The following is a 255,744-nucleotide window of genomic DNA, read 5'->3' on the forward strand; positions in this document are numbered from 1 at the left end:
CAAACACTGGAAAATAACCCCTAATGCAAACAGCTCAGAGATGTTACAGCGGTTGACCATGCCAACCAGCCTCGCCAGCAAACGTTAGCTTGCAACATGTCTGACTGTTTCTACTGCTGTTTACCAGGTGCAATACACCTGGAGAATACCTAACGTCACAAAGGAGTTCCTACAGGTAGCTGTTTTATCATTATGAGGACAACCCGTTAAAGGAGAAATCTGTGCAAATCATTTTTTCTGGATAATTCATCTCTGAAATAAAAGTAGCTCACATTCCCCAGCACGATCACGCACACACCGATCTTAAAACCAAAATCCTGGGTTTCCTAGTTCCTTGTTTCTCAATAGTAAGACTGTATTATTGCATCATTTCACACTTCCAGTTTTGTGGTAAAGAAGGCAATAGACAATAGGTGTAGGAGTAGGCCATTCGGCCCTTCGAGCCAGCCAGGGATGGTGTTCAAACGAGAAAGAGTAATTCATTTTATTTTACACCCGTTTGTGATTTTTTTTAAAGGGATAGAATACAAACAATCTTAAGAAATAGTCATTAATTTTATTTTACACACCAGCTTCAGATAAAGAATGGATGGTATTCAAACGAGAAAGAGTAATTAATTTTATTTTATACCAGTTTGTGATTAAAGAAAAGGGATAGTACACAAACAATCTTAAGAAATAGTCATTAATTTTATTTTACAACAGCTTCAGATAAAGAATGGATGGTATTCAAATAATTATAAGAAGTAATAATTAATTTTATTTTCCAAGACGGGATGGTATTCAAACAAACTTAAGAAATAGTGATTAATTTTATTTTATACCGGTTTCAAATTTGTAAAACTGCTTTAGAAATGATTTAGATAATTTCTCCAACAAACGCTGTGAGAGTAATGGGTATGTGCACATTGTTTTAATGTTCTTATGTACACTCTAAGCAAGCCTGAACTGAACGCTTCTAAATGTTTATAGTTGGAGCTTTGTATTTGCTGGTAAGAGGAACAGATTGTACACCCTGCTTGATAGGACTGTATGTGGTTTTTTTCTTGCCATTTTGTAACATTTATTGATTTATTTAAAACATAAGCCCACAAATGCAGGTGTTCGTTCAAGCACGGCCCTACATTAATGATGAGGAACCCCATTGGATTGTGTACAATAAACTGTGTCCCATGCTGCACTAACCTGGTGACTTCAGGAAAGTCTGATATTGCCTCGGAGGAGAGGGAGAGAGAGGGAGAGAGTGATATTGGGGGCATGTGTGCGTGCTACGCATGTGTATTGTTACATTTTCAACAGGAGGGCTACAGCAATAATTCATTTTGCCTGCTAAACCTCAAAACAGTGAAGACTTGTTTCTAACGTGCCTTGTGGCTGTGCACATATGTATTTAAATAAAGTCACTGTCACAGAACTGGAATCTCTGATAGTATAGCTATGCACGTTTTGCCTTCTTTATTAGACCAAGTCAAGTTTATTTGTCACCTACACATACAAGATGTACAGTGAAATGAAAGTGGCAATGCCTGCGGATTGTGCTAAACTACAAAACAGAATAGAATTTTTTTTTAAAAGACACAACACAAAAAATAAATTAATACAGTAAATTAAATTAGTCCCTGGTGATATGCGAGTTAACAGTCCTGATGGCCTGTGTGAAGAAACTCCGTCTCATCCTCTCTGTTTTCACAGCGTGACAGCGGAGGCGTTTGCCTGACCGTAGCAGCTGGAACAGTCCGTTGCTGGGGTGGTAGGGGTCCCCCATAATGTTGCTGGCTCTGGATCTGCACCTCCTGATGTGTCGGTCCTGCAGGGGGTCGAGTGTAGTTACCATGGTGCGTTCAGCCGAACGCACTACTCCCTGCAGAGCCTTCCCGTCCTGGGCAGAGCTGTTCCCAAACCAGATTGTGATGTTTCCAGACAAGATGCTTTCTACAGCCCCAGAGTAGAAGCACTGAAGGATCCTCAGAGACACTATGAATCTCCTCAGCTGTCTGAGGTGGTAAAGGCGCTGCCTTGCCTTACTCACCAGTGCGGCAATGTGTGAGTAATCTTAATTGTGTGGCTCTGACAAAAGCCGTGCGGCACGGTGGCGCAGCGGTAGAGTTGCTGCCTTACAGCGCCAGAGACCCGGGTTCCATCCCGACTACGGGTGCTGTCTGTACGGAGTTTGTATGTTCTCCCCATGTCCTGCGTGGGTTTTCTCCGGGTGCTCCGGCTTCCTCCCACACTCCAGAGACGTGCACGTTAATTGGCTTGGTATAATTGCATCAATGTAAAATTGTCCCTCGTGTGTGTAGAGTAGTGTGCGGGGATCGCTGGTCGGCATGGACCCGGTGGGCCGCAGTGCCTGTTTCCGCGCTGTATCTCTAAACTAAACTAAACTCAAAACTAAAAGCCCTTCTCACTCCGTGATATGTTTTAACTCAAGCCATTGCACCTGGGGTGACTGTAAAATGGCCAAACTCTGCAGCTTTGATGACAAGAGCATTAATTTACAGCTGCGTAGGAAGGAACTACAGATGCTGGTTTACACCGAAGATAGACATCAAATGCTGGAGTAACCGTCTGAGACAAGTCTGAAGAAGGGTCTCGACCCGAAACGTCACCCATTCCTTCTCTCCAGAGATGCTGCCTGACCCGCTGAGTTACTCCTGCATCTTGTGATTAATTTACAGCTGAATGTTTCACTGGTTACTAGTCATTGAGGTGATTACATTTCCAAACAAGTCCTCACTTCTAGCAAAGATTTCTCTCCAATCAATAAATACTTAGCAGCGGCCAATTTTACATTGATACCAAGCCAATTAACCTACAAACCTGTACGTCTTTGGAGCGTTGGAAGAAACTGAAGATCTCGGAGAAAACCCACGCAGGTCACGGGAAGAACGAACAAACTCCGTACAGACTGCACCTGTAGTCAGGCATGAACCCGGGTCCCTGGCACTGTAAGCGCTGTAAGACAGCAACTCTACCGCTGCGCCACCGTGCTGCCCTGTATTAAAATACAATTAAAGGACGTTCTTGTAGGAAGGAGATGAGGAAAAAAGAAATCTAAATCTAAAATCTAAATTTCTTTAATCAGAGGGTGGTGAATCTGTGGAATTCAGTCAATGGATATATATAAGGCAGAGATAGGTAGATTATTGACTAGTACAGGTGTCAGAGGTTATGGTGAGAAGGCAGGGGAATGGGGTTAGGAAGGAGAGATAGATCAGCCATGATTGAATGGTGGTAGACGTGATGGGCCAAATGGCCTAATTCTACTCCTATCCCCTATGACCTTATGATCTTCAGTCACTATCTATGTGTGATAAACGTCCAGTGAAATTTATTCCATTGACTTCAATTTCAATTGCTGAGTACAATTTGCAATCAAAACTATTTAAAGTTTAGGTTGATTATTGGTACAGTGAAAGGCTTTTGTTTTGCATACTATCAAAACAGATCAGATAGAAACATAGAAACATGGAAAATAGGTGCAGGAGGAGGCCATTCGGCCCTTCGAGCCAGCACCGCCATTAATTGTGATCATGGCTGATCATCCACAATCACTAACCCGTGCCTGCCTTCTCCCCATATCCGTTGAGCCCCTAGAGCTCTATCTAACTCTCTCTTAAATTCATCCGGTGAATTGGCCTCCACTGCCCTCTGTGCCAGAGAATTCCACAAATCCACAACTCTCTGGGTGCAGCACACATAAATACAATCAGTTCAAACAAGTACGATAGGTAGAACAAAGAGGAAGATACAGAGTGCAGAATATAGTTCTCACCTTTGTAGCGCATCGGATCCATAGACAGAGTCCAATGTCCTCAATAAGGTAGAGGTGAATCGAACAGTACTCCAGCTTATGGACTGCTTCCAATCAGGGACGAGTTAGTTAATATATTTCCTTCGGTGTCAGCCATGCTTATTGCTTCAGAGCTGGAAGAATTGTAGTGGTTGAACCTAGTACAACCCTCACCTCAGACACTTGAGTGCATCAACACAGAGCTGCACTGAGGAACGGTGGGCGACCTGGTGGCGCAGCGGTAGAGTTGCTGCCTTACAGCTCCAGGGGCCCGGGTTCAATCCTGACTACGGGTGCTGTCTGTACAGAGTTTGTACATTGTCCCCACGACTGCGTGGGTTTTCTCCGGGATCTCCAGTTTTCCCCCACACACCAAAGACGTCCAGGTTTGTAGGTTAATTGGCTTGGTATAATTGTAAATTGTCGGGCCGAAAGGCCTGTTTCTTTGCTGTAACTCTAAACTAAGCTAAACTAAACAGGTATGTCCCCTTCCCATTGCCACACTGACCTTTCTGTCCTCAGCCTCCTCCATTGTCAGAGTGAGGCCAAACGCAAATTGATGGAACAACACCTCATGTTTCGCTTGGGCAGCTTACACCCCAGCGGTATGAACTTAGACAATAGACAATAGGTGCAGGAGGAGGCCATTCGGCCCTTCAAGCCAGCACCACAATTCAATGTGATCATGGCTGATCATTCTCAATCAGTACCCCGTTCCTGCCTTCTCCCCATACCCCCTGACTCCGCTATCATTAAGAGCTCTATCCAGCTCTCTCTTGAATGCATTCAGAGAATTGGCCTCCACTGCCTTCTGTGGCAGAGAATTCCACAGATTTACAACTCTCTGACTGAAAAAGTTTTTCCTCATCTCCGTTCTAAATGGCCGACCCCTTATTCTTAAACTGTGGCCCCTGGTTCTGGACTCCCCCAACATTGGGAACATGTTTCCTGCCTCCAACGTGCCCAACCCCTTAATAACTTCAAGTAACCCTTGCATCCCCTCTCTCTCCGTCCCTCCCCCACCCAAAGTCATTGTACCAGGTTCAAACTCGTCTTGCTGAGTCTCATTGTCTGTAACTCGTTTTCACCTAGCCCACAGCTAACAATGGCTTGTTTCCTTTCTCATTGTAACTTTTGTGCATATCTTTCATTCATTTGTTCTATATCTCTCTGTATCATTGTCTATATCTCTCATTCCCCTTCCCCTTAAACAGGTATAACAGAGCTTTATTTGTCGTTCGGTACCGAAGTACCGAACGAAACTACATAGCAGTCATAGAAAAAAAAAAGAAAAGAACACAAGCCACATGACCCCAACACAAACGTCCATCACAGTGACTCCAAACACCCCCTCACTGTGATGGAGGCAACAAAACTTCCACTCTCTTCCCCACGCCCACGGACAGACAGCTCGTCCCCGACCGACCCGCACAGTCCCCGCACCGGGCGCTGAAACGTCCTGCGGCCGAACCGGGCGATGAAAGGCCCGCGACCAAGTCTTGCGCAGATAAGTCCCGTGGTCGAGCCGCACCGGGCGATGTCAAGTCCGCAGTTGAGCCGCACCAGCGATGAAAAGCCCCGCAGCCGAGCTGCACCGGGCGATGTTAAGCCCCGCGGCCGAGCTGCACCGGGCACTGTTAAGTCCAGCGGCCAAGCCGCACCGGGATGTAAAGTCCAGCGGCCAAGCCGCACCGGGATGTATTGTCCAGCGGCCAAGCCGCACCGGGATGTAAAGTCCAGCGGCCAAGCCGCACCGGGATGTAAAGTCCAGCGGCCAAGCCGCACCGGGTGATGTAAAGTCCAGCGGCCGAGCCGCAGCGGGATGTAAAGTCCAGCGGCCAAGCCGCACCGGGATGTAAAGTCCAGCGGCCGAGCCGCAGCGGGCGATGTTAGGCCCCGCAGTCGAGCCGCACCCCGCGCCGTGAGGAAGAGAAAAGTTCCCCCCCACACCCACCCACACCACCACCCCCTCCCACACATACACAACCAAAAAAATATATATAAAAACCATCCCAACACCGACACACAACAAAAAAAAGACGGATAGACTGCTAGTCAGCCGCTGCCGTTAGGCGCCGCCACTTGACTCTCAGTCTGAAGAAGGGTCTCGACCTGAAACGTCACCCATTCCTTCTCTCCAGAGATGCCGTCTGGCCCGCTGAGTTACTCCAGCACTTTGTGTCTATCTTCGGTTTAAACCAGCATCTGCAGTTCCTTCCTACACTAAGCGAAACCAGTTAGAGGTGTAATTTTCAGACGGGACGCGAAGCAGCAGCTCTTTCATGTGGGAATGAATAACACAATGGCGTGGGAGCAAATGGAAAGGCCATAGATAGTTCCTCTGTCCCTCCCTTCCCTTCCTCCTTCCCAAATCTTCCTGTCCCTCCATCTTATGCATAGTTGGTGTTTGAATTAACGGGCGATTTATTAAAAATGGTGCGCACCAGAAGACCAGTCAAACTCATCTCTCGAGAGCGACTTTGGTACAGTTTTTATCTTCTTATCTGACAAGATTACACAGATGCTTGATTAACAGTAAAACCAGGACTTGATTCCAGAATGGAGAGTACAGAAAAACTGCAACCATCTACTGCATCCCTTATTCGAGGTGTGGACTCTCATACATTGCCAAGACCAAACGTAGACTGGGCGATTGTTTCGCTGAACACCCTTGCTCAGTCCGCCTAGGCCTACCTGATCTCCCAGTTGCCAAACACTTTAATTCCCATTCACACACTGACCTTTCTGTCCTGGGCTTCTTCCATTGTCAGAGTGAGGCCAAACGCAAATTGGAGGGACAGCAAACTGGGCAGCTTACACCCCAGCAGTATGAACTTCAAGTAACCCTTGCATCCTCTCTCTCTCTCCGTCCCTCCCTCACCCAAGTTATTGTACAAGGTTCAGTCATCTTGTTGAATCTCATTGTCTGTAACTCGTTTTCACCTAGCCCACAACGAACAATTCCTTTATCATTGCTTTTTTACATATCTTTCATTTATTTGTTCTATATCTCTCTATATCATTGTCTATATCTCTCGATACCCTTTCCCCTGACTCTCAGTCTGAAGAAGGGTCTCGACCCAAAATGTCACCCATTCCTTTTCTCCAAAGATGCTGACTGAGTTACACCAGATTTTTGGTGTCTGTGTACAGAAAGACTTAATTAGGTAACAAACTAGGTCTTGATTACAGTATGAAATGATTATCCCCAAGTCTAACTTAGTTGACAGTAGATCCAATTTTCTGTTACAACCAGTGCCGCCTTGACATCATCAATGAAGTTCCTGAAACTTGGGTGTTGACACGGTGGCGCGGCGGTAGAGTTGCTGCCTTACAGCGCTTGCAGCGCCGGAGACCCGGGTTCGACCCTGACTACGGGTGCTGTCTGTACGGAGTTTGTACGTTCTCCCCGTGACCTGCGTGGATTTGCTCCGAGATCTTCAGTTTCCTCCCACACTCCAAAGACGTGCAGGCCCATCGACCCACCAAGTCCACGCTGATCATCGATCACCCGTTCACACCAGTTCCATGTTATCCTACTTTCTCACCCACACCTACGTATTGAGGGCATTTTATTTTGCGGAGGCCCAACTAACCTCTTTGGGATGTGGGTGGAAACCAGAGCACCCGGAGAAAACCCACGCGGCCACAGGGAGAAGGTGCAAACTCCACACAGACAGCACCCGAGGTCAAGATCGAACCTGGGCCTCTGACGCTGTGAGGCAGCTGCTCTACCAGCTGGACTACTGTGCCACCCCAGTTCTTTCAGCAATAAAATCACAGTTATTTTAGCTGTTCACCTCTCCACGTTTGTATGCTATGGAAGATATCATTCCTTTCAATCTCTTGCACCTTTTGGGGTAGATATAAATTGAACCTGAGTCTTCTAGCTTCTGTTCACTGTGGACATTAAGTATGTTCAATCCCCCTCTATCTCCCTGGTCGCGCATGGATAAAGGCTCTCCTTTGTCCTCTGTTCTCTATTGAACGTAAACACAGATCCCAGCACACCAAGTTTTCAATAAACGTATTTATTGAATACGTTTTTAATAAATATCATTGGAACAAATTAACAAGCCTGTTGCGCACAGCTTTTCTTATAGAGTAGTGTTTTATATGGGGCATACTTCAATACAAGGGACTAAACTCCAGCATTGAGTTTGTCCATCCCAAAATGTCTCCTTCACTCTCCATCCCATAATGTCCATGTTGCCAGAAGTTCATAAGTTCTAGGAGCAGAATTGAGACCATTTGGCTCATTAAGTCTACTCTGCCATTCAATCGTGGCTGATCTATCTTTCCCTCTCAACCACATTCTCCTGCCTTCTCCCCATAACCCCTGACACCCGTACTAATCAAGAATCAGTCAATCTCCGCCTTAAAAATATCCATTGACTTGGCCTCCACAGCCTTCTGTGGCAAAGAATTCCACAGATTCACCACCCTCTGACTGAAGAAATTCCTTCTCATCTCCTTGCTAAATGAACGTCCTTTTATTCTGAGGCTGTGGCCTCTGGTCCTAGACTCTCCTACAAATGGAAACATCCTCTCCACATCCACTCTATCCAGTCCTTTGACTGTTCGGTAAATTTCAATGAGGTCCCCCCTCATCCTTCTAAACTCTAGCAACTAGAGGCCCAGTGCTGACAAACGCTAACCCAATCATTCCTGGGATCATGCCGCACATCTGGTGAGGAACATCGGTTCGCTGGTCGATCCAGATGTTGAAGGGATGGTGGCGGCTGGAGGCCCTGCAGCAGCCTGGGGCTCGCCTGGATCGGATGCCGCTCATAAGACCTCGAGCGCGGCCTGTACTTTGAAAATGGCGCCAAAACCTTACGCCTCGTGTGCGGTCTCAGTGGAATATCTCTGTACACTTTGCTAGTCGGGGATTATGCTTGGGTGTAGCAATACTTCACTGAACTGTATGTAAGGAAAGACAATAAAGCACCATTGACCATTGACACCAGTAGCACGATCACCCATCAGTTACTTAAACACATCCGCAGGAACCTTTACTGTATTTCTTCCCCATCTTCTGCTATCTCCACCCAAACCTGCACAGCTCATGCCTTCAAGAATCTGCCACTATGTTGTGTAAGTGTTTACTCTACAAGCATGAATGTTGGTATCGTTAGACTACTCAAACTTGAGAGGCCAATCTTTAGAGAACCAGCATTTTCTGCCAACAGTGTTTATGGGCGGCACAGTGGTCGAGCTGCTGCGTCACAGCACCAGAGACCCAAGTTTGATCCTGATCGCGGGTGCTGAGTGCGTGGAGTTTGCACGTTCTCCCTGTGACCACGTGGGTTTACTCCAGTTCCCTCCCACATCCCAAAGACGTGTGGGTTGTTTAGGTTAATCGGCCTCTGTAAAAGGCCGCTCGTTTGTAGAGAGTGGATGAGAAAGTGAGATAACGCAGAACTAGTGTGAACAGCTGGTCGGCGTGGACTCGATGCGTTGAAGGGTCTGTTTCCACGCTGTATCTTTTAATCAGTAAAAATTGGAAACTCAAGCAATCTTTCCTCAATCTCACGCCAAAGGTGTTTGAGATCTTCAGGTGCTGCCACTCTCCATCCACATATATCAATCACCATTCTGTGTATATTTATTCACAAAATGCTGGAGTAACTCAGCAGGTCAGACAGCATCTCAGGAGAGAAGGAATGGGTGACGTTTCGGGTCGAGACCCTTCTTCAGACATGTCAGGGGGGCGGGACAAAGGAAGGATATAGGTGGAGACAGGAAGGCAGTGGGAGATCTGGGAAGGGGGAGGGGAAGAGAGGGACAGAGGAACTATCTGTCCTCCCACTTCCTCCAAACCAGAGGCGTAGCTATGGGCACTCGCATGGGCCCTAGCTACGCCTGCCTCTTTGTCGGGTACGTCGAACAATCCCTGTTCCGGACGTACACTGGCCCCATCCCCGAACTCTACCTCCGCTACATCGACGACTGCATTGGTGCTACCTCTTGCACCCATGCAGAACTCACTGACTTCATACACTTCACTTCCAATTTCCATCCTGCCCTTAAATATACCTGGACTATCTCTGACATCTCCCTCCCGTTTCTGGACCTCACCATCTCCATCACAGGAGAAAAACTAGTGACAGACATTTACTATAAACCCACTGACTCACACAGCTACCTGGACTACACTTCTTCCCACCCGGTCTCCTTCAAAAAGTCTATTCCCTACTCCCAATTCCTCCATCTACGCCGCATCTGCGCCCGGGATGAGGTGTTTCACACTAGGGCGTCAGAGATGTCCTCATTCTTCGGGAAATGGGGCTTCCCCTCTTCCATTATAGATGAGGCTCTCACTAGGGTCTCTTCTACATCCTGCAGCTCCGATCTTGCTCCCCCTCCCCCCACTCATAACAAGGACAGAATCCCCCTCATTCTCACCTTCCACCCCACCAGCCAGCGTATCCAACAAATCATCCGCCAACATTTCTGTCACCTACAACGGAACCCCACCACTGGCAATATCTTCCCATCCCCTCCCCTTTCTGCGTTCCGCAGAGACCGTTCCCTCCGTAACTCTCTGGGCCACTCGTCCCTTCCTAGCCAAACCACCCCATCCCCGGGCACTTTCCCCTGCAACCGCACGAGATGCAACACCTGTCCCTTTACCTCCCCCCTCAACTCCATCCAAGGACCCAAACAGTCTTTCCAGGTGAGACAGAGGTTCACCTGCACCTCCTCCAACCTCATCTATTGCATCCGCTGCTCCAGATGTCAACTTATTTACATCGGCGAAACCAAACGTAGGCTCGGCAATCGCTTCGCTCAACACCTGCGCTCGGTCCGCATTGACCAAACTGATCTCCCGGTGGCTGAGCACCAACTCCCCCTCCCATTCCCAGTCTGACCTTTCTGTCATGGGCCTCCTCCAGTGCCATAGTGAGTCCCACCGGAAATTGGAGGAACAGCACCTCATATTTCGCCTCGGCAGCTTGCAGCCCAGCGGTATGAACATCGACTTCTCCAACTTTAGATAGGTCCTCTGTCCCTCTCTTCCCCTCCCCCTTCCCAGATATCCCACTGTCTTCCTGTCTCCACCTATATCCTTCCTTTGTCCCGCCCCCCTGACATCAGTCTGAAGAAGGGTCTCGACCCGAAACGTCACCCATTCCTTCTCTCCAGAGATGCTGCCTGACCTGCTGAGTTACTCCAACATTTTGTGAATAAATACCTTTGATTTGTACCAACATCTGCAATTATTTTCTTATACTACCTATTGAGACAGTGAGGATGGTTTCAAGATTTACTGCAGGATCATGATCGGCTGGATAAGTGGACTAAGGAATAGCTAATGGAGTTTATTGCAGATTAGGGTGAGATGTTGCATTTTAGGGCAGGATTTTCACAGTGAATGGTAGAGGCCTGGGGGTGTGTTGTAGAGCAGAAGGACCAAGCAGAAGGATCATAGTTCCCTGAAGGTGGTATCATAAGTCAATGTTGTGGTGAAGAAGGCTTTTGGTATACTGGCCTTCATCATCCAGGATACTGAGCATAGAAGGCACAGCATCTCATATTTCCAAATTGGAGGAACAGCATCCCATATTTCCAAATTGGAGGAACAGCATCTCATATTTTGCTTGGGCAATTTACATCCCAGCGGTATGAACATTGACTTCTCCAACTTCAGATAGCTCCTCTGTCCCTCTCTTTCCCCTCCCCAATTCTCCCACTAGTCTTCCTGTCTCCTACTCCATCCTATCTCTGTCCCGCCCCCTCCCCTGACATCAGTCAGAAGAAGTATAAGAAAATAACTGCAGATGCTGGTACAAATCGAAGGTATTTATTCACAAAATGCTGGAGTAACTCAGCAGGTCAGGCAGCATCTCCGGAGAGAAGGAATGGGTGACGTTTCGGGTCGAGACCCTTCTTCAGTCTGAAGAAGGGTCTCGACCCGAAACGTCACCCATTCCTTCTCTCCGGAGATGCTGCCTGACCTGCTGAGTTACTCCAGCATTTTGTGAATATCTTCAGTCTAAAGAAGGGTCTTGACCTGAAACGTCACCCATTCCTTCTCTACTGAGATGCTGCTGAGTTACTCCAGCATTTTGTGTCTATCTTCAATTTGAACCAGCATCTGCAGTTATTTTCCTACACATAGATGTTGTGACATTATGTAACAGTTGTACAAGATGTTGGTGAGGCACTAGTTGGTCACCCTGCTGTAGGAAAGAATTCAATATGCTGGAAAGAGTGCAAAGATTCATGAGGATGTTACCAGGACTCAGTGATCAATCTGAAGGGTTCTTTCCCTCCCGAGATGCTGCCTGTCCCGCTGAGTTACTCCAGCATTTTGTGTCGTCCATCAGGACTCAAAGGCCTGAGCTGTAACGAGAGGTCACTAACACCTGTCAATTTGCAACTCTCTAATCCTTTTGTCTCACACCCTGCGAGTGTCCACGCCTGGCCTTTGTCCACCCATCTGCCTCTCAACCTCTCCCCCGCCTGTGTTCACCTTTGAGCTGCCGTGCGTTGTCCTGGCCCCTCCACTCTTACTTTCTTTCCTCCCATCCCTGCAAATAGCCCGAAGAAGAGTTCTGACGTGAAACGTCACCCATTCATGTTCTCCAGAGATGCTGCCTGACCCACTGAGTTACTCCAGCACTCTGTGAAACGTCACCTATCCATGTTCTCCACAGATGCTGCCTGACCCGCTGAGTTACTCCAGCTTTTTGTGGCATTCCCATTTAGACACGTGGAAAGCATAATCTCACGGCCACACGGCACACGATTGTGCTTTATTTCAGGCCAGTGCAGTGGTGCAGCAGGAAGATCTGCTGCCTCACAACGCCAGAGACCCGGGTTCGAACTTGACCTCGGAGCTGTCTGCGTTGAGTTTGCACGTTTCTCCCGGTGACCGCGTGGGTTTCCTCCGGGTGCTCCGGTTTCCTCTCACGCCCCAGAGACGTGCGGGTTTGCAGGTTAATCGGCCTCTGTAAATTGTCCCCAGTGTGTGGGGAGTGGATGTGAAAGTGGGATAGTATAGAACGGGAGTGAGCGGGTGGTGGATGGTCGGCGTGGACCTGGTGGGCCGAAGGGCCTGCTTCCGGGCAACTCTAAACCCATGAGAGGTGCTGGATCTCCACTCCCTGGCACAACAACTGTGCAAGGGCCAGCACGGAATAGAAAGGAATGGCCAGCTTCACGTGCGTGGTGACGCGGCAGTAGAGTTGCTGCCTTACAGCGCAAAAGACCCAGGTTCAATCCTGACTACGGGTGCTGTCTGTACGGAGTTTGTATGTTCTCCCCGTGACCGCGTGGGTTTTCTCCGAGATCTTCAGTTTCCTCCCACACTCCAACGGCGTGCAGGCTTGTAGGTTAATTGGCTTGGTATGAGTGTAAATTGTCCCTAGTGTGTGTAAGTGTGCAGGGATCGCTGGTCGGTGCGGTCGAAGGGTCTTTTCCGCGCTGTATCTCTAAACTAAACTAAACTAAACTGTGCAAGGGTCAGCACGAAATGGAAAGGAATGGCCAGCTTCACCTGCAACACAGACCTCAAACTACCGCATGATGTAGGAGTCTCAGAATGCCACCCATTGCCTCTTCATCTGCTGTGGGAAATTAAACTGGAGACAACAGGAATAAAAGTGCAGGAGGAGCTCTTTCCCTGTGGAGGAACATGTTTTTACCGGCCTCGAGCGCTGGACGTTTCATTGGTGTGGAATAGAGATACCAGACCCCTGCATCACGGTGATGCAAGGCTGAATTTAAGATTAATTCCAGCAGTGCAGCGATTCTGAATAAAAACCACATCAACAACTTGAAATATTTAGCATGAATGGATTTTCAAATCCACGTTTATACAAATATGCAGAATTTCATTTGGCAAATTATTACACAGAGACACAGTGTTTACAAAAGTGCTGTACCCCCATTCTGTGCTGGGATAGTCCCACTGCTCCCCACTCTGTGCTGGGACAGTTCCCACTGCTCCCCACTCTGCTGGGACAGTTCCCACTGCTCCCCACTCTCTGCTGGGACAGTCCCCACTGCTCCCCACTCTCTGCTGGGACAGACCCCACTGCTCCCCACTCTCTGCTGGGACAGTCCCCACTGCTCCCCACTCTCTGCTGGGACAGACCCCACTGCTCCCCACTCTCTGCTGGGACAATCCCCACTGCTCCCCACTCTCTGATGGGACAATCCCCACTGCTCCCCACTCTGTGCCGGGACAGTCTCCACTGCTCCCCACTCTCTGCTGGGACAGTCCCCACTGCTCCCCACACTGTGCTGGGACCATTTCCACTGCTCCCCATTCTCTGCTGGGACAGTCCCCACTGCTCCCCACTCTGTGCTGGGACAGTTCCCACTGCTCCCACAGGTCTCCACACTGTCAGGTTGGGATGGTGGGGATTGGTGAAATATTGTCTGGGATTCCGTCTGCCGACTGATTTGTCATCTCCGTTGGGAGCTGGTCAAGGGAAGGGGCTTCAGGTCAAGTCCAGGAGGTAATATTACAATCTTCAATGGCGTTTCTGCATTACAGCACGTTCAGCCCAAGCATCTAAATAGATTTGAGCTACAGTATAGTCTGCTGTGAACTAATAATATGTAATAAAATATCTTTAAAACATGATAAAAAAAAATGTAATGCCCCAAACCGCTCTCCTCTACATCCCACCCCGCTCCCACCCTTACCCCCCGTGTAAGAAAGGGCTATGCAGTCCCTCCGAATATCTATTCATTACAATACTTTACTTTCTGGATAACCGGCTAAACAAAGCACTTGATTTGATTCCTCAGATCGTCAGATTGCTCTCTCTTTAAAGGTGAAATCGCACAAATTGCTCGGAGAAGTCAGTGAATGCGGACCGTTCCTTGGCTCCCATGTATATATAGCACCCGGAGCACAGAGGAAACTTTGATTCCTCGAGACTCACTGAAGACGTGGAGGGTCCCAGGTTTGATGGCCGGTCAAGAAGAGGGTGTCAGAGGGAGCCATCATCGTGAAACTCTCTACTCCTGATCTCAGTGAATCGGACAGTGCTGAACAATGGCCAGCTATGGTACACGTGACAAGGAACTCAACTCAACTCAACTAAACAGTGTGTGTGGAGTGAGAAGAGGGCTTGGCTCTTTAATGGTGCGTACTCTTGTGGTTAAATAACCAAACACATTGTCTTCTTCGTACATGGGAAGCAGCCTCCTGAGAGAGATGAGAGAGGCACCAGGAATGATTAGTATGAATAGCAGGAACGTGTGCTGATCAAAGGAGCTGGTGCCTAAGAGGAGGGAGTCCTGCAAGTGAGGTTCAACTGGCTCCATCCACACTAAGGACGACTTAGTGGAGTAGCTCAGCGGCTCAGGCAGCATCTCTGGGGACCCGAAACGTCGCCAATCCACTTTCTCCTGAGATGTTGCCTGGCGCACTGAGTTACTCCCACACTCTTGCGTCTTCTCTTGTAAGCCAGCATCTGCAGTTCCTTGTTCCTTCATCTGCACTGGTGGACCCCTCCGAACCTCAAGTATCAGATGATCTAGGAGCCCGAGGCTGATCAATGAGAAAGCAACCAGGATCAAGATGGCTCCAAGTAAGTCCAACATTGACCAACTAAAAGTTGCATCAGAGATGATCGAATGAAGATGTGGCCAGAATAAACACATACACGCCGTCATGCGTGTGCACATGTGCGCACATGTGCACTGTTTATAATGTTCCTGTCTACGTGCATCTGGACAATCTCTTGATCACCTTAGGTCATATTTTGTTTAGTGTAGATAAGACACAAAGTGCTGGAATAACTCAGTGAGTCAGGCAGCATCTCTGGAGAAAAAAATGGGTGACGTTTCGAGTTGAGACACTTCTTCAGACTGTTCAGTTTAGTTTAGTTTGGTTTAGTTTAGTTATGTTTAGTTTAGTTTAGTTTAGTTTAGGAATACAGCATGGAAACAGGCCCTTCGGCTCAACGAGTCCAAGCTGATCAACAATCACTAGTTCTCTCCTACACACGAGGGGAAATTTACAGAAGCCAATTAACTACAAACCTGCACGTCTTTGGAACATGGGAGGAAACCAAAGCACCCGGATGAAGCACAGGGAGAACGTGCAAACTCCGCACAGACAGCACCCGTAGTCAGGATCGAACCCGGGTCTCCAGTACTGTGAGGCAGCAACTCTACCGCTGCGCCACTTACCAATCACTGCCCAATTACCAATGTTCCGCGATACTGAGCCCTGACGGTCCAGTTGAACATCAGGTTCATGGTGGATTGTGTGGCCATTTGTTTTGCAGTGGCTGCAATGATTTTGATTGGGAAGGTCATCTGAACCTGATCTAAGGTGGACACAAAATGCTGGAGTAACTCAGCGGGTCAGGCAGCATCTCGGGAGAGAAGGAATGGGTGACGTTTCGGGTGTCCCGAAACGTCACCCATTCCTTCTCTCCCGAGATGCTGCCTGACCTGTTGAGTTACTCCAGCATTTTGTGTCTACCTTCGATTTTAACCAGCATCTGCAGTTTTTCTTTCCTAATGTCATCTATCTGTGCTGGGATAAACGAGCATAATTTTCCGTGTATCCAATCATTCACTGGACAACCATATCATCTCTGAGATTCACCCATTAAATCCAAAGATATATTAATCATGACATCTCACCGGGCCTTCAATTTAAGGCTTCGTTCGCTCGTGTGCCACTTTAAGGCTTAAATGCACAAACAGATTACAAGCCTAACTTAGAACACAGTGCCTGGGCCTAATTATTTCTACACTAATTTTGCAATCAAAACACAAGACTACGAGATATGTGCTATTTCGCAGAACTGTGTATTAGATCAGAATTAAATGTGTAAATGTTAATTAATTTAGTTTACCAGTATAAATGGTGGCGTAGCGGTAAAGTTGCTGCCTTACAGCACTTGCAGCACCGGAGACCCAGGTTCAATCACAACCACGGGTGCTGTCAGTACGGAGTTTGTACGTTCTCCCCGTGACCGCGTGGATTTTCTCCGGTTGCTCTGGTTTCCTCCCACACTCCAAAGACGTACGGTATACAGGTTAATTGGCTTGGTGTATGTGTAAATTGCCCCTAATGCGTGTAGGATAGTGTTAATGTGCGGGGATCGCTGGTCGGTGCGGACTCGGTGGGCCAAGGGGTCTGTTTCCGCGCTGTATCTCTACATTAAATGGATCCTAAATGAGCAGAACATTTTGGTGGGAGTTGTTTGGATGGTGGGGAGGATAGAATGGGAGGAGAGGAAATATGTGTTTGGTTATTGGGGGCGGACTCGGTGGGTCGAAGGGCCCGTTTCTGTGCTCTCGAAGGAAGGGGGGGGGGTGAGATCATATTTTGATATTTTTGTTAAAATAACTTGATTTCACCTTTAAAGACGAGCTCTGACTCTGGCTCAATAAACAGCGAGGAGGGTCCACCTGCGATCAACACAGCAGACTCCCGTGCCTTTTTAATTCATCTTAAAGCAGTAGACCCCAAACTTCTTCATCTCCTTCCGGGGGAAGCCAAAGGTGCGGACGCCAGGCTCGGGCGGGCCGCACTTGGGCCGGGGGAAGACAACGGAGTAGCGCACGCTGCCGTCGGCGACCCATCCCGCCTCGCACCGGTCAAACTTGAGGAACTTCCAGGCGGCGTAGAGCTGCCCCACCTTGGCTATCTCTGCTCCCTCGTCCCGACAGGCCCGCACAGCCTCCTCAAAGGTGAACTTCAGCGGGTGGCGGCGGAAGTAGATTTTACCTGGACCGGGACACAAGAACGTCCATGAGAGAGACCATGGGGCCCAAACACTCTGTCAGAGGGTTAGAGTCACGGAGTAATGCAGCAAAGCAACAGGCCCTTCGGCCCTACTCCCTCATGCTGACCCATCAACGCTAATCCCACCTGCCTAGGTTTGGACTATATTCCCTCTAAACCATTCTTGTCCATATACCTGCCCACGTTTATTTAAAATGCTGTTATAGTACCAGCCTCAACTACCTCCTCTGGCAGCTCATTCTGTGCCCACCAAAGGTTGCCCCTCAGATTCCTTTCAAATCTTTGTCCTCTCACCTTAAACCTGCTGTATGTCGCCTGGTTCTTGATTCCCCCAATCTGGGTCAAATACTGTACAGTTATTCCTGTCTATTCCCCTCGTGATCTTGAACACCTCTGTAAGATCACCCCTCAACCTTCTGCGTTCCAAAGAATAAAGTCCTAGCCTGCCCAGATCTTCCCTGTACACTGATGAGCAAAAACATTGTGACCACCTGCCTAATATGCTGTTGGTCCTCCGTGTGCAGCCCCATACGCAGCAGGGTGCGATGCACTGTGTATTGTGACACATTCCTCCCGTGACCACCATTAACATTTTCCGTGACTTGTGCCACAGTCGACCTTCTGTCGGTGCGGACCAGACGGGATAGCCTTCATTGCCCTCGCGCATCGATGAGCCTTGGGCGCCCAACACCCTGTCTGTCGCCGGTTTGTGCTTTGTTCCTCCTCGGACCACTGTCGGTCGGTACTCACCACTGCTGACCGGGAGCACCCCACAAGCCTTGCCGTTTCAGAGATGCTCTGACCCAATCGTCTGGCCAGAACAATTTGGCCCTTGTCAAAGTCGCTCAGGTCTTTACTCCTGCCCATTTCTCCTGCATCCAACACATCAACTTCACGAACTGACTGTTCACTTGCTGCCTAATATATCCCGCCCCTTGGCAGGTGCCATTGTAACAAGATAATCAATGTTATTCACTTCGCCTGTCAGTGGTCATAATGTTTTGGCTGGTCAGTGTATATCAGGCCTTCAAGATGGATTCTCTAGTCCTCCCCTCCCCGTCAGTGACCCTGGGAGGAAGCCACGGTTTCAACACCTCCTCCCAAGCTGAGTCAAGACCAGAGGAAATGGCACAGGAACGTGTGGCCTCAGCCGCTGTTAGTGCCTTCCCATCCTGAAGAAGGTCACCCACTCCATTCTCCTTCCTTCATAAGTGATAGGAGCAAAATTAGGCCATTCGGCCCATCAAGTCTACTCTGCCATTCAATCATGGCTGATCTATCTCTCCCTCCTAACCCCATTCTCCTGCCATCTCCCCATAACCCCTGACACCTGTACTAATCAAGTATCTGTCAATCTCTGCCTTAAAAATATCCATTGACGGCCTCCACAGCCTTCTGTGGCAATGAATTCCACAGATTCACCGCCCTCTGACTGAAGAAATTCATCCTCATCTCCTTCATGAAGGAATGTCCTTTACTTCTGAGGCTGTGGCATCTGGGCCTAGAGTCTCCCACTAGTGGAAACATCCTCCCCACATCGACACTCTCCAGGCCTTCAGGTGGTCCATGTGTGGCTGGCAACAGAGCTGGAGCCAGCCCACCTTCCCCGCTGTGCCCTGGCACAAGCCAAAGGCCTGACGCCATCTCCCCATCGCTCACCCTCCCCCCCCCCCACCCACAGTTTCACCGGTCGCTGGGACACGCACCTTTCAAGGTCGAGGCGAAGCAGAAGACGTCGTATCGGTGGAGGTTCTTGTGGCGCTGCCCGTAGTTGCGGACACCGGCGGAGTTGTCCTTGCCTCCGCACGGCCCGCGTGGCGCGGTGATGGGGTACTGCACCGAGCCGTCGCCCAGCCAGCCGGCGTTGCACCAGTCCAGGCCCTCCTCCCACGCCTGGAACAGCTGCTCGAAGGAAGCGATCATGGCGTCCTGCCCCTCGCACGCTTGCTTGGCGTCATGGAAGTTGAGCTGGTACCTGCCGTGGTGTGGCTGGTAGGGGAAGACCACACCTGGCAACACAAGCAGATGCAGTGGTCACGATGGGCATGGCAGGCTTGTCTTCATCAGTCGGGGCATAATGTAGAAGACAGGCACAAAGTGCTGGAGGTGGGCAGTAGAGTTGCTGCCTTACAGCGCTTAATACAGGATAGCGATAATGTGCGGGGATCACTGGTCAGTGCGGACTCAGTGGGCTGAAGGGCCTGTTTCCATGCTGTATCTCTAAACTAAACTAAACTAAATTAAACTAAACTAAACTGAACTGAACTGAACTGAACTGAACTAAACTCAACTAAACCCAACAGGTCAGGCAGCATCTCTGGAGAAAATGAATGGGTGATGTTTCGGGTCGAGGCCCTTCTTTCAGTCTGATGAAGGATCTCGACCTGAAACGTCACCTATCCCTTCTCTCCAGAGATGCTGCCTGTCCCGCTGAGTTACTCCAGCACTTTGTGTCTGTCTTCTGTGTAAACTAGCATCTGCAGTTCTCTCCTACACAAATTAAGTATAAGAGTCAGGAAGTCATGTTGCAGCTCCATACGACTTTAGTTAGATCGTATTTAGAGCAAAGCTGGGAATTCTGGTCATCCCATTACAGGAAGGATGTGGATGCTTTGGAGAGGAGGTTTACCACAATGCCAAACAGACACCAAGTGCTGGAGTAACTCAGCAGGTTAGGCAGCATCTCTGGAGAACATGGATAGGTGACGTTACAGGTTGAGACCTTTCTTCAGACTGTATGTGGGGATGGAGGTGGGAAGGGAAAGAACCACTTTAACATTTCGGTCTTGAAGCGTACCAGATGGCACTTAAAGCTTGGAGACTCTTGTGTACGGACTCAGTGCAGCCTACTATCTTACACTCTTATACTTAGTATGATTGTGCCTAATGTGTGGCTGGATTGTCACTGAGCTGCATGCAATAAAAGAATCTGTACATAGGTAGACATGACAAGAAAGTACAATTGAAAACATTGAACCAAAGAAAAACCGACAGCACGGTGGCGCAGCGGTAGAGTTGCTGCCTTCCAGCGCCAGGGACCCGGGATAAATCCTGACTACGGGCGCTGTCTGTACAGAGTTTGTACGTTCTCCCCGTGACCGGCATGGGTTTTCTCCGGGTGCTCCGGTTCCCTCCCACACTCCAAAGACGCGCAGGTTTGTAGGTTAGTTGGCTTCGGTAAAATTGTAAATTGTCCCTTACGTGTGTAGGATAGTGTTAGTGTGCGGGGATCTGTGTAGGCACGATGGGCCAAAGGGCCTGTTTCCATGCTGTATCTCTAACCTGAACAAAACTAAACTAAACAAGACTAAACTGAACTGAACTGAACTGAACAAGACTAAACTGAACAAGACTAAACTAAACTGAACTGAACTGAACAAGACTAAACTGAACAAGACTAAACTAACGTATTGAGGACCCAGTGGGCCGAGCAGGGTCTGTGCAGGTGAAGGGGCGATGGTCCAAAGGAGGGTGTTGGTCCGAGACATTGACCATTTCTCTGCCCCCACAGATGCTGCTCGACCACTGGGCTGCTCTAGGGGTCTGTTGGGGTCTGTCCCCGCACCCCCCCACACCGTGGCCGTGAGCCCACCAGCCCCACCTACCTCGTAGCTCCAGCTCCACAATGGCGCTCTCGTCCTCCAGCCCGTCGATCACCTCGCACTTGTACTTGCCGTAGTCCTCCAGCCTGACGTCGGTGATGACCAGTGACACGTCCCTCTCCTGGGCCTGCTGCAGGTACACCCGCTCCTTGAACTCCCCGAAGCTGCGGTGCCTCAGGCCGATGGCCACGATCACGTCGCTCTCCTTGGTGAAGTCCATGTTGAGCTTGGACCACTTCACCCGCACCTTGCGGCTGCCATTGGCCGCCGGCTCGTAGTGGTAGCGGCAGCTCAGTGTGACGTTCTCCCCCCGGTACGCAAAGAGGCGCTCCTCTTGTGCCTCAATGTGAAGCTTCACCCCGTTGTAATCTGGGGAACAAGCAATGAAACACACTCATTGCTCCTGTCCACTGCCCAGGCTAAACACTCCTCCACTTCCTCCCACTCCTCCCCTTCCTGGGCCCTCCATTTTGATTCTCCGCTCTCCTCCCTCCTGTGCCCTCTCCCCAACACCCCTCCCTCATTTCCTCCCCCCATCATTCCCCACCCCTCCCCCATTCCCCACCACCCCTCCCCCATTCCCCACCACCCCTCCCCCATTCCCCACCACCCTTCCCCCATTCCCCACCACCCTTCCCCATTCCCCACCACCCCTCCCCATTCCCCACCACCCCTCCCCCATTCCCCACCACCCTTCCCCCATTCCCCACCACCCTTCCCCATTCCCCACCACCCCTCCCCCATTCCCCACCACCCCTCCCCCATTCCCCACCACCCCCCATTCCCCACCAACCCTCCCCCATCCCCCACCACCCCCCATTCCCCACCACCCCTCCCCCATTCCCCACCACCCTCCGTCTAGTTCTATGCTTCACTCTCCCCTTTCCATCCGTATCATATTCCACCATTTGCAACCTTTGTCCTCTCCACATCTCCTCGGCCCTTCATTACTCTAGAGAGTCACGGAGTGGACTCAGAGCCTTTGACCCTCCAAGCCACAGCTGAGGACGCACTTGGAGCTAGGGGTGCCAACCTTCTCACTCCCAAATAAGGGACAAAAGGTGACAGCCCACCGAGCCCACGCCGACTAGCGATCCCTGCACACTAACACCACCCGTGCCCACACCGACCAGCGATCCCTGCACACTAACACCACCCGTGCCCACACCGACCAGCGATCCCTGCACACTAACACCACCCGTGCCCACACCGACCAGCGATCCCCGCACACTAACACCACCCGTGTCCGTACCGACCAGCGATCCCCGCACACTAACACCACCCGTACCGACCAGCGATCCCCGCACACTAACACTATCCCTGCACTCAGCATGGACAATATTTCATTTATAAATTTATCCCAAGCCAATGAACCCACAAAGCCGTCCTGTGGCAGTGCCGGCCATACTTACACTCGCCGTGACCATTGCCGTTGCCGTTGCCGTTGATGTAGAAGGCACCGTTCTGTACCAGGCCCAGGGTCAAGCAAGCCAGCTGCAGTGGCAGCACCATCATCACAGCAACCTTCATCGCAGAGAGCCCCATTACACACTCCACCGCCCTACAAACACAACAACAACAGCCAGCCGTGAGGTGAGGCAAAGCTTCCGCGGCCGCCTGCCACTGTAGCGGGCTGGAAGAGTCTGTGTTCCACGTGTACATGGACTGTGTGAGGTTGCAGCCCCTGTTCCAATACCTAAAGGGGCTGCTCCTTGCCTTCTGGCTGCACTTCTCACCCACCACCCTCATCTTTGGACACCCCTGTGCATACGGGAGAGGGTGGGGCTGAAGATGTCCTGGTTGGGTTGCCCCTGGGCCTGGCCAAGCAGGCCATCCGCGAGTCACGGCGCCAGGCAGAAGAGGGCTCTGCCCGAGCCGGCTGCCTGCCCCTTTTCCAGGGTTACGCCCGTGCCCGGGTGGTGTTGGAGAGGGACTACGGGCTGCCCACGGGCACCCTGGGGGCTTTCTGGGACCGCTGGGCACCGAGGGGGGTGGAATGCATTCTTGACACGGATTGTAACATAGTTGTATAAGAATGTAGAATAATTAAGAATATTTGTTTAGATAGTTGGGTGATTATGTATTCTACGGTGGTGGGTTTGTTTGGTATTGTTTTGAATTATGTAGAGCTCTTGGGGCTGGTGGAATCAAGGGGTATGGGGAGAAGGCAGGCACGGGTTACTGATTGTGGATGATCAGCCATGATCACAATGAATGGCGGTGCTGGCTCGAAGGGCCAAATGACCTCCTCCTGCACCTATGTTTCTATGTTTCTATGTTTTGTATTGTATATATTATTGTAATAAATGATTAAATTTATTTTAGTTTTTAAAAAAGCAGCTTCTGGGACAATCTACGACCAAGCGGGTTTTTAGTTTAGAGATAGTTTAGTAAGTCGGATTTAGAATAATGAGGTGGGCAAGGCTTCACTTTGGTAGCTACAGTACCAATGTTTCATTTCTCTCCTCCCCAAATTCTGATCAAATTTTGACCTGAAATTTAGCTTAGTTTAGCTTAGAGATACAGCGCGGAAACAGGCCCTTCGGCCCACCGGGTCCACGCCGACCAGCAATCCCCGCACACTAACACTATCCTACACACACTAGGGACAATTTTACATTCGTACCAATCCAATTAACCGTGTGCCATAGTGAGGCCCACCGGAAATTGGAGGAACAGCACCTCATATTTCGCCTGGGCAGTTTGCAGCCCAGCGGTATGAACATCAACTTCTCCAACTTTAGATAGTTCCTCTGTCCCTCTCTTCCCCTCCTCCTTCCCAGATCTCCCCCTATCTTCCTGTCTCCACCTATATCCTTCCTTTGTCCCGCCCCCCTGACATCAGTCTGAAGAAGGGTCTCGACCCGAAACGTCACCCATTCCTTCTCGCCCGAGATGCTGCCTGACCTGCTGAGTTACTCCAGCATTTTGTGAATAAATCGATTTGTACCAGCATCTGCAGTTATTTTCTTATACTATATGTACATCTTTGGAGTGTGGGAGGAAACCGAAGAGCTCGGAGATAATCCACACAGGTCACGGGGAGAACGTACAAACTCCGTACAAACAGCACCTGTAGGCGATTTTAAGGCGACTGCCGGTGACTAGGCTGTCGCTGAACGTTTGCCGGGGTGTCGCGGGCATGATCGTGAGGAGTCTTCAATGAATCGTAGCGGATCTCGGCGCGTCGCAGAAATAAATTCCAGATAGAAATTTCTGGGCGACAGCTGGCTTGTCGCCAGGTATTGTAGCTTATTGCGGGCGCTGTCGGTCGCGCGCTGTCCCCAGGTTTGCTAGGTTATCGCAGATGCATTTAGAAGCACGTAATATTAAATTAAGAAAAGGTATTTGAAGATACCAGAAGATAGTTTTGTTGAACCAATTTATTTACCATCAGGACATTTGACAGGTAGATTGGAGGCGGCAGTTTGACGGTCAGGTAAGCGTGGGAATTTCGCGATGTTTCCGAAGACGGTGTAATCTCTTAGCCAGGTGCTAGTTTCACAAAAAAAGTAACTTGTATCGACCCGACTTGGCATTGTCGTGGTCATTGTCGTGGTCATTGTTGTGGTCATTGTCGTGGTCATTGTTGTGGTCATTGTCGTGGTCATTGTCATGGTCATTGTCGTGGTCATTGTCGTGGTCATTGTCGTAGGGTAAAAGAACATTTCGGCGATCTGCTACGACTTTGACAGTCGCCGGCAGTCGCCTTAAAAATCGCGTAACTGGGACAGGCCATTAACTCAGCGGGCCAGGCAGCATCACTGGAGAGAAGGAAAGGGTGACGTTTCGGCTCAAGACCCTTCTTCAGTAGAAGCATGAAACTACAGATGCTAGCTTACAAAAAAAGACACAAAGTGCTGGAGGAACTCAGCAGATCAGGCAGCATCTCTGGTTACCAGGGGGAAAGATCCCAACAGTTTATCTCACACCATTACCTGACTAATGTGGATTCCCTTCAGTTCCTCTCTCCCACTAGATCCTCAATCCCCTAGTATTTCCGGGAGATTGTTTGTATCTTCCTTAATGAAGACAGAACCAAAGTACTCGTTGAACTGGTCTGCCATTTCCTTGTTTCCCATTATAAACTCACCTGTTTCTGACTGTAAGGGACCTACATTTGTCTTCACCGATCTTTGCCTCCACATACCTACAGTATGCAGGATACAGTAGATGAGGTTGGAGGAGGTGCAAGTGAACCTCTGCCTATACTTGTTGGCTTGTCTTTGCAATATAGGAGGAAGTGCTGTACTGTCAAAGGTACTGTCTTATGAAAGTGACCTTAATTTGAACTCTGTAGCTCTCTCTCACACTAAATATTGCGTGGTTTTTTAAAAAGAGCTGGGCTCGTATCAACGAGACCAAGCGCAGGCTCGGCGATCGTTTCATTGAACACCTCTGCTCAGTCCGCCTAAACCTACCTGATCTCCCGGTTGCTAAACACTTTAACTCCCCCTCCCATTCCCACACTGACCTTTCTGTCCTGGGCCTCCTCCATTGTCAGAGTGAGGCCCAGCGCAAATTGGAGGAACTTCATATTTCTTCATATTTCGCTTGGGCAGCTTACTTACACCCCAGCGGTATGAACATTGATACCAAGTAACCCTTGCTTTCCCTCTCTCTCCATCTCTCCCCTTTCCAATTCTCCCACCAGTCCGACTGTCTCCGACTACATTTTATCCCCGTTTGCGTTGTTGTTACCTTCTCCCAGCTAACAGTGATCCATTCTACATTTTCCTTGATCTCCATTCCCTTTGTCTTATTTTCACGCCTTCCATTTCCTTATCTATGTATCTCCCTCTCCTCTGACATCAGTCTGAAGAATGGTCTCGACCCGAGACGTCACCCATTCCTTTTCTCCAGAGACGCTGCCTGACCTGCTGAGTTACTCCGGCATTTTGTGTCTATCTTCGGTTTAAACCAGCATCTGCAGTTCCTTCCTGCATATAGTTTAGTTTAGTTTAGAGAAAAAGCATGGAAACAGGCCCTTCGGCCCATCCGAGTCCACGCCAACCAACAATCCCCATACGCTAACATTATCCGACACACACTAGGTACAATCTTACACAGCTAATTAACCTACAAAGCTGTACGTCTTTGGAGTGTGGGAGGAAACTGGAGCACCCGGAGAAAACCCACGCAGGTCGCAGGGAGAATGTACAAACTCCGTACAGACAGCACCCGGAGTTGGGATTGAACCCGGATCTCTGGCGCTGAAAGGCAGCAACTCTACTGCTGCCCAGAGCAAAACAGGGCTGAACCACTCAGGTCATCATCGTTTACTTTAACTTGTAAACGTTAGGGACAAAACAAGTTTTAAAACGCAAAGGACCAAAAAAAAGGAATATTTGTGATAGGACGGTGGAGTTGTGAGCGGAAATATCCTGGATACTCCTGGCACCAGGGCTGTTCTTCCAAGACAGGCCACCAGATGGCAGACATGAGGCGGTTCCCAGCGCTCAGCAGCGCCTCTTGGTGGCCGAATCAGTTACTGCAAGGATGCATCACTGTCCATGGACACGATCAATACAAGACTCTAGACAATAGCACCACCATCTCCTGGAGAATGTTAGTTTATACAGCGATAAATCAATGTCTACCGCTTGTCAAATCTCTCGGCAGACTTTTCCAGAGCCACATTGGTTTGTGCTGTTTCCAGTTTTCGAACTTGCAGCAGGAAAATTGCATTAGTAGCACAGAAAGATGGTGGGAAAATCACACAACATAAAAAAGAACAGATAGCAACAGGTCCTTCAACCCACAATGTCTGAGCCACACATAATTCCCAATAAAGTTCCCTAAAAATGGCAATGTAGTTTGTACGTTCTCCCCGTGACCTGCGTGGGTCTTCACCCATAACCAAAGACGTTGTAGGTTTATTGGCTCCGATATAAAGTCAAAATTCTCTCCAGTGTGTGTAGGATAGTGTTAATGTGCGGGGATCGCTGGTCGGCGCGGACTCGGTGGGCCGACGGGCCTGTTTCTCGGCTGGATCTCTAATCTAAACTAGGTCCATAGCTTTCTCTACCTGTGGGTTCATGGGCTGGTCGAGACACAAGAGTCAAGAGTGTTTTATTGTCACATGTCCCAGGTAGAACAATGAAATTCTTACTTTCTGCAGCACAACTGCTTAAACGTTAAGGGTATCTGCCCCAACCACACCCTCGGGCTGTGCTCAAGAGTCGAGAGGCTTATGCACCAGGAACTGAACATCAAAATTCTTACTTGCTGCAGCATTGCAGACTCATTCTGTGATGCGGTGAATCTGTGGAACTCTTTGCCACAGAAGGCTGTGGAGGCAAAGTCAGTGGATATATTTCGGGCAGAGATAGATTCTTGATTAGTACGGGTGTAGGAGGTTATGGGGAGAAGGCAAGATAATGGGGTCAGGAGGGAGAGATAGATCAGCCATGATTGAATGGTGGAGTAGACTTGATGGGCCGATTGGCCCAATTCTACTCCTATCACTTATGATCTTGTGATTGCAGCCAACCTTTGTGTGAAGAAGTCCCCTCTCAGATTCTCCCTTAACCTCTCACCTCTCTTGTTTTTGACACTTTCACTGACTGGTTTGCACGCAACAAAAGCTCTCGCTGTACCTCGAAACACGTGACAATAAACTAAACTAAACTAATGTTGAATAGCTTAAATATTTGTCTGGACACTAGGGAAAATACACCGATTAGCCAAAACATTATGACCACTGACAAGTGAAGTGAATAACATTGATTATCTTGTTACAATGGCACCTGTCAAGGGGTGGGATATATTAGGCAGCAAGTGAACAGTCAGTTCTTGAAGTTGACGTGTTGGATGCAGGAGAAATGGGCAGGAGTAAAGACCTGAGCGACTTTGACAAGGGCCAAATTGTTATGGCCAACGACTGGGTCAGAGCATCTCTGAAACGGCAAGGCTTGTGGGGTGCTCCCTTTCAGCAGTGGTGAGTACCGACCGACAGTGGTCCGAGGAGGGACAAAACACAAACCGGCGACAGACAGGGTGTTGGGCGCCCAAGGCTCATTGATGCGCGAGGGCAACAAAGGCTATCCCGTCTGGTCCGAACCGACAGAAGGTTTACTGTGGGACAAGTCACAGAAAATGTTAATGGTGGTCACGGGAGGAATGTGTCACAATACACAGTGCATCGCACCCTGCTGCGTATGGGGCTGCACACGGAGGACCAACAGCATACATGTATATAGAGTCCATACCTGGAACAACGGATACAGATGAGATTGGAGGAGGTGCAAGCGAACCTCTGCCTCACCTGAAAAGACTGTCGGGGTCCTTGGATGGAGTTGAGAGGGTGGTATCGAGACAGGTGTTGCATCTCCTGTGGTTGCAGGGGAAAGTACCTGGGGAGGGGGATGGTTTGGGTGGGAAGGGACAAGTTGACCAGGGAGTTGCGGAGAGAACGGTCTCTGCAGAAAGCAGAAAGGGGTGGAGATGGGAAGGTGTGGCTAGTGGTGGGAAGGAAAGGGTGACATATCGGTTCGAGAACCTTCTTCAGACTAAACTATGTTCTGCCTGACCTGCTGACCTTGTTCCAGGATCCACCTCAGTCCAAGGGAATTTCAAGGTCTTTCCTAAAAATTGGACCGGTTAGCAGATTCAACCCGCCAAAAACTGGGTAACTCAATCCTAAAGTAAGTACCTCGAGCTTGAAATACCCTTCAGTCAATGTATGTGACTATCTCTTTGTTATGATCGTGTGGAGACTAACTGTTGAACTCTGGAGGTTGTCATTGACTGAGTTGGAACATTGTACGTTGATTACTCTTTGTAGATTAGTGGAACATATGGAGTATGTGTCCCGACTGAGCCATCTGACGAGTTTACTTTAGTTTAGTTTAGAGATACAGCGTGGAAACAGGCCCTTCGGCCCACCGAGTCCGCACCGACCAGCAATCCCCGCACACTAACACTCTCCTACACACACTCGGGACAATTTACAATGATACCAAGCCAGTAAGCCTACAAACCTGCACGTCTTTGGAGTGTGGGAGGAAACCAGAGCATCAGGGAGAAAACCCACGTGGTCACGGGGAGAACGTACAAACTCCGTACGGACAGCGCCCGTGGTCAGGATCGAACCTGCATCATGAGCGCTGTGGGGCAGCAACTCTACCGCCCAGTTAAGTATTTTTCAAAATACCACTCCACCATTTCAGATAATAAATATTGCAATAAATCAGTATCTGTGGAAAGAGTCACCTTTTTAGGTTGAAGAACATCACTATAACTGGGACAGTGAGAAGACAAGTTAGTTTTAAGTTACAGACAGAGTCGGGGGTCAGAGATGGATAGCAAGAGGGACCCAGTGTGGGGAAACAGCTGAGAACAAAGAGGGGCCATTGGGGACCACATTCACCACTTTGTAACTGTGTGACTCTTTGCATACCTTGTGTGTGGTACGCAAAGCAAAGAATTTCACTGCGAGGTCACATGTGATAATAAAGTAAATAAAGTATCATTCATTCATTCATTTATTCATTCGTTCATTCATTCATTCGTTCATTTGTTCATTCGTTCATTCATTCATTCATTCATAAAGTATCATTCAGCACGTGTCATCTCACATGGACAATAACTCCGAGATGGTTGGAGTGGAAGGTGAAGGGGAATGTTGGAGGCCGTGAACAATCCACAAATTCACCTCCCCCACCCCCAGAAAACACCCTCAATATCCGTGATCGGCTCGGGATCGGCTCGGCCGACCTCGCTGCGCGGAGGGGCGGCTGCTGGAGCCGACGGGCGGTGCGTTTGCGGTGGCCGCGGGCGGTGGTGTTGGCGGAGGCAGCCGCCGGAGGCCCCACGGGAACCTGAGGGGTGACTTTTACACACAAAGGGTGGGGGGTGTATGGAACGAGCTGCCGGAGGAGGTAGTTGAGGTTGGGACTATCGCAATGTTTCAGAAACAGTTAGACAGGTACATGGAGAGGACAGGTTTGGAGGGATATGGACCAAACGCAGGCAGGTGGAACTAGTGTAGCTGGGACATTGTTGGCCGGTGTGGGCAAGTTGGGCTGAAGGGCCTGTTTCCACACTGTATCACTGTACGACTCTATGACCCTACAGCAGCCGGGCGAGTGAGCGGATCGAGCGCATTGAGTGGCGGCGTAGGAGAGACGGCATCGCGCTGTGCTAAGCCCACCCCTCCTTCACCAATCCTGAACACCCGGCCTTAAACTAACAGGCTGCATATCTAGTTTAGTTTAGTTTAGTTTAGAGATACAGCGCGGAAACAAGCCCTTCGGCCCACCGAGTCCACGCCCACCAGCGATCCCCGCGCACTAACACTCTCCGACACACATGAGAGACAATTGACCATTATTACTGAATCCAATTAACCTCCAAACCTGCACGTCTTTGGAGTGTGGGAGGAGATAAGGGCACCCGGAGAAAACCCATGCGGTCACGGGGAGAACGTACAAACTCCATACAGACAGCACCGGCAGTCAGGATGGAACCCGGGTCTCTGGCACTGTGAGGCAGCAACTCTACCGCTGCACCACCTTAGGCCAAGATTAGACATTTCAGAGAGTGGGAAAGCACAAGATGCCGCTGTGACGTGGTGACTCCCTGAGAGCTGTTCCAGAAGAAGCTCAGCTGTGGGGCTGTGGGGATTTGACTGGGTCGTGGGCCGACCAAGCTTTATACTGTTTCCCTGTGCACATGACAATAAATAAATAAACTGAACTAATAGCAGATGGAATATTCTGACAGGTGAGGTCAAAGTTGCCCTGGTGACCATGGTTGGCAGAGGACAGCACTGAAACTTGTACCTGATGTGATCAGCTTCAAGGTGAGAGGGGCAAAGTTTAAAGGAGCTGAGCAGGGCAAGATTTCTTTTACAGGGAGGGTTGTGAGTGCCTGGAACGTAGGGTTGCCAACTATCTCACTCCCAAACACGGGACAAGGTGACGTCACCGCCCCGCGCCCCATGTGACCTCACCCAGCCAGCGGCCACGTGCTCCCGCTCTATCAATGGTGGCCGCCCGGGTCGGGAGGCGGGTTGCCAAGCAACCTCTGCTAGGCGGCGCCTGGGCATCCGGACCTACATTGCCCGCACCTACATTGTCTGCACCCGGGCCTACAGTGTCCGGGCCTACAGTGTCCGGGCCTACAGTGTCCGGGCCTACAGTGTCCGGGCCTACAGTGTCCAGGCCTACAGTGTCCAGGCCTACAGTGTCCAGGCCTACAGTGTCCGGGCCTACAGTGTCCAGGCCTACAGTGTCCAGGCCTACAGTGTCCAGGCCTACAGTGTCCGGGCCTACAGTGTCCGGGCCTACAGTGTCCAGGCCTACAGTGACCGGGCCTACAGTGTCCAGGCCTACAGTGACTGGGCCTACAGTGTCCAGGCCTACAGTGTCCGGGCCTACAGCGCCGTACGAGCCGAATATGGGACAAGGGCGGTCCCGTACGGGACAAACCAATTTAGCCGAAAATACGGGATGTCCTGGCTAATATGGGACAGTTGGCAACCCTAATGTGTGCTAACCGTGCTGTTGGGATGGTGACTGAAGCAGATATGTTAGTCGCGTTGAAGAGACAGGCACATGGATATGCAGAGAATGGAGGGATATGGGTTATGTGCAGGTAGGTGTGTGATGATCTTGGCACCATGTTCGGCACAGATATTGTGGGCCGAAGGGCCTGTGCTTGTGCTGTACGGTACTATGTTCTATGTTTGGCTGAAGGTGGTTCCTGTGACAGACACAAAATGCTGGAGTAACTCAGCGGGTCTGGCAGCATCTCTGGAGAGAAGGAATGGGTGACGTTTCGGGTTGAGACCCTTCTTCAGACGTTACAGTTGCTGTAATACGGGCTGGGGGCTCCTTTAACAGCAAGAGCCACAAATGGCACATGTTAGAGCAAATAGAGGTCGACATTTTACATTCTAAATCTCCAGTCCATGTCTCAGGAGCAAAGTAAAATTCAGCAGCAAGTTTCTTCCAGCTCCTGCAGTCGCGTTGCCCAACAGCAGGTGGCAGCAGATGTCAGGGCGGGGAACCTGAAGAGGGGCTTCTCTCTGCAATACCTCACCTCGCCACTGGGGCAGGCAGGGTCAGTGGAAACCTACAGCTGGGAGAGTTGATGCCTCACAGCGCCAAAAACCCCAGGTTCGATTCCCATCTCGGGTGCTGTCTGTGCGGAGTTTGCATGTTGTCCCTGTGACCGCGTGAGTTTCCTCCGGGTGCTCCGATTTCCTCCCTCATCCCAAAGATGTGCGGGTTTGTCAGCTAATTGGCCTCTATAAATTGCCCCTAGTGTGCAGGGAGTGGATGAGAGAGGAACAACATAGATCTAGTGTGAACGGGTGATCGATGGTCTGTCCCAGCAAACTGCCCTTGGTGTAGGTGGCTGCCAGAGTGAAGCGAGAGTTAGGGGGGGGGGGGGAATGTGGGTAGAATAGTGTGAAAAGGAACTGCAGATGCTGGTTTAAACCGAAGACAGACACAAAAAGCCGGAGTAACTCAGCGGGACAGGCAGCATCTCTGGAGAGAAGGAATGGGTGACGTTTCGGGTTGAGACCCTTCTTCAGACTGGTTGTTGTGAAATGGGCCTTGATGGTCAGTGTGGAGCTGACGGGACGAAGGGCCTGTGACTTGCTCGCTGGTTCGATGGCTCTGAACCAAAGTCATCGATCAACTTGGCTCAAGTGGCAGATCGACAGCAACTTAAACTTTATGGTACAACGTAGTCGTAGAGGAGAGGACAGACACAGAATGCTGGAGTAACTCAGCGGGACAGGCAGCATCTCTGGAGGAAAGGAATAGGTTTCAGTATCGGAGTAAAGAGTTCCTTCTGCAGTTGTATAGGGCCCTGGTGAGACCACATCTGGAGTAGTGTGTACAGTTTTGGTCTCCTAATTTGAAGAAGGACATCCTTGTAATTGAGGCAGTGCAGCGTAGGTTCACGAGATTGATCCCTGGGATGGCGGGACTGTCATATGAGGAACGATTGAAAAGGCTAGGCTTGTATTCACTGGAGTTTAGAAGGATGAGAGGGGATCTTATAGAAACATATAAAATTATAAAAGGACTGGACAAGCTAGATGCAGGAAAAATGTTCCCAATGTTGGGCGAGTCCAGAACCAGGGGCCACAGTCTTAGAATAAAGGGGAGGCCATTTAAAACTGAGGTGAGAAGGAACTTTTTCACCCACAGAGTTGTGAATTTGTGGAATTCTCTGCCACAGAGGGCAATGGAGGCCAAATCACTGGATTTAAGAGAGAGTTAGATAGAGCTCTAGGGGCTAGTGGAATCAGGGGATATGGGGAGAAGTTACTTGAAATTAGAGAAATCAATATTCGTACCGCTGGCTTGTCAGTTGCCCAAGCAAAACATGAGGTGCTGTTCCTCCAATTTGCGTTTGGCCTCACTCTCACAGTGGAGGCCCACTGTTGTTGATCACTGTAATAGAGTCAACATGCCCTTCGGCCCAGCTTGCCCATGTCGATCAAAATGCCCCATCTACACCAGTCCCTCCTGCCCACGATTGCCCCATATCCTTCTGAACCTTTCCTATCCACGTGCCTGTCCAAACGTCTTTTAAATGTTGTCATCGAAGGTAGACACCAACTGCTGGAGTAACTCAGCAGGTCAGGCAGCATCCCTGGAGAGAAGGAATGGGTGACGTTTCGGGTCGAGACCCTTCTTCAGACTTAAATGTTGTCATGGTACCTCCTCTGGCAGCTGGTTCCTTACATCTAATATCCCTGCATCAAACAAACTCTTTTTTAATAACAACACTGAAAGATGCCATTCGGCCCATCGGATCCTTGCCAGCCCCTGTCCACACTCAGAGCTCCAAACCATCATCAAAATGCTGGAGTATCTCAGCGGGACAGGCAGCATCTCAGACTGGAGTCTGAAGAAGGGTCTCGACCCCAAACGTCACCCATTCCTTCTCTCCAGAGATGCTGCCCGTCCCGCTGAGTTACTCCAGTTTTTTGTGTCCATCACTGCAATCAAGGTCAGGTATCTCTGGCATCAAGCCTCTACTGATAGAAAGACAGAGGGAGGCCGTTTGGCTGAATGGGTTCATGTCCATTAGACATCGGAGCAAAATCACCCCATTTGCCTCATCGAGTCTACTCCATCATTCAATCACGGCTGATCTATCTTTCTCTCTCAACCCCATTCTCCTGCCTTCTCACATTACCTTTGACACCCGCACTGATCAAGACCTATCAATCATTGCTTTAAAAATACCCAATGTCTTGGCCTCCACTGCCGTCTGTGGCAATGAATTCCACAGATTCACCACCCTCTGGCTAAAGAAATTCCTCCTCTTCCCCACTCTAAAGGTACGTTCTTTCATTCTGAGGCTGTGCCCTCTGGCCCTGGACTCTGGTCCTGGACTCCACCACTGGAGACATTCTCTGCACATCCGCCCTATCTAGGTCAGCTCCCGAGAGGCTAGGTGCCCCTTTCTCTCCCTACATCCCTGCAACTTATTCTCTCTCCCAAACCCATCACAGTCATGAAGTCACACAGCGTGTAAACAGGCCCTTCGGCCCGCCTTGCCCACACTGACCAACACGCCCCATTTACACCAGCCCCACCTTCCTGCCTTTGGCCCATATCCCTCGAAACTTATCCTATCCATGTACCTGTCCAAATGTTTCTTATAGTCCCAGCCTCAACTACCTCCTCCGGCAGCTCGTTCCATACACCCACCACCCTCTGTGTGAAAAGGTTACCCCTCAGATTCCTATTAAATCTTTCCCCCCCCCCACCCCCTTTCCTTAAACCTATAACTCTGTCAACTTTGATTCTGTTTGCCACTAAGGCCAACTAATTTCCCAGTGTATCCTTGGCAGAAACCAGACCACCCTTCAGTCAGAGGGTGGTGAATCTGTGGGATTCTTTGCCACAGAAGGCTGTGGAGGCCAAGTCAGTGGATATTTTTTAGGCAGAGATAGATAGAGTTTTGATTAGTACGGGAGTTATGGGGAGAAGGCAGGAGAATGTGGTTAGGAGGTAGAGATAGATCAGCCATGATTGAATGGCGGAGTAGACTTGATGGGCCGAATGGCCTAATTCTGCTCCTATTCTTATGACCCGGGAAAACCCACGGAGAACGGGTGGATTCCGCACAGACAGGCGACTGAGGTCAGGATTGAACCAGGGTCCCTGGAGCGTTGAGGCAGCGGCTGTGAAAAGTCGGCTCCACTGGGCCAGGCCGATCATGCCATCTACACGTCCCTCCTGCCCGCGATTGCCCCATATCCTTCTTAACCTTTTAGAAACCAACGGCGAGCCTCAGCATCTGCTGGTGTCAAGCTCTCGCGATGGACTTCTCACCCGCTCCGGCTCGATCAGACTTCTCACCCGCTCCGGCTCGATCAGACTTCGCTGGACTTTACCTTGCACTAAACATTACTCACGCTATTCCCTTTATCATGTGTCTCTGCGCAATAAATGGCTTGATTGTAATCATATATTGTCTATCTGCTGACTGGTCAGCACGCAACAAAAGCTTTTCACTGTACCTCGGTACACGTGACAATAAACTAGATTAAACTAAACTAAATTAAACTAAACTAAACTAAACAATATGGTGACAGCTTATGCTCCATCATTCTATCAGGCACTGAGTTTCAGAGATCTGTTGTCCAAAGGTACAATGTTCTCTCTTAGAAAATTAGGTCCTTCCCCTTATGTTCATAAGTTATAGGAAAAATAGGCCATTCGGCCCATCGAGTCTACTGCGCCATTCAATCATGGCTGATCTATCTCTCCCTCTCAACCCCATTCTCCTGCCTTCTCCCCATGACCCCTGACTCCTGTACTAATCAAAAACCTATCAATCTCCGGCTGCACAATGCCCATTGACTTGGCCTCCACAGCCTTCTGTCTCAACACCAATGTCTCGGGGCATCCTCAAAGCTCGAAGGTAGTGAGATCCCTGTCCCTGGATCTCTCACACTGGTGCAGAAGCACATAGGAGCAGCAGTAGGCCACTCGACCCCTCGAACCTATCCCAGCACTCAACATGATCATGGCTAATCTCTGAAGAAGGGTCCGAAGGAGGTCCCGACCCAACAGGTCACCTACTCATGTTTAGTTTGGAGATACAACATGGAAACAGGCCCTTCAGCCCACCCTGTCCGTGCCGACCAGCAATCCCCGCACACGAACACCATCCTACACACACTTTGGGGCAATTTACAATTCTACCGAAGCCAATTAACCTACAGACCAATACATCTTTGGAGTGTGGGAGGAAACTGGAGCTCCTGGAGAAAACCCACACAGGTCACGGGGAGAACGTATAAACTCCGTACAGACAACCACACCTAGTCAGGATCGAACCCGGGTCTATGGCGCTGCAAGGCAGCAACTTAACCACTGCACCACATGAGATGCTGCCTAACCTGCTGAGTTACTCCAGCACTTTGTGTCTTTTCTACTCTCCTCTTCTGTGTTAGTTTCCCTGAGCCCTCAGTGCCCTAATCTTTCTAAAATGTATCTAGGTCCTCTTTAAATACCCCCCCCCCCCCCCCCCCAATGATCCAACCAGCACCACCCGTCGGGGTAGAGGCTGCAGGGATTCTCCACATTCCATGAGAAGATGTTCCACGGTTCACATGAGCGCTCCCTAATCTTGTAACTAGGTTCCTTCACTGGAGAATCTCCCATAGAGTTTGAGCAAGGGTGCCAAACCCAAAAGGACACCCATTGCTTTTTTTCCAGAGATGCTGCCTGACCCGCTGAGTTCCTCCAGCACTTTGCGTCTATCTTTGGTGGAAACCAGCATCGGCAGTTTCTTTATAATAGACAATAGACAATAGGTGCAGGAGGAGGCCATTCGGCCCTTCGAGCCAGCACCGCCATTCAATGTGATCATGGCTGATCATTCTCAATCAGTACCCCGTTCCTGCCTTCTCCCCATACCCCCTGACTCCGCTATCCTTAAGAGCTCTATCTAGCTCTCTCTTGAATGCATTCAGAGAATTGGCCTCCACTGCCTTCTGAGGCAGAGAATTCCACAGAATCACAACTCTCTGACTGAAAAAGTTTTTCCTCATCTCAGTTCTAAATGGCCTACGCCTTATTCTTAGACTGTGGCCCCTTGTTCTGGACTCCCCCAACATTGGGAACATGTTTCCTGCCTCTAACGTGTCCAACCCCTTAATAATCTTATACGTTTTGATAAAATCTCCTCTCATCCTTCAAAATTCCAGTGTATACAAGACTGTATACAAGTTCTAAAATTAACGTTTATCTCCCTGGACAAGGTGTGGCCGGGGTCCTTTCAGTAGGGTTTGGGGGTGTGGGCCTCTCTGATTATACCAACACACAGCCCAGTTCCCAGCATCTCCCCCTAGTGTTCAGGAGTGTGACGTTCAGGTGCTGGTGTTCCATCTCAGGGCCAACTGTGAAAGACCCTCCACGCCACACAACGCACCGGCTTGGAAACCTCTCGCTTTACATTCCACAAGATAGACACAAAATACCGGAGCGACTCAGCAGAACAGGCAGCATCTTTGGAAACCAAAACGTCACCCATTCCTTCCATCCAGAGATGCTGCCTGTCCCGCTGAGTTACTCCAGCATTTTGTGTCTATCTTCGGTGTAAACCAACGTCTGAAGTTCCTTCCTACACACTTTACATTCCACTTCTCCTCTTCCATCTTTATCTGACACCTTTTAGATTTAGATTTAGAGATACAGCGCAGAAACAGGCCCTTCGGCCCACCGGGTCCATGCCGCCCAGCGATCCCCGCATATCCTACACCCACTAGGGACAATTTTTACATTTGCCCAGCCAATTAACCTACAAACCAGCACGTCTTTGGAGTGTGGGAGGAAACCGAAGATTTCGGAGAAAACCCACGCAGGTCACGGGGAGAACGTACAAACTCAGTACAGACTTTTGAATTCCGCCCTTTATCACTTACTCCACCGATCGCCCAATGACTTGCATCCTCCAAGAACATGCTGGCCTTTGGTCCTCTTCCAGGGTTCTCCCCTCTACACCATCAGTCTGAAGAAGAGTCCCGTCTGAAACATAGTCTGTCCACCTCCCTCCACCGGCGCTGCCCGACCCACTGAGCTCCTCCAACACTTTACCTCACAATGCCGGAGACCCGGGTACGATCCTGGATTTCTGTGCTTTGTGTGGAGTTTGCAAGTTCTCCCTGTGACTGCGTGGGTTTCCTCCGGATACTCGGGTTTCCTCCCACGTCCCAAAGACGTGAGGGGTTTGTAGGTTGATTGGCCCTCGGTAAATTGTCTCTAGTGTTCAGCAAATGCTGGTTTACACCGAGGATAGACACAAGATGCTGGAGTAACTCAGCAGGACAGGCAGCATCCCTGGAGAGAAGGAATGGGTGACGTTTCGGGCCGAGACCCTTCTTCCGACTTGGACCATCTCCGACATCTCCCTACCGTTTCTTGTTCTCAGCGGCTCCATCACAGGAGACAGACCATCGACTGACATCTAGTGTGTAGGGAATGGATGTGAAAGTGGGATAGCACAGAACTAGTGGTCGGTGTGGACTTTGTGGGCCGAAGGGCCCGTTTCCATGATGTATCTTTCAATCAATGAATCAATGCAAAACCATTTCTCTTCTCTTCTCTTCTGCGTTGACCCGAGATTGACTCAAGATTCCAGCATCTGCTGTTCCTTGTGTCACCATTAGTTCGGTTCCATCGTTCAATGGGATCTGTCTGATTTCCATAATCCTCAATTACCATTTAATGAAAAAGCTGAACACCTCCAGATTCAGGGACAGTTTCTTCCCAGCTGTTATCGGGCAACTGAACCATCCTGTCACAACCCGAGAGTGTTTATTCACAAAATGCTGGAGTAACTCAGCAGGTCAGGCAGCATCTCGGGAGAGAAGGAATGGGTGACGTTTCGGGTCGAGACCCTTCTTCAGTCTGAAGAAGGGTCTCGACCCGAAACGTCACCCATTCCTTCTCTCCCAAGATGCTGCCTGACCTGCTGAGTTACTCCAGCATTTTGTGAATAAATACCTTCGATTTGTACCAGCACCTGCAGTTATTTTCTTATACAACCAGAGAGTGGTCGTGAGCTATTATCTACCTCATTGTAGACCCTCGGATTATCTTTGATCCGACTTTACTGGACTTTATCTTGCACTAAATGTTATTCTCTTCATCGTGTATCTGTACACTGTGGTGACTCAATTGTAAGCATGTATAGTCTTTCCGCTGACAGGTTAGCATGCAACAACAGCTTTTCACTGTACCTCGATACACGTGGTAATAAACTACACTGAACTGTGGAATTTGCACATGCAAGTAAACTTGTCCCATCTGTGGCCTTGTTAATACTGGGATCCTACCCCCTTTGACAAACCAAGGGTAAAGAAACCTTCTCCTAACCTGAGCGAGGTTAGCAGGCTGTGAAGATGACAGGCCCTTCCTGCCCAACACATCGTGCCAACCATGCAAATTAAGTTTTGGTTCCATGCATTGATTGAAAGATACAGCACGGAAACAGGCCCTTCGGCCCATCGAGCCCACAATGACCACCGGTCACTCGCTCACACCAGTGCATCTCACTCCCCAACAGCAGCTTGCAATAACAGTGTGTGTGTGTGTGTGTAACTGCAGATGCTGGTTTAAACCGAAGATAGACACAAAATGCTGGAGTAACTCAGCAGGTCAGGCAGCATCTCGGGAGAGAAGGAATGGGTGACGTTTCGGGTCGAGACCCTTCTTCAGACTGAATTACTCCAGCTTTTTGTGTCTATCTTTGGAATCTTTGGATGTCTTCTGAATATTTGGTTCGCCAGATAGTCTTTCTTATAAACCCGCCTCTAGGCGCCGGGCAAGCAGGAGTTAAACTTTTCAGGATAAATAAATAACCTGAAAAGTGTAACTGGTGTTTATTTACACTGGGCTAACATGGTTTGTCTTTCCCACCGTTATTTAGTACCTGCAGTTTCTTACCTACCGCAACGTGGGAAATCACCTCACTCTATCTATCATTCCCTGTCGCCTCTCCCTGTCGCCTCTGCTTCAGTGGAATTGTGTTGGTTAATTGTCCAGAATGGGGCTTTTTCTTTTTTTCTTTTTGCAACGTTACAGTCGCTATTGCAAACTGCGAGTCGCTGTCTGTGCTGTCAGCCAGCGTGTGCGCGTTGTAACTAAACACAGATGTGAAGAAAGATTCTCAACTTGATGGGAAAGTAGAGAGAGAGAGAGAGAGAGAGAGATGCAGCCGGGCGCACTGGGGTGAAAACGTCCAAAGACTGTATTAAAATTAAAACCACTTAAAACAGCAACACTCGCCACACACACAAAAGCAATTGAGACCATATTCCTTCCTGGGTGCATCTGGAAGGAGTTATTTTTTTGTGGTTGGACTAATTGGATGTGGATTGTGAGGACTTTGTTTTAGCATTCTCACTGGAGTCGGTGCACATACACACACACACATACACACACACACACACACACACACACACACACACACACACACACATATACACACACACATACACACACACACACACACACACACACACACACACACACACACACACACACATACACACAACACACACGCACAAACACACACACACACGTACACACACACACACAACACACACACACACAAACACACAACACACACGCACAAACACACACACACACACACAAACACACACACACATATACACACACACACACACACACACACACACACACACCACACACAAACACACACACACAGTTTTGGGAAGTTTTGAGACTTTCAAAAACTTCGCCTCTGCACGAACCTCTGATTCTCACTGCAGACCATCAGCAGAGACGTCTTTCTCCGTGTGCTCTCTTTGGGTTTTTTTTAAATTCCTATATACTTTAACATATAATTTAATATATATCCCTGTGCATCATCCCTTTGCAGTGTTGCGCCCGCTGCACTCGCCAGCGCCGCCGCCAGAGGGAGCAGCGGACAGCGGTTTGCTTCTCCAAAAGTTTGCTATCCAAACCTCTTCAAAAGTTTTGGGAAGTTTTGGGACTTTCAAAAACTTCGCCTCTGCACGAACCTCTGATTCTCACTGCAGACCGACCATCAGCAGAGAGGTCTCTCCGTGTGCTCTCTTTGGGTTTTTTAAAAATGATATATACTTTAACATATAATTTAACATATATAACAATTAAGATACAGTTTAGTTCATGGCAATCTTAGCCCAGTAACAAGAAGCACTTAAAAAAAATTACATTCCGAAATTCACACACAATCCGATTTCACTGTGGATCTATATTCACGTTATGTTAGCTCGTTTTACCAGGAAACTTCTTTTTTAAATCCTTCATAACCAAAGTAATAATAGCGATTGATAATTTTATTCCACAAAACGAAATTTCGATTTTGTTTTCTGAATTTGTCAAGATTTTACTGCGAATTTAGTACTGCTACTAAATTCCTTCTCTCATTCTCTCATCCATTCTCTCCTGAGATGCTGCCTGACCTGCTGAGTTACTCCAGCATTTTGTGAAATAAATACCTTCGATTTGTACCAGCATCTGCAGGTATTTTCTTACTACTAAATTCTTAGAGTTGACGCATTTTAAATGCTAAGATATATTCTTATAGTATAAATTCTTATAGTTGACGCATTTTAAATGCTACGAGATATTCTTATAGTATAAATTCTTATAGTTGACGTATTTTAAAGCTACGAAATCGCAGCTTTTCTGTCCCGAAACACAGTGGACCCAAGTTTCGAATGAATATTGTATTACTTCCCACACCGACCTGCCCTCATTTTCCCAACCAACAAACTTTTCTCCACATTTTAGTTGCAGCAAACTTTAAAAGAACATTGCAAGTTTAGATTTTGTCTCCCTAGATTTCGGTGACACACGTATTCGGTGAGGATCTGTGCTAATCTGCACATCTACACGGCTGCAAAAACACATTGTGCATTGAAACAGCATGCATTTTGGAGTTGCATCTTTAAGCAATGCGTCAGGATCATCAACTTACAAAGTTGGACAACTTTTAGTTCTTTCGGGTTAAGTTTCCTGCAAAGTTGAAGTCCAATCCCTTGGCAAGTGTTGTTGCTCCTTTGCACCCCAGAGCGTGTCGTAGATCCTTGCAAGCTAATAACTGTACTTTATAAAAAAAACAGGGGGTAAAGCACCGCGACGTCAGCAGTCAGTCCAGTGACGCTGTGTCCTGAAGGCAGCTCCTACACTCGCCCTGACCACAACAACCCTCAACACTCTGCAATCACACACACAGTGAGTGGTGTTGAGCAGGAGACCACCGCGCCAGTCTGTCCTGTCCTGTCCTGTCCTGTCCTGTCCACCGCTGCCACAGCACGTCTGTACCCTCCACTGTCCACTCCCATCAAACACACAAACTGCCTTCTCCAGCACCGGGCTCGATGCTAACGTTTACTGTGACTTCGGGACTACGTGCTGCCTACGTGTGTGTGTGTGTGTGTGTGTGTGTGTGTGAGTGTGTGAGTGTGATTCTGCCTAGGTGTGTGTGAGTGTGTGTGTGTGTGAGTGTGATTCTGCCTAGGTGTGTGTGTGAGAGTGTGTGTGTGTGAGTGTGTGTGTGTGAGTGTGATTCTGCCTCGGTGTGTGAGAGGGTGTGTGTATGAGAGTATGTTATGTGAGTGTGCGCGGGAGAGTGAGTGTGTTACGTGAGTTTGCGTGTGAGTGTGTGAGTGTGCATGTGCGTGTGAGCTTATGTTTAAGTGAGTGTGCGTGAGTGAGTGTGATTGTGTGAGTGTGTGTGTGTGTGTGAGAGAGAGGGCGTGAGTGTGCCTGTGAGTGTGTTAAGTGAGTGTGATTCTGCCTACGTGCGTGTGAGAGAGTGTGAGTGTGATTCTGCCTACGTGTGTGTGAGAGAGTGTGTGGGTGTGAATGCACGTGAGTGTGTGTGTGTGAGTGGGTGTGAGAGTGGATGTGCATGTGAATGTATGTTATGTGAGTGTATGCTATGTGTGTGTGCGTGTGAGCGTATGTTAAATGAGTGTGTACGTGAGTGTGTGAGTGTGCATGTGAGTGTGTGTATGTTAGTAAGTGACTGTGTGAGTTTGTGCATGTGCGTTTGTGCGTCTCTTTGCGTGTGTGTGACGAAGGGTCACGACCCGAAAAGGTCACCCATTCCTTCTCTCCAGGGATGCTGCCTGTCCCATTGAGTTACTCCAGCATTTTGTTTCTATCTTCAGTGTAAACCAGCATCTGCAGTTCCTTCACAAATTAACTTTCTTCCCCTCTCCCCCCTCTCCCCCCTCTTCCCCCTCTCCCCCCCCATCAGTGTGAAGAATGGTCATGAGTATTTTATTGTCACATGTCCCAAAATGGAACAATACTCTTCTTGCAGCAGCACTACAGATATGTAAACATAGTACTGTACACTGGGCGTGGGTCTGTGTCTGTGTCTGTGTCTGTGTCTGTGTCTGTGTCTGTGTCTGGGTCTGTACACTGGGTGTCTGTGTCTGTGTCTGTGTCTGTGTCTGTGTCTGTGTCTGTGTCTGTGTCTGTGTCTGTGTCTGTGTCTGTGTCTGTGTCTGTGTCTGTGTCTGTGTCTGTGTCTGTGTCTGTGTCTGTGTCTGTGTCTGTGACTGTGTCTGTGACTGTGTCTGTGTCTGTGTCTGTGTCTGGGACTGTGTCTGTGTCTGTGTCTGTGTCAGGGACCGTGTCTGTGTCTGTGTCTGGGTCTGTGTCTGTGTCTGTGTCTGGGACCGTGTCTGTGTCTGTGTCTGTGTCTGTGTCTGTGTCTGGGTCTGTACACTGGGTGTCTGGGTCTGTGTCTGTGTCTGTGTCTGTGTCTGTGTCTGTGTCTGTGTCAGGGACCGTGTCTGTGTCTGTGTCTGTGTCTGTGTCTGTGTCTGGGTCTGTACACTGGGTGTCTGGGTCTGTGTCTGTGTCTGTGTCTGTGTCTGTGTCTGTGTCAGGGACCGTGTCTGTGTCTGTGTCTGTGTCTGTGTCTGTGTCAGGGACCGTGTCTGTGTCTGTGTCTGTGTCTGTGTCTGTGTCTGTGTCTGGGACTGTGTCTGGGACCGTGTCTGTGTCTGGGTCTGTACACTGGGTGTGGGACCGTGTCTGGGACTATGTCTGGGACTGTACACTGGGTGTGGGACTGTGTACTTTGTGAATGGGGAGTTATGATAATGTCCTCTGACACCATGTCCCTTGAAACGTCACCTCCCACTGGTCACCAGAAATGCTGCCTGACTAGTTCAGCATTTTGCATCTTTTTTTGAAAACCTGCATCTGCAGTTTCTTGTGTCTACAAAATAACTTTCCAATCCTATCTCTCCCTCCCTGTCCAATCTCTCCCCAGTTGGTTGTCAGATTGATACTGTTTGTTGTTTTATTGTCACATGCCCATATCAGTTGGTTTTCTGTGTTTTTCCAGCGTTCCAATCTTACATCCTGGCGGGTAAACTGAAAGGACACGTCTTGGCACAACTTCCCAGAGGATGCAAGGCCAGCTACACCTCCGTAACCGTCTCCCTGTCTCGTACGTAAACCTAGACAACGCTTCACCACCGTACATACCCCACAACGCTCCGCAAAGCACAGCGTGGCTCACCAACAGTGCAGTCCCAAAGATTGATCCCCAGAGTGCAGCACTCCACACAGCATCATAACTCCCCATTCACACAGTACACAGTCCCACACCCAGTGTACAGTCCCACACCCAGTGTACAGTCCCACACCCAGTGTACAGTCCCACACCCAGTGTACAGTCCCACACCCAGTGTACAGTCCCAGACAGACCCAGACACAGACCCAGACACAACACACAGTGCCAGACACAGTCCCACACCCAGTGTACAGTCCCAGACAGACCCAGACACAGACCCAGACACAACACACAGTGCCAGACACAGTCCCAGACACTGACCCAGACACAGCTGTCTGCATTGGCAGCCACGTCTGGGACTGAGTCACGTACACAGAACCACACACAGCCCCACCAGTTTGGCCCAGACCCACACACCCCCTCTCACAGCCTGGGGACGGGTTTGCCTCCGTGGAGATAGATGTCCATCACCCCCACACCCCACACCCCCCACCCCACACCCCCAACCCCCCCACCCCACACCCCCCACACCCCCACCCCCCCCCCACCCCCACACCCCCCACACCCCCCCCACCCCCACACACCCCCACACCCCCCCACACACCCCCACCCCCGCACACCCACACCCCCACACACCCCCACCCCCCCCCCACACCCCCACCCCCACACCCCCCACACCCCCACACCCCCCACACACCCCCACACCCCCCCCCCACACCCCCACACACCCACACACCCCACACACCCACACACCCCACACCCCACACCCCACACCCCCCACACCCCCACACACCCCACACCCCACACCCCCACACACCCCCACACCCCCCACACCCCCACACCCCCACACCCACACACCCCCACACCCACACACCCACACACCCCCACACCCACACACCCCCACACACCCCTCACCCCCACACCCCCACACCCCCCACACCCCCACACCCACACACCACACACCCCCACACCCCCACACCCACACACCCCCACACCCACACACCCCCACACACCCCCACACCCCCCACACCCACACACCCCCCACACCCACACACCCACACACCCCCCCCACCCCACACCCACACACCACGCCTGGCTCACTTTACAACGCTCCGTCCCTTGTCTCTGGTGATCAAATGTGACCGCCGACAAACCTCCAGAGTGTGAATTAGCCAAAGCTCGGCGTGTCCCTACTGGCTGAGTGGGTCTGTGAATGCCCAGTGAATGCCCAGTGAATGCCCAGTGAATGCCCAGTCCAGCCTGGTGCCATAGTTGCCGGTACCTCTGCCAAGGCAGCCACAACTGCCTTCATGCCCCAGGGGCTAAAAAGCAAAAAAGTCAACACAGCTAGAATTTGTCTTCACTACGCACATCCAAGGTTTTAGAATTCATTCCTTAACTTGAATGAAGCAAGCGGAGAAACCTTTCCTTCACCTCCGCCTTTAAACTGGAGCCACATCTGGATCCCAAATGTGGGAATGTTGCCCCGCTCAAACATTTAAAAAAAAACTCTTCGCAGTGAAGCCGGGCCTGGGCTTTCCTCCTGACCCTAAATTAAAATGGGGTGGTGGGTTAATCTTTGCTTTCATGGCCGATGTGTCCACATGCCTGTGTCCGCTATCAGTTGGGTCTCGCTCACACACACACACATACACACACACACACACACACACACACACACACACACACACACACACACACACACACACACACACACACACACACACACACACACATACACACACACACACACACACACACACACACACACACACACACACACACACACACACACACACACACACACAGACACACACACACACACACACACACACACACACATACACATGCAGATTAAATATACCTCTACTCAGACTCATGGAGTGATGCAGCATGAAGACAGGTCCTTCAGCCCAACCTGCCCACACCGACCAACGTGTCCCACCTAGTCTAGTCCCACCCACCTGCCTTTGAACAATATCCCTATAAACCTGTCCTATCCATGTACCTGTATAATTGCGATGTAAGAAAATAACTGCAGATTCTGGTACAAATCGAAGGTATTTATTTCACAAAATGCTGGAGTAACTCAGCAGGTCAGGCAGCATCTCAGGAGAGAAGGAATGGGTGACGTTTCGGGTCGAGACACTTCTTCAGACTGATGTATAATTGCGATGGTCTTTTAGACTTTAGATAGTCCTTATTTCTTTGGACTTTAAAGATACAGCACAGAAACAGGCCCTTCAGCCCACCGAGTCCACTAGCAATCTTCCCATTCACTAGTACTATCCTACACACTAGGAACAATTTTACCGAAGCCAATTAACCTAAAACCCTGCACGTCTTTGGAGTGTGTGGGGAAACCGGAGCACCCGGAGGAAACCCACCCGGTCACAGGGAGAATGCACTAAATCTGTACAGACTACCTATAGGCCTGGAGTACTGTGTGCAGTTTTGGTCTACAAATTTGAGGAAGGATATTCTTGCTATTGAGGGCGTGCAGCGTAGGTTTACTAGGTTAATTCCTGGAATGGCGGGACTGTCATATGTTGAAGGACTGGAGCGACTAGGCTTGTATATACTGGAATTTAGAATGATGAGAAGGGATCTTATCGAAACATATAAGATTATTAAGGGGTTGGACACGTTGGAGGCAGGAAACATGTTCCCAATGTTGGGGGAGTCCAGAACCTGGGGCCACAGTTTAAGAATAAGGGGTAGGCCATTTAGAACGGAGATGAGGAAAAACTTTTTCAGTCAGAGAGTTGTAAATCTGTGGAATTCTCTGCCTCAGAAGGCAGTGGAGGCCAATTCTCTGAACGCATTCGAGAGAGAGCTAGATAGAGCTCTTAAGGATAGCAGAGTCAGGGGGTATGGGGAGAAGGCAGGAACGGGGTACTGATTGAGAATGATCAGCCATGATCACATTGAATGGCGGTGTTGGCTCGAAGGGCCGAATGGCCTCCTCCTGCACCTATTGTCTATTGTCTAGTCAGGATCAAACTTGGGTCTCTGGCGCTGAAAGGCAGCAACTCTACCGCTGCGCCACCGTGCCGCCGTTAAACCTCTCCTTCCTCTAAACCTTTCCTATCTATATACCTGGCCGTGTCTTTTAAATGCTGTTTTAGCACCTGCCTCAACTACCCCCTCTGGCAGCTCGTTTCATATACCCACCACCTTCTGCGTGATAAAGTTGCCCCTCAGGTTCCTATTAAATCTTGCCCCTCTCACTTAAACCTAAGTAACTCTGGTTCTTGATTCCCCTACACTGGGTAAAAGACTTTGTGCATTCACCATATCTATTCCCCTGAAAATAGACACAAAACGTCAGAACATCACCCGTTCCTTCTCTCCAGAGATGCTGCCTGCCCCGCTGAGTTACTCCAGCATTTTGGGTCTATCTTCGGTGTCAACCAGCACCTGCATTCTCTTCCTACACTATCCATTTCCCCTCATGGTTTTATCCACCTCTATTAGATATACCTCTACTTGTCTATGCATCTTTGCAGTGTCAAAGCTGTGGTAGATGCCTGGAAAAGGTGGCTTCAGACGGCTGATTTTCGGACTTCCCGTTTGACAACGTGGAGCTCCTTGCAGCCTAGTGTAGGGAGAGGTTCTTAGTTTAGAGATACAGGGCGGAAACAGGCCATTCGGCCCACCGGGTCCGCACCGACCAGCGATCCCCGCACATTAACAATATCCTACACACACTAGGGACAATTTCTACATTTACCAAGCTAATTAACCTACAAACCTGCACGTCTTTGGAGTGTGGGAGGAAACCGAAGATCTCGGAGAAAACCCACGCAGGTCACGGGGAGAACGTACAAACTCCGTACAGACGGCGCCCGTAGTCAGGATTGAATCTGGGTCTCCAGCGCTGCAAGACAACTCTACCGCTGCGCCACCGTGTTCTGCTGAACACAACCCACCATCCTCATCTCTGGACACCCTGTGCGTAGGGGAGAGGGTAGGGCCGAAGATGTCCTGGTTGGGTTGCTCCTGGGCCTGGCCAAGCTGGCCATCCGTGAGTCACGGCGCCTTGCGGAAGAGGGCTCTGCCCTTGCCGGCTGCCTGCCCCTTTTCCGGGGTTACGTCCGTGCCCGGGTGGTGTTGGAGAGGGACTTACGCGCTGCCAACGGGCGCCCCGGGGGATTTCCGGGACCACTGGGCACCACGGGGGGTGTGGAATGCATCTTTAATAAGGATGGTGATATAGTTGTTTAAGAATGTATTTGACATTTAAGAATATTTGTTTGGATAATTGGGTGATTTTGTCCCATGTTGGTTTGTTTTGTATTGTATATATTATTCTTGTAATAATTGATTACGTTTATTTTTGTAGTATAATAAAGCCCAGTCCAGCTGGGCACTGCTGTGAACGAAGGGCTGACCCACACACCTTGTCAACACCCGTAACGCCGGTCCATGACACCGCAGAACGCAGGAGCAATGGTTCCAAACAACAAATATCTGAAAGTCCCTCTGTCCCTCTCTTCCCCTCCTCCTTCCCAGATCTCCCTCTATCTTCCTGTCTCCACCTATATCCTTCCTTTGTCTCGCCCCCCCCTGACATCAGTCTGAAGAAGGGTCTCGACCCGAAACGTCACCCATTCCTTCTCTCCTGAGATGCTGCCTGACCTGCTGAGTTACTACAGCATTTTGTGAATAAATACCTTTGATCTGCTCAGGGTCATTGATTGCAGCAATGATCTGTTTTAGTGGACTCAGGTTTGGGTTTTTTAGTGTCATGTGTACCGAGGTAAATTCAAGTGCAATAAGCAGAGTAAATGGGAAGATGCAGAGTGCAGAATATGGTTCTCAGCAGAGTAGTGCAGCATCAGCTTCATGGACAAAGTCTAGTATCCACAATGGGCTGGAGGTGCAGCAGACAGTCCCCTGGTTTATGGATGACCGTTCACATTGAATGGTGGTGCTGGCTCGAAGGGCCGAATGGCCTACTCCTGCACCTATTGTCTATTGCCTATGGTCTATTGTCTAAGCCTGATAACAGAGCTGTTCCTGAGTCTGGTGATGCATGCTTTAAGGTTTCTGTACTTATAGCCCAGCGGGAGCAGGGGTATGGGGAGAAGGCAGGAACGGGGTACTGATTGAGAATGATCAGCCATGATCACATTGAATGCCGGTGTTGGCTCAAAGGGCCAAATGGCCTCCTCCTGCACCTATTGTCTATTGTCTATTGTCTAAAACCTTTAGTTGCGTGCTAACCAGTCAAAGTTGCTTTCTGTGGTGCAACTGTAGAAGTTTGTAAGAGTCATTGGAGAAGTGCTGAATTCCCTCAGTCTCGTAAGGAAGTAGTGGGCTTGGTGTGTGTTCTTGACTGTCATTTTGGTGTGTGTTCTTGACTGCCAGGCCACTGCCTCCCCAGATACCTTCCCCTGCAGTGGCACCTTCGCCTCCCCTATCACTTCCACCACTGAAGCTCTTCCAAATGAGACAGCGATTCACATGCACCTCTTCAAACCACATTCACTACATTTGCAGGTCCCAATATGGCCTCCTTTACATCGGCCAGGCCAAGCATAGACCAGGCGACTGTTTTGCCAAGCTCTGTCCGCTAAGGCTTGCTGGCTCTCTCGGCCTCTAACCATTTTAACTCCCCTCCCAATTCCCATACCAAAGATTTGGTCCCGTGCCCCCTTCATTACCAGCGTGAAGCCAAGTGCAAAATGGATGAACAACAATTCATATTCCGCTAGGGTAGCTTACCACCCGATGGTATGAATATTGAACTCTCCACTTCCAAGTAATACTCCTCCACCTTGTGTGCACACATTTCTCCCACCCTCTCGGTCACCTTACTTTCCTCCCCTCCTCTGTACGTTCATCTCCCATCCCCAAGAATCTCCTGGCCCCTCAAATCAACATCCCTCCCTCTGACTTTACAATGCACCCTTCTTCTATCCTCCTGGGTGGCACGGTGGCGCAGCGGTAGAGTTGCTGCCTTACAGCGAATGCAGCGCCGGAGACCAGGGTTCGATCCTGACAACGGGCGCCGTCTGTACGGAGTTGGTACGTTCTCCCCGTGACCTGCGTGGGTTTTCTCCGAGACTTTCGGTTTCCTCCCACACTCCAAAGACGTACAGGTATGTAGGTTAATTAAATATAAAAAATTGTCCCTAGTGTGTGTAGGATAGTGTTAGTGTGCGGGGATCGCTGGGCGGTGCGGACTCGGTGGGCCGAAGGGCCTGTTTCCGCGCTGTATCTCTAAATCTAAAAAAAATCTAAATCCTTATCTGACACCCTTTTCTCTCTTTCTCACCTCCAGCCTTTGTAACTCGCTCCACCCGTCTGACACTCAAACCCCTCCCCCCCTCAGCTGTATCCACCTATTACTTGCCTGGCTTTGACCCACACCCACCTCTCTGATCCAGATTTCTCCCCCTTCCCCATCAGTCTGAAGCAAGGTCCCAACCCAAAGCGTCGTCTGTCCATCCCCTCCACAGATGCAGCTGGACCTGCTGAGTTCTTCCAGCACTTGCTTTTGCTGCAGTTAAGGCTAGCTGTATTTTAATCCGTGCTTCACTTGATCAGAGCAAGCTTAATGTAACATGTGCAGAGAGGACTATTCCAAACCTGTGTGTGTGTGTGCGTGGGAGTGCGCGTGTGTGAGCGTGTGTGCGTGTGTGTCTGCATTCGCGTGTATCAATAGGTGTGTTTGTTCACATGGGTAGCTTACAACCCAACATATGTCACGTGGGCTCCAACGTTCCTTGGTCATCATTGCCTTTTGCATTTCTTTCATCCATTTGTTCTCTTTCTCTCTATACCGCGGGAGAAGACGGCAGGGGAAGGGAATAAACATTCTGGCCTTCCATCACAGTGAGGAGGGGACTGGAGGAGACTCACTGTGATGGATGTTTCTTTTTTGTGTGTGTTGGTTGGGGTTGTGTGATTTGCTTATTTTATTGCTTTTATTATTGGACTGTGGGTGACTAAATTTCGTCCAAAAAAACTTGTTTTTTGGATGACAAATAAAGATATCTTGAATCTTGAATCACCGTCTATATCTCTCGTTTCCCTTTCCACTGACTCTCAGTCTGAAGAAGGGTCTCGACCCGAAAAGTTGCCTATTTCGTTTCCCGCTGAGTTACTCCAGCTTTTTGCGTCTATCTTCCTTCTAACCCAGCATCTGTAGTTCCTTCCTCCAAGGTACATCAGGCAACCCTTGTCAGGCAACTGAAGCATCCTTCCAACGACTATAGAGCAGACCTGCCTCATTGGAGATTCTCGGACCATTTTTGATCGGACGTTACTGGCTTTATCTTGCACCAAGCGTTATTCACGTTATTCCCCTTGTCATGTATCTGCACTCTGTGGATGGCTCGATTGGAATCACGTGTTGTCTTTTGGCTGACGCAACGAAAAGCTTGTTGCTATACCTCGATACACGTGACAATAAATGAGACTCATGAAAATGTAATTCTCCAAGTTCAAGTAAAACGCCCCCCCCGCCCCACCCCCCCTTCCCCCCCACCGTTCCCATGTTCCTTCCCCTCCCCCATCCCCGTGTTTGTGGGTGCATCCATTCCCCCTCGCTTCACAACCCAAGGCAATGATTAATAGCCGTCAGGCCACGCACGCATCCACGGACATGCATCGAACTTGGCAATGCCTCAGTGCGAGATTACAAGGAGCAGATTGAATTTACATGCACCGTTTCACCACCCCAAGGCACATTGGAGTACTTTATCGCTGGTTCAGTTCCTTTGAAGTGGGGTTACCATGGCGATGGAGGAATCACTGCAACCAATTTCCATGCAGCAAAGTCCCACAAGTGGCAGTGCGATAATGCACAGATGATCTGTTTTTAATCTTGTTAAATGAGACGTAAATATTGGGTTTGGCACCAAATGGAGCTGTGATTCACAGTTTCAAAATAGTCACGGACTCACCTTCACGGACTCGGAAGGTGAAAACAGGCCCTTCAGCCCATCGAGTTCGTACTGATTGTCAGTCACCCATTTGCACTCGTTCCATTTTGTTCACTTCACGTCCCTTCCAAGTTCCTTACACATACCACTAATCACCCGCACACTCGTGGGCCAATTAAAGTTCACAACTTCAGCGCTTTGTGTCTTTTGCTGAGCTCAACAGCTTGAGATGGAGTTTGGGAAGGAACTGCAGGTGCTGGTTTACACCGACGATAGACACAAAATGCTGGAGTTACTCAGCGGGTCAGGCAGCAATCACTGGAGAGAAGGAACTGGTGACGTTTTGGGTCAAGACCCTTCTTCAGACTGAGAGTCGGGGGGGGGTGGTGGGGGAGGGAAACGAGAGATATGAAAAGGTACAAAGAAGAAATGACTTCTGAAAAGATACAAATATGAAATGACTTACATACCTGCACATATCAACACACAGTGCTGGAGTAACTCAGCGGGTCAGGCAGCATCTCTGGAGAAAACATCTCTGGACGTTTCGGATATGAGAGTATTCCTCCTCCTTTCTGATTCCATACTCTCATCGATGTTTCAATTCCAGCAGAGAGAAGAAGCAGCATCTTACTTGGAGCACAGGCTACGCCTACACTCCCTCGGTCTTACACTGACAGGTCTGTCAATGTTTCTGTGCTCAGTGATCTATCAGGTTTGGTCTGGACTGAGTGAAAGTGTACCGGATGTGGAAATAGATTCACTGAAGGTGGAAACAGGCCCTTCGGCCCATCGAGTTCGTACTGATTGTCAGTCACCCATTTGCACTCGTTCCATATACACCTGTATTGCACCAGGATTTCGCTTTAGGTCTCACGTTGCTGTTTTCAGTGCAAAGTATGAATTATTTTACCACATGTGACCTTGATTGTGCTGTCAGTTGAAGTAAGGGCCTGTCCCACTTAGGTGATTTTAAGGCGACTGCCGGTGACTAGGCTGTCACTGAACGTTTGCTGGGGTGTCGCGGGCATGATCGTGAGGAGTCTTCAATGAATCGTAGCGGATCTCGACGCGTCGCAGAAAAACTTTCCAGATAGAAATTTCTTGGGGATAGCTGGCTTGTCCCCAACGGCTGCGGGACGTTTCAGTGCCCGGTGCGGCTCGGCTGCGGGCCTTAACATTGCCGGCGCAGCTCGGCCGCGGGACGTTTCAGTGCCCGGTGCGGCTCGGCCGCTGGACTTAACATCGCCCGGTGCGGCCGCGGGACGTTTCAGTGCCCGGTGCGGCTCGGCCGCGGGACGTTTCAGTGCCCGGTGCGGCTTGGCCGCTGGACTTAACATCGCCCGGTGTGGCCGCGGGACGTTTCAGTGCCCGGTGCGGCTCGGCCGCGGGACGTTTCAATGCCCGGTGCGGCTTGGCCGCTGGACTTAACATCGCCCGGTGTGGCCGCGGGACGTTTCAGTGCCCGGTGTGGCCGCGGGACGTTTCAATGCCCGGTGCGGCTTGGCCGCTGGACTTAACATCGCCCGGTGTGGCCGCGGGACGTTTCAGTGCCCGGTGTGGCCGCGGGACGTTTCAGTGCCCGGTGCGGCTTGGCCGCTGGACTTAACATCGTCAGCGCTGTTCGGCCGCGGGACGTTTCAGTGCCCGGTGCGGCTCGGCCGTTGGACTTAACATCGCCCGGTGCGGCCGCGGGACGTTTCGGTGCCCGGGGCGGCTCGGCCGGGGGGCCTTCCATCCCCTTGCGGGGGCTGTGCGTGTCGTTTGCCTCGGTAGGGGTCGAGCTGCCTGTCCGTGGGTGCGGGGGGAAGAGAGGGGAAGTTTTTGTTGCCTCCATCACAGTGAGGGGGTGTTTGGAGTCACTGTGATGGATGTTTGTGTTGGGGTCGGGTGTCCTGTGTTCTTTTCTTTTTTGCTGTATTTTGTGTGACTGCTGAAATTTCGCTCGGTGTTGTGCCGAGTGACAATAAAGTGTTGTTATGTTATGTTATGTTATGTTATATCGTAGCTTATTGCGGGCGCTGTCTGTCGCACGCTGTCCCCAGGTTTGCTAGGCTGTCGCAGATGCATTTAGAAGCACGTAATATTAAATTAAGAAAAGGCATTTGAAGATACCAGAAGATAGTTTTGTTGAACCAATTTATTTACCGTCAGGACATTTGACAGGTAGATTGGAGGCGATAGTTTGACGGTCAGGTAAGCGTGGGAATTTTGCGATGTTTCCGAAGACGGTGTAATCTCTTAGCCAGGTGCTAGTTTCATTAAAAAAGTAACTTGTATCGACCTGACTCGGCATTGTCGTGGTCATTGTCGTGGTCATTGTCGTGGTCATTGTCGTGGTCATTGTCGTGGTCATTGTCGTAGGGTAAAAGAAAATTTCGGCGATCTGCTACGACTTTGACAGTTGCCGGCAGTCGCCTTAAACATCGCGTAACTGGGACAGGCCTTTGATCACTTTCGAGCAGAGATTGGAGTGAATCCAGCAGCCAGAATAATTCTACGCTCACACCTGTCTTTATTGTGGCAGGCAATAGATTCTGTTGAGCGCCATGGACAAGATAAAGCAGCATTTGTCCATTTTCATAGAGTCGTAGAATCATACAGCGTGGAAACAGGCCCTTCGGCCCAACTTGCCCACACCGGCCAACATCTCCCATCTACACTAGTCCCACCTGCCTGCGCTTGGCCCATATCCCTCCAAACCTGTCCTATCCATGTACCTGTCTAACCATTTCTCAAAATTTGTGATAATCCCTGCCTCATGTAGCAACTTGTTCCATACACCCACCACCATTTGTGTGAAAAAACTACCCCTCAGATTCCTATTAAATCTTTTCCCCTTCACCTTAAACCTCTGGTCCTCAATTCCCCTACTCTGGGCAAGACATTCTGTGCATCTACCCGATCTGTTCATCTATTCTTAATTTACAACTAGACCAAGTGGACCCGTTGGGCCCAAACCTCTCCTGCATTGGTGCAGCACCCTCTCCTCCCCCCTCTCTCCACCCTCTCCCCTTCCCCTCTCCCCCCCCCCCCCCCACTCCATCCCCCTCAACCCCCCCTTATCCTCCCTCCTCCCCCTCCCTCCCTAGGAGATAGATTTAAACTTTAAAATGTGAATAACTTTAAAAATATTTCACCGATTTCAATGAAACCTTCCATTAGCACCAAAGGGACGATGGTGAGTAAGGTGGGCCTAAAATTGTCGCGCTATCGTGTACCATTTTTGCTGTAGTTCAGGAACAAACAAACGAGAGTTTTAGTATATAGATATATTTAAAGACTTTGAATTCTGTATGAAACCGTTTCATGGCTTTTCCATTTGGTTTATGGGTCTGATAGAAACATAGAAAATAGGTGCAGGAGTAGGCCATTCAGCACTTTGAGCCAGTACCGCCATTCAATATGATCATGGCTGATCATCCACAATCTGCACCCCGTTCCTGCTTTCTCCCCATATCCCATGATTCCGTTAGCCCTAAGAGCCACATCCAACTCTCTCCCTTGAATGTTAAACATGTTTGATGTTTCTCAGGCTTATTTTTTTAAATCCCTTGCCCTGTGGGGCTCTTGAGTCGTTCTCTGCAGTTTATACTAACAAAGAAGTCTTAGTTTTATTGTTAATGAGGGGAAGGATGTGAAGTCTTGCTCCGCCCTTAACGAGCCCACTCAATGATAGATTTACTTTACCTTCCAGCTAAAATATATGACCTGTGTGAATGAGTTGGTGTGTGAAGCTCGGCCAGACATCATACTGTATGTTGGCAAACAGATCAGAAAGGGAACCATTCCATTGACTCTGGCAAATGATTTGCCTTGAGGATGGTGGCAGCGGGAGACCTTCACTGTTACCGAGATGCAGCGTCGTATATCTTCAAGTACCTGAGGTAACCCTTGCAAGTAGCCGGGAGCGGTCAACATGAAAGGTGCCTGGCTATCCAGAGGGAGTTTAGTTTAGATACCAGCCCTTCGACCCACCGTGATTCTCCATTACACTAGCAAGCACGACACACTGGGCACAACTTACAATCTTTACCGAAGCCAATTAAGCTACAAACCTGTCCGTCTTTGGAGTGTGGGGGGGGGGGGAAACCCACGCAGGTTGCTGGGAGGATGAACAAACTCCGTACAGACAGCACCCGTGGTCAGGATCGAGTTCCAGTATCTGAAGGGGCTGCTCCTCAAGTTCTGGCTCAATTTTAGCCCTACGCTTTTAATTTTTGGGCACCCGGTACAGAGGGGGGTGGGTCAGGAGGGAGGAGGGGGTCTCCCTGTCGGTCTGCTCCTGGGCCTGGCCAAGATGGCCATCCGCAGGTCCAGGCAGCGGGCAGTCGACGGCCTCACAGAAGTCGGCTGCCTACCCCTGTTCCGGGCTTACGTCCGTGCCCGCGTGTCCCTGGAGAGGGAACACGCACACGCGGTGTCCACAGGGACTCTGGAGGCCTTCCGGGAACGCTGGTCGCCGCGGGGGGTTGAATGTATTGTTGACAGAGATGGCGGGATTTTAATGCGATAATTGTTTAATTTGTAAACTGCCGATACAGGCGGCTTTTGTTTGATCACATTTTGCTTAGTATGTTTTTCTTTGGAATAAAACTTTTATATCAAAAAAGTGGTCAGGATCGAACTGGGGTCTCCGGCGCTGTAGGGCAGTAACTCTACCGTGCCACCCCTTGTTATTACAGGATTCGGGGATTCTGGGTAATGGCAGCATTTCCTGCCCATCCCTCGTTGCCACTTCAGGAGGTGGCACTCAGTCGTTGTCTTGACGCACTGCAGTCGATGTGGTGAATAAACAGCGCCTCCCTCTGCCCTCTCCTGGTCCATGTCTGACCTCTCAGAGATGGATGAAGGAACCCCCACACACACAAGGTGTCCCTCCTTATGATCAGGCCAATGATGATCTCAACTGCACTGTTTAGATCGGAGATAAACACAAAATGCTGGAGTAACTCAGTGGGACAGGCGTCATCTCTTGAGAGAATGAATGGGTGACGTTTCGAGTTGAGGCCCTTCTTCAGTCTGAAGTGTGCAGACTTGGTCTGGGGGAATGAGTGACATTTCGGGTAGAGACCCCTTCTTCAGTCTTCAGACTGAAGAAGAGTCACAAGAGTCTCGACCCGAAACGTCACCCATTCCTTCTCTCCAGAGATGCTGCCTGTCCCGCTGAGTTACTCCGGCATTTTGTGTCTATCTTCGATTTAAACCAGCATCTGCAGTTCCTGTACTGTTTAGTTGGGCGGCACGGTGGCGCAGCGGTAGAAGTTGCTGCTTTACAGCGAATGCAGCGCCGGAGACTCAGGTTCGATCCTGACTACGGGTGCTGTACTGTAAGGAGTTTGTACGTTCTCCCCGTGACCTGCGTGGGTTTTCTCCGAGATCTTCGGTTTCCTCCCACACTCCAAAGACGTACAGGTATGTAGGTTAATTGACTGGGTAAATGTAAAAAAAAATAAAAAAATTGTCCCTAGTGTGTGTAGGATAGTGTTAATAGTGTTAGTGTGCGGGGATCGCTGGGCGGCACGGACTTGGTGGGCCGAAAAGGCCTGTTTCCGCGCTGTATCTGAAATATGAAATATATGAAAATATAAGCTGCTCACTCTCATTTTGTAACTGGTGGGATCATTCTGTATACAAACTAGCTGCTGAGTTTTCCACATTTCAACAGTGTCTGTATTTCACAAAAGTACTTCACTGCCAGAAAGATGGAGGGCATCATGCAAGATGCCTCACTTTCTTTAAATCTTCATATTCTTTGTGTTTGCAATGAAATGGAATGGAAGATATATCCAGTTTGTTTAGTTTAGAGATATAGTGTGGCAACAGGCCCTTCGACCAACCGAGTCCGCACTGCCCAGTGATCCCTGCACATTACCCAATGCACACTGGGAGACAACATTACATTTATGACCAAGCCAATTAACCTACAAACCTGCACGTCTTTGTGGTGTGGGCGGAAACCGAAGGTGTCAGAGAAAACCCACGCATGTCACGGGGAGAACGTACAAACTTTGTGCAGGCAGCACCCGTATTCAGGATCGCACCCAGGTCTCTGGCACTGCAAGGCAGCAACTCTACCGCTGCGCCACCGTGCTGCCTTCCCGATATCTTCAGAGATTCAGCTTCATGGATCTCAGTGCAGAATCCTGGATGATCAGCATGTGTAGGAAGGAACTGTAGGTGCCGGTTTACACCGAAGACAGACACAAAATGCTGGAGTAACTCAGCGGGTCAGGCAGCACCTCTGGAGAGAAGGAATGGGTGACGTTTCGGGTCGAGACCCTTCTTCAGACTCAGCGTTATCGTTGTGACAGAAATCATACCAAGACACGGAACACCCCAGAAAAATCTTTTCTTTAATCCCCTTTAATGTTTGCACCAAAAATGAAAAGGAATCCAGTGGAGATAGTTCATACCTACATCAGAGATTACAGAGCGTGGAGTAGTATATATATTCTGTGCTTTCCAAATAATGATACAAAGCAAGTTACTTGCACTGTGAAGCAGACAAATTATATGAAGTTCAACACAAGCATTGGTAATCCAATTCCTCTTGTCTTGTTTGGAACTGTCCCTGGTCTCCCAAGGCATAATGATCTATACTACCATTACAGAATGTATAATAACAGCATTTAATAAACACATTGACAGGGACATGGGTGGGAAAGGTTTCGAGGGGTATGGGCCCAACAGGACAAATGGAGCATCTTGGTTGGCATGGACGATGGGCCGAAGGGCCTGTTTCCGTGCTGAATGACTCTCTTACACCAGGCAAGCAACTCCATTGATTAATTGAAGACACTTACACTTGGATCACCTTAAAGGTGGTGAAAGGGTTTGGTTCAAATACATCTTGCCTTATCTTCAAGATATGACCAGAAAAGCCACAGTGTGTGTTACAGAAAGAAACGTGTACCTATTCCTCACAGATCAGTATTCTCAGACCTTGCCATTGCACATAAACTAGAAGCAGATAGGTTCCCGTTAAACCAAAGTACGGTCCATGGAGAAAGAGCAAAAGCGAGGACTAATGGACAGCTCTTTGGAAGGGCCAGCAGGAGTATGACGGGTGATTGGCCTCTATCTGTGCTGTACAAATCTAATTGTTTTGTTTATAATTCTAACTTCAGTTATACACGTTGCTGCCAAGTCCAGTCTAGAGTCTAGAAAAGAGCCCAAGTCTAGACAGAAGAGCTGACCATCATGCAGACCAGACGCCCCGCCACTGACTCCATCCACATATACCGCTGCTTCAGGAAAGCAGCCAACATAATCAAAGACCTTTCCCTCCCCGGTCCTTCCACCTTCTCCCCGCGGGAACAAGGTACAGGAGCTTGAAAGCGCACACCACCAGACTCAGGAACAGCTTCTTCCCCTCAGTTATCAGGCTTCTGAACGGTCCTTCCATAAGCTAGGGTACTGCCCGATTCACCTCTACCCCATTGCGGACATTGGACTTTGTCTCTGGAACTGGTGCGCTACAATGCTGAGAGCTGTATTCTGCACTCTGTATCTTCCCCTTTGCCCTGCCTATTGTACTTGAGTTTGGCTTGGTTGTATCTATGTATAGTATTATCTGATCTGATTGGATAGCACGCAAAACGAAGTGTTTCACTGTACCTCGGTACACTGAGAATGATAAACCTTAATTATCTTTGCTATTCAACTTTGGCTTGCTGAGTTTCACTGCAAAATGTTCCCCTGATTCAGCTCCAGTATGAAGACTGTCTTAGCTTAGTTTAGTTTAGTTTGGTTTAGAGATACAGCGCGGAAACAGGCCCTTCGGCCCACCGGGTTCGTACCGACCAGCGATCCCCAAATACTAACATTATCCAACACACACTATGAACAATTTTTATATTTTTATACCAAGCCAACTTGGTACCAAGCCAAGCCAAGCCGACTACAAACCTGTACGTCTTTGGAATGTGGGAGGAAACCGAAGATCGCGGAAAAAAACCCACGCAGGTCACGGGGAGACCTGCAACAAATTCCGTACAGGCAGCCCCCTTAATCAGGATGGACCCCGGGTCCCTGGTAGCCTACCGGCTGCACCACTATGCAGCCCTGTCATCCCATCCATCCCTGACTGTCCAGCAACATGATTGTATCAGGAGTGCAAAGTCCGTTTAGATTAAAGGCTTCGAACTTCCCTCTGTCAATTAATGGTACTATTTCGGTACCTGGTCCCTGGATTTCCATTGCTTTAGACACTCTGTGCATTGCTCCAAACCTTCATGAGGACTCGATATCATAATTGCTGTAAAGTAAATAAGCTCCATGGCAAGTATGATTGTCAAGCTAATTAAAGTTCCCAGTTAAAAAATTAAACTACTGACAACCAAGATTTAATCTAAAGGAAAACTAAAGTGCAGGAGCTTGTGACCCAAGTTAATAAGCAAGTCAATAAATACCAGAACATCACCAGTCGTGTTTGGCAAGGGATTATTTACATGCATCAACACAAGTCATCATGTTGGAGAAGTCAGGTGGATTATTAGTTTAGTTTAGTTTAGATATACAGCGCGGAAACAGGCCCTTCGGCCCACCGAGTCCGCACTGACCAGCGATCCCTGCTCACTAACATTATCCTACACGCAATAGGGACAAATTTTACATTTATGCCAAGCAAACTAACCTACAAACATGTATGTCTTTGGAGTGTGGGAGGAAACTGAAGATCTCGGAGAAAACCTACGCGGTCACAGGGAGAACGTACAGACAGCGCCCGTAGTCGGGATTGAACCCGACTGGCGCTGTGAGTCAGCAACTCTACCGCTGCGCCACCGTGCCGCCCTGTATGAAGACTGTTTTGGATGTGTGTTGGGTGTGCAGTGGTACGTGGAGTGGTGCAGATACACAGCATGTGTTCCGAAGTAGCCCACAAACCCACCACACTGCCACCAGACACTCCCCCACCTTCCCGTCCTATTCTTCGATTCCTTGGCAAACACACAGGGTTGAAAAAAACACTCACAGCTCAGGAAAAAAAATGCACATGTCCGAAAGGAAATCTGCTCAGGAGTTTGCAAATGCAAAGCAAAGTATTGCCTTGTCCGTTTAGCTTAGTTTAGTTTAGTGGTACAGCGTGACTCACCCAACCTGCACCGACCAACGGTCACCTGTTCGTACACTACTTCCATCCTGCACACTAGGAACAATTTCAGAGGCCAATTAACCTACAAAAATGCACGTCTTTGGAATGTGGGGGAAAACTGGAACACCCGGAGAATAGCACGCGGTCACATGGAGAACATACAAACTCCGTACAGACAGCACCCATGGTCAGGATCAGACCCGGGTCTCTGGCGCTGTGAGGCAGCAACTCTACCGCTGCGTTACTGTGCCTCCCTTCTCTACTGTAAGGAATGTCCTACGGTGTCTTTGTAAGTTGTGACAGGCAAGCAGGGGCAAGTAAACTCCAAACTGCTTCTCGAACCTTTTTGTTGGGATGTCTGCAAAATGATGAGCGTTTGTCGGCACTGGGCCTGTACTCGCTGGAGTTTAGAGGGTTGAGGGGGGACCTCATGGAAACCTATCGAATAGCGAAAGGCCTGGGTAGAGTGGAAATGGAGAGGATGCTTCCACTAGTGGGAGAGTCTTGGACCAGAGATCACAGCCTCAGAATTAAAGAACATTCTTTTAGGAAGGAGACGAGGAGGAATTTCTGTAGTCAGAGGGTGGTGAATCTGTGGAACTCATTGCCACAGAAGGCTGTAGAGGTCAAATCAATGGATAGTTTTAAGGCGGAGATAATTAGATTCTTGATCAGCATGGGTGTCAGGGGTTATGGGGAGAAGGCAGGAGAATAGAGGTAGGAGGGAGAGATAGATCAGCCATGATTGAATGGCGGAGTAGACTTGATGGGACGAATGGCCTAATTCTGCCCCTATCACTTGTGACCTTCTGACCAAAATTCCCATTGGAGTGGAGCTAATCCGCAAGACTGGCAGCGGTTGGACCGATATCACATCCACTCCATAACCTCAGTCAGGGGTACAGTACTGAGATATGTGTTCCCATCTCAATGCTCCAAGTGTTCGTTGCCTGAAGCACGCGAGAGCATGGATCCCACAGTGAACATCTGCAAGACATCAGCCCTTATCAAAGACAGACACTAAATGCTGGAGTAACTCAGCGGGACAGGCAGCATCTCTGGAGAGAAGGAATGGGTGACGTTTCGGGTCAAGACCCTTCTTCAGACCTTTATCAACTTGCTTCCATCCCACGACGTTGCAACCTGACAATAACAACGATACTCGGGAGATAGACACAAAGTGCTGGAGTAACTCAGTGGGTCAGACAGCGTCTCTGGAGAAAAGGAATAGGTGACGTTTTGGGTCGAGACCCTTCTTCGGACTCCGGTAAATGAATCACGCACTGCATCTCAGGAGCCAGCTCACAGCAAAGGCCGACATGGACAATGAAACTGGTCATTACCTTCTGCATGCTGGCGTGGCCTGTGGCCATCTGAAGGCAAGGGCATTGCAGCACGACCTAACCTCGGACTCTCACTGCGATGAGCTGGTCCCACTGTAAGCATCTCAAAGCATGCAAAATGACCAGCAATGGTGCATCCATTAAATCCTTCAAATCCATGAGCAGGATAAGTAAGCTGTAGACACACAGTGCTGCAGTAACTCAGCGGGTCAGGCAGCATCTCTGGAGAAAAAGCATGGGTGACGTTTCGGGTCGGGACCCTTCTTCAGACTTCACCCGAAATGTCACCCATCCTTTTTCTCCAGAGACCTGCCTGACCCGCTGAGGCACTTTGTGTCTATCTTTGGTATAAGCCAGCGTCTGCCGTTCTTTGCATCTACGTTATCTGTTGCCAGCATCTCCGCCCAGGGTAATGTATTGAAGCTTTCATTACACTCAATGGTCTCAGCAACAGACTCCTATGCATCTGCGGAATTTAGTCAGAGGGCGGTGAATCTGTGGAATTCATTGCCACACATGGCTGTGGAGGCCAAGTCAGTGGATACTTTTAAGGTGGAGATTGATAGATTCTTGATTAGTACAGGTTCAGATGATGGGAAGAATGGGGTTGAGAGGGAAAGATAGATCAGCCATGATTGAATGGCGGAGTAGACTTGATGGGCTGCATGGCCTAATTCCGCTCCCAAGAACTTATGAATTTATGAACCACCCTGACTACAGGACATATTTGTCCCACAGCCTCAGGCCATCATCTCCATCTGCTGCTACCAAACCGCCATCATGCCCTTCCATAGACTGAGTTCTATCCTACAAACTAGGAACAATTTTCAGAAGCCAACTAACCTACAAGACGACACATTTGTGGAGTGTGGGAGGAAACTGGAGCACCCGGAGAAATCCCATAGATCGAGGGTTGTACTTTGCTGTTACTGACGGATTTAAGTTCAAGATCTCGCTTCTTACACATCAATGCACTAACTCTTTGAAACTCGTCATAGTGCAAAAGGGACCCATTTGTTTAGCTCCAGTGTCTTGCAGGAAAAAATGTGCTCCAAAACAAGATGGACTAATAATTAGTTTTTAGAGACGCAGTGCAGAAGCAAGTCCTTACGCCCACTGAGTCCGCACTGACCAGCGATCCCCGCACACTAACGCTACCTGACACAGGCTAGAGACGGCTTATCGTTTTACCGAGCCAATTAGCCTACGAACCCATACATCTTTGGAGTGTGGGAGGAAACCAGAGATCTAGGAGAAAACCCACGTAGATCACGGGGAGAACGTACAAACTCCGTACAGACAGCACCCATAGTCAGGATTAAACCCGGGTCTCTGGCGCTGTAAAGGCAGCAACTCTACTGCTGTGCCACCGTGCCGCCCCTGATCATAATAAATGCGTATCAGAGTAGGGGGATAATGAGGTCCATTTTCACTTTGGCCAGTTGTGTGAAAAGGGAAATTTTGGCCTGGAAAATTGTGATATTTTCTGATTTTCCATATGTCATCAAAAGTGAGAATCAGCATAGATGGGATAACAGACAATTGAGTTAAATTGTCCAGTTTATGTAAAGGACAAAAATGTTACAGTATCCCAGCCCCAGTAAGTTTAAACATTTCTGAGGTTGCTTCCCCGTGATTATGCAGGTTTTAATACGTTCTTGCCTGTGCGTTTCAGTGACCCATCTCTCTGGATCCCACCACATTGGAAAGGCAGCAGACGTTGAACAAGGATCTAAGGATGTTCTAGGGGATGGGCAGTGATGGAACATAGATCTGTACCTGAGTTTCTCCCACGGGGATGAGCTCCCGATTTCAGTCCCAACTCCATGGACTTCTCAAGTGGAAGATAATCAGATGGACAATTAGATACAATCAGATGGACAACCATGGCTGATCTATCTTTCCCTCCTAACCCCATTCTTCCCATCAGATAATCAGAAACTGCAGGCGCTAGAATGCATGAGCAAAACACAAAGTGCTGGAGGAACTCAACGGGTCGCCTCACTCGTGAAGCAGCCTGAGGAAGGATCCTGAACCGAAAAATGTTGTCCAATCAGTCTGAAGAACGATCCCAACCGGAAACATCACCTGTCCATTTCCCCTCCCCAGATGCTGCCTGGCCTGTTGAGTAACTCCAGCACTTTTGTGTTTTTACCGTCTATCTGAACGATCTCTTCTGCTCACTGTGTAGATATATTGGGTAACCTAACCTGGCCTCTCAATCACTCCTCTGGCCAGCTCAGATTCTCATTACTGACCATGAACAATGTCTGAAGAGGTCACAGCACCTGGCGATAGCCACCAGCGGAAGCATGGGAACACTGCAACATGCGTTCTCTCGCTTTCGATCGTGTTCAATTGGCCTGTGGCGGTGAAAGTGTGATGATAGAGTGAAGCTGGCGTTCCAGTGTGTGTATAAAGGGTACAATACAGTGATGCAGGACAGCGTATAACACAAATCAGACACTCCGTGGCCGCATGCAAGAAGCACCGGTCTATGCATGGCATCCCAGTAGCTCCACGCGGAGGGTGATGCGCTCGTGCCAAGTCTGAGGCAAGATCCGAACAAACTGTGCGTAGAAGGGTGTGTCGAAAATGTTGCGCCTGTGACTGTGGTTGTCATAATTGCCCTGGAAAACCTACAGGGGGGGGGGGGGTCAATAAACAAAGCATGCGTTAATCGGGAATCCACTTACGAGCGATTCGTTCTTGTCCTTCTGCCCAAAGACACTAGAGGAGCAAGTTGAACCACTCAGTTGAAATAGACAATAGACAATAGGTGCAGGAGGAGGAGGCCATTCGGCCTTTCAAGCCAGCACCACCATTCAATGTGATCATGGCTGATCATTCACAATCAGTACCCCGTTCCTGCCTTCTCCCCATACCCCCTGACTCCGCTATCCTTAAGAGCTCTATCTAGCTCTCCCTTGAAAGCATCCAGAGAATTGGCCTCCACTGCCTTCTGAGGCAGAGAATTCCACAGATTTACAACTCTCTGACTGAAAAAGGTTTTCCTCATCTCAGTTCTAAATGGCCTACCCCTTATTATTAAACTGTGGCCCTTGATTCTGGACTCCCCCAACAATGTGATCATGGCTGATCATTCACAATCAGTACCCCGTTCCTGCCGTCTCCCCATACCCCCCGACACCAGACTGAATTTGTTGTCTACCTTATCTTTCCTTGTTATGGTGTCCTTGTAAATAGTCCACGACTTTCCATCATCACTGTGGGCAATTTTAAAGGACTCCACGTATTGATGCACTCCAAAGTCTTTTGCTCCTTGAGTGATGATGCCGGTGATTTTCTTTGGAACCAGGAGGTTAATCTGGAAAAAGAGACGACTGACTGATGAAATAAAAGGGGAGTCAGCGGAAGCAGTAAATAACACCCGACGATAGTCACAAAATGGCGGAGTAATTCAGGCAGCGTCTCTGGAGAGAAGGGATGGGTGACCGTTTCGGGCCGAGACCTCTGAAGAAGGGCCTTTGTGTGAGTGTGTGCGTGTGCGTGTCTGTGTGAGTCCGTGTGAAGAAGGCTCTTGACCTGAACAGGTCACCCATTCCTTCTCTCCAGAGATGCTGCCTGTCCTGCTGAGTTACTCCGCCATTTTGTGTCTGTCGTCGGTTTAAACCAGCATCTGCAGTTTCCAAGAGGACCTGGAACGTCAATGTTTATAGTTTAATTGATCCCAGGAACATAATCATATTTTCAACGCCAGTTGTGAACAATGTACTGTCTCCATAGCAACAGCAGTTTAAGTCTAAGATTCATCTCCCCTTATCACCAGTGGACGTGAAGTCGGATTATAGTTTAGTTTAGTTTAGAGATGCAGCGCAGAAACAGGCCCTTCAGCCCACCGAGCCCGTGCCGACCAGCGATCCTCGCACACCGACACCATCCCACACACACACACACCAGGGACAATTTACAATTTTACCGAGCCAATTAACCTCATAACCCATGGGTCTTTGGAGCGGGAGAGGAAACGGGAGATTCTGGAGAAAACTCATGCAGGTCACGGGGAGAATGTGCAAACTCCTTACAGACAGCACCCGTGGTCAGGATCGAACCCGGGCCTCTGGCGCTGTGAGGCCGCAACTCTACCGCTGCGCCACCGTGCCACTCATACATAAAGAACTTAGAAAAAAAGAACACTTCAACTGACTGGGGTTGTCTCATGTCCAACGGTCTTTGCAACTTCTCCTTTCCAATCCCAGTTTCCCATTATCTTTTTATGTTCCTCCATGACATGTTAACTCTGAGTTTAGTTTAGTTTAGTTTAGTTTATTGTCACATGTACCGAGGTACAGTGAAAAGCGTACTATCCAGTCGGCGTAAAGACTATAAGTAATTACAATCAAGCCGTCCACAGTGTATAGATACAAGATCAAATGGCAATAACGTTTAGTCCAAAATAGAGTCCAGTATAATCCAATTCAAGATAGTCCGAGGGTTTCCAATGAGGTAGATGGCAGCTCAGGACCGCTCTCTAGTTGGTGACAGGATGGTTCAGTTGCCTGATAACAGCTGGGAAGAAACTGTCCCTGAATCTGGAGGTGTGCGTTTTCACACTTCTACACCTTTTGCCCGATGGGAGAGGGGATAAGAGGGAGTGGCCGAGGTGAGACTGGTCCGTGATTATGCTGGTGGCCTTGCCGAGGCAGCGCGAGGTGTAAATGGAGTCAATGGAAGGGAGGTTGGTTTGTGTGATGGTCTGTCATCTTTGACATTTGCCCCCTGGGAAAAAGGTTCTGACTATCTACCTTATCTATGCCTCTCATGATTAAAAACACTTCAACCAGGTCTCCCCTCAGCTTCCAGGGAAAACAATCGTATTTTGTGCAACCTCTCCTTATAACTAATACCTGGCCATCCAGGCAGCGTTCAGGTAAACCTCTTCTGCACCCTCTCCCTCTGTTTCCCCTTGCGAACAAATTATTTTTGCATTTGTGACTTGCGGAGGCAATAGCTTACACCTTTTTTTGTTTGATAAGATTTTTCCTGTATCCACGGTGGCACGGTGGCGCAGCGATAGAGTTGCTGCCTCACAGCACCAGAGACCTGGGTTCGATCCTGACTACTGGTGCTGTCTGCACGGAGTTTGTACGTTCTCCCCGTGACATGTGTGGGTTTTCTCCGGGATCTCCGGTTTCCTCCCACGTTCCAAAGACGTAGAGGCTTGTAGGTGAATTGGCTTCGGTGAATTGTCCCTATTGTGTAGGATAGTGCTAGTGTGCGGGGAACATTGGCCGGCACGGACTCGGTGGGCCGAAGGGCCTGTTACCACACCATTTCACCAAGCTAAACTAAACAAAACAAACTTGCTTAAAATTATAGACCACAGAAAGCTGGAGTAACTCAGCGGGACAGGCAGCATCTCTGGAGAGAAATGTAGGAAAATAACTGCAGATGCTGGTACAAATCGAAGGTATCACAAAATGCTGGAGTAAAAATTAGGAAAAACATTTTTCACTCAGAGAGTTGTGAATCTGTGGAATTCTCTGCCACAGAAGGCAGTGGAGGCCAATTCACTGGATGTTTTCAAGAGAGAGTTAGATATAGCTCTTAGGGCTAAAGGAATCAAGGGATATGGGGGAAAAAGCAGAAACGGGGTACTGATTTTAGATGTGTAGGAAAAAAAACTGCAGATGCTGGTTTAAATCGAAGGTAGACACAAAATGCTGGAGTAACACAGCAGGTCAGGTAGCATCTCTGGAGAGAAGGAATGGGTGACGTTTCGGGTCGAGACCTTTAACCCAGACTTGCTTAAAATTATGCAGGAAAAAAACCTGCAGATGCTGGTTTAAATCGAAGGTATTTAGTCACAAAATGCTGGAGTAACTCAGCAGGTCAGGCAGCATCTCGGAAAGAAGGAATAGGTGACGTTTCACAGAATACATATACTACTCCACAGAAACTACTCCACGTTTCACAGAATACATATATATACTACTCCACGCTCTGTAATCTCTAATATAGGTAGGAACTAAGTCCACTGGATTCCTTTTCATCTTTGGCGCAAACATTAAAGGGGATTAAAGAAAATATTTTTCTGGGGTGTTCTGTATCGTGGTATCATTTCTGTCACAATGATAACGCTGAGTCTGAAGAAGGGTCTCGACCCGAAACGTCACCCATTTCTTCTCTCCAGAGGTGCTGCCTGACCCGCTGAGTTACTCCAGCATTTTGTGTCTACCTTTGCTTTAGAATTGCACGTATTTTCAGGTAAGTTGGCTGGAGGTCGGGCTAAGGAGTAAGAGGATTGAAGGCACTGACTTGGCGGAGAGGCTTGGTCTTGTTACCTGCAGCCACTGGGACTTGTTGCTGACGTCAGCTGTCCAGGCATTGGTTTTGCCGTGTTTGTCGAGGCGGGCCAGGCACGGCGCCCAGCTGAACGCGTCCATCCCCCACATTTTGTAGGTGCTGGAGGCAGAGATCTGCTTGTCGCCAATGAGCCTGGACTTCATCCCCAACGACTCCGAACAACCTGTCGTGTTTAAGTAAACTGTAAACACAAATTTTTTATGACAAGGGTGGGTAGTGCCTCCAAGTCAGCCAACATAACACACTAACCCAGCCCCCAACACTCGACTGAGAACTGGGCATTCTCTGCTGCTTTTAGTTAAGTTTAGTTCACTCTGCTCAGACAGTACCCGTGGTCAGGATCGAACCCAGGTCCCTGGCGCTGCGAGGCAGCAACTCTACCGCTGCGACACAGGGCCTCAACGTTCTTCATTGTTCACTAGTTCAGTTTAGAGATACAGCGTGGAAACAGGCCCGTCGCCGAGTCCGCGCCGAATAAAAATAAGGGGTGGGCCATTTAGAACGGAGATGAGGAAAAACTTTTTCAGTCAGAGAGTTGTGAATCTGTGGAATTCTCTGCCTCAGAAGGCGGTGGAGACCAATTCTCTGGATGCTTTCAAGAGAGAGCTAGATAGAGCTCTTAAGGATAGCGGAGTCAGGGGGTATGGGGAGAAGGCAGGAACGGGGTACTGATTGTGAGTGATCAGCCATGATCATATACAATACAATACAATATATCTTTATTGTCATTGTACCCAGGGGTACAACGAGATTGGGAATGCGCCTCCCATACGATGCACTAATTTAGGTAATTTAGACAGCAGCAACCCAACGAAACGAAGTTGTAACAATTTTGGACAGGGTAAAGTGCAAGTTGATCTATGCGTTGTGGCCATCCGGCTCAGCAGGACCGGTTCATAGCAGCTATGGCCCTGGGGATGAAGCTGTTCCTGAGTCTGGAGGTGCGGGCATAGAAGGCCTTGTATCGTCTGCCCGATGGAAGGAGTTCGAACAGACTGTTGCAGGGGTGTGAAGAGTCTTTGTGGATGCTGGTGGCTTTTCTGAGGCATCGTGTGTTGTAGATGCCCTCCAAGTCTGGTAGCTGTGTTCCGATGGCCCTCTGAGCTCTATGGACTACCCGCTGTAGAGCTTTCCTTTCTGCCTCCGTGCAGCTGAGGTACCACACAGGGATTCCATGCGTTAGGATGCTCTCTATGGTGCAGCGGTAGAAGGTCTTCAGCAGCTGTTGGGGTAGACCAGACTTTTTCAGTGTTCTTAAGTAGAACAGTCTTTGTTGTGCCTTCTTGACCAGCGCAGCAGTGTTATTGGACCATGTTAGGTCCTCCGAAATGTGAGTGCCCAGAAACTTGAAGCTGGACACTCTCTCCACACTGACCCCATTGATAGAGATCGGGGCATATTCCCCGTTATGTGACCTACGGAAGTTGATGATCAGCTCCTTGGTCTTGGTGGTATTTAGGGACAGGTTGTTATCCGAGCACCAGTCCACCAGGTTCTGCACCTCCGCTCTATAGTTTGTTTCATCCCCGTTGGTGATCAGCCCGATCACCGTTGTGTCATCTGCAAACTTGACAATGGTGTTGGTGTCGAATGCAGGAACACAGTCGTGTGTGAAGAGGGAGTAGAGCATGGGGCTCAGAACACAGCCCTGTGGTGTGCCGGTACTCAGGGTGATAGTGGAGGACAGGTGCGGGCCCATTCTCACTGCCTGCGGTCGTTCCAGCAGGAAGTCCAGGATCCAGTCACATAATGACGAGCTAAGGCCTAGCTGGTGGAGTTTGGTGATGAGCTTGGTGGGGATGACCGTGTTGAAGGCGGAGCTATAGTCTATGAATAGCATCCTCACGTACGTGCCCTGTCTCTCTAGGTGAGTCAGGACAGTGTGAAGAGCCAGAGAGATGGCGTCCTCTGTAGATCTATTTGCCCTGTATGCAAATTGATGTGGGTCCAGTGAGTCAGGGATGCTGGATTTGATGTGTGAGAGGACTAGCCTCTCAAAGCACTTCATGACAATCGGCGTTAGGGCAACCGGGCGGTAGTCGTTCAGGTTGGAGATCTTTGCTTTTTTCGGCACCGGAACTATGATAGCCGACTTCAGGCACTTGGGGACCGTAGCCAGAGATAATGACAGGTTAAAGATCTTGGTGAATACCTCAGCCAGCTGTTCAGCACAGTCCTTCAGTACCCTTCCTTGAACACCATCCGGTCCTGCAGCCTTGCGTGGGTTGACCCTTTGCAGAGCGCGTTGTACCTCCTGTGTGCTCAGTTGCAAGACCTGTCCCACCGCCTCGGCTGGGGTTCTTTCACTCAAGGTGGTTTTGCCAGTTTCAAAGCGGGCAAAGAAGGTGTTAAGCTCGTTGGTCAATGCCATATCGCTGTGGGGGCAGGCAGGGCTGCTCTTGTAGCCAGTGATGTCCCTGACACCCTGCCACATGCTTCTGGTGTCCGTGGTGTTGAAGTGGTCTTCCACCCGTTGCCTATGGGTGTCTTTGGCCCTTTTAATACCTTTGCTTAGGTGTGATCTGGCAACACTGTATGCTGAAGTGTCACCAGATTTAAAGGCATTGTTGCGTGCCCTCAGCAGGTTCTGTACCTCCTTGTTCATCCAGGGTTTCCGGTTTGGGAACATCTTTATCACCTTGTCCTCCGTGACATTTACCATGGCGGTGCTGGCTCGAAGGGCCGAATGGCCTAATCCTGCACCTATTGTCTATTGACCAGCGATCCCTGCACATTAACTCTATCCTACACACACTAGGAACAATTTACATTTATATCAAACCAATTAGCCTATAAACTGGAGCTGCCAGGGTAAACCCCAAGCAGGTCACGGGGAGAACGTACAAACTCTGTGCAGACAGCACCCATAGTTGGGATTGAACCCGGGTCTCTGGCGCTGTAAGGCAGCAACTCTACCGCTGTGCCACCTGGGATCTGATCTCCTCATGTTGGCGGCAGGATCGAGGGGGATCGGAGTACTGCACGCTATTGTAACGAGACAAAGATTATTTCTGATCTTGACATAGACATAAAGTGCCGGAGTAACTCGACGGGTCAGGGAGCATCTCTGGACAAAAAGGCTGGGTGACCTTTCGGGTCGGGAAGTGGACGCAAAGTGCTGGTGTAACTCAGCAGGTCCAGCAGTACCTCTGTCCCGTTATTTTGGGTCGGGGGTCTTCTTCAGACAGTTCCCTTCAGTCCGAAGAAGGATCCCAACTCGAAACGTCACGCAGCCATTTTCTCCAGAGATGCTGCCTGACCCAGTAACTGAGTTACTCCAGTACTTTGCGACTATCTTTGGTATGAACCAGCACCTGCAGTTCCTTGTTTCTACATTCTGATCTTGAGATGTTTCCTCAGCAGCCGAGTCGGTGAACAGAACACAGGTTGAAGAAGGGTCTCGACCCGAAACGTCACCCATTCCTTCTCTCCAGAGATGCTGCCTGACCCGCCTGAGTTACTCCAGCATTTTGTGATAGCTTCGATGTAGAAACATAGAAACATAGAAAATAGGTGGAGAAGTAGGCCATTCGGCCCTTCGAGCCTGCACCGCCATTCAATATGATCATGGCTGATCATCCAGCTCAGTAACCTGTACCTGCCTGGAGTGGCCGATCTGTAACTATGGCAACAAAAGATTCCAAGAAGAGGAAGAGAATACTTAATCCAAAGACAGACACAAAATGCTGGAGTAGCCAGTGGGTCAGGGAGCATCTCTGGAGGAATGAAACAGGTGATGTTTCGGGTTGGTACCCTTCTCCAGACTGAAAGTCAAGTGGGGGGGGTCTCTATTTTCAGCCCGAATCCGCGGTGGTAGAGTTGCTGCCTTACAGCGCTTGCAGCACCAGAGATCCGGGTTCGATCCTGACTACGGGCGCTGTCTGTACGGAGTTTGTACGTTCTCCCCGTGACCTGTGTGGGTTTTCTCCGAGATCTTCGGTTTCATCCCACACTCCAAAGACGTGCGGGTTTGTAGGTTAATTGACTTGCTATGAGTGAAAACTGTCCCTAGCGTGTGTAGAATAGTGCTAATGTGTGGGGATCACTAATCAGTTGGACTTGGTGGGCCGAAGGGCCTGTTTTCGTGCTGTATATCCTAAACTAACCTAAACGTCACCTGATCCTTTCCATTAAGAATAAGCTGGGAGTGGGAGAGCTGGCCAACTCCACCAAACTGTTTCTTTCTGTGCTGTAGTATTTGATGACTCAAGTGAACTAATACCTTCAAGCCAATTAGCAATGTCACACAAACCAATTTATCATCCCAGCCAACTGTTCCTTGGTAACCATACTTCCTTGTTCTAAAACCCTCATTAACCTTGAGAAACAAGGAACCAGATGCTGGTTTACAAAAAAACCCAGCGCAAATTGCTGGAGTAACTCGATGGGTCAGGCACCATCTCTGGAGAACGAATAGGTGATGTTTTGGGCCAAGAAAGGTGAAACAGGGTCCAATTCTGAAACGTCACCCATCCATGTTCTCCAAAGAAGCTGCCTGACCTGCTGAGTTACTCCAGCTTTATGCGTCTTTTTATCGCTCATTAACATGCACAGTGGTGCAGCGGTAGAGTTGCTGCCTTACAGCACCTGAGACCCGGGTTCGATTTTGACTACGGGCGCTGTCTGTACGGAGTTTGTACGTTCTCCCCGTGACCTGCATGGGTTGTCTCCGGTATCTCCGGTTTCCTCCCACACCCTAAAGACGTATAGGTTTGTAGGTTAATTGACTAGGTATGATTGTAAATTGTCCCTAGTGCGTCGGATAATGTTAGTGTGCGGGGATCGCTGGTCGGCGTGGGCTCGGTGGGCCGAAGGGCGGTACCTATAAACTAAACTAAACTAAACAATGTTCAGTAGACAGATTTAATATGGATGGATGCCCATCAATAGATGTGCACATGGTAGACAGAATACGTACTGTAAGATTCAAATATATTTAGTTTAGAGATACAGTGCGGAAGCAGGCCCTTCGGCCCACCGGGTCCGCGCCGACCAGCGATCCCCGCACATTAACACCATCCTACCTACACCCACAATTTTTACATTTACCAAACCAATTTACCTACATACCTGTACGTCTTTGGAGTGTGGGAGGAAACCGAAGATCTCGGAGAAAACCCACGGAGGTCACGGGGAGAACGTACAAACTCCGTACAGACGGCGCCCGTAGTCGGGATCGAACCCAGGTCTCTGGCGGTGCATTCGCTGTAAGGCAGCAACTCTACCGCTGTGCTACCCTGGACTAAGATGGAATGTTGACCTGACCTGTTAACCTTATTTCCCCCCCCCCCCCCCCCCCCTCCAGGCCCTTTGACATTGAATTCATCTCCTCTTGCATCCTCCATCCATGACTGGTCCCAAGGTCCAGAACTATCCATGTCCATAATATCCCAGCCATCCCAGATGCAGGATTTACCGTTCAGTTCACAGCCTATCAGCTCTATGCGCAAGGTGCAGGCTCTCTGGCACACCATGGGAATAAGGCGGATGTACTGAGCGATGATGGGAGGCGACACCAGGTTCGTCGTCTGCTCATTGTTGTTGCGATTTCCAGTAAATATCTACAGGGATCAAAGGAGAAATCGTGGTCAGTGCAAGTTTAGAAGGATGAGGCGTGACCTCATTGAAACATACCAACTAGTGAAAGGCCAGGGTAGAGTGGATGTGGACAGAATGTTTCCTCTAGTGGGAGAGTCTAGAACCAGAGGTCACAGCTCATAATAAAATATAATATGATTTGGACGAGGGAATTGAATGCAACATCTCTAAGTTTGCGGATGACACGAAGCTGGGGGGCAGTGTTAGCTGCGAGGAGGATGCTAGGAGGCTGCAGAGTGACTTGGATAGATTAGGTGAGTGGGCAAATGCATGGCAGATGCAATATAATGTGGATAAATATGAGGTTATCCACTTTGGCGGCAAGAACAGGAAAGCAGAGTATTACCTGAATGGTGACCGATTGGGAGAAGGGGAGATGCACCAGTCATTGAAAGCAAGCGTGCAGGTGCAGCAGGCAGTGAAGAAAGCGAATGGTATGTTGGCATTCATAGCAAGAGGAATTGAGTATAGGAGCAGGGAGGTTCTGCTGCAGTTGTACAGGGCCTTGGTGAGACCGCACCTGGAGTATTGTGTACAGTTTTGGTCTCCTAATCTGAGGAAAGACATTCTAGCCTTAGAGGGAGTACAGAGAAGGTTCACCAGATTGATCCCTGGGATGGCAGGACTTTCATATGAAGAAAGACTGGATAGACTAGGCTTATACTCGCTGGAATTTAGAAGACTGAGGGGGGATCTTATAGAAACATATAAAATTCTTAAGGGGTTGGAGAGGCTAGATGCGGGAAGATTGTTCCCGATGTTGGGGAAGTCCAGAACCAGGGGTCACAGCTTAAGGATAAGGGGGAAGTCTTTTAGGACCGAGATGAGAAAACATTTCTTCACACAGAGAGTGGTGAGTCTGTGAAATTCTCTGCCACAGAAGATAGTTGAGGCCAGTTCATTGGCTATATTTAAGAGAGAGTTAGATATGGCCCTTGTGGCTAAAGGGATCAGGGGGTATGGAGAGAAGGCAGGTACAGGTTACTGAGCTAGATGATCAGCCATGATCATATTGAATGGCGGTGCAGGCTCGAAGGGCCAAATGGCCTACTCCTGCACCTATTTTCTATGTTTCTATGTTTCTAGGACGTGCCTTTAGAAAGGAGATGAGGAGAAATACCTTCAGTCAGAGTCTGAAGAAGGGTCTCGACCCTTCTCTCCTGAGATGCTGCCTGGCCCGCTGAGTTACTCCAGCATTTTGTGTCTACCTTTAGTCAGAGGGTGGTGAATCTGTGGAATTCTTTGCCACAGGTAGAGGCCAAGTCAATGGGTATTTTTAAGGCAGAGATTGACAGAATCTTGATTAGTACCGGTGTCAGGGGTTATGGGGAGAAGGCAGGAGAATGTGGGTTGAGAGGGAAAGATAGATCAGCCACGATTGAATGGCGGTGTAGACTTAATGGGCCGAATGGCCAAATTCTGCTCCTAGAACGTATGAAGTGGCTTGATTGTGGATAAGGGGAGTAGCAAAGGGATGTTTCTTTGACCGTGACCAGTGATGTACCTTCCTCAAGGATCTGTGCTCACACCTCTGTTTGTAAGACCCTGCATTACAGAGAGATTGCATCCCTAGAAAACCATCCATATCGCGATTCTCCAGTATGTCAACCCCTCCCCCCACCCTTCCCATTGAATCCCATGTTATAGGTGGAGGTATATCCGGCAGCATGTTATTCTTTCGTGTTAAGCCATTTCATTGATGATGGCAGTCACCCACTGCCATTATTTAACGGCTGAGGTCAATATTAGGCTTGGCGGTGTAGACTTGATGGGCCGAATGGCCTCATTCTGCTCCTGAAACTTGTGAACTTATGAACAAGGCTATTGGGTCAGGAGAGGATTTGGGAAGTAAGGGGTAGTTGAGGCAGGTACTATGACAACACTTCAAATATATTTGGACAGGTACATGGATAGGAAAGGGATCTGGGCCAAATGCAAGGCCGGTGGGACTAGTGGTCCCATCTTGGTCAGCATGGGCAAGTTGGGCCGAAGGACCTGTTTCCGTGGTCTATGACTACATGACTCTAAGTAGGGATATGAGGGCAACGCAATGGGGATGAAGGAATGGGTTCACGAGGGGAAGGAGTTCAGGAGGCTGACGGGTTAAAGCACGGTGATTTAGTGGAGACAGACACAACGTGTTGGAGTAACTCAGCGGGACAGGCAGCGTCTCTGGGGAGAAGGAGTGGGTGACGTTCGGGTCGAGACCCTTCTTCAGACTGGTTAGGGATACGGGAATCGAGAGATGTAGATGATGTGGAGGGATAAAGAACGATGAATAAACGTGGCCATGGAGTCGGGGAACAGGAGGAATCACAGAGGGAGGACGAAATAGAGCAAAGCCAAGGGTTTGCTGTCGGGCGCTGGGCCGAGGCAACTGCCCCGGCAACAGTGCTGCTTGTCGGTGGAAGATGAGGCAGGTGACGAGCGTGTGAGTTCTGAGACGTCTGTCCACAAGTCCTCAGGCTGGTGAGAGGAAGACGGAAGCGAGACTGCCAACTTAATCATGGCGGTGATGTCCAAATGTGTTTGACCCAGAGCGCCGAGTTACTACAAATAAAACCTGACAATAGCTGACATTCTGTATTTCTTTTTTGTCCACATAAACTTCTCAGCGGCAAATTTTATTGCATTCAAAAATTTTGAATTGCGAATTTTGTAAATTGAATTTCTATTACCCAGACTGCAGTGGCACTAGGGTTGCTTGTGTATATATATATATATATATATATATATATATATATATATATATATATATATATATTTATTATATATATAAATCATTGGATTGAAAATGCAGGGGGTTTGATGAGAATGTTTGCATATATCAGCATAATTGGTGATGTTGTGGAATTTGAGGGGGGAGGTTGAACAAGGATACAATAGACAATAGACAATAGACAATAGGTGCAGGAGTAGGCCATTCAGCCCTTCGAGCCAGCACCGCCATTCAATGCGATCATGGCTGATCACTCTCAATCAGTACCTCGTTCCTGCCTTCTCCCCATACCCCCTCACTCCGCTATCCTTAAGAGCTCTATCCAGCTCTCTCTTGAAAGCATCCAACGAACTGGCCTCCACTGCCTTCTGAGGCAGAGAATTCCACGCCTTCACCACTCTCTGACTGAAAAAGTTCTTCCTCATCTCCGTTCTAAATGGCCTACCCCTTATTCTTAAACTGTGGCCCCTTGTTCTGGACTCCCCCAACATTGGGAACATGTTTCCTGCCTCTAATGTGTCCAATCCCCTAATTATCTTATATGTTTCAATAAGATCCCCCCTCATCCTTCTAAATTCCAGTGTATATAAGCCTAATTGCTCCAGCCTTTCAACATACGACAGTCCCGCCATTCCAGTAATTAACCTAGTGAACCTACGCTGCAGGATGCAGTTGGAAAGTTGGAAATTTGGGTGGAGAAACGGAAGGTAAGAGTTCAACTGGATAAATGTGAGTTTAGCTTAGTTTAGTTTAGAGATTTTCGTAGCATGGAAACTGCCCCTTCAGTCCATCGAGCCCACACCGACCGTCGATCGCCCGCTCACTCTAGTTCTATGTTATAGAAACGTAGAAACATAGAAGAAATCGGTGCAGGAATAGGCCATTCAGCCCTTCGAGCCAGCACCCCCATTCAATATGATCATGGCTGATCATCTAAAATCAGTAGACACAAAATGCTGGAGTATCTCAGCGGGTCAGGCAGCATCTCAGGAGAGAAGGAATGGGTGACATTTCGGGTCAAGACCCGTCTTCAGTCTGAACTTTTTCAGTCAGAGAGTTGTAAATCTGTGGAGTTCCCTGCCTCAGAAGGCAGTGGAGGCCAATTCTCTGGATGCATTCAAGAGAGAGCTAGGTAGAGCTCTTAAAGATAGCGGAGTCAGGGGGTATGGGGAGAAGGCAGGAACGGGGTACTGATTGTGGATGATCAGCCATGATCACGGTGAATGGCGGTGCTGGCTCGAGGGGCCGAACGGCCTCCTCCTGCACCTATTAGCTATTGTCTAAACTAAACAATACTCCAAGTGTGGCGTGACTTCGGGAAAGCTTTGCACACAAATTCGTTTCGAGAAAGTTTCTTTAACAGTTGTCTTTTCGACGTTACCTTGTCTTTGTTTCGCTCACTGTCTTTGAAAACGGTGAAGTTTACTCCATCAGAACTGTAAGCAACTTTGAAGACTTTGACGTATTCGGCAGTCCCGACTGCCAAGGCACCCTGTGTTATGATGCCGGTAATACGCATCTTTCTTAACAAATTGACCTGCAAATTAACAATGAAAAGAACCTTTTGTGAGAATGAAGCAGCAGACTCCTTCATGACCTGCAATTAAATTGTAAAAACTAAGTCATTTCAATTTATTTGGCATTATGTAGCAGTTTGACATTTTAAGTGATGACTTTTTTCCATCCCATCATTTTTTTTTCTAGTTTATGATATTGTTTACTGTGCACTATGCGTAGGAAAACAACTGCAGATGCTGGTTCAAATCGAAGGTAGACACAAAATGCTGGAGTAACCCAGCGGGTCAGGCAGCATCTCAGGAGAGAAGGAATGGGTGAGGTTTCGGGTCGAGACCCTTCTTCAGACTGATGTCAGGGGAGGGGGCGGGTCCCATTCCTTCACCCATTCCTTCTCTCCTGAGATGCTGCCTGACCCGCTGAGTGACTCCAGCATTTTGTGTGTACTATGTTTACATATTTTGTGTAGGAAGGAACTGTAGGTAAGATGACTAAAAAATCTGGAGCAACTCAATGGGACAGGCAGCATCTCTAGAGAGAATGGATGGGTGACGTTTCGGGTCGAGACCCTTCTTCAGACTATTCTGTGGTGCTGCTGCAAGTAAGAATTTCATTGTTCCATCTGGGACGTGTGACAATAAAACACTTTTGAGTCTCTTGAGATGCACGAGTGGGAGATTAGCTCACCCAGCACCTCCTGTAAGGGTGGAGACTTTGTTGACAGTTCGGATTTATAAGGTAAGGAGAGAAAAAGACACAAAGTGCTGGAGTAACTCAGCGGGTCCGGCAGCATCTCTGGAGAACGTAGATAGGTGACGTTTCAGGTAAGGGCCTTTCATCAGATGCCGAACTTCAGGAGTCTGAAGAAGGACCCCGTGGCGAAACATCCCCTATCCATGGTCTGCAAAGATACGATACGATACGATAGAACTTTATTTATCCCAGGAGGGAAATTGATCTGCCAACAGTCATAAAACACAAAATACATGAAACATGCGATTAAAGTGATGTGTGGAAAGGATTGGGAATGTGCAAAGATTGGGGGGGGGGGGGGGGGGGGGGGGAGGGAAGTCAGTCTCAGTCTACCCCATGACAGAAGGGGGAGGAGTTGTACAGTTTGATAGCCACAGGGTAGAAGGATCTCCTGTGGCGTTCTGTGCTGCATCTTGGTGGGACCAGACTGTTGCTGAAGGTGCTCCCCAGGTTGGCCAGTGTGTCATGGAGGGGGTGAGCTGTATTGGTCCAAGATGCTGCCTGACCTGCTGTTACTCCAGTTGCTTGGTGTCTTATTTTTATAAACCAGGATCTGCAGTTGCTTGTTTTTAAAGGTAAGGAGATATATGTACGAATGCTGACACTGCCTCAGGGGTTGCTGAACTTTGCTATACCGCAGAATTTTGGATACGTCTCAAAAGTATATCTTCCCCTCTCCCCTGTGACCAGCAAACTGAAAGAACTGTGGCTGGCTGCTCCTTGCAGTGAACATCCACACGGATCCACACAGACCACGAGATTCCAGACCATGAAACTGATCTGAACTGAAACGTTGCGGGATATGGTTGCACTCAAGGAACTGTAGATGCTGGTTTACAACAAAAAAAACGTAGCGTGCTGGATGAACTCAGCGGATCAGACAGCATCACTGGTGAACATGTGGAATTCATTGCCAAAGACGGCTGTGGAGGCCAAGTCATTGGGTAGTAGACAGGTTCTTGATTAATTAGGGCCATGGGGAGAAAGCAGGAGAATGGAGTTTAGAGTGAGAGATAGATTAGTCATGTTTGAATGGTGGAGTAGACTCGATGGGCCAAATGGCCTAATTCTCCTCCTATGACTGATGAACATGAGAACATGGATAGATGACAATAGACAATAGACAATAGACAATAGGTGCAGGAGTAGGCCATTCAGCCCTTCGAGCCAGCACCGCCATTCAATGCGATCATGGCTGATCACTATCAATCAGTACCCCGTTCCTGCCTTCTCCCCATACCCCCTCACTCCGCTATCCTTAAGAGCTCTATCCAGCTCTCTCTTGAAAGCATCCAACGAACTGGCCTCCACTGCCTTCTGAGGCAGAGAATTCCACACCTTCACCACCCTCTGACTGAAAAAGTTCTTCCTCATCTCCGTTCTAAATGGCCTACCCCTTATTCTCAAACTGTGGCCCCTTGTTCTGGACTCCCCCAACATTGGGAACATGTTATCTGCCTCTAATGTGTCCAATCCCCTAATTATCTTATATGTTTCAATAAGATCCCCCCTCATCCTTCTAAATTCCAGTGTATACAAGCCCAATCGCTCCAGCCTTTCAACATACGACAGTCCCGCCATTCCGGGAATTAATCTAGTGAACCTACGCTGCACGCCCTCCATAGCAAGAATATCCTTCCTCAAATTTGGAGACCAAAACTGCACACAGTACTCCAGGTGCGGTCTCACCAGGGCCCGGTACAACTGTAGAAGGACCTCTTTGCTCCTATACTCAACTCCTCTTGTTACGAAGGCCAACATTCCATTGGCTTTCTTCACTGCCTGCTGAACCTGCATGCTTCCTTTCATCGACTGATGCACTAGGACACCCAGGTCGAGACCCTTCTTCAGATATGTCATTGACCACACTGCATTTGGTCTTTAGAGCAGGTTACACCCTGTGTGGTTTCACTTCAATGGGCCAGGTTAAAGTTTGACAGTTTAATAACTACAGTGCATAACCTGCCCACAAGGAATTTCTTGATTTATAAATGAGACTTGGCAGACTGAATGGTAAAGGCAGGAACGGGGTACTGATTGTGGATGATCAGCCACGATCACAGTGAATGGCGGTGCTGGCTCAAAGGGCTGAATGGCCTCCTCCTGCACCTTTTGTTTATTGTCTATTGTAAACCTGTCCACCACTGCCCACACCAGCGGGTGGGATTCGAGGACACACAGGTTTCATACACATTCAATTCTTTGAAAAATACTGTGTGTAGGAAAATGGGAAAATGCCTAATCTTAACAGGCTGAAGAACAGCAAAGTCAGACTTTAGTTAATGCTCAAGATAAGAAGATAGACACAAAATGATGGAGTAACTCTGCGGGACAGGCAGGATCTCTGGAGAGAAGGAATGGGTGACGTTTCTGATCGAGACCCTTCTTCATTCTGCAGCTTGAACTGATCGGCTTCAAGTGGATTGAATATCACACAGGGTTTTAAATCGGTGTGAAATTCATTCCATTCGAACAATGAGCAGCCTGGAGCCCTTTGGTGAAACATTCCACGGCAGTTTACAAGCAGGGACCAACTCCGACCAGGTATTTGCATGGGGCAGTGACTGTGATAAAGGGCCAGGTACCATTAATGTAGAACATCAAAGGGATCACATAATGCTGGAGTATCTCAGCAGGTCAGGCAGCATCTTTTGGAGAGACGGAATGGGTGACGTTTCGGGTCGAGACCCTTCTTCAGATGTAGAGCAGGTGAGCACTGCGTCAGATAAAATCTCACACGCAGAGAACTCTCCAAAAGAAGTTTTAGTGAACATTGACAACAACTAATACGTGCTAAAAGGGCACAAAGTGCTGGAGTAACACAGCAGGTCAGACACCATCTCCAGAGAACATGGATAGGTGACGTTTCATGTTGCAACCCTTCTGCAGACCGATTGTTCAATTCAGTTTGGTTTAGTTCAGTTTAGTTTAAAGATATCAACAAGAGATCAATGATCAATGATAATTTGTTGTTATGTGTACCTCGGTACAGTGACTTTCTTTGTTTTTGCGTACTACTCTCTGGTAGAATCATACAGCAGACCTCACCTCGGCAGTACAAAAAGAGTCACCATGTTTCTGGCGGCAACAAAGTTTCGCAAGTTCTTTGTACACGTGGCAATAAACTAAACCAAACACTTAGTGTAGGAAAAAAACTGCAGATGCTGGTTTAAATCGAAGGTAGACACAAAATGCTGGAGTAACTCAGCGGGTCAGGCAGCATCTCGGGAGAGAAGGAATGGGCGACATTTCGGGTCGAGACCCTTCTTCAGAAACTTCGGTATAAACCAAGGCAGCTCCTTTCTACGCAGTGAGATTATTTTCTAATTTCCTGCTCAGGTAGGAGTGGAGTATAAATGTGGAACGATGCTGAATGCAGAGAGGAATTGCCAACCATCACTCTCCATGTTTCCGGCTCAGACAGCCCAAGAGAACGGATTCTGGGCTCAAATTCAAGTCAATGTAATTGAATTTCAGGAGAGGATGTGAGTGGAATTGACAGGATTGCTGCTGGGAGGCTGGAGAGTCTGGAACCAGGGAAAAGCAGTGTGAAGATCTCCACCCGAAACGTCACCCATTCCTTCTCTCCACAGATGCTTCCTGCTCTCCAGAGATGCTTCCTGCTCTCCAGAGATGCTTCCTCCTCTCCACAGATGCTTCCTTCTCTCCAGAGATGCCACCTGTCCTGCTGGGTTACTCCAGCATTTTATGTCTATCTGAGGTTAAAGCGTTTGGCTATTTAGTACTGGGGTAATCTCTTCAGTCAGACACATGTGAACTTCTGGAATTTTTCACTGTAAAGGCCGTGTCACTGGGTACGGCAAACCAGAGATATTGTTCGTGTTCGTGAGTCATAGCAGCAAAATTAGGCCATTCGGCCCATCGAGTCTATTCCACCGTTTAATCGTGGCTGATCTATCTTTTCCTCTCAACCCCATTCTCCTGCCGTAGCCCCATAACCTTTGGCACTCTTACTGATCAAGAATCTTGAATACTCTAATAACGTACTTTAATACTCTACAAATAATGTTCAGAGCAAAAGAAAGAACACTTCCTGACTGTAGCCAAGGTTTGTTTTCAGTGAGGGAGAGCAGATATCCACTCTGGGGAAATTATACGTTTGAAATAAAGAGGGTAAGGACAAACGTGAAAAATAGATGTGTGACTGTTAAAGGGGTCAATTGATGGACTAGTTGCAACAATGAATTAAAAGAGTGTAGTATTATGTGTAAATTCAAGAAAATGGTCAAAAATATTATATTTGAAAGATACAAAATATGTGATCAGCACTGAGAAATGACACATGACAGAAATGATGGTTCTTGACTATATTTGTGTTTATTTATGTTTATTTATGTTTTGGTTATCTGCTTCTGACTTATGATGTTGGGTTTTTTTTAATTATATTTTGTCAAGTATTAAGGGGTGGCACGGTAGCGCAGCGGTAGAGTTGCTGCTTTACAGCGAATGCAGCGCCGGAGACTCAGGTTCGATCCTGACTACGGGTGCTGCACTGTAAGGAGTTTGTACGTTCTCCCCGTGACCTGCGTGGGTTTTCTCCGAGATCTTCGGTTTCCTCCCACACTCCAAAGGCGTACAGGTATGTTGGTTAATTGACTGGGTAAATGTAAAAAAATGTCCCTAGTGTGTGTAGGATAGTGTTAATGTGCGGGGATCGCTGGGCGGCGCGGACTTGGTGGGCCGAAAAGGCCTGTTTCCGCGCTGTATATATATGATATGATATGATATGATAGGCACAATAAGCTTTCGCTTCTGCCTACACCTTTTTTTTCAGTCAGAAAATACCATGTGTGATTACGGAAACAGGCCCTTCAGCCCACCGGGTCCGCACCGACCACTGGCTTCACAGTAATCTTTTTGAGTCTCATTGTAAAGAACTCATTTTCACTTAGGCCACAGCTAACAATGTTTATCCTAGTCATTGTTACTTTTTTGCATGTCTTTCATTCATTTGTTCTATTATCTTTCTACATCACCGTCTATATCTCTTGTTTCCCTTCCCCCTGACCAGTCAGAAGAAGGGCCTCGACCTGAAACGTCACCCATTCCTTCTCTCCAGAGATGCTGCCTGTCCCGCTGAGTTGCTCCAGCATTTTGTGTCGATCTTCGGTGAGTGCCTTATCCATTTCCATTACAACATTAGGTGTAGACTCATCCGAAGCCCAATAGCAGTGTGCACTAGTTGAGCTGGAAGGTAGTTCCAGCCTGTCATGTTATTTATTCCAATGGAATAGATCTCAACAAAAATGTGTGTAGTTTGATTATAAACTTGTATCCCATGTAGATGTAGGGAGAGGTTGAGTAGGCTGGGTCTCTATTCCATGGAACGCAGGAGGATGAGGGGAGATCTTATGGAGGTGTACAAAATCATGAGAGGAATAGATCGGGTAGATGCACAGAGTCTCTTGCCCAGAGTAGGGGAATCGAGGACCAGAGGACATAGGTTCAAGGTGAAGGGGAAAAGATTTAATAGGATTCCGAGGGGTAACTTTCTCACACAGAGGGTGGTGGGTGTATGGAACAAGCTGGCAGAAGAGGGTAGTTGAGGCTGGGACTATCCCAACGTTTAAGAACCAGTTAGACAGGTACATGGATAGGACAGGTTTGGAGGGATTATGGACCAAGTGCAGGCAGGTGGGACTAGTGTAGCTGGGACATGTTGGCAGGTGTGGGCGAGTTGGGCCAATGGGCCTGTTTCCACACTGTATCAGAGTCACAGACTCTGTGACTCTATGTATGATGAATGTTTTATTGGCTTTGGCAATTGTCCTGTTGTGCTGCTGCAAGTAAGAATTTCACTGTTCTATCTGGGACATATGGCAACATAACACTCCTGACTCTGCAGTAGTGTGTATTATACGGTTTTGCAATAAAAAAATATTCTCAGCGACACAAGAAACTGCAGATGCTGGAACTGTGATCAAAGGAAAGTGCAGACGGAGCCACAAGGAACTGCAGATGCTGAATCGTGTGTGGGACACAAAGTGCTGGAGGAACTCAGCGGGCCAGGGAGCATCTGTGGAGGGAATGGACAGGGTCTTCAGACGGGCTCTCAGTACCTGAAACCAGGGGTTGAGGTCAAAGGTGGCCATGCTCCAAGCGTTGACGATCCCCTTGTTGTTGAGTCGTGCCAGCTCTGCGCGCCACCGCTTTAGGCCCAGGAACCCCAGGTGCACGGAGGACGCCGAGATCTGGTGGTCTTCAATCGCTCCTCCCTCCATCCCCAGAGCAGATCCACACTCTGCAACGAGAAAGGTACAGGTTAACAATCTCGACCTAGAGCCTGAGGCACGGTGGCACAGCGGTAGAGTCGCTGCCTTACAGCGCTTGCAGCACCGGAGACCCGGGTTCAATCCCGACTACGGGTGCTGTCTGTACGGAGTTTGTACGTTCTCCCCGTGACCCGCGTGGGTTTTCTCCGAGATCTTTGGTTTCCTCCTTTCAGTTTGCCAAATCCCATTAAATGTCAGCCAGTTTTCAGATTAAAGGCGACAGTTCTTTTAGAGATTAGCCTTGGAAACAGGCTCCAAAGATGTACAGGTATGAAGGTAAATTGGCTTGGTGCATGTGTGAATTGTCCCTAGTGTGGTGTAGGATTGTGTTAGTGCGCGGGGATCGCTGGTCGGTGCGGACTCGGTGGGCTGAAGGGCCTGTTTCCGCGCTGTATCTCTAAACTAAACCACTGACAAACACTGGAGAAGGTTCATAAGTTCATAAGTCACCGGAGCAGAATTAGGCCATTCGGCCCATCGATTCTACTCCGCCATTCAACCATAGCTGATGTATCTTTTCTTCTCGACCCCGTTCTCCTGCTTTCTCCCCATAACCCTCTCCTCCAAGGTTCTACAGAAGGAGGTGAATTGGGAGGCAGCGCGATGAGTTTCGTTTGGAGTTCAGAGTTTAGAGATACAGCACGGAGACAGGCCTTTCGGCCCATCGGGTCTGCGCTGCCCAGCGATTCCCACACACTTACACTATCCTACACACACTAGGGACAAGTTACAATTATACCAAGCCAACTTTACCTGCAAACCTGTACTTCTTTGGAGTATGGAAGGAAACCGGAGATCACGGAGAAAACGCACGCAGGTCACGGGGAGAACGTACAAACTCCATACAGACAGCACCCGTAATCGGGATCGAACCCGGGTCTCTGGCGCTGTAAGGCAGCAACTCTACCGCTGCGCCACCGTGCCGCCCTAAACCTTTGTCTGCATTCTAACTTTCAAGTGCAATATTCATGGGTTCTTTGCCTCTAGATCTCGGTGGGCTCGAGAGGCACCTCGTTGTCAATGAGCGGCCCAGTGGCTCAGCGGGTGGAGCTGCTGCCTCACAGCACCAGAGACCCTGGCTCAATTCCAACCCCGGGTGCTGTCTGTGTGGAGTTTGCAGGGTTCTCCCTGCGACCGCGAGGGTTTCCTCCAGGTGCTCCATACCATTTCTTACCATCTCCCAAAGACGTGCGAATTTGTGGGTTAATTGACGTCTGTACATTGTGGTGGGATTGGTTGAGAAAATGGGATAACATAGAACTAATGTTAACCGGTGATCGATGGTCAGTTTAGTTTCTTGTCACATGTACATTGTCACATTGTCACGTGCATGTCACGTGTACATTGTCACGTGTACGTCACGTGTACATCACGTGTACGTGTCACATTGGTACAATAAAAAGCTTTTGTTAAGACGTGCTAAGCAGTCAGCAGAAAGACAATACATGATTACAAACGAGCCATTCACAGTGTACGTGATACGTGATAAGGGAATAACGTTCATTGCAAGGTAAAGCCAGTAAAGTCCGATCAAAAATAGTCTGAGTCGAAGGTTTTTATTCACAAAATGCTGGAGTAACTCAGCAGGTCAGGCAGCATCTCAGGAGGGAAGGAATGGGTGACGTTTCGGGTCGAGACCCTTCTTCAGTCCGAAGAAGGGTCTCGACCCGAAACGTCACCCATTCCTTCTCACCTGAGACGCTGCCTGACCTGCTGAGTTACTCCAGCATTTTGTGAATAAATACCTTCGATTTGTACCAGCATCTGCAGTTATTGTCTTACAAAAATAGTCTGAGGGTCACCAATGAGCTAGATAGTCATTCAGGACTGCTTCCTGGTTGAAGTAGAATGATTCAGTTGCCTGATTGGAATTGAATTGAATTGGATAGTTTATCATCATGTGTGCCAAGGTATGCAAATAGTCGCCCATGAAGGGCACTTACAAAGTTACAAATCCACCCCCCCCCCCCCCCCCCCAATCAGCTGGGAAGAAACTGTCCCTGAATCTGGAGGTGTGTGTTTTCACATTTTAATACCTTTTGGCCCGATGGGAGAGGGGAGGAGACCAGCATGTACTCGATGGGCCGAAGGGCCTGTTTCCGAGGCCAATCTCTAAAAGAACTGTCGTCTTTAATCTGAAAACTGGCTGACTTTTAATGGGATTTGGCAAACTGAAAGGAAACACAAACCCACGGCTGCCTGCCACTGAGTTTGTTGCACGAGGCAAGCACAATGATTGTGAGCTCCGAGCTCCGGTTCTGCCACATTCCAATCACTTGCAAAGTCAACAACTCATTGTCTCTGTAAACCCACACCTCAATAGCAGGGTAGATTCCTCGAATCAAACTCCTCAGCCATTCAGTTCCAGGGGGTAAGGTGCAAGAAGAACTCCAGCCACTTCTGCTTAAATCCCACTTACGTTTACGATGCTCCACAAACCTTTGTCCTTTTCGTCACTCTTTGTCAACAGCCCCAGTGACACCAGATGACCTGAAATGCCGACTGCACCATTTCCCTCCACTGATACCGTCTGTACGGAGTTTGTACCTTCTCCCCGTGACCTGCGTGGGTTTTCTCTCGGATCTCCGGTTTCCTCCCACACTCCAGAGACGTACAGATTTGTAGGGTAATCGGCTTGGTTTAATTGTAAATTGTCCCTAATGTGTGTAGGATAGTGTTAATGTGTGGGGATCGCTGGTCAGCACAGACTCGGTGGGCTGAAGGGCCCGTTTCCGCGCTGTATCTCTAAGCTAAACTAAACTGAACTAGTTTCAAACTGCCGGCGTGACATCAGCCGCCTCAAATTCTCCACTCCCCTGACTAACCAACCTCTCCCCTCCTGAACGTGCAGCCCTCCACTCACTCCGCAACAACCCGGACTTAATAATTAAACCCGCTGACAAGGGAGGGGCTGTGGTAGTCTGGCGTGCTGACCTCTACCGCACCGAGGCCAGACGACAACTATCAGACACCTCTTCCTACCTATCCCTGGACCATGACCCCACCGATAAACACCAGACCTTCATCAGCAGCACCATCACCGACCTCACCAACTCCGGCGATCTACCCCTCAGTGCCTCCAATCTCATAGTTCCCCAGCCCCGCACGGCCCGATTCTACCTCCTACCCAAAATCCACAAACACAACTGTCCCGGCAGACCCATTGTCTCTGCCTGCTCATGCCCCACCGAACTTATCTCTACCTACCTCGACTCCATCCTATACCCCCTGGTTAAATCCCTCCCCACCTACGTCCAAGACACCTCACACGCTCTCCATCTCCTGGATAACTTCCGGTTCCCAGGCCCCCACTCCCTCATTTTCACCATGGATGTCCAGTCACTCTACACCTCCATCCCCCACAAGGATGGTCTCGAAGCCCTCCGTTTCTTCCTCGACCGTAGAACCAGCCAATCCCCATCGACCAACACTCTCCTCCGCCTAGCAGAGCTGGTTCTTACCCTCAACAACTTCTCCTTTGACTCCTCCCACTTCCTCCAAACCAGAGGCGTAGCTATGGGCACTCGCATGGGCCCTAGCTACGCCTGCCTCTTTGTCGGGTACGTCGAACAATCCCTGTTCCAGACGTACACTGGCCCCATCCCCGAACTCTACCTCCGCTACATCGACGACTGCATTGGTGCTACCTCTTGCACCCATGCAGAACTCACTGACTTCATACACTTCACCTCCAATTTCCATCCTGCCCTTAAATATACCTGGACTATCTCCGACATCTCCCTCCCGTTTCTGGACCTCACCATCTCCATCACAGGAGACAGACTAGTGACGGACATTTACTACAAGCCCACCGACTCGCACAGCTATCTGGACTACACTTCTTCCCACCCGGTCCCCTGCAAAAAGTCTATCCCCTACACCCAATTCCTCCGTCTACGCCGCATCTGCGCCCGGGATGAGGTGTTTCAGACTAGGGCTTCCGAGATGTCCTCGTTCTTCAGAAAACGGGGCTTCCCCTCCTCCTTTATAGATGAGGCTCTCACTAGGGTCTCTTCTACATCCCGCAGCTCCGCTCTTGCTCCCCCTCCCCCCACTCTCAACAAGGACAGGATCCCCCTCATTCTCACCTTCCACCCCACCAGCCAGCGGATCCAACATATCATCCACCAACATTTCCGTCACCTACAACGGGACCTCACCACTGGCCATATCTTCCCATCCCCTCCCCTCTCTGCGTTCCGCAGAGACCGTTCCCTCCGTAACTCCCTGGTCCACTCGACCCTTCCTACCCAAACCACCCCAAACCCGGGCACTTTCCCCTGCAACCGCACGAGATGCAACACCTGTCCCTTTACCTCCCCCCTCAACTCCATCAAAGGACCCAAACAGTCTTTCCAGGTGAGACAGAGGTTCACCTGCACCTCCTCCAACCTCATCTATTGCATCCGCTGCTCTAGATGTCAACTTATTTATATCGGCGAAACCAAGCGCAGGCTCGGCGATCGCTTCGCTGAACACCTGCGCTCGGTCCGCATTAACGCAACTGATCTCCCGGTGGCCCAGCACTTTAACTCCCCCTCCCATTCCCAGTCTGACCTTTCTGTCATGGGCCTCCTCCAGTGCCATAGTGAGGCCCGCCGGAAATTGGAGGAGCAGCACCTCATATTTCGCCTGGGCAGTTTGCAGCCCGGTGGTATGAACGTCGACTTCTCCAACTTCAGATAGCTCCTCTGTCCCTCTCTTCCCCTCCTCCTTCCCAGATCTCCCTCTATCTTCCTGTCTCCACCTATATCCTTCCTTTGTCCCACCCCCGACATCAGTCTGAAGAAGGGTCTCGACCCGAAACGTCACCCATTCCTTCTCTCCCGAGATGCTGCCTGACCTGCTGAGTTACTCCAGCTTTTTGTGAATAAATAGTTTCAAACTAAGTCTGAAGAAGGGTCTCGAACTGAAACGTCACCCATTCCTTCTCTCCAGAGATGCTGTCAGACCTGCTGAGTTATTCCAGCTTTTTGTGTCCATCTAAACTAAACTAAACTACTGCCCGACCTGATTCTCCAGCAGTTTCTTATTGACGCCTCACTGTTTGTTGGTGATTATGTGGAGGGATGTTTTGTTAAGTCTCAGCACCCCGTGACCTGGGTTCAATTCTGACCTCAGGAGCTGTCCGTGCGGAGTTTGCACGTTGTTGCTGTGGGGTTTCATCCTGATGCTCTGCGCGGGTTTCCTCCCACACTCCAAAGACGTACAGGTTTGTAGGTTAATTGGCTTGGTATCATTGTAAATTGTCCCTTGTGTGTGAAGGATAGTGTTAATCTGCGGGGATTGCTGGTCGGCCTGGACTCGACGTGCCGAAGGGCCTTGCTTCCTTGCTGTATCTCCAAACTAAACTAAACTAAATTACATCTCAAAGACATGTGGATTTGTGGGTTAATTGGCCAATGTGTGGGCATGCGAAATAATATAAAAATGAGCTTTTAATGCTTTGTTTCATTTAGTTCAGTTTAGTTTATTGTCACGTGTACCGAGGTACAGCGAAAAGCTTTTGTTGCGTGCTAACCAGTCAGTGGAAAGACATTACATGATTACCATCGAGCCGTCCACAGTGTATAGATACATGATAAAGGGAATAATGTTGATAGCATTTAGTGCAAGATGAAGTCCAGTAAAGTCCAGTTGAAGATATGAAAAAAAAACTGCAGATGCTGGTTTAAATCGAAGGTAGACACAAAATGCTGGAGTAACTCAGCGTGTCAGGCAGCATCTCGGGAGAGAAGGAATGGGTGACGTTTCGGGTTGAAGGTCTCTGAGTGTGAGAGTGTGTGTGTGAGTGTGTGTGAGTGTGTGCGTGAGTGAGTGTGATTGTGAGTGAGTGTGTGTGAGAGTGGATGTGAGTGTGTGTGTATGTCGTGTGAGTGTATGCTATGCGCGTGTGCGTGTGAGTGTATGTTAAGTGAGTATATGTGAGTAAGTGAGTTTGTGTGTGTGCGTCTGTGTGTGTGTGTGCGTCTGTGTGTGTGTGCGTCTGTGTGTGTGTGCGTCTGTGTGTGTGTGTGTGTGAAGCAGGCTCTCAACCTGAAAAGGTCACCCATTCCTTCCCTCCCGAGATGCTGCCTGACCCGCTGAGTTACTCCAGCATTTTGTGTCTACCTTCCAGATAAAGATAGTCTGAGAGTCTCCAATGAGGTAGATAGTAGCTCAGGACTGCTCTCTAGCTGTTGGTAGGATGGTTCAGTTGCCTGTTAACCCCGGTGAAGACACTGTGCCTGAATCTGGAGATGTGCGTTTTCACACTTCAGTACCACTTGTAAGATTGGGGTAAGTAAGTGGTTGGTGATCGGCACAGACTCTGTCGAGCCAAGGGCCCATATCCTTGCTGTGCCTCTGTAACTCCTTGCAGCTTGGCCTGTAATGCCATCAGATCGCCATGGTGAGGTGGGGTGAGGGCTTAGACATACATTTTACCAATTGGTAAGGAGTCTATCTTTGTGTCTACCTTTGGATGGCTGAACAGTTCTGGGTGACTTCAATAAAACCATGGACGGCACCCACTGGAATATTCAAGTGAGTGGGGTGATGAAGGCATGGAGCCCAGTCCCAAGTAATAGCTAGCAGGTGGACAACTGGTCTTTTCCACCGGGCTGTATGGGTTTGAAGAAATATGGGTCCAGAAATCTTCCAGATTTGGAAGAGGGAATTAGAAGCAACACTAGAAAGTTTGCGGATGACACAAAGCTGGGTGGCAGTGTAAACTGTGAAGTTGATGTTAGGAGGTTGCAGGGTGACCTGGACAGGTTGAGTGAGTGGGCAGATGAGTGGCAGATGCAATATAATATAGATAAGTGTGAGGTTATCGACTATTGACTATTGATTTGGTGGCAGAAACAAGGAGGCAGATTATTGTCTCAATGGAGTTAGGTTAGGTAAGGGGGAGGTTCAGCGAGATCTGGGTGTCCTTGTACACCAGTCACTGAAAGTTGGCGTGCAGGTACAGCAGGCAATGAAGAAAGCTACTGGAATGTTGGCCTTCATAACGAGAGGATTTCAGTATAGGAGTAAAGAGGTTCTTCCGCAGTTGTATAGGGCCCTGGTAAGACCACATCTGGAGTATTGTGTACAGTTTTGGTCTCCTAATTTGAGGAAGGACATCCTTGTAATTGAGGCAGTGCAGCATAGGTTCACGAGATTGATCCCTGGGATGTCGGGACTGACATATGAGGAAAGATTGAAAAGACTAGGCTTGTATTCACTGGAGTTTAGAAGGATGAGAGGGGATCTTATAGAAACATATAAAATTATAAAAGGACTGGACAAGCTTGATGTAGGAAAAATGTTCCCAATGTTGGGGGAGTCCAGATCCAGGGGCCACAGTCTTAGAATATAGGAGAGAAGGCAGGCACTTCTCATTTAAAACTGGGGTGAGAAAAAACTTTTTCACCCAGAGAGTTGTGAATTTGTGGAATTCTCTGCCACAGAGGGCAGTGGAAGCCAAATCACTGGATGGATTTAAGAGAGAGTTAGATAGAGCTCTCGGGGCTAGTGGAATCAAGAGATATAGGGAGAAGGCAGGCACGGGTTATTGATTGGGGACGATCAGCCATGATCACAATGAATGGCGGTGCTGGCTCGAAGGGCCGAATGGCCTCCTCCTGCACCTATTTTCTATTCTATTCTAGTCTAGAAGGCTCAAATTCTGGGAAGAGAGACTAGAGAAATCTCCGGAAGACACTCACATGGCAATCGATCCCTCTGAGAAACTCCCACCAGGTTCCGCCCAACCGTGGGTAACCTGGTGCAGTCTCAACAGACTGCGGGCAGGCGTGGGGAGGAGCAAACCGAACGTGCTGAAGTGGGGATACACTGAAGATGCGGCAGACTGCGAGTGGGGACGGGGCCTCCAGACTATGGAACATCTCCTGAGCTGTGACGTGCTGCACGACACACGCACTGTGAAGGATCTTGCAGAGGCCAACGACACGGCACTGAAGTTTGCTCGCTGTTGGCAAACAGCTGTGTGATGACACGAATGAATAAATAAATAGGTTTGAATGAAAATCACTGGGATCTAGAGGAAAGTTTCCAATCTACAGTTTAGTTTAGTTTAGAGGTACTGTGTGGAAACAGGCCCTCTGGCCCATGTCGACCATCAATCACCCACACACTAACGACATCCGACACAACAGAGACAATTTACAGAAACCAATTAAACCTGCAAACCTGCACGTCTTTGAAATGTGGGAGGAAAGCGGAGGAAACGGGGAGACGTACGAACTCCGTATATACACCACCAGTAGTCAGGATCGAACCCGGGCCTCTGGCGCAGTATGCAGCAAATCCACTGTGCAGCCCTCCCCTAGTGTAAAGATCACTCACGGTGTTGGCAGGTTCTTCCAATGTATGGAGATGGGCAAGTGCAGGAGTAATCCGAGTCCAGGTCAGTGCATTTCCCTCTGTGTTTGCAAGGCTGAGAGGCACAGTCATTGATATCTAAAAGAAAGCAAGCATACATTGCACGGTTAGAGCATTTACCACAAACGGTGAGCATGCAGCCAGCATCCCTGCCCCATGGCAACACCTGTAACCAAGCCTTTACACACTCAGATCAGATGAAATTACTTCATTGTCACATCCACCAGCCAGGACACAATTAGATTCCTTGTTCACATTTTTTTTAGATTTAGAGATACAGCGCAGAAACAGGCCCTTCGGCCCACCGGGTCCGTGCCGCCCCAGCGACCCCCGCACATTAACACTATCCTACACCCACCAGGGACATTTTTATTTATTTTTTAACATTTGCCCAGCCAATCAACCTACAAACCTGTACGTCTTTGGAGTGTGGGAGGAAACCGAAGATCTCGGAGAAAACCCACGCAGGTCACGGGGGAGAACGTACAAACTCCGTACAGTACAGCAACCGTAGTCAGGATCGAACCTGTGTCTCTGGCGCTGCATTCGCTGTAAGGCAGCAACTCTACCGCTGCACCACTGGTAGCGTAGACGTGATAGTCTACGTGAAGCATACAGTCGACAAAGTGTGATGTAGTGTGTGGGAAGGAACTGCAGATGCCGGTCCAAACAGAAGATCGACACAAAATGGCAGAGTAACTCAGCGGGGTCAGGCAGCATCTCTGGAGGAAAGGAATGGGTGACATTTTGGTTCGAGACCCTTCCTCAGACTGAGAGTCAGGGGAGAGGGAAACGAGAGATATAGAAGGTACATAGATCAATATGACTGTAAGACATGCAAGAAGTAACAATGATCAAGGAAAGGTGGAGCCCACAATGGTCCATTTTTGGCTGTGGGGGTGATAACGAGTTGTACCACGAGTGGTATCTCAGCTGCATGGAGGTAGAGAGGAAAGCTCTTCAGCAGGTAGTCCATAGAGCTCAGAAGACTATCGGAGCACAGCTACCAGCCTTGGAGGGCATCTACAACACACGATGCCTCAGGAAAGCCACAGGCATCCACAAAGACTCCTCACACCCCTGCAACAGTCTGTTCGAACTTCTACCATCCGGCAGACGATACAAGGCCTTCTACGCCCGCACCTCCAGACTCAGGAACAGCTTCATCCCCAGGGCCATAGCTGCTATGAACCGGTCCTGCTGTGCCGGATGGTCACATCGCACAGTGAACCGGCACAGATCTACTTGCACTTTATTCTGTTTTAAAGCTGTTTCTAATTTTGTTTCATTGGGTTGTATAAATTTATTCTGATTAGCTAATTAATTTATTGCATCGTATGGGAGGCGCATTCCCAATCTCGTTGTACCCCTGTGCAATGACAATAAAGATATAAGAAAATAACTGCAGATACTGGTACAAATCGAAGGTATTTATTCACAAAATGCTGGAGTAACTCAGCAGGTCAGGCAGCACCTCAGGAGAGAAGGAAAGGGTGACGTTTCGGGTCGAAGAAGGGTCTCGACCCGAAACGTCACCCATTCCTTCTCTCCCGAGGTGCTGCCTGACCTGCTGAGTTACTCCAGCGTTTTGACAACAAAGATATATTGTATTGTATTGTACAAACAGTGAAACTCAGCAACAAGACAGTGAAACCAGCACGACCACTAGGGTAGCGGAGAGACGGTGAGAGAGGGGATGCAAAGGTTACTTGAAGTTGGGGAAATCAATATTTATGTTCACGATAAATACAACAAAAAATACAACGATGAGTGTAGACGTGGTCAACGGCAGACTGGTGCAAGTAACAGCTGACAGTTAAGTGAGGCTTTAACCAAGAGGAAGGAGATGGCTGGTCCTAACACACATTAATGGGACTGCCATGTCACCTGATGAGACTCCAGTTGGGAACTTTAAACATAATTCCCAGGATGGGCTGCAATTAAGTAAGTAAATGTTTGTTCAATTTTCCAAAATATGTCAGCATGCTTTACAAGTGCTGAAGTATTTTATACAAGAAGCACTGGAATCTTGCAGAAACATGTCCTTTCCTGACATTCACTTAGATTCCATCTTTCTCAGATCATTATCTGCCAATCTCTTGGTCAATGGCTCAGTGTTCAAATATCCCGCAGACAAAGCACAGTGGGTGGATGTTCATTCATCAGTATCAAGGCTCCCTTTGTGGCATGGGCCTGTCTACGTTTGATTACATTGGAGCAGTGTTTTTGTTAGAGAAACAACACGGAAACAGGCCCTTCAAATATGGTCTGACAAAGGGTCTTGACCCTGCTGCAGTCCGAAGAAGGGTCTCGACCCGAAACATCACCCATTCCTTTTCTCCACAGAATGCTGACTGCCCGCTGAGTTACTCCGGCTCTTTTTGTCTATCTTCGGTTTAAACTGGCATCTGCAGTTCCTTCCTACAGGTTTGTAGGTTAATTGGCTTGGTATAAAATGTAAATTGTCCTCGAGTGTGCAAGATAGTGTTAATGTGCGACGATCACTGGTCGGTGCGGACTTGGTGGGCGAAGGGCTTGTCTTCGCGCAGTATCTCTAAATTAAACCCTAACCCCAACCCCACCTCAGCAACAATCTACAATGGACTTTGTTTAACCTGCACTGCATACTATGGCTTGCATTATGATAGTCTGGTTACATGGTATGACTGATAATTTATTGCGTTATTGAAGATTGGATATTTATTTGTTGTGCTTTTGCGTTACTGTGCCAGTAAAGCTGCAGCAAGTAAACAAAGCAGTCACACATCCCCCGGTACCACAAAATGCTGGAGTAACTCAGCGGGTCAGGCAGCATCTCTGGAGAGAAGGAATGGGTGACGTTTCGGGTCGAGAACCCATTCCTTCTCTCCAGAGATGCTGCCTGACCCGCTGAGTTACTCCAGCATTTTGTGATACTTTCACTGTACCCTCGGTACAGGTGACAATAAACCAAAACAAAACCGAATATTGTTCCATTCCCCATGTATATGACAATTAAACACTCTTTGCTCTTGATTTTCGAGCAGCTACCCAGTTTCCAACTAAACTCGACACTTTCCAAATCTCGTAGAATTTGTCAAGAATTTCCAGTGATTGATGGAAATCTCAAGTGCTGGGGGGATATGAGGGCGAACTCCAGGTGTAAAAGTCTGGTGACCTCATTTCGTCGTTGATCAGTGATTCTTCCGCCGGCTTCCTGAGGCACTTGGGTCCATAAAGATAGACTCATAAAGAGGAAAGTCAACAGAATAAATAACCACCAGAAGCCTGAAGGGAACTTGCCTGTGACTGACAAGTGGCTGTGGAATGTGCCCAGTAGTTCACAAGCGTCGTTAAGGGCCAGAGGTGGGCTCACATGTGTGGTCAGTGTGAGCTCAAAGTGGCCACCGTGGACACAGTAAGGTCTCTGCTGAGATACAACAAAGGGCTGCACGGTGGCGCAGCGGTAGAGTTGCTACCTTGCAGCGAATGCAGCGCCGGAGACTCAGGTTCGATCCTGACTACGGGCGCCGCTGTCTGTACGGAGTTTGTACGTTCTCCCCGTGACCTGCGTGGGTTTTCTCCGAGATCTTCGGTTTCCTCCCACACTCCAAAGACGTACAGGTTTGTAGGTTAATTCACTGGGTAAATGTAAAAATTGTCCCTAGTGTTTGTAGGATAGTGTTAATGTGTGGGGATCGCTGGACGACGCGGACTCGGTGGGCCGAAGGGCCTGTTTCCGCGCTGTATCTCTAAATCTAAAACAAACCACAGCAAGTACTGATTTGCCTTCCAAAGACACAAGGTGTTGGGGGGAGGGTTCCAATGTTGTTCTTAAGCAATTTTAAGTTGCAATCGTTGTGCATATCACCAGATTTTTAATTCAGTGAAACTGAAACTGAATCCATCCTCTTTAGACCTCTTCATTTCTAACTGCCCCCTTCTCCCATCTCCACCAGTCCCCCTCCTCTTGGGCCTTGGACTCTTCAGGATGGGCTTCTACCCTCTTCAGATCTCTTCATTTCTAACGGACCTGTTCCCTTTATCATCGTTACTTTTTGCATGTCTTTCATTCATTTGTTCTATATCTCTCTATATCACCGTCTATACCTCTTGTTTCCCGTTCACATAACTCTCAGTCTGAAGAAGGCTCTCAACCCGAAACGTCACCTAGCCCTCACCTTCTCCATCATGGTCTGGTTTGGCTCAGCCACCAAGCACGACATCCGGAGGCTGCAACGGATCGTTCGCACAGCTGAGAAGGTTGTTGGCTGCAACCTTCCCCGCATTGACGAACTGTACACTGCAAGCGCCAGGAAGCGAGCGGGCAAGATCATCTCTGACCCCTCTCACCCTGGCCACAAACTCTTCGAAGCACTTCCCTCTGGAAGGCGACTCCGGACTGTCAAAGCAGCCACAGCCGGACATAAAAACAGCTTTTTTTCCACGAGTGGTAGTTCTACTCAATAACCAAAGTCTGTAGTCTCTTTTTTGCTCTGGTTTATTTTCACCCACATGTTTAGACCGTAATGTTGTATCCTTATTGTTTTGATGTGGTTATGCTTTATTCATAATTGTTAACTGCATGTTTGTGTTGTCATTTGTGAGCGGAGCACTAAGGCACATTCCTTGTATCTGCACATACTTGGCCAACAAACTTATTCATTCATTCATTCATTCATTCATTCATTCATTCATTCATTCAATCATTCATTCCTTTTCTCCAGAGATGCTGGCTGACCCGCTGAGTTACTCCAGCTTTTTGTGTCTCCCAACTATGGCTGATTGAGATGAGGTGTCAGGGATTAGTTTGGTTTACTGTCACGTGTACCGAGGTACAGTGAAAAGCTTTTGTTGCGTGTTTTATCCAGTCAGCAGAAAGACAATGCATGATTACAATCGAGTCGGTGTACAGATACATGACAAAGGGAATAATACTAGGTGCAAGAAAAAGCCCAGTAAAAAGTCTGATTATAGATAGTCCGTGGGTGTCCAATGAGGAAGATGGTAACTTAGGACCGTTCTTCAGTTGATAGGATGGTTCAGTTGCCTGACTAGGCAAATGGGATGGTGGTGCATCCCTTTTATTCTCTTTCTGTTAGATTAACTCTAGGTGGTGGTTTAATTGAACTTACCCAAGAGACAGTGTATGAGACACTTTTAGTTTAGTTCAGAGATACAGCGCGGAAACAGGCCCTTCGGCCCATCGGGTACGCGCCGACCAGCGATCCCCGCGCACTAACACTACCCTACATACACTGGGGACAATTTTTACATTTACCCAACCAATTAACCTACCATCCTGTACGTCTTTGGAGTGTGGGAGGAAACCGAAGATCGAAACATATAAGATTATTAAGGGGTTGGACACGTTAGAGGCAGGAAACATGTTCCCAACGTTGGGGGAGTCCAGAATCAAGGGCTACAGTTTAAGAATAAAGGGTAGGCCATTTAGAACGGAGATGAGGAAAAACTTTTTCAGTCAGAGAGTTATAAATCTGTGGAATTCTCTGCCTCAGAAGGCAGTGGGGGCCAATTCTCTGAATGCATTCAAGAGAGAGCTAGATAGAGCTCTTAAGGATAGCGGAGTCAGGGGGTATGGGGAGAAGGCAGGAACGGGGTACTGATTGAGAATGATCAGCCATGATCACATTGAATGGCGTTGCTGGCTCGAAGGGCCGAATGGCCTCCTCCTGCACCTATTGTCTATTGTCTATTGTCTATCTCGGAGAAAACCCACGCAGGTCACGGGGAGAATGTACAAACTCCGTACAGACAGCAGCCGTAGTCGAGGATCGAACCCGGGTCTCGGGCGCTGCATTCGCTGTAAGGCAGCAACTCTACCGCTGCACCACCGTGATGCAGAAGAGAAATCCAATTTTATAAAACACTAGTTCGGCCTCAGTTGGAATGTTGAGTGCAGTTGTGGTCACCGCACTTTTACAAAGGATGGGATTGCACTGGAGAAGATGGAGAAGACATTTATCGGGATGTTGCCTGGGATGGTGTATGTATCTGATGGGGAGAGAGTCATTGGAGTGGGGAAGACTGAGGGAGGGTGGGAGGAGGAGGGGTGGTGCGGGGAGAGGGTCATTGGAGTGGAGAAGACTGAGGGAGGGTGGGAGGAGGAGGGGTGGTGCGGGGAGAGGGTGCCGGTGTGACCAGGGCTGCTGCAGGCCCCCACGTCCCTCTCCTCTGCCCACCGCCTCATATGCAGGGGCCACCTCCTGCAGCCGACCTGCGCGGGGTTTCTCCGAGATCTTCGGATTCCACCCACACTCCAAAGACGTGCAGGTGTGTAGGTTAATTAGCTTGGGTATAAATGTAAAATTGTCCCTAATGTGTGTAGGATAATGTTAGTGTGCGGGGATCGCTGGTTGGTGCGGACTCGGTGGGCCGAAGGGCCTGTTTCATAAGGTCATAAGTCATAAGTGATAGGCGCAGAATTTGGACATTCGGCCCATCAAATCAACTCCGCCATTCAATCATGGCTGATCTATCTTTCCCTCCTAACCCCAATTATTTTGTCCAGAGGCAGGTACAGAGGCAGGCTGGCCAAAGACAGGCATGTGTGGTCCTTGCAATGCCCTCTGCTCCTCCCAATTAGTTTCTGTGCTGTATCTCTAAACTATCCTAAACGAAATGAAACGAAACTAAACGAAACTAAATGAAACTAAACTAAATTAAACTTAACTAAACTAAACTAAACTTTTGGAGGTAAGCTCAAGAATTTTGATTGCTGACGGACAGAAAAAATGCCACTTATTTATTAGTGCCATCAAATGCTGAGAGGGCCAATTCTCACTTGTCTCAATTATTGCAGGTCGCCTTTGCACAGTTCATCACCACTTACAACAATAAACATCCCACAGGCACCAATTAACTCCCTGCAGATAACTCCTGATTAGCTGCAGAGATTGCAATGCCTCCTCGGGCCAGGGAGGGAGTCGCCATCGAGAGGCTGTTCCACAGAGGAAAGGAGAGCCATTGTTCCCACAACCCTTTGAAAAGAGCAAAGGGTCAACTGATGAAAGAACGTCCAGACCTGAAGGGCAATAAAGGTATTCTGCTCATGGCAGAGAGGGGAGGATTCAGTACCTTATTTTGTTTGTTTCTTTGATCTCCGGGTGATTGTCTGACAGTGGCCCATTGTTTTGTTATATTTACCGAGCTCTCTGTGCAAAGGGAGGTTCGCAGAGCACGTGGCGTCCATGGTACTGCTCCCTGCACCTCCCACTGGGGATCATTGCAATGGACCAGGTAGAGTCAAAACGCTGGAGTAACTCAGCGGGTCAGGCAACATCTCAGGTGAGAAGGAATGGGTGACGTTTCGGGTCGAGACCCTTCTTCAGACTGATGTCAGGGGAGGGGGCGGGACAAAGATAGGATGTAGACGGAGACATCCAGCTTGTCCAGTCCTTTTATGATTTTATATGCCTCTATAAGATCCCCTCTCATCCTTCTAAACTCCAGTGAATCGTTCGGACACTTCCAGAAACATGGACGTTCCACAAAGAATGGCGGCTGGATCTGACAATATTCCATAGACTTTCCCAATAAAGTCACTTTCACGGAGGAGGTGTTTTCATTCCATTGCACAACTGTAGGCTGCCCACAGTGTGGGAGCGTGGGATACCAATGCTAGACGGCACCTTGGCTACAGTTTGTCGCCATCAGACTTCCACCACATCAGGGTTTAAGCAGCAAGACTGTGCTGTCCGGTTGGAGCACTACTGGCGAGGTTCTGCATCCTTTCATTTGGTTGTGAATCTGTGGAATTCTCTGCCACAGAAGGCAGTGGAGGCTAATTCACTGGACGTTTTCAAAAGAGAGTTGGATTTAGCTCTTAGGCCTAACGGAATCAAAGGATATGGGGAGAAAGCAGGAGCGGGGTACTGATTTTGGATGATCAACCATGATCATATTGTGTAAGAAATTCAGTGTCATAGTGATGGGCCTCCTCCAGTGCCATAGTGAGTCCCACCGGAAATTGGAGGAACAGCACCTCATATTTCACCTGGGCAGTTTGCAGCCCAGTGGTATGAACCGACTTCTCCAACTTTAGATAGTTCCTCTGTCCCTCTCTTCCCCTCCTCCTTCCCAGATCTCCTACTGTCTTCCTCTCTCCACCTATATCCTTCCTTTGTCCCGCCCCCCTGACATCAGTCTGAAGAAGGGTCTCGACCCGAAACGTCGCCCATTCCTTCTCTCCTGAGATGCTGCCTGACCTGCTGAGTTACTCCAGCATTTTGTGAATAAAAGCCATGATCATATTGAATGGCGGTGCTGGCTCGAAGGGCCAAATGGCCTACTCCTGCACCTATTTTCTATGTTTCTATGTTTCTATTAACACAAGGCCCCTTCAAATTGTTCACTCAGAAAGTTTAGTTCAGCTTAGTTTAGAGATACAGTGCAGAAACAAGCTCTTCAGCCCACCGAGTCCGCGCCGACCTGTGATCCTCATACACTAGCACTACCCTACACACTAGGGACAACTTACAATTTTCTTTTACCAAAGAAATCTGTACATCTTGGGAATGTGTACATCTCTGTCTTCTGGTACATCTGGGAGATTGTTTGTGTCTTCCTTAGTGTTCAGTCCTCACCAAGGAAGACACAAACAATCTCCCAGATGTACTAGAGGACAGAGGATCAAGGGAGACAGAGGAACTGAAAGAAATTTGCATTGGGCTAGAAATAGAATTGGGTATACTGATGGGACTGAAGAATGATAAATCCCCAGGGTCTGATGGTCACCATCCCAGGGTACTCAAGGAGGTGGCTCTAGAAATCGTGGACGCATTGGTGATCATTTTCCAATGTTCAATAGATTCAGGATCAGTTCCTGTGGATTGGAGGGTAGCTAATGTTATCCCACTTTTCAAGAAAGGAGCGAGAGAGAAAAAGGGGAATTATAGACCAGTTAGCCTGACATCGGTGGTGGGAAAGATGCTGGAGTCAATTATTAAAGAGGTAATAACGGTGCATTTGGATAGCAGTAAAAAGATTGGTCCAAGTCAGCATGGATTTCTGAAGGGCAAATCCTGCTTGACTAATCCTAGAATTTTTTGAGGATGTGACAAGTAAAATGGATGAAGGGGAGCCAGTGGATGTAGTGTATCTGGACTTTCAGAAAGCCTTTGATAAGGTCCCACACAGGAGATCGGTGGGCAAAATTAGAGCACATGGTATTGAGGATAGGGTATTGACATGGATAGAGAATTGGTTGGCAGACAGGAAGCAAAGAGTGGGAATAAACGGGTCCCTGTCAGAATGGCAGGCAGTGGCGAGTGGAGTGCCGCAAGGCTCGGTGCTGGGGCCACAACTATTTACAATATATATGAATGATTTAGATGATGGAATTAAAAGTAACACTAGCAAATTTGCAGATGACACAAAGCTGGGTGGCTGTGTGAACTGCGAAGAGGATGCTAGGAGGTTGCAGGGTGACTTGGACAGGTTGAGTGAGTGGGCAGATGCATGGCAGATGCAATATAATCAGTGATGGAAATGGGGGGTACGCAGGAGGATGGCCTTCCCCTAGTTTTCAATTTCCAGCTGGGGTTTAATGAGTACTGCAGAAAGATTCGAGTCGTTCATCACTTTATTCAACTCAGACGAAAACGATTTGTTAACTGCCACTGTTAGCACAGTAGTTAACAGGCAGTAATTATACAATGTGTCATCAATACATCGATCCACATCCCTCAGTAAACGTACTTGTGTTTTGACCATGTATTAATGACACCGCGTTCCTTTGAATAAAATTCAGGGGAGAATTTCTTAAACTCACTGTCAGGGCTACCGGGCCGCGAGCACGGGCTCAGGTAAAGTCGCTGAAACTGAACAGGAGGACTCCGACTTGGGCATCGAGGGACCAGCCGACTTGGAGTTATTTATTCTTTGTAATGAAACCTTTATCTATAACTACCTTGTTGGAGTAAAACGTGACGTGAACAGGGAAACCGTTGCACGCTCCGCGCTCCGACCGTCAACAACAGCCGGCAGCGGCTGCCCGGGGCACGCACGCGTACACACATCCCGCTAGCGGCAGCTGCCCGGGGCGCGCACGCGCAAGACCCGCCTGCAATTGGCGCCAGCGTGCCCGCGCACTTCCCCGAGACGCCATCACGCAGCAGGTTCGGGCGGGCTGGGGATTGAAGAATGTCTTTGATGTTTGTTTTCGCTTCACCCAGAGTGAGCGAAGTCTCGTTGTTCACGGGGGAATAATCATCGGGAAATGCATTATATTGAATTGTGGGTGTGTGTTTTTTAAACAATACATACTGTACTTCACTAACAATCATTAACGGCTTGAATGGTCGCTGGCGGGCGGGCGGGCGGGCTGGCGGGCGGGCGGGCGGGCGGGCGGGCGGGCCTTTCACTGAAGGTGCCGGGACAGGGAGGCGCAGGTGGGTTGTGTTGTGTTGTGTTGTGTGCATCACGTCCTGCAATCAGTGGTGAACACTCGGTACATTTAGCATGTGCTGGCATCCCCTTCACTAACAGATAGCACCTGGTTAAAGAAAGCAGCGATGGGTTTGTTTTGTGGGCTGGGCGGGGAGGTGCTGCCCGGTGCTTGCCCCAGACTGAAATCACCTGTAAACCTGTGTCTACGATGGATGCCAATAACTCAACCCGTTAAATCACTGTGGAGCTGCAAGAAACAGATCATCACTTTCTCCCACTATCGCTTAAAAAGACAGTACCAAGTCACAGTGGTGTAGGAACATAACTGCAGATGCTGGTACAAATCGAAGGTATCACAAAATGCTGGAGTAACTCAGCGGGTCAGGCAGCATCTAGGAGAGAGGGAATGGGTGACGTTTCGGGTCGAGATTCTCGACCCGAAACGTCACCAAGTCACAGTGACCGGTTCCCCACAAAGTTGGATAAAGAGATTATTGTCCGGCACATCGACGGAGAAAGCGCACGCACAAAGAAGTATGAACTTGCAATCATTCTCTGTAACATGGGGTGCACTTTGTGTTTGAGGAGTTCGCTATTTGCGCCCTTTGATAGTAAACAAAACTGAAATCGTGCAGGTTAAGCGCGGGGATATTGATACAATTGTCTTTGTTTGCTGCCACACACTGTGTTACATGTCTATGTTTGCTGCCACACACTGTGTTACATGTCTATGTTTGCTGCCACACACTGTGTTACATGTCTATGTTTTTCCTCTATCTGGGGAATATTTGAAGCTGAATAACATTATTCTTAATTTAAGCATCATGTTTGATTCTTACGCAAACTCCTGGCCATACCTATTGCATCAGTTGTGTAGTATAATCTGATGGGGACAGTGCTACACAGCTGTTGAAACTATCTCCTGCTACTAGACTTGATCTTTTTGATACTCTTCGGCCTGTTTTCTTCCACCCGATTCAATATCAAGCCTATTATGCCTATGGGTATTTATAAACAGTAAGTTTCTGGTCTCGTGCCTCAATCCCCCCGCCCCCCCCCCCCCCCACCCCCACCCCCACTTCCTTCCCAACCTCAGCCTCATGGACTTAGAGTACCCCTAGTTCCTAAGAAAATAACTGCAGATGCTGGTACAAATCAAAGGTATTTATTCTCAGGAGAGAAGGATTGGATGACGTTTCGGGTCGAGACCCTTCTTCAGACTGGTTCCCAAAACCCATTTCCATCACTGAGAATAATATAGATAAATGCAGCTGCAGCTCACCGGCAGTCTCTCTGGTTTTTTTTGGTTTTTTTGTCATTGTCGTTGTTAAATGTACGTTTTATTTTATTTTTAATTCTGTGTATGTAGGGGGGTGGTGGGGGGGTTGGGGGAAACCTTTTTTCTAATCTCTTCCTCAACGGAGATGCGACCTTTACCGTGTCGTATCTCCGTTAGACTCCGGTCGCAGGGCCTGGACTTACCATCTCGGAGGCTTCGGCCGTGGGCCCTGCAGACCGCAACATCGGGAGTTCGCAGGTCCCTGGCTGGCGACCGGCTTTTGGGAGCTCCAGCCGTAGCAGCTTCGACCGCCCCGAAGCGTGAGGTATGATCAACCCGCCCGCAGGCCCTTCATCGCCCTGCGTGGCTCGGCCGCAGCACTTTCCATCGCCCGGTGGGGGCTCAGGACTTTCATCGGCCTGCTCGGCTCGGCCCTGAGACTTTCCATCGCCCAGTGGGGGCTCAGGACCTTCATCGGCCTGCTTGGCTCGGCCCTGGGACTTTCCATCGCCCGGTGGGGGCTTCAAAAAATTGGGAGCCTCGATCACCTCGTGGCACCACGGGAGAAGAACGAGGAGGAGATAAGACTTTGCCTTCCATCACAGTGAGGGTGTGCCTAGAGCAATCACTGTGATGGCTGTTTTATGTAAAAAAAAAATTATCTGTGTGTCTTGTGCTTTTTAATGTCTACTGCCGGACCCTGACGTGAGAGGACGCTGGCGTTGTGTATTCGCCGCTTTTCCGTCAGGATAGTTTGTCTGTTTGTTTCTATGTTAATTGTTTTTGTAAAGCGCTTTGAGCATGCGATAAGGCGCTATATAATATAAATGGATTATTATTATTATTATTATTAAATGTGAGGTAATCCACTTTGGCGGCAAGAACAAGGAGGCAGATTATTATCTCAATGGTGTCAGATTAGGAAAAAGGGAAGTACAACGAGACCTGGGTGTCCTTGTACACCAGTTACTGAAAGTAAACATGCAGGCACACCAGGCAGAGAAGAAAGCTAATGGCATGTTGGCCTTCATAATGGAAGGATTTGAGTATAGGAGTAAAGAGGTCCTTCTGCAGTTGTACAGGGCCCTGGTGAGACCACAACTGGAGTATTGTGTGCAGTTTGGTCTCCTAATTTGAGGAAGGACATCCTTGTAATTGAGGCAGTGCAGAGTAGGTTCACGAGGTTAATCCCTGGGATGGCGGGACTGACATATGAGGAAAGATTGGAAAGACTGGGCTTGTATTCACTGGAGTTTAGAAGAATGAGAGGGAATCTTATAGAAACATATAAAATTATAAAAGGACTGGACAAGCTAGATGCAGGAAAAATGTTCCCAATGTTGGGGGAGTCCAGAACCAGGGGCCACAGTCTAGGAAAAAAGGGGAGGACATTTAAAACTGAGGTGAGAAGAAACCTTTACACCCAGAGAGTTGTGAATTTGTGGAATTCTCTGCCACAGAAGACAGAAATTCACTGGATGAATTTAAAAGAGAGTTAGAAAGAGCTCTAGGGGCTAGCGGAATCAAGGGATATGGGGAAAAGGCAGGCTCGGGTTACTGATTGTGGATGATCAGCCGTGATCACAATGAAAGGCAGTGCTGGCTCGATGGGCCGAATGGCCTCCTCCTGCACCTATTTTCTATGTCTATATTTTCTATGAAATCGGAGCACCAGGAGAAAACCCAAATGGTCACAGGGAGAACGTACAAGCTCCTTAGTAGACAGCACCTGTAGTCAGGGTCAAACACAGGTCTCTGGCGCTGTAAGGCAGCAACTCCACCGTGCTGCCCCTAAGTCTTAGATTGGCAGAGGATATCATGGATCCATCTCCCATTATACAGAGTTGGTACAGTGGCGCAGCTGGTAGACCCACTGCCTCCCAGTGCCAGGGGAGCAGGTTCGATCCTGACCTCAGGTGCTGTCTGTGTGGAGTTTGCACGTTCTCCCCGTGACCGCGTGGGTTTCCTCTTGGTGCTCTGGTTTCCTCCCACACTCTGAAGATGTTTGCGTTTGTAAGTTAACTGGCCTCTGTAAATTGTCCCTTGTGTGTGGGAATGGATGAGCAAGTGGGATAACATGGAAGTAATGTGAACGGGTCAGAGTGGACTAGATGGGGTGAAGGGCCTGTTTCCATGCTGTGAATTGCAATCAATCAAACAATTCCCTTGAGTCAGAGGATGGTGAATCTGTGGAATTCATTGCCACAGAAAGCTTTGGAGGACAAGTCAATGGATATTTTTAAGGCGGAGATTGATAGATTCTTGATTAGTACGGGTGTCAGGGGTTATGGGGAGAAGGCAGGAGAATGGGGGTTGGGAGGGAGAGATAGATCAGCCATGATTGAATGGCGAAGCAGATGTGATTCACTTGAATGGCCTAATTCTGTTCCTATCACTTATGACCTGATAAAATCTTTCCACCTTCTCTCTGTAGAATGGGGTGCACTCCTACTCCTACGTTGTGGAAACGTTATTCACAAATGAAGCAGTTATACACAATGAAATGTGTAAAATAGAAATGTCAGGCCAAATGTCAATGGGGAATAACATTGGCCATGCACGGAGCCTTGTCTCAGGTAACGATGCTGTGTCTTCACAGTGCGTGCCATGCTAGGATATTCATGCTCCTGCCACATATCAGGTATTCTAATATCCCAAGACAAACACAAAAAGCTGGAGTAACTCAGAGGGTCAGATCGCACCTCTGGAGAAAAGGAATAGGTGACGTTCGGGTCGAAACCCTTCTTCAGACGTCTCGACCTGAAACGTCACCTATTCCTTTTCTCCAGAGATACGGTCTGACTCGCCGAGTTACTCCAGCATTTTGTGTCTTATCTTGGGTGTAAACCCGCATCTGCAGTTCCTTCCTTCACATATTCGATTATCCTCCCTGGTTGTTGTTCTCTTTTAGCAGCCACGGTATATTGTGACTAATAGAGACAAAATGCTGGAGTAACTCAGGCAGCATGTCGGGACAGAAGGAGTGGGTGACGTTTCGGGTCGAGACCTTCTTCAGACGAAGAACGTCGCCCATTCCCTATCTTCAGAGATTCTGCCTGTCCCGCTGACAGCATTACTCCAGCATTTTGTGTCCACCTTTGGTTTAGACCATCGTCTGCAGTTCCTTCCTGCACGTATTGTGAGCAATCTTCCTTAATCCAGACTTCAGTGTTGAGTAAACGCCCACTACTCTTGAGAAACAATCTGCCCTTCAGGCAGTTCATTGAACAATGCCGAGAAATGGAATAGAATTAAAACCCTGAAGGCAAGAGCCGAATCGGATATGAAAGGATCAAAAGGATGGAGGTTGCTGGAGAAACACAATAGCTTTGCCACCACTGTAAAATTCTCCCCCCCCCCCCACCCACTTTACTGTGTCCCACCCTGTTGTTCAAGCATTTCTCCTACTATCAATAGATAATAGACAATAGGTGCAGGAGGAGGCCATTCGGCCCTTCGAGCCAACACCGCCATTCAGTGTGATCATGGCTGATCATTCTCAATCAGTACCCCGTTCCTGCCTTCTCCCTATATCCCCTATCCCACCTCTTCCTCATTTTTTCCGCCCTTTCCCCCTTTTTCCTCCCGTCCACCTTCCTTTTCGTCCAGACCCTCCCACTGGCTATTAGTTTTGAGATACAGCGCGGAAACAGGCCCTTCGGCCCACCGGTTCCGCGCCGACCAGCGATCCCCGCATATTAACACTATTCTACACGCACGAGGGCCAATCTTTTACATTTGCCCAGCCAATTAACCGACAGACCTGTACGTCTTTGGAGTGTGGGAGGGAACCGAAGATCTCGGAGAAACCCCACGCGGGTCACGGGGAGAACGTACAAACTCCGTACAGACAGCACCCATAGTCAGGATCGAACCCGGGTGTCCAGCGCTGCAAGAGCCGTAAGGCAGCAACTCTACCGTTGCGCCACCGTGACTTTCAATTCATTCCTCTTCCCTCCTCATCTGACACCCTTTTGTCTCCTGCTCATCACTAGCCTTTGCCCACCCATCTGCCAAACAACCTCAATCAACCCCAACTATAACGATACTTTCTTATCACTCAGATACATGAAACTGCAGATGCCGGATTACACAAAAAAAGACACAAAGTGCTGGAGTAACGCAGCAGGATAGGCAGCATCCCTGCAGGACAGGGATAGGTGATGTTTTGGGTTGGGACCCTGCTTCATCACTTGCCAGGCTTTGTCCTGCCCCCACTTTTCTTGCAGCTTCCCTCCCCCCCCCCCCCCCCCAACTAAAATCAGTCTGAAGAAGTTTGTTCTGAAGGTAGACACAAAATACTGGAGCAACTCAGCGAGACAGGCAGCATCTCTGGAGAGAAGGAATGGGTGACGCCTCAGGTCGAGATGACCCTTCCTCAGACTGTTTTTAGGTGAGTTACCTCATGGGTACAAAGCTTTACACAGAATGCCAACCGCTCCATTCAAAACCTTAATCATATAGTCATGCTTTAATGCATCATGGAAGCAGCCCTTTAGCCCATCAAGCCCTGCTGGCCATCAAGCATCCATTTACACTAGCCCTACATGTAGAGTTGCCAACTATCTCACTCCCAAATAAGGGACAAGGTGACGTCACCGCCCCACGTGACCTCACCCAGCCAGCGGCCACGTGCTCCCGCTCCACCAATGGCGGCCGCCCGGGCTGGGAGGCGGGTTGCTACGCAACCTCCGTCAGGCGGCGCCCGGGCCTCCGGACCTACACTGTCCGGATCTACACTGTCCGAAGGTAGACACAAAATACTGGAGTAACTCAGCGGGCAGGCAGCATCTCGGGAGAGAAGGACTGGGTGACGTTTCCTCAGTTTGAATAAAGGTCTCGACCCGAAACGTCACACAATCCTTCTCTCCCGAGATGCTGCCTGACCTGCTGAGTTACTCCAGAAGTTTATGTCTACCTTCAATTTTAACCAGCATCTGCAGGTTTTTTCCTACATTGTCCGGACCTACAGCGTCCGGGCCTAATGCGGAACAAGGGCGGTCCCATACGGAACAAACCAATTTAGCCCAAAATACGGGATGTCCCGGCTAATACGGGACAGTTGGCAACCTTACCTACATGACTCCCATTTTATCCTCTCCACAGGAATTTTAAAAGATATTGGACAGATACTGCATATGAATAAGAAGGGTTTAAAGAACAACGGGCTAAATGCAGGTAAATGGGACTAGCCCAATAGTTGGCCGGCATGGCTGAGATGGGCCGAAGGGCCCGTTTCCGCGTGGTTCAGTTTTATGGCTGTCAATTGTCCTTGGATTCTACCGCTCACATGCACACGAGGGACAATTCACAGCAGCCAATGGACTGACCAACTTTCACATCGTTGGGACTATGGGAAACCGGAGCAGCCAGGAAATCCCATGAGGTCAACATGCAAACTCCACACAGACAGCATTGGATGTCAGGATCAAACCTGGCTATCTAGTGCAGTGAGCCACCAGCCCAGATGTTGCCTGAATCACCTGGTCTCGGGCTGGCTGTGTGTGAGCATTGTTCTACACTCGGCAACCCCTCTGCATTATTGAGAGCGCACTGAAGTTTCAACATGCTCCCATTCTCCCAGTTGTGGACGCAGCCCAGACCATCACACAAGCCAACCTCCCATTGACTCCATCTACACCTCGCGCTGCCTCGGCACGGCCAGCAGCCCAGACCATCACACAAACCAACCTCCCATTGACTCCATCTACACCTCGCGCTGCCTCGGCAAGGCCAGCAGCATCATCAAGGAGGAGTCTCACCCCGGCCACTCCCTCTTCTCCCCTCCCCATCGGGCAAGAGGTACAGAAGTGTGAAAACGCACACCTCCAGATTCAGGGACAGTTTCCTCCCAGCTGTTATCAGGCAACTGAACCATCCTATCAACAACTGGAGAGCAGTCCTGAGCTGCAATCTACCTCATTGGAGATCCTTTGATTGGACTTTACTGGATTTTATCTTGCACTAAAGGTTATTCACATTATTCCCTACTTCATGTCTGTACACAGTAAATGACTCGATTGTAATCATGTGTTGTCTATCCATTAACTGGTCAGCACGCAACAAAAGCTTTTCACTGTACCTCGGTAGACGTGACAATAAACTAAACAGAACACTTTGTAGTTATCTTTGCTAAACACCAGCATCTGCAGTTCCAGTGAGATGGAGGCAGATGGAGGTTAGTGAGGGCATTGGGGCAGAGAGGGGAACCTTAGTTTGGCCTGGGGTGGGGGGGGGGGAGTGGTGTTCAGGAGGAAAGCGACTGAAATCTGGCTATCAACTTGCTACAACTTGGAAGGAGTTATAGGACCTGAGTTAATAGACAATAGGTGCAGGAGTAGGCCATTCGGCCCTTCGAGCCAGCACCGCCATTCAATGTGATCATGGCTGATCATCCACAATCAGTACCCCGTTCCTGCCCTGACCCCCTGACTCCGCTATCATTAAGAGCTCTATCTAACTCTCTCTTGAAAGCATCCAGAGAATTGGCCTCCACTGCCGTCTGGGGCAGAGAATTCCACAGATTCACAATCCTCATCTCCGTTCTAAATGGCCGGCCCTTTATTCTTAAACTGTGCCCCCTGGTTCTGGACTCCCCCATAAAATTGGGAACATGTTTCCGGTAGTTTCGTGTGTATACGAATTGAGTTTCTACAGGGGTGAAAAGTAACCGAGGAATTGGTGTAATTTTGTTCGGCCGGCGTAGGAAAGAACAGCAGATGTCGGTACACACCGAAGATAAACACAAAGTGCTGGAGTAACTCAGCGGGCAAGGCAACGACTCTGGAGAAATAGGTGACGTTTCAGGTCCGAACCCAACTTCAGGCTGGATACTTTATTCCACTACACGAGAGATTTTCAGACAGCTTACACTGATTAAAAATACCCAAACTTCTCGATCAATGTCTCAATTTCAGATTGCAGAAGGTTAAACAAATATTGGAAATCAATCGTCATGTGAAAGACATACATGTAAACGGAGGTATTTATTCACAAAATGCTGGAGTAACTCAGCAGGTCAGGCAGCATCTCAGGAGAGAAGGAATGGGTGACATTTCGGGTCGAGACCCGTCTTCAGACTGATGTCAGGGGGGCGGGACAAAGGAAGGATATAGGTGGAGACAGGAAGATAGAGGGAGATCTGGGAAGGAGGAGGGGAAGAGAGGGACAGAGGAACTATCTAAAGTTGGAGAAGTCGATGTTCATACCACTGGGCTGCAAGCTGCCCAGGCGAAATATGAGGTGCTGTTCCTCCAATTTCCGGTGGGCCTCACTATCGCACTGGAGGAGGCCCATGACAGAAAGGTCAGACTGGGAGTGGGAGGGGGAGTTGAAGTGCTCGGCCACCGGGAGACCAGAGGTTAGGGACGTCTTTCATCCCTCACCCCAGGATCCAGTCCAAATATTACACCTGGATAAAATATGATACCACCACATTTTTCACTTTACGCGGATTCTCTACACAAAGGGCCATCATAACATTTGCTTTCCTGGGCAGCGTCTGGAATGAGGGACGCAGTGAAACTTTCAGGTCAAGGGCCTTTTGTCCGAACTCGGAAAGAGAAAATAAAAATCAACTGAGAGTTTTCTCTCTCTTTTTCCGTCTTGGTGAAGGACTTTCAACCTGACAAATTAACTGAAGGTGGACACAAAATGCTGGAGTAACTCAGCGGGACAGGCAGTGTCTCGTGAGAGAAGGAATGGGTGACGTTTCAGGTCAAGACCCTTCTTCAGACTGATGTCACGTCACCCATCCCTTCTCTCCCGAGATGCTGCCTGACCCTCTGAGTTACTCCAGCCTTTTGTGTCCATCTTTGGTTTAAACCAGCATCTGAATTTCTTTCCTACACTGACCATTTTTGGCAGCCTCTTTTATGACAGATTTCATTTTTTTTGGTGTCAAATGAGCCGATGACTTTATATCAGGCTATATAGAAAGCAATTCCACCCTCCAAATATTACCACCAGGGTCTTCTAAACTATCTTCAGTAGCAGTTGAACCGAGGTATGCTTCTTCCATGTCATGTCCATTAAGTATCTTTAGGTCAGGAACAGCTCGGAGCAGATGCAGAATTAAATCCCTTTAGTGCTATTCCCTGAAGCACTGCTAGGTGCCACAGCAGGGGTTGGGTAGAACATAGAATACAGCACAGGAACAGGCCCTTCGGCCTGCAATGTCTGTGCTGAACATGATGCCAAGATCATCACTCATCTATCTGGACATAACCCATATCCCTCTTATCACCCCCATTCCCTGCATATCCATTGCCTATCCAGAAGTCTTTTAAATGGCACTAAGGTATCTGCGCCAACTAGAGTTGCCAAATGTCCTGTATTAACCGGGACATCCCGTATATTGGGCTAAATTGGTTTGTCCCGCATAGGACTGCCCTTGTCCGTATTAGGCCCAGGGGGCGCTGTAAGCCCAGACACTGTAGGCCCGGACACTGTAGGCCCGGACACTGTAGGCCCGGACACTGTAGGCCCGGACACTGTGATCCTGGACACTGTGGTCCCGGACACTGTAGGCCCGGACACTGTAGGCCCGGGTGGCACTGTAGGCCCGGACACTGTAGGCCCAGACACTGTAGTCCCAGACACTGTAGGCCCGGAGGCCCGGGCGCCGCCTAACGGAGGTTGCGTAGAAGCCGCTGGCCTCCTGGCCCGGGCAGCCGCCATTGGTGGAGCGGGAGCACGTGGCCGCTGGCTGGGTGAGGTCACGTGAACCCAAGCGCCAACCATCACCCCAGCAGTGCATTCCAGGCTCTCACCATCCTCTCTGCCCCGCTCATTTCCTTTAAACTTTGCCCCTCTCAATTTAAAGCAATGCAGAGTGAAGCTCTGTCTGCACAACCCAACAACCTGACTCACTTGCAAAATCAAGAGTGGCCTCTGCTGCCCAGCTAGAACATTTTCCTTTCAGCCCCACCAACCTCCTGTGGCTTCAGTAAGATTGCTAATGTGATATCAGTGGAAAGCAAAGATACTAGAGGAACAAGATGGCTCACTCCGTTGAAATCGCCTATACTGAAGTGTAGTATGCAAAGGAGCCATTTTAGTAAGCAAAACCTGCCGTTCGCTCTGCCTCTCGCAGTGTAATCAGTGTTTTGGGGGAACAGTATGTGTGATGATACCATAAAAATGCAGAATATATCATCTATCAATTCACAGGTTTTTGTTATTTTTCTTTTTAAATGGTTTTGCACGTTTCTGCCTACTAAAATGGCGCCGTGACGTACTACGGTTTTTAGGGTCGAGTGGTCTATCTTGGTCCTCTAGTATCTTTGGTGGAAAGGGACCAGTGGACTGGATTTCTAAATAAATCCCCGAGCTCTACAAACAAGTGATTTTCTCCTATTGCACCAAATGCCAGTGTCTACGTCAGGAGTGGGAAGAAGATGAACTCATGCCTTTCATACACTCTTTGAAAGAGAGAACAATGGCCGGCCTATACTGACGCCCACTGCCCTCGATGACCGTGATCTCAAGTCTCAAAGGACGATGATAAAGCATCCTTCAAGGGGGTCAGTGTACACAAAGCACCTGGACCAGATGGTGAGCTGGCCAAGTGCGAAAGACCTGAGCCGACCAACTGGCTGGAACATTCAAAGACATCTTCAACCTAAGACAGACACAAAATGCTGGAGTAACTCAGCGGATCAGGCAGCTTCTCTGGAGGAAAGGAATAGGTGACGTTTCGGGTCGAGACCCTTCTTCAAACCAACATCTGCAGTTCCTTCCTAGATACCTTCAACTTTTTCGATCTGAGGTGCCCATCTGCTTCAAAAGGGCATTTATCACACTGGAGCCTAAACCATTGTTATCTGCCTCAAAGGGTATTAATGATAAGTGCTTACATCCACCGTAATGGGTAGGAAAATAACTGCAGATGCTGGTTCAAATCGAAGGTAGACACAAAATGCTGGAGTAACTCCACGGGTCAGGCAGCATCTCAGGAGAGAAGGAATGGGTGATGTTTCAGGTCTCCTGAGATGCTGCCTGACCCGCTGAGTTACTCCAGCATTTTTCATTTCATATATACAGCGCGGAAACAGGCCTTTTCGGCCCATCAAGTCCGCGCCGCCCAGCGATCCCCGCACACTAACACTATTAACACTATCCTACACACACTAGGGACAATTTTTTACATTTACCCAGTCAATTAACCTACATACCTGCACGTCTTTGGAGTGTGGGAGGAAACCGAAGATCTCGGAGAAAACCCACGCAGGTCACGGGGAGAACGTACAAACTCCTTACAGTGCAGCACCCGTAGTCAGGATCGAACCTGAGTCTCCGGCGCTGCATTCGCTGTAAAGCAGCAACTCTACCGCTGCGCTACCGTGCCGCCGTTTGAAGCACTTTGAGAGGTTGGTTGCGGCTTGAATCAACCCCTGTCTCTACATTACCTTGGTCATCGTCCCACTTATCTCTCGTTTTCACACCTCACCCTTCCATATCACTGTGTCTCCCTCTCGACTGGCTCTCTGTCTGAAGAAGGGTCTCGACCCGAAACGTCACCCATTCCTTCTATCCAAAGATGCTGCCTGGCCCGCTGAGTTACTCCAGCATTTTGTGTCTATCTACGGTGTGAGACTTGAAAGGAGGTGTGCGGAGGGTTGTGTGGGCAGAATTAGGGAGAGCCCATAAACGCGCCATGGGTCAGAAGTCTGTTTCTGTCTAGTCTGAAACCAGGGGAGAGAGCAGCCAACTACTGGGTCTCAACAGTGCTGTGTACAGCTGACCCAGGCTCCAGGACATCATTGTCACGGTTGCATAATGATCCAGTATTACTAATGTAATATGTAGCAATTTTATCTATTTCCAGCACAGTCAGTCCGACTATGAAGCTTCTGTAATGCTTGACAACTCTGGAGATCTGACTGTGAGAACAATCTCTGCCTTTGTGTCCCGCTGAATTAATTCAGCTGTCTGATTCACCCAAAGCTTTTTTGGGAAGCAATCCAAGCCTCAAGTGATGGTTTCTCCCCCTGGCAAGATCTTGCTGCCTTCCCGCCGATATCATGGGAGCTGTCAGCAGATCGTCTGCACGAACCCCGTCCGAAAGTCAAGATCAACTCTCACAGAAAGGTCTCGACTCGAAACGTCCATTCATTTTCTCCAGAGGTGCTGTCTGACCTTTTCTCCAGAGGTGCTGTCTGACCGGTTCAGTTACTCCAGCTTTTTGTGTCCGTATACAGTTTACGGACCTGGGTGGCACGGTGGCAGAGTAGCTGCCTCACAGCGCCGGAGGCCCCGGTTCAATCCCAACTACGGGTGCTGTCTGCGCGGAGTTTGTACGTTCTCCCCGTGACACGGGGGGGATTTCTCCGAGATCTTCGGTTTCCTCCCACACTCCAAAGACGTACAGGTTTTGCCCAGACATGCAGACGTACCAGACGTAGGCTAATTGGCTTGGTATAAATGTAAATTGTCCCTAGTGCATGTGGGATAGTGTTAGTGTGCGGGGATCGCTGGTCGGCGCGGACCCGGTGGGTCGAAGGACCTGTTTCTGCACTGTATCTCTAAACTAAACTAAACTAAACTAAATCTTCAGTTTAAACCAGCGTCCTTCCTACACATCAACTCTCACGGCCCTGACTGCCAACAATTGGCTTCTGTTGGCAGATGGCACTCTTCTCCAAAATGATGCGTAGTCAATTTAATTAGAGAAATTAAATTTTTGGAAGAGAGGAATGCAAATTGTTTATCCGTTAAAAATTCTTCCAACTGGATTATTGGAAAGCCACATATAGAATAACCCATAATTAGAGGGAACTAGACCAAGTGAACCCGTTGGGCCAAAACCTCTCCTGCATTGGTGCAGCACCCTCTCCCCCTCCCCCTCCCCTCTCCTCCCCCCTCCCACTCCCCTCCCCCTCTCTCCTCCCCCCTCCCTCCTTTCCTTTCCCCCCCTCCATCCCCCTCCCCCCTCTACCCTCCCCCTCCCCTCCCACCCCCCCAAAATATTAAACAAAATCTCAATGAAAATTGCGATTTTTAAAAAAATGGTGTTTTTTTCTGTATTGGTCTAGCACCCTCCCCCTCCCCTCCCCTCCCCTCCCTCACTCCATCCCCGCAACCCCCCTTCTTCCCCACCCACTCCCCCCCTTCCCATCCCACCCTCCAGTCACCCACTGCATCCCCCCTTATCCCCCCCCCTCCATTCTTAGGGGCTCTCCGGCGGCGCCGCCATTCCCGCCTGTCGGGTTTCCATGGTGACGTGGAACATGGAGGTATCACTGCGCATGGGCGGCTGACGGGCACAGCAAGTGGAAAAGGGACTTAGTAAAGTTTAAAATGTGAATAACAAAATATAACAGTTGGAACGTTAATAGGATTTCTTGATGCAGGGATTTTCAACATCAGCATCATTTCCCCTTTTCACAACAGGAAGGAGTTGTCGAAAATCGCCACAACATATGGTAAGAATGCCGCCAAAAGGCTCCATCGTTCTTTTTGCATAGACCTCGAAGAGTTCTGTCCACCGCTTCAAAGCTCTCCCTCCTAATCATCAGGCACTCATCCCTATATTACTCATATTCCTCAAAGTTACTCAAAGGACACGGATGCTTTGTGGGCGGCACGGTGGCGCAGCGGTAGACTTACCGCCTTACAGCACCAGAGATCCAGGTTCAATCCTGACCACGGGTGCTGTCTGTACGTTCTCCCCGTGACCGCGTGAGTCTCCTCCAGGTGCTCCGGTTTCCACCCACACTCCAAAGACGTGTAGGTTTGTAGGTTGTGTACGAAGGAACTGCAGATGTTGGTTTAAACCGAAGATAGACACAAAATGCTGGAGTAACTCAGCGGGTCAGACAGCATCTCTGGAGAAAAGGAACAGGTGACGTTTCGGGTCGGTCTGGAGAAGGGTCTCGACCCAAAACGTCACCTGTTCCTTTTCTCCAGAGATGCTGTCTGGCCCGCTGAGTTACTCAGCTTTTCGTAGCTCTCCCAGGATTTTTAGGCTTTGGTAAAAGTTGTAAGTTGTTCGTAGTGTGTGCGATAGTGCGAGCATGCGAGGTGATCGCTGGTCGGCACGGACTCTGTGGGCCGAAGGGCCTGTTTATGTGCTGAATCTCTCGTGTAAACCCAACAGTATGGACATTGATGTAGAAATAAAGAACTGCAGGTGCCGGTTTATACCAAAGATAGACGCAAAGATCATCTTTAATATAAACATTAATCTCCAATTTTAAGTAACACTCTCCCCAAACCCCTCTCTTTCCTGTAGTTCACCTTACACCAGCACATACCCATTTCTTCCACTATCCCACCCCCATCCACCTCTGCCCCTCCCTCACGCCCTTCTCTCCTTACCTAACATCTCTTTATCTCTCGCTTTTGTCACTTACTCCACCTACCTGCCTGTTTACCCCCCCTCACCACCCCCCCCCCCCCTCCTTACCAACTATTCAACTATCACCTGCCAGTCTTTATCCCCTCCCAACCTGTCTTCTCCAGCTTTCTACAATCAGTCCTGACCCGAAACGTCACCTATCCATTCCCTCCTCGGAGGCTGCCTGACCCGCTGAGTTCCCCCAGCACTTTGCCATCTCCTCAAGATTCCAGCATCTGCCGCTCCTTGTGTTGGCGGGCAAAGGTAGGTTATTCAGTACAGCTTTCACATTTGAGCCTTCCCATGCATCGTTTGTAATCGGGAAGAGCATAGTGAGGCTCTGTGCTCACACATGGTGTTGACCTATTGTGATCTACCTCACTAACCCACAGGCCAAACTCCAAGGGAAAGTTGTTGCTCTGTCGTTAGTGGATGTGAACATTTCCTGATGTAACCAAGGACTCAGCTTCCAATTCAATGTTGATTTTTCAATGTGAATATCAAATCCCTGTGTGTAGGAAAATAACTGCAGATGCTGGTTCAAATCGAAGATAGACACAAAATGCTGGAGTAACTCAGCGGGTCAGGCAGCATCTCAGGAGAGAAGGAATGGGTGACGTTTCAGGTCGAGACCCTTCATCACACATAGGCGATAATTGGCACCCAAGGTTCAACTACTTGTGGGCGGCACAGTGGCGCAACGGGTAGTGCGGCTGCCTCACTGCACCAGAGACCTGGTTTCGAGCCTGACCTTGAGGGCTGGCCGTGTGGAATCTGCATGATCCCTCTGTGACCACATGGATTTCCTCTCCCATCCCAGAGACATGCTCTGTACATCGCCCCAAATTGCCCCTCGTGCTGTCGGGAGCGGACGAGAAAGTGGGATAACATAAAACTGGCGTGAATGGGTGGTCGATGGTCGGTGTGAACTCGATGGGCCAAAGGGCCCGTGTCCATGATGTATCTTTCAATCAATACAACCCTAACATACCAATAATAATCCCCAGTTACATTGGCACACACAACTCTGCGTGCGAATCTCCTTTCAGATCTTTTATTCAAGTCATTTTACTTCCAACAACCAAACTGGCACATAAAAGTGGGCTGAACTTGTCAACGAGAAATGTTCCTCATTCCCCCCCCCACCCTACTGCACTTTCTCATAATCTTCAAAACTAGTCCTCGAGAGTCAAGAGTGTCTACCCAAATATACCATTAATAATCCCCAGAGAGATTGACTTACTTGTTTGACAGTGAACACCTTGGAAACCGGAGGGGCATTGGCAGATGTATTCACTGAAGGCATCGCCCCTGCGCGATATAGATTCACACAGGCCGCCATTTTGACAGGGGTTAGGGGAACAGGGGCCTGTAACAGAAAGAGAAACAAACATGGGTTAAAACCAGGGGCAACTCCTTATCCAATTTGATTTACAATATTATCACGATACGATACGATAATACTTTATTGTCAGATCTTCTTGCATCTGTTGTTACAGTTTTCTAACTATTTTCCAGTTGCCCAACTTCCATTCTTTAGAGTGGAGATACAGCGTGGCCACAGGCCCTTGGGTCCACCAACCAGTACACTAGCACTCTCCTACACCCTAAGTACATTTTTTACAATTAACAGCAGCCAATTAACCTGCTAACCTGTACGTCTTTGGAGGGTGGAAAGAAACTGAAGCAGACGGAGCCAACCGGAGACAGTGAGAACGTACAAACTCCGTACAGACAGCACCCGAGGTCAGGATCGAACCCGGGTCTCTGACGCTGTGAGGCAGCAACTCTACCGCTGCACCACTGTGCCACCCTTAGGTTTTCTTACCAGAAACAATATCTCAGGTGTCTTCCCACCCTGTTAGAACTATCCAGCCATTTCTTCAAAGGACTACAAATCCATGACAGCACTCTACCACTGTATCTAGGTCATTCAGCCCACAGCAATACCATTGCCCCACCTCTTCCAAAGTTTACATCACCTTGTTTCCATCCCCTAACAATCTATGTTCAGACAGAATTTCTCAAGTGAAAGGCAAAGTGAGGGATTCTATGTTCTTGAGTTGCTGACCAATCAGTGGAAATGGGTGTTCTCAATTTGCTTCATTAAAACTATTCATTTCATCAGGAGTCCCTACTAAACTTTGTTCCCCGAGCTCAGGAATTCTCTCCCAAAGCCCTCTGGCTCCCTTCCTCTCTACCTCCAAGAACCCACAAGTTCATAAGTGACAGGAGCAGAATTAGGCCACTCGGCCCATCAAGATATGACCAAACGTGGGTAGGTGGAAGCTGGGACATGTTGGCCGGTGTGGGCAAGTTGGGCCGAAGGGCCTGTTTCCAAGCTGTATCACTCGATGACTATAAGTCTACTCCACTATTCAATCACGGCTGATCTATCTCTCCCTCCTAACCCTATTCTTCTGCCTTCTGAGTGTAGGTGTAAAGAGGCCCTTCTGCAGTTGTATAGGGCCCTGGTGAGACCACATCTGGAGTATTGTGTGCAGTTTTGGTCTCCTAATTTGAGGAAGGACATCCTTGCTATTGAGGCAGTGGAGCATAGGTTCACGAGATTAATCCACGGGATGGCGGGACTGTCATATGAGGAAAGATTGGAAAGACTGGGCTTGTATTCACTGGAGTTTAGAAGGATGAGAGGGGATCTTATAGAGACCTATAAAATTATGAAAGGACTGGACAAGCTAGATGCAGGAAAAATGTTCTCAATGTTGGGGGGTGTCCAGAACCAGGGGCCACAGTCTTAGAATAAAGGGGAGGCCATTTAAAACTGAGGTGAGTAAAAAACTATTTCACCCAGAGAGTTGTGAATTTGTGGAATTTTCTGCCACAGAGGGCAGTGGAGGCCAATTCACTGGTTGAATTTAAAAGAGAGTTAGATAGAGTTCTAGGGGCTAGTGGAATCAAGGGATATGGGGAGAAGGCAGGCACGGGTTACTGATTGTGGATGATCAGCCATGATCACAATGAATGGCAGTGCTGGCTCGAAGGGCCGAATGGCCTCCTCCTGCACCTATTTTCTATGTTTCTATGTTTCTCCCCATAATCCCTGACACCCATTGGAATCCCCCTTTCTCATCATCTGTCCAAATATCTCTTGACGTGATAACTCCCATGTGATGTTGGCGTGTGGGACTGCAGTGAAGCCTCATTATTATTGTGAGTCAGTGGAGGAGCTGTTTATTCTGGCCAGGATTAATAAAATAAGTGGGAGTGATGGTTCAACCTTCTAAGGACCTTTGCGAATTAACAGGCAGATAATTTCCCTGAGAGACCATTATGTCTTCAGAATGGAATTTGCAGCAAGTTGGTGCAAGATTTCAGAGACATCTCCCTGCAAAATCATGACATGTCCAACAAAACACAACAGCAGGTCAGGCAGCATCTATGGAGGGAATGGACACACCATGTTTCGGGTTTTCAAAGCCCTCTTCAGCTTGCTGATCTGAATTGCCGTCTGTCTTTCCCCTCCACAGATGCTGCCCGGCCCACTGAGATCCTCCGGCATTTTATGTTTTGCTCGAGATTCCTGCACCTGCAGTTAGTTGCTTGTGTCTCCATCATTACTCCTTCAGTGTAATTGGGGTGGGCGCGCAATGAAGTGTGAGACAGGCCTTTGCCACTCAAGAGAGGTTTCTGATCCCGCCATGGTCCCGTGCAATGGAAATGACCCAGACTGAGAGTGAGTGATGAGGGAAGCTCAATAAAGTCTCCGTTTGAACTCCACAGAAAATGTCTGACCAAAAATGGCAGTCAGAAGCTTCACAGGTTGTTGGTACACCTGCATTTGGAGACAGTGCACTGCCCAGTGAAGGCACCATAACTATTAAAATATCGAGACCTGCTTATGTCGTTCAGACCTTGCTGGAATTTTAACCTGAAACTTTACAGTTTGCAGAGTTCTCAATTAAATAACCAATTTCACCTTTCTGCATTGAAGTTGCTTCTGGCTTAAGAGGAGCAAGGTCAACTCTCAGAGTCCATCAAGGAAGGTTTTATGCTTCTTCGCTGAGTGTTCTTCTCCCACCTTCCACCCCTGCAACTTATTAAGCTCCCTGAGCGCCCTGCCTTTAGTTTAGTTTCGTTTACTTTAGCGATACAGCGCGGAAACAGGCCCTTTCGGCCCACCGGGTCCGCGCCGACCAGCGATCCCCGCACATTAACACTATCCTACACCCACTAGGGACAATTGTTACATTTACCAAGCCAATTAACCTACACACCTGTACGTCTTTGGAATGTGGGAGGAAACCGAAGATCTCGGAGAAAACCCACGCAGGTCACGGAGAGAACGTGCAAACTCCGTACAGACGGCGCCCGTAGTCGGGATCAAACTCGGGTCTCTGGCGCTGCATTCGCTGTAAAGGCAGCAACTCTACCACCGTGACGCCCTAAATGCCTGATTTACATTTGAAGGGGAGAGACACAAAATGCTGAAATAACTCAGCGGGACGGGCAGCATCTCTGGAGAGAAGGAATGTGTGACGTTTCGGGTCGAGACCCTTCATCAGACTGAAGTAGGGTCTCGACCCGAAACATCACCCATTCCTTTTCTCCAGAGATGCTGCCTGACCCGCTGAGTTACCCCAGCATTTTGTATCTACCTTCGGTTTGAACCAGTATCTGCAGTTCATCCCTTACATCTGAGGAGTGAGCTCCAGGCAGATGGGTTAAAGTAGACAAAAGACAATAGGTGCAGGAGGAGGCCATTCAGCCCCTCGAGCCAGCACCGCCATTCAATGTGATCATGGCTGATCATTCTCAATCAGTACCCCGTTCCTGCCTTCTCCCCATACCCCCTGACTCCGCTATCCTTAAGAGCTCTATCTAGCTCTCACTTGAAAGCATTCAGAGAATTGGCCTCCACTGCCTTCTGAGGCAGAGAATTCCACAGATTTACAACTCTCTGACTGAAAAAGTTTTTCCTCATCTCCGTTCTAAATGGCCTACCCCTTATTCTTAAACTGTGGCCCCTGGTTCTGTACTCCCCCAACATTGGGAACATGTTTCCTGCATCTAACGTGTCCAACCCCTTAATAATCTTATACGTTTCGATAAGATCCCCTCTCATCCTTCTAAATTCCAGTGTATACAAACCTAGTCGCTCCAGTCTTTCAACATATGACAGTCCCGCCATTCCGAGAATTAACCTAGTAAACCTACGCTGCACGCCCTCAATAGCAAGAATATCCTTCCTCAAATTTGGAGACCAAAACTGCACACACTACTCCAGGTGCGGTCTCACTAGGGCCCTGTACAACTGCAGAAGGACCTCTTTGCTCCTATACTCAACTCCTCTTGTTATGAATGCCAACATTCCATTGGCTTTCTTCACTGCCTGCTGTACCTGCATGCTTCCTGCTGTACCTGCATAGTCTCTAAACAGCCTCTCTAAACAGTCCAGGGGCATTGCCCTCTCTGCTCTGCCCCTTGCTTGCCCAGAGTCTTAGTCAGCAAGTCAGATGAAGGAAGGAAACCAGTCCCATGCATTGCTCTGGATGGCATGATTCATGTTCATAAGTTGGAGGAGTAGGATTAGGCCATTCGGCCCATCAATCATGGCTGATCTCTCCCTCCCTCTCAACTCCATTCTCCTGCCTTCTCCCCGTAACCCCTGACACCTGTACTGATCAAGAACCTATCAATCTCTGCCTTAAAAATATCCATTGACTTGGCCTCCATAGCCGTCTGTGTCAATGAATTCCACGGATTCACCACCCTCTGACTAAAGAAATTTCTCCTCATCTCCTTTCTAAAAGTACGTCCTTTTATTCTGAGGCTGTGGCCTCTGGTCCTAGACTCTCCCACTAGTGGAAACATCCTTTCCACGTCCACTCTATCCAGGCCTTTCACCATTCGAACTATAGGTCATATTTCAATTGGCATAGGGTTGCCAACTGTCCCATATTACCTGGGACATCTCGTATATTGGGCTAATTGGTTTGTTCCGTACGGGACCGCCCTTGTCCCATATTAGGCCTGGGGGGGCGCTGTAGGCCCGGACACTGTAGGCCCAGACACTGTAGGCCCGGACACTGTAGGCCCGGACACTGTAGGCCCGGTCACTGTAGGCCCGGACACGGTAGGCCCGGATACTGTAGGCCAGGACACTGTAGGCCCGGACACTGTAGGCCCGGACACTGTAGGCCCGGACACTGTAGGCCCGGACACTGTAGGCTCGGGGGCTGCTGTAGGCCCGGACTGTGTAGGCCTGGAGGCCCGGGCACCGCCTAACGGAGGTTGCATTGCAATCCGCTTCCCGGCCCGGGCGGCCACCATTGGTGGAGCGGGAGCATGTGGTCTCTGGCTGGATGAGGTCACGTGGGGCGAGGGGCGGTGATGTCACCTTTTGTCCCTTGAGAGTGAGAAAGTTGGCAATCCTAAATTGGCACCACTCACAGTCTCAGGCATAGACAAACTACTACAGGTTCATGAGCCTGTGAAGGTGCAAGAGAGGGACAATGTGGCAGGATTACAAGCCAGGAACCTTCATCCGGACCATGTACCAGACTCCAGTTACATGATGCAAGACTGGGTCTGAGCTATCACTGGTGGCCAGACACAAAATGCTGGAGTAACTCAGCGGGACAGGCAGCGTCTCTGGAGAGAAGGAATGGGTGACGTTTCGGGTCAAGACCCTTCTTCAGGCTGAACGCCAGGGGAGTGGGAGGCGAGAGATATGGAAGTGTAAGGTGTGAAAACGAGAGATCAAAGCAGACGCTGATCAAGGAAATGTGGAATGGTTAGCTGGGGGGAAAGTGACCACGAAGCACACAATCGGTAAAATTAATCAGGAGGACAGTGAAACCAATTGATGAGAGTTTCACTAGAGGCAGCAGGTTAAAGGCAGCAGGCAGCTGTTCACCAGGGAGAGAGAAAGCATTGGCCATTGACGGAACATAGGACGATGCATTCAAGAGGCAAACCCTCCGTAGAGTTTCTACCAAGTTATCAGACTGGTGCCCAAAGTTGGCAATGGAGTCTCTGAAGGCAGAAGCAGAAAGCTCACTGAGGTTCATCAACCCGAGGCCAGCAAGAATTAACTAGGTTAATTCCCGGAATGGCGGGACTATCATATGTTGAAAGACTGGAGCGACTAGGCTTGTATACACTGGAATTTAGAAGGATGAGAGGAGATCTTATCGTAACATATGATTATTAAGGGGTTGGACACGTTGGAGGCAGGAAACATGTTCCCAATGTTGGGGGAGTCCAGAACAAGGGGCCACAGTTTAAGAATAAGGGGTAGGCCATTTAGAACTGAGATGAGGAAAAACGTTTTCAGTCAGAGAGTTGTGAATCTGTGGAATTCTCTGCCTCAGAAGGCAGTGGAGGCCAATTCTCTGAATGCATTCAAGAGAGAGCTGGATAGAGCTCTTAAGGATAGCGGAGTCAGGGGGTATGGGGAGAAGGCAGGAACGGGGTACTGATTGAGAATGATCAGCCATGATCACATTGAATGGCGGTGCTGGCTCGAAGGGCCGAATGGCCTCCTCCTGCACCTATTGTCTATTGTCTAAGACCTCCCCTGCCCAGATAGTTGGGAGGTTGGTATCAGCCCACCGAGCATTTGCCACGGCACACCGCTGGCGCCAGGCGGCCAAACACAGGGGCAAGGCGTGGAGAGAGAGAGAGAGAGAGAGAGAGAGAGAGAGAGAGAGAGAGAGAGAGGGGGAGGGAGTGCAGCAGCCCAAGCCAGCAGCACAGACGCAGCCACAAAGCGACATTCACCATTGCCAGACCCTCGATTGGGACAAACGGTGGGAAGAGAAAGGTCTTGGCACGTTCTGTAAGAGTTCTGGAGTGGCTTTAAACTCTGCACAAGACTCGTGAATATCAGTGTCGCCAAGCTTTGAATTTCTGCCCAACGTGGGAGTGGTCAGAAATTGCAGGCGGCTTACCTGAGTGCTTGGAGTATGTAGTGACATCGTTATACCTTATGTCTTCCAGCGTGTGCCCGGGGGATTCCTCTGCACCACTCCCTGTTTTGATTGCATCAACACATTGTGTTAAAATAAAATGGTGCATGGCACAGGAGGTGGGAAAGTAGAAACATGGCTGTAAATTACTTCACATGATGCAAGTGATGTGAAGCAACTTCCTTGGTTGCGATTACAATGAAGAAGGAAGCAAAATGACTTTGTAGATGACCCTAACCCCAGCCCACCAGCCCACCAGCCCCCTCCATTAGAATCCTCAGATTTAGGGATGCAAGCCCTTCGGCCCACCGAGTCCGTGCTGACCAGCGATCCCCACACATTAACACTATTCTTCACTAGGGACAATTTTTACATTTATACCCAGCCAATTATCCCACAAGCCTGGGTAGACACAAAATGCTGGAGTAACTCAGCGGGTCAGGCAGCATCTCAGGAGAGAAGGAAGGGGTGACCTTTTGGGCCGAGACACTTCCTACACACCCTACAAGCCTGTACGTCTTTGGAGTGTGAGAGGAGACCTGAAGTCCTTGGAGAAAACCCACGCAGGTCACAGGGAGAAGGTACAAACTGCACCCGTAGTTGGGATCGAACCCAGGTCCCTGGCGCTGTAAAGGCACCAATTCCAGCACTATGCCACTGTGATATTTCACAGTTTTGTAAAAGTATAGAAACCGTGTAAATTCTAAAAATATAGTGGTAAGTAAGTGGTTTACAAGGTCAAAAGCAGATGAGAAACATAGAAACATAGGTGCAGGCGTAGGCCATTCGGTCCCTCGAGCCAGCACTGCCATTCAATATGATCATGGCTGATCATCTAGAATCAGTACCCCGTTCCTGCTTTCTCCCCATATCCCTTGATTCCTTTAGCCCTGAGAGCTAAATCTAACTCTCATCATTGTGTGTAGGAAATTCATCTTGTGTGTATGGAGGAACTGCAGATGCTGGTTTACACTGAAGATAGACACCAACCCCTGGGGTAACTCAGCGGGTCAGGCAGCATCTCTAGAAAAAAGGAATAGGCGACGTTACGGGTCGAGACCCTTCTACACTCAAAACATCACCTGGTCCTTTTCTCCACAGATGCTGCCTGACCCGCTGAGTTGCTCAGGCCTTTTGTGTAAATTCACCTGGTCTGATGGTTACTGAAGTGGCTGCTTCTCAAGTAATGACTTCTCTCACCATCCTCACGTTGCTGATTTGGGAATACACGGGAAAGGGTCTTTTGCCGCCCTGAAGAATTAGCTCGTTACATTAATCATCAGGGCGTCCAGAATAGGTTTCCACATGACTGACGAAACACCACCGAACCTGAAATAGCTTCCCAATCCTCAGATGTTCCTTAACGCTGTGAATATCTCCAACAGTTTCTGCTTTTAGAATCACGACGCGGTACGTACGATCTGTCATTCACCAGTTTTAACTTCCTAGCCCCCTGTCACTTGCCCCGCACCCTCCTGCCACTCAAAAACCCCGTTGGCCTGTATCCACCCATCACTAGCCGAGAAACACAGGGAACTGCAGGTGCTGGAGTCGAGAGCAAAACACACACAAAGTGCCGCAGGGGCTCAGCGGGTCGGGCAGCATCTGTGGGGAAACTGGGCAGACAATGGTTTGGGTGGGGACCCTTCTTCAGACTGATTGTAGTGAAGGAGAGAAAGCTGGGAAAGAGACGGGGGCGGGACAAAGCCAGGCAAGTGATAGGTGGATACAGGAGAGGGGGGTCAGATTGGGGGTGCAGGTGACAAAGGCTCGAGGTGAAAATGAGACAAAAGGCTGTCAGAAATGGAGAGAAGGTGAGGAGTGAAATGGAAGCCGGAGGGAGGGATAGAGGGGGAAAGGGATGAGGGGGGAAGATGGGGGATAAATGGGGAAGGTGGGACGGGGTGGGAGATGAGTGGGTGAAGGTGGGGAAAGGAGCAGGGTGTTAGACACAAAATGCTGGAGTAACTCAGCGGGTCGGGCAGCATCCCTGGATAGAAGGAATGGGTGACGTTTCGGGTCGAGACCCTTCTTCGGGGTGACCGGGAGTGATGGGTTCACGTTGGGGTGGGCAGGAAGTGCATGGGAGAGAGAGAGGTGTAGGGAGCTAAAGCTTGAAATTGGAAAATGTAACGTTCATAACACTCATCTGCCAAATTAACCCCCCCCCCCCTCACCTGTATCCACCTATCACTTGCCAGGCTTTGTCCCGTCCCCATCTCTCTTTTACTGGCTTTCTCCCCACTGCAATCACTCTGAAGAAGCATTCCAACCCAAAACATCACCTGTCCATGCCCTCCACAGATGCCGCCTGACCCGCTGTGTAGCTCCAGCACTTTGTTCACAAGTTCACAAGTCATAGGAGTTGAATTAGGCCATTCGGCCCATCGAGTCTCCTCAGCCATTCAATCATGGCTGATCTCTGCCTCCTAATCCCTTTTTCCTGCCTTCTCCCCATAACCCTTGACACCCGTTCTAATCAAGAACTTGTCTATCTCTGCCTTAAAAATATCCACTGACTTGGCCTCCACAGCCCTCTGCGGCAATGTTCAACAGATTAACTACCCTTTGAAGCTCCTCCTCACCTCCTTTCTAAAAGAGCGCCCTTTAATTCTGAGGCTATGACCTCTGGTCCTTGACTCTCCCACCAGTGGAAACATCCTCTCCACATCCACTCTATCTATGCCTTTCATTATTCTGTAGGTCTCAATGAGATCCCCCCTCAACCTTGTAAACTCCAGTGAGTACAGGCCCAGTGCTGTCAAAAGCTCATCATGTGCTAACCCACTCATCCCTGGGGCCATTCTTTTGTGTTTTGCTCAAGTTTCCAGCATCTCAGTCTCTGATGCCTGTCCTGTCCCATCTGCGAGATCTTACTGGATTAATAAATCATTCCTGTAGTCATCTAAATAGCAACCGAGTCCACACTTTAAAATCATCTCCACTGTTTAAGAATAAGGGGTAGGCCATTTAGAATGGAGATGAGGAAAAACTTTTTCAGCCAGAGAGTTGTAAATCTGTGAAATTCACTGCCTCGGAAGGCAGTGGAGGCCAGTTCTCTGAATGCATTCAAGAGAGAGCTAGATAGAGCTCTTAAAGATAGCGGAGTCAGGGGGTATGGAGAGAAGGCAGGAACGGGGTACTGATTGAGAATGATCAGCCATGATCACATTGAATGGCGGTGCTGGCTCGAAGGGCCGAATGGCCTCCTCCTGCACCTATTGTCTATTTTCTGTTGTCTATTGTTTGAAGGAGTTCTTCGTTGCCCTTGCACTAAAAAGTCAAATGTGTAAGTGCTATTTATTTCTTCCCATGGACCATTTAATTTAACAAAGCAGCAGGGGGCTGCTTGATTCAGACGCATCACACGGTTACAAATTGTTCCAATTAATTATAGCCCCAGGTTCTGTCGTCCAGGCCCTGAATTAACAACTTCATGTGTAGAACAGTGAAACGTGGGAGGTGCTTCCACACGAGTAAAATTGAGCCTTTGATGTGACTATATACAGCAGAACCATTTCTTTGGATCACAAGGATGTAATCAGAAATCACAAGGATGAAATATTTCAGATAGTCCCTGCTTTCCCCCTCTGTCCCATCCCTCTTCCCAGTTCTCCCACGAGTCTTCCTGGCTCCGACTACATTCTATCTCTGTCCCGCCCCCCTCCCCTCCCCTGACATTCACGCTTTCATTTCCTCCCGCCTAGACTACTGCAACTCCCTATAAACTGGGATCAGCCAATCTTCCCTGTCCCGCCTGCAACTGGTCCAAAACGCCGCAGCGAGACTCCTGACGGGTACCCGTAAAAGGGACCACATCACCCCGATTCTGGCCTCTCTCCACTGGCTCCCTGTACGGTACAGAATCAACTTCAAGCTCCTCCTATTCACGTATAAAGCCCTAAATGGACACTCCCCCCCCCTACATCAAAAATCTTCTAACCCCCCTCTCTAACTCCAGGTCCCTCAGATCGGCCGACTTGGGGTTATTCACTATCCCGCGGTCTAGGCTTAAGCTCAGGGGTGACCGCGCTTTTGCGGTTGCAGCTCCTAGACTGTGGAACAGCATCCCTCTCCCCATCAGAACTGCCCCCTCCATCGACTCCTTTAAGTCCAGGCTCAAAACATATTTCTACTCCCTAGCGTTTGAGGCTCATTGAGGAGGCGCTGTGAACTGTTTGTGTGCTACTGTATGTTTTCTTTTTTTTTCTATTGGAACCTAATCAGATGTACAGCACTTTGGTCAACGTGGGTTGTTTTTAAATGTGCTATACAAATAAAATTGACTTGACTTGACTTGACTTGACTTGACATCAGTCTGAAGAACGGTCTCGACCCGAAACGTCACCCATTCCTTCTCTCCCGAGATGCTGCCTGACCCGCTGAGTTACTCCAGCATTTAGTGTCGACCGAGGATGAAATCAGAGCCCCTTCTGGTCCACTTCAACTCTTCCATTGGCAAGAAACAGTCTAAACGTCACTGCTTTGAAGGCATGCTACACAGATTGCATTCTTGAAACAAGAAACTGCAGATGCCGGTTTACAAAAGAAGACACAGAGTGCTGGAATAGCTCAGTGGGCCAGGCAGCATCTCTGGAAAAGTGTGTCAGAAGGAACTGCAGATGCTGGTTTAATCCGAAGATAGACACACAATGCTGGAGTAACTCAGCGGGTCAGGGAGCATCTCTGGAGAGAAGGAATGGGTGATGTTTTGGAATGAGACCTTCTTCAGACTTCTAACTTCTCTCCAGAGATGCTGCCTGTCCCACAGAGTTACTCCAGCATTTTGTGTCCAACATCTCTGGAGAACATGGATAAGCGACATTTTGGGTCGGGACCTTTCTTTTTTTGCCACAGAAGGCTGTGGAGGCCAAGTCAATGGATATTTTTAAAGCAGGGACAGATAGATTCTTGATTAGTACGGATGTCAGGGGTCATGGGGAGAAAGCAGGAGAATGGGGTTGAGAGGGAAAGATAGATCAGCCACGATTGAATGATGGAGTAGACTTGAAGGGCTGAATGGCCTAATTCTGCTCCAAGAACTTATGAACTTATGAAGACAGCCATTCGACTATAAAAAAACTACAACCTCAAATAAGCTCTGAACTACATAGACTCTTATTGTTATAATTGCACTATTATTTTTTGTTTTGTGTGTGTGTGTGTGTGTGTATGTGTGTGTGTGCGTGTGTGTGTGTGTGTGTGTGTGTGTGTGTGTGTGTGTGTGTGTGTGTGTGTGTGTGTGTGTGTGTGTGTGTGTGTATGTGTGTATATGATCTATATTTATGTGTATTTGTGAGTATGTGTATAAACACACTGAACTTTTTTTTCAATCTCTCGTTTATCATATTGTTTACAGTGTACTATGTTTACATATTCTGCAAGTTAGAATTTAATTGTTCTATCTGGGACATATGACAATAAAACGATCTCAGAGTCATACAGTCATAGAGTCATAGAGTGATACAGTGTGGAAACAGGCCCTTCGGCCCAACGTGCCCACACCAGCCAACATGTCCTAGCTACACTAGTCCCACCTGCCTGCGTTTGGTCCATATCCCTCCAAACCTGTCCTATCCATGTACCTGTCTGTTTCTTAAACGGTTTAACAGTTAATGTTTGGCATAACCATTTCACGGACGATTTTCTCTGCATGCATTGAAAAGTCGTGATATATCTTGACTCTTGACTTTCTATCCTGTTATGATTTTCGTACGTCAGCAGTTCATAAAATCAAAGTTTGAAATAATTAACAGATGGATTTACCCACAACTAACAGCTGCATGGCCTTGCTAATGAATAAGATATTGATGGAGTCTGAATGCGTCTTTTCTCTCTGCTAAGGGAGGCTTTCAGGATCGAGGCCAAGTTTTAGTTGCAGGGCGATGATCTGTTGTTGCTCTCCCCGACCTTCAGTGAGCTGCCCATTATCTCAGCAATTCCATTCCAAGGTTGCCTTCATGCAAGGCCAAGTCAATGGATATTTTAGAGGCAGAGAGAGATGGATTCTTGATTAGTTTCAGTTTAGTTTAGAGATACAGCGCGGAAACGGGCCCTTTGGCCCACTGAGTCCGCACCGACCAGCGATCCCCGCACACTAATACAAGCCTGCACGCACCAGGGACAGCTTACACTAATACCAAGTATACCAACCCAAGCCAATTAACCTACAAACCCGTGTGACTTTGGAGTGTGGGAGGAAACCGAGGATCTCGGAGAAAACCCACGCAGGTCACGGGGAGAACGTACAAACTCCGTGCACAGAGCACCATAGTCGGGATGGAACCCGGGTCTCTGGCGCTGCAAGCGCTGTAAGGCAGCAACTCTACCGCTGCACCACCTTAATGTGGGTGTCTGGGGTTATGGGGAGAAGGAAGGACAATGGGGTTAGGAGGGAGAGATAGTTCAGCCATGATTGAATGGCGGAGTAGACTTGATGGTCCGAATGGCCTAATTCTGCTCCCAGAACATGTGAACTTATCTTGCTTCCATTTAAAGCCAACAGAACTTTCAAATGTTTTGACCAGCAAGAGATAGATAACAGCCATGCCCGAAAGGGAAAGGCAGAGGAGCAGGCAGTGCAAGCTTCACCATCCAGCCATGTTGAGCCGGGACTTTGCCGGGGTCTCACCTTGCTCCACCTCAGTGCAGACTTTCCCAGTGAATCCATCCATGCAGATGCAGTAATAGGGATCCGAGGAGATTCCAGCCAGGCACGATCCTCCATTCTGGCAAGGGTTGGGATTACACGGATGCTCTATGGAGTAATCACATGAAGACCATCAGATAGGCGTGATAATGGATGTTTAGTTTAGTTTAGAGATAGAGCTTAGAAACAGGTCCTTCGGCCTGAATGAGTCTGCGCCAACCAGCGGTCCCCACACACTAATACTGTCCTACACACCAGGGACAATTTACCATTTACAAAGCCATTTAACCTACAAACCTTGTAAGAAAATAACTGCAGATGCTGGTACAAATCGAAGGTACTTATTTCACAAAATGCTGGAGTAACTCAGCAGGTCAGGCAGCATCACAGGAGAGAAGGAATGGGTGACGTTTCGGGTCCAGACCCAAGGGTCTCGACCCGAAACGTCACCCATTCCTTCTCTCCTGAGATGCTGCCTGACCTGCTGAAAACCTACAAACCTTTATGTCTTTGGAGTGTGGGAAGAAATCGGAGATCTCGGAGAATGCCCACACTGGTCAGGGGGAGAACGTGCAAACTCCGCACAGACATCACCCGTGGTCAGGATCGAACCTGGGTATCTGGCGCTGTGAGGCAGCAACTCCACCACTGATGCCCTGGAAAGGATGTGGAAAGGATGTTTCCAGTAGTGGGAGAGTCTATGACCGGAGCCTCGGAATAAAAGGACATACCTTGAGAGTGGAGACGAGGAGGAATTTCTTTATTCAGAGGGTGATTAATCTGTCACAGACGGCTGTGGAGATCAACTCATTGGATATTTTTAAAATGGAGATTGATAGATATTTGTTTGATAAGGTTGTCAAACGTTATTGGGAGAATGGGGTTGGGCAGGGGCCACAGTTTAAGAATAAGGGGTAGGCCATTTAGAACAGAGATGAGGAAAAACCTTTTTAGTCAGAGAGTTGTGAATCTGTGGAATTCTCTGCCTCAGAGGGCAGTGGAGGCCAATTCTCTGAATACATTCAAGAGAGAGCTAGATAGGGCTCTTAAGGATAGCGGAGTCAGGGGGTATGGGGAGAAGGCAGGAACGGGGTACTGATTGAGAATGATCAGCCATGATCACATTGAATGGCGGTGCTGGCTCGAAGGGCCGAATGGCCTACTCCTGCACCTATTGTCTATTGTCTATTGTCTATTGGGCAGGAAAGGTAGATCAGCCATGAACAAGTGACAGAAAAGACTCGATGGGCCAAATGGACTAATTTTGCTCTTATGACTTATATAAACATAAATCGACAAGACTGATCACAGAAACCCTGGCTGATACTCCAGTGCAGTAGAGAGAGAACTGCCAGGGTTGCACGGTGGCGCAGCGGTTGAGTTGCTGCCTTACAGCGCCAGAGACACAGGTTCGATCCTGACTACGGGTGCTGTCTGTACAGAGTTTGTACATTCTCCCTGTGACCTTGTGGGTTTTCTCCAGGTACTCCAGTTTCCTCCCACACTCCAAAGACGTACAGGCTTGAAGGTTAATTTGCTTCTGTAAATTGTAAATCATCCCTGGTGTGTGGGATAGTGCCAGTGTACGGGGGCTGTCACTGGTTGGTGCTGACTTGCTGGGCTGAAGGGGCTGTTTCTGTGCTGAATGTCTAAAGTGTAAAGAATACTGCCTTTCAAATGAGGAATTAAACAAAGACTCTTGCCTGCACTCTTCAATGGATGCTTAAAAAATCCCAATGTATCTTCCAAAGAGCTTTTGATGGAAGTTACCCGAGAGCTGAAGACCAAAGGACGTATCTCATCATCATCACCACCGTGATGTCTCTGGAGGTGGCTGTGGACATCGACTGCTGTACGCTCCGCACTGCCACTGAGACAGCAATGTCACTGCCCATGCATTGCCCAGGGTGTCCAATAAAGAACTTGAAAGGGTCTTTGAGAAGTGGAGAGCTGTCCCGTTAGTCCTTAACCCAATAGACTGGCCAACAGTGAAGCCGAAAAGACACGGTGGCACTCTCTCTCTCTTCCTCCTCTCTCTCTCTTCCTCCTCTCTCTCCCTCCCTCCCTCCCTCCCTCCCTCCCTCTCTGTCCTTGCCTGTGGCACTGTCTACTTGTGTGATCTCTCTCTCTCTCTCCCTCTCTCTCCCCCCCTTCCTCCCCCTCTCCCCACCCTCCCCCCTCCCCCTCTCCCCCTCTCTCCCCCTCTCTCTCCCTCTCCCTCTCTCTCTCTCTCAATTTCAATTTTCAATTTAAAAACTTTATTGGCATGATAAGATACATCGTTATATTGTCAAAGTATAGAATATAACATACATATTTAAAATGCATGAATATAAATGCAAGTACACAATGCATATGTAGATATGCCCCTGTACATATATATATATATATATATATATAAGAAAATAACTGCAGATGCTGGTACAAATCGAAGGTATTTATTCACAAAATGCTGGAGTAACTCAGCAGGTCGGGCAGCATCTCGGAGAGAAGGAATGGGTGACGTTTCGGGTCGAGACCCTTCTTCAGACTGATGGAGTCTGAAGAAGGGTCTCGACCCGAAACGTCACCCATTCCTTCTCTACCAAGATGCTGCCCGACCTGCTGAGTTACTCCAGCACTTTGTGCATATATATATATATAGATACACGCAATACATTTATAGCCTTTCATCGATTGCTACTCGTTCTTGCAGTTGTAAGCAGTGCAGCAAGGTAGCAAGTTTAGCAGGTCAATATTAATTTTCTTAGTGTCAATTTATGTATGTGTGTATGTGTACATGTTGGTCATTCACTGTCTCTCAGGTTGTGGCATGCTGGTACGTATTGTGCGCCAAGATGGGCCGTATTTCCTTCGCCAAGGATTATTCTTAGTTTTGATATATCGTCTAGTTCTTTAAAATCTGGAGTTGCCAGACTGGGTTTTTCAAAGTATCTCTCTCTCTCTCTCTCTCACACACTCTCACACACACACACACACACACACACACACAGTGGGATAACATAGAATAGTGTGAATGGCTGATCGAAGGTCAGTGTAGACTTGACGGGCCGAAGGGCCTGTTTCCGCGCTGTATCTTTCAATCAATCAGTATGTCCACAGGAGGAGAACATAAATATTGATGGTTTAGAGGGAACTCATTTTCTTCAAACAAAGATTCAAAGTGAAAATTAATGACCAGTTCAGCTGCCAGATCCTCACTTTGAATCTCATAAGAAATGGCAATGGGTTGAACACAGAGAGAGAGTTCCATCAGAAAAATAATTCCTCTTCAATCCTGCCCTCCTCTGCCTCCAACAACATTAGCTTTTGCTAATATTTATTCACAAAATGCTGGAGTAACTCAGCAGGTCAGGCAGCATCTCGGAGAGAAGGAATGGGTGACGTTTCGGGTCGAGACCCTTCGAAGGGTCTCGACCCGAAACGTCACCCATTCCTTCTCTCCCGAGATGCTGCCTGACCTGCTGAGTTACTCCAGCATTTTGTGAATAAATCGATTTGTACCAGCATCTGCAGTTATTTTCTTATATAGCTTTTGCTAATACTTGGAAACAAGGAACTGCAGATACAGGTTTACGAAAGAAATGCTGGAGTAACTCAGCGGGTCAAGCGTAACCCTCCCTCTCTCTCTTTTTCCCCCATACATCGCTCCTCCTCCCCCCCATCTCCCCCCCCCCTCCTCTCCTGTACCCCACCTATTTCCTCCCTCATCCCCCCACCAATTTGCAACTCCTCAATCCTTTTGTCTCACACCTTCCGTCTATTCATCGCCGGCCTTTGTCCAACCATCCGCCTGTCAAAACCAAGTCCGACTGGTATGGGCCTGGACCGGCGTTCAGAGCTGACAAACTCAGTGACACCAGGGGCAAGAGTGTGTTGTTGTCGTACGTCCGCGACAGAACAACGAAACTCTTACTTTTAGCAGCGCAACGCAGCTTTCCCCCAAAGACAAGGGGCCTACAGGTGCTAGAGCAATGTCCACATTGCTAAAATGCCTTCCTAGGTTTTGTATGCCTGATATGCACCTATTCCCCCACAGTGCTGCTGCGTTACAGTGCCAGAGACCCGGGTTCAGTCGTGACTACGGGCGCTGTCAGTATGGAGTTGGTACCTTCCCCCTGTGATCATGTGGGATTTCTCCAGTTTCCTCCCAAACTCCAAAGATACGCAGGTTTACAAGTTACTAGGTAGTATAAGATAATAACTGCAGATGCTGGCACAAACCGAAGGTATTTATTCACAAAATGCTGGAGTAACTCAGCAGGTCAGGCAGCAACTCAGGAGAGAAGGAATGGGTCACAAAATGCTGGAGTAACTCAGCAGGTCAGGCATCATCTCAGGAGAGAATAAATGGGTGAAGAAGGGTCTCGACCCGAAACGTCACCCATTCCTTCTCTCCTGAGATGCTGCCTGACCTGCTGAGTTACTCCAGCATTTTGTGAATAAATACAAGTTACTAGGCGTCAGTAAAAATTGGGAAATTGTCCCTGGTGTGTAGAATGGTTCTTGTGCATGGTGTGATAGCTGGCCAGCGCGGACCTGATAGGGCACACTGTATCTCTAAAGTCCCTAATATCTATAGATACGTAGGCCATCATTAATGAATGCTGGCTGATGAACAGAATTACAGCCATTATCTATCAGAGTACATGTCCCACATGGAGTTAACTTCCCCCAGAAGTAAACAAACTGATCTAAGAGCACATGTACTGTTTAGATAATCCATTTTAGTTATCACTCAAGCATTCCCATTACTTAAAGGTCACTCTGTATAAATACAACCACGTGAATCCTTGCCATGTTCCAAGCCTCCCTGTAACAAAATAACGTGAACTCTAATCTAAACATGTCACGGAACTGATGAGAATGTTTGGACATCTTTTTTTGAAAATTTAAACTTTGAAATGCATGTTTGTATTCCCTCTTCACGACCAGATTTGCACAAGTTTCGAGAAGGAAACAACTATTTTTCCCACAATGCATAGGAAGGAACTTCAGATACTGGTTTACACCGAAGATAGACACAAAACGCTGCAGTAACTTAGTGGGTCAGGCAGCATCTCTGGAGAAAAGGAATAGGTGACGTTTCGGGTCGAGACCTTTCTTCAGACTGAGAATCAGGAGAGAGGTAAACTGAAGGGTCTCGACCTGAAACGTCACCTATCCTTTTTCTCCAGACATGCCTGACCCGCTGAGTTACTCCAGCTTTTTGTCTCTATCTTTAAATCAGGAGATGCAGTTCGTTCCTAACAGAGAGTTAAACTCAAAACTGTTTCCTTCTCCCCTTCCCTCTCCTCCGCCGCCTTAGGTTGTCTGATGGGAAGTGCAGATGTAAGGTGCATACTGTAAATCACAGACAGGCTGGCTGTTGCTGTGGTATTTTCCAGCACAGGCCAACATGACATACACCCTGCATTCACTCCCTCCCCTTCCTTGAAAAAGCTCTGTGCGATTTAATTAAAAGCGAAAAGGCGTATAATTTTACACAGAATCTCAGAGATCCAAACATCACCCGACAAATAGTTTCGCACTTCAAGAGCTTTCTTGTAGAGAATGCGGCAGCCAATTGCACATAGCAAGCGTCAACATCATTAAAGACACGATGTTTAATTTTCATTGTACATACAATGTGTATTGGCTATAAATGCCAAGCTTAGCCCACAATCCTTTGAAATAATCCCATGGAATGTTGTACAGCTTCCATCAAGTGCAAGAAAGGCCAATTTCATAAGATCATATAGGAACAGAATTATGCCATTCGGCCCATCAAGTCTACAGCACCATTCAATCATGGCTGATCTATCTCTCCCTCCTAACCCCATTCTCCTGCCTTCTCCCCATAACCTCTGACACCCGCACTAATTACCCATACTCTATTACCTTCTCTTGGTAAAGCTTCTCAGTCTTGGAGCAGTACTATGTCTCCAAAGCAACAAAGATTAGTCACTCCAGCACTTTGTGCCTATCTTCGGTTTAAACCAGCATCTGCAGTTCCTTCCTACGCAGTGCGAGAAAACTGGTTGCTGCTTTTCCACAAAATAATCGACACAAAATGCTGGAGTAACTCAGCGGGACGGGCAGCATCTCTGGAGAGAAGGAATGGGTGGCGGTTCGGGTCGAGACCCTTCTTCAGATTCAGTCTCAACCCATTCCTTCTCTCCAGAGATGCTGCCTGTCCCGCTGAGTTACTCCAGCGTCTTGTGCCTATCTACAATGTAAACCAGCATCTGCAGTTCCTTGCTCCACAAAATAGTAACCACACTCATAAAAGTACGTTCTAGGCCGGAGAGCTCTGGGGCATTCAGGGGTTGCCAAAGACACAACAGCAACCTTTTCTCTCTAAAGTAATTTTTAAAACCCACTACTGTATTTGATCAAGCATCTGACCAGCTGTACTAAAATCATAAGATACGAGGAGCTGCAGATGCTGGTTTGCAAAAAATAAATAAAAATTTGTACTAAAATCTCCTTGTGGTTTGACAGCAGCTTTTGTTTCATGATGTTCTTGCGAAAATGCCTTGGGAAGAGTTTACTACAATGGAGAAATTATACTCATGCAAGTCACGGGTATTCACCAACAGTAGATTATAACTACTTTCAATGCGCAGTAAGCTTTTTGAAGAAGGGTCTTGACCCGAAACGTCACCTATTCCTCTTCTCCAGAGATGCTGCCTGTTCCGCTGAGTTACTGCAGTATTTTGTGTCTATCTTCAGTGTAAAACAGCATCTCCAGTTCTTTCCTACGGCATTTGGTTTTTAAGGTGCATTAGACAATAGACAATAGGTGCAGGAGTCGGCCATTCGGCCCTTCGAGCCAGCACCGCCATTCAATGTGATCATGGCAGATCATTCTCAATCAGTCTCAGTCTGAAGAAGGGTCTCGACCCGAAATGTCACCCATTCCTTCTCTCCCGAGATGCTGCCTGACCTGCTGAGTTACTCCAGCATTTTGTGAATAAATTGATTTGTACCAGCATCTGCAGTTATTTTCTTATATTCTCAATCAGTACCCCGTTCCTGCCTTCTCCCCATACCCCCTGACTACGCTATCCTTAAGAGCTCTATCTAGCTCTCTCTTGAATTAAGTATAGTATTATCGGAAAAGATTAGATATCATACAAAACAAGGCTTTTCACTGCATCTCAGTACACATGACAATAATGAAACTAAACCTAAACATATTAAAATGTGAGAAACATTTGCAGGTGCTGGAAATCCAAGATAAGAACAGAAAATGCATGAAATGGCCAGCTGGCCAGACAGCATCTGTGGAGAGGCAAGGAGTTAATGGTTTGGAGCCAAATCCATTCCACAGAATTGTGCATCAGGTCCCTGCTGTATAGATGAGCTTAGAATTCTCCCCAGTATCCATTTTATTTGTCTTATTATGAAAGTCAGTTACTAATGAATTTATTGAGGTGAAATCCACCGGTCAACGAGCCAACCAGGTCAGGACTGGCTACAATTTCTCATGTGTAGGAAGGAACTGCAGATGCTGGTTTACACTGAATGTAGACAGAAAAGGCTGGAGTAACTCAGCGGGACAGGCAGCATCTCTGGGGAGAAGGAATGGGTGACGTTTCGGGTCGAGGCCCTTCTTCAAGTTCTCATGCCGTGTCATCGGCTTAGTGGAGGTTCTGCTGAATCTGCAGGGGATGACGTAACCAGGCTGGGTCTGGCACAGAGACATGTTCCTAAAGCCACCCACCCTCAAACCTGCTGGCCTCCCAGCGGAGCGAGCTGTCCGTCGGGGAGCGTCGCGGACTGGCACGCTGCAGACTGCAGGAGCACGTGGTGAGGGAGCTCGGTGCAGCCAACACCAAGGCTCTGTGCGGGAGCACGACAGCCTCGGGTCAATAGACAATAGACGCAGGAGGAGGCCATTCGGCCCTTCGAGCCAGCACCGCCATTCAATGTGATCATGGCCGATCATTCTCAATCAGTACCCCATTCCTGCCTTCTCCCCATACCCTCTGACTCCGCTATCCTGAAGAGCTCTATCTAGCTCTCTCTTGAATGCATTCAGAGAATTGGCCTCCACTGCCTTCTGAGGCAGAGAATTCCACAGATTCACCACTCTCTGACTGAAAAAGTTTTTCCTCATCTCCGTTCTAAATGGCCTACCTCTTATTCTTAAACTGTGGCCCCTTGTTCTGGACTCCCCCAACATTGGGAACATGTTTCCTGCCTCTAACGTGTCCAACCCCTTAATAATCTTATACGTTTCGATAAGATCTCCTCTCATCCTTCTAAATTCCAGTGTATACAAGCCTTCCGCTGCTGGACATTGGGGGGGCAGGGTGTGGTGGAGATGCCCCTCCAACAAGGGATAGATACCCCCCCCCAGGGGTCACACGAGTAGCAAGGGTGTCGTGTATAATTATTTTTTATGTGAACACGACCGAATACAACGCCAATGAATGCACACATAGCCACTGAGAATGTCGGAGGAATTTTATTACGATTAATAAATCTTCCAAAAATATGTTCCTGTTTTGTCTGAGTTCTGTACTCTGCAGATACTGATAAGGATGTGGGGGTGTATGATTACTAAACAGTGCAAAATAGAACACTAACCAGCTGGAACCACAAGAAAGCTCGATGAACAAAGGATAAGCTGGCAAAGTGCTTTAAAGAAGCAGAATTCATAGAAACATAGAAAATAGGTGCAGGAGTAGGCCATTCGGCCCTTCGAGCCTGCACCGCCTTTCAATATGATCATGGCTGATCATCCAGCTCAGTAACCTGGACCTGCCTTCTCTCCATACCCCCTGATCCCTTTAGCCACAAGGGCCACATCTAACTCCCTCTTAAATATAGCCAATGAACTGGCCTCAACGACCTTCTGTGGCAGAGAATTCCACAGACTCACCACTCTCTGTGTGAAGAAATGTTTTCTCATCTCGGTCCTAAAAGACTTCCCCCTATCAAGAAGATAGAACATGAAGGGTCCCGGCTCGAAACATCACCTGTCCATGTTCACCAGAGATGCTGCCTGACATGCTGAGTTACTCCAGCACCTTGTGTCCTTTTATGGCGAGTCCGAAACTTGTTGGTTGTAGAAGAAGTTTATTGCAGCCGCAATATTCGAATACAGAGTTAAACAACAAGGTAAAGGACAACCATTACAAACTTACTGTCTTCCTTGAAGACTTCGCCGAACTGACTAAATCGGGCGCCAAACGCGCACATGACATCGCTGGCCAATCAGCGATGTCGCTCCCTGGACCAATCCCCATGGTCGCGTTCCCACGTGACCTCGCTGGCCAATCCGAGGGTTCGACGACCTGGACCATTCTCTATGGTCGCTACATGACCCCCCCCCCAGAACCCGAGGTGCGGAACCTAGCAGGGAGCCGGATTTCGCGACCATAACGAGTACGGAGAGGGACAGCCTGAACCACAGGAGCCGGGGGTTCCGGACTTGGCGGAACAGCCGGAACGGGAGGTCCTGGAGGAACTACCGGAACGGGGGGTCCTGGAGGAGCTGCCGGAACGGGGGGTCCTGGAGGAGCTGCCGGAACGGGGGGTCCTGGAGGAACTGTCGGAACGGGGGGTCCTGGACTGAGCGGAACTAACGGAGGTCGGCCTCTCCTAGGGGTTTGACCGACCAGGACTGGTTGATCTGGATCCAAATGGGCAGGTTTTAGCCGGGACACCGAGACGAGCTCACTCTTGCCGCCCATGTCTAAGGTGAAGGTAGCCGTTCCCTTACGCAAAACCCGGAACGGCCCTTGATAGACCCTCTGCAACGGGGCGCGATGGGAATCTTTTCGCAGAAAAACGAACTCACAGTCCTTCAGGGAAGGCGGTTCATGTACCATGGGACACCCATGACGTGAAGTCGGAACTGGAGCCAGGGAGACCACCCGTTCCCGGAGAGACGCTAACACTGATGGGACTGTAGGCAGCTGGTCTGAAGGGTCCGGAAACAGATCTCCGGGTACTCGAAGTGTCGAGCCATATACTAGCTCTGCGGACGACGCACCGAGATCTAGCTTGGGAGCAGTCCGGATGCCCAACAGAACCCAAGGGAGCTGGTCTACCCAGTCCGGGCCTTCAAGCCTTGCACTGAGGGACGCCTTAAGTTGGCGGTGGAACCTTTCTACGAGTCCATTTGCCTGGGGGTGATATGCAGTCGTGGGTTGTAACTTGGACCCGTACAGTTCTGCAAGCGCGGCCCAGAGGGACGAAGTGAACTGTGGCCCTCTGTCAGTGGTAATAACTGCCGGGACCCCGAAACGAGCTACCCAATGAAGGGCCAAAGTCCTAGCACAAGACGCTGACGAAATATCAAACAATGGGAAAGCCTCTGGCCACCGGGTGAACCGATCCACCACCGTGAAGAGGTGGGTGTAGCCCCGGGAGGAAGGCAAGGGCCCGACCAAATCCACGTGGATGTGGAAAAAACGAACAGCCGGGACCTCGAAATCCTGTACGGGGGGCTGGACGTGGCGCTGGACTTTAGCGGTCTGACAGGGCACGCAGGAACGTGCCCACCCCGCCACCTGTTTCCGTAGGCCATGCCAGACAAACCTCGCTGCTACCAAGGCAGAGGTGGAGCGGATGGACGGGTGCGCCAGCCCATGAATGGCATCGAAAACCCGGCGCTGAAGGGAGGGCGGTACTACCGGCCTGGGACGGGGAAGAGAAACATCGCACCAGACTTTTGTGCCCGCCGACCCACAAGCTACCTGGGCCAACTTCAATCCCGAAGTGGTGGACCGGTAAGCCGAAACGGTATCCGCCAGAAGCTGTGCCTCCGCAAGCTCCTGGGGATCCACTTCGCAGTCCACCGCCGAAATAGGGGAACAAGCAGGTCTAGACAGGGCGTCAGCAACGGCATTAAGCTTACCCGCGACATGACGGACATCGGTGGTAAATTCGGAGATAGCAGTCAGGTGCCGCTGCTGGCGGGCCGACCATGGGTCAGACAATTTCAAAAAAGCAAATGTTAATGGTTTGTGGTCCGTAAATGCCACAAATGGGCGGCCCTCGAGGAAGTACCTGAAATGACGAACAGCTAAATAGAGAGCCAGAAGCTCTCGGTCAAATGCACTATACTTCAGCTCGGCCGAATTTAGTTGCCGGCTGAAAAACGCTAAAGGCTGCCAACGGTCACCGACCTGCTGCTCCAGAACCCCGCCCACCGCCACGTCAGAGGCGTCAACCGTCAGGGCCGTGGGGGCGGAGGGGCTCGGATGGATCAACATGGTGGCGTCTGCCAAGGCTGCCTTAGCTGCTGTAAAAGCCGACTCAGCGGTCGGGGACCACAACAACTCTACCGGATTCCCTGCCAGGCATTGGAAGAGTGGGCGCATGACTCGCGCAGCTGCCGGAACGAACCTATGGTAGAAATTAACCATGCCTACGAACTCCTGTAGCCCTTTTACTGTGGTGGGCCTAGGAAATGCCCGGATAGCCTCCACCTTTTCGGGCAAAGGGGAGGCGCCGGCAGGGGTAATTCTGTGCCCTAGAAAATCAAGAGCAGGAAGGCCGAATTGACATTTGGAGGGTTGGATTATGAGCCCGTGGTCTTGGAGCCGCTGGAACACGGTCCGCAAATGGGCCTGGTGTTCCTGCACGGAGGGGCTGGCTACCAGGATGTCATCTAAATAAATAAACAAAAACGGTAAACCCCGTCCCACGCGGTCCATCAGTCGCTGGAAAGCCTGTGCCGCGTTCTTTAAACCAAAAGGCATACGCAACCATTCAAACAACCCGAACGGAGTAATTGTTGCAGTTTTCTGTATGTCCTCCGGTCGCACCGGAATCTGATGGTATCCTCGCACCAAATCGATTTTGGAAAACACCACCGCTCCTTCCAGCCCAGATGAAAAATCCTGTAGGTGCGGTATGGGGTAGCGATCAGCCGTGGTGACAGCATTGAGACGCCGATAATCGCCACATGGTCTCCACCCCCCAGATGCTTTGGAGACCATGTGTAACGGCGAGGCCCACGGGCTGTCAGACTGACGGACAATTCCCATTTCCTCCATTTTCCTGAACTCCGCCCTTGCCACCACCAGTTTGTCTGGCGGTAGTCTCCTGGCCCGAGCGAAAACAGGAGGGCCTTCGGTGCGGATGTGATGGACCACACCGTGCTTAGCCGAAGGCGTGTCAAAACATTGGACGAGCAGCTCCGGAAACTCTGCCAGAATCGCAGCATACGAGTCGGGGGCCGCGACGACGGCCTGGACAGTAGGGCTGGGCGAGGATGCGATTGTCGGAGCGACGTGCTCATCTTCGGCGGAGGGTCGGAGGTCGTTACCGCGGACATCAGGAACCAGTGAAAAAGCCCAGAGAAAATCTGCGCCCAGGATCGCTTGTTTGACGTCGGCTATGATGAATGGCCATTCGTACGTGCGGAGGCCTAACACAAGGGACATCTTCCGTGTACCGAAAGTGCGAATTGGGCTACCATTAACCGCGATGAGGGTGGGACCTGTCTTACCCGATCTGGTTTCGAGGTCGGTCGGCGGCACTATGCTGACGATGGCTCCCGTGTCTACCAAAAATTCTGTGTCCGTGAATCGATCATGGACATAGAGGCGCCGGTTCTGGCCAATCGTAACTGCCCCTATGTACGATCGGCCGAGGCATTTCCCGCGAAGGTACAAGGCAAACGGCAGTTGCGGGATTCGTTACCCCATCGTAGGTGATAATAGCACCAGCCGCGCTTGTGCGGATCTTTTTGGCGGGCTTTCGGAGAATTGGCGGGAGACGTGGCGCCATCTTGCCGTCGCTGTGGCGTGGTCACTGATGTCGAGACTTTGTTGATCGAACCACTTGCCTTGTTTTTTGCCGCTATGAGCGCGTCCGCTTTCGCTGCATATGCTTCGGGGTCCTTAAAAGAACAATCCGTGAGCAGCAGTCGGACATCCTCGGGGAGTTTCTCGCGGAATGCCTGTTCGAACATAGGGCAATCCGTATGCTCACCGGCTAGCATCATCATTTCGGCCATGAGGACGGAAGGCAGTTGGTCTCCAAGATCTGGTAGGTGCAGAAGTTTTGCCGCACCACCATGCTTATTAAACCCGAAGGTTCGCAGTAATACTTTCTTCATGGCCTCGTACTTGTTTCCGCAGGTGGATCCACGATGAACCGCATCACGCGCTTGGTTGTGTCCGGCGATAGAGCGCTGACGAGGTAGTAGTACTTCGTGGATTCGTCCGACACCTTCTTTATATGAAATTGAGCCTCGGTGTGGATAAACCAAGCTTGCGGTGCGTGCGTCCAAAACAACGGAAGATGAACGCTTCCGGCGCTTGACTCCGGTGTGCCCGGCTCGGTCATCGTCAACGAGGCGTCGGGTTCCTGCTCAGTCGGTGATCGTCCAGATCACGTCGGGGTCACCAATATGGCGAGTCCGAAACTTGTTGGTTGTAGAAGAAGTTTATTGCAGCCGCAATATTCGAATACAGAGTTAAACAACAAGGTAAAGGACAACCATTACAAACTTACTGTCTTCCTTGAAGACTTCGCCGAACTGACTAAATCGGGCGCCAAACGCGCACATGACATCGCTGGCCAATCAGCGATGTCGCTCCCTGGACCAATCCCCATGGTCGCGTTCCCACGTGACCTCGCTGGCCAATCCGAGGGTTCGACGACCTGGACCATTCTCTATGGTCGCTACACTTTAAAGATATTACAAGTACTGCTCCAAACAAGTGCAGCCAGAATGAAATATCTTTTAGCACCTGGGGTTGAGGAAGATCTTAGTGATGATGGAAAAAATCATCTCAAAGGCACTCACACACACATTAAATCTGATCAGCTGTGTGTTGGTCAGCCAGGTTATTGCAAGTACAGCTAATCAGTGAATCTGTCCAGTCAAGGATAGTCTGAGGGTCACCAAAGAGGTAGATAGCAGTACAGCCCTGCTCTCTGGTTGTGGTGGGATGGTTCAGTTGCCTGATAACAGCTGGCAAGTCTGAAGAAGCCTGTTCCACTGAGTTACTCCAGCTTTTTGTGTCGATCATCAGGATTAGCGTGCCTTGTTCCATCTCAAACGAGAAGCTGTCATAACAATGTGCTGAGATGCGATCACATTGCACAAAAGCACATTGTGCAATCTTAGCATCAGGACTGACAAACTAAGTAAGTTACCAGCATCTTGTGTCTATCTGGTCGGTGTTGCTGCCTGTTCCACTGAGTTACTCCAGCATTTTGTGTCTAGATTTTTTTTTTAGATTTTTAGATTTAGAGATACAGCGCGGAAACAGGCCCTTCGGCCCACAGGGTCCGCGCCGCCCAGCGATCCCCGCACATTAACACTCTCCTACAACCCTCGGGACAATTTTTACATTTGCCCAGCCAATTAACCTACATACCTGTACGTCTTTGGAGTGTGGGAGGAAACCGAAGATCTCGGAGAAAACCCACGCAGGTCACGGGGAGAACGTACAAACTCCGTACAGACGGCGCCCGTAGTCAGGATCGAACCTGAGTCTCCGGCGCTGCATTCGCTGTAAGGCAGCAACTCTACCGCTGCGCCACAGTGCACCTCCTACACAAGGAACTGCAGATGCTGGTTTACACCAAAGATAGACACAAGATGCTGGAGTAACTCAGCGGGACAGGCAGCATCTCTGGAGGGAAGGAATGGGTGGTGTTTCGGGTCGAGCCCCTTCTTCAAGAAGGTTCACCCAATCCTTCTCTCCAGAGATGCTGCCTGTCCCGCTGAGCTACTCCAGCATCTTGTGTCTATCTGCAGTTCCTTCCCTCATAGATCATTTACTTCCTGCCAAGGAGGCAGCTTGTCAATAAATAACAGATTACTTTACAAGAGATTAACTCACATTACCTTGTTCATCATCATGCCTCAATTGTTTAAGGTGTGGCTGCGAGCAAGATTTTGACTATGTAAGAAAATAACTGCAGATGCTGGTACAAATCGAAGGTATTTATTCACAAAATGCTGGAGTAACTCAGCGGGTCAGGCAGCATCTCAGGAGAGAAGGAATGGGCGACGTTTCGGGCCGAGACCCTTCTTCAGACTGATGTCAGGGGGGCGGGACAAAGGAAGGATATAGGTGGAGACAGGAAGATAGAGGGAGAACTGGGAAGGGGGAGGGGAAGAGAGGGACAGAGGAACTATCTAAAGTTGGAGAAGTCAATGTTCATACCGCTGGGCTGCAAACTGCCTAGGCGAAATATGAGGTGCTGTTCCTCCAATTTCCGGTGGGCCTCACTATGGCACTGGAGGAGGCCCATGACAGAAAGGTCAGACTGGGAGTGGGAGGGGGAGTTGAAGTGCTCGGCCACTGGGAGATCAGATTGGTTAACGAGGACCGAGTGCAGGTGTTGAGCGACTATGATATCCAAGCCAAAGCCATTCACTACCACGGGGCCTGAGCGCAGGACAAGCCGTGGCCACCCATACCCCGGGCGGCCAGGCCTCATGGCAACTGTTCCACTGGAAATCGTCAGCTGTGACTGAGGATCTCCAGGGTTGGCGGCTGACAAACACACCATTCGTCATCCACTGACATTCCTTATGTTCCTTATCTACACATCGTTTCCCCACTCCATGTAGCTAAGCACTGGTGAAAGGTTGACACAAAATGCTGGAGTAACTCAGCGGGACAGGCAGCATCTCTGGAGAGAAGGAATAGGTGACATTTCGGGTCAAGACCCTTCTTCAGACTGAAGAATTGTCTGAAGAAGGGTCTCGACCCAAAACATCCAGCATTTTGTTTCTATCTTCGGTGTAAACCCACATCAGCAGTCCGTTCCTACACACTGGTGAAAGGTTGACGTTATTTTAGGATCCATTGCCACCAGAACCAGGAGGATTTTGAAGAAGTTGGTTCAGTTTATCGGCCCATCGATTGAAATGTAAATCTGAGCCTTAAGACATACCCTCAGGATCATGAGCAAAACACAAAGTGCTGGAGGAACCCAGTATATGTGGAGGGAATGGAGAGATGACATTTCAGGTGGGGACCCTTCTTTCATCTTAAGTCCACAGACGCTGCCTGACCCACCGAGTTCCTCCAGTGCTTTGTCTTTTGCTCAAGATCCCAGCATCAGTAGTTCCGTCCATCTCCCTGGAGATCATGGACGATACTCAAGAAGTATTCAAACCCAACCTCTGGTACTGTCTGCGTGGAGATTACATATTCTTCTGATTGTGCTGGTTTCTAAGTTGGGGTGGGGGGAGGGAAGGGGGGTGGGTGGTTAATTGAATGTTGTGAATTGCCCCATTGTAGGTGAGTGATAGGACCTGAGGTGAGTTCATGAGAATGTGGACAAAATTGTAAAATTGGGATTAATGTTGGATTAGTGTCAATATGTGGTGGGTGGACTTGGAGGCCCAATGTTTTTGTACTGCACCTCACTCTGAGTGTACAATTAGACCGTTCTGTCCCCTGCTCTTTGTCAGTCAAGTCAAGTCAAGTCAATTTTATTTGTACAGCACATTTATAAACAACCCACGTTGACCAAAGTGCTGTACATCAGTTCAGGTACTAACAACGAACATACAATGGCACACAAACATAACAGCACATACATAAACAGTTCACAGCGCCCCCTCAATGAGCCTCAAACGCTAGGGAGTAGAAATAGGTTTTGAACCTGGACTTAAAGGAGTCAATGGAGGGGGAAGTTCTGATGGGGAGAGGGATGCTGTTCCACAGTCTAGGAGCTGCAACCGCAAAAGCGCGGTCACCCCTGAGCTTAAACCTAGACCGCGGGATAGTCAGTAGCCCCAAGTCGGCCGACCTGAGGGACCTGGAGATAGAGTGGTGGGTTAGAAGATTTTTGATATGGGGGGGAGCCCATTTACAGCTTTGTATGTGAATAGGAGGAGCTTGAAGTTGATTCTGTACCGTACTGGGAGCCAGTGGAGAGAGGCGAGAATCGGGGTGATGTGGTGATGTTTCTCAGAGGGTGCAAATGAGAACACACCAATGTAGACAGTCATCCAGCATCCATGGGGCAATCGGGTTGTCCGTGACATAAACACTGCTCCAAAAAAAGCTTGAGTGTGCATCGCACACTTGTATTCTCATGTTCATAAGTGCTAGGAGCAGAATTAGGCCATTTGGCCCATCACGTCTGCTCCGCCATTCAATCATGGCTGATCTATCTCTCCCTCCTAACCATATTCTCCTCATGCCTTCCCCCATTAACTCCTGACACCCGTACTAATCAATATTCCATGCACAAAATGTTTACATAAATTGTTCAACCACTGGCAGAGTTGGTGGTTGAGGCAGATATGATAATGGTGTTTAAGAGGCTTCTGGACAGGTACATGGCTACACAGGGAATGGCGGGATTGGGATTATATGCAGGCAGAGGAGAGTTGGTCTTGGCACATGTTCAGCACAGACATCGTGGACCAAAATGTCTTTTCTTGTTCCATATTGTTCTATTGGGCTTATATTCTGGGCTGGGCTTATATTCACTGGAATTTAGAAGGATGAGAGGGGATCATAGAAACAGAAAATAGGTGCAGGAGGAGGCCATTTGGCCCTTCAAGCCAGCACCGCCATTCATTGTGATTATGGCTGATCGTCCCCCATCAATAACCCGTGCCTGCCTTCCCATATCCCTTGATTCCACTAGCCCCAAGAGCTCTATCTAACTCTCTCTTAAATCCATCCAGTGATTTGGCTTCCACTGCCCTCTGTGGCAGAGAATTCCACAAATTCACAACTCTGGGTGAAAAAGTTTTTTCTCACCTCAGTTTTAAATGGCCTCCCCTTTATTCTAAGACTGTGGCCCCTGGTTCTGGACTCGCCCAACATTGGGAACATTTTTCCTGCATCTAGCTTGTCCAGTCCTTTTATAATTTTATATGTTTCTATAAGATCCCCTCTCATCCTTCTAAACTCCAGTGAATACAAGCCTAGTCTTTTCAATCTTTCCTCATACGACAGTCCCGCCATCCCAGGGATCAATCTCGTGAACCTACGCTGCACTGCCTCAATTACAAGGATATCCTTCCTCAAATTTGGAGACCAAAACTGTACACAATACTCCAGATGTGGTCTTACCAGGGCCCTATACAACTGCGGAAGAACCTCTTTACTCCTATACTGAAATCCCCTTGTTATGAAGGCCAACATTCCATTAGCTTTCTTCACTGCCTGCTGTACTTGCACGCCAACTTTCAGTGACTGGTGTACAAGGACACCCAGGTCTCGCTGCACCTCCCCCTTACCTAACCTGACACCATTGAGATAATAATCTGCCTCCTTGTTTTTGCAGCCAAAGTGATTAACGTCACATTTATCTACATTATACTGCATCTGCCACGCATCTGCCCACTCACTCAACCTGTCCTGGTCACCCTGCAACCTCCTAACATCCTCTTCACAGTTTACACTGCCACCCAGCTTTGTGTCATCCGCAAACTTGCTAGTGTTGCTTCTAATTCCATCTTCCAAATCATTAATATATATTGTAAATAGTTGTGGCCCCAACAACGAGCCTTGCGGCATTCCACTTGCCACTGCCTGCCATTCTGAAAAGGACCCGTTTACTCCTACTCTTTGCTACTCCTACTCTTATAGAAACATTTAAAATTCTTAAGGGATTGGACAGGCTAGATGCAGGAAAAATGTTCCCGATGTTGGGGGGGGTCCAGAACCAGGGGGTCACAGTTTAAGAATAAGGGATGGGCCATTTAGGACTGTGATGAGGAAATACTTTTTCACCCAGAGTTGTGAATCTGTGGAATTCTCTTAAAGGTAATGGAATCAAGGGATATGGGGAAAAAGCAGGACCGGGGTACTGATTTTGGATGATCAGTCATGATCATATTGAATGGCAGTGCTGGCTTGAGAGGCCGAATGGCCTACTCCTGCACCTATTTTCTATGTTTCTCTGTTTCTATGTTCAATCTCCTTATCCCTTTACAGTGCAATTTTACATTTTAAGGTTAAATAGTGTTATTGCAAAATACAACAAAAATAAATCAAACGAAGGTGAGAACAATCATCACAGGAAATGTCAAATCATCAAAGAGGATGTTGATGCTAATCAGGCAACATTTACCCTTTTGTATAAATGTAAATAAACTAACCTTTGCACACTTTTTCTGCATAACATTTGAATTAAATTCAGATTTAGCTTTTTTTCCTAAAAACTAATTTTTGTTAGTTGTACGTGAACTCCAGACATGAATACCAGATGAAGAGAGTTCACCACAGATTTCAAAGCATTCTCCCAACTCGACTTGCCAGTATGCACTTGCCCCCAGTTCCCTACCTGACACCCCGCTATTGCTTTGGGGAGGTCACGGTGGCGCAGCGGTAGAGTTGCTGCCTAACAGAGAATGCAGCGCCGGAGATCCGGGTTCGATCCCGACTACGGGTGCTGTCTGTACGGAGTTTGTACATTCTCCCCGTGACCTCCGTGGGTTTTAGATTTTTTTTTAGATTTAGAGATACAGCGCGGAAACAGGCCCTTCGGCCCACCAAGTCCGCGCCGCCCAGCGATCCCCGCACATTAACACTATCCTACACCCACTAGGGACAATTTTTACATTTACCCAGTCAGTTATCCCACATACCTGTACGTCTTTGGAGTGTGGGAGGAAACCGACGATCTCGGAGAAAACCCACGCAGGTCACGGGGAGAACGTACAAACTCCGTACAGACGGCGCCCATAGTCAGGATCGAACCTGAGTCTCCGGCGCTGCATTCGCTGTAAGGCAGCAACTCTACCGCTGCGCCACCATGGGAGTTTCCTCCCACACTCCAAAGACGTATAGGTATGTAGGTAAATTGGCTTGGTAAATGTAAAAATTGTGGGTGTCGGATGGTGTTAATGTGCGGGGATCGCTGGTCGGCGCGGACCCAGTGGGCCGAAGGGCCTGTTTCCACACTGTATCTCCAAACTAAACTAACCTAAAATATCTGGTTATTATCAACTTTCTCTACACACTTTGGCTGCATTTCCACCTCAACAACAGTGACTACACATGAAATGTACTTTCGAAAAACCAGGGGTCGTAAAAGGCTGCTGCCCAAATGCAGGAGCTTTGATTGGATCTCAATCTTTCCTGGGTCTCCAACCTCTGACCTCTCCAAGTCCCTTCTTCCCCAATCCATAAAACCCCAAATAGATTATAGGGCACCATACACTCTTTTAAAAAGGTGAGGAGGAACTTCTTTAGTCAGAGGGTAGTTACTATGTGGAACTCATTGCCGCAGAGGGCTGTGGAGTCCAAATCAGTGGATATTTTTAAGGCAGCGATAGACAAGTTCTTGATTCGAACGGGTGTCGAGGGTTCTGGGGAGAAGACGGGAAAATGGGATTAGGAGGCAGAGATCAGCCATGATTGAATGGTGGGGTAGGCTCGATGGGCCGAATGGCATAATTCTACTCCTATAACGTGAACTTGTCACCACAATAACATCTGGAAGAGTCTTGGCTGTGACACTTGGGAAACTTTAAGATAACTTTTTCCATCATCGCTAAGCCCTTCCTTAATCCCAGGTGATATAAGATATTCCATTCTCGCTGCAGGCAGGGAATGCTACTTGTTTGCAGCTGAACCTGTAACATTTTCTGCCTCCGTGCCTTCATTGAATTCTGCTTCTTTAAGTACTTGGTCTGTTGTCGGGAAGAGAATGCAGGGCATACGAATGGACAGGCTAAAGCTGGGACACCTACCTGCTGCTGTGGTGATACTCTTCCCTCAGCTTAAAATGGGAGAAAGGAAGGACACAGTTTGGGCTTGAGAACCCTGCATTTGGGCCAACAACCTGAAGAACTGGGTGAGTCACAAAATGGCAACGGCATCCGTTGGAAGTGGAATGGAAATGGTCATGCAGAAGAGAAGGGGATCAAGAATCTGAGGACGTAAGTGTAGGTGTAAAGTGAGATTAAAAATGTTTAACAGGAACCTGAAGGACATTTTTTTTTCAAACAGTGGGTGGTGGGCATTTGGAACAAGCTACCGGAATGGGCCATTGAGGCAGGTACTACAACAACATTTAAAATACATTTGGATAGGAACATGCAGAGAAAAGGTTTAGAGGGGTATGTGCCAAACGTGAACAGGTGGGGCCTGCTACGATGGGGCATCTTGGTTGGTATGGGCAAGTTGGGCTGAAGGGCCTGTTTACTTGCTGTATCTTTCAAACAATATATATTTTTTAATCGTTCAGAGGTAGTAACAGTTAATTTGATTAATTTTCTGTTGAATCCACCAACTAAGCAGGTAATTAGCACAGCTGTATCCAGCTGCAAATAACAGCAACAGCTAGATTCTATTTAGGAATTTATATTCTTGTATCTTTCTCGTTTTGTACATTTTCTTTGGTTGTTCTTGCCCTGCATGACTTAGAACGAAATGGGTAACTTTAATACAAGGAAGATCACAGAATGTACATAGGATGCACAGAGTCTCTTGCCCAGAGTAGGGGAACCGAGGACCAGAGGACACAGGTTTAAGGGGAAGGGGAAAAGATTTAATAGGAATCTGAGGGGTAACTTTTTCACACAAAGGGTGGTGGGTGCATGGAACAAGCTGCCAGAGGAGGTGATTGAGGCAGAGCTTATCCTAACATTCAAGAAGCAGTTAGACTGGTACATGGATAGGACAGGTTTGGAGGGATATGAACCAAACTCAGGCAGGTGTAGCTGGGACATGTTGGCCGGTGTGGGCAAGTTGGGCCGAAGGGCCTGTTTCCATGCTGTATCACTCTATGACTATGGTGAGTTACGTCAGCAGATGCCACACACTATTCTGTGTGTGCAAATCGATCAAACAAAAGCATTTAAAAAACCACTTGTGAAAACCATTAGTGGACAAGTTAGTGCCGAGCTGCAGCGTTAATTGTGAGTTGTACTTCACTGCCCGCCCTCCTTACAATCTCACTTCATCGTGGATCGAATGTTAAAAATGTGGAGTGGGGGGGTAAAGCAGTCATTGATTCACTATTCCTCACCTCACGCCACCTCAATGAGCAAGAAGTCATTTCCCACGGTCTGCCCTTGCCCATCTAACACAGGTCGAAAACACCTCTGATTTCAGATGTTGTAGATTCAGAGAGAGATACAGTGTAGAAACAGGCCCTCTGTCCCAACATGTCCACAGCGACCAGCGATCACCCAGTACATTAACACCATCCCACACACTAGGGTCAATTTACAATTTACAGCAACCAATTGACCTATATGTCTTTGGAGTGCGGGAGGAAACCGGAGCAACCGGATAATGCCCATCACGGGGAGAACGCACAAACTCTTTACAGACAGCACCTGGAGTCAGGATCGAACCAGGATCACTGGTGCTGTAAGGCAGCAACTCTACCGCTGTACCATTGTACCATCCTAGTAATTCAGCATGGAAACAGGCCCATCGACCCAAGTCATCCATGCCGACAAAGATACCCCATCTCCACTAATCCCACCTGCCCATAACCGCCTAAACCTTTCCTATCCATGTACCTGCTCAAATGTATTTTAAATCTTGTTACAGTACCCGCCTCGACTACCTCCTCTGGCAGCTCATCATCAATACCCCCCCCCCCCCCCGCCCCCCCAGATTCGACCACTCACCTACACACAAGGGGCAATTTACAGAGGCCAATTGGCCTACAAATATGCACGTCTTTGAGATGTGGGAGGAAACCAGGAGGAAGCACACGCGGTCACATGCAAACTCCACACAGATAGCAGCTGAGGCCAGGATCTCTGATGCTGTGAGGCTGTGGCCAGAGAACCTCAGAGAAAGTGGGGCAGTGAGTTGAATAGAAACATCCACTGCCATGTTCAAATGTCCACAAATGCACTTCTATTGTTTGTCAAATGGTGCAAAATGCCTGAAGGTTTGGCCTTGGTTGCACTAAAGCTTTTTGCAACAACTGGGACTCGCTGCAGTGATACACTGTGTGGGGCAGGGATCGGTGATGTGGTTTGTCAACTCACTGAGCAAAACTATCCCCCAAAACGGCAGAAATGCCCAAAGATTTCTGAGCTCAGTACCATAACATGATCCTGGCAGCAACACCAGTGTTGAACAGGGCATGTGGCTGGCTATGAACAAGCAGGATCTCAATCAAGATAACTGATCGGTCAAGTACAATTCACAGAAGATAGACACAAAAAGCTGGAGTAACTCAGCGGATCAGACAGCATCTCCGGAGAAAAGATCCAGAGATGCCATCTGACCCGCTGAGTTACTCCAGCTTTTTGTGTCTATCTTCGGTTTAAACCGACCGGTTTAACTGCAGTTCCTTCCTACACAAGTACAATTCACATGTGTGATTCCATTAAAAGTGATGGAAGCAAGTATTTCTGCAGGTCGACAAGAGACGACTAGGAGTCTTCTATCTAGGCAGGAGACAGAAGGAACAGCAGGTGCTGAAACCTTGATTAAAACACAAAGTGCTGGAGGAACTCAGCAGGTCAGGCTGCATCTGGGGAGGGAATGGACAGGTGGCGTTTGTGGTCAGGACCCAGCTTCAGACTGAAGATAGGCCCTGACCCGACATAGAAGCTAATCACAAAATGCTGGAGGAACTCAGCAGGTCAGGCTGCATCTGGGGAGGTGACGTTTGCGGTCAGGACCCAGCTTCAGACTGAAGATTGGCCCTGACCCGACATAGAAGCTAATCAAAAGGCCCCAAAAAAAGAGCTGCAGATGCTGGAAATATGCAAAAGAAAAACAAAATGTCAGAAATACTTAGTGAATTTGACAGCATTGGTGAGGAGAAGCAAAGTTAGAGATTCAAATTGACGACCTGAAATAGGACCAAGGAAAAATTAGAAACTATACTGAACCATCCTATCAACAACTAGAGAACGCTCCTGAGCTGCCATCTACCTCATTGGAGACCCTCGGACTATTTTCAATTGGACTTCACTGGACTTTTATCTTGCACTAATCGGTCGGTATTCCCTTTATCATGTATCTGTTCACTGTGGTTAGACACAAAATGCTGGAGTAACTCAGGGGGACAGGCAGCATCTCTGGAGAGAAGGAATGGGTGACGTTTCGGGTCGAGACCCCTCTTCAGACTCATTTCTCATCATAGTCTTTCTGCTGACTGGTTAGCACGCAACAAAAGCTTTTCACTGTACCTCGGTACACGTGACAATAAACTAAACAAAAACTAAACTAAACTGAACGTGTCTTAAGCTGGAGAGAAGGGGTGGGGGGGGGGAGGGATGGAGAGAACCAAGGGAAAGACTATGATCAGGTGGAAACCAAGAGAAACCGAATGAGATGGAAGGCAATGGTGTTGCCTGACAGCGGATGGTGAAGTCATGTTAATTGTAGTTGATTTTAACGCAACTGTAAATAGAAGGTGATAAGTGAGTAAAGAAGGGCGAGAAACAGCGTTGGAACTGTCAGATATATAACACTCCAGTTGCAAGAACTGGTCACGTTGGAGGTGGCAGGTGGCCAGGCAGCACTTGTGGAGCGACAAGGCCCGAGTTAAATTTACAGGATAATCGTCCCCCAGAGAGGGCCTGCTCTGACACAATCTGGAATGGCTCGCTATCTGAAAGAGTCAAAATCGTTAAAAAAAAAGATAAACCAAAAAATGCTGATAATGTAAATCTGGAAAAAAAAAGCTGAAAATGGTGAAAACACGCATCGAGCCAGGCAGCGCCTGTGGAGGGAGAAACAGAGGGGATGTTTTCAGACGTTTCACCTTTGATGTCATTCGGTTTTGCTTGATTTCCACCTGATCACAGACATTCCCTTTGTTCTCTCTAATCATATCATATCATATCATATATATACAGCCGGAAACAGGCCTTTTCGGCCCACCAAGTCCGTGCCGCCCAGCGATCCCCGTACATTAACACTATCCTACACCCACTAGGGACAATTTTTTTTTTTTTTAATAACATTTTTTACCCAGCCAATTAGCCTACATACCTGTACGTCTTTGGAGTGTGGGAGGAAACCGAAGATCTCGGAGAAAACCCACGCAGGTCACGGGAAGAACGTACAAACTCCTTACAGTGCAGCACCCGTAGTCAGGATCGAACCTGTGTCTCCGGCGCTGCATTCGCTGTAAAGCAGCAACTCTACCGCTGCGCTACCGTGCCGTCCTCTGCCATCCCACCCCTTCTCCACAAGGCAGCACGGTGGCCCCGCGCTAGAGCTACTGCCTCACAGCGTCAGAGACACTGGTTCAATCCTGACTACGGGTGCTGTCTGTACGGAGTTTGTACGTTATCCCCATGACCTGCGTGGGTTTTCTCCGAGACGTTCGGTTTCCTCCCACACTCCAAAGACGCACAGGTTTGCAGGTTATTTGGCTTGGTCTAAAAGTAAAATTGTCCCTAGTGTGTGTAGGATAGTGTTCTTCTTTCGTATGTCAACTACAACAATCAGAAGTGGTAATTGGTGCTTCAGAGTAACGTAGTTGACGCTTTGCTGCAAATATTGCCAGTTGCGTAGAACTACCCAGGGTGGACGATGAGGACGTAAAGCAGCCCAGGATAGCGTTAATGTGCGGGGATCGTTGGTCAGTGCGGACTGGGTGGGTTAGTCTGTATCTCTAAACTAAACAAACTACAGCTTAAGTCATGTTCAGTTTCTAACTTTCCCTGGTTCTGATGAAGGCCATTAACTTGGAGCACGAATCTTTGCTTCTCTCCCCCCCAAATTCACTGAGTATTTCTGACATTTTGTCTTTCTTTTTCAGGTTTCCAGCATCTGCAGTTTTTCTTTACCTTTTGATTAGCTTTTATTTTGGGTCAGGACCTATATTCAGTCTGACGAGGGCTGACTGGAAACGTCCTCTGTCCATTTCCTCCACAGCTTCACTTGTTCCTCCAGTACACTGTGTTTTACTCAAGATTCCAGCATCTGCTGTTTCTCTTTCCACAGATGCTTCCTGATGCGTTCAGTGTTTCAGTTTATTTTCTATTTTTATGGTTGAGTTTAATGCTGGGTCCTGACGACTGTAATGTATCTAATTGGAAAGAACTGCAGATGCTGGTCTAAACAGAATATAGACACAAAAAGCTGGAGTAACTCAGCGGGTCAGACAGAATCAGATGTAATGCTGAGGCTCTATAAGGAGCTGGTCAGGCCACAATTGGAGTATTGCGAGCAATTTTGGGCACCATATCTGAGGGAGAATGTGCTGGCTCTGGAGAGGGTCCAGAGGAGGTTTACAAGAATGATCCCAGGAATGAGTGGGTTAATATATGATGAGTGCTTATCGGCACTGGGCATGTAATCGTTGGGGTTTAGAAGGATGAGGGGGAACCTCATCGAATCTTTTCAAATAGTGAAAGGCTTGGATAGAGTGGATGTGGAAAGGATGTTTCCACTAGTGGGAGAGTCTATGACTAGAGGTCATAGCCTCAGAATTAAAAGATGTACCTTTAAGGAGATGAGGAGGAATTTCTTTAGTCAGAGAGGGTGGTGAATCTGTGGAATTCTTTGCCACAGAAGGCTGTGGAGGCCCAGTCAGTGGATATTTTTAAAGCAGGGATAGATAGATTCTTGTTTAGTACGGGTGTCAGAGATTATGTGGAGAAGGCAGGAGAATGGGATTAGGAGGGAGAGATAGATCAGCCATGATTGAATGGCGGAGTAGCCTTGATGGGCCGAATGGCCTCATTCTGCTCATATCACTTATGACCTTAGTATCACCAGAGAAAAGGAATAGGTGATGTTTCGGGTCAAGACCTTTCTTCAGTTTGAAGAAGGGTCTCGACCCCAAACGTCACCTATTCCTTTTCTCCAGAGATCCTGTCTGACCCCAGCTTACCCCAGCTTACCCCAGCTTTTTGTGTCTATAATTGGAAGGTGAGATGCTTTCCCTCAAAGCTTATGCAGTGCATTGTGGGAACAGTATAGGAGGCCAAGTTTGAAAGGTCAGAAGTGAAATGGTGAATTTAACTGGCAGAGCACTTGTGATTAACAAGGCTTCACACCACCATCTAAACCCTTCAGTCTCACGTAGTCCACCTTAAACACACTTTTCCCTTTGTTCCTTCCTTTCCCCGCATCTCAATGGCATGGTGGCGCAGCTGGTAGAGCTGCTGCCTCACAGCGCCAGAGACCCAGGTTCGATCCTAACCTCGGGCGCTGTCTGTATGAAGTTTGTACATTCTCCTTGTGACCGTGTGGGTTTCCTCCAGGTGCTCCAGCTTCCTCCTACATCTCAGACATGCTGGTTTGCAGGTTAATTGGCCCCTACTGTGTAAGGAGTGGATGAGAAAGTGGGATAACGTAGAACTAGGTGAACAGGTCGGCGTGGACTCGATGGGCTGAAGGGCCTGTTTCCATGCTGTATCTTTAAATCAATCAATCAAAACATGTTCAGATTCTAACTCTACCCAGTTCTGTTGCAACATATGCAGGAAGGAACTGCAGATGGTGGGTCAGGCAGCATCTCCGGAGAAAAGGAATAGGTGACATTTCGGGTCTCGACCCTTCTTAATTGGCATGAAAGATTAACTCTGTTTCCCTGTCTCTCCACTAGTGATGTCTGAACTGCTGAGTATTTCCAATGTTCTTTTGCTTTCATTTGGTTGCGGAAGACTGCCTGATGTATTTCGGAAAGAGAATGGCATCAACCTCCAATAAAGATTCCAATTAAGCCCCTTGTTCTCAGAGTGCACTGCTTTTGTACACTCACAGAATTCACCAAGCCCAATTTGCTTTCCGCTCTTGAAGGAACGCGCATAACAAGCCATTCATCTGTGGCTATTCCACTCTGCTCCATGACCTGGACCCCATGGACAATGCCGAATCGAAATCCCGTGACAAACGGAACAAACGTTTCGATTTCACAATTTAAAAGTGCGTGTTTATCTTCCAATTTGCTTCATGCAAAAATACAATGAAATCTTTCAGGCTCCAAAATAGTTCTCAACAATGTCCTTGGCAATGAGAGCTTTTTAATGAAGCAACTGAAACTGAAACACATTGTTAGTTTGGCATAAACAGAGTTGTGTATTTGGAGCCTCTCCATGGCCAGTGAATAATATTCCCCTTTCTGCGTTTAACTCCTCAGGTGAGGCTTGGCAGACTACGAAAGGAACTCAGTGGTAAACGTATTAACAGTAACTTGGATCCAAGATGCACATTTGCAAGAACGTTGACAAGCCCTTGACTTAGTCCTGCTGGATTTCACGAAACTAGACTGAAATACATCTGCAGAGTGCCCGACAGATTAAATCCAGTCCAGAAAATGATCATATTGTGCTTTGAAGATATAGACACAAAATGCTGGAGTAACTCAGCGGGACAGGCAGCATCTCTGGAGAGAAGGAATGGGTGACGTTTCGGGTCGAGACCCTTCTTTTCGGCCCGAAACGTCACCCATTCCTCTCCAGGGATGCTGCCTGTCCCGCTGAGTTACTCCAGCATTTTGCGTCTATCTTCAATTTAAACCAGCACCTGCAGTTCCTTCCTACACATATTGTGCTTTGAATTGGTTTTGGAATATGGGAATTGCATTTTGCTACCTTGTTAGTATGGATCCTGTAGTCCCAAGTCCATTGTAAGAATGTTATGCATTGATCAGACCATGTTCAGTCATCGACTGTGGCAAAAAACAAAATAGGCTTGTTTCCATTGTGTACAGAGTTTAGATTTAGGTTTAGATTTAGAGATACAGTGTGGAAACAGGCCCTTCAGCCCACCGGGTCCGCGCCGCCCAACGATCCTCACACTATCCTACACACACTAGGGAAAACACACTACTTTTTTTTTAATTAACCCAGCCAATTAACCTACATACCTGTACGTCTTTGGAGTGTGGGAGGAAACCGAAGATCTCGGAGAAAACCCACGCAGGTCACGGGGAGAACGTACAAACTCCGTCCAGACGGCGCCCGTAGTCAGGATCGAACCTGAGACTCCGGCGCTGCATTCGCTGTAAGGCAGCAACTCTACCGCTGCGCCACCGTGCCGCCCTTTATACTGCACAGAATCAGGCTCTCCAGCCCAACTTGCCCATGCCAACCAAGATCTACCCGAGTTAGTCCCACCTGTCTGCAATTGGACCATATCCCTCTAAACCTATTTTATCCGTGTACCCGTCCAAATATTTTTAAAAAGATTTTAATTGTACCTGCCTCTGGAGCTCCCTCTTGTTCCATGTACCCATGTGAAAATGTCCCTCAGGTCCCCATCTAAACCTTTCCCCCCCTGTGCTGACAGCGTTTTGCACAACCCCAAAGATGTGTTGGGTTGGAATGTTAATTGCATTTAGAATATCAACAAAAGATCTGAAAACGGGTCCAAACCAGAAACTTCAATCTGAAGGATGGTCCCGATCTGAAACATCACCTATCCATGTTCTCCAGAGATGCTGCCTGACCCGCTGAGTTACTCCAGCACTCTGTGAAACGTCACCTATCCATGTTCTCCAGAGATGCTGCCTGACCCGCTGAGTTACTCCAGCACTCTGTGAAACGTCACCTATCCATGTTCTCCAGAGATGCTGCCTGACCCGCTGAGTTACTCCAGCACTCTGTGAAACGTCACCTATCCATGTTCTCCAGAGATGCTGCCTGACCCGCTGAGTTACTCCAGCACTCTGTGAAACGTCACCTATCCATGTTCTCCAGAGATGCTGCCTGACCCGCTGAGTTACTCCAGCACTCTGTGAAACGTCACCTATCCATGTTCTCCAGAGATGCTGCCTGACCCGCTGAGTTACTCCAACACTTTTTGTGTGGGTTTTTTTTGTAAACCAATATCTGCAGTTCCTTGTTTTCAAAGGTAACAGAGAGAGTTAGATTTAGCTCTCAGGGCTAAAGGAATCTCGGGATATGGGGGAAAAGCAGGAACGGGGTACTGATTTTGGATGATCAGCCATGATCATATTGAATGGCGGTGCTGGCTCGAAGGGCCGAATGGCCTACTCCTGCACCTTTTTTTCTATGTTTCTATGTAAAATATGTGGGGTGTTTGGGGAGAATAAACTGAGATTACTATCGGATTAGTTTGAATGGGAGTTTTATGGTTAGTGTGGACGTCATGCTCTGAAGGGCTTGTTTCCATGCTGTAGGTCTCTGTTACCAGGTAACCATCATTTTTGGTTTCAGGTGCTACAGCTGCCTCTCCCTACAAATGTTCGGGATGATGTAAAATTACATAAGATCATAAGGTTACCAGTGATAGGAGCAGAATTAGGCCATTCGGCCCATCAAATCTACTCTGCCATTCAATCATGGCTAATCTATCTCTCCCTCCTAACCCCATTCTCCTGCCTTCTCCCCATAACCACTGACACCTATATTAATCAAGAATCTATCTGTCTCTGCCTTAAAAATATCCGCTGACTTGGCCTCCACAGCCTTCTGTGGCAAAGAATTCCACAGATTCACCGCCCTCTGACTAAAGAAATTCCTCCTCATCTCCTTCCTATTGGAACGTTCTTTAATTCCGAGGCTCTGCCCTCTGGTCCTCGACTCTCCCACTCTCTATAAATCTCTGTAGAGCTCTTCGTTCAGAGTCAGTCTGACTTTTCATTGCCTTGGCAGCTAACCCTGCCCCACACCCGTACAGAGTGGTCTGGAGCTGTGTACCAGACAGTGTACCCGTACAGAGTGGTCTGGAGCAGTGTACCAGACAGTGTACCCGTACAGAGTGGTCTGGAGCTGTGTACCAGACAGTGTACCCGTACAGAGTGGTCTGGAGCAGTGTACCAGACAGTGTACCCGTACAGAGTGGTCTGGAGCTGTGTACCAGACAGTGTACCCGTACAGAGTGGTCTGGAGCAGTGTACCAGACAGTGTACCCGTACAGAGTGGTCTGGAGCAGTGTACCAGACAGTGTACCCATACAGAGTGGTCTGGAGCAGTGTACCAGACAGTGTACCCGTACAAAGTGGTCTGGAGTCATGTACCAGACAGTGTACCCGTACAGAGTGGTCTGGAGTCATGTACCAGACAGTGTACCCGTACAGAGTGGTCTGGAGCTGTGTACCAGACAGTGTACCCGTACAGAGTGGTCTGGAGCAGTGTACCAGACAGTGTACCCGTACAGAGTGGTCTGGAGTCATGTACCAGACAGCCCCAAAATAACTCCTCCTGCTTCATTTCCCTGAAGGTCAGATGAATGGACACAGAGGTGGGAGAAAAACATTGGCACAGATTGAGCTGTTGGATGGGCATGAGCAACCACCAAGGCATCTCAGTGCCAGACAGCAGCGGATGGGAACAATCAGCCAGCGTGGAAACTCCTGACTCTACACAAAGATTCCCACAGAGCTCAGGAAAGGCAAAACGATGTGCCTGTGGCAAGCAAACTGCTGCAATAATGATCGGTTCCATGATCAACCAGCAGAGCGGCTCAAGTTATAGCAAGTTAAAAATAAAATAACAAGCAGCAAATGATGGAAATCAGAAATAACATCAGATAATGCTATTGAGGCCGTGCAGCGTAGGTTTACTAGGTTAATTCCCGGAATGGCGGGACTGTCGTATGTTGAAAGACTGGAGCGACTAGGCTTGTATACACTGGAATTCAGAAGGATGAGAGGAGATCTTATTGAAACGTATAAGATTATTAAGGGGTTGGGCACGTTAGAGACAGGAAACATGTTCCCAATGTTGGGGGAGTACAGAACCAGGGGCCACAGTTTAAGAATAAGGGGTAGGCCATTTAGAACGGAGATGAGGAAAAACTTTTTCAGTCAGAGAGTTGTGAATCTGTGGAATTCTCTGCCTCAGAAGACAGTGGAGGCCAATTCTCTGAATGCATTCAAGAGAGAGATAGATAGAGCTGTTAAGGATAGCGGAGTCAGGGGGTATGGGGAGAAGGCAGGAATGGGGTACTGATTGAGAATGATCTGCCATGATCACATTGAATGGCAGTGCTGGCTCGAAGGGCCGAATAGCCTCCTCCTGCACCTATTGTCTATTGTCTACAATGTGGAAGCAAGGAACCACCGATGCTGGTTAAAGGCCCTGTCCCACTTAGGCGATTTTAAGGCGACTGCCGGTGACTAGGCTGTCGTTGAATGTTTGCCGGGGTGTCGCGGGCATGATCGTGAGGAGTCTTCAATGAATCGTAGTGGATCTCGGCGCGGCGCGGCGCGGAAATATTTTCCAGATAGAAATTTCTCGGCGACAGCTGGCTTGTCGCCAGGTATCGTAGCTTATTGCGGGCGCTGTCTGTCGCACGCTGTCCCCAGGTTTGCTAGGCTGTCGCAGATGCATTTAGAAGCACGTAATATTAAATTAAGAAAAGGCATTTGAAGATACCAGAAGATAATTTTGTTTAACCAATTTATTTACCGTCAGGACATTTGACAGGTAGATTGGAGGCGACAATTTGACGGTCAGGTAAGCGTGGGAATTTCGCGATGTTTCCGAAGACGGTGTAATCTCTTAGCCAGGTGCTAGTTTCACAAAAAAAGTAACTTGTATCGACCTGACTCGGCATTGTCGTGGTCATTGTCGTGGTCATTGTCGTGGTCATTGTCGTAGGGTAAAAGAAAATTTCGGCGATCTGCTACGACTTTGACAGTCGCCGGCAGTCGCCTTAAACATCGCGTAACTAGGACAGGCGCTTAACACACAAAGAGACACAAAGTGCTGGAGTAACTCAGCAGGTCAGGCAGGATCTCTGGAGAATGTGGAGAGGTGACATTTCAGGTAGAGAGCCATCTTCAGAAACCAGAAATGCCGGAAATATTCAAGACGTCAGGCAGCATCTGTGAAATGTCATGGAATGAAAGATTTAGACTGGTAACGTGCCCTTCAGCCCACTGACTCCACATCGATCAATCGTTCGTACCATTTCCATGTTGTCCCACTTTCTCATCTACTCCCGGCACACGAGAGAGCAACTTACAGAGGCCAATTAATCTACAAAGCCGCACGTCTTTGGAATGTGGGAGGAAACCGGCGCGCCTGTTCGTACTAGTGCTATAGACACATGGATGGCAGATGCTGGTTTACAGGAAAAGAAGCAGAGTTCTGGAGTAATTCAGGCAGCATCTGTGGAGAACATGGATGGCACACTCCTTCAGACTCACTAGCTCTATGTTATTCCACTTTCGCATCGACTCCCGACACAAAAGGGACAATTTACAGAGGCCGTGTAACCTACAAGACCACACGTCTGTGGGATGTGGGAGGTAACTGGAGCACCCGGAGAAAAGCCACAGAGTGAACGTGCAAACTCCACAGAGACAGCAGCCAAGGTCAGGATCGAACCTCGGTCTCTGGTGCTGTGAGGCAGCACTGTGTGCCAATTATAGGCTGCACGTACTTTGAAGCATTCATTCTGCTTCTCTTTTCACAGATGCTGCCTGACTTACTGAGTGTTTCCTGCACTCTCTGCTTTTATTGTCAGGATCTAAGATGGGTCTGTCCCATGAGACAGCAGCTCCACCAACAGCTCACAGCACAGACCCATCTTAGATCCTGAGGCCAGGTGCTGTCTGTGTGGAGTTTGCACGTTCTCCCTGTGACGGCGTGGGTTTCCTCTGGGTGCTCCAGTTTCCTCCCACATCCCAAATACATGTGGGTTTGTAGGTTAATTGGCCTCCATAAATGGCCCCTTTTATAGAGTTATAGTCACACAGTGTGGAATTAGGCATTTGGCCCAATTTGCCCCACCGACCAACATGTCCCATGTACACTGGTCCCACTTGCCCACATTTAGCCCATATCCCTCTACACCTGTCCAATCCATGTACCTGTCTAATTGCTTCTTAAACGTTGAAATAGTCGCTGCCTCAACTACCTCCTCCGGCAGCTCATCCCATACACCCACCACCACCCTCTGTGTGGAAAAAATATAGAGAGTGGGTATGAAAGTGAACATAGAACTAGTAAGTCTGAGGAAGAGTTCTGCCGTGAAACATCACCAATCCGTGTTTTCCACAGATGCTGCCTGATTTGTTCCAGAGCTTTGTTTCTTATTTCGGAAGCCAGCATCTGTGTTCCATCTTTCCATAAAACTGGTATGAATGGGTAGGAAAGAACTGCAGATGCTGGTTTAAATCGAAGGTAGACTCAAAAAGCTGAAGTAACTCAGCGGGTCAGGCAGCATCTCTGGAGGGAAGGAATGGGTGACGTTTCGGGTCGAGACCCTTCTTGGGACTATAAAGACTCTGAATGGGTCATCGCTGATCAGTTGTGATTTAGTGGGTCGAAAGGCCAGTTTCCACACTGTATCTTTCAATTAATTTAAAAAAACAGATATTCGGATCTTTACCATCTCTTTGAACTCACTTTGACTTCAAAGCTTCCAATAGCTTGTAACGTTTGCAAAACTGGAGTCAAAGGTGCCGTACAAAGGAGAGTCTTTCTAGTGAATGGATTTATTAGAACTATTGAAGTCAGAAGCAACAAGTAGTATAAGAAAATAACTGCAGATGCTGGTACAAATCGAAGGTATTTATTCACAAAATGCTGGAGTAACTCAGCAGGTCAGGCAGCATCTCGGGAGAGAAGGAATGGGTGACGTTTCGGGTCGAGACCCTTCTTCAGACTGATGAAGGGTCTCGACCCGAAACATCACCCATTCCTTCTCTCCCGAGATGCTACCTGACCTGCTGAGTTACTCCAGCATTTTGTGAATAAATACCTTCGAAGTCAGAAGCAAATAGATACTTCCAATTATATGAGAAAGAAGAGTCACAAGTAGATTTGCTATCTTCACACATCTCAGGGACAAAGTCGAGACAAGCTGTCTCCAGTGTTATACTTTCAACATGGCCAGTTATAAACATGGAAAGGTCTCAGTATGATATATCCAGGAGGTTTAAAAATAAACTAAACACTAAAATAAGTTTAAATAGTAACCCTGTTCAGCTGAGTCCACACTGAGCCAGTTCCAGTAGAGATTGCATCAAGGGCATTGTCAATAGGAGGAGAAAAATCAGCCATGAGCTCATCATTACTTGAAAAAGCCCACTCCGCCATCTTTCCAAAAAGGTTTTACAGTTTCTGGTTTCGCTTCCGAGAAGTTGCTCAATAAACTCACAGCATTTTGCTTGTCCCACTCTACCATTGCCACATAGGGCAGTGCAGCGGTAGATCAAGTCAAGTCAAGTCAAGTTTATTTGTCACATACACATACACGATGTGCAGTGAAGTGAAAGTGGCAATGCCTGTGGATTGTGCAAAAAAAAGAATTACAGTTACAGCATATAAATTAAAGTTAATACAGAGAAGACAAAATTTAGTCCCTGCAGTTATAAAAGTTAACAGTCCTGATGGCCTGTGGGAAGAAACTCCATCTCATCCTCTCCATTTTCACAGCGTGACAGCGGAGGCGTTTGCCTGACCGTAGCAGCTGGAACAGTCCGTTGCTGGAGTGGCAGGGGTCCCTCATAATCTTGCTTGCTCTTGATCTGCACCTCCTGATGTATAGGTCCTGCAGGGGGGCGAGTGTAGTTCCCATGGTGCTTTCTGCCGAACGCACTACGCTCTGCAGGGCCTTCCTGTCCTGGGCAGAGCTGTTCCCAAACCAGACTGTAATGTTGCCGGACAGGATGCTCTCTACAGCCCCAGAGTAGAAGCAATGAAGGATCCTCAGAGACACTCTGAATTTCCTCAGATGTCTGAGGTGGTAAAGGCGCTGCTTTGCCTTACCCACCAGTGCGGCAATGTGCGTTGCCCATGTCAGATCCTCTGTGATACGGACTCCCAAGTAAAGCTGCTGCCTTACTGCGCCAGAGATTTGGGTTCGATCCTGACTACGTCTGTACGGAGTTTGTACGTTCTCCCCGTGACCTGCGTGGGTTTTCTCTGAGATCTCCGGTTTCCTCCCACACTCCAAAGACGTACAGGTTTGTAGGTTAATTGGCATTGGTATAACAATGAAAAAATTTTCCCCAGTGTGTTTGGGGTTGTGTTAGTGTGCGGGGATCGCTGGTCGGCGTGGACTCGGTGGGCCGAGGGGCCTGTTTCTGTGCTGTATCTCTAAAACTAAAACATCTCGGTCATTCCTTCAGTATCTTTAGGACTAGGAGCTGGAAGGTTGAGTTCAGTGCGGAACTTGTGGTGCTCCAGTTTCCTCCCACATCCCAAGGATGTGTGGGGTTGTAGGTTAATCAGCCTCTGTAAATTGCCTCTAGGGTGTAGGGAGTGGATGATAAAATGGGGCAACATCATGGAAGCTGCTGATCTACTCCTATCACTTATGACCTTAGGATCTTATGATCTATGGTCTTATGAATCCAAACCAATTGCTCAATCTCCTGGTTCTTGCTGGCTTCACCTGCGGCATTTGAATGATTGCCCTATGTGACCGTGGGCAGAGATGGATCAATGAGCAGCCCACTAAGAGCAACACGTGGCCTGAGACGCTGTGCGCAGGAAGGAACTGCAGATGCTGGTTTATACCGAGGAGAGGCACAAAATGCTGGAGTAACTCATAAGGTCATGAGGTCATAAGGAATAGGAGTAGAATTAGGCCATTCGGCCCATTAAGTGTACTCCGCCATTCAATTATGGCTGATCTATCCCTCCCTCCTAGCCCCGTTCTCCTGCCTTATCCCATAACCTCTGACACCCGCACTAATCAAGAATCTCTGTCTTAAAAATATCCACTGACTTGGCCTCCACAGCCTTCTGTGGCAAAGAATTCCACAGATTCACCACCCTCTGACTAAAGAAATTTCTCCTCATCTCCTTCTTAAAAGAATGCCCTTTAATTCTGAGGCTGTGACCTCTAGTTCTAGACTCTCCCACCAGTGGAAACATCCTCTCCACATCCACTCTATCCAAGCCTTGCACTATTCTGTATGTTTCAATTAGGTCCGCCCTCATTCTTCTAAACTCCAGCGAGTACAGGCCCAGTGCCAACAAACGCTCATCATGGGATTCCTGGAACTCAGCGGGTTAGGGCCAGCATCTCTGGAGAAAAATAAATAGGTGCCGCTTTGCATCAGAAACCTTCTTGAGATTGTGCCACAGATGGCCACCAGATTAGTCTCACTCAGCTGCCAAACCAATTTTCTCTTGAAGACCTGATGTAATCCATTTTCATTAGACTTGCAAGATCACAGCTGTTTTCCATTTAAGAGCATTAACCTCAAACAGCACCTGCACTTTTTAACTGAATTTGTGCCTCTTGGTCCTTAATCCATTCACTAATGGGAGCACAGGAGGTTGGTGAACCTGTGCTTTGAGGATGTCAAGTGTGAGGTCCATTCTCTTAGAAACATAGAACACAGGTGCAGGAGTAGGCCATTCGGCCCTTCGAGCCAGCACTGCCATTTAATATGATCATGGGGCTGATCACCGACATCAGTACCCCGTTCCTGCTTTCTCCCCATATCCCTTGATTCCGTTAGCCCTAAGAGCTAAATCTAGCTCTCTCTTGAAAACATCCAGTGAATTGGCCTCCACTGCCTTCTGTGGCAGAGAATTCCACAGATTCACATTTCTCTGGGTGAAAAGGCTTTTGCTCATCTCAGTCCTAAATGGCCTTCCCCTTATTCTTAAACTGTGACCGCTGGTTCTGGACTCCCCCAACATCGGGAACATATGTGGTCCAGTACCACAACATATGTAGTCCACATGCGGTTAAATGCTCCAGTGGTGACCTGAAGCTCTGCAAACATCAAGATCCTCCATCAACCTGCTTTCCAGTAATAAACATCTCCAACAAGAGGCAGCACAGTGGAGCAGCTGGTAGAGCTGCTGCCTCCCAGTGCCAGTGACCCAGGCTTGATCCAGCCCTCGGGTGCTGTCTGCGTGGAGTTTGCATGTTCTCCCTGTGACCGCACCGGTTTCCTTTGGGTGCTGCAGTCTCCTCCCACCTCCCAAGGATGTTTGTAGCTTCATCGGCCTCTGCAAATTGTCCCCATTGTGCAAGGAGTGGTTGTGCAAGGAGTGATTGCACAGAACTAGTGTGAATGGGTGATCGATGGTGGGCATGAGCTCGTTGGGCCAAAGGGTCTGTTTCCACGCTGTCAATCTGTAAACTAAAGACAGAAGTGCTTCCTATTTCTTGAAAGCCATCTCCCAACAAAGGCAATTAGACACAAAAAGCCAGAGTAACTCAGCGGGACAGGCAGCATCTCTGGATGAAGGAATGGGTGATGTTTCGGGTCCAGACCCGTCCCCACAAAGACAGGCAGCTATCAACACAGAGAGAGCATTTTGCCATCTGAATAAATGAACATTTGGATTTCAGAATCTCAAAGCCTCCACAAAGCTCATGGTCTTCTGGCCAGCAGTGACTCCCATCCTCCCACGCCATCCTGTGCCGTCCTACCTACGGCATGCCCCTCAAAGGTGACACGGTGGCGTAGCGGTAGAGTTGCTGCCTTACAGCGAACGCAGCGCCGGAGACCCGGGTTCGATCCCGACTACAGGTGCTGTCTGTACGGAGTTTGTACGTTCTCCCCGTGACCTGCGTGGGGTTTCTCCGAGATCTCCGGTTTCCTCCCACAATCCAAAGACGTACACGTTTGTAGGTTAATTGGCTTGGTAAATGTAAAAATTGTCCCTGGTGTGTGTAGGATAGTGTTAATGTGCGTGGATCGCTGGTCGGCGCGGACCCGGTGGGCCGAAAGGGCCTGTTTCCGCGCTGTATCTCTAAACTAAACTAAACTAAACAAAGCTCGCGAGAAGGACCATCATCACAAATTCTGCAAAATCCTTCCAATCCACTGGAAGAAGCCACAGACCAGTACCAGTGTCCTCCCCCAGGCCAACATCTTCACCGTGAAGGTCCTATTAACCATCATAGGTCTGTTGGGCCGGTTATTTTTTTATTTAGATTTTTAAATTTAGAGATACAGCACGGAAACAGGCCCTTCGGCCCACTGGGTCCGCGCCGCCCAGCGATCCCCGCACATTAACACTATCCTACACCCTAGGGACAATTTTTTACATTTGCCCAGCCAATTAACCTAGATACATGCACGTCTTTGGAGTGTGGGAGGAAACCGAAGATCTCGGAGAAAACCCACGCAGGTCACGGGGAGAACGTACAAACTCCGTACAGACGGCGCCCGTAGTCAGGATCGAACCTGAGTCTCCGGCGCTGCATTCGCTGTAAGGCAGCAACTCTACCGCTGCGCTATTCAACAAGAACAACATCACAAAAATGTCCTTGCCTAACTTTTTATTTCAGTACTGAGTTAATGCTCAGTTGCCAACGGTTGCTGGAAGCTGAAACCATGCACCTCAAAGAGCATTTATTCACAAAATGCTTGGTATCTCTGAAACTTGGGACCAATAAAGAGTTGACCTTACAAAAAAGGGGGAAGGGGAACAAAAAAAGAGAAATGACAGTGGGGCAGAAACAGAAGCTATAACTTGAACATAGATACTCTGTCGACTCGTCAGACTCTGTTGAAGGGTCTCGACCCGAAATGTCACCCATTCCTTCCCTCCAGAGATGCTGCCTTTCCCACTGAGTTACTCCAGCATTCTGTGTCTACCTTCGGGTTTCAACCTGCATCTGCAGTTCCTTCCTACACTTGAACTCATAGATGTGTTGAACAAATGGTTTGCATAGCAACCCAACCAAATATACAGCAGAACACACACTGCATCAATCTACTCCCCATAATCACAAGCACATATTTTTCTCCTTTCAATTTTCTCAATATTATACATGTCGAGTAAATTGCATGTTTTATATTTAGCAATCTAAGGGCAACTTAAGCTGAAGATATCATATTGCTCATAAAAACCTTCCATTTCTTTTTATTTAAGTACATGATAATATTATAAACCTGCTCATCAGGTTTGGTGTGTGTCATTAAAAAAAACCCATATGCTCCACATGTTAATGAGTGCCATCTTCTAAACTTTTCCTGTTTAAACGTGACCTCCACAGAAGTGTTGGGGCAGATGGGTGGATATTCAGATAGTGAGCCATACTCTTTGAGGTATAAGAAAATAACTGCAGATGCTGGTACAAATCAAAGGTATTTATTCACAAAATGCTGGAGTAACTCAGCAGGTCAGGCAGCATCTCAGATGCTGCCTGACCTGCTGAGTTACTCCAGCATTTTTGTGAATAAATACTCTTTGAGGTGCATGGTTTCAGCTTCCTGCAACCACTGGCAACTGAGCATTAACTCAGTACTGAAATAAAAAGTTAGGCAAGGACATTTTTGTGATGTCGTTCATTGTTGAATAGTACATATTAATACTCATTGTCTTGTCATAAATCAAAAACTTGTCCCACCCCTGTTATTCATTCTTCCCGCTCCCGTCCGGCAGAAGGTACAGAAGCTTGAAAGCGCATACCACCAGACTCTGGGAGAGCTTCTTCCCCTCTGTTATCAGGCTTCTGAACAGTCCTTGCGTAAACTAGGGTTCTGCCGATTCACCTCTACCCCAATGCGGACATTGGACTTTGTCTCTGGACCTGGTGCGCTACAATGCTGAGAGCTGTATTCTGCACTCTGTATCTTCCTCTTTGCTCAACCTATTGCACTTAAGTCTGGCTTGATTGTATTAATGTGTAGTATCATCCGATCTGTTTGGATAGCACGCAAAATAAAGCTTTTCACTGTACCTCGGTACACATGACAATAATGAACCTAAACCTAACCTTGGCTCAATCCAGATAATGCACTAGATCAAGTCAAGTCAAGTCAAGTTTATTTGTCACATACACATATACGATGTGCAGTGAAATGAAAGTGGCAATGCCTGCGGATTGTGCACAAAAAAGAATTACAGATACAGCATATAAATAAAGTTAATATAGAGAAAACAAAATTTAGTCTCTGGAGTTATAATAGTTAACAGCCCTGATGGCCTGTGGGAAGAAACTCCGTCTCCACAGCGTGACAGCAGAGGCGTTTGCCTGACCGTAGCAGCTAGAACAGTCCGTTGCTGGGGTGGTAGGCGTCCCCCTTAATGTTGCTGGCTCTGGATCTGCACCTCCTGATGTATAGGTCCTGCAGGGGGACGAGTGTAGTTCCCATTGTGTGTTCTGCCGAACGCACTACTCTCCGCAGAGCCTTCCTGTCCTGGGCAGAGCTTAATACTTTATTTTCAATAAACTGATGTTAACTAGGAAATTAGCAGCCTCCTTATTATTATTATTAAGTGATGTGATAATATTTATGTGATAATTATTATTGAGTTACATGTAAAATTACACAGATTGGCTGTCGCAAGATAGTTTTCCTTGAATTATTATCGATGTACACATTATATAATAATCTATCTGTAATAAGAAACTGATAAAGCTCCTGAATTTGCTCTCTGCGTTACATTTTAACTGAAGATAGACACAGAATGCTGGAGTAACTCAGCGGGACAGGCAGCAAATCTGGGGAGAAGGAATGGGTGACGTTTCGGGTCGAGACATTGGCCTGAAACGTCACCTATTCCTTCTCTCCAGAGATGCTGCCTGTCCTGCTAAGTTCCTCCAGCATTTTGTGTCTATTTGGTTTAAACCAGCATCTGCAGCTCCTTTCTTACATTTTAACTGTACAGTTTAATATATTAGAACTGATTTGAGATCCATGGCAGGAAAACTGGAATTATTATTATTATTATTATTCCAGTTTAGTTTAGTTTAGACAGTTTATTCCAGTTTAGTTTAGTTGAAACAGGCCCTTCGGCCCACAGAGTCCGTGTTGATCAACGATCTACATGCACTAGCACGGTCCTACACACACAAGGGACAATTTACAATTTTTACCAAAGCCAATTAAATTACAAAATTGTATGACTTTGGAGTGTGGGAGGAAGCCAGAGCACCCGGAGAAACCCACGCGGTCACGGGGAGAACGTACAAACTCCGTACAGACAGCACCCGTAGTCAGGATCACACCCAAGTGTCTGGCGCTGTAAGGCAGCAACTCTACCGCTGCGCCACCTTGGAACAGTTGTAGATGTACAATTGGGTGTTCTCAACAATATCCCCCCCCATTTGTTTCAGATATTTTGGCTCAAATTATCTAGCATGTGTCGGTCATTATTGATAGACGTTCCAAACCAAACACTGGCAGTCCGAGGATGTTTCTTTTAGTTTAGTTTAGTTTAGTTTATTGTCACGTGTACCGAGGTACAGTGACAAGCTTTTGTTGCGGGCTAACCAGGCAGCGGAAAGGCAATACATGATTACAATCGAGCCTTTCACAGAGTTCACAGGTACGTGAGAAGGGGGTAACGATTAGTGCAATGTAAGTTTCTGTACTGCAATTTAGCGAGAGACAGATCTCTTTTTGTGCACAACCCGCAGGCATTGCCACTTTCATTTCACTGCACATCGAGTATGTGTATGTGACAAATAAATTTGACTTGACTTGACTTGACTTGACCACTGGATAGGGGTCTCACGTCACCCATTCCTTCTCTCCTGAGATGCTGCCTGACCTGCTGAGTTACTCCAGCATTTTGTGAATAAATGCCTTCGATCTCACCACTGGAAACAGTCATCCACTCTCTCCGACGAAACATTAAAAATGAAAGGGGGCTCTGATTCAAACACTGATTGGTTTTATTTATTTCAATAACACTGATTCGGCAATCAAATGATGAGCTGATAACTTCAGCTCCACTCTTGGCATCTGGCCCCACTCACACCGCATTATAACTTGCGACCAGATGCACTCTTGGCATCGAATGCAGCCCTGCCCCGCTGTGTGACACAATGTAGCTCTCAATAGACTGCTGTGTGCATTCTCATTTGCAAATAACTCCCAACATGAGCTAATCCTTGGTATACTGGAGATAAATTAGTCAAAGCAAACACAAATCTTGCAACAAATTATCAGGACAGGGTTACATGCACAGATGTGCTTTCAGTTTCGTTTAGTTTAGTTTAGAGATACAACGCGCGCGGAAACAGGCCCTTCGGCCCACTGACTCCTCGCTAACCAGCGATCCGTGCACACTAGCACTGCCCTACACACTGGGGACAGTTTAGAATTTTACCTAGAAGCCAATTAACCTACAAACCTGCCGGCCTTTAGAATGTGGGAGGAAACCGGAGCACCCGGAGAAAACCCACGTGGTCACAGGGACAACGTGCAAACTACTTACGGACAGCACCCGTAATCAGGATCGAACCCTGTCTCCGGCTCTGTACCCCACTCTACTGCAGTGCCAGGATTTATTCTGAATTCCATGTGGCAAGAATATGAACATAGAAAAGTACAGCTTTCTCTCTTCCAGCTTTCTTCCCCCCACTTCAATGCCTGACTCGAAAAGTTACCTATCCCTGTTCTCCAGGGATGCTGCCTGACCCGCTAAATTATTCCAGCACTTTGTGTCTTTTTTTGTACACCAGCATCTGTAGTTCCTTGTTTCTACTTGGAAAAGTACTGCACAGAAACAGGCCCATCAGCCCACAATGTCTGTGCCCAGCAGGATGCCAAGGCCAACGAATCTCCTCTGATCTCTGTCCCTCCACTCCCTACATATTCATGCACCCTTACAAAAGACCACTGTTGCATCTGCCTCAACCACCAACCCTGGCATCGCGTTCCAGGCACCCAAACCCCTCTGTGTATTTCACTGCACACGTCAACCCAAAATGTCCATTCTTGCTTTCTTCACAGATGCTGCCTGAACTGCTGAATATCCTCAGAATGTTCTGTTTGAAGTTCAGATTTCCAGCATCTGCAGCATTTTCCCTTCGGTAAGTGACCCGATTCACTAGTTGAAGATTTTAATGGGGGATGCAAGTCCCATCTCTGACACCGAGGCTCAGACCCAAGACCAGCTGGTCTCCTTCCTTTGATCTTTGTTCCCGTAGCAGGAGAGGAAGGGTGGCATGGGTGGGGTGGGGTGGTGAGGACTCGTTCTGTGGGAGGTGATAAACACTGTGCCAAGACAGCAGTGTGGGAACCATGCAGCTTCTCTTTCATTAAAACTGCTTTTTAAGTTTGTTTGAACATTATATTTACAAATTAGAGCCGTAGAGATGTATTTGATGGAACAGATGCAAAGTGAACTTCCAAAGGATTGATGCATTGCACTTATGATTATGATCAAAATGAGAAAGAATTCAGATTTTCAACTATCCTACAAATTACAAGGAACACCAGAGAAGCGTTTGTACGAAGAACACCTTTCAAATAACTGTAAAACAATGATTTTGTGCTTTGTGATGCTTCGACTAGCTTTTGAAATTGCCTCCATAGTAGTTTCTGGTTTTATTTCATGTTAAGATTAAAGCTAATTTAATTGTTGGGTTTTGGGCTTGTCTTTGAAACCTCTAAATTATCTCTTGAGCCGTAAAATTTATTTTCTAATCTAACTGTTTACACATCATGTGTTTGGCTGTACAGATCTTATCAGTTAATGCCCCACTCCTTTTTAAACTTGATTTTGACTGTGCCAGCATAGGGCGGAAGCCAAGTTCTTACAAGAAAAACCTACGCAGCAAAACTACAGTTAGTCATACAATTGGTGCCTGAGTTGAATGTTATCGACCGTCGGGTTCATAGCAGCCTTTGTTTACAATGTAAAAGTCTATCTTTGTGTTAAAGTTGTCACATCAGGATTTTCATACGGACGCGTTAAGCTTCAACTTCTGTGCTCGTGTGGCTAAGAGCCGAGTGAGACTGGTAGCTTTCACCCAGGTCCAAAGTAGCTGCTTAGCCACCTCTAGTTTAGTTTAGAGAGACAGCGCGGAAACAGGCCCTTCGGCCCACCTAGTCGGTGCATGCTGACCAGTACACCAGCACCATCCTACACACACGGGGAACAATTTACACATTTTTAAATCGAGGCCAATTAACCTGCAAACCGTTACGTTCTTTGGAGTGTGGGAGGAAACCGGAGCACCCGGGGAAAAGCCACGCAGGTCATGGGGAGAATGTACAACGTCTGTACAGGCAGCACCCCTAGAAAGGATCGAACCCGAGTCTCTGGTGCTGTAAGGAGGAAACTCTACCGCTGCGCCACCGTGCCGCCCTTCCCACCTCGTCAACCCCAGTTAAAACTGGTCTCGTGACTATCAGAGTCCTGTTACCTTCTTCAAGTTCCACTTATCCAAGTACCCACTAACAGACCATGACATTACAAAATCACACATCTGTCATCAATCATTGTATTTTAGTTGGAGAACATTTTCTTCAGAGACGCTGCCTGACCCAAAGAGGTGGAGTAACTTAACGGGTCAGGCAGCATTTCTGGAGAAAGGGAGTAGAGTCGAGACCTTTCTTCAGACCCGAAACGTCATCTATTCCTTTTCTTCAGAGATGCTGCCTCTCCCGCTGAGTTACTCCAGCATTTTGTGTCTATATTCGGTGTCAAACCAGCATCTGCAGTTCCTTCCTACACATGCCGCCTAGCCCTCTGAGTTACTCCAGCACTTTGTGTCTTTTTTGTAAACAAGCATCTGCAGTTCCTTGTCTTTACTGTCTTATCCAGCACAGCAAGAGAGCAGTCATGAACTATTATCTGCATCATTGGTGACCCTCAGACTATCGGACTATCGGGCTTTACCTGGCACTAAACGTTATTCCCTTATTTAGTATCTCTGCACCGTAAATAGCTTGATTGTAATCGTACTGACTTTCCCCTGATTGGATAGCATGCAACAAAAGCTTTTCACTGTATCTCGGTACACATGGCAATAGACTAAGCTAAATACTGACACGTTTCCTCTGTCGAATGCAAAGGACATGGCTTGGTGTGGTCACGTTTCAGATCATGTCCCAAAGGTTTGTTCAAACCTTAACTTCAAAGACAAATCTAATGGTGAAAGCCACAAGGAGGGGTGCCCATGGCTTAGCTTCCAGAGTGTGGTTCAAATACTGTTGGCATATTGATGCACGTTGCCCTTGGTGACGTTCACAAACAGTTATTTTCCACCAATTGCAATTGTTAAAATGATCACGAAAAAGGAATGCCAGCTATCTTCCTCATCCCCGACAAATTCCAGCTGTGGCTCCATAAACAACACGCTGGCCTTTTAGTCCCAGGAACAGTGGTCCCACTACAAGACTAGGCTCTCACTCCAGTGCATCTCTGCACAGCTTGGGTCTACCATCCTTCAGATGGGATAGTCAACTGACTACCTCTCTCAGGTGAAAGAACTAAGCTGGGATGTTAAATATAACTAGACCAAGTTGGGCACAAACCTCTCCTGCATTGGTGCAGCACCCTCTCCTCCCCCCCCCCACCTCACTCTCCCCTTCCCCCTCCCTCCCCCTCCCCTCCCCCACTCCACCCCCCCCTTATCCCCCCCTCCCTCCCTCCTCTCCCCTCTCCCCCACTCCATCCCCCTCAACTCCCTTTATCCCCCCTGCCTGCTTCCCTCCCGCCCCCCTCCACCCTCCCCCTCTGCCCTCCCTCTCACCCCATCCCCCTTATCCCCCCCTCCCTCCTTCCCCCCTACTCCCCCCTCCCTCCCTAGGAGATAGATTTAAACTTTAAAATGTGAATAACTTAAAAAATATAACACAAATTCCAGAAGCCTCTTCCATTAGCACCAAAGGGATGACGGTGAGTAAGGTGGGCCTAAAATTGTCACGCTATCGTGCACCGTTTTGGCTGTAGTTCAGGAACAAACAAACAAACAAACGAGAGTTTTAGTATATAGATGATTAAAAACAGAAAATTATTGGTTTCAGATTTTCAGCATCTGTGTTCTTTGATTATTTTGAGTTTCATCTAGTATCTAGTAATAAAGTGGGACATGGTGTGGAGGGAGGGGAAGGGGGGGGGGTTGTTGAGAATAAAGAGGGACCATTGGAGACTACAATGAATACCTTGTAACTTTGTGGGACAGGCAGCATCTCTGGAGAGAAGGAATGGGTGATGTTTTGGGGCGAGACCAAAGTTTGTCTACTTTGAAGAAGTTCTCCTCTCTCCTACAGAAGGGTCTCGACCCGAAACGTCACCCATTCCTTCCCTCCAGAGATGCTGCCTGTCCCGCTGAGTTACTCCAGCATTCTGTGTCTATCTTCGGTTTAAACCAGCATCTGCAGTTCCTTCCTACACACCTTGTATGTGGTGCGCAAAACAAAGAATCTCACTGTGACATGCCACATGTGATAATAATGTACAAATCAATCAAATGAATCAATCAAGTATCCTGGCCAACATCAATCTCTTAATCAACTTGCTGGATCAAGGGAACTGTTCATTATTATACTGGGGGCTTGGTATGTGTATGTATTCCTTCAGAGAGGGACTACTTAATGTGCAATGACTACAGCACAGTTATTATTGATGATAAAGCACAGGGATGTTCACACTATTTTTTTCCCACAGGAACAGCCTCTTCCCCTCTGTTATCAGCCTTCTGAACATTCCTTCCATTAGCTCGGGTACTGCCCGATTCACCTCTACCCCATTGCGGACATTGGACTTTGTCTCTGGAGCTGATGCGCTACAATGCTGAGAACTATATTCTGCATAATGTGTAGGAAGGAACTGCAGATGCTGGTTTAAACCGAAGACCGACACAAAATGCTGGAGTAACTCAGCGGGACAGGCAGCATCTCTGGAGAGAAGGAATGGGTGACGTTTCAGGTCGAGACCCTTCTTCGGACTGATTCTAATTATATTCTGCACTCTGTACTACCCTTTACCTATTGTGCTTGAGTTCGGCTTGATTGTATTTATGAATAGCATTATATAATCAGATTGGATAGCATGCAAAGCAAAGCTTTTCACTGTACCTCCGTGTTTATGACAACCTTTATACTAATTGTCAACTGACAATATGGAACTGGGTATTTATGAGTGAATATGTATCAACATTTGTTTTTATGGATTGTTAACACCATCGAGGTAGGCTTTTGGGGGACTATAGTTTCTGTTCTTTGGTCATCTAGACTCTGGCAAGGTATGCACGCTTTTGTAACGTCCATTCACAAGCACAAGCAGTTGGAGTCAGTCTATCTATAGTTTTGAATTTTAAAAATAAGCTGGGGAGATCAGGATAGCTTCTCATCAGCCTCCCCCTCCCTGGACGTGTTGGCAGCCTGTTCCTGAGTCACTGTTTTCAGAGAACAGCTCTTCTTTTTGTTAATAACGAGCTGTTTGGTCGCTCACACACAAAAGGCAAAGTATGCGGTTCTCAAAACACAGGAAGGGTTTTCTAAATCCCACCCAAGTAATACCAGACCCTGGCTCTGTCGTGTAGAGCAGCCGGGGGTGAATCACCCCACATGCTCTTGTTAAGACATCTCCTGAATCACTTCTCAAAGCACCCAAAAAAAAACAGGAATAAGAACACTTTCTTCCCCAAGGTCGGTTCAGAGTGGAAACGCCTGAGTGGAAACGCGGCTTATCCGAACTTATATATATATATATATATATATATATATAGACTGCAAATCCGAATTAGCAAGGGGGATCATTTCAATGCAGGGAGGCACTAGTTTACGTTCAGCTACAACCCAGGGCACGTTTCTTTGTTGAAGAAAAGTCAACAACATTAAAAAGAGAGAAGTCCGGGGTGAATTTGCCCAGGACTGCGTTTCTGTGGAGCTTTTTGTGATTCCGCTTCAGAGATGATCTCATCTCAGCCGCTCAACATGTTTGAACAACAAGGGTGGAGGGAATGGGAGATTTAAACCAGGTTATTCCAACTATAAAACGCCCTGCGGAAGGGAATAACGCGACCGGTGAAAGGGTGATTGATCTCAGAGAAAGAGAAGAAGACCTGGTGGGATGTAAAGTTGTTTAAAGGCAAAAGAGCACATGCATCAGACAGGTTGCAGCAGGGCAGCTGCCTTACCGCTGGATGCCTGGCCCAGGGTGGCACTGATGAAGATGCAGAGGAGAGCGATGCCAGGGCTCATCATCTTGCTGCTTGTGTGTGTCAGCGTCTTCCCTCCTTCACTGGAGATGATGCTGCTACTGCTGGCAGAGCGGGCGGCACACAATACACCACATACTACACACACCACACTGCCCTGCCCTGCCCACGCCTCTCCCTGTCGCTCCAATTACAGAGCAAACCCACCCACACCCACACACACACCACCCTGCCCCAGGCTCCGGCACTCAGGCAACTGGGCGCTGGGAGAAGGAGATCACCTCCGGCTGCTGCTGCTGCTGCTCCTTCCACTGCCCGTCACTCCCATTCGCTCTCCTCCCTCTCTCCCTCCCTCTTTCTCTCCCTCCCTCTCTCTCTCCACCCTCTTTCCTCCCTCCCCTCTCTCCTTCTCTCTATCCCTCCCATTCTCCCCCTCTCTTCCTCCTTCTCCCCACCCCTTACTCCCCCTTCCTCTCTCCCATCTTCTTTTCGTTCCCCTCTCTTTCTCCATCCCCTCCCTCTTTTCTCCTCCCTCCCCACTTTGCTCCCTCCCTCTCACTTCCTCCCTCCTCTCTCCCTCTCTCTCCCCCTCCTCTCTCTCCCCCTCCTCTCTCTCCCCCTCCCTCTCTCTCCCCCTCCCTCTCTCTCCCCCTCCCTCTCTCTCCCCCTCCCTCTCTCTCCCCCTCCCTCTCTCTCCCCCTCCCTCTCTCTCCCCCTCCCTCTCTCTCTGCCCCTCAGCCTTAACCCTCCATCTCTCCACTCCCCCTCCCCTCTCCATCTCCTTCCCTTCCCCCTCTCTCCCACTCCCTCTCATGCCCTCCATCTCCCCCCTCCCTCTCCCCCCTCCCTCTCCCCCCTCCCTCTCCCCCCTCCCTCTCCCCCTCCCTCTCCCCCCTCCCTCTCCCCCTCCCTCTCCCTCTCCCCCTCCCTCTCCCCCCTCCCTCTCCCCCTCCCTCTCCCCCCTCCCTCTCCCCTCTCCCCCTCCCTCTCCCCCCTCCCTCTCCCCCTCCCTCTCCCCCCTCTCCCCCCTCCTCCCTCTCCCCCTCCCTCTCCCCCTCCCTTTCCCCCTCCCTTTCCCCCTCCCTCTCCCCCTCCCTCTCCCCCCTCCCTCTCCCCCCTCCCTCTCCCCCTTTCCCCCCTCCCTCTCCCCCTTTCCCCCTCCCTCTCCCCCTCCCCCTCCCTCTCCCCCCTCCCTCTCCCCATCCCCACCCTATCCCCATCCCCACCCTATCTTTCCCACTGTGTATTTTTCTGTTTTCACTTAAAATCACCTCCAGTCTCGGCCTGATTCCTCTACGACCTGTTATTAAGCCAGTATATTTTTAATGTAATCCCAAAAGCTGGCTTAATTAAAAATAATTACCTCTGTTGCTTTTTAAAAATCAAATTCCATTCTCATTACAAGGGATTCCAGAGTTTTTAAATAAATCAACGCTTTGGGAATTGCTTTGAATAATTACATGAAAATCTCAAGTGGAAGTGATGATGAATATAATGGATAATGGTGACAGTTCTGGGGCTATTGTATCATGGCAACAGTAAAAATGTAAACTCGTCTGTAGCAACTTTGAATCTGGAATATAAGATTACATCTGCGTGAAATGGCGCTTCGCAAAGTTCATATTAATGTGTGTCGATAGAAGCAGTTTGGTTCAGATCCGTTTATTGTCACGTGTACCGAGGTACAGTGAAAAGCTTTTGTTGCGTGCTAACCGGCCAGCGTAAAGACAACACATGGTTACAACGGAGCCATCCGCAGTTTACAGGTACATGATAAAGGGAATGACGTTTAGTGCAGTGTAAAGCCACTACACATGCTCCCTGCCTTACGATGCTTCGACTTACGATAGTACGACTTTGCGATGGTGCAAACGGCAGCGACTGCCCCTCGCTTCCGGCCACGTGATCGCACATATTAAATGCATTTCGTCGTACGACATTTTCGGTTTACGATGGGTTTCTCGGAGCGTGACCCCATCGTAAGTTGAGGGGCGCCTGTAATGTGCATAGGAGTAGAAACCCAAAAGTGTGGGCCTGTTGTAATATGTGATTGTAGACCCACCTCTGGGGCTAGCACACAAACAGCCTCCTGGGTTGGGCATCATCTATGAAGCAAGGCAGCAATATCCTAGTCGCACCGGCTTCTCGTTCTCACCTAGCAAACAGCTAATAATGGCCTGCTTCCTTTACCATCGTTACATTTTTATCTTATCTTTCATGCATTTGTTCTGTATCTCTCTCCACCATCACCTATATCTCTCGTTTCCCTCTCCCCTGATTCTCAGTCTGAAGAAGGATCTCGACCCAAAACGTCACCCATTCCTTCTCGCCAGAGATGCTGCCTGTCCCGCTGAGTTACCTCAGCATTTTGTGTCGAAATTTCAATTTAATAACTAGACCAAGTGGGCCCAGACCTCTCCAGCACCCTCTCCTCTCCCCCTCCTCCTCCCCATCCCCCTTCCCCTCCCTCCCTCCCCCCTCGTTCCACCCCCCCCTCCCTCCCTCCCTAGGATGGAAGATAGATTTAAACTTTAAAATGTGAATGTTTTAAAATATAACACCGATTTCAATTAAACTTCTTCCATTAGCACCAAAGGGACGACGGTGAGTAAGGTGGGCCTAAAATTGTCGCGCTATCGTGTACCGCTTTGGCTGTAGTTCAAGAACAAACAAACGAGAGTTTTAGTACATAGACGTTTGTGAACCTTTTAAAATAGCAGAACAATGTGACAGTCAGTGAACTGTGTGTTCCCATGCAATAAAACAAGCTATTTTCCAAGTGGGTTCCTTCAATCAAGGCTGAGATGGGAGTGTGGATGGGGGAGGCCATGTTGTGTTTATGTCTGTGCGGATTGCTGGTGTAGGCATAATTTCCCAGTCTGGGCATGTTGTCAAGTGCAGACTCACGGAAACATATATCACGGGATAGTTGCTTCAGCACTGGCTGATCAAGCACTCAGAGTTCAACGCTTCACATTTCAGATGTCCTTGCAAAATATAGAATCTCCCATTCTCACTGGGGGAGTAAACTGTCTCGTAATATGGATAGCAATCCTGAACTGCTCTCGACCTCATGGGTCACCCTTGGTCTACCTTTGATCGGAAATTTACCGGCTTAACCTTGCACTAAACGTTATTCCCTTATCATGTAAACTGCTCGATGGTAATCATGTATTGTCTTTTTGCCGGCTGGTCAGCACGCAACAAAAGCTTTTCGCTGTACCTCGGAACACGTGACAATAAACTAAACTGAACTAGAGTCACCGAGAGGGATAGCACAGGCCCTTCAGCCCACTGCGTCCCTGCTGACCGCCAATCAGCTATTTACACAAATTTTATATTAATCCCATTTTTTATTCTCCCCAAACATTCTTATTAACTCCCCTCAGATTCTATTGTTCACTTACACACAGAGGGCAACTCAACCTATAAACCTGCATGACTTTCTGAAGTGGAGGAAAACTGGAAGCCACCAGTCACAGGGAGAACATGTAAACTCCACACGGACAGCACCTGACGTTAGTATTGAAACCAGGCCTCTCTGCTGTGAGGGCCAGCTCCACTAGCTTGGGCAGCTGACAACCCAGTGGTATGAATATTGATTTCTCCATCTTTAGATAACCCCTGCATCCCCACTCTCTCCATCCCTCCCCCACCCTAGTCATCGCACTAGTTCCATTGTCTCCCGCTGAATTTCACTGCCAGTATAACTCATTATCACCTACCCCAGAGCCAACAACAGACCATTGTGGGCTCCACCTTTCCTTGATCGTCGTTGCGGGCTTTGATTTGTCCTTTCGTATACCTTTCATTCATTTGTTCTCTATTCCTGTTCATATCTCTCGTTTCCCTATCCCCCGACTCTCAGTCCGAAGAAGGATCTTTTCATGTTCTTGTTCTATGCCTGTATGAAACGTTGCAAGTCTTCAAGGTACAACAGAAATCTTTATTACAGTAACTCAATGCTGGCAGCAAGACAACTAAAATGGCTGCAACCACACAATCTGACTGAACACTCCACACAGTGTACAGCCAAGATAACTATGTACAAAACATCTCCCTTTGTCCTGTGCAGCGCCACCTGCTGCATGGGAGGAGCAATGGGTCCTCCCACCCCACACAGTCCATCAAACATCACACTCCCCCTTTCCAGTTTGAACGTCTTTATTCCTGAATGAGTCGCCTTGGGGGAGTACAACGTGTCAATCGCCGAAGGACCACAGGCAGATCGGCGGGGAGTTCGTCTGGGGAACCTCGTCAAGCCAGGGGAGGGGCAAATCAGGCACTCCAGTGTCCACACGATTCGGCACCGGGGTGTCCGACTGCTTGGTTCTGGTCAGGCTCTACGCATTCGTCGCTGGAGGAACGCGGCTTCTTAATTGGTCATCATGCCGTCGGCAATGTCCTTCTTGTCCTTGGACAGTGTACATTTTGGTTCCAATGTGAGCCATGATCCTGCCAGCGCACCATTTGTTTTGCTCGGTCGTATAATTGCGATAATATTCGTAGTCGCCAATGTCGAATTTGGACTTGTTCGACTTCGTTGGCTGAGAGCGCGCCGTGTTAGAGTTACGGGTCAGGTTCAAAACTGATAGAGGAGAGCACACTTGACGTCCGAGCATCATCTCCGCTGGCGTCCGACCGGTAGTGCAGTTTGGAACGGTTCGATACTGCTGTGAGAAATCGCGCAATGCCAATTGTTTCGATTTCTTTTCAATTTCTACAGCACGTTTCATGGCTTGCTTGAAAACGCCGACGAGCCGCTCCACCTCACCATTTGAGGGTAGATGCAAAGCTGCTGATGTCAGATGCACGATTGAGTGATGTTTGCACCAGACACTGAACATTTGCGAGGCAAATTGGGGTCTGTTGTCGCTTACGATTGTTAAGGGCAATCCCCAAATGGCAAACAAATCGTCGAGGGCAGAAGTGGTTGTTTCGGTGGTTGGATATTTTTGCATTTGGATAACGTGTGGCCATTTTGGATGGGCATCCATGACGACCAGCCACATGTCCTCCAGGAATGGTCCGGCAAAATCTATGTGGATTCGCTGCCATGGTTGGTCGGGGACGGGCCATGCGGAGGTCTTCTCCGGTGGATTCGGCGCTGTTTCGGCACATGGCGTGCAGTCCTTGCAGTGGTCGGCTATATCGGCCTCGATATTCGGCCACCACACATGCATGCGGGCGAGCGCCTTCATTCACACAATTCCAATGTGTGGCTTGTGCAACATTTTCAGAATTGGCAATCGCAGTTCCGTCAGAATGATCACTGGACAGTCGCGGAGCAGAATGCCATCCTTTGAGGAGATTTCCGTTTGCGCATTCCGGAATGAGCGGAATTCCTTGTCCAGCTTGGGACTGTTCAGCCACCCCTGAGTGACAAATGTCGTACCTTTGACAAAATGGGGTCCGTGCTCGTATAGTTGGCGACCGTCATTGCGGAGACAGGGAAATCGGCGATGACCCGCATGTTGAGCAAGTTCACATCCGTCTCAATTTCCATAATTGCCTCCTCTTTATCGAACATCAGGTCGGGTCCAATCGGTAGACGAGACTGTGCATCGGCATTGGCATGCTCGGCAGACTGTCGGTAAATGATGCGGTAATCATATCCCATCATGACCAGGGCCCAACGTTGTAGACGCTGCAACGACATGACAGGCAAACTTTTCTCCGGACTGAAAATAGTCAGCAGCGGCTTGTGGTCGGTGATGAGCAGGAAATGTCGCCCACTCAAATATTGGTGGAACTTCCGGACACCAAACACGATCGCCAGTGCTTCTTTCTCCACTTGACTGTAGTTTTTCTCGGCAGTCATCAGCGTTTTGGATGCGAACGCGATTGGTTCTTCCTTGCCGTTTGGCGCCGTTTGTGAGATTACAGCTCCAAGACCATACGGCGATGCACCGGCGGCCAGCGAGATCGGCTTTGATGGGTCATAGTGGACCAAACGTGTCTTCTGGGCAAGCATCTCCTTCAACCTGGTGAATGCATGGTCACACTCTTTGGACCAGTGCCATTCGACATCCTGTTTTCGCAGGTTGTTCAATGGTGAGCACAAAGTGGAGAGTGTCGGTATGAACTTGCCATAGTAGTTCACCTTGCCAATGAAGCTTTCAAGCTGCTTCACATTTTCAGGCGTCGGTAATTTCACAATGGCGTCCACTCTTTCTTCCAATGGCTTCAGATCACTTGCCGAGATCACATGTCCAAGATATGTGACCTGTTTTCAGAAGAATGCGCACTTGTCCCTTCGCGACTTCATGCCGTAGTTGTTCAGTGCCGTGAGGACCTGTTTTAGGTTCTGCAGGTGTTCTTCCTCTGTCCAGCCGGTGACAATGATGTCATCCAGGTACGTGGCTACGTACGGAATCCCGGCAACCAGATTGTCCACCGGTTCCTGGAAGATGGCCGGCGCCGGTGCCGGTCCAAATGACAACCGGTTGTATCTGAACAGTCTCTTGTGCGTGTTGATCACAAGCAGGTTTTTTGTCTCGTCGTCCAGTTCCATTTGGAGATACGTGTCGGACATGTCCGATTTGGAGAAGTACTGTCCTCCTTGCAGCTTGACGAACAGCTCGTCCACTCTTGGTACGGGGTGTTGATCAATGTGCAATTGTTTACAGTCACTTTGTAGTCGCCACAGATGTGCACCTTGCCACAAGGTTTCTGAATGATAACTATGGGTGTGGCCCATTCTGAATGGTCCACATGAGTGATAATGCCCATTTCTTCAAGACGGCAGAGTTCCTTGTCGACAGTGTCCATCCGACAGAACGGAACTGGTCTTGGTTTGAAGAACTTAGGGCCAGCATCGTCTTTGAATATGAGCCGTGCCTTCATCTTTGTGCAATGCCCGAGTCCAGGTGTGAAAACGTCCGGAAACTGGTCAAGAACCTTCTGCAGGTTGGTCTCACAGTTGCTGACCATGTTGCAGTCCGTGGTAGATGACAATGACATAGTTGGTCCATCGTAGATCAAGGCGTTCATGTCAAGCTTGAAAGCACGGATCCAGTCGATGGCGCACAGGGATGTACCTTCTTTGCCAACGACGATCAGCGGCAACATCTGTGTCAGACCATTACGGGAAACGGCGACAGTGCATTTGCCTTTCGTGGGAATGGCCTGTCGTCCGTATCCGAGAAGGCGGATGTTGGCCGGTTTCAGTTTCGGCGATCCGATCCTCTCCCAGATGTCCTGACCCACTAGCGACACAGCCGCACCAGTGTCCACCTGGAACTGTAGATCAACGTTCGAGACCCGCAGTGAAATCCTCGGCTTGTCGGTGATCGTGGACACACCGAGCACTTCAATAGAAATGGTCTCCGCGATTTGGCCGACTGTATTTTGCACTTTCTTGCCCTTTCTCCGCTTTCCTACGGATTGACACACTGCCTGGAGATGAACAGGCATAACAAACGGACTCGATATACGGGCACTCGCGGTGATGATGAGCAGTCGAGCCGCACCGGTAGCAGGGTCTCGATCCTTCCTCCACAGGGGAGCGGCTCTTCTGAAACTGCCCCTTCTTCTCCGGAGTTGCTCTGGGTCGATCAAATGGTTTCTGGCGTTGCGGACGAGTCTGACGAACTGTGTGCATGGGTTGCGGACGAGTCTGACGAACTGTATGCACCTCTTGAGGGAGCGTTGATGCTGTATCGCCGGCCATTTTGTGCAGTTCTTTACCTAGCAGCTCGGCCATCTTAGCACACTGCAGCACATTCTTCAATGAGGCGTCCGATTCCTTGAGAATCGCCTGCTGGATGAATGCGTGCCTGCAGCCCATGACCAGTCTATCCCACAATGCATTGTCTTGGCAAATGTTCGCTGCATTGAGCTTTAAAATCACATGCCTTTGCTTTGGTGCAAAGTTCGGCAAGAAATTCGGTGATAGATTGCCCTTCCTGTTGCAACGTCTGGTAGAAATCGAGGCGAGCCGCGAGGAAATTTCGACTTTCTTCGTAATGCAGCTGCAAAGTGTATGAAACCAGTCACTCCTTCTGTAAGTAAATTTTGAAGTCGTGCAAAAGTTTCTGGAGACATTGATGAACACAAGACAGCCTTTTTCCTCAGGTCAGTCGTAATTGCTATACTTTCAAAATAAAATACGGCGCATTAAATACGACGACCACCTTTCTCGCTCAAATTGCAGAGACATATTTAAAATAAAAATTAAAATAGGCTCTTATCTGGGTCTTTGGACACAATCCGAAGTATGCCATTCCCGACACAACTTTCATGTTCTTGTTCTATGCCTGTATGAAACTGCTAGTCTTCAAGGTACAACAGAAATCTTTATTACAGTAACTCAATGCTGGCAACAAGACAACTAAAATGGCTGCAACCACACAATCTGACTGCACACTCCACACTGCGTACGGCCAAGATAACTATGTACAAAACATCTCCCTTTGTCCTGTGCAGCGCCACTTGCTGCACGGGAGGAGCAATGGGTCCTCCCACCCCACACAGTCCATCAAACATCACAGATCTCGACCGAAACATCTCCTCGTCCTTTTCTCCAGAGATGCTGTCTGACCCACTGAGTTACTCCAGCTTTTTGTGTCTATTTCCACTAGCTGCATCACTAGAGAAATCAAGAATCATACCGCTGGGGTGTAAGCTGGTCAAGCAAAATATGAGGTGCTGCTGTTCCTCCAATTTGCGCTGGGCCTCACTCTGACAGTGGAGGAGGCCCAGGATAGAAAGCTCAGTGTGGGAATGGGAAGGGGAGGTAAAATGTTTGGCAACCGGGAGATCACGTGGGCCAAGGCAGACTGAATGTTCAACGAAATGATCGCCCAGTCTGCGCTTGGTCTCGCTGATATATAGGAGTCCACACTGAGGACAATGGATACAGTAGATGAGGTTGGAGACCAAGCGCAGACTGAGCGATCATTTCGTTGAACATTCAGTGCTCAGCGCTGAGCTTTGACTCAGTAAAGTTGAGGTCATAAATTCCAGATACTCAGCAGGTTAAGCAGCATCCGCAGAGACACAACCCAGAGATGATGTTCCCTGCAATGATATTTCATGAATATGAATAGGAGTACTTTATTGCCACGTGTGACCAGGCACAGTGGGATTCTTTTCTTGCATACACAATGTATACAAATAGCAGCCTCCTACGGGGCTGACAAAATTACAAAGCCCGCCCGCTCCCACTCTTGTCCCCCCCCACGCCAGGTTCCCCCGCGCTAGGTCCCCATTGCCGTTTGACTTCCCCCACCTCCCTCACGATGGTCCCCCCACACCGGGCCCTCCATTGTTCTTCCCCTCCCCCCTCACTGTGGTCCTCCACCCTCTCACCGAAGGCGTCCATGGGTCGACCCGCGAGGCATCGCTGCGGCCGAGGCTTAAACACCGCCGAGGCCCCACTACACGCCGCAGGCTCTGTCGGCCGCTACGCCGACCACGGGCAAACGATGATTATAGCTGCATCGTTGATGTTGTAAATCTTTTCATTTGTTTCAGAGGTTTTGCAAGAACGTCCATTCTCAGCATAATTTTAGTGTTAAAAAGAAATGAGCATGTCAGACCACAGAAGCAAGCAGCTGACACCAATCCCTACAATACTCTGTTGTCAGCAGAGCCACAAGACAAGGCTACACGGATCAGGAAGGTCCAAGACTGGGTAACTCACCCCGAGGGGAGTTTCAGACTTTAGAAGGGTCTCGACCCGAAACATCTCTCCAGAGATGCTGCCTGACCCGCTGAGTTACTCCAGCACTTTGTGTCTATCTGAGGTTTAAACCAACATCTGCAGTTCCTTCATACACAGGTATTGCACTTTGTTAGGACAAATGCAAGGGGGCAAAGTATGCACTTAATGGCAAGACCTTTAACAGATTTGATGTACAGAGGGATCTCTGGGCCTCATGTCTATAGCTGAGATTTTAGTTTAGTTTAGAGATACAGCGCGGAAACATGCCCTTCGGCCCACCGAGATCATGCTGACCAGTGATCTCCATACACTAGCACGATCCTACACACTGGGGACAAATTACAATCCTGTACTTTTTAGGAGTGTGGCAGGAACAACCCACGTGGTCACAGAGAGAACGTGCAAACGCTGTGCAGACAGCAACCAAGGTCAGGATGGAAGACATTGCCTAATTCTCTTCAAAGATGTTTAAAGCTGTGGATTCTTCATGAAACAATTGTGATCGATGGCCCAGTTGTTTTGCATTTTGTCAGGATGTTTCCAGAAGTGCAAAAATGAGCTGACATCATGTATGTATTTCAGGGTGTTTAAGAGATAGTGGTCTCTCTGTGATCAAGTAAATCACAGCTGGAACGATTGGGGGCATTTTGCGTTATTTGGGGAATAAATGTAAACTTTTTTATGGATGGAACCCGGCTCCCTGGCGCTGTGAGGCAGCAGCAACTCTACCGATGTGCCATTGTGCCACCCTAAACGCTTCCTGAAAGTGGCAACACGAGCAGAGAGAGTGGCAAAGAAGGAATGTGGTAAGCTTGGCCACATTGACCGGGACATTGGGAAAAGTCAGGAAGTTTTGACACAGGACTTTGGTTAGGCCAGATTCTCGCTATTGCGCGCTGCACTGTTTCTATGTTCTATAATTGATGCCAATTCAATGTCCAAGGGGACTATTATGTGCTGAAGGACTCCGTGACTAATATGAATGTTATGACAAGCAAGGATCAACATCTCCAAACAAGGACAAGTCCAACATTGAGAGTAAGCAACAATATGAACTAGGTATCGCAAAAAAACTGGAGTAACTCAGCGGGTCAGGCAGCATCTCTGGAGAGAAGGAATGGGTGACGTTTCGGGTCGAGACCCTTCTAAAATCTGAAACTCCCCTCGGGGTGAGTTACCCAGTCTTGGACCTTCCTGATCCGTGTAGTCTTGTCTTGTGGCTCTGCTGACAACAGAGTATTGTAGGGATTGGTGTCAGCTGCTTGCTTCTGTGGTCTGACGTGCTCATTTCTTTTTAACACTAAAATTATGCTGAGAATGGACATTCTTGCAAAACCTCTGAAACAATTTAAAGGATTTATAACATCAATGATGAGGTATAATCGTCGTTTGCCCGGGGTCGGCGTAGTGGCCGACAAAGCCTGGGGCTCGGGCCCGGGCTGGCACCACAGAGGCCTGACGTTGTGAAGCCTCGCGATAATGGAGCCTCGACGTTTCCTTCTCTCCAGAGATGCTGCCTGACCCGCTGAGTTACTCCAGTTTTTTGTGATACCTTCGATTTGTACCAGCGTCTGCAGTTATTTTCCTACACTGTATGAACTAGCATTTGCAGTTCCTTCCTACACACTGTGAAACATTTGCCAGGCCTGAATTTGCCCGGCTTTCACTTTGAACGCCCAGTCTGCAGTAGCCAACCTCTCATCGTGGCTTCAGTAACCTCACTCAGAGTTATGCCACTCAGCAGTGCGTTCTTGCTTACTCCAGTTTAGAGTGTTTTTGCAATGAGTAGTAATTACAGGGCAGACACAAACCACAAACAGGCACAACCCACTTTGTGTGTTGGTCAGCACAACAACACCCAGTGGAAAAGATAGACACAAAATGCTGGAGCAACTCAGCGGGACAGGCAGTATCTCTGGAGAGAGGGAATAGGTGACGTTTCGGGTCGAGACCCTTCTTACCCAGTTGGAAAATGTGCAGGAAGGAACTGCAGGTGCCGGTTTAAACCGAAGATAGACACAAAAAGCTGCAGTAACTCAGCGGGTCAGACAGCATCGCTGGAGAAAAGGAATAGGTCGACTCTGAAGAAAGGGTCTCGACCCGAGACGGAGTCTGGTGCGAGTGCGGACGGCTTTCTGACTGTTCGGGCGGACAGGGGCTGCAGAGAGAGTGACAAGCGGTCAGGGACAGGGACAGGGACAGGGACAGGGACAGGGACAGGGACAGGGACTGCAGAGAGAGTGACAAGCGGTCGGTGCAATCATGGTGAAGGAGCGCGTGTGTGGCCCGGACATTGGACTGATGGCTGTGGGTCTCTGCTTTAGTTGTGTACCTAGGGATTCAGTCTGAAGAAGGGTCTCGACCCGAAACGTCACCCATTCCTTCTCTCCTGAGATGCTGCCTGACCTGCTGAGTTACTCCAGCATTTTGTGAATAAATACCTTCGATTTGTACCAGCATCTGCAGTTATTTTCTTACACTAGGGATTCTCACAGGTGGATGTTCATGTTTAATTTTGATGTCATATTGTGTCTTGTTGCTTTTTTTGCACGGTAAATCAAATTCCATTGTACCTTAGGGTACATGTGACAACAAAGGACTATTGAACTATTGAAGATCTCCCGACATCCTCTTGCACTCCAAGGAATAAAGTCCTAGCCTGCCCAACCTCTCCCTCATGCCCTCAAGTCCTGGTCTAGAAATCGTGAACGCTTTGGTGATCATTTTCCAATGTTCGATAGATTCAGGATCAGTTCCTGTGGATTGGAGGGTAGCTAATGTTATCCCACTTTTCAAGAAAGGAGCGAGAGAGAAAACGGGGAAATATAAACCAGTTAGCCTGACATTGGTGGTGGGGAAGATACTGGAGTCATTTATTAAAGAGGTAATAACAGCGCATTTGGATAGCAGTGAAAGGATTGGTCCAAGTCAGCATGGATTTTTGAAAGGGAAATCCTGCTTGACTAATCTTCTGGAATTTTTTGAGGATGTGACAAGTAAAATGGATGAAGGAGAGCCAGTGGATGTAGTGTATCTGGACTTTCAGAAAGCCTTTGATAAGGTCCCACACAGGAGATTGGTGGGCAAAATTAGAGCACATGGTATTGGGGGTTGGGTATTGACATGGATAGAGAATTGATTGGCAGACAGGAAGCAAAGAGTGGGAATAAACGGGTCCTTTTCAGAATGGCAGGCAGTGGCGAGTGGAGTGCCGCAAGGCTCGGTGTTGGGGCCACAACTATTTACAATATATATTAATGATTTGGATAATGGAATTAGAAGTGATACTAGCAAATTTGCAGATGACACAAAGCTGGGTGGCTGTGTGAACTGCGAAGAGGATGTTATGAGGTTGCAGGGTGACTTGGACAGGTTGAGTGGGTGTCCTTGTACACCAGTCACTGCCTGAAGTGCAGGTACAGCAGGCAGTGAAGAAAGCTAATGGCATGTTGGCCTTCATAAAGAGAGGATTTGAGTATAGGAGTAAAGAGGTCCTTCTGCAGTTGTATAGACACTGGTGAGACCACATCTGGAGTATTATATGCAGTTTTGGTCTCCTAATTTGAAAAAGGACATCCTTGCTATCGAGGCAGTGCAGCGTAGGTTCACGAGGTTAATCCCCGGGATGGCGGGACTGTCATATGAGGAAAGATTGGAAAGGCTGGGCTTGTATTCACTGGGGTTTAGAAGGATGAAAGGGGATCGTATAAAATTATGAAAGGACTGGACAAGCTAGATGCAGGAAAAATGTTCCCAATGTTGGGGGAGTCCAGAACCAGGGGCCACAGTCTAAGAATAAAGGGGAGGCCATTTAAAACTGAGGTGAGAAAAAACTTTTTCACCCAGAGAGTTGTGAATTTGTGGAATTCTCTGCCACAGAAGGTATTGGAGGCCAATTCACTGGATGAATTTAAAAGAGAGTTAGATAGAGCTCTAGGGGCTAGTGGAATCAAGGGATATGGGGAGAAGGCAGGCACGGGTTACTGATTGTGGATGATCAGCCCTGATCACAATGAATGGCGGTGCTGGCTCGAAGGGCCAAATGGCCTCCTCCTGCACCTATTTTTCTATGTTTCTATGGTCTACATCCTCGTAAATCTTCTCTGCACACTTCCTCTGCACACTCCTCTCCGCAGATGCTGCCTGGCCTCCTGAGTTCATCGGAGCGTAGTTTTTGTTTTTGTTTCGAAGTGGTCAGTTTGACCATTGTTCACAATTAAGGGGATAGCATAAATGTTTTAATTTGCTTCAGAGGTTTTGCGAGATTTTCCACTCTCTGCGTAATTTTAGTGTTACAAAAGAATTTGCGCGTCAACCACAGAAGCAAGCAGCTGACACCAGGCCCTACAAAGCCCTGTTGTCAGCAGTGCCAAAGGCCAGTTCAACAGAAACCACTGGAGATTCCACATTAACCCTGTCAGCAACAGTCCTCTGCTTTTACTTCTGCGCCTTTTCCTCTCACTCCTCTCTTTCCTTACCGTCAATTTAGATTGTTTAGTTTAGTTTAGAGATATAACTCTGAACTACATAGACGATTATTGTTATTATTGCACTATTATTTTTTGTTTGTTATATGTACGTATGTGTGCGTGGGTGAGTATTTACATACACTGTATATATTTATAAATATATCTGAGGAAGGGTCAAACGTCACCTATTCCTTTTCTCCAGAGATGCTGACCGACCCGCTGAGTTACTCCAGCATTTTGTGTCGATCTTCGGTTTAAACCTGCATTTGCAGTTCCTTCCTACATATCTATATATACATATATATATATATATATATATATACACAAAATGCTGGAGTAACTCAGCAGGTCAGGCAGCATCTCAGCAGAGAAGGAATGGGTGGTGTTTCGTGTCGAGACCCTTCTTCAGACTGAAGAACTTCGATTTGTACCAGTATCTGCAGTTATTTTCTTACACTATATATATATATATCTGTGGTATTTATTTCACAAAATGCTGCAGTAACTCAGCAGGTCAGGCAGCATCTCAGGAGAGAAGGAATGGGTGACGTTTCGGACTGAAGAAGGGTCTCGACCCGAAACGTCACCCATTCCTTCTCTCCTGAGATGCTGCCTGACCCGCTGAGTTACTCCAGCATTTCGTGAAATAAATACCTTTGATTCGTACCAGCATCTGCAGTTATTTTCTTACACTATATATATCTCTGTGTGTGTTTATGTGTGTGTGTATATATTTATAAGAAAATAACTGCAGATGCTGGTACAAATCGAGGGTATTTATTCACAGAATGCTGGAGTAACTCAGCAGGTCAGGCAGCATCTCAGGAGGGAAGGAGATGCTGCCTGACCTGCTGAGTTACTCCAGCATTTTGTGTATATATTTATATATACACTAGACAACCGTGGGCCGTTGGATGCAAACCTCTCCTGCGGGCCCGTCAACCCTCCCCCAACTGACAACCCGTGTACCCGTTCCCACCCGGGGAATCTCCCCCCGGGGCCAGGGGTGGATGAGGGGGGAGACTCCCTAAATCCAGGTGACCATTTTATTGCTCATTGGGTTGCAATGTTAATTAGTCCTTATCTAATGTAATTGAAAATGTAGAGTCTTAGCTTGGGCATAAAGGACCGTTGTCCTGGCGGCAGCACTGGGGTGGGGTTGTACGGGTCAGCTAGGCCTGATGATGCTGTCGATATCCTCCACCGCTGCTCCAACGCTCAGTGCCACTGCAGGCCACATCCGATCCAAGCACTTGGCCTCTGGGAGCAGCGCCTGATCCACTCGAGCCCCAGGCTGCTGCAGGGCCTCCAGTGGCCTACTGATACCACGATCGCGGGCAAGTTAACTGCGACTGGTTCGCACGCAACAGAAGCTCTTCGCTGTGCCGCTGAACTCCAAAACTGAACTGAACTGATACGGACACATCAGGTCAGGACTCCCAGTTCGTAAGTCCTTAAGTCACAGGAGCAGAAGTAGTCCATTCGGCCCATCCAGTCTAATCTGTCATTCAATCGTGGCTGATCTATCTTTCCCTCTCATCCCCATTCTCCTGCCTTCTCGCTTACCAACCTACAAACCTGTGCGTCTTTGGAGCAAGGGAGGAAACCGAAGATCTCGGAGAAAACCCATGCAGGTCACGGGTACAAACTCCATACAGACATCACCCGTAGTCAGGGTCGAACCCGGGACTCTGGCACCGTGAGGCAGTGACTCTACTGCGCTGTCCTAAATGAAGATGAAGCTGAAGAATAATGGAGAATATACGGTGTGAGAGAGCAATGATTGCATAAAGATTGTGCTACAATACAAAAGGAACAAATTTGGACTTTGTGAGATTGTAAATCAAGACGGATGTAAAGTGAACTGCTGACTTCCTATCACACAATATGATGTTTAGTTTAGAGGCACGGCAGGGAAGCAGGCCCTTCGGCCCATCGAGCCCATGCTGACCATCAATCACCCGTCCACACTGGCATCCATACCCTACGCGTTAGGAGCAATATTACGGAGGCCAATTAACCTACAAACCTGCACGTCTTTGGGATGTGGGAGGAAACAGGAACCATCCACAGGAAAGCCACACCGGGAGAATGTAGAAACTCCACATAGACAGCATCTGAGGTCAGGATCGAACTTGGGACCCCGGTGTTGTGAGGTGGCCGGGTTTACCTGCTGAGCCACTGTGCCGTCCTTATGAGTCTGGTGTCAGTGTGTGTATTTATAACTGCGTGCGTGACAGTTTTGTTTAATTGTGTAGGAACAGTGAGTACAACAAGGAGAATGTAGCAAAGCCCATGGGATCTTGGACATCGTGCCAACGGAACTTACAGGATGCACTGAAGTATGTCCATGACCTTCTTTGACCGCATCTGAAACCCCCGCAAATTGTTCCAAAGAAATCAGAGTAGCAAGGTCACAAGAACATGTCCACCTCCAGGTTTCTGTCGCTAAAAGAGAAAACAAATATTTGTTGGGGGAGTCCAGAACAGTTTGAGAATAAGGGGTAGGCCATTTAGAACTGAGATGAGGAAAAACGTTTTAAGTCAGAGAGTTGTAAATCTGTGGAATTCTCTGCCTCAGAAGGCTAATTCTCTGAATGCATTCAAGAGAGAGCTAGATAGAGCTCTTAAGGATAGCGGAGTCAGGGGGTATGGGGAGAAGGCAGGAACGGGGTACTGATTGAGAATGATCAGCCATGATCACATTGAATGGCGGTGCTGGCTCGAAGGGCCGAATGGCCTCCTCCTGCACCTATTGTCTATTGTCTATTTGTTAATACGGTACATATTTTGCAAACCCAAACGTTTGAAGAAGTTTTGAAGTCTTCTCTTTAAGGAAGTCCAACACAAAACTGCTCACAGGGAAGTGTCAAAATCAGCAATAAAATAACAACCAGAAAATCAGGGTGGAACCTTTTCCTTGATATCAGTGGAACCAGGACACAGAAGATAAATTTACTTCCAAGTCACTCTCACAGATAGATGCATTTTGCCTGTGATGTCCCTGCTTTTTATTTAAATCTGTGGCGCTGGTCTCAATAAGTAGCTGCACTGCCGGTGGAAGGGGAGGTAGTCAATTTTCCCAATTTGAGAGGAAGACAAGTATGATGTAGCCATCCGCGGTTAGAATTGGCCTTCCCCACCCCTGTAATGAAATCAGATTCCCTTTACTCCTTGCAGAGCTCTCTATTTGAACCATACGTCTGCTTTTGATGAACGGTGTTGCATGTTGAGAGGACCCATTATGTGGCTCCAACAGCAAGGAGGTACACGATGTTGTTGGTTAAAGATCTAAATAAAACCCTACACCGTCTTTATATGAAAGGAGTAGAATTAAAAGCAAACAGTATTAAAGGGGGTGCTTGCTAACGTGCTTATCATCTCACATGCTTAATGGACCTAGTTAGTACTGCTGACGAGCACATTCTATTTCTCTCACCGTGTGGCAAAATCCCAAATGTGACCAGCTAGAAGCAGTCAGATGCTTTGCAATGGTCTTAGAACACTCACGGAGGAACAATATTTTCTCTGTGGCTTGAGCCCTCTGTTACAACAAAAATGAAACTGAGAAAACTCATTAATCCTGCGTCTTGGAGCTCCCAAAGTCGGTCTCTTAACAGGGACCGTGAGCTCCATGACGTTAAGTCCGCAGGCTCCCGTGGTTGGAGCTCCCGAAGTCGATCCCCAGCAGAGGCCACTAGCTCCTTGATGTTAGCCCGCAGTGTGGACGGAGATACGATACGGAAAAAAAATCACATCTCCGTCGAGGTAAGAGATTCCCCCAATCCCCTCCCCCCACTCCCCACATAAAACAAGCTAAAGAACACTAAAACATACAGTTAACACGTACTAATGTTGTTGTTGTTTGTCCTTCGGGTTGGAAGATGACCATGACTTCACTTTCAGTTGGAGGATTGGTGACTGTGTCAAGTCAAGTCAAGTCAATTTTATTTGTATAGCACATTTAAAAACAACCCACGTTGACCAAAGTGCTGTACATCTGATTAGGTTCCAATGGAAAAAAAATGAAACATACAGTAGCACGCAAACAGTTCACAGCGCCTCCTCAATGAGCCTCAAACGCTAGGGAGTAGAAATAGGTTTTGAGCCTGGACTTAAAGGAGTCGATGGAGGGGGCAGTTCTGTGGGTCTGTGGGGACTGTGGGTCCGGAAGTGACTGGTGAGGCCAATCCAGGCCCGGAAGGCATGCCCACACGTAGGACACAAGTGGATGGGTGCTGCAGTGGAAGTGGAGGTAGCCCGGGCCTTGCGCGCGGTGCGTTTCCTCTGGGCCTCTGCAGTGCGTCTGTTCTCTGCTGCACGGGCTCCTGTGGTGAGCTTGCTACGCCAGGTTGGACGGTCCAGAGCAAGAGACTCCCAAGTGCTGAGGTTGATGTCCAACTCTTTGAGGGACACTTTGAGGCAGTCCTTAAACCGTTTCTTCTGTCCTCCTACTGAGCGCTTGCCCTGACACAGTTCTCCATACAGAAGCTGTTTTGGCAGTCGACTCTCAGGCATTCTGACGACATGGCCTGCCCATCTGGCTTGGGCTTTCCGTAGGAGGGTGTGGAAGCTGGGAATTCCGGCCCGTTCCAAGACCTCTGTGTCGGAAATTTTGTCCTGCCACCTGATGTGAAGGAGTCTGCGTAGGCAGCTCAAGTGAAAGTGGTTGAGCTGTTTGGCATGTCTGCTGTAGACAGTCCAGGTCTCACTGGCATAGAGAGGAGTGGTGAGTACCATTGCACGGTAGACCTTCAGCTTGGTGGTAAGGCTCGGTCCTCTCCGCTCCCAAACATTCCCACGGAGTCGCCCAAAGGCAGCGCTGGCCTTGGCAATCCTGTTGTTGACCTCAGCGTCAATGTTCACCACTCGAGAGAGTGTACTACCCAGATAGGTCAAGCTGTTGACTGCCTGTAGGTTCTGCCCCTTCACCGTGATGTGTGGTTCCTGGTAGGGCTTTCCAGGCGCGGGCTGGTACATAACTTGAGTCTTTTTGGTGCTAATGGAGAGACCAAAGTTGTCACAGGCCTGTGAGAAGCAGTCCATTTCATGCTGCATCTTCTGCTCTGTGCTGGCGTTGAGGGCCCAGTCATCAGCAAACAAGAAATCTCTGATGATGGTCTCCTTCACCTTTGTAACAGCTTGCAGGCGCCTGAGGTTGAACAGCCTGCTGTCAGTCCTGTACCTGATGTGTATTCCATCCTAGCAGTCATGGAAGGCATCAGTCAGCATGGCAGGGAAGACCATGCTGAAGAGTGTAGGGGCAAGAACACAACCTTGCTTCACACCGTTTGTCACTGGAAAGGCTTCCGACTCGTCTCCATCATCTAGCGCTTTCACCATCATGCCGTCATGGAACTGCCGGACAATCGTGATGAACATGCTGGGACAGCCAAACTTCTGCATTATCTTCCACAAGCCATCTCTGCTGACAGTGTCGAAGGCCTTTTTCAGATTGACGAAGGTCACGAACAGGTTGCTGTGCTGCTCTTGGCATTTTTCCTGGAGTTGGCGTGCAGCAAATATCATGTCGACAGTTCCACGCCCAGCACGGAAACCGCACTGGCTTTCTGGAAGGAGACCCTGCTCAAGGTGTTGAATGAGACGGTTGAGCAGGATGCAAGTCAAGATCTTCCCAGCTATGGACAGGAGGGAGATGCCTCGATGATTGTCGCAAGACTGGCGGTTGCCTTTCCTCTTGTAGATGTGGACAATGCTGGACTAATAAAACAACAAAGAAGGAAGGGACAGACAGGCAGGCAGGCAAGGCAGCCATTGCTGGCGCCCCCCAGTGGAACATCTTTTGCCACCCTCTCATTATTTTCCCTCGGCTCTTAACTCTTGACGTTCTATTGCTGCATCATTGTGACAATACTCTGTGTAGCGACTCTCACTGTTCCAGTGGGAGAGTTGTTTTGCTGGGGATGGACACATTGATGACCCTGAACCTGTCCTCCCTCACTTCACTAATGCAGTTTACAACAAGGGAGCAAAACAACTGGTGTGCTACAATGCTGAGAACTATATTGTGCAATACCCCTCTGCTCTATCTATTGCACTCGCATTTGGTTTGATTGTATTTATGTATCGTGTATCTGACCTTTACTTCAGAGATACACCGTGGTAACAGGTCCTTTGGCCCACCGAGTCCGGGCTGACCAATGATCACCCCGTACACCAGCCCTATCCTACACACTAGGAATAATTTACAGAAGCCAATTAACCTCCAGACCTACATGTATTTGGAGTGTGGGAGGAGACCGGAGAAAACCCACGCGTTCACGGGGAGAACGTACACACCAAAGATACTAGAGGAACAAGATGGACCACTCCATTGAAATCGCCTATACCGAAGTACGCAAAGGAGCCATTTTAGTAGGCAAAACCCACCGTTCGCTCTGCCTCTCGCAGTGTAATCAGTGTTGTGGGGGAACAGTATATGTGATGATACCATTAAAATGTAGAATATATCTCTTCTATCAATTCACAGATTTTTCTTTGTAAATGTTTCTGCAAGTTTCTGCCTATTAGAATGGCGTCATGACATACTATGGTTTTTAGGGTCGAGTGGTCTATCTTGTTCCTCTAGTATCATTGCTCTATCCAGACGGCACCTGTAGTCAGGATGGAACCCAGGTCTCTGGCGCTATGAGGCTGCAGTTCCACCGCTGTGCCACCAAAATGGCGGCGCTGCCCTAGCAGCTGCAGCTTACCTTTGTGTTTTTGTCTTTGTGATTTTGTTGTTATTTTTGTCTTAATTGTAGATGTGATGTCGTGTTTTTTTTTGTTGTTGTGTACTATGTGTAAGGGGGGGGGGACTGTAAAATTGTAAATTTGTCCGTTCCGAACGGAGACCCGACCTTTGTTTTCTGGGTGGTGTCTCCGTTCCTACTGCGGCCTACCATCGGCCCAACTCCTGGAGCTGGCGGCCTCCACCCGGGACCACCTGGGCTCTGGTTCACAGAGCCCGCGGACCGGACTCACCATCTGCGGAGCCGGCCGTCTTCGGAGGCTGTGGGAGGGGCTGCGACTCGCCTTCGGAGGCTTCGGCTCGGGCCGCGTGGATGCCGACATCGGGAGCTCCAGCAGCGGCAGCGTGTTCGCCTGCCCCGGATCGAGGGGCTTGGGTCGGCCCGCCGCGGACATTTCACCATCCGGCGCGGCCTGAAATAGGCCGCAGGATTTTTTTCTGCTCGGCGGGGGCTTCAATGTCGGGAGCCACGACCGCCCCGACGTGCAGCAGCAGCGGCAGCGGCGGCGGCAGCATCTTCGCCCGCCCCAGATCGCGGGGCTGGGGTCGGTCCGCTGCGGACCATTCACCATCCGGCGCGGCTGGAACGTGGCAACTACAACAGCCTGACCACGGGAGAAGACGACAGGGGAAGAGAAAAGACATTCTGGCCTTCCATCACAGTGAGGAGGTGACTGGAGGAGACTCACTGTGATGGTGGTTTCTTTTTTTTGTGTTTTGTGTTGGTTGGGGTTGTGTAATTTGCTTATTTTATTGCTCTTATTGGTGGACTGTGGGTGACGAAATCTCGTCCAAAAGACTTGTTTTTTGGATGACAAATAAAGGTAATTCTGATTCTGAATTCTGATGCTTCCCCTCTGTTGGATAGCACGCAAAACAAAGCTTTCCACTGTACCTCAGTACACATGACAATAACAAGCCTAAACCAAACCCTAAACCTATCTCATCATTGGTTTTCTAGAGCTTACAAACTCCAAGTGCCTACTAAGAACCTTTCAGTGCCATAACATTGGTTGTGGGATAAACTGTTTAAATGTATTCATGGAAATGCAGGCATCGGTGGAAAGGCCAGCATTTATTGCTCGTGCAAAACTGGACTTTAAATGAGCTGCTCACTGAGCCGTTTCGGTGAACAGTTAAAAGTCCGCTGCCTTGCAGGCTCAAGGTCCACAACAGATCAACAGACGATGCAAAATCACACGCTCCCCATTCTCCGCGGCACTATTTGGACAACAAGACTTATTTCTTCCCAAAAACCAACATGCTCTTAAAGTATCCTGCATAATCCTGACCACCTCCTCCCTCAGCAATGATCTACTGCGGACTTTGCTTCGGTTGTATCACGCACTTCACTTTGCACCATTGTGATCTGGTTACCTAAGATAAATGATCGTTTAATGCATTAACGATCATGGTACTTATTGGTTGTGTTGTTGCATTAATGTGCCTGTAAAGCTTCAACAAGTAAGAGTTTCATTGTTTAATTCCTGGTGCATATGATAATTAAACATTACAACAAAAAAAGACATTAAGTGCTGGAGAAACCCAGTGGGTCAGACACCATCTCTGTAGAACATGGATATGTGACACTGTGGGTCAGGACATGTCAGAGGGGGGAGGAGGGAGGGGGGAGGAGGGAGGGGTAAGGAGAGGAGAGGGGGAGGGGGGAGGAGGATGGAGGAGGGAGGAGGGAGGAGGAGGGAGGAGGGAGGAGAGGGGGGGAGAGGAAAGGGGGAGGGGGAGGGGAGGGTTGGGGGGAGAGGGGAGGGGAGAGGGGAGGAGGAGGAGGGCAGAGGGGAGGGGGGGGGGAGAGGGTACTGCACCAATGCAAGAGAGGTTTTGGCCCAAAGGGTCCACTTGGTCTAGTAGGCCAATAAAACACTCTTGACTCTTGACACGACCTCCCAAAGTGCAGCACCTCACACTTGCTTGGATTAAACTCTACCTGCCATTACTGCCCAATTATCATCAAACAGTAGGAATAAAATGTGGATATTTCTTCTTTCCCACTGCTAATTCCACCCCCTTTTCAAGTTGGTGTTCTAGGTTGAATCAGACTGTAGGCATCACACCATATTTGAACCCTAGGAACCTAGGCATTGCCTTATTCATTAGATGGGTTGTCTCTTTCATTCTGCTAATGTGGTAGCACAGTGGTTAAGCTAATGGACCATGTTAAATTAATGAACTAGTAGAGTTCCAGCCATTGATCTAATGTTTGGGTCGTGCCATGAAGAGTGATGGTATCCACGACTGTTAAAACATTATTAAAAACCTACCTGGTTTACCAAAGTCCATCGGTGAAGGCCATCCCCTGCCTTTACCCAGTGTGGGCCTCACATGTCTCCAGACCATCACACCATTTATTCTGACACAGTGCAATGGCATTTAGGGATGACCAATAACTGCTGGACAAAATTGTGCACAGAGTGTACCATTTTTTGTGTACAAAATTGTTTGCACAGTAAATAGTGAACAAATAAATTGAAAGAAAAACAGCAAGGTTGCCCCTCTCCGTCTCTCATTTCTGCCTGACTTGTGATGCAACCCTCCTCCTTACATTTGGCACCTCAAGAATCTTGCCTTCGAGTGTCCCCTTATGCCTTTTGGAGTTTGTATAAACCTCTGCTCCTCAGGTCCAATCGGCACAGGCCCATTACTCATTCGCACAGATCTAAATGGCTTCCGATCATCTAATGTTTCAATTGTAAAACTAGTATCCTTGCGATTAAAACATAGAAGCCTATTGACCTGATGTGGGTGAATGATATTAGTGTAGATAGATACAGTGGTCAGCGTGGGCATGGTGGGGCAAAGGATCATATCTGTGTTTAGAGTTGAGAGATACAACGTGGAGACAGGCCCTTCGGCCCATCGAGTCCGCGCCACCGGCGATCCCCGTACATATCATATCATATATATACAGCCGGAAACAGGCCTTTTCGGCCCTCCAAGTCCGTGCCACCCAGCGATCCCCGTACATTAACACTATCCTACACCCACTAGGGACAATTTTTACATTTACCCAGTCAATTAACCTACATACCTGTACGTCTTTGGAGTGTGGGAGGAAACCGAAGATCTCGGAGAAAACCCACGCAGGTCACGGGGAGAACGTACAAACTCCTTACAGTGCAGCACCCGTAGTCAGGATCGAACCTGAGTCTCCGGCGCTGCATTCGCTGTAAAGCAGCAACTCTACCGCTGCGCTACCGTGCACTATCCTACAAACTAGAGTAATTTTACAATTTTTACCAAAGCAAATTAACCTACAAGGCAGATGGACATACAGGTGGCACCTGTGGCTGGGTGTGTGTGAGCATGCACATTAAAATAAGATTATAGAAACAGAGAGGTTTAGTTTAGATTAGAGATACAGTATGAAAACAGGCCTACCAACAAACAATCCCCACACACGAATGCTATCCTTCACAGGAGGGACAATTTACAATTTATATACCAAAGCCAATTAACCTACAGATCTGTACGCCTTTGGAGCGTGGGAGAAAAACTGGAGCACCCATGGAAAACCCATGGGGTCACGGGGAGAACGTACAAGCTCCGTGCATACAGCACCCGTATTCAGGATCAAAATGGGGTCTCTGGTGCTGTAAGGCTGCAACTCTACTGCTGTGCTAGTGTGCGCCCTTGCTTTACAACTGAACGAATGAAGCCTGGCACGGTGGCGCAGCGGTAAAGTTGCTGCTTTACAGCGAATGCAGCGCCGGAGACTCAGGTTCGATCCTGACTACGGGTGCTGCACTGTAAGGAATTTGTACGTTCTCCCCGTGACCTGCGTGGGTTTTCTCCGAGATCTTCGGTTTCCTCCCACACTCCAAAGACGTACAGGTATGTAGGTTAATTGGCTGGGTAAATGTAAAAATTGTCCCTAGTGGGTGTAGGATAGTGTTAATGTACGGGGATCACTGGGCGGCACGGACTTGGAGGGCCGAAAAGGCCTGTTTCCGGCTGTATATATATGATATATGATATGATATGGTCCCTCTCCATTTCTTAATGTACATGCTCACCCACCCAGACACTGTTCACTGTGCGTGCAGCTATCTTGAGAAAATATTATGGAATGCCTTTCTGAAATCTCTACACCTCCATCGCCTGTTTTAAACCCAGCCAAGAATACCATCTCTCTCATTATAGTTTTGTTTTACATTTTCCTCTCTAACAGTTTGAGCAGCACAGTGACACAGCGGTAGAGTTGCCGCCTTACGGTGCCAAACCTTAGGGTTTGATCCCGACTACGGGTGCTGTCTGTACCGAGATTTTACATTCTCCCCATGACCATGTGGATTTTCCCAGGGTGCTCCGGGTTCCTCCCACACTCCAGAGACATACAGATCTGTAGGTTAATTAATTGGCTTTGGTGTAAAAATTGTAAATTGTCCCTCCTGTGTAGGATAGCATTAGTGTGCGGGGATTGTTGGTCAGCGCGGACTCGGTGGGCTGGTTTCATGCTGTATCTCTAAACTAAACTAAACCTCTCCATTCCTATAATCTTCTCTTAGTGTACATGCTCACACACCCAGCCACTGTCACCACCTGTATGTTCATCTGTCTTGGAGACAATATTACGGAATGCCTTTCTGAAATCTCTACACATCCTTCACCTGATGTCAACACAGCCAAGAATACCATCACTTGGGTTGTTTCCAAGATGGCGCCCAACCCAGGCGACTGTTTGCATGCTATGCACAGAGACAGATCTACAATCACATATCACAATCGCTCCACACTCTTAAATCTCTATTCCAACATCAACATTTCTTACTTTAACTAAGATCTTCTTAACCTTGCACTAAACATTATTCCTTTATCATGTAACTACACATTGTAATGGCTCGAATGTGATCATGTATTGACTTTCCGCTGACTGGTCAGCACGCAACAAGAACTGAACACTGTACACATGACAATAAATTAAACTGAACTGAACTGATAATAAGGTTTTTTTAAACATTTCTTCTCTCAAACAGTTCCTCTTTTCACTGCGCCCTTGGGAAACTCCTTGGCGTGTTTGTGTGTTTTTTTAACATTATCGCACCTACATAAATCCCGGTTGAGAATAATCAACTGATACATTTGTGGGATTAAAGATTTATCATGGGACAATCATATGACTTTCAATTAACGAGCCAATTGGAAAAAAAGATTCCAATTTAAGGAGTAGCTCCGACAACACTGAGTTCCCATCACAGCCCCAGCCTTGTTCTACAACGTGCCTCAAGGCCATGTATAATGCTGATTAAACGCTGTGCTTAAAGATTGGGATGGAAAAAAAAGTTTTCCAGCTAATGGCACGGAAACCACTCTGACTCATTATTGTTCTCGGCACTGTTGGGTTAAGCGACCATTTGAAGCTAGTGCTACAAGCCACGTTGGACTGGGGTGGACGATGCAATGGGGTCAGCACTCTCCCCAACACCACCTACAAGTGCCTTCAAAGAAACGTGAATAAATCACAGCCCACCACCCGCTAACCTTCCACTCCAGTGATTTATGTGTGAATTAAACATCTTTTAGAAAACATCTCAAAAAGATCTTTTTCTAAGCTTGAATGATTATTATTTCCATGCTGCGGGCTTCCAGCGAACATATATCATTAGAGAAATGACCAGGGGAGGGGAAAGTACAACTTGGCCTTGAAGAAAAGGATCATTAGTATCTGCGCATTAAACCAAGGAGAAGGCAGCCTTGATAAGCCAGTAAAGAACTGAACCTTGCAGGCCTGGAGGGTTTGAGGTTTTTTAATTCATAACCTGTGTTGCTTGATTTTAGTCAGGAAACAATTGCACCGTTAAATTTGAACTCGGTTGCATTGCCCTGCTCACCCTGCTCAGTGAAAGCGCTCATCAGAAGGTTTAATAACAACGGGACCCCACCACTGGCCACATCTTCCCATCCCCTCCCCTTTCTGTGTTCCGCAGAGACTGTTCCCTCCATAACCCCCTGGTCCACTCGTCCCTTCCTACCCAAACCACCCCATCCCCGGGCACTTTCCCCTGCAACCGCACGAGATGCAACACCTGTCCCTTTACCTCCCCCCTCAACTCCATCCAAGGACCCAAACAGTCTTTCCAGGTGAGACAGAGGTTCACCTGTACCTCCTCCAACCTCATCTATTGTATCCGCTGCTCTAGATGTCAACTTATTTACATCGGCGAAACCAAACGCAGGCTCGGCGATCGCTTCGCTCAACACCTTCGCTCAGTCCGCCTTAACCAACCTGATCTCCCGGTGGCTGAGCACTTCAACTCCCCCTCCCATTCCCAGTCTGACCTTTCTGTCATGGGCCTCCTCCAGTGCCATAGTGAGGCCCACCGGAAATTGGAGGAACAGCACCTCATATTTCGCTTGGGCAGCTTGCAGCCCAGTGGTACGAACATTGACTTCTCCAACTTTCGATAGTTCCTCTGTCCCTCTCTTCCCCCCCCCCCCCCCCCACCCCCTCCTCCCCCTTCCCAGATCTCCCTCTAACTTCCTATCTCCACCTATATTCTTCCTTTGTCCTGCCCCCTGACGTCAGTCTGAAGAAGGGTCTCGACCCGAAACGTCACCCATTCCTTCTCTCCTGAGATGCTGCCTGACCTGCTGAGTTACTCCAGCAATTTGTGAATAAATACCTTCGATCAGAAGGTACTCCAAGTTGGGCGCATTGTCCAGACTGTCACTTAGTTACATGCGATATAGAGAGAGTGATGCACTTTCTGGAGTGTCCTCTTTCAGTTGAGATGTAAATCTGAGGTCCCATCTGCTCTATTCGGATGTGTATCAGGTCCAGTGGACAGCACAAAGAGGAACAGCGGTGTTTCGTACAGTGGCCAGGCAAAGCAGATGCAATATTTTAGTGACAGGTATATGGATAGGACAGGTTGTTAGAGATATGGGCCAAATGCAGGCAGGTGGGACTGTAGATGGAACACGTTGGTCAGTGTGGGCAGGTTGGGCCAAAGGGCCTGTTTCCACGCTGTATTCTATGACTCTATGGAAGGGTTAGAAGGTAATGGGCCAAACACGGGTAGGTTCAATGGTCATTGTCATGTGCACAGGGTGCAGTGAAATACATTTTTCTGTATGCACCTCGGCAAGAATATCCTGGTATATAAACAAAATCGCCCCGGGTCACTACAGAATATACAGAACAGCCCACTGAGTCCATATGCACGAGGCTTTTGATTCAAAAGAAATGAGTGGCATTAAAGAAGCTGTTTAATGTTTATCGGTCTTCTGTATAAGGAAAAAATGCCAACTCTCAGGGCAGCCTGGTGTGGGGCTAATGGAGCAGAGAGTAACGGGAAAGGAGTGGAAGACGAGGGCTCTTGTTTGGCACGGGAAATTGGGCCGAAGGGCCTGTTTTTATGCTGTATGACTCTATGACTGTGTCTCTGGATGGAGTTTAGACTAACGATCAAGGAAATTGAGTTCAAATCATATTACAGCTGCTCTGAAATTTATATTCAGTGACGATAATTAATAAAACGCTAGTTAAAAAAAAAAAGAACTGCAGATGCTGAAACGTTAGAAAATGTTTGGAAACATTCTGCTGGTCAAGCAGCATCTATGGGAATAAAAATAGAGTCAAGTGACCCTTCTTCAGAACGGGGATAGAGAAGCACATGTGCAGGAAAGAGCTGCAGATGCTGGTTTAAATCGAAGATAGACGCAAAATGCTGGAGTAACTCAGCGGGACAGGCAGTATCTCTGGAGAGAAGGAATGGGTGACGTTACCTTCTCTCCAGAGATGCTGACTGTCCCACCAGCAGTTTGTGTCTGTCGTACAGAAGCAAGTGGTGGGTTGCTTCATCTTTACCGACCATCTCCCTTCATTGCAAGAAAGAGAGAAGCAACATCTATCCTTTTAGGTCTTGCCTCCAACCAAGAACCCAACCAAACTTTCAAGAGAAGTAGAGATGGACTTGCACCTCCTCCACTCCAGGGCACAGTGCCCAGCTGGTGGAGCTGTTGCCTCACAGGGCCTGAGACCCGGGTTTCGGTCCTGACATCAGGTGCTGTCTGTGTGGAGTTTGTACGTTCTCCCTGCAACTGCGTGGGTTTCCTCTGGGTGCTCCCGTTTCCTCCCACTTCCCAAAGACGTGTGGGTTTTTAGGTTAATGGCTTCTGTAAAATGCTCCTCGTGTGCAGGGAGTGAGTGAGATAACATAGTTACGTTCTGTGGTAGCGCAGCGGTAGAGTTGTTGCTTTACAGCGAATGCAGCGCCGGAGACTCAGGTTCGATCCTGACTACGGGCGCTGCACTGTAAGGAGTTTGTACGTTCTCCCCGTGACCTGCGTGGGTTTTCTCCGAGATCTTCGGTTTCCTCCCACACTCCAAAGACGTACAGGTATGTAGGTTAATTTGACTGGGTAAATGTTTTTTTTTAAATTGTCCCTAGTGGGTGTAGGATAGTGTTAATGTACGGGGATCGCTGGGCGGCGTGGACTTGGAGGGCCGAAAAGGCCTGTTTCCGCGCTGTATATATATGATATGATATGATATGATATGATATGAACTGTTCCGGATTGGCCTGGAAGGACCTAGAGTTAGAGGCTAGCTGCAAAATGTTGGTGTAACTCAGCAGGTCAGTTCAGTTTAGTTCTCGTTTGGAGATACAGCGCGGAAACAGGCCCTTCAGCCCACTGAGTCCGTGCTGAACAGCGATTCCCCGCACACTAACACTATCCTACGTACACTAGGGACAATTTACAATTTTACCGAAGCCAATCAATCTACAAATCTGTACGCCTTTGGAGTGTGGGAGGAATCCAGAGCTCCGGGAGAAAACCCACGCAGGTCACGGAGAGAACGTACAAACTCCGTACAGACAGTAACCATAGTGGAGAATGGGAATCAAAAGGTCAAAATCTGTGTGTTTCATCACCTAACCGTGTGGGTTTTCTTTGAGATCTTCGGTTTCCTCCCACAATACAAAAACCATACAGGTTTGTATGTTAATTGGCTTGGTATAAATGTGAATTGTCCCTAGTGGGTGTAGGATAGTGTTAATGTGCGGGTATCGCTGGTCGGTGCGGACTCAGTGGGTCGAAGGGGCTGTTTTCACGCTGTATAAACTAAACTAAAGAATGTGGAGACTCAGTGAACCACATAAAAGACCGTGAAAACAATGGATTTGGGGATGCATTTTTTTCCGTACTTGGTCTGAGAATGTTCATTCTTCTCTACACCGCAGTGGACCAGTTATCAAAGAATGACGAGACGGAGAAGTGTCTCTGTTCTTACTGTTTATTTCCCCAGTGTTGCCTTATCTTCAGTAACAGGCTGAGGTGCGTCAATCTGACCCTGTCTCCTGACCACTTAACCCCAGCGCTACAGCAAATGATTATGCAGACATGCTGCCAAAGGGTGGCAACAGCAAGACTGTTCATTTTGATAATTATAGATAAAAGAGAAAGATCTGTCCTTGCGAGGATGGAACGATGCCAAAGGCAATATTACCTTCTCCTGACGAGAGAAGGAAAAGGGGAGGTGTAATGAGACCTGGGTGTCCTTTTCCATCACTGAAACAAACCATGCAGGTACAGCAGGCCGTAAAGAAAGCTAAAGGCATGGTGGCCTTCACAGCGAGACGATTTGAGTTTAGGAGCAAGGAGGTCCTACTGCAGTTCTACTGGCCCCTGGTGAGACCGCACCTGGGGTATGGTGTGCAGTTTTGGTCTCCTAATTTGAGGAAGGACATTCTTGCTTTTGAGGGAATGCAACATAAGTTCACCAGGATAATTCCCGGGATGGCAGGACTGACATATGATGAAAGAATTGATGGACTGGGCTTGTATTCACTGGAATGTAGAAGGATGAGAGGGGATCTTTTAGAAACATATCAAATTCTTAAAGGATTGGACAGGCCAGATGCAGTAAAAATGTTCCCGATGTTGGGGGAGTCTAGAACCTGGGGTCACAGTTTAAGAATAAGGGGTAGGCCATTTAGGACTGAGATGAGGAAGAACTTTTTCACCCAGAGAATTGTGAATCTGTGGCATTCTCTGCCACAGAAGGCAGTGGAGGCCAATTCACTGGATATTTTCAAGAGAGAGTTGGATATAGCTCTTAGAGCTAACGGAATCAAGGGATATGGGGAGAAAGCAGGAACGGGGTACTGATTTTGGATGATCAGCCATGGTCATATTGAATGGTGCTGGCTCAAGGGCCGAATGGCTTACTCCTGCACCTATTAGCCTACGGAATCAATATACCTGCGAGGCAAAAGGATGGGTTTAAGTAGGAACACCTTTGGGCGGCACGGTGGCGCAGCAGTAGGGTACACACCAGAGATATAGCGCCAGAGATCCGAGATCGATCCCGACTGCGGCTGCTGTCTGTACGGAGTTTGTACGTTCTCCCCGTGATCATGTGCGTTTTCTTCGAGATCTTTGGTTTCCTCCCACACTCCAAACACTTACAGGTTTGTCGGTTAATTGGCTTGGTATAAATGTAAACTGTCCCCAGTGTGCGTCGGATAGTGTTAATGTGCAGGGATCGCTGGTCGGTGCGGACTCAGTGGGTCGAAGGGTGTAGGAAAATAACTGCAGATGCTGGTACAAATCGAAGGTATCACAAAATGCTGGAGTAACTCAGCGGGTCATGCAGCATCTCTGGAGAGAAGGAATGGGCGACGTTTCGGGTCGAGACCCTTCTTCAGACTGATATCAGGGGAGTGGGCAGGTCTAATCTAGTTTAGTTTAGCTTAGCTTAGTTTAGTTTAGTTTATTGTCATGTGTGCCAAGGAATAGTGAAAGTTGTGTGTTAACCAGTCAGCGGAAAGACAATGCATGGTTACAATCAAGCCACCCGCAGTGCAGACATGATAAAGGGAATACATTTTAGTACGAGATAAAGTCCAGCAAAGTCAGATTAATAGACAATAGACAATAGACAATAGGTGCAGGAGTAGGCTATTCGGCCCTTCGAGCCAGCACCGCCATTCAATGTGATCATGGCTGATCATTCTCAATCAGTACCCCGTTCCTGCTTTCTCCCCATACCTCCCTGACTCCGCTATCCTTAAGAGCTCTATCTAGCTCTCTCTTGAATGTATTCAGAGAATTGGCCTCCACTGCCCTCTGAGGCAGAGAATTCCACAGATTCACAACTCTCTGACTAAAAAAGTTTTTCCTCATCTCTGTTTTAAATGGCCTACCCCTTATTCTTAAGATAATCCAAGGGTCTTCAATGAGGTAGATAGTAGCTCAGGACTGCTCTCGAGTTGTTGATAGGATGATTCAGTTGCCTAATAACAGCTGGGAAGAAACTGTCCCTGAATCCGGAGGTGTGCATTTTCACACTACTGTTTCTCCTGCCTGATGGGAGAGGTGAGGAGAGAGAGTGATCGGGATGAGACTGGTCCTTGATGATGCCGCTGGCCTTGCCAAGGCAGCGTGGTGTAGATGAAGTCAATGGAAGGGAGGTTGTTTTGTGTGATGGTTTAGGTTGTGTCCACCATTCTCTGCAATTTCTTGCAGTGTTGGATGCTGCTGTTCCCAAACCATGCTGTGAAGCACCCTGATAAAACGTTTTCTATGGGGCATCTGTAGAAGGCACAACACACACACACACACAGATTTGGAGTTTATAAATGGAAGTGTTGCCTCTGATCTTTAGATTTTTTAGATTTAGAGATACAGCGCGGAAACAGGCCCTTCGGCCCACCGGGTCCGCACCGCCCATCGATCCCCACACATTAACGCTATCCTATACACACTAGGGACAATTTTTTTTATTTTTACATTTACCAAGCCAATTAACCTACAAACCTGTACGTCTTTGCAGTGTGGGAGGAAACCGAAGATCTCGGAGAAAACCCACGCAGATCACGGGGAGAACGTACAAACTCCGTACAGTACAGCACCCGTAGTCAGGATCGAACCTGAGTCTCCGGCGCTGCATTCGCTGTAAGGCAGCAACTCTACCGCTGCGCCACCGTGCCGCCCTTAATGGAGCAGAAGATAGACACAAAATGCTGGAGTAACCCAGCGGGTCGGGCAGCACCTCTGGCGAGAAGAAATGGGCGACGTTTCGGGTCAAGACCCTTCTTCAGACCCGTTAGGGATAAGGGAAATGAGAGATATAGACGATGATGTGGAGAGATAAAGAACAATGAATGCAAAAAAGTAACGATGATAAAAGAAACAGGCCATTGTTAGCTGTTTGTTGGGTGAAAATGAGAAGCTGGTGCGACTTGGGTGGGGGAGGGGTAGAGAGAGAGGGAATGCCGGGGCTACCTGAAGTATACTACCTGAAGTGAGAGAAATCAATTCATATTCCACTGGGCTGTGAGCTGCCCAAGTGAAATATGAGATGCTGTTCCTCCAATTTGCGTAATGGAGCAGGATTTGCTGGTTGAAATTATTAGTCGGAACTGCAGATGCAGTTCTTGTCTCCAGAGATTCCTTCTCTCCAGGGATACTGCCTGCCCCGCTGAGTTTCCCTTGCATTTTGCGTCTATCTTTGGCTGAAATGATTGTTGGACGGTGGAGTGGGATGGGATTAGTGGAATGGGGCATTGTGATGGAGATGGGAAGATGATGGGGTGGGTGAGGGTTTGGTCACAAGATGGTCGTGCCGTGCTTCTGATTGGAACAGGTTTGCTTGGAGCGCAACTGAGGGGAAATATTCCTGTTCCCCCCCCCGATTGACAAGCGGTACCACACAGTTATAGTAAACCCCAACAATCCCCAATGCAATCCTAATGGTTCAGCTTCTAGCTCAGAATCTGCTCATTCCTGCCCTTTAAAATCATGTGTAAAATCATGAGAGGAATTGCATAAAATCATGAGAGGAATAGATCGTGTAGATGCCCAGAGTCTCTTGCCCAGAGTAGGGGAATCGAGGACCAGAGGACATAGGTTCAAGGTGAAGGGGAAAAGATTTAATAGGAATCTGAGAGGTGACTTTTTCACATAAAGGGTGGTGGGTGTATGGAACGAGCTGCCAGAGGAGGTAGTTGAGGCAGGGACTATCACAACATTTAAGAAACAGTTAGACAGGTACATGGATAGGACAGGTTTGGAGGGATATGGACCAAGCGCAGGCAGGTGGGACTGGTGTAGATGGGCCATGTTGTCCGGTTTGGGCAAGTTGGGCCGAAGGGCCTGTTTCCACACTGTATCACTCTATGACTCTATGCCTCTTGTCCTCCCGGTAACAGGAGCCCCAATTCCTCTGCTCTCTTTATCACACTGACACCCTGGGTGCCTTGCTCCCTTTAAACTCACCCATGCCCACATCCTGTGCTTCCTTCGAAACTCACCTGGTCTTGTTTGCTACACACTCTTTAAACTTACTAGATTTGCTGGAAAATGCATTGCACTGCCATGTAACAGTGAAATAAAACTGAATTAAAAGTGTGTCAGCATTTCAATGTCAATGATATCCAACAGTCCAGAAAATCTGCAATTCTGGCACCACTTCAGTCCAGGATTCTGTTTAAGTTTTAGTTTTAGTTTGGAGATACCGCATGAATACAGGCCCTTCGGCCCACCGAGTCCATGCTAACCATCGGTCACCCGTTCACACTAGTTCTATGTTATCCCACTTTCCCATCCATTCCCTGCACACTAGGGGGCAGTTTACAGAGGCCAATTTAACCCACAAACCTGCAACGTCTTTGGGATGCAGGAGGAAACAGGATCACCCGGGGATAAGAGACGCAGGCACAGGAGGAATGCACAAACTCCACACAGACAGCACCCGAGGTCAGGATCGAACCCGGGTCTCTGGCGCTGTGAGGCAGCAGCTCCACCATTGTGCCAGTTTTACCACAGATTATCTTGATTGCAAAAGTCTTTGTCTCCCTTTGGCTACTGGGGGCACCTGGCTGGGACTGGTCATCGGGACAGGTAACCACCACCCTCCCTCCAAACCCCTTCCCGAAGGCTCGGCGGGGGCGGGGGCGGGGCGGGGGCGGGGGCGGGACCGGGAGGGAGCGCGGTGGGATGTGGGGAGGGTGAACCGGGGCGATGCCTCCAGCTCCTTCAAGGTCGGCTGCACGAGGTGCCCCGGAACACAAAGATGGCCGGGCGAGAGGAGGAGAAGGACGACAGTTCACAGGAACTGCTCCAGTACATTGGCCGGTCTTTGGACATTGAATAATGGTGCCCTTTAATGTTGGCGCCCCCATGTGTAACATATGCTAAAGGAATTTCACTGGGCAGGAGCATATAGAAACATAGAAACATAGAACATAGGTGCAGGAGGAGGCCATTCGGCCCTTCGAGCCAGCACCGCCATTCATTGTGATCATGGCTGATCGTCCACAATCAATAACCCGTGCCTGTCTTCTCCCCATATCCCTTGATTCTACTAGCCCCTAGAGCTCTATCTAACTCTCTCTTAAATCCATCCAGTGATTTGGCCTCCACTGCCCTCTGTGGCAGAGAATTCCACAAATTCACAACTCTCCGGGTGAAATAGTTCCTTCTCACCTCAGTTTTAAATGGCCTCCCCTTTATTCTTAGACCGTGGCACCTGGTTCTGGACTTGCCCAACATTGGGAACATTTTTCCTGCATCTAGCTTGTCCAGTCCTTTTATAATTTTATATGTTTCTATAAGATGCCCTCTCATCCTTCTAAACTCCAGTGAATATGGGACAAATAAAGAACGATTGAATAAAGCACCATAAAGCTGGCAGTTTGTTCGTCTTTTTTCCGTTTTTTTGTTGTGTGTCGGTGTTGGGATGGTTTTTGTTTTTGTTTTTTGGCTGTGTATGTGTGGGGGGGGTGGGGTGGGGGGTGGTGGGGGAAACCTTTCCTTTTTAGGTCTCTTCCTCACGGCGCGGGGCGTGGCTCGGCCGCAGGCCTTCCATCGCCCGGTGCGGCTCGGCCGCTGGACTTTACACCGCTGGTGCGGCTCGGCCGCGGGGCCTTCCATCGCACGGCACGGCTCGGCCGCGGGACCTAACATCGCCCGGTGCGGCTCGGCCGCGGGACTTTACACCGCTGGTGCGGCTCGGCCGCGGGACCTAACATCGCCCAGTGCGGCTCGGCCGCGGGACTTAGCAGCGCACGGTACGGACGCGGGCCCTTCCATCGCCCGGCTCGGTCACGGGACGTTTCAGCACCCGGTACGGCTCGGTCGCGGGGCCTTCAATCGCCCGGCTCGGCCGCGGGACTTTTCAGCGCCCGGTGCGGCTCGGCCGCGGGGACTTCCATCCCCTTGCGGGGACTGTACGGGTCGGTCGGGGACGAGCTGTCTGTCCGTGGGCGTGGGGAAGAGAGTGGAAGTTTTGTTGCCTCCATCACAGTGAGGGGGTGTTTGGAGTCACTGTGATGGACGTTTGTGTTGGGGTCGTGTGTCTTGTGTTCTTTTTTTTTGTGTGACTGCTATGTAATTTTGTTCGGTACCTCGGTACCGAATGACAAATAAAGCTCTGTATTCCTGTATTCCTGTAAACAAGGCTGACCAGAATTAAACCTGGGATTGAGTTCAATCCTGAGGCACTGAACTTCATTGAAATCACTTAAACAACTGCCTCCTGGGGGAGGGTTTATTGTCCACAACATCTCCCACATTCCGTGAAACTGAAAGCCGATGGGAATGAAGGCAACTGGCTTTAAATTTTGGAATTTAAAATACTTCTTACTTGTTGCAAACCCTGTAATTTTTGGAGATTATAGCTTTCTGCGGCATGTTTATTATGTGCATGTGATTGCTGCTCATCTATAAACAGCTTGATCGACACAAAATGCTGGGGTAAGTCTGGAGAGAAGGAATGGGTGACGTTTCTGGTCGAGACCCTTCTTCAGACTGAAGAAGAAGACTGAACAAACTTGAGGTTGAAGAAGGCTCTCGACCCCGAACGTCACCCATTCCTTCTCTCCACAGATGCTGCCTGACCCGCTGACTTACTCCAGCATTTTGTGTCTTAAACCAGCATCTGCAGTTCCTTCCCACACCATGGTAATGCTTGGATTAATTCACTGAGGTGCATTTCCAAGTACATGCACGTGATTAGGTTGCCCGGCGGTTCCATGACCGTGATCAATTGACCCAGTGATTGATTACCCCAGGAAATAACCGGTTTAGTTTAGTTTAGTTTATTGTTGGCACGTGTACCGAGGTACAGTGAAAAGCTTTGTATTGTTGCTTGCCATCCAGTCAGCGGAAAGACAATACACGATTACAATAAAGCCGTCCACAGTGGACAGATATAGGATAGAGGGCATAGCGTTTAGTGCAAAACTAGACCAAGTGGAACCTCTCCTGCATTGGTGCAGCACCCTCTCCCCCCCAGTCCCCTCTGCCACCCCCTCCCCCTCTCCCTTCCCCCTCCCTCCCCCTCCCTCCCTTCCCCCTCCCTCCCCCTCCCTCCCTTCCCCCTCCCTCACTCCTCCCCCTACCTTGTCCCTCCCTCCTCCCCTCCCCCCCTCCCTCCCCTCCCCCTCCCCCCACTCCATCACCCTCAACCCCCCCTTATCCTCCCTCCTCCCCTACCCCGCCCCTCCCTCCTCCCCTCCCCTCCCACCTCCCTCCACTCCCCTCCCCTTCCCCTCCCCCTTCCCCTCCCCCCACTCCATCACCCTCAACCCCCCCTTATCCTCCCTCCTTCCCCCCTCCCTACCTCCCCCCTCCCTCCCTCCTCCCTCCCGAGGAGATAGACTTAAACTTTAAAATGTCAATAACTTTTAAAATTTAACACCAATTTCAATGAAACTTGTTCCATTAGCACCAAAGGGACGACGGTGAGTAAGGTGGGCCTAAAATTGTCGCGCTATCGCGTACCGTTTTGGCTGTAGTTCAGGAACAAACAAACAAACAAACGAGAGTTTTGGTATATAGATAAAGACCAGTAAAGTCCGATTAAAGATAGTTTGAAGACCTCCAATGAGGTAGACGGGAGGTCAGGACCTCACTCTAGCTGGTGAAAGGCCGGTTAATTTGCCTGATAACAGCTGGGGTGTAACTCAGCGGGACAGGCAGCATCTCTGGAGAGAAGGAATGGGTCGAGACTTGGACTTGGTGGGCTGAAGGGCTTGTTTTGATGTTATATTATTCAATCTATCTGTATGCCCAATGGAATAATTTCATGGGTGATGGTGTGGGCAGATTATAGCAAAGCTGAATGATTTGTTGTTTCGGTGATGGAGGAGGTAGGTAATCATATGACTCGGAAATTGAGTGATCAAACAATCACATGGCTGAGTGGTCTACTGGCCGGTGATTATCTGGCTGGTTGGTCATGTGAGCTGGTTTCTGCACGGCAGGGAGATTGTAATCAGCGAGCACAGGTTCAGGTGATGGAACGAGTGTGGGGACTGAGTGGATGACTCGGCAAAGGGCAGTTCAGGCAATACTTTGATGTGGGAAATGCCGACAAAGGAACCTTGAGCCATCAAAATCAGGACATAGTCTTTCTGCAAAAGAACATGAATTCTGCACATGTCCTGGAATAGTTGGATTTGCCTTTCCATCTCTGTGTATTCCTGTGACACACACACAAAATGCTGGAGTAGCTTAGCGGGACAGGCAGCGTCTCTGGAGAGAAGGAATGGGTGATGTTTCGGGTCGAGACCCTCCTTCAGACTCTGAAGAAGAAGGGTCTCAACTCGAGTTTCGAGTTGAGACCCTTCTTCTTCAGAGTCTGAAGGAGGGTCTCGACCCGAAACATCACTCATTCCTTCTCTCCAGAGATGCTGCCTGTCCCCCCGCTGAGTTACTCCAGTTTTATTGTGTCTACCTTTGGTTTAAACCAACATCTGCAGTTCCTACCTACATGCTCCTGCACTGCACAGCTCTGTTCTACAGTATGTTCTATAAATATTGGTGTCTTAGTGAATGGAACATTAGCTGACATCATCCGGCAAAGAGATAGTATTGAGGCAGCAGAATATTTAAGGTTTTCGTTTTTTTAGTTTTAGAGATACAGTGCGGAAACAGGCCCTTTGGCATAATGAGCCCGCACCAACCAGCAATCCCCACACACTAACACTACCCTACACGCACTCAGGACAATTTACATTTATACCAACCCAATTAACCTACAAACCTGGACGTCTTTGGAGTGTGCGACGAAACCAAAGATCTCGGAGAAAACCCACGCAGTCACAGGGAGAACGTACAAACCATACAAACAGCACCCGTAGTCAGGATCGAACCCGGCTCTCTGGTACTGTGCACTGTAAGGCAGCAACTCTACCGCTGCGCCACCGCGCCGCCCTTAAGGTGATGGTCACGAAGTTGCTATCAATACCCTCTGTGTTTCTTTTAACTTAGAATGTCAACATTAAACAAAGAACCACTTTTGTTTTTCAGTGTTACAGTATTTAGTTCCTCTTTTCTTCTTTCAATCCCCCAAAGTTTATCCATATCTGAAACAAAAACAGAATGCTGGAAGTATTTAAGAGGCATCAGTAGACAGGGAAGGTAGATGTTAGTCATAAAATCTCAGCCCTGTTTCTAATCCCACTGTTGCTTTCAAATCTTCCAGACGTTTCCGTTTTTGTTTTGGATGTCGAGCATCTGTAGATTTGTCCTCCAATTGTTAACATCTGCACTGTTCAATGTTTGACCAGAGTTTTTACTCCAACCCTCACGTTCAGTTTAGTTTAGTTTAGTTTAGCGATACAGCATGGAAGCAGGCCCTTCAGCCCACCGGGTCCGCGCCGAACCATCGATCGCACGAGTTCACACTAGTTCTATATTGTCCACTCCTTGCACACTCAGGGTGCAATGTTCACAGAGGCCAATTAACCTGTGAACCTGCACGCCTGACTTTGTGAAGTGTTATCATTCCAGATGTGGGAACTTGGATATCACAAGCATGATCAGACATATGGTTAGTAAAAAACATCAATAGAACTCTTATTCACAAAATGCTGGAGTAACTCAGCAGGTCAGGCAGCATCTCAGGAGAGAAGGAATGGGTGACGTTTCGGGTCGAGACCCTTCAATAGAACTTTTATGATTTTCCATGCCTGAATTTGAAGCCATGCTCAACAAAAAAAGCCCAACATGATGGAGCATGGGTGACAGCCACGCTCAGTAAAGCCATTATGTAATAGGTTTTGACAACAGATGGTAATGTTTGACTTTGGAACTATTTTCACCTCAGGTCATTTAGATCATCGGACAATACAGGCTGTTTCAGGAGTATTTTTAAACCATCAATTCCTGCCTTTTATATCATCCTTTTCATTTTCACCCCGAAGCGTGAAGTCTAACACCCAATTTGGGCTGGCATGGCGGTGCAGCAGTGGAGATTCTGCCTCACAGCTCCAGAGACCTGGGCTCTGGGCGCTGTCTGTGTGGAGTTTGCACATTCTCCCCGTGACCGCATTGGGTTTTCTCCGTGTGATCTGGCTTCCTCTTACATTCCAAAGACATGCATGTTTGCAAGTTAGCTGGCTTCCGTAAATTGTCCCAAGTGTGGACTTGGTGGGCTGAAGGGCCTGTTTCCACGCTGAATCTCTAAACAAAACTAATCACTGTCGGTAGCTTGGGAAGACTAGAGGAAAGAGAGTTATATCGACCAGAACTGCTTTTCCTCGCACTATCTCCCATCAGGTGAAAGTAAAACTGCTTTTACTTTCCCTCTGCCAGCTCGGATCATCTAACTCGGTGTCTGAAGAGGGGTCTCGACCCGAAACGTCACCTGTTCCCTTTCTCCACAGATGCGGTCTGACCCGCTGAGTTACTCCAGCTTTTTACGTAGAAACAAAGAAACATAGAAAATAGGTGCAGGAGTAGGCCATTCGACCCTTCAAACCAGCACCACCATTCAATATGATCATGGCTGATCATCCTAAATCAGTACCCCTTTCCTGCTTTCTCCCCCTATCCCTCGATTCCATTAGCCTTAAGAGCTATATCTAACTCTCTCTTGAAAACATCCAGTGAATTGGTCAATGACCCATTAATGAATTCCTTAAACAAACACAGGACATGTCCTGTGTTTGTTTAAGGAATTCATTAATGGGTCATTGACCTCCTTCGTAGAAAGGACAGCTCATATTTTCCATCTGCTTTCTCTCATACTTGTCTGATCCACAACACTGATTGAAAGATAAAGCATGGAAACAGGCCCTTCGGCCCACTGAGTTCAGGCCGACCATTGATTATCTGTTCACACTAGCTCTGTGTTATCGCACTTCCTCATCCACTCCAGGGCGGCACGGTAGCGCAGCGGTAGAGTTGCTGCTTTACAGCGAATGCAGCGCTGGAGACTCAGGTTCGATCCTGACTACGGGTGCTGCACTGTAAGGAGTTTGTACGTTCTCCCCGTGACCTGCGTGGGTTTTCTCCGAGATCTTCGGTTTCCTCCCACACTCCAAAGACGTACAGGTATGTAGGTTAATTGGCTGGGTAAATGTAAAAATTGTCCCTAGTGGGTGTAGGATAGTGTTAATGTACGGGGATCGCTGGGCGGGACGGACTTGGAGGGCCGAAAAGGCCTGTTTCCGGCTGTATATATATGATATGCACACTGGGGGTGATTTGCAGAGGGCCAATTAACCAACAAACCCACACGGTCATTGGGATGCGGGAGGAAACCCAAGCACCCGGAGGAAGCCCACGCGGTCACACGGAGAACGTGCAAACTCCACGCAGACATCATACGAGGTCAAGTAATGTTGGTACAAATCGAAGGTATTTATTCACAAAATGCTGGAGTAACTCAGCAGGTCAGGCAGCATCTCAGGAGAAAAGGAACGGGTGACGTTTTGGGTCGAGACCCTTCTTCAGACACGAGGTCAAGGTTGATCCTTGGTCTCTGGCGCTGTGAGGCGGCAGCTACGATACGATACGATATAATACGATGCGATACGATACGATGCGATAGAACTTTATTTATCCCAGGAAGGAAATTGACCTGCCAACAGTCATAAAAACACAAAATACTTGAAACGTGAATGACGAGTGGAAAGGTTTGGGGGATGTGCAAAGATTGAGTAGGTGGGGGGGGGGGGGGATTGGGGAGGGGGTGTCAATCTGAGTCTCAGTCTACCCCACATCAAAAGACCGAGACTGACTCCCCCTCCCCCCAGCTCTACCAGCTCTACCAGCTGTGCCAGCTGTGCCAGTTCTGCCAGCAGAGCCAGCTCTACCAGCTGTGCCAGCTCTACCAGCTGTGCCAGCTGTGCCAGCTGTGCCAGCTGTGCCAGCTGTGCCAGCTGTTGCAGGTGTGCTGCTTGTTGTATGTTGGGGCATTGGGCATGAAGCCGGGTTCGACGGTGACCAGACCGGCGCTCACTGTGGAGTGAACTCGCATATGTTTCATGTACAGTGACAAGCAAGTCCGGGACCACATGGGGGCGCTGTCCCTCGTCGCCAGGCCCTTCGTGAGGCAACGTTGGCGATCTCGGGCTTGTCCCGGCAGCTCAGCCCTGGTCTTGAAGGAGGAGACGTGGCAATCTCAGGCTTCTCCCTGCAGTCCACACTTGCCTGGAGTGGAGGTGTGGCAGTCTCTGGGTTAACCTGGCAGCTCAGTCTTTGCCTCTGTTTGTGGGCTTAGACCCTCTTTGTCCGTGGGCAGGAAGAGGCACTGGCATCTCAGACTTACCCCGGCTACTCAGTCTTAGCCTCAGTGGAGGCGCTGGCTGTCTACGGCTTCTTCCGGGCAGCCCAGTGTTGACCACACGGGGTGCTGGTGGTGTCTGGTTTGCCCCAGTGGCTCAGTCTTCCTCGAATCTGTGATAGGTGAACACAACTAGCAGGGAGGCTTCCTACTTTCTCCCCCTTCCATTTCCCCTTCCACCATCTATCGCGTGGAGTCAACAGTATACGTGGAGTAATGATAAATATGACCACAAATATAACATTTGTGCAACACAGCAGAATGGTTGTAAAGCAATCCACCGTGAGGCATAGCAAAAATACTAAAACGTACAATAATGGAATAACCAAATGAGGCAGCATCCAGGGTGAGATTAGGTGGCAGCATCTCCAGGATGGGGGTGTGAATAATGTGCCTTTAAGTACTTCCACCTCTGACTCATGCTCCGGAATTTTCCGTCCTGGGCCTCCTCCATTGGGAGAGTGAGGCCCAGCGCATCATTACATAAGATACATCATTATATTACCACAGTATGGAACATAACATACATATTTAAAATGCATGAATATAAAAACAAGTATACAATGCATGGGTCGATATGCCCCTGTACATATATATATATATATATATATATATTCACGCAATACATTTATAGCCTTTTATTGATTGCTACTCGTTCTTGCAGTTGTAAACTGTACAGCAAGGTAGCACGTTTATTTGCTCGATATTAATTTTCTTAGTGTCAATTTATGTATGTGTGTATGTGCACATGTTGGTCATTCACTGTCTCTCAGGTTGTGGCATGCTGTTACATATTGTGCGCCAAGATGTGCCGTATTTCCTTCGCCAAAGATTATTCTTAGTTTTGATATATCATCTAGTTCTTTAAAATCTGGGGTTGCCAGACTGAGTTTTTCAAAATATATTTTTCTTATTTTATCGAATTTTTTACATTTTAAGAGGAAGTGCATCTCTGTTTCAACCTCATCTGTCAAACAGTGACCACATATTCTATTTTCTCTTGGTTGCCAAGATCTCTTCTGTCTTCCTTTTTCAACTGCCAAATGGTGGTCACTTAACCTGTCCTTGGTGAGGGTCTGTCTCTGCTTTATGTCTCTAACAGTTGAGAGATAGTCTGCCAATTTATAATCTCTTTTTAGGGCACGGTAGCACTCTAGTCTGCTTTGACTTTTAGTTACTTTATCCCAATGTTCCAAATAGATTTCTTTGCATTGTTTAATAATTTGGTTCACCCTAACTGGTGATTGGAAAGCAGTGTTGATCTGAGACTGGTCAAGGTTTAACTGAGTAGGAGTAGTTAGTCTCAATACCAACTGACACAGGGAGCTCTTTTCTGAGTTCCCCTCTTGGGTTTGGAGGGCTTTGAACTGGAGGGTGTCTGGTGAACTAGATTTAAGGTGATTCCAAAAATTTAGTGCTTGTTTCTGGATATTTATTATCAGTGGGTATCTACCTAATTCCGCCCGACATGCGTTTGTTGGTGTTTTCCTTTGGATGCGGAGGATGTTCCGACAAAACTCCGCATGTAGGGCCTCTGTTGTGTGTATTTCCCATTTAGTATAGTTATGGTGACTGAGCGGACCCAATACTTCACTACCATAAAGCGCAATGGGCTGAATTACACTGGCAAATATTTTAAGCCAGATTTTAATTGGAATTTGGATGTTTTTATTGCATACAGGGTTCTTCAAGCTTTCTCTTTTAGTGCATTTACTGCCATGATAAAGCTCCCTGATGCTGTAACAGTTAGACCAAGGTAAGTGTAGCTCACTTACACTTTGGTGTTTCTGAGGTGTTTCAGACTAGGGCTTCCGAGATGTCCTCGTTCTTCAGAAAACGGGGCTTCCCCTCCTCCATTATAGATGAGGCTCTCACTAGGGTCTCTTCTACATCCCGCAGCACCGCTCTTGCTCCCCCTCCCTCCACTCGTAACAAGGACAGGATCCCCCTCGTTCTCACCTTCCACCCCACCAGCCAGCGGATCCAACATATCATCCACCAACATTTCCGTCACCTACAACAGGACCCCACCACTGGCCATATCTTCCCATCCCCTCCCCTCTCTGCGTTCCGCAGAGACCGTTCCCTCCGCAACTCCCTGGTCCACTCGTCCCTTCCTACCCAAACCACCCTAACCCCGGGCACTTTCCCTTGCAACCGCACGAGATGCAACACCTGTCCCTTTACCTCCCCCCTCAACTCCATCAAAGGACCCAAACATTCTTTCCAGGTGAGACAGAGGTTCACCTGCACCTCCTCCAACCTCATCTATTGCATCCGCTGCTCTAGATGTCAACTTATTTATATCGGCGAAACCAAGCGCAGGCTCGGCGATCGCTTCGCTGAACACCTGCGCTCGGTCCGCATTAACGCAACTGATCTCCCGGTGGCCCAGCACTTTAACTCCCCCTCCCATTCCCAGTCTGACCTCTCTGTCATGGGCCTCCTCCAGTGCCATAGTGAGGCCCGCCGGAAATTGGAGGAGCAGCACCTCATATTTCGCCTGGGCAGTTTGCGGCCCGGTGGTATGAACGTCGACTTCTCCAACTTCAGATAGCTCCTCTGTCCCTCCCTTCCCCTCCTCCTTCCCAGATCTCCCTCTATCTTCCTGTCTCCACCTATATCCTTCCTTTGTCCCACCCCCGACATCAGTCTGAAGAAGGGTCTCGACCCGAAACGTCACCCATTCCTTCTCTCCCGAGATGCTGCCTGACCTGCTGAGTTACCCCAGCATTTTGTGAATAAATCGATTTGTACCAGCATCTGCAGTTATTTTCTTATACTAAGTGTAGCTCACAGTGTGTTCGATAATGATACCATTGAGAGTGAATTGGTATTTGTCTTCCTGACATCTGGGTCTTTTTTGAAAAATCATGATGTTGGTTTTCTTTAGATTTACTGTCAGGGCCCAATTTTGGCAGTAATGACTTATCTGTGTATCTTCCACTCCCCTGACATCAGTCTGAAAAAGGGTCTCGACCCGAAACGTCACCCATTTCTTTTCTCCAGAGATGCTGCCTGTCCCGCTGAGTTACTCCAGCATTTTGTGTCAAAATCTGGAATTTAACCCCTGTTAAACCTTTCCCTGTCTGTGTCAAAACCAGCTTGCATTTATTCCGTGTCAGTGATCCTGGTGAATGTCCCCAAGTTGTTCATGTCTGTTAACATTCTTATTCAGCCTCCATTAGAGGTCCATTTGGATCTGGTTCTTCACCTGAAATACTAACCTGCCATTTCAGACCGAAAACACTATAAACACTCAGCAGGTCAGACAACATCTGTGGGAAGAGAAAAACAGATAATGTTTCCTGTCTACGATCCTCCAGCACAACTAGGAACTTGAAAAACGAGTTGGTTAAGTGTCCGAGGAAGTGGAGGAGGAGGATGGATGGAAGAAAGGAAATTTCTCGACTGGTTAGGACAGGTTGACTGTTGGGAGGCAGTTAAAGTCAGATGAAGCTTCTTTATGTCTATAATATGCTGTTAATGGCAGGACTGAATGGGGCCTCCTTCCTCAGATGATTGAGGAGATTTGCTATGTTGGCCAATTCTGTCTTCACAAGTTCGTAAGTGATAGGAGAAGAATTAGGCCGTTCGGCCCGTCGAGCCTACTCCGCCATTCAATCATGGCTGATCTATCTCTCACTCCGACCCCATACTCATGCCTTTTCCCCACAACCCCTGACACCTGTACAAATCAAGAACCTACCTATCTCTGCCTTAAAATCTGTGATCCACCACTCAAACTCCAGGTCCCTTAGGTCAATAGACAATAGACAATAGGTGCAGGAGTAGGCCATTCGTTCCTTCGAGCCAGCACCGCCATTCAATGTGATCATGGCTGAGCATTCTCAAGCAGTACCCCGTTCCTGCCTTCTCCCCATACCCCCTGACTCTGCTCTCCTTAAGAGCTCTATCTAGCTCTCTCTTGAAAGCATTCAGAGAATTGGCCTCCACTGCCTTCTGAGGCAGAGAATTCCACAAAATTACAACTCTCTGACTGAAAAAGTTTTTCCTCATCTCCGTTCTAAATGGCCTACCCCTTATTCTTAAACTGTGACCCCTGGTTCTGGACCCCCCCCCAACATTGGGAACATGTTTCCTGCCTCTAACGTGTCCAACCCCTTAATAATCATATGTTTCAATAAGTTCCTCTCTCATCCTTCTAAATTCCAGTGTATACAAGCCTAGTCGCTGCAGGTCGGCCGACTTGGGGCTACTGACTGTCCCGCGGTCTAGGATTAAGCTCAGGGGTGACCGCGCTTTTGCGGTTGCAGTTCCTAGACTGTGGAACTGCATCCCACTCCCCATCAGAACTGCCCCCTCCATCGACTCCTTTAAGTCCAGGCTCAAAACCTACGTTTGAGGCCCTCTGAGGGGGTGCTGTAAACTGTTTATGTCTGTGTGCTTAGGTTTGTGTGCTATTGTATGTTCTGTTTTAGTACCTGCACTGATGTACAGCACTTTGGTCGAATTGGGTTGTGTTTAAATGTGCTATACAAATAAAATTGACTTGACTTGACTAAAAATATCCATTGACTTGGCCTCCACACCCCTCTGTGGCTTGAACCTGTCTTGAACGTCTATCGGTGTGCTGTGGAGAGGATATTGACTGGTTACGTCGCGGCCTGGTTCAGCAACTCAAACGCCCAGGAACGCAGGAGGCCTCAGACAGTGGTTGACGCTACCAGGGCCACCACATGTACTGACCTCCCCACTGGCTAACACCAAACCCATTCTCCTGCCTTCTCCCCATAACTCTTGACATCCTTACAAATCACAAAGCTGTTAATCTCCACCTTAAAAATACCCAATGACTTATAATGTACATTTTAGCATCACTTTCAAGGGATTTTACGCACCCATCGGAACAAGTCTTGATGTCAATAAGCTGGTGTCTGCAGGGGTGGGCCATTGTTCCAGATACGTCAAACAGAAGATGAATTGTTTAATCCCGCATGGTGCTGCCCACTCATTGCCAACTTTATTTGGGATGTTAACTGTATCCCTTACCCACAACATTGTCAGCACTAAGACTCTATTTCAGCCTTTCAGTTTAGTTTAGTTTAGTTTCGAGATACAGTGTGGAAACAGGCCCTTCAACCCACCGAGTCCGCCTCGACCAACGATCCCCGTACACGAGTTCCATCCTACGCAACAGGGACAATTTACACAAGCCAATTAACCTACAAACCTGTACGTCTTTGGAGCGTAAAAAGAAACCAGAGCACCCGGAGAAAACTCACGCTGGTCACGGGGAGAACGTGCAAACTGCATACAGACAGCACCCGTAGTCAGGATCGAACCTGGGTCTCTGGTGCGGTCAGGCAGCATCTCTACCGCTGTGCCACTGCGCTGCCCCGCTCTTTCTCGTTGTTCTGTCGCTGAGCAAACCTTGATGTGCTGGAAAATAACTGCAGATGCTGGTACAAATCGAAGGTGTCACAAAATGCTGGAGTAACTCAGCGGGTCAGGCAGCATCTCTGGAGGGAAGGAATGGGTGACCCTTCAGAAGAAGGGTCGAGAGACCCTTCTTCAGACCCTTCTTCTGAAGCGTCACCCATTCCTTCCCTCCAGAGATGCTGCCTGACCCATTCCTGGATGGGTGAGATGCTGCCTCAACCATTCCTTCTCTCCAGAGATGCTGCCTGTCCCGTTGAGTTACTCCAGCATTTTGTGATGTAAACCTTGATGTGCTTATCGTTGATGCTTCCTGACCTCCCTGACTCCTCTCCCACTCTATGTCTGGCTTTGTCACCATCTCCACTCGCTTCCTGGGTCCACTTGGAGTCGCTCCTCATCCCTCTCCCTCCCCCTCCATTCCTTCCTCTGGCTTCACAATTCACAACTCATCAATCCCCTTGTATCACACCTTCTGTTTTTCATCCAATCATCTACCTATCATCAGCCACCTCTGCCAGTGTTCACCATGCTTTTCCCTGCAACCCTTCCAGCTTTCCTTCCCCGCACCCCACCCGTACAATCAGTCTGAAGAAGGGTCCCGACCCGAAACGTCTCCTATCCACGTTCTCCCGGGATGCTGCCTGACCCGCTGAGTTACTCCAACACTTTGTACGTCACAGCCAACCTGTTTAGCTCCACTAACACTGAAATGGAGAATGCACCAAAGTTCACCTTTTAAACCTCATATTTTATTTATTTTTGAGCCCCAAACTTCAAGACTTGGTACATTTTCTCTTTCATGTAGCAGGAATGCCTCCGTTTCATGCATTTAGCTTCCTTTTTATTTACAGCTAACTATATGTGGCTGTACAAATGTGCACTAATGTGACCACAGCATCCCCTTGTGATCTGCTTTAGTCACTGTTGTCTTTTTGCCTTTAATGCATCTTCAATCTCTTCCCCCTTTCAGGCTGCCAGCTACTTAGTCTGTCAATAAATCATAATATAATCAAATGCTCAGAACTGCTCAGTTGTAATTCCATATTTCATATCCCCATAAAGATACCAAAAGAAAACAATGCTATATGATTGGGTGGTGAATCTGTGGGATTCTTTGCCACACAGGGCTGTGGAGGCCGTCAGCAGATATTTTTAAGGCAGAGACAGATAAATTCTTGATCAGTACGGGTGTCAGAGGTTATGGGGAGAAGGCAAAAGAATGGGGTTAGGAAGGAGAGATAGATCAGCCAAGATTGAAGGGCGGAGTAGACTTGATGGGCCGAATGGCCTAATTCTACTCTCATCCCTTACGACCTGATGACCTTGTCAACGGGTTTCAGAATCCTCCTGCCAGTGAAACAATTTGTTCCTGTCATGTTGTCAAACCCCATTGTTAAGTGCTTCTGTAAATCTCTCTCCAGACTCCCTTGCCCTCAGGAGCTTCTGCAGACTCTCCACATAGTTGATATGTCCCATGTGCTGCCTTCAGCCAGCCGAGCGAGCTGTCCGTGGGGGAATGTTGCCGACTGGCCCGTTCCAGACTGCAGGAGTACGTGCTGAGGGACGCACTGAAGCTCCGTGCAGCCAACGCCAAGGCTCTGTGGGGGAGGACCACAGTCTAGGGTCCTTCGCCAGCCTCCTGCCACTGTAGCACGCTGGAAGAGTCTGTGTTCCACGTGTACATGCAGTGTGTGAGTCTGTGTTCCACATGTACATGGACTGTGTGAGTCTGCGTTCCGCGTGTACATGGAGTGTGTGAGGTTGCAGCCCCTGTTCCAATACCGAAATGGGCTGCTCCTTGCCTTCTGGCTGCACTTCTCACCCACCACCCTCATCTCTGGACACCCTGAGCGTAGGGGAGAGGGTGGGGCTGAAGATGTCGTGGTTGGGTTGGTCCTGGGCCTGGCCAAGCTGGCCATCCGCGAGTCATGTTGCCAGATGGAAGAAGGCTCTGCCCGAGCCGGCTGCCTGCCTCTTTTCCGGGGTTACGTCCGCGCCCGGTAGGGTTGCCAACTTTTTCACTCCTAAATAAGGGACAAAAGGTGATGTCACCATCCCGCGCCCCACGTTTCCTCACCCAGCCAGCAGCCACGTACTCCCGCTCTACCAATGGTGGCCGCCCGGGCCGAGAGGCGGGTTGCTATGCAACCTCCGTCAGGCGGCGCCCGGGCCTCCGGATCTACACTGTCCGGGCCTACAGCGATCCCCCGGGCCTACAGTGTCCGGGCCTACAGCACCCTCCGGGCCTAATATGGGAAAAGGGCGGTCCCGTACGGGACAAACCAAATTAGCCCAATATATGGGATGTCCCGGCTAATACGGGACAGTTGGCAACTCTAGCACCCGGGTGGTTTTATAGAGGGACTACGCGCTGTCCACGGGCGCCTTGGGGTATTTCCGGGACCGCTGGGCACCACGAGGGGTGGAATGTATCCTCAATAAGGATGGGATAATAGTGACTTAATATTGAAGAATATGTGCTTTATTTTGTATTTTGGTGGTGGGGTTGTTTTTTTTGTACTGTATTTTTAAAAATAGTTGATTAAAATTATTTTTGGATTAAATAGGGGCGGCACGGTGGCGCAGCGGTAGAGTTGCCGCCTTACAGCGAATGCAGCGCCGGAGACTCAGGTTCGATCCTGACTACGGGCGCCCTCTGTACGGAGTTTGTACGTTCTCCCCGTGACCTGCGTGGGTTTTCTCCGAGATCTTCGGTTTCCTCCCACACTCCAAAGACGTACAGGTTTGTAGGTTAATTGGCTGGGCAAATGTAAAAATTGTCCCTAGTGGGTGTGCGGGGATCGCTGGGCGGCACGGACCCGGTGGGCCGAAGGGCCTGTTTCTGTGCTGTATCTAGGGTCCTTCCATTGGTCATTGGGGGGCAGGGTGTGGTGGAGACGCCCCTCAAAATAAGGGAAGGGATTTCAGGCCAGTGGGCCACATGAGTGGTAAGGGTGTGGGGTAAAAATTGTGTTCGGGTAAAATGCATTGAATGTATGTCTAGCCTCCGTGAATGTCAGATGGAGTTTATTGCATGGTACATGTATTGTATATATTTATTACTCGACTAAAGTCTATTTTGATTTTTTTTTAAATTTGCTGCCTTTGGGAAATCGCTGCCTGTACAGATGGTGCCAAACGGTGCTATCAGGGTGAGGCACTGTAAGGGAGCTCATTTTAGTTTAGAGATACAGCGCGGAAACAGGCCCTTCGGCCCACTGGGTCCGTGTTGATTGAACGTTCTGTCGGTCTGCCTTGGAGTGCTCAGAGATAGAGGGGGGAGACTTATGTGAACTTCCACCCCACCACCCCTGTTAATAATCAATCTACGAAGAATGTGCAGCCCTTCAAAAGCAGTCAAATTTCAACTCCTGTGTCTCCAGGTAAATCTCCCTTCAATCTTCCCGAGACCGTGAGAGACAGCACGGTGGCGCAGCGGTAGAGTTGCTGCATTACAGCGCCAGGGACCTGGGTTCGATCCCGACTACGGGCGCTGTCTGTACGGAGTTTGTACGTTCTCCCCGTGACCTGCGTGGGTTTTCTCCGAGATCTTCCGTTTCCCCCCACACTCCAAAGATGTGCAGGTTTGTAGGTTAATTGGCTTGGTATAATTGTAAAAAATGTCCCAAGTGTGTGTAGGGTAGCGCTAATGCACGGGGATCGCTGGTCGGCGCAGACCCGGTGGGCCAAAGGGCCTGTTTCTGCGCTGTATCTCTAAACTAAACTAAAAACAAATCTTCACATTGTTCTGAAAAACCTGGTGCCCAGAAATGAGCAAAATATTTCAGCTAAAACTGAACCTAAAGCTGTAATGCATCTTTTATTTTCGTACTCCTTCCAACTGGGATATTGAGCTTTAGCAATTTAGTTTAGAGATGCAGCATGTAAACTGGCTCTTGAGGCCATCGAGTCAACACCGATCATCAATCACCCATTTGCACCAGTTCTGTGTCATCCCACTTTCTCATCCACGCCCTACTCATTTAGAGGCAACGTACAGAGGCCAATTAACTTACAGACCCACAAGTCTTTGGGATGTGGAAGGAATAGGGAGAATAGGGAGAACGTGCAAACTCCACACAGATAGCCGCTGAGGTCAGGATCGACCTGGGTCTCTGGCATCGTGAGGCAGTAGCACTACCAGCTGCACCACCGTGCCACCTGATCTGCAACCATATCCCCTTATTCCCCACGTTCAGAGAATGCGTTGAAGAGCAGCAGGTCCTGCACACCATGCACAACTGCACCCGCGTTCTTCTCTCTGGAGTGCATTGCCACATTTCTCCGCATTAAACTTCATCGACCTCAAGCAAGACGATGCAGGTTTACTTTAGTTTAGTTTAGTTTAGAGATGCAGCACGGAAGCAGGCCCTTCGGTCCACCAAGTCCGTGCTGATCAGTGATCCCCATACACTAGCACTATCCTACACACACAAGGGACAATTTACAATGTTACCAAGTCAAGTATGGACGGCACGGTGGCGCAGCGGTAGAGTTGCTGCCTTACAGCGAATGCAGCGCTGGAGATTCAGGTTCGATCCTGACTACGGGCGCCGTCTGTACGGAGTTTGTATATTCTCCCCGTGACCTGCGTGGGTTTTCTCCGAGATATTCGGTTTCCTCCCACACCCCAAAGACGTGCAGGTTTGTAGGTTAATTGGCTGGGCAAATGTAAAAATTGTCCCTAGGGTGTAGATAGTGTTAATGTGCGGGGATCGCTGGGCGGCGCGGACCCGGTGGGCCAAAGGGCCTGTTTCCGCGCTGTATCTCTAAAAAAATGTTTACAAATAAATAAAAATTAACCTGCAAACATGCACGTTTTTGGAGTCTGGGAGGAAACCGAAGCTCCCGGAGAAAACCCACATGGTCACAGGGAGAACGTACAAACTGCGTACAGACAGCCCCGCAGGCAGGATCGAACCTGTTTCTCTGGCACTGTAAGGCAACAACTCTACTACTGCGTGACCGTGCCACCCTTGTCGGTTCTGAAAATCTGACATAAATGCACACGATGTAAATGTTCTGCAGGCCAGGCTGCATCTTGGAGATAGAAACTGAGTGAAAGAGTCTAAGACCTGTCAACACTTCCATGTTTCCCCATTCTGCCACGTTGACAATGCAATGCAATGCAAATACTGAAAATGTTATTATCCAAACTGCAATAGATTAATGATAAACTAGCAACATCATCCGTGGCAAAAATAAGAATGAAATGCATCTATATAAAAACCTCTGACACTTTATATAAACCTTTCAAAGAATTTTATCTTACTGACTTTTGATCTAAACATCTATAAAATTATTCATTTACACCATTAAACTAAATAAGCGGCACGGTGGCGCAGCGGTAGAGTTGCTGCTTTACAGCGAATGCAGCGCCTGAGACTCAGGTTCGATCCTGACTACGGGTGCTGCACTGTAAGGAGTTTGTACGTTCTCCCCGTGACCTGCGTGGGTTTTCTCCGAGATCTTCGGTTTCCTCCCACACTCCAAAGACGTACAGGTATGTAGGTTAATTGGCTGGGTAAATGTAAAAAAATGTCCCTAGTGGGTGTAGGATAGTGTTAATGTACGGGGATCACTGGGCGGCACGGACATGGAGGGCCGAAAAAGGCCTGTTTCCGGCTGTATATATATGATATGATATGATATGATATAAGTATTACTTTAATTAAAGTTTAGAACCTTTTAGAGCCAAAGAAATTATATAGCACGTAAATATGCCCTTTGTTTCAATTGTTCTTTGCCTACAGAAATGCCCATCTATACACATCTACTTGTTCATGTTGGTCCTACGCTCCTCAAGACCTTTCTGATCCCTGTACCCATCCAAATCTATATACTAAAACTCTCGTTTGTTTGTTTGTTTGTTCCTGGATTACAGCCAAAACGGTGCACGATAGCGCGACAATTTTAGGCCCAACTTACTCACCGTCAACCCTTTAGTGCTAATGGAAGAAGTCACATTTTAAAGTTAAAATCTATCTACTCGGGGCGGAGGGGGGAAGGACGGAGGGGGGAGGGAGGGAGGGGTGGGGGGGAGGGAGGGGGGTGGATGGAGGGGGTAGGGAGGGGGGAGGGATGGGGAGGAGGGGGGAGGAGGGAGGATAAGGGGGGTTTGAGGGGGATGGAGTGGGGGGAGGGGAAGGGGAAGGGGAGAGGAGGGAGAGGGGGAGGAGGGAGGGAGGGGGGGAGGGGGGAGGAGGGAGAGGGAGATGGGAGGTGCGAGGAGAGGGTGCTGCACCAATACAGGAGAGGTTTGGGCCCAAGGGGTCCACTTGGTCTGGTTTCCCTTAAATGTTGTTATTATACCACTTCCCACTTCCACTGGCAGCTCATTCATATACCCACCACCCTCTGGAGTGAAAAGGCTCGCTCTCAGGTTCCTATTAAATCTTGCCCAGCTCATCTCATGCCCTCTACTTCTTTATTACCCAAACCTGGGAAAAAGATTGTGTGCATTCACCCAATGTCTGCCCTCATGATTTTCTACACCTGTATATGATCACCTCCTCAGTCTTCTCTGCTCCAAGGAATAATGCTGGCCCAACCTCTTGATATAATTCAGTCCCTCAAAATAATGGAAACCCTCCAAAGTCCTTTCTGCACTCTTTCTAGCGTAATGGTATCTCTCCTATGAATGGGTGTCCAAAACTTGGGTTGCACAGTGGCGCTGGGGTAGAGTTGCTGCCTTACAGTGCCAGAAACCTGGGTTTGATCCTGACTGCCAGTGCTGTCTGTACGGAGTTTGTAAGTACTCCCTGTGACCGTGTGGGTTTTCCCCGGGTGCTCCGGTTTCCTCCCACATCCCAAAGACGTGCAGCAGGTGAGTTGGCTTCTGTAGATTGTAAATTGTCCCTAGTGTGTAGGATACCACTAGTGTACAGGTGATCGCTGTTCAGCATGGACTCGGTGGGCCGAAGGGCCTGTCTCCATGCTGTATCTCAAAAAGAAGCGAAATATTCCAAGCGTGCCTGAACCAACGTCTTGTACAACTGTAACATAACGTCCCTACTTCTAGATTCAGTGCCCTCACTGATGACAGCCAGTGTGCCAAAAACCTCCTCCATCTGAGGCACCACTTTCAGGGATCTGTATTAATTTTCTAAAACTCAGCACACAGTCTTCGATACTATAGTGTTTCGAGTGCTCATCTAACTGCTTCTTAAATGGTTTGAGGCAACTTAAGTACAACATTGCATCAGTCAATGTGTTTCAGGTTTCAACCGTGTTCTAGGTTAAACATTCTACCTCAAGTTCTTTCTAAATTTCCTCGCAATATCACCTGTGGCAAAAAAAAAGAATGAAATAGATCTATATAAAAACCTCTGAGACTTTACCTAAACCTTTCAATTAATTTTATGTTACTGACTTTTGGTCTAAATCAATTTTTGGATTCCCAAAAGGTTAATTTGCAAATTGAATCAGGAGTGAGGAAGGCAAATACAATGTTAGCATTTATTTTGAGATGACTGGAATGTAAGGGATGTAATGCTGATACTTTATAGGCCACTGGTCAGACTGTATTTGGAGTATAGTGAGCAGTTTTGGGCCCCATATCTGAGGATCGATGTGCTGGTGTTGGAGAGGGTCCCGTGGAGGTTTATGAGAATAATCCCAGGGATGATTGGGTTAACGTATGATGAATGTTTGAAGGCACTGGGCCTGTATTCGCTGGGGTTTGGAAGGATGAAGAGGGAGATCATTGATACCTACTGAACAGTGAAAGGTCTGGATAGAGTGGATGTGGCACAGTGGCGCAGCGGTAGAGTTGCTGCCTTACAGCGAATGCAGCGCCTGAGACTCAGGTTCGATCCTGACTAGGGGCGCCGTCTGTATGGAGTTTGTACGTTCTCCCCGTGACCTGCGTGGGTTTTCACCGAGATCTTTGGTTTCCTCCCACACTCCAAAGACGTACAGGTATGTAGGTTAATTGACTGGGTAAAATGTAAAAATTGTCCCTAGTGTGTGTAGGATAGTGTTAATGTGTGGGGATCGCTGGGCGGCGCGGACCCGGTGGGCCGAAGGGTCTGTTTCCGCGCTGTATCTCTAAATCTAAAAAATCTAAAAATCTAAATCTAAATCTAAATGTGGAGAGGAAGTTGCCACTAGTGGGACAATCTAGGACCAGAGGCCACAGCCTCAGAAGGAAATGAGGAAGAATTTCTTTAGTCAGAGTTTGATGAATCTGTGGAATTTATTGTCACAGATGCTTGGAGGCCAAGTCATTTGGTATCTTTAAAACAGAGATTGACTTATTCTTTGTGATTTGGAAGGGTGTCAGGGGTTATGGGGAGAAGGCAGGAGAATGGGGTTGAGAGGGAAGTACAGATCAGCCACGATTGAATGGTGGAGGAGACTCGATGGGCCAAATGGCCTAATTGTGCACCTATGACTTAGCTAGTTAATAGCAAAGATACTAGAGGAACAAAATGGACCACTCCGTTGAAATCACCTATACTGAAGTGTAGCACGCAAAGGAGCGTAAGTCCGCCATTTTAGTAAGCAAAACCCGCCATTTGCTGTGTCTCTCGCAGTGTAATCAGTGTTTTGGGGGAACAGTATGTGTGATGATATCATTAAAATGCAGAATTCACAGATTTTTGTTATTTTTCTTTTTAAATGTTTCGGCAAGTTTCTGCCTACTAAAATGGCACCATGACATACTACGCTTTTTAGCGTCGAGTGGTCTATCTTGCTCCTCTAGAACCTTTGGTTAATGGTTCCATTGGTGAGCTGTGATGCACACGTCAGTGCTCTCTGGACTTACACATCTGTTCACTGCAACATAGAAGTCCAACCCACTGGCAGATCCATCCAAGGAGCCAGACATACTGTTGCCTACTAACAGGTCAGGTGCACTTCGTATCTGGCCCCTCAGCATAATGCCACCCATTGCTGACATATCTCGAAGGGCAATGCAAGACTCTGCAGATGTTGGAATCTTCAGTAAAACTCAAGGCACTGGAGGAACACAGCGGGTTCGGCAGCACCTGCGGAGGGAAATGGACAGCTAACACTTCAGGCTGGAACCCACTTTCAGACCATGAACAGAACGGCATCATTCGTATGAATGAAACACTAGATCTTCACTGTAAAAGGCACTGAAGATGAGTAATTAATTTTAATTTTTTTTTTTAAATTAACATTTATATTTTTTAATTAATTTATGACTGTTAAATTTAGTTTAGTAGTTCAGGAGTATGGCTGCGCGTACCACCAGACTTAAGAACAGTTTCTACCATCAGGCCATCAGGATTCTGAACTCATAAACACATTTCAAATCATATATGTTGATTATTTTTAATATTGTCTTTTAACCTATTTTTAATATTTGTCTTTTTACCTTACTAATGTCATTTAAAAATCTTATTTATCCTTGGAATATTACTGCTGAGGTGACCCGTTGTCTTGTCAAGTACATTTCATTGTATCGTTGACCCTGTGCCAACCTACATGTGACAAATAACATTTATTATTATTATTATATTATAGTTTAGAGATACAGCGTGGAGTCAGGTCCCTCAGCCCACCAAGTCCTCGCCAACAAGGGTCTCGACCCAAAACGTCGCTCATTCCTTCCCTCCTGAGATGCTGCCTGACCTGCTGAGTTGCTCCAGCATTTTGTGAATAAATACGATCACTAGCACTATCACTACCACCCGTACACCAGCACTATCCTGCCCACTAGGGACAATTCACAATTTTTACTGAAGCCAATTAACCTACAAATCTGTACGTCTTTGGAGTGTGTGAGGAAACTGGAGCACCTGGGAAAAACCCACGTGGTCACGGGGAGAATGTACAACCTCCATACAGACAGCACCCATAGTCAGGATCGAACCGAGTTCTTTGCTGCTGTAAGTCAGCAACTCTACCGCTGCAACACCATGCTACCCATTTCCCTTTATGTGAAATTATTTTAACAGTATTTAAATTATTTATGTCTTTCGAATCACGGAAAGATAGACAATATTAGTCAGAGGCCATTTATCTCATCGAGTTTGCTCCAGCATTCCACCCAACAATGACCGATCATCTATCTCGATATCGTATGTCTTTAATACCTTTAAAATTGTACCTGGCTCCTTTGAAATATTCAGTAAATTGGCCTCAACAGTCATCTGTGGTAGTAAATTGAACAGAAGGTGGACACAAAATGCTGGAGTAACTCAACCGGATAAGCAACATCTCGAGAGAGAGAAGGAATTGGTGACGTTTCGGGTCGAGACCCTGAAATTGAACAGGTTCCCCAACTATTGGGTGGAGATATTTCTCCTCAGTTTAGTCCTAGTTATCTTGTCCTGTAACCCAAGACTGTGAACCCCTCATTCTAGACACCCCATTCTCAGTTAAAGATAACACGAACCCTATGTCCAGGCTGGCTGGCATTGTCAAAATGTTTTAGGCTTCAATTAGATCCTTTATCATTTGCCTCACCCCTCGTTGTTTCATTCTGTGATGACACTACTAACGTAATTGTATCAAGAAAATGGTAGTTCATGTGAATGGATTTGCATGACTGATATACTAAGGAGATGTGCAAGCACATAAGGTTAGTGCTGCTGCTGGGGCAAGCACAGAGTCAACCAGATGATGTGGGCCAGGACAAGTGCAATCGAGCCCATTATTGTGCTTGTGTGAGGTACCAGTGTCAGCATTAGAATTTAAAGATACAGCGCGGAAACAGGCCCTTCGGCCCACCGGTTCCGTGCCGACCAGCGATCCCCGCACATTAACACTATCCTACACCCACTAGGGACAATTTTTACATTCACCAAGCCAATTAACCTACAAACCTGTACGCCTTTGGAGTGTGGGAGGAAACTGAAGATCTCGGAGAAAACCCACGCAGGTCACGGGGAGAACGTACAAACTCCGTACAGACAGCGCCCGTAGTCGGGATCGAACCCTGGTGTCCGGCGCTGCATTCGCTGTAAGGTAGCAACTCTACCGCTGCGCCACCGTGACCGCCCATACTTTCTGGAAGTAGACTTAAACAAAGGCCAGAAACCCATGTGGTGAAATGGTTGAGTGGATTCACTATTTTGCTTGAGGTTTTCCTTGGTGGGTGGTCCTTGGAGGTACTGGGATGCATAATGCAAACAAGAAATATTGTTAGAATTTGAAGAGTACTTTTTAGTTTAGATTTGGTTTAGTTTAGTTTATTAATGTCATGTGTACTGAGGTACAGTGAAAAGCTGAATAACGTCACCCATTCCTTGTCTCCAGAGATGTTGCCTGGCCTGTTGAGTTACTTCAGCATTTTGTGTCTATCGACAGTGAAAAGCTTTTTTGTTGCGTGCTATCCAGTCAATGAAACGACTATACATGATTATAATCAAGCCGTCCATGGTGTACAGATAAAGGATAAAGGATATAATAATTAGTGTAATACAACGCAAGGGATATGGGGAAAAAGCAGGAACGGGGTACTCATTTTAGATGATCGGCCATGATCATATTGAATGGTGGTGCTGGCTCGAAGGGCCAAATGGCCTACTCCTGCACCTATTTTTCTATGTTTCTAAGGTCCAATAAAGTCCAATTAAAGATAGTTTTGAAGTCGATGGGAGGTCAGGACTGCACTCTGGCTGGCAAGAGCACAGTTCAGTTGCTGGGAGGCAACTGTCCCGGAATCTGGAGGTCGGCGTTTTTAAACTTTTGTAGCTCTTGCTTGATGGGAGAGGGGAGGAGAGGGATCAACCGGGTGCTTGATTATGCTGGTGGCCTTGCCGAGGCAGCGTGGTGTAGATGGAGTCAATGGAAGGGAAGTTGGTTTGCGTGATGGTCTGGGCTACGTCCAGACCGCTCTGCAACTCTGCAGGTTCTCATTCTCCTTCATGTAGTCGGCCTCGTCATTGTTTGAAATTCGGTCCACTACGGTGCTGTCATCTCTGCACTTTTATTAGAATTTGCATTTTCTTCTTTATTGCTCCCACGCCTTTAACATGTCGATTCGCGTCTCGAGCACTATTCCAGAGAGAGTTAGATAGAGCTTGAGGGACTAGTTGAATCAAGGGATGTGAGGAGATGGCAGGCACGGGTTACTATTGTGGATGATCAGCCATGATCACAATGAATGGCGGTGCTGGCTCGAAGGGCCGAATGGCCTCCTCCTGCACCTATTTTCTATGTTTCTATGTTTCTTGTGGTCTTGGATGAAGCTGTTCCAAAAGCATGCTGTCATGCATCCTGATGAAGTGCTTTCAACGGCACCAGTAGAAGTTGGTGAGGGTGGTTGGGGACATGCTGAACTTCCTAAGTCTTCAGTTCAGTTTAGTTCATTGCCACGTGTCCCGAGGTACAGTGAAATGGTTTTTGTGGCGTGCTAACCAGTCAGCAAAACAGCAATGCATGATTACAGTCAATCCATTTAAGGCCTTCTCAGGAAGTAGAGGCATATGTGCGCTTCCTTGGCCATTACTTTGATGTGACTGGTCCAGGACAAATTGCTGGTGATATTTATTCCTTAGAACTTGAAGATATTTATTCACAAAATGCTGGAGTAACTCAGCAGGTCAGGCAGCATCTCAGGAGAAAAGGAATGGGTGACGTTTCGGGTCGAGACCCTTCTTCAGACTGATGTCAGGGGGGCGGGACAAAGGAAGGATATAGATGGAGACAGGAAGATAGAGGGAGAACTGGGAAGGAGGGTCTGAAGAAGGGTCAGGGTGTAGCGACCATAGAGAGTGGTTCTAGGTGTCGAACCCTCAGATTGGCCAGCAGGGTCACGTGTGGGTGCGACCGTAGGGATTGGTCCAGGGAGTGAGGCCGCTGATTGGACCGCGTCGTCAAGTGTGGTTTTGGCGCCCAAAGCAGTCAGTTGAGAGACTCCATCGAAGGGAACAGTTAGTTTTAATGGTTGTCTGCAATCTCGTTATGTAAACTTTGTGATCGAATATTGCTGTCGCAATAAACTTCTTCAACAAAGAACGAGCCTCCAGACTCGCCATATTGGTGACCCCGACGTGATCCAGCCGATCACGTACCATGAGTGAACATGACGCCTCGTTTTTGGCTTCTATGCCCGGCGCACCGGAGCTAAGCGCGGTCAGCGTTCACCTTCCGTCGTTTTGGAAGTTTCCGCCTACATGGCGCCATGACATACTACGGTTTTTAGCGTCGAGTGGTCCATCTTGCTCCTCTAGTATCTTTGGTTAATGGTTCCATTGGTGTACGTCTTTGGAGTGTGTGAGGAAACTGGAGCACCCGGGAAAAACCCATGTGGTCACGGGGAGAATGTACAAACTCCATACAGACAGCACCCATAGTCAGGATCGAACCGAGTGCTTTGCTGCTGTAAGTCAGCAACTCTACCGCTGCAACACCGTGCTACCCATTTCCCTTTATGTGAAATTATTTTAACAGTATTGGTGAGCTGTGGTGCACATGTCAATGCACTCTGGACTTACACATCTGTTCACTGCAACATAGAAGTCTAGAGTAAGCCCAACCCACTGGCAGATCCATCCATGGAGCCAGACATACTGTTGCCTACTAACAGGTCAGGTGCACTTCGTATCTGGCCCCTCAGCATAATGTCACCCGTTGCTGACATATCCCGAAGGGCAATGCAAGACTCTGCAGATGTTGGAATCTTCAGTAAAACTCAAGGCGCTGGAGGAACACAGCGGGTTCGGCAGCACCTGCGGAGGGAAATGGACAGCTAACACTTCAGGCTGGAAGCCACCTTCAGACCACGAACAGAACGGCATCATTCGTATGAATGAAACACTAGATCTTCACTGTAAAAGGCACTGAAGATGAGTAATTAATTTATTTTTATTTTTTTAAATTAACATTTATATTTTTTAATTAATTTATGACTGTTAAATTTAGTTTAGTAGTTCAGGAGTATGGCTGCGCGTACCACCAGACTTAAGAACAGTTTCTACCATCAGGCCATCAGGATTCTGAACTCATAAACACATTTCAAATCATATATGTTGATTATTTTTAATATTGTCTTTTAGCCTATTTTTAATATTTGTATTTTTACCTTACTAATGTCATTTTAAAAATCTTATTTATCCTTGGAATATTACTGCTGAGGTGACCCGTTGTCTTGTCAAGTACATTTCATTGTACCGTTGACCCTGTGCCAACCTACATATGACAAATAACATTTATTATTATTATTATATTATAGTTTAGAGATACAGCGTGGAGTCAGGTCCCTAAGCCCACCAAGTCCTCGCCAACAAGGGTCTCGACCCGAAACGTCGCCCATTCCTTCCCTCCTGAGATGCTGCCTGACCTGCTGAGTTGCTCCAGCATTTTGTGAATAAATACGATCACTAGCACTATCGCTACCACCCGTACACCAGCACTATCCTGCCCACTAGGAACAATTCACAATTTTTACTGAAGCCAATTAACCTACAAATCTGTACGTCTTTGGAGTGTGTGAGGAAACTGGAGCACCTGGGAAAAACCCACGTGGTCACGGGGAGAATGTACAACCTCCATACAGACAGCACCCATAGTCAGGATCGAACCGAGTTCTTTGCTGCTGTAAGTCAGCAACTCTACCGCAGCAACACCATGCTACCCATTTCCCTTTATGTGAAATTATTTTAACAGTATTTAAATTATTTATGTCTTTCGAATCACGGAAAGATAGACAATATTAGTCAGAGGCCATTTATCTCATCAAGTTTGCTCCAGCATTCCACCCAACAATGACCGATCATCTATCTCGATATCGTATGTCTTTAATAGCTTTAAAATTGTACCTGGCTCCTTTGAAATATTCAGTAAATTGGCCTCAACAGTCATCTGTGGTAGTAAATTGAACAGAAGGTGGACACAAAATGCTGGAGTAACTCAACCGGATAAGCAACATCTCGAGAGAGAGGGAATTGGTGACGTTTCGGGTCGAGACCCTGAAATTGAACAGGTTCCCCAACTATTGGGTGGAGATATTTCTCCTCAGTTTAGTCCTAGTTATCTTGTCCTGTAACCCAAGACTGTGAACCCCTCATTCTAGACACCCCATTCTCAGTTAAAGATAACACGAACCCTATGTCCAGGCTGGCTGGCATTGTCAAAATGTTTTAGGCTTCAATTAGATCCTTTATCATTTGCCTCACCCCTCGTTGTTTCATTCTGTGATGACACTACTAACCTAATTGTATCAAGAAAATGGTAGTTCATGTGAATGGATTTGCATGACTGATATACTAAGGAGATGTGCAAGCACATAAGGTTAGTGCTGCTGCTGGGGCAAGCACAGAGTCAACCAGATGATGTGGGCCAGGACAAGTGCAATCGAGCCCATTATCATGCTTGTGTGAGGTACCAGTGTCAGCATTAGAATTTAAAGATACAGCGCGGAAACAGGCCCTTCGGCCCACCGGTTCCGTGCCGACCAGCGATCCCCGCACATTAACACTATCCTACACCCACTAGGGACAATTTTTACATTCACCAAGCCAATTAACCTACAAACCTGTACGCCTTTGGAGTGTGGGAGGAAACTGAAGATCTCGGAGAAAACCCACGCAGGTCACGGGGAGAACGTACAAACTCCATACAGACAGCGCCCGTAGTCGGGATCGAACCCTGGTATCCGGCGCTGCATTCGCTGTAAGGTAGCAACTCTACCGCTGCGCCACCGTGACCGCCCATACTTTTTGGAAGTAGACTTAAACAAAGGCCAGAAACCCATGTGGTGAAATGGTTGAGTGGATTCACTATTTTGCTTGAGGTTTTCCTTGGTGGGTGGTCCTTGGAGGTACTGGGATGCATACTGCAAACAAGAAATATTGTTAGAATTTGAAGAGTACTTTTTAGTTTAGATTTGGTTTAGTTTAGTTTATTATTGTCATGTGTACTGAGGTACAGTGAAAAGCTGAATAACGTCACCCATTCCTAGTCTCCAGAGATGTTGCCTGGCCTGTTGAGTTACTTCAGCATTTTGTGTCTATCGACAGTGAAAAGCTTTTTTGTTGCGTGCTATCCAGTCAATTAAAAGACTATACATGATTATAATCAAGCCGTCCATGGTGTACAGATAAAGGATAAAGGATATAATAATTAGTGTAATACAACGCAAGGGATATGGGGAAAAAGCAGGAACGGGGTACTCATTTTAGATGATCGGCCATGATCATATTGAATGGTGGTGCTGGCTCGAAGGGCCAAATGGCCTACTCCTGCACCTATTTTTCTATGTTTCTAAGGTCCAATAAAGTCCAATTAAAGATAGTTTTGAAGTCGATGGGAGGTCAGGACTGCACTCTGGCTGGCAAGAGCACAGTTCAGTTGCTGGGAGGCAACTGTCCCGGAATCTGGAGGTCGGCGTTTTTAAACTTTCGTAGCTCTTGCTTGATGGGAGAGGGGAGGAGAGGGATCAACCGGGTGCTTGATTATGCTGGTGGCCTTGCCGAGGCAGCGTGGTGTAGATGGAGTCAATGGAAGGGAAGTTGGTTTGCGTGATGGTCTGGGCTACGTCCAGACCGCTCTGCAACTCTGCAGGTTCTCATTCTCCTTCATGTAGTCGGCCTCGTCATTGTTTGAAATTCGGTCCACTACGGTGCTGTCATCTCTGCACTTTTATTAGAATTTGCATTTTCTTCTTTATTGCTCCCATGCCTTTAACATGTCGATTGGCGTCTCGAGCACTATTCCAGAGAGAGTTAGATAGAGCTTGAGGGACTAGTTGAATCAAGGGATGTGAGGAGATGGCAGGCACGGGTTACTGATTGTGGATGATAAGCCATGATCACAATGAATGGCGGTGCTGGCTCGAAGGGCCGAATGGCCTCCTCCTGCACCTATTTTCTATGTTTCTATGTTTCTTGTGGTCTTGGATGAAGCTGTTCCAAAAGCATGCTGTCATGCATCCTGATGAAGTGCTTTCAACGGCACCAGTAGAAGTTGGTGAGGGTGGTTGGGGACATGCTGAACTTCCTAAGTCTTCAGTTCAGTTTAGTTCATTGCCACGTGTCCCGAGGTACAGTGAAATGGTTTTTGTGGCGTGCTAACCAGTCAGCAAAACAGCAATGCATGATTACAGTCAATCCATTTAAGGCCTTCTCAGGAAGTAGAGGCGTATGTGCGCTTCCTTGGCCATTACTTTGATGTGACTGGTCCAGGACAAATTGCTGGTGATATTTATTCCTTAGAACTTGAAGATATTTATTCACAAAATGCTGGAGTAACTCAGCAGGTCAGGCAGCATCTCAGGAGAAAAGGAATGGGTGACGTTTCGGGTCGAGACCCTTCTTCAGACTGATGTCAGGGGGGCGGGACAAAGGAAGGATATAGATGGAGACAGGAAGATAGAGGGAGAACTGGGAAGGAGGGTCTGAAGAAGGGTCAGGGTGTAGCGACCATAGAGAGTGGTTCTAGGTGTCGAACCCTCAGATTGGCCAGCAGGGTCACGTGTGGGTGCGACCGTAGGGATTGGTCCAGGGAGTGAGGCCGCTGATTGGACCGCGTCGTCAAGTGTGGTTTTGGCGCCCAAAGCAGTCAGTTGAGAGACTCCATCGAAGGGAACAGTTAGTTTTAATGGTTGTCTGCAATCTCGTTATGTAAACTTTGTGATCGAATATTGCTGTCGCAATAAACTTCTTCAACAAAGAACGAGCCTCCAGACTCGCCATATTGGTGACCCCGACGTGATCCAGCCGATCACGTACCATGAGTGAACATGACGCCTCGTTTTTGGCTTCTATGCCCGGCGCACCGGAGCTAAGCGCGGTCAGCGTTCACCTTCCGTCGTTTTGGAAGTTTCCGCCTACATGGCGCCATGACATACTACGGTTTTTAGCGTCGAGTGGTCCATCTTGCTCCTCTAGTATCTTTGGTTAATGGTTCCATTGGTGTACGTCTTTGGAGTGTGTGAGGAAACTGGAGCACCCGGGAAAAACCCATGTGGTCACGGGGAGAATGTACAAACTCCATACAGACAGCACCCATAGTCAGGATCGAACCGAGTGCTTTGCTGCTGTAAGTCAGCAACTCTACCGCTGCAACACCGTGCTACCCATTTCCCTTTATGTGAAATTATTTTAACAGTATTGGTGAGCTGTGGTGCACATGTCAATGCACTCTGGACTTACACATCTGTTCACTGCAACATAGAAGTCTAGAGTAAGCCCAACCCACTGGCAGATCCATCCATGGAGCCAGACATACTGTTGCCTACTAACAGGTCAGGTGCACTTCGTATCTGGCCCCTCAGCATAATGTCACCCGTTGCTGACATATCCCGAAGGGCAATGCAAGACTCTGCAGATGTTGGAATCTTCAGTAAAACTCAAGGCGCTGGAGGAACACAGCGGGTTCGGCAGCACCTGCGGAGGAAAATGGACAGCTAACACTTCAGGCTGGAACCCACCTTCAGACCACGAACAGAACGGCATCATTCGTATGAATGAAACACTAGATCTTCACTGTAAAAGGCACTGAAGATGAGTAATTAATTTATTTTTCTTTTTTTAAATTAACATTTATATTTTTTAATTAATTTATGACTGTTAAATTTAGTTTAGTAGTTCAGGAGTATGGCTGCGCGTACCACCAGACTTAAGAACAGTTTCTACCATCAGGCCATCAGGATTCTGAACTCATAAACACATTTCAAATCATATATGTTGATTTTTTTTAATATTGTCTTTTAGCCTATTTTTAATATTTGTATTTTTACCTTACTAATGACATTTTAAAAATCTTATTTATCCTTGGAATATTACTGCTGAGGTGACCCGTTGTCTTGTCAAGTACATTTCATTGTACCGTTGACCCTGTGCCAACCTACATATGACAAATAACATTTATTATTATTATTATATTATAGTTTAGAGATACAGCGTGGAGTCAGGTCCCTCAGCCCACCAAGTCCTCGCCAACAAGGGTCTCGACCCGAAACGTCGCCCATTCCTTCCCTCCTGAGATGCTGCCTGACCTGCTGAGTTGCTCCAGCATTTTGTGAATAAATACGATCACTAGCACTATCGCTACCACCCGTACACCAGCACTACCCTGCCCTCTAGGGACAATTCACAATTTTTACTGAAGCCAATTAACCTACAAATCTGTACGGCTTTGGAGTGTGTGAGGAAACTGGAGCACCTGGGAAAAACCCACGTGGTCACGGGGAGAATGTACAACCTCCATACAGACAGCACCCATAGTCAGGATCGAACCGAGTTCTTTGCTGCTGTAAGTCAGCAACTCTACCGCTGCAACACCATGCTACCCATTTCCCTTTATGTGAAATTATTTTAACAGTATTTAAATTATTTATGTCTTTCGAATCACGGAAAGATAGACAATATTAGTCAGAGGCCATTTATCTCATCAAGTTTGCTCCAGCATTCCACCCAACAATGACCGATCATCTATCTCGATATCGTATGTCTTTAATACCTTTAAAATTGTACCTGGCTCCTTTGAAATATTCAGTAAATTGGCCTCAACAGTCATCTGTGGTAGTAAATTGAACAGAAGGTGGACACAAAATGCTGGAGTAACTCAACCGGATAAGCAACATCTCGAGAGAGAAGGAATTGGTGACGTTTCGGGTCGAGACCCTGAAATTGAACAGGTTCCCCAACTATTGGGTGGAGATATTTCTCCTCAGTTTAGTCCTAGTTATCTTGTCCTGTAACCCAAGACTGTGAACCCCTCATTCTAGACACCCCATTCTCAGTTAAAGATAACACGAACCCTATGTCCAGGCTGGCTGGCATTGTCAAAATGTTTTAGGCTTCAATTAGATCCTTTATCATTTGCCTCACCCCTCGTTGTTTCATTCTGTGATGACACTACTAACGTAATTGTATCAAGAAAATGGTAGTTCATGTGAATGGATTTGCATGACTGATATACTAAGGAGATGTGCAAGCACATAAGGTTAGTGCTGCTGCTGGGGCAAGCACAGAGTCAACCAGATGATGTGGGCCAGGACAAGTGCAATCGAGCCCATTATCATGCTTGTGTGAGGTACCAGTGTCAGCATTAGAATTTAAAGATACAGCGCGGAAACAGGCCCTTCGGCCCACCGGTTCCGTGCCGACCAGCGATCCCCCCATATTAACACTATCCTACACCCACTAGGGACAATTTTTACATTCACCAAGCCAATTAACCTACAAACCTGTACGCCTTTGGAGTGTGGGAGGAAACTGAAGATCTCGGAGAAAACCCACGCAGGTCACGGGGAGAACGTACAAACTCTGTACAGACAGCGCCCGTAGTCGGGATCGAACCCTGGTGTCCGGCGCTGCATTCGCTGTAAGGTAGCAACTCTACCGCTGCGCCACCGTGACCGCCCATTCTTTCTGGAAGTAGACTTAAACAAAGGCCAGAAACCCATGTGGTGAAATGGTTGAGTGGATTCACTATTTTGCTTGAGGTTTTCCTTGATGGGTGGTCCTTGGAGGTACTGGGATGCATAATGCAAACAAGAAATATTGTTAGAATTTGAAGAGTACTTTTTAGTTTAGATTTGGTTTAGTTTAGTTTATTATTGTCATGTGTACTGAGGTACAGTGAAAAGCTGAATAACGTCACCCATTCCTTGTCTCCAGAGATGTTGCCTGGACTGTTGAGTTACTTCAGCATTTTGTGTCTATCTACAGTGAAAAGCTTATTTGTTGCGTGCTATCCAGTCAATGAAACGACTATACATGATTATAATCAAGCCGTCCATGGTGTACAGATAAAGGATAAAGGATATAATAATTAGTGTAATATAACGCAAGAGATATGGGGAAAAAGCAGGAATGGAGTACTAATTTTAGATGATTGGCCATGATCATATTGAATGGCGGTGCTGGCTCGAAGGGCCAAATGGCCTACTCCTGCACCTATTTTTCTATGTTTCTAAGGTCCAAGAAAGTCCAATTAAAGATAGTTTTGAAGTCGATGGGAGGTCAGGACTGCACTCTGGCTGGCAAGAGCACAGTTCAGTTGCTGGGAGGCAACTGTCTCGGAATCTGGAGGTCGGCGTTTTAAAACTTTTGTAGCTCTTGCTTGATGGGAGAGTGGAGGAGAGGGACCGACCGGGTGCTTGATTATGCTGGTGGCCTTGCCGAGGCAGCGTGGTGTAGATGGAGTCAATGGAAGGGAAGTTGGTTTGCGTGATGGTCTGGGCTACGTCCAGACCGCTCTGCAACTCTGCAGGTTCTCATTCTCCTTCCTGTAGTCGGCCTCATCATTGTTTGAAATCCGGTCCACTACGGTGCTGTCATCTCTGCACTTTTATTAGAATTTGCATTTTCTTCTTTATTGCTCCCACGCCTTTAACATGTCGATTCACGTCTCGAGCACTATTCCAGAGAGAGTTAGATAGAGCTCTATGGGACTAGTGGAATCAAGGGATGTGGGGAGAAGGCAAGCACGGGTTACTGATTGTGGATAATCAGCCATGATCACAATGAATGGCGGTGCTGGCTCAAAGGGCCGAATGGCCTCCTCCTGCACCTATTTCCTATGTTTCTATGTTTCTTGTGGTCTTGGATGAAGCTGTTCCAAAACATGCTGTGATGCATCCTGATGAAGTGCTTCCCATGGCACCTGTTGAAGTTGGTGAGGGTTGTTGGGGACATGCTGAACTTCCTAAGTCTTCAGTTCAGTTTAGTTCATTGCCACGTGTCCCAAGGTACAGTGAAAGGTTTTTTTGTGGCGTGCTAACCAGTCAGCAAAACAGCAATGCGTGATTACAATCAATCCATTTAAGACCTTCTCAGGAAGTAGAGGCGTATGTGCGCTTCCTTGGCCATTACTTTGATGTGACTGGTCCAGGACAAATTGCTGGTGATATTTATTCCTTAGAAGTTGAAGATATTTATTCACAAAATGTTGGAGTAACTCAGCAGGTCAGGCAGCATCTCAGGGGAGAAGGAATGGGTGAGAAGGGGATAACGATTAATGCAAGGCAAGTTTCTGTACTGCAATTTAGCGAGAGACAGATCTCACCACTGGGTAGGAGTCTCACGTCACCCATTCCTTCTCTCCTGAGATGCTGCCTGACCTGCTGAGTTACTCCAGCATTTTGTGAATAAATACCTTCGATTTGTACCAGCATCTGCAGTTATCTTCTTACACTACCTTAGAACTTGAAGCTTTCAACCATCTCTACCTCAGCGCCACCAATGGGTGTGTGTATTGCTTTGCTTCCTGAAATCAATTACAATCTCCTTGGCCTTGCTGACACGGAGGGAGAGGTTGTTGTCTTTGCACCAGATTACGAGGTTCTCATTCTCCTTCCTGTATTCGGCCTCGTCATTGTTTGAAATCCGGTCCACTACGGTGCTGTCATCTCTGCACTTTTATTAGAATTTGTATTTTCGTCTTTATTGCTCCCACGCCTTTCACATGTCGATTCACGTCTCAAGCACTATTCCAGAATTTAATGTTTGCCTTCTGCTGACAAAACCCCAGGCTCTGTGATTCCCTTTTAAAGCCACGTCACCCATTTATCTTTATTTTCCTGCCATCAGCTCTTTATAAACAAAATCTTTGACCAAGCATTTGTGTAGGAGAATAACTGCAGATGCTGGTGCAAATCGGAGGCATCACAAAATGCTGGAGTAACTCAGCGGGTCAGGCAGCATCTCAGAAGAGAGGGAATGGGTGACGTTTCGGTTTCTTTAGACAGATGTCAGGGGAGGGGGCGGGACCCATCCCCTCCCCTGACATCAGTCTGAAGAAGGGTCTGGACCCAGAAACGTCACCTATTCCTCCTCTCCTGACATGCTGCCTTACCCACTGAGTTACTCCAGCATTTTGTTATGACCAATCATTTGGACATCTTTCCCATCTTCTCCTTATGTGGATCTGGATACATTTTGTTTGAGTATTTGTTAAGGGTTTTGTCGTGAATTTTTGCTATGTTAGAAATGCCATTTAAGTCAAAGTTGATGGCTACATTTTTGGTTTATATATGTTGTTTAATTATTATCTGAACGATACTACCACTGTCTCAGAGCTCAAACCATCCACGTTTGATGCTGACCTTCAATGCTGACAGTACCAGCAAATGTTCTGGATAATGTGTGAAGATTGCTGGGTTATTTTTTATCAAATCCTAAAAATGTGCCAGTTGACAGGTAAATCAACCACTGCGCATTGTCCCGACCGTAGGTGGTTTGGGAATTGATCAGCAAGTTGACCAGCTACCTATTTGTACTTGACTTGATAAGAATTCTGCAATGTTTTTCCACTGTGTAGATCTGTCCTGGACCCAGCACATTGATGCAATCATAAAGAAAGCCCGTCAATGCCTTTAGTTCCTTGGAGGATTGAAGAGATTTGGTATGGTGGCAAATACTCTCTTGAACCTCTTTAGATGTACAGCAGAGAGTACAGTAGATCCCAGCAAGTCACACACATGGTGGGAGTATCCCGGCAGTCGAGGCCAGACCCACGAGTCTTCTGGAAGGTCCAACTCGCTCACTGTGGACCGAGGAAGAAGGACCCGCCCGGAAAGCCCGGCTCACCCGCCGCAGACTGTGGACTCGCCCGCTGTGGACAGGGGAGCTGTGCCGCACACCGGAACCACCCGGAAAGACCAGCTCGCCCGTTGCAGACTGGGGACTCCCCGGGCGCGCATCGAGGAGCTGAACCAGCCCCGCTCGCCCGTCTAGAGTGGTAGAAGTCAGAAGGTGGGCAGTTAAGCCGACCGGCTGCGGGAGGGAGTGCACGGCCTCGATCGGGGAGTGGGCCGCTGGAGGCCCTGCAGCAGCCTGGGGCTCGGCTGGACCGGGCGCCACTCCAAGAGCACGAGGTGGAGCAATGGTGGCGGACACCACGGCTACGCCTTGCCAGGCCAACCCTGCAATGCCGCCTTGACAACGGGCCTTCATTGTCAGATTAAGATCCCTGCACTTACACCAACTGGGACTTGAAAATGGTGCCTATCTGGCAACTCTGTGTACTGTCTCAGTGTACTACTGCTGTACACTTGTACTGTATCTGAGATGCTTTATCTAATATGTATCTAAGTGCTTATGTATAGTAATATTTGTACTAAGGTAGACACAAAATGCTGGAGTAACTCAGCGGGTCAGGCAGTATCTCAGGAGAGAAGGAATGGGTCAGTCTGAAGAAGGGTCTCGACCCGAAAAGTCATGCATTCCTTCTCTCCTGAGATAACTCTATGCCTCTATGACCATATGACTAGATGACTATATGACTATGACTACATGACACTACGTGACTCTGTGACTCCGTGACTCTATCACTCCGTGACTCTATGGCTATGACTCTGTAACTATGACTCTGTGAGTTTGTCACTCCATGACTCTGACTATGACTCTGACTACGTCTCGCCTTGGGCTTGGCCCGCTGCGGACCGTCCGGCGCACCTGCAACCACAACAACCTGACCGCGGGAGAAGACAGCAGGAGAAGGGAAAGACATTGTGGCCTTCCATCACAGTGAGGAGAGGACTGGAGGAGACTCACTGTGATGGATGTTTCTTTGATGGATGTTTCTTTTTTTGTGTGTTTTTGGGGTTGTGTAATTTTAATGCCTATTTAATGCTTTTATTGTTGGACTGTGGGTGACTGAATTTCGTCCAATATTGGATGACAAATAAAGCTATCTTGAATCTTGAATGTCTCTATGACTCTTTGACTGTGACTCTGTGCCTCTATGACTATGATTCTGTGACTCTATGACTATGATTCTGTGACTCTATGACTCTATGACTGTGACTCCATGACTTTGTGACTCCGATTCTGTGTCTCTGACTCTGTGAGTCTATGACTCCATGACTCTGTGTCTCTGTGACTCTGTGACTGTGTCTCTGTGACTCTATGTCTATGTCTCTGACTCTGTGTCCATGACTGTGACTGTGTCTCTGTGACTCTGTGTCCATGACTGTGACTGTGTCTCTATGAGTCTGACTCTGTGAGTCCATGACTGTGGCTGTGTCTCTGTGACTCTGTGTCTCTGTGTCTCTATGTCACTGTGGCTCTGTGTCTCTGTGACTCTGTGAGTCCATGACTAACTGTGACTGTGTCTCTGTGACTCTGTGAGTCCATGACTGTGACTGTTTCTCTATGTCTCTGTGTCTCTGTGACTCTATGTCTCTGTGTCTCTGTGACTCTATGTCTCTGTGTCTCTGTGACTCTATGTCTCTGTGACTCTATGTCTCTGTGACTCTGTGTCTCTGTGTCTCTGTGACTCTATGTCTCTGTGTCTCTGTGA

At 48.4% G+C, this 255,744-nt stretch overlaps 2 protein-coding genes across 5 annotated transcripts; both read right to left on the reverse strand.

The window, feature by feature from the left end:
* Window positions 1-16,247: 16,247 nt before the first annotated feature.
* LOC144608914 (hyaluronan and proteoglycan link protein 3-like) lies at window positions 16,248-42,213 on the reverse strand. The gene is made up of 5 exons (XM_078427159.1): window positions 42,107-42,213; window positions 22,540-22,688; window positions 21,131-21,496; window positions 19,232-19,534; window positions 16,248-17,507 (listed from the first exon to the last, which is right to left on the reverse strand). Exons 2-5 carry the CDS (start codon window positions 22,670-22,672, stop codon window positions 17,221-17,223), a joined length of 1,089 nt encoding a protein of 362 aa, XP_078283285.1. The 5' UTR covers window positions 22,673-22,688; window positions 42,107-42,213; the 3' UTR covers window positions 16,248-17,220.
* A 16,605-nt stretch (window positions 42,214-58,818) lies between these two features.
* LOC144609115 (lactadherin-like) lies at window positions 58,819-183,014 on the reverse strand. 4 transcript variants are annotated; one of them, XM_078427495.1, is made up of 11 exons: window positions 182,723-183,014; window positions 134,151-134,276; window positions 127,502-127,582; window positions 120,829-120,954; window positions 94,543-94,656; window positions 85,996-86,177; window positions 79,029-79,184; window positions 74,747-74,891; window positions 69,309-69,493; window positions 66,176-66,331; window positions 58,819-65,642 (listed from the first exon to the last, which is right to left on the reverse strand). In XM_078427495.1, the coding sequence occupies exons 1-11, from the start codon at window positions 182,787-182,789 to the stop codon at window positions 65,499-65,501; spliced, it is 1,482 nt and encodes a 493-aa protein (XP_078283621.1). In that variant the 5' UTR covers window positions 182,790-183,014; the 3' UTR covers window positions 58,819-65,498. The 4 variants fall into 4 exon arrangements, with proteins under 4 accessions (XP_078283621.1, XP_078283620.1, XP_078283623.1 ...); XM_078427494.1 differs by having other exon boundaries at window positions 69,309-69,511; XM_078427497.1 differs by lacking the exon at window positions 127,502-127,582 and having other exon boundaries at window positions 58,820-65,642.
* Between the last annotated feature and the right edge of the window lie 72,730 nt (window positions 183,015-255,744).

The sequence above is a fragment of the Rhinoraja longicauda genome, chromosome 33, assembly GCF_053455715.1.
Source record: "Rhinoraja longicauda isolate Sanriku21f chromosome 33, sRhiLon1.1, whole genome shotgun sequence".
Lineage (NCBI taxonomy): Eukaryota > Metazoa > Chordata > Chondrichthyes > Rajiformes > Arhynchobatidae > Rhinoraja > Rhinoraja longicauda.

What these genes read in the sequence shown, in the direction of transcription:
- LOC144608914 (XM_078427159.1), bottom strand. Translation starts at nt 22,672, where the DNA reads ATGGGGCTCTCTGCGATGAAGGTTGCTGTGATGATGGTGCTGCCACTG. An exon ending in CGGCAATGGTCACGGCGAGT is followed by an intron (nt 21,497 to 22,539) that starts GTAAGTATGGCC and finishes CTTGTTCCCCAG; the next exon opens with ATTACAACGGGGTGAAGCTT. An exon ending in TGTGGAGCTGGAGCTACGAG is followed by an intron (nt 19,535 to 21,130) that starts GTAGGTGGGGCT and finishes TTGTGTTGCCAG; the next exon opens with GTGTGGTCTTCCCCTACCAG.
- LOC144609115 (XM_078427494.1), bottom strand. Translation starts at nt 182,789, where the DNA reads ATGATGAGCCCTGGCATCGCTCTCCTCTGCATCTTCATCAGTGCCACC. An exon ending in CCTGGGCCAGGCATCCAGCG is followed by an intron (nt 134,277 to 182,722) that starts GTAAGGCAGCTG and finishes ATTACTCCATAG; the next exon opens with AGCATCCGTGTAATCCCAAC. An exon ending in GATAGGCTGTGAACTGAACG is followed by an intron (nt 69,512 to 74,746) that starts GTAAATCCTGCA and finishes TTGTGTTTACAG; the next exon opens with TTTACTTAAACACGACAGGT.